Source organism: Rattus rattus, chromosome 4, assembly GCF_011064425.1.
Source record: "Rattus rattus isolate New Zealand chromosome 4, Rrattus_CSIRO_v1, whole genome shotgun sequence".
NCBI classification, from domain to species: domain Eukaryota; kingdom Metazoa; phylum Chordata; class Mammalia; order Rodentia; family Muridae; genus Rattus; species Rattus rattus.
In genome coordinates, this window is record NC_046157.1 from 50328791 (window position 1) to 50615328 (window position 286538).

Below are 286538 nucleotides of genomic sequence, written 5' to 3' on the forward strand. Positions count from 1 at the left end.
TCATTTGGATTTATTTTTAGGCAACTATTTCTAAGCGCCTGGAAGCAGGGCCACCTGTAGGAAAGAGAATTCCCTGGGCCCATGTCTTTGTTTCTAAATATCATTGTCCATGAAAAGGAGTCAGTGGTCCTTGGAGAAATGCCTCCTTCAGGGAGACTGAGAGATGGACCAGGAATGGCTCCTGCCAGAAACACAGAGGTGCCAGAGACATGATGGCGGGAGTCCGGAGGGTATAGAGTTTCATTTCTCAAGCCTGGCACAACCTGAGAGTGAATGCTGGCAGTACCTGAGAATGACACTGAGGAGGAAAGACTTGGAGCGAGGGATGGTTTAGTGATCAAGCATTTGTCATACAGGGTGAGCATTCGAGTTCAGTGCCCCAGAACCCACATAAAGGCTTCGTGAAGTGGTGGAGTGGCCGGCCCATTCCAGTCATATCATGCAGCTCTGGACTTGATTGAGAGATCCTGAGTAAGTGGTAAGGTGGAAGAATGATTGAGGATTAGCCACCACATGCATGTGCACAGAAGTGCAAGCACGCCCATGTGCATTGATGCACACACACACACACACACACACACACACACACACACACGGAAAAAAAATTCCTCACTCACAGGTGAGAGCAAAAATCAAAGGAAACTTAAAATCAAACAGGTGAGCACAGTAGAGGGGTGTTTCTGAGCTGTAGTAGAACAAACATATGTAACAAGATACTGGAGGAGCAGCCCAGTGAGACAATCGTGGTTTAGACACACAAACAACAGGTGCGACAAATGTTGGGTGAATAACGGAGGAATAAACACTACTGTTTCAGAGTGTCACTCCAGAGACAATGTTTTATAAAGATTAAAAAGGAACTTGTTGCATCACCTACACAGTGTGACTGGAGGCAGCATGACCAGTGTGGGTTGAACTGATGTCATGTGCCACCTTGAAATGTACACCTTGAAATGTCATCATATAGTGGAGAAGGGTCACTGTGTAGAAAAGCTGCTGCCAGGAGAACTGACCAACTCCACGGAGACTGCCTAAAACCATTCACAAAAGCAGAGCCTTCCTGACCTATCACCCCCATTAAGTCCCAGCCCCCTCTACAGACCAAAGGAGAACCAACAACAGGGCTCTGGGGGACACATTCAAACCACAGCGGATGCAACCTGATAGTCCTGGGAAAATCTCACAGCTGGCAGACTTTAGCTATGGGGCAATTTAAATCTGAATTCAGTTACTGCAGCGTGATTGGGTAAGAGAAGTGTTCTTAGGAAATACACCCTGAATGCTTATGGATGAAGGGTCATGATTTCTGCAGCTGAATCTCATTGCGGAAAGGAAACAATCTGTACTACTCTGCATGCACCAACGTTTGCAGAATATGCTCCCTATGTAGAACATTTAAAAATCCCCAACTTAGAAAGTTACTCCTTAAAAATATCACTCTGCCTTTGTTACCAATTGTAGGGTAAAGGCCTAGTGTATGCCACGCCCTCAGTAAACAGGTGCGCGCTTTGTCCAAGGAGCCTCGTGTTCCTGGGAACTGTGTGCCCCTGCCACTATCCTGGGGCTGCTCTGACCTAGATTTAGAGTTTGGACAATGCGGCCTCTGTAATTAGCTGGAGCACTGCCTCTAGGAGGTTTTCCCAACCACTGCAGTGTGCAGCTTTGTGTGTGCGGAGATTCTCCAAAGCACTTGTGAAAATCAGCAGAAATCTAAAATCTGAATGGAAAAACAAACAAACACGGAACTCCTAACCTTGAAATACTGAGTTGAGAACAAAACCCACTGGTAATGGGGAGGTGGCCAGTGCCGGCATTTGGGAGGAGTCTAGCATTATCTTCGTGTGTGAGTGAGCATGCAGTGTCACAAGCATGTGTGCATTTGTCTTCCCGCACTTGTCACCATGTACTGAATAGCAATAAACTCAAAAGCCATGTCACGTTCCTTGGTCTCCACTTCCAAGTAATCCAGATTTCTTGGGACAGCTGCTGCAGTCATAGCTTCTTTTTGTTTATTTATTTTTATTTTCTGTTTTTGTGTTTTGCCTGCATATATATCTGTGCACCACATGTGTGCCTGTCTGTAGAGGGTGTGGGAGGCCTGAACTCCCCCTCCCATCCCCCTGAGGAAACTTAGCGTGGTAGTTTGAGTGAGAAATGTCCCTCACTGGCTCAAGTATTTGAACACGTGGTACCTAGTTGGTGGTTCTGTTTTGGGATGTTTAAGAAGTGTGGTCTTGCTGGAGGAAATATTCCACTGGGAATAAGGTCTGAGAGTTCTTAGCCTGTTATGGTTTGTATATGCTTGGCCCAGGGAGTAGCACTATTAGGAAGTGAGGCCCTGTTGGAGTGGGTGTGTCACTGTGAGTGACATCCTAACTGCCTGGAAGCCAGTCTTCTGGTAGCAGCCTTCAGAGGAAGATGTAGAACTCTCAGCTCCTCCTGCACCATGACTGCCTGGACACTGCTGTGCTCTTGCCTTGATGAAATGGACTGAACCTCTGAACCTGTAAGCCAGCCCCAATTAAATGCTGTCCTTATAAGAGTTGCCTTGGTCATGGTGTCTGTTCACAGCAGTAAAACCCTAAGACATAGCCTCAGCCCACGTCCAGTTCACCGTCTGCTTCATGCTTGCTTTGAAGATGTGGTATTTCATTACAGCAACAGAAAAGTAACTCTTACACTTATAAACTAAGAGGTTTCCTTTGGACTTTCCAAAAATCTGGTGTTAGTTTCCATGACCCTATCTCCTCCTCAGCCCTATCCTCCATCACTCTCTCCAATTAAACCTCCTTTCACCTTCAGAACACCTTCAGTGTTCTACTATCCCCCCACCCCACCCCTGGTCTGTTCCTTCCCTGATAATGGCCTCTTTCTAGTTCCCTGGACTCCAGACGCACTCTACATTAAGTTCACAAATCTAAAGCCTTGAACTAAGCTCCACGAGTGAGTGAGGGCTCGCGACGCTTGATTTGCTGGGCCTGAGTTACCTCACTCATTATAATGTCTTCCAGCTTCATCCGTGGACCTGCAAGTTTCATTTTCCTTCACCGCTGAATAAACTTTGATCGTATGTAACTGCCACAATTTCATTATCCACTCACCAACTGAAGGGATCCAAGCTGTTTCTCTCTTGTAGCCATTGTGACTAACGGAGCTGTGAACATGGGAAAGCCTGTGTCCCCAGAGCAGGAAATAAGTCCTTTTGGCTCATGCCCTGCAGTGAATAGCTGGGTCAGTCATATGACCAATCTACTTGGAGTTTTGTTTTGCTTTTTGTTGTTGTTGTTGAGTTTTGTTGTTGTTGTTGAGTTTTGTTGTTGTTGAGTTTTGTTGTTGTTGTTGAGTTTTGTTGTTGTTGAGGAATTGCCACACTGGAGGTTTGCCCTTCACAAGAACCAAACAACATTAACTCGGATGTGTTCTAGCTTTTGCAGGGACTGTCCTCTGCAGTACTGTGTGCGTGAGCAGGCACCGGGGAGAGGCAGACAGGCCCTGAAGAAGGGGTGCAGAACCCTTGGGTGCAGGACATTTGTAGCCACGGAGAACTGTGTGTTTGAGGACACCCATCGCTGATCAGGATCACCCTTGAATTGCAGGGGCCCTGGGAACCCCCGCAGGGTCAGGAAGCCACTGGATCTTCCACATAAGGTCCTGTGTAAAGCAGCCAGAGTCAGGTCCCTGAGCTCAGCCTGCTTCCCAGTCTCACTCCCTCATTCTCTCACCAGAAGAGCATCTTAGTTAATCTCAGGTGCCAACCGGGGTCATACCCAGAATAAAGAATCCTCCTCCAGTTGTACCAGAGCCTGGCTGCACACATCTGTAATTACAGCTAATGGGGAGGCTGAGGCAGGAGGATCAGGGAATGTTCATGGCTAGCTTAGGTAAACTAGTAGTAAGAATGTCTAAAAATAGTATTATAAAGAGAGATGCCTGTGTGTGTGTGTGTGTGTGTGTGTGTGTGTGTGTGTGTGTGTGTGTTGTAGACAAAAGAAAAGGGGCGGGACTTCTTGAAACTGTTGAGAAGAAAGTGAAGGAAGGGTTTAGAGATAAGAATGGAGATTCTCTCGGGCCTCCTGTTCCTGGGGGAGAAGGGAAAGCTGGAAGAGTATTAGTAGGAACCTCCCTCTCACAGCTGAGGGGGCGGAGGAGTAACTCGTGCCTCTCTAAGGCGGCTGGATCTGCTTTCTTTTCTCTCACCCGTTAAGCAAAACTTTCCAGGGTGTTTATTACCTGAGGAAGGGGGTGGGGGAAGGGGCGGCAGCCAAGCATCTATTCCACAGGGTTCTGAACCAAGTCAGGCAGGCACAGGAGTACAAGCAATACATTACAGGGATGGGGGGTGGGGAGGGGACTAGGGTACTGCGGGTTTCTACAGGGAGATGACATTTTGACCACGAAGGCCAGCATCCCTTAAGGACAAGCCTGCTGTGGGGCAGGCTGAGCTACTGAGGAGCGACCCTGTGTGTATAGGTCCTGGAGGTCCCCGAAGTCTCACGTGTGGCTGGAGGCCTGAGCCTGGCTGGGGTGTGGCCAGGATCTGGGGCTGCAGGGATCTGGCCCTTTCCCTGGTCTGTTCCTGCTCACGAGGCTGCCACCTGCCTGTGGTTGGCAAAGTCGCGCCGCCCCACTCCCGTGCATTTCCCTGCTTGTTACCGGCTCCTGGAGCTGCGGGTAGCTCAGGCCAGTAGCATGGGCGAGGGACCCTGGCCGCCCGGCTTTACAGGTACGTGCTGCATGGTGACCGTGGCTTCCACTAGGGACACACTTCCTTTCTAGCTCCTGAGGAGCTAGCTGTCTTGCCCAGCTCGTCTCCAGTGCCCTGGCTTTGATGTTTCTGTTTGTCCCCCTAGAGGGAGTTATTTATAGGCAGGAATAATTTCTTCACAGCGGGGCCCTTCTTGGCTTTGCTTGACCGATCTTGATACTGTCATCTGTTCAGGGCCAGAATCTGGTAGGAAACTGGCGGTGGAAAGCCAGCTCAATCCAGATGCCTCATGTTTTCTGCTTCTTCAGTAGTTAGCTTCTCTCTACACTGGGGTTTACTGTTTACGAACGTGAGGTCACCTCACCCCTGTCGATGAAATGGGAATGGGGCTCACCCCTTTTCAGTTTCAGCCCTCAGCCACGGAGGTAGCTTTGACTTTAGAAATCTGTGACTGCGGGAGGAAGTGGCTATGGGGGCTCATCTGGAAGCTGTGTGTATTGTTCAACCCCCAGGTCCCCTCTGATTGTTAGGACGGGGCCTCCCTCCTGCAGCCAAGAGCTGAGTTCCGTATACTCTGCTTGTAAAGGACCTCTCCCCTCTGCTTGGTGAAGATGGATTTACTTTCAAAGTTTTGTGAGCACTTTGCTTTCTAATAGCCAAATAGGCAAAAGAGATGGCAGTTGTGCCACGCTGGAAAAAAAAAAAAAAGGATTTTTAGGTTCAGAAACTTTTGAGAACCTACTGGTGCAGGCATGGTGCTGAGCACCCGGGATGTGGGATGCCTAGGTCGCTGAGTCATGTTGCAGTTGTGCTGGGATCCGGGTGTCAGAGTTGCAGGGACAACGGGAGGCAACTGGAAACTATCTAGTCTCTGTTCATCTGTTTAAAAACATGAGGCTAGGAGCTTAATTTTTTAAAATCAGTATTTCCTTTATTTAAACAAATATTAATTTGTATTTTATGTATAAGAGTGTTTCCCTGAATGTGTGCTGTGGCAAGCAGTGCCTGCAAAGACCAGAAGAGGGCGCCTGACCCACCATGTGTATGTGAATGGAATCTGGGTTCTTGTCACCTCCGAGCATATCTCCTGCCCCATGTTCAAAAGTGTATGTGGGTGCACAAAGTCCATGGTGGTCCATGCAGAGGTCAGGGCAACCTTGTAGGGTCTGTTCACCCCTTGTGCCCTTATGTGAGTTCTGCCGGTGGAACTGAGCCATCAGACCTGCACGATGAACACCTTACCTATTAAACATCTTGCTGGCTCAGGATGAGAGCCTTTCTCTGTTGCCCAGGCTAGCATCCGATGCCTGGTCCTCTCACCTCAGCCTCCCTAGTAACCAAACTGTATTTATCTGCTGGCATGCCTGGCTGTCACTTCATTTTGTTTCTTATAGGTGAGATTCAGCAAGATGAAGTAACTTGCTTATGGCTACATAGTCACTTAGGGACAGGAAAAGGAGTGCTAATGGAATGAAGGAGAAAGTCACTCTCTAATACTTATTCTGAAGTCGCCTGAGACTTGCTGAAGAGTTGCAGAAATAGTATGAGAGTTCCCTCATCTCTCCTCAGCTCCCACCAACATTGACACCTTACACAACCATGGATGGATCAGTCCTAACTCAGTGCCACATGTGAACGCACGTGCAGGCTCCAAGTCTCACTCGTTTTCCCACTAGTGCCGCCTTTACTGGCCTAGGATCCATCCCAGGATTTCATATTGCATGTCAGACCTTTATTTAAATATCATTATCACCATCATCACTACCGCCACCATCACCACCATCATCATCATGTGTGTGCACGCATGTGCACTGCTCTTGAAGGGCAGAGGACAACTTTATGGAGTTGCTTCCCTCCCCCTATTGCCACATGGGTTCCTGGACTGAACTCAAGTTGCTAGGCTTGCTCAGCGAGCTCCTTTATACTGTTCAGTTGCAGTGAAGAGAAACCAAGGCAGCTCTTTTTTTCTTTATAAAAGAGAGCATTTAATTAAGGGCTTATTTACAGTTTTAGAGGATTGACTCATTATCATAATGGCAGGCAGCAGACAGGCATGGCACTGGAGCCCTAGCTGAGAGCTTCACATCCTTTGTCACCAGGGGGAGGGGGAGGAAGGGGGTGAGAGTGAGGGGGGAGGGAGGGGAAGGGGGAGAGAATGGACCTGGTGTGGGCTTTTGAAACTTCAAAGCTCACTCCCAGTGACACACTTCCTCCAATAAGACCACATCTCCTAGTCCTTCACAGACAGTTCCATTCTGTTATGGCTAAGTATTGAAATATGAGCATCTGGGGGCTATCCTCCATCAAAGCAGCACACCTGTGAGCTATTACGACAGCCTTATCTCTTTCTTAAACAGTTTTAGCAAGTTTCTCAGTATGTTTCCCACTGGCCTGGAACTCCCTTTGTAGTCTGGGCTGGCCTTCACCTCCTGAGTGCTGGGATGATAGACACACAGCACTGTGCCTGGCATTGAACTCAGTAAATTGAAACCTTTTTTTAAAAGACAGGGTCTTACTCTATGCCAGGCCACCTGGGAACTTACTATGTAGTCAAACTTAACAGTGATCCTCCTGAGTCTCAGGAATAGTCAGGTTATAGGCACAAGGACCACTCTTGGCTGATCAGCTTTTTTTTTTTTTTTTTCTCTCAGAGCTGAGGACCGAACCCAGGGCCTTGCGCTTGCTAGGCAAGCGCTCTACCACTGAGCTAAATCCCCAACCCCAGCTTTTTAATTTTTAACTTTGGATTCCCCCTACTTGAAGTTTCTGCAGCTGGCACTGAACTGTTCACATTCAGTGACTAGATAGAAAACCCATCCCATGCTGCCGCCTCCTCCCTCCCCTCCCCTCCCCTCCCTCCCTCCCCCCTTCTCCTCCTCCCCCCTCCTCCTCACCTTGTACACTTGTGCTTTCAGAGCAAGCTGTCTCCTCAGGTGACCTTAATAATTCCCGCCCACAGCCTTTGGGTGTGCCCAAGTTAGGGACAGTCCCAGCTCCTCTGATTTTGATACAGAAGGTTGTCCTCGGGGCTTACAGTGACAAACCTGGAACCTTCTGTAAGGTGCCTCGTGTGGATCTTTGATGATGATATATGCACAAGTGTATGTGTAACGTGTGAGTGCCAACAGCATGTGTGTGAAGCACAGAGTTAGACTTATGGGTTCCAGCGGGTGAATTCTGAGCGTCCAGCCTGTTTGGCAAGTGCATTTACCCACTGAGCACTGCTCAGGTCTGCGGCTCTTGGGTGTCATCCTTGTGGGAACTGCATTCATCCAGGGAGCTAGAAAGCCATAAATTCATCCCTCATTTCAGCTTCCTCATTTGGTTTTGAGGGCTGGAGGAAGTCACTCAGTTATTCTAAATTCCACTTTTCTTCTCCACAAGAAAGAGGGCACAATGGCTACTTTGCACATGTATCAGTTTGTTTTCTATTATTTTATTTAATTTTTTAAGAGTTTATGGGGATTGGGGATTTAGCTCAGTGGTAGAGCGCTTGCCTAGCAAGCACAAGGCCCTGGGTTCGGTCCCCAGCTCTGAAAAAAAGAAAAGAAAGAAAAAAAAAAGTATATGAGTACACTGTTACTCTTTCAGACACACCAGAAGAGGGCATCAGATCCCATTACAGATGGTTGTGAGCCACCATGTGGTTGCTGGGAATTGAACTCAGGACCTCTGGAAGAGCAGTCAGTGCTCTTAACCACTGAGCCGTCTCTCCAGTCTTCATTTAAGTTTTTGAGGGAGGGGTCTCCTATAATCCCTGGCTGGTCTTGACCCTCTGGATTGAAGTAACCTTGCTACCTTAGCCTCCCAAGTTGCCTGAGTCACTATACTTTTTTTTTCCTTTTCTTTCTTTCTTTCTTTTTTTTTCCGGAGCTGGGGACCGAACCCAGGGCCTTGCGCTTGCTAGTACTTGCTACTACTGAGCTAAATCCCCAACCCCCTGAGTCACTATACTTATCTGTTTTCTGTTGTTATAACATACACCGGATGCTGGGTAATGGGTAAACTTTATTGAGCTCACAGTTTTGGAGTCTGAAGGCCAAGATTGGGCAACCCCATCAGTCTGGCCTCTGGCAGAACTCTCCGGGAAACAGGAAGGGAAACAGTCATGTGCAGAAGCAAACACACCTATTGCTTTGTAACATCACATTCTGTGAGAACTGAGTCCTGTGGGATTTCCATTAATCCCTTCTGAGGACAGCAATCCCTCAGGACCTACACACCTCCCTCTAGGCAGGCACTCCAGCCTGCAGCCCAAGGGCATTCCAGGACAACCATGAATGCTACCCAATGCAGAATCAGAAACCTACTGCAAACATTGTGAGTTTTTTTTTTCCTGCTAACTTGACTGTCCAGTTCTCAAGTGTGACACTTGTAGATGAAAATGCCTACCACAGCTAGAAGGTTGGACATGCTTACGGTTGGTCCTAAGGGACCATGCCTCTAGCTCAGTGGTTCTCAACCTTCCTAATTCTGCAACCCTTTCATACAGTTCCTCATGCTGTGGAGACCCCAACCATGACATTATTTTTGCTGCTATTTCCTAAGCGTAATCTTGCTGCTGTTATGAACTGGAATGTAAATATCTGTGGGTTGTTTTGATGGTGACTCATTCAGTCTCCAAAGGAGCAGTGACCCACAGGTCACTGCTGCTCTAGCCCATGAATCCTCAGGGACCAACAACATCAAGCCACGGCACAAGCTCACTGAGAGGCCTGGATGCATGAAATGCCTGGCGCAGTGCCTGGTGCGTGGTGGGTACTGGGAGCAAATGTAGTGTGGCATGTGAATGAATGGGAGCTGAAGCAACGTAGCTATGGTCTCGAATGCCAGGCACGAATGGCCAGAATCCCTGAGGTGAGGAACAGCAGGCGTTTGGGAAGGAATCAATGGGACCAAGGAGGCCATTTTACTCACTTCCGGGAAATCATACTGCAGGCCTGGCATAGAAAGATTAAACAGGTGGCCGTTCTCCTGCCGTAGTAACAAGTAAGACACAGAGGCAGGAAGCCAGGGTTCTAACATGACAGCATTCTGGTTGATAGAGCAACAGAGATTACGCCATTGTGAGCACAGAGGGAAGAAATCAGGAGCTGAGTTGTTGGGGAAAATGCATTTGGCTTTTATTCAAGTTGCCTTTGAAGTGCCAGCCAGCTCTGCACTGAGTGTGGACGTGAGACAGTGGCACTGAAGTCTGGGAGAGGACAGCTTCACAGTGGTGGTTGTAGTGGTGGCTGAAGCCAGCAGGGAGCGCAGGATCCTTAGGACATTGGGCTGGAAGTTGGAGCAAAGGCCTACAGCAAGCCTGATGGCTCAAAGGTGTCCATCTTCCAAGGCTGCTGTAGCTCGAAGTTCAAGATGCATGTGTGACATGGTTGGTCTTGCCTGAGGCTTCACTCCTTGACGTCTGTGTCATCGAATGATCTTTCCACTATCCACACCCTTTGCAAGGACACTAATGACACTCACTGGATTTGGGGCCACTCATATCCCCTCATTTTACCTTAATTACCTCTGTAAAGGCTTCGTCCCCTCTAAATATGGCTACGCGTGAAGTTCCAGGGGTTAGGACTTAACTGTTGTATTATGGGGGCACCGTTCACCCATAAACACTGAACTAGAAACAGGACTTTGAACGTTAAAGGACCCAGAGGCTGGCTACTGCCCCCACACTTCCTGTCTCTGCCTGTAGGGTCCCATAGTCTTTGCCATTTGATTCTAGAGAGTTCAGCCTCAGATCCACACCCACCCTCTTCACCCGCCCAGAGACGGGTGGGTTCCATCACGTGACCTGGGTCCCGGAGCTCTAAGTCCAGCCCCATGGTGGCAGAGGCGCTGCTCTGTGCTCTCAGTCAAGGTGTGAGCTATGTTCTCAGAGGCAGCACACGTCATCCTGAGGCAGAGCTGTCTGTCCTGCTCAGTTGCCATGCTGTACCTTCTTCACCAGCTCCAGCCGGTCCTCTCTGCTAAATCCCCTTTGTCTGACTAGCTGTTTCTGTTGTTGGCAACACTGTGGTCAGAGAGCCAGGATGCCGAACGTCAGCACAAAGGCTTCTGCAGGGCAGCAGAAGTGAAATAATAGAGCTTACAAAGGGATCTCCGCTAGCCAGCCCTGTTTAAACCAGTTCTTAACAGGATCGTATTTTCTAAGGCCCTGGGGTCAAGCATCAGGTTGTCCGACATCGGTCTCTGAGCTGCTCATGGAGCCCTGTGTATCTTCATCCGCTCTGTGCTGCCTAACCACGTCTTAGGAGTTTGGATTCCTTGCTTAGTTCAGGTCTGAGTGCTTTTTCAACTTTCTGTGTTCCTGGTGCCTCCTCGCATGTCAAGTGTGTGCCTCCAAATGCATGCAGGGTCCTAATTTACATTTAAACAATCTTATGAGCATGGGCGTTTTGCTTGCACGTGTGTCTGTCTACCTTCCAAGAAGGCCAGAAAAGGTCATTCAGTCCCTTGGGTCTGCAGTTACTGACAGCTGTGAGCCACAATGTGGATGACAGGAACCAAACTCAGTCCTCTGGAAGAGAGACCACTGCTTCTATCTGTAGAGCTGTCTCTCCAGCCTGAGGATCTTAGCGTTAGTGTACTCCGCCTTTCTGTTGTTTTATTAGTCTTACCATTCTTGGCAGATCTTAAGTATGGGGTGCGTGCGTGTGTGTGTGTGTGTGTGTGTGTGTGTGTGTGTGTGTGTGTGTGTGTGACACCCAACAACATATGTGTGGAGGTCAGAGGACAAGTTGTGAGAACTGACTTTTCTCCTTTCACATGACCATGTGGGTCTCAGGGACCTGGCAGCCTAATCATCAGGCCGGTCCATCTGGGTGGCCATCCCAGTGCTCTTGGAATCTTCAACTCTTATAAAGTACATCATGTAATTGGGGCTGGTTTACAGGTTCAGAGGTTCAGTCCATTATCATCAAGGCGGGATCATGGCAGTGTCCAGGCAGGCATGGTGCAGGAGGAGCTGAGAGTTCTACATCTTCATCTGAACTACTAGCTACTAGTGGAAGACTGGTTTCCAGTTAGCTAGGAGGAGGGTCTCACAACTCATGTCCACAGTGACACACCTACTCCAACAAGGCCATAGCTCCTAATAGTGCCACACCCTGGGCCAAGCATATACAAACCTTCACATTCCACTCCCTGGCCCCCATAGGCTTGTTCAAACATATGAGTCGATGGGGGACTTACCTAGCCATAGCATAATAAAAAGGTACATTTAGTCCAACTTCCAAAGTCCTCATAGTCTATAGCAGTCTCAACAATGTTAAAAGTCCAAAATTTAGGCTGGAGAGATGGCTCAGTGGTTAAGAGCACCAACTGCTCTTCCAAAGGTCCTGAGTTCAAATCCCAGTAACCACATGGTGGCTCACAACCATCTGTAATGAGATCGGATGCCCTCTTCTGGTGTGTCTGAAGACAGCTACAATATCTATATCTATCTATCTATATATATATCTTTTTTTTAAAAAGTCCAAAATTCAAAGTCTCTTCTGAGATTCATCCAATCACTTAACTGTAATCCCCAAAAGCAAGACAGGGAACCAGCTGGACAAAATCCAAACTCTGCATCTCCATGGCTGATGTCAAAGAGGTCTTCTAATTTCCAACTCCTTTTTCATCATTGTTGACTGTAACAAACTTCTTTCTCCTGGGCTGGTTCCACTCCCTGTTAGCAGCTTTCCTCAGCAGATAGCCCACGGCTCTGGCATCTCGAACATCTTGGGGTCTCTAAGGCAACATCAACGTTACAGCTTCTTGTTTCAGTGTCTGAGATCCACACATGATCTTCTGGGCTTCTCCAAAGGGCTGGCATCACTTCTCCAGCTCTGCCCTCTGTAGCACTCTAAGCTCAAGTTGATCCACTCCACTGCCACTGCCGTTCTTGGTGGTCATACATGGTACTGGCATCTCTTAATACGCTGGGGTTTTCCACTGCAACTATGCTTCACCAATAGCTTCTCATAGGCTCTCTTCATGGTGCCAAGCCTCAGCTCCTTTGTAAGACCCCTTCAGTCATGGACCATCAACTGCAACTGAGGCTGCACCTTCCCCAAGGGCCTTCCCTGGCCTCTCACAGTGCCCAGCCTCAGCTGCTCTTCATGACCTCTTCATGCCTTCAAAACCAGTACCACCTGGGTGACTCCTACACATTACCAAGTTCTGCTGCAGCACAAGGTACAACCTTGGCTGTCTCTGGAACACAGCTTCTTTGAGCTCTCAGAAAACACTTCCCAGAGGATTTCATCTTGGTGATGCTTGTCTCTTCTTAAAAACGACTAATTTCTCAGCTCCAGCTGACCAGCATCAGTTGTCCCAGTAGTCCCTTTTATTCTGGACTCTAAAGGCAGAGCCACATGGCCGAAGCTGCTGAGTTCTGCTTTCTGGGACTGGAACATGGCTCCCCTTGTTCTATTACATTAGTATCAGCTTTCTGTTTTCTAACTCCTTCACTGCCTAAGCTTGGTTTTCCTGGAACTTGCTTTGAAGGTTGACCTTGAACTCAGAGATCTGCGAGGTTCCTATCTCCAGAATGCAGGATTAAAGGCGTGCACCACCTTGCCTGGACCTAAATTTAGCTGGGTGGGATCTTGCCCCAAGGTCGCCACTCCCTCAATTCAATCTAACATTCTTGAACACAGGATTCAGCTCCACTTCACTTCCTGGTGCCCTTTAACACTTGAACCATACATTATATATTTCTCCTTTCTCAGTTTGCTATGGTTGTTTAAAACGCTCTTCATGAAACTTAACCAGAGAACAAAGTCTACAATTGGTGTTTCTGAGACTTCCTTTGTCAATTCACTTAATCTGAGATGTCTCTTCTTCACCTTAGCCTCAGGCAGACTCTTCAGACAAGGGCAAAAAGCAGCCATGTTTTCCACCAAAATTCCACAAAATCAGTCTCTTGACCACTTACTGAAGTTCTTCTCCACTGTAACCTCTTGGGCTAGGTCTATATAGTTCAAATCACTCACAGCAACAAAATCTTCCATATTCCTACTAGGATGACTTGTTAAGCCCTACTTAAAACATTCCATGGCTTTCCAAATCCAAAGTCCCAAAATCCACATTCTTCCAATCAAAAGCATAGACAGGCCTATCATAGCAATATTCCATTTCCAGTACCAACTTCTATTTTAGTTAGTATTTTACTGCTGTGAACAGACACCATGACCAAGGCAACTCTTATAAGGACAACATTTAATTGGGGCTGGCTTACAGGTTCAGCGGTTCAGTCCATTATCATCAAGGCGGGAACATGGCAGTGTCCAGGCAGTCATGGTGCAGGAGGAACTGAGAGTTCTACATCTTCATCTGAAGGCTGCTAGCAGAATACTGACTTCCAGGCAGCTAGGATAAGGATATTAAATCCAACACCCACAGTGACACACTCACTCCAAGAAGGCCACATCTTTAATAGTGCCACTCTGTGAGTCAAGCATATACAAACCATCATATACACACACATTTAAAAAGAAAAGTAAATCAGTATGGAGATCTAGCACCGTGGCAGCAAGGCTCTGTGGGCTGTGCCATCCCTGAGTAATAATGCACTGTAGAAGAGCGAGCCGAGTAAGCCATGGTAAGTACAGGACTCGTGGCTTCCGTGTCAGTCTTCCTGCCTTGGCTTCCAAAACAGGCTAAAACACCTGCCTCCCCCAAGTTGCTTACATCAGTGTTTTTATAACAGCCATAGAATGAAAGCTAGAACAGTGTCCTAATTAGGCTCACTAACATCACAGGGAACAGTAAGGTGGGGAGGGAAAGGTTGTTTGGCTTACACTTCCACATCATCGTCCATCATTGAAGGAGATAGGGACAGGAACTCAAGCAGGACAGAGTCCCGAGGGCAGGAGCTGATGCACAGCAGCAGAGGCCATGGTGGGTGGGGCTCACTGGCTTGCTTAGCTTATTTGCTTATACAACCCTGGGCTAATTTATGTCTGTGGGTCACGGAAACACGAGGAACTGTATCAAAGGGTCACAGCACTAGGAAGGTTGAGAACCATTGCCCTACAAGTTTGCCAGCAGCCCAGTCTCATGAAGGCTTTCTCTCAGTTGAGCCTCCCTCCTGTCCAGTCACCCCAGCTTGTGCCAAGTTGACACCCTCATCCAGACAAACACTATTTGGCGGTAACTAGTGCCATGCAGGGAGCCACTGCCACTAGGAGAAAGCAGACTGCCTTCCTTTCAATACAGCTCACTGTCCTGTCCTCAGTGACGTGTGTCATTTCTTCCTGGACTCACCCACAGACTGACCTGCCTTTGCCTCTCAAGTGCTGTGATTAAAGGTGTGAGCCACTACTCCAGAGTGAGTGGCCATTTTAAATAGGCAGATCCACGGCCAGTGTACTTTAAAAAAAATCTATCCTCAGATTAGGCAAGACATGGGAGTGGCACATCTGATTGTTCTTAACACGTTTTGCTGCTTGTTTACAGTGAGGGGACAAGGGTCAGGACAGCAAGCAACTAGAAATTGTTTGTTCAGAGTTATTGTGGATGAGAGGCTCCAGGGAAGAAAACTGCTGGTTTTAATCGAGGGGAGAATTGTGTGCTTCCCCTGGGACAGGACCTCTGGGAACCATAACTGATGTTCCCTCCTTCCACCGGGCTCAGGACGCTCAGTTAAACTGGTAACAGATATGTAGTGGGAATACCCCATTTGTCTTTTTTGGTGCTTCACATGAATTCATGTAATTAACCTAGTAATCCTAGTCTAATAAAATGGCCTCACTAATATTCCAACTGGGCCGGGTAGAGGCTGTCAGTTCTCTGATTTGTAATGTGTTGATAGTCAGCAAATACTGGCTGTTGACATAAACTTAGGCCTAGTGCCTTACTCATTCCCACTCTCAAGGAAAGGAGGTTGGACTTTGACTTGATCAGGCTATCCATTCTCCCCCCCCCCCAAAAAAAACCTGGCGCCTCCCCGCACCCCCAACCCCCTCCCATACCCCCCTCCAATACGTTCCCAGTCCCTCACTACTCTGCCCCTGTCCCTGTATGTCCCTAGCACAGTCTCTCTTACCTCCCCAGTTCACTCTAGTTTTGCAGCCCAGGTCTCTCCATCTCTAGAGCACACCTCCAATCTCCTGGCTCTCCACCTCCCTCGGTAAAGCCAGCCTCCTGAGACCAGACAGTGGCCTCTCTTCCAGTGCCATCTTCAGTCCTAGTCCGCCCTTTCCGTTCCCATAGCCTCTTTTACTCGAGGCACCCTGTCCATGGTCCAGCCCTCCTGCCCCCAGATGCTACCCAGCCCGCATCCTTCACCTCTAGCGCATCCTTCCTCTGCATCCTTCCCTGCTCAGCATACCCGCCCCGCCCTCAGCCCCCATCCTGTAGCGCAGGCGCACTCCACCCCCTCCCCAAGCCTCGCTTCCGGCCGGGGCGGGGCCTGGCGCAGGCCGGGGCGCGGGCGCCGGCGCCGGCCATGCTCATCACGCTGTGCTACCTGTACCTGTGGGCGCGCTGGGGGCGCCGGCCGGCCGCACTGGTGCTCTCCACGGTGCGGCGGCTGCGCGCCTCGCGCTGCTCCTTCACCTTCTGCCGCGCGGCCGCGCAGCCCGGGGGCGCGCGCGTGTGCCTGAGCCGCGGCGGCCGCGTCTTCTGCGTCGGCGAGAGCCAGGTGGGCGGCGGGCGGGGGCGCCGCGTAGATCGGGCACGGCGGCAGTATTGCAGCCCGGCTCGCACAGCCCACGCGTGCACTGGAGCCTGGGAAGCCCTGCAGCGCGCTGTTGGCCGTGGGCCAGTTGCCACTCCCTCGTGTCTCCGGTCCTGCAGCTGTAGCAGGGACATCCCTCGTGGCACCTAGAGTTTCGGTGGGCTAGCTTCTGGTCCCGTCCGAGGGTGATGGCCGCTGCCCCTTTCTGGAAAGGGGGCACTGACCATTTGCACAGGCCGGCTGCAGGCTGGGAACCTGACTTCACAGTGCACTTCCTACCGTGTACTTCTGGACATCACTTGTTTCTGTGAACATCACACAGTGTTTTGCTTTTCAATGGTCTCTTGCCCTTTCCTCTTCCTTCTGTCTCACTTTAAGCACTAAACAGTTTTTTTCACAGATGTCAAACCACAACACCCACACGAGAATCATTATCTTACTTCAGGGCAAAGTGAGCTGCTTAGGAATGGGGGTAATCGTGCTTCCAGGGACCTAACACAGACAACACTCTAAAAAATACAGTGTAGGGATTGAGGATGGCTCAGTGGTTAAGAACACTTGTTGCTCTTGCAGAGCACCCATGTCCAGTTAGTTCCAAGTCCCCATAACCATCTGGAACTCCAGTTCCAGAGAGTCCAAGGAATGCAGGTGATGCACATACACATACAATTAAATAAACCTAAAGAATACAGTGTGACCAACACACTGAGTTTTCTTAGGTTTCCCAAGCTTACAGCTACAGGACTAGACGTGACTTGTACCACCTGGAGTGAGGCGTGTGCAATGCACACAGACGCTGCCCCTCTTAGAACATCTGGCTTCAGTTCTCTTAAACCGTTTGAGAGATCACAGAGAAGAGTAAGCGATGGTGGAGTTTTCTACTGTGGCAGTCTCTAAGCTGATTATTTAAAACAAAGCCTATGGGATTTATATCAGAGTAGAGCATTTGCCAAAGAAAATTTCCTAGAAACTTTGAACATTTCGTGACCTCGGCTTTCTAACTATGCTAACTCAATTGCTTGGCTCTTCCCTGCTTCAGAACCCCAGCCTGTGGATATCTATCCCTCAGTGTACTCCTGCCTGTCCCATAACTTGAGCTTTGCCCACACATCCCTACCGTGTCTTTCTGGGTTCAGGGCTGTGACTCTGAGGTTTCTGCTCTGGTGTCCCTTTGTTTTTAGTAGTCTAAAACCTTTTAAAATCAAATTGCATTCCTTCCAGAAATCTGAAAATGAAGGAAGTGAATTTTTGAGGTTGATAGCTGGCCTAAAACAAGAGAGCACCTGAGGATGGCCCAGTCAGTCCCTTGCATAAACAACATGGTGTTTGCATTCTGTGTGGGTCCTCCCGTATTTGAGTCATGTCTTGGTTACTTCAATACTTAATGCAGAGCAAAATCTGTAAATGGTTATTATACAGTGTGGTTTAGGGTTCCATGACAAGAACCCACAGATGTAAACCCCACAGGTAAAAATGGCTGGACATGTCTGCTCGGCTAACCGGTCTGGTCTCTAACCCACTCCTAAAAGCTCCAATGAATTCCTGACTGGGTGCAATTTCCTTCAAAGCATGCCTTGTCACGTCTGCATGTGGGAAAGGCTCTCTCCTGAGGTAGCTCCAGTCTCTGGCTTTGGTTGTGCCACTGTCAGAAGTTGCCAGGCACACACCTCACCATTAACCGTGCGTCCTTCCAGGTACGATTTGGAAAGCTCACGTACCTTAGGCTGTAAGGAGAACTGGTCAGGGTGACTCCCTTGGAAACAGATGTCCAGAGACTTTGACATTCTTTCGAACCAGACCCACATGGCTGTTTAAACAGCATTGCCAGACAAGAAGCCAGGGTTGAAGGGGCCTGCGGCACTGGGAAGGAGCCAGGGGAGGGCATGCCAGGCACGCTGACCCAAGTGACACATGTGGGAGATGACACTGACTCCTCCTTTCTTTCTTTCCTTATTTGTAGTCTGTTGATGACTTGAACAAATGGGCCCTGTTTCTCGTGTCCCCCTTCATACTTGAGGCAGAACATATAGCATTTGTGACAGAAAGCATTTGGGTACAAGGCACCAGTTTCCAGGAGCCATTGTCTTCAGAAACCGTGAGTGACATGTCCTACTTCTGTGTCTTTTTTTTAAGATTTATTTATTTTATGTATGTGAGTACACTGTCACTCAGACACACCAGCAGAGGGCATTGGATCTCATTACAGATGGTTGTGAGCCACCATGTGGTTGCTGGGAATTGAACTCAGGACCTCTGGAAGAGCAGTCAGTGCTCTTAACCTCTGAGCCATCTCTCCAATCCCTACTTGTGTATCTTAAGGACGTGTTTCAGTCCAAACCCAAGTGGGCTTTTGTTTTTGTTTGTTTATATTGTTGTTGCCATTATTATTATTATTATTATTATTATTATTATTATTATTATTATTATTATTATTAACTGGTCTGCTTATTTTTTAATGAGTGATCTTTCCTGGACTTTTGTGTAGCTTTCCTTCTTTTGGGATATACTGGGTTATATAAAACGTACTAGTAAAATTACTCTCGTCTGTTTGTCTGTGCATGTACCTGCATTTGTGTGAGTGTTTGTACATATGGGTGGATGTGGTGGTCATGGCCCACCTCAGATATCTTCAGATTCTCTGCCTTGTTTTTGAGACAGGGTCTGGTCCTGGGACCTGGGGCTCACCCGTACGCCAGTCTCCACTCCCTAGAGTGTTTGCTCCCCACTCCTGGCTTGGCTTGGCATTAGGGTTTATACTCAGGTCCTCATGCAAACATGGGGAGCACCTTACTGCTGGAGCCAGTTCTCCAGCCCCTCTTTTTAACTTTGTATAATTTTGTTCCATTTACACTTACTGGTTGACCGATGGATTGGGTATAGATGTGTGTAAATGGAGGCCAGCACCCGAGAGTTGATGACTGCCATGAGCCAGTTCTGTCCTCTATGGTGAGCCCGGGTCCATCTCAGGTTGTCAGCACTGGCAAGTGCCTTTACCTACTGAACCGTCTTTCAGCATTTCTGGGCAACAGTGTCCCAGGTGGACTGGTCCATCCCCGTAATCTCTTCCTTTCCCGGCACCTCAAGTAGCTGGTTTACATAACTACCTTTTTCCTTGATAGCTTGTGTGGAGCACACTGAAAATATTTCAAACTCAGTCACAGGTTCAAAACTTGTTGTTTAAAGGAGACAGAGACAGAGAGAGACAGGGAGGCAGAGACAGGGAGACAGGAGAGACAGACACACAGAGAGACACTTCCTCCTCCCTCCCACTTGTATGTAACAAGTTTGATGACACAGCTCCCCTTTGTTTCCAAGGCGCCCTGTTTCGCCTTCTTAGCCTTCAGATGTTTAAGCTGGGGCAGCATTCTCCTGCCTTATCTTGTGGCCCTTCTTTGGTTTTCCGCTGGATGGACCGAGTTCTGGTCCTGGAGACACCCGGCTGGGACACTCTTGCTTAAGTATTGGTGGTAACCTGCCCCTGAGATTCAGTCCTTGTCCTCAGGTGGGGTAGTTTGACTCTTCTTGGCCTGAGGGTCTCCTTGCCCTGCACCCTGTCTGTGGTGAACCAGGCTTGGCTTCCTGTTCTCACTTGTCCCTGCCTCCCATCCTCCCCAATTCCCCCCTACTCCCTAATACTCCCTCCCCCCTCCCCCACCTCTTGCCTGCCCTTCAATATTCTGCTGCCCTGCTGCACTCAGGGTTTGTGGGATGATCCCTAGTTTGTGAAATTATCTGCTGGGAGGAGAGGGAAGGGGAGGGAGACAGCACCTGAGGCCTGGGTGAGAAGTGGGGACCTGGAGACAGGAGAGGAGAGTGAGGACTGTGTGTAAATGGAGGCCAGCATCCAAGAGAGTCGATGACTGCGATGACTGCGTCCAATGGCAAAGGTGATGTGCCCTACAGAGCCCCTGGAGATATTTTACCTCATCCATCACATCTGATGCTCAGAGCCCCGTGCCTCCATTGTTGACAGAACAGGTTTTGTTAAGGGGAGTCTAGCCAGCAGCACCTGTGACTGACTGGAGTCAGCTCCTTCGGTGTCTGGAAAACAACTACTGAGGCCTCTCATTTGAATGAACTTGAGTAGTTTTGTACATAGAAATGACTGGGTTTTTTTTTTTTTTTTTTTTTTTCTCGGAGCTGGGGACCGAACTCAGGGCCTTGCGCTTGCTAGACAAGCGCTCTACCACTGAGCTAAATCCCCAACCCCTAGAAATGACTGTTTATATATGTACCTTTTAAAGAATTATTTTCAAAACAAAAGGCAAATGATCATTTATTTAGTCAAACCACATAAAATTCCTTATATTTACTTCAAGTTTTTTTTCTTTTTATCTCTGAAAAGTTTGTGTGATGTGCTTGTGTATTCTTCTTTGGGTATTTACTTTTATCTGTATTCTTACTTCATTTATTTATTTGTGTATGTGTGCATATGCCATAGCATGTGTGGGCTCAGAGGACACCTTGAGGGAGCCAGCTCTCTGCTTCCACCACGTGGGTCACAGAGATCAGCCTCAGGCGGTCACCTGTCCTTATTAGATCTTCATCCCCGTGACACAAGCTAGAGTCATCTGCGAAGAGGGAACCGCAACTGAAAAAATCCCTCCGTCTGATTTCCGGGCGGGCAAGCCTGTAGGGATTTGCTCAATTCACGATTGTGGAAGGGGCCTGCTCACTGTGGGTGGTGCCAGCCCTGAGCAGGTAATCTGGTGCCACAAGAAAGCAAGCTGAGCAGGCCAGGGGGAGCAAGCCAGGGACAGCACACAGCACCCTCCATGGCTCTGCTTCAGCTCCTGCTCCAGGTTCCTGCTTTCGTTTCCTGCCTTGGCTTCCGCTGATGGTAGGCCGTGACCTTTAAGCCAAGGAGACCCTCTCCTCCCAAGATGCTTCTGGTCCTGGTGTTTTATCACAGCAATAGAAATCCAACTAAGACACCATGATTAATGGGAAGTAAGAGCCTTGGGCAACCTAAAGTATTATGTGTAAATTTAATAAAATTTCGACTTAGGAAAAAAAAAATACAACACACCAAAGCTAAGGGTTTTAAAGCATTGTAATAAGATATCAAATGTCTGTGGATTCTCTTGAGACATTAAGATGTAACCATGCCGACTTCTTTGTTTTTGGAGCTGGGTATTGAATACAGGGCCTGGCGTCAGTAAACAGTTGCTCCACCGTGGAGGGACACCCTCAGCCCCTAGCTGCTATAGGTTTTAATTCCCCAAATCGTTACTTAATCACACATCACAATGGGGTTAAGGACACGCTGCCTCTTAAGTGACAAGGTTGCTGTACTGCATGGGACAGCTGCTGTAACAAAGAGACCAGTAGTGACTTTGTGACCCAGGCAGGCAAAAGTAAACCTCTCTCCAGTGAGGAAACCAGTTCTCTTTTGCTTTGTTTCTCTGTCACCCCAGGTCAGATGCAGCTTCTGGCCCCTGCTGTGCTGACGCTCTGCCAGGGATTTCACATACATTGTAGCCCTCAGGATAGGGGACGGGAGAGAAGTGGAAGATGGCCAGCTTCCTCTTGGACACCGTGGTCCACAGATTGCCTGGGCTGTTGCTGCTCCCGTCCAGCCGCCCAGAGTTTAGACACTCATTCTCCTTACTACAGGGGAGGATGAGAACTCCAGTCCCTCACTAGACCCTGGGTTCAGCAAAGACTGGGAGTTCTGTCACTTCAGGAGAGGAGGGAACACAGATATGGGTGTGCACTAGTTGTCTCCCATTAGCTATCTGAGGTACTGTCTAGTAGAGCAGACTGGCCTTGAACTCACAGAGGTCCGTCTGCCTCTGCTGCCCCAGTGGTCACAAAACAGGCTGGCAGAAGTTAAGGTGTTCACATCAGTTCAGTGATCACTGAGAAAGGAGGAGAGGTCTGGGGTGGAACAACATTTTGGATCAGGTAGCCATGAGGGAAGGACCACGTGCTTGGAGCTTAGGCTGTGTAGTCCCTCTCTGCCGTGTCAGCCGTTCCTGCCACCCAGAGGTTGCCTGGCTCAGCAGATGGAAGGAAGGTGCCGGAAGCCAGTGCTGCTGCTCTGTTGTAATGATGTGGCATGCGTTCCTGCAGTGTTGTAATGATGTAATGTTGTAATGATGTAATGTTGTAATGATGTAATGTTGTAATGATGTAATGTTGTAATGATGTAATGTTGTAATGATATGGCATGCGTTCCTGCAGTGGCCGTGGCTCTGCAGCCTTCTGCTCGGGCGCCACTGTTGTCATTTATCTGTGTTTCCCGAAGAGCATCCCTGGGGTTTTAGAGAGTGGATGGTTTGAAGGTGATGACTTCACATCTAGATGTAGCATGATTTGTGTTCTTGGTGCTGTGACCAAATATCCAGTGAGAAAGAATTTAAGGGAAGGGGTTGCTTTGATCACAGTGGCAGGGAGGGGTGAGGCTGGAGGGTCCTGAGGCTGCAGGCTGGGGCAGAGAGACTGAGGAATGCTGAGTTTTGCTTCCCGTTCAGCCTGGGTCCCTCACCCATGGGATGGAGCCCCTTGAGTTTTGGGTGGGAGTTCCCTCCTCAGTTGATAAGCCTAGGGATGTGTTTCCGAGGTGCCCTTAAATTTGATCAAGTTGACCATGAAGATTGCCGACCACACTTGGTCATCCATGACTCCCTGTCTCTGGGCAGATTCTCGTTCTATCCTATGTCCAATCCGGCACACTCAGGTCCCGTTTGTCTGTCCTGAGTATGTCTTACAGGTTTATGATACTCTATCATAAAATAGGTATGGGGGCTGGAGGGGTGACTCAGTGGTTAAAGAGGGCTGGCTACTCTTCCAGAGGACCCAGGTTCGATTCTCAGCACTTACAGCCATCTGTAACTCCAGGCCGGGATATCTGATGTCCTGTTTTGGCCTCTGAGGGCACCAGGCATGCATGTGGCACACAAACATGCATGCAGGTGAAACTCCCATACACATAAAAAACTTCTAAAAAGATAAATACATGGAGTTTACTAGTTTGTGAGTATGCTTTACTGTTTACTGTGTGGCAAACACATGCTGTGGTGACCCTCAACCGTAAAGCTATTTCATTGCTACGTTATAATGGTAATTTCTTTATGAATCCTAGTGTAAATATCTGATATGCAGGATGTCCGATATGCAACCCCTAAAGGGGTCTTGACCCACAGATTGAGAACCACTTCAGCCTAGTCCAAAAGGCCACATGTCCTTTAGTGGGGAACTGGAACTCTGCCCTGGACTCTGCCAGGCCTCTGCGTCAGGGGTTGTTCACCTGATTGGGGGTGGGGTGGGGTTAGGGGTTAGTCTGAGACAGGACGAAGCGTCCAAGGACCTACCCATGGTCACCATGGGACCTCTCGTTTTTGCCCTTTTGTTCATGTTCTTGAGACATGATGTTTCTAGATAGCTGAGGTTGGCCTCACATTTGTAGCAATCCTCCTGCCTCAGCTTTGGGTACTGGTTACATTTTGAGACAGGCTCTCACTACACAGCCTGGGCTGGCCTCAAACTAGTATTTCTCCTGCTTCCCACGTCTTGAGATTCCATGCCTTCACCTCCATGCCCCGATTACTAGGACCTTTAGCAACCTCTCCAGCGAGCATTTCAGATGGCCAGGAAGCAGACCCATGGCGGGTCACTGACATTAGCATAGCGTCACCATGGGCACCTGAACAGCTTTGAGCTTCTGCTCCCCTTCTGCTTTTAGGGGCCACACAGGAGAAGTATGCCTGCTGTCTCGCTCTCTGCTCCCCGGACTGGAGTCTTAATTAAATACCGTGGATAATCCTTGCTCGATGCCAGACGTTGTGAGCCTGAGCTTCAGATTCTGCCAGCGGCGTGTGGGAAGAAATTCCATGCTCAGGGCTCAGCTCCCTTCGCTTTGATCTTTGTCCTCGTGCACGGCTCCCCCTTTCTTCTCTACCCCTTTGTCTCCATCTCCCAGTGCGCATTGGAAGTGTCCCGTTTGCTTTTACTGGCTGGAAGGTGACCCCACCCCTGTGAGGTATCAGTGGGTAGAGCCAGGCCTCACTTTGATCAGAGCTCCTGCACTGCTCGGAGGGGTTTGCACGGTCTGTGGCTCACAGACCCCTTCCTAGAGAAAGGACGTACACTTAGGAGAGAAACTCGATCGGGGTGTGTCTGTGTTGTCCCGTGTGGCCTTTTCCTGTCCTCAACTTCCTTTGTTTCTTCTTCCTTCTGAGGTGTGTGAGGATTTAATCATTGGTTCCTTTTCCCTGAAGCAGGTGCAGAGGCATTTGAGCAACTCTGTTGGCCGAGCGCTTCCTGGCTGTGTGCAGCTGGCAGCAGCTGACATCCGTGACACCAGTGGCCTCCCTCGGGAGCCAGGCCTACTCTGCTCCTTTGCTTGGCTCCACTTACCCTCATCAATGCCCACCCAGGCATTCATGCCCCTCCAGAGACAGCCCTGCCCCACTGCCATGCATGGCCTCAGCAAAATGTCTGTGACACGTTTCAGCTGGTATCCTGGAGTCCAAGTCACCCAGGTTCCCCCTCCCCCACCTCTCATGTTTGGTGTGTGTGTGTGTGTGTGCATTTTTGGTTTTGAAAACAGGGTCTCCCTCTGTAGCCCAAGAAAGCCTTGAACACAGGGCAACCCCCTGCCTCAGAGTCCTAAGTATTGGGATTTCAGATGTGAGCCATCGTGTCCAACTAAGATGTGAGTTCTGAAATATGGAAGCCTACTGGATTCCGCTCAGCTTGGACCTGAGTGAAGCCCATGCGTGGCTCCGTGTGTGATGAGGTGGGGGGAGGCTCTGGGTTTGCCTAGAAGACTCTTGGGTTTCTCTTTCTGCGTGTGTGTGTCGGTTTCCGCGCACAGGGTCCTGTACTTACACTGTTCCTCCTCGGTCTTCTCATGGTGCCGATTCACTTCTGTGTTGCTGTTTCTCTAAGGAAAACCCAGTTCAGTTTAAATTCTAAAATACTAAGGAATAGAATTTCTTGCACGTGGTAGATTGAGTTTTAGGGCCAGAAACCTCTGTTATATCTGACCCTTTCCTTTCTACACCTGCTTTTGTGATACCGTTGCCATGATGTGGCGGGAGGAGGTGCCTTCATGGGCCCATGCTGAAGCATCCCTCCCTGAGGTACCAGCCATACATGGGTCTAGGATAAAATGAAATTTATCTTAGGGATGGGAGGCAGGGCGAGAAGGAAGTGTGGGACAGAAAGGGGCAGAGAGGGACGGAGAGAGGAAAGAGAAAGAAGGGAAGAGACCAGCCGGGAACACTTGGAGAGAGGAGACCAGAGAGAGGGAAAGGAGTCAGAGAGAGAGGCTAGAGAGGCCAAGCAGGGGTTGGGGATTAAGAGCAGAGGTTAAAAGCCAGCCTAGGAAGCCAAAGGCCCTGGGTTCGGTCCCCAGCTCCGGAAAAAAAAGAAAAGGAAAAAAAAAAAAAGGAAGAGAGGCCAAGCAGTCTCTTTATAGCAAGCCTGGAGTGTACCTGGCTATTGCTAGGTAACTGTTGGGCAGAGCCTAGAAGAAGTGCTAACAACACCTCTGTTGGGAGAAATCGCTCTGAGGACTTCCAGGATAATCACCCCGAGTGGGCCTGGCTCTTTAAGGAGCCTCCCATTTAAATCTCCCTGGTCTTCCAGGGAGGCAATCTTACCAGTTCAAGAAACTCAGATCAGTCAGCTCCAGGGCTCAAGTGCAGTCTCTTGTTGGTTGTTTTAGAAGAGTGTGGAAACTAGCCAACAGCTTCATTCTTCCTGAGAACATTGGAGTTTGGGATTGCAGAGCTGGCTCCGTGGTTAAAAGCTCCTGATCCTCCAGCACAGTGCTGACGTTGGGTTCACAGCCACTTGTAACTTCAGCTGCAGGGAGCTCTGATGCCTTCTTCCACTCTCTGTAGGCAAGCAGTGTGTGTGGACACACACACACACACACACACACACACACACACACACACACAATTGTTAGACAATTTACATGTCATAAGACTCATCCTTCTAATATATATAAGCCAGTTAAATGGTTTCTGATACATGTGTGCCCAGTATTTTACAGTTATCATTCCTGTGTGACCTAGAGAGCCTTCCTTGCCTCAGAAAGAAACTGTCTTCCCACCAGCTGTCCCCATCACTCCCATTACTAACTCTAGTCTATGTTTCCAACTTTGGATCTACCCATTTTAGATATGTTGCATACATATACATACATACCATATATATTACACACATGTACATACACATCACATACACATATGCATACATATCATACATAACACCCACATACATATACATACATACATATACATATACACACATACATATACGTACACAATTTACATACCATAATAAATATCATACATACATACATGTCCATACACATCATATACACATAGACATATCATATATAATACACACATACATATACATACATACACATATATACATACATATACATACACACATGTCATATATACATATCCTATATATCCTACATACACACATACACATACACATCATACATATATGCATACATATATATATATCATACATATATATACACATACATACATACCATGCAGATGCCTACACACATACACATACATACTATACACATCATACATATATGCATACATATATATATCATACATATATATACACATACATACATACCATGCAGATACCTACACACATATACATATCATACATGCATACCAATATAACATATATACATATACATACAAACATACATATATACATGTAAATACATAGGATCATCATATATGACCTTTACTTATTGGCATCTGTCCTGGCCAGCCTTATGGTATCTTGACACGGGCTTAGAGCCTCTGAGAGGAGGGAACCTCAACTGAGGAAATGCCTCCATACTCGCTGGCCTGCAGGGCATTTTCTTAATCAGTGATCGATGTGGAAAGGTCCAGTGCATTGTGGGTAGAGCCTCCCTGTGCAGGTGGTCCTGGGTTCTGTAAAAAGTGGGCTAAGAAGGCCATGAGGAGCAAGCCAGTCCGCAGCACCCTTCATGGCCTCTGCGTCTGCTCCCGCTCCAGGCTCCTGCCCTGTGTGAGTTCCCACCCTGTGACGTCCTCTGATGATGATGTGGCATGGAAGAGGAAGCCAGACAAACTCTCTCCTCCCCTCCTCGGTCATGGTGCTTCCCACAGGGATAGAAACCCTGAGATCGGATCTTTTAAGCTGTTCACAGTTGGCCTGAGACCGTATTGCCTTAGAGCTTCAGCATCTGCCTAAGTGTCCGTTCATGGACGTGCTTCTGCACATTTCACCTACTACGGGACAGCAGGATTATTTTTGGTTTGGGGATTATGTACAGCTTGTGGGCTTTTACGCTCTCTGTGTGTGTGTGTGTGTGAGGGCTTGTTTTTAATTCTCTTCGGTGCATGCTCAGATGGAATTGCTTGGTCGTGTGGTAACAGCGTTTAACTTCTGAAGAACCCTGAGATGACTCTCGAAGATGCTGAACTATGCTATGCATCTCTACCAGCAATGCACTTGGACTCCAATTCCTTTTTTATAATTTTACTTTAATACATTTACTCTTTGAGGGCCTGCGTGTGAGTGCACACATGTACTGTGGAGGTCAGAGGACGTCTTGCAGGAGCTGGTTCTCTCCCCCACTGTGCAGGCCCTGGGGGTTGAACTCAGGTCATCAGGGTTGGTGGCCTTATCTGTAGCATCTTAGAGTGTCGTGCTCATGGTCGCTGATAGAAACAGCTCCCACCAATTGAAGACTTTAGCATAAGCTTTGCTCCTTTATCGGTAAAAGAGTGTTGTTATTATTATTAATTTACTTATTTATGTATATGTGCATCAGACCTGAAGAGGGAGATGAGTCCTCAGAAATAGCAGGAAGTGAGTGCCCTTAGAGACTGAGTATCTCTGCAGCCCCTGCGGCATTCCAGGCTCTCTTTGATCTCATTGCCACACAGATCTGAGGTGGCATCTTCCTGACTTTACGAAGAGGGTGCTGTGTGGTGCAGATGCTTGCTCAGGGCCAAGGAGGGCGGGGAGTGGAGCCTGAGTCTGGACCTGCAGCCAGGCTCCCCCTGAGAATCCTGAGAGTGTGAGATGCTTTGATACAAAACTGGAAGGTTTCTCTCCTCGTGCGTCTCTCGCCCTCTAGTGGTGGAATTGCGAACTGTCTGGTGTCTTCCCATGGTAACCGGTGCCTGGACCTGCTTGGTGGTTGGGATTCCTGGGACCTACCGTACCAACAGGGAGCCACAGCCTGGGGGTGGAGGCCTGATGTGCCATGGTGTAGATTTTGCAGTGGCCCCCGTCTGCTTGAAAATAGCTGGTGGGTAGGTTTCCTTTACATTATTGGGTATTGTGGACTCTCCTGTCCTGTGCCTGTCACAAAAGGGAGGTTAGGTTTACCTATGTCTGGAGAACGTCCTTGTTACCTTCACTGTCTAAAGCAGCTGAGGCCTTGCTTACCTTTATTTATTTCTAAAGTATATTATTTTTTATTTTAATAGGATTTTTTAATTTATGCGTAAGGGTGTTTTGCTTGCACAGAGGAGTGGTGCATTAGATCCCTGGAGTTATAGACGTCAGTCACCGTGTGGCTGCAGGGAACCGAACCAGGTCTTCTGGAAAAGCAGCAAGTGTCCTTAACTGTAGAACCATCCCTCTGGCCCTCTGTTTTGGTTTTTGAGGAAGGGTCTCACTACGTGGCTTATGTCGGCTTTGAAGTTGAGAGCCTCAGGCCTTAGCCTCCTTGGTGCTGCTGGTGAGAGAGGCAAGCGTCCCACAGCAGGCACACATCCAGACACATTAAACGGCGGGGTTCTGCTTTGTGCTTAGTAATCAATCACTCTTTTCCGGTCAGAATAGAATGTCTGAGCCCAAACCTCCTTGCTCCCAATCAAAGGCAACATCTAGTAACCTACTGGATACGTCTGTCTGTCTGACTGTGACCTAGTGTTCAGAAGTCTGAGGGTGAAGTGTGTGTCTGGTCATTTTAGATGTGAGACGTTCCAGCTTCTCTTTCTCCCTCTCCCGCTCTCTCCTCAGGTTGTAAAATGGTCGGACTGCTGTTTGCCGTTAGCTTGCCGCCCCGGGGATCCCTACCAACTAATTGCTAAGGCAAGCGTGGACAACTTCAGCAAGCTGGGGGTGGCCTTCATGGAGGACAGGCTCCAGATGGATAACGGCCTGATAGCCCAGAAGATCGTTTGTAAGTAACTTCAGAGAGCGTTTTCGTGCTCGGGGGAGGCCACAGTGATTCCTCCCTGGGCTGTCGTGACTTCCCAAAGCCATGACTTAGGGCATTACTTACTTTCAGTTTTAGCCACCAGGTTTGATCTCACCGTAGATAGATATATGCAGTCAGTACGTGCGGGGTTGGGGTGGACAGGAAGTACGTTTCTGATCAGTAGTGTTGACTAATGACCTCTCCCATTTGTGCTCTAGCAGTTCACTTAAAGGACCCTGCTCTGAAGGAACTCAGCAAGGCCTCCAACAAACAAGTGCAGGCCCCACTCCCGAGCCCAGAGGCTTCCCTGGGGGCCCAGCCTGTGCAAGGTGTCATGGAGCAAGCTGGTCAAGGTGACTGGAAGGCTGCTGGTGAAGGCCCTTCCCCACCGAGGAGAGGCTGTGCCCCTGGAAGTGAGTCTGCTGCAGATGGAGATCCAGGGCCAGGCTCCACTGAGCTCTGTCAGCTTCACCTGTCCAGCTGCCACGAGTGTTTGGAACTTGAGAACAGCACCATCGAGTCGGTGCGATGTGCGTCTGCAGAGAACATTCCAGATCTTCCCCGTGATTGCAGCAGCAGTGTGGAGGGTACTGCGGGCGAACTCTGCCCTGAACGGAAAGGGAAGAGAGTCAACATCTCGGGAAAGGCGCCCAACATCCTGCTGTACGTGGGCTCTGGTTCCGAGGAAGCCCTGGGCCAGCTCCAGCAGGTGCGATCTGTCCTGACGGACTGTGTGGACACGGACAGCTACACTCTCTACCACCTGCTGGAAGACAGTGCTCTGAGGGACCCGTGGCCAGACAACTGCCTCCTGTTAGTCATTGCCAGCAGGGACCCTATCCCCAAAGGCATACACCACAGGTTCATGGCCTATCTTTCTCAGGGAGGGAAGGTGCTGGGCCTGTCTTCCTCCTTCACCTTCGGTGACCTTCGGGTGGCCAGGAGAGACGTGCTACGGAACACAGCCCAGAACTTGGTTTTCTCTAAGGCTGATGGGAGTGAGGTACGGCTCAGTGTCCTGAGCAGCGGCTACATTTATGAGGAAGGCCCGAGCCTCGGCCGGCTCCAGGGCCACCTGGAGAATGAAGACAAGGATAAAATGATTGTGCATGTGCCTTTCGGAACCCATGGAGGTGAAGCCGTTCTCTGCCAGGTACTGGGGTGGTGTTGATGTGATGCTTTGGGGGTATATTTGGGACCCAGTGTGCTCTTTAAGGCCTGGGAGGTCCCAGGAGGGGCTGGGACAGTAACACAGCAGCAAAATGCTTGCCTCTTGAGCATGAGGACCTGAGTGTGACTTCCTGGAATCCACGTGAAATCAGGTGTGGTGGCGTGTGTTTGTAATCTCCAAGCTGGGGAAGTGGAACCCCTGGGGCTTGCTGGACAACCTGAGTACCTTATTGGACAGTTCCAGGCCAGTGAGAGGCTCTGTGTCAAAAACCAAGGTGGACGCCCAGGCCTGAGGAGCAGCAGCTGAGGTGATCCTTGTTCTCCACACGTAAGCTTATGTGCTCTTGTGTGTGTGCATGTCATATGTGCACACACACACACACACACACACACACACACACACACACACAAGCTTTTAAGTGCTAGTGGTTAGTACTCTTGGCTGAGTTTCTACCAGGGTCTGTGCAAGGCAAGGCCGAGGGCTTTGGTGAATACCCTCTCCCGTCAAAGGGAATGTGATCGAGGGGCCAAGGCAGGAGTCGGCAAGGTTAGCTAAACCTTCAGGTTAACCAAGGATCAGCCAGAAAACTCTTTCTCATTTTAATCATTATTAGTATCACTCTTCCTAAAAATATGTTAATTTATTTTCTTGCCTCAAAGCACACAGTGGTTAATATCATCAAGCCCTTGTTTAATGCAAGAAGTTCAAAGGCAGAGGGTAGCAGTTTGAGACTAGCTCCTGTCTCCTTTAGCGGCGCTCTTGGTCACGTACACATTTAGCATTGGGCAGAGCTTCACAGCCTCTGTTCTCCTACGATTTGTTATGTTGTTTAACACCTACGTGCTTAGGTGAGAGATGGATCAACAGTTAAGCACACTGGCTGCTCTTCCAGAGGACTTGGGTTTGATTCCCAGCACCCACATGGCTGCTCACAACCCTCTGTGATTCCATTTACAGGGGATCAGCCTCTGTCTTCTGGTCCACAGGCACTGCATGCACACACATACAGGCACACAAACACTCACACAGACGTAATAGATCTCTCCCCGTCTCTGCACATGTCATGGTTCTTGTGTGGAGGCCAGAGGCAGCATGTGCACAGTCCTTGTAAGACAGTCTGGCTCACTCTGACCTGTGCCAGGCTACCTGGGCAGCCAGCTTCTGGGGGTCCTCCTGTCTCTACCTCCCATCTCTGTAGGAGTGCGGGGTTACAGATGCGTGCTGCTGAATCTATCTTTGGGTTCTGGGAATTCAGGTCTGCATGCTCACACGGCCAGCACTCACCTCCTAAGCTCTCTGTCTCACTCCCTAAGCTCTCTCCCCCTCTTGCTTCTTTGTTCTAAAGCCCATTATTTGTTAAGACAGTGCTCGAAATGCAGAAATCTGGACAGCAGGACAGATGTTCACACACAGAGCCAACAGGTTTCCTGTGAGGCTGCAGACCACATGGGTTAGTTTTGGGGGTGCCCACTAAACGTTCCTCTTATCTTTCCCTCTGCGAATATGGTCACTATAGCAACCATGCATTCTCAAAAAATTGGCTTGAAAACCCCACTTCCTGGAGCCATGTTTCAGTTTTGAAGAGTTTTTTTCCCCCCTCACTTCTATGCACAGACTTGTACTAGAAAATTGATTCGGCACGTCGCAACCCATTTTTCCGAGTTCCATGGCACATCTGCCTGTTGCGCCGTTTAAATTGACCCCAACACTACCATAAAATCTGATACTGCAGTGTGTTGCCCTCGGAAGAAAAAAGGCAATATGAAGCAGGCTCACACATCAGAGTCCGGGGATTAGAATGTCATTTTTGGTTCTAAATGACTTCCAGTCTCCTGTGTGGCAGGGTCACTGCTCCTCCAGCCTCTGCTGCCAGCCTGCCCCACTGAAATCAACCAATAAGTATTATTACAGGCTGCTTAGCTTCCTCTTTCTCTGTCCGATTTCGTAGCCTTCATCTTCGTAATAAATCTAGTAGTGATGTAACCCAGCAGGAGAAGCAGAAAACACCGTGCCCACTAGGCGGGGGTAGGTATCCCAGCTGGCTTGCCTTGGCATTCACGGCAACAAGAAAAGACCCGAGGGGTGGGGTGGGGGCGATGTGAGGGCTGCAGTCACTGGGAAACCGTAAAGACGAGAATTAAGACTGGCTCTGATTATCAAATGGATCCAGGTTTTGGTATGAAGTCGCCTAAATACAGCTTGAAAATGAATTTGAGAAGATTTCATTTGCTTACCCAGCTTAGTTCAGGGAGGGAGCTTCACAGCAGAGTCTCTCAGTTTTGGACACTTTGGGCCAGATCAGTCTTTGTGGGGAGTTGTCATATAAACGCTAGACATTTATCAACATCCCTGGTCCCTGCCCAGTGGATGTGGCCACCTCCCGCCCCCCTCTGCATTTGCTGCTAGAGGCGTTTCTCTTCTGTCCTTCAGTCCAGCTGAGGAGCCATATGCTTCGACAAGGCCAGGTCATGGATCTAGTCCCGTCACCAGCGTTGCAGGCAAGTGGCCATGAGACTTGTGTCAGGATTGCAGAAGAGGTGGGAGGCAGGGCCACACACCCAGCATCCGATGCGCTGTTCTGTCTGTCATTAACTGACGTGGCAGCACCAGATCCCGCACATGCCCAGTACATCCGGCCCTCTGAGGCACCTCCTCAGTCCAGCAGATCCAGCATTTCCCCAGCTTTGGTGGTGGTGTCTTTGGGCTGGGAGGCCTGTCGATGGGAGCCTTTTCCCTGTGCTTCTTTCCTGGTTACAGATCAGCTCAGCCCTCTTCCCTGTGCATGCTCTTGTAGGCATGCCATCCAGTGAGGCCACGTACATTCAGCAGGATGCTTCCCTTTCTCCTGAACTCCTGCAGGATCACAGCTTTCCCTCTTTCTCTTCGTTTGCTCCTTTTCTTTTCTTTTCTTTTTCTTTTTCTTTTTTTTTTTTTGGACTGGGGTTTCTCTGTGTAGCCCTGGCTGTCCTGGAACTTTTCTGTAAACCAGGCTGGCCTCAAACTCAGAGATCCATCTGCTTCTGCCTCCCTAAGTCTGGGATTAATGGTGTGCACACACCCCTGCACCCTCCCAGACAGACGGACGGGGACACACACACACACACACACACACACACACACACACACACAAGCCTCGCGCATTTTATTTGTACTACCTGTATAGTTAACCTCCAGGGCAAGCATGTGCTTAGATAGGTGACGTGGCCTATTGACTAGGACAGGGACCCTTGCAGGCACCCCTTTCTTTTCTAACCCCTTGAGGGCTGTTTGGGGGACCTGCTGTCCACTGACTGACCGCTGTTTGCCAACTTGTTCAGACTGGCCCCCAAGTTCAACATTGGCCCCATTATGGACAATGCTTGGAGGTTAGGTTTGCCTTGGTTACCGCTTAGGTAGAATTGAGCGGCTGAACAAGCCCGAGTTGGCACCAGGCTTCTCTAGCCTCCCCAGCATTCTGCTTGGCAGATCAGCTCACAAAGCCAAAATAAAACTAAGCATGGGTGATTTGCTGTCACCGAATGTAAAATCTGCCCTCACGGGAGCTAGAAGTTCCTTCGCCCTGACAGGGATGCTGATGGAAATATTTGTGTATTTATAACCTTCACACGGTCTCCACTATGTAGCCTAAATACCGTTTTAATACCAAGCCTTAGAATTCAGACAGGTGCAGACGGGGCAAGGAAGGCCTTTGTGTTGTCCGGGAAGTCCACTCTATCCACCCCACGTCCTGCAGACAATCTCCAAATGACGAGTACGAGACTCTGTTATTCTGATGCAGGGTAGAGTGGGTCTCTAGCCTGACCCATCTTCCCTACGCTCTGTAATGTGTTCTGTTGGATTCTCACATAACTGTGGTTCCAAATAGTTTAGTCCAGGTTCGGTGACTTCCTCAGGAACCTGCAGTTGGACCTGAGAAGAGGCTGGTCCAGGGTCAGGCTCCACCATGACTTTTGGGGTGGGAAGACATTATTTTAAGTGGCCCATTCTAATCCTCATCCTGATGTTTCTTGACATCACTTTGCAGATGGTCAGGCTCCAGGCTGATGGGATAAAAACAAAAGTCACGTTCAGATTTCCATCAAGTCTAGTGCAGAAGCTGCTTCTCCGAAGCTGGTGCCCACTGTTCACCTGCCACTCTCTTTCCCTCAGGTGCATCTGGAGCTCCCCCCAAGCGCTCCCCTGGTGCAGACCACAGACGACTTTAATGTGCTCAAATCCAGCAACACGAGAAGACTCGAGGTCCTTAAGGAGATCCTGACTGCGCTCGGTCTGAGCTGTGACGCACCACGGGCTCCTGCCTTAACACCGCTGTACTTACTGCTGGCTGCCGAGGTGAGCGGGCTCAGCCGTGAGCCGCCTCAAAATCACGACTCCTTGGCTTGTCTGTCCTCGCCATTTCCAGCCTTGGTTTCTATTTTGACTCTGGGTTTGGAAACTATATTAACGTGTCTTTAATATTTTATTTGTGTGTGTGTGTGTGTGTGTGTGTGTGTGTGTGTGTGTGTGTGTGTGTGTAGGTAGAGGTGACTGTGGAGTTGTGGGTGTGAAGTCTGAAGGCTGTGGTCCTTTTATGGAGAAATGGAGGTCGGTTTTATGTGCTCAGAGTGCATGACTCCATCTCCACACACGTGGTTCCCCATCTGTGGATGCGACCCACTGTAGAGATAATTTGAAAAAAACAAGGAAGGAGCCCGTATTAGGCCAGAGAGACGGCTCAGTCAGAGAGACCTTTAAGTCCCAGGAGCCTGTGCGTGCCCCTTATGTGAGGCAGAAATGGAGAATCCTGAGAGCTCCTTGTCCAGCCGCTGGCCTGCACGGCATGGGACCCTGTCTCAGGCAGGGTAGAAGAGGAACACCGGAGCTTGTCCTCTGACACGTGTGCCATGCTGCATACTTACCCTGACTTGGATGAACACTCACAGACGTATACATAACATGCCATGCACATACAGCACACCACACACATGAATAGCATACACACCACACACGTGTACACAGCTAAAAGAATCCTGTCCTTACTGACCGTGCACAGACCGCTTTTCCTGTCATCACCCGAGCACTACGGCGTAACAACCATTCACATAGCATTTGCAATGCAGTACAGGTTTCCAGCCTCCTAGAGGTTGTTTAGAGCCTGCAGGAGGATATGCGTGGGCCACATGCAAATGCTGTGCTGTTCTGTATAAGACTTGAGATTCTGGCTTTTTGCACTGGGAGTGCAGGAACCAGTTCCCCCAGCATGCTGAAGGGTAAGGGTTGTGGAATCTGCAATCAGTTGGGATCAAAACCAGTTGTTTTGATCTGGGTTTTCCTCAGTAGGTGGGAAATCACAGCTTTTGTGTGCTGATGTCTGCTGCCTTATGGTCAGAAGGCTTTAGATTTTATGTCTGTCAATCATGTCTAAAAGGAACACGAAATGTTGGAAATGTGTTCGGAGTCTCTCCCTGTATTCATCGCTGGTCCACAGGGATACCTGGTTTTGGGCAGGCTGCCAGAGTCTCCAGGTGTGTGTTCCTACTAATCCCTTTGGGGTGACATGTTGTCAATTTCTTATTCATCGTGACAAATGATTTTGTGGAGCTCTTTCTGTTCTCAGCCTGCAGCAGGCTAGTTTGTGGGGTTAGCGATGTTAGCACCCGGCAGAAGTACCATCGTCAGGAGGTGCCACACACCAGACCTACCTGCTTCACTTGAAAAGAGCAGAATCCGCCCTTCATGCTTGCACTGTGAAAGGGGAGGTGCTGCCTTCCACGCTGGCCACTGTCCCTGGGCGAACTTGGTTTGTGGGGATCAGAGCTTTGCATTGTGTGGATGTGGGTGCACAGAACTGACTTAGAGAGACAGACGCAGATCTGAGGAGGTCGTGTGCCGGCCAGAGGAGGCAGTATGGGGGGGGGGGGGAGGACTCGTGTAAGCACATTACTCAGTTTAAATGACAATGCGCAGTCCCGAAGTGACGGTTAGATTGTGAAGAGGTTGAATGGCTTAGAAAAACAGCTGTGTTTAGTGAGTTCCTAGTCTAAGCAGTGGAAGGCAGTGCTTCTATGAAAACTTAGTATCAGCTCAGGACGACCTTTTGTCATTAAAACATTCTAGAGGAATTTTTTTTTTTTTTTTTTTGGTTCTTTTTTTTCGGAGCTGGGGACCGAACCCAGGGCCTTGTGCTTCCTAGGCAAGCGCTCTACCACTGAGCTAAATCCCCAACCCTCATTAAAACATTCTAGCCAGTTATTTTATTTTACTTTTTTGTTTGAGAAGTTTGCACTAGCCCATACTGGCCTGGAACACACTATGTAGTAGAAGCCACCTTTAAGCTTGCAGTGGTCCCCCTGCCTCAGCATCCTGAGTGCTGGGGTTACAGGTGTGAGCTGCCAAGCCCAGCTCTGCAGTTGGCACCATTTCTGGGCATCCCTGGGCCTTAACCTCATGGCTTCCGTTTGTGTCTTCATCCTAGGAATCCCAGCAACGAGTTACTTGTGGCTGTTTCATGTTCCATTCGTCTGGCAAAGCTTAAAACTCTGACTTAGATATAAAAGTTCCAAGTAAAGGCAGTCCTTAGAGCTTTAGGTTCTGTCCATGTGGGCCAGTGGAAAGTGACTGGCACTGTCCTAGGCCCTCTCCTTCCTTCCTTCCCTGAACATGGAGGATTGCAGCTAGACACGAGGTTAAGTGTGTGATCTCTGCAAGCTTGCAGCCTGGGTGCTCAGAGGGTAACATGGCTGGCTTGCCCCGGGTCCGCCCACCCTTTTCTGAGTCCCGACTGTGGGCTGTAGGCCTTTTGATGGCAGCAGAGAAATGAAGAGGAAAGATGGCCTTGGGTTATTTTTCTGTGAAGGTGTCCAGGACACTTTGCTCTTCAGGTCTATTCTTTAGGACATGTACAACTGAAATACCTAAGCTGCCGTTTGTGTTAGAAGACGACACTGGCATTTAGTTCTCTGTTCCTTGACTGGGGAGGACACTGGGACAAGCTCTGGAAGCATGTACACTGGGGCCTGAGCTGTCTGTGTACAAAGCTGGGCAGGCATGGCAGCCTGCTGCGACTGCAGCCTGTCGGGAGCGGAGGCCGGCCTCTGGGGGAAGCTCACCAGCCAGTTGTCAGCTCTGGGCTCAACAAGAGACCCTGCCTCAGTAGATACAGCAGCGAGCAAAGGGGAGGACTCTGGCCTCTACATGTGTCCACACATATATGTGCACACACATTCAAACATGCTCCCGCACAAACACACACAGATACACACACACAGACACACAGACACACACAGACACACATATGCACACACATGTATACACAGACACAGACACACATGCACACACATGTATTCACAGACACACACATGCACACACATGCAGACACAGACACACATGCACACACATGCACACACACACAGACACATACACGCTGAAGTTGACTCTTTAAAATGTCCCGTGGCAGCCAGTGACAGTGGTGTGTATGTGCTTACATAGTATTGCCTAAATGGCTGGAGGAACATTAATTTACCCACTCACAGTCTATGGGGATGCAGTTCTTGAGAAAGGTGAAAGCTAGTGTTTGCTCTGTATAGCGCATGCACGTGTAGTCTTGGAAAAGACAGTTTCGAGATTCTTTCCCGGTCCCAGTCTTCCTCACAGACTTGAGGTCGGCTCCGAGGATGGCTTCTGCCTCCCAACTGCTTCATTCTTTTTTTTTTTTTTTTTTTTTTTTTCAGAGCTGGGGACCGAACCCAGGGCCTTGAGCTTGAGTGCTCTACCACTGAGCTAAATCCCCAACCCCCAACTGCTTCATTCTTACTGACTTCTGTTTCACATTGAGAATTCAGGGTAGTGAACACGTGTATGATGGCGGTGTGTCTCCACTGCTGGTGTTTCTCAACGCTCTGGGTGGGATACCCTGAATATGCTATAAGGTTAAGGTCAGAGGTCAGGGTTTTCCTTTTTAGTATTGATCAAGTGTTGTGTTTTCTTGGAGCGAAAGTTCTCCAAACAATTATAATGAGAATGAGAAGATTCTTCCTGCCGTTGTCCGATGCTGAGGCGGTCACATCTACTTCCTGTGCAGCTCAACATATAAACTGAAGAGGCAGTTTGGTTTTCCTTCCTGCGCCTGTGCACAGTAGGTCTCACTGACCTCTCTTCCTGCATCTGGGCACAGTAGGTCGTCTCACTGACTTCTCTTCCTGCATCTGTGCATAGTAGGCCTCACTGATCTCTTTTCCTGCACCTGGGCACAGTAGGTCATCTCACTGACCTCTCTTCATGCATTTGTGCACAGTAGGTCTCACTGATCTCTTTCATCTGTGCACAGTAGGTCTCACTGACCTCTCTTCCTGCACTTGGGCACAGTAGGTCTCACTGACCTCTCTTCCTGCACCTGGGCACAGAGGTCATCTCACTGACCTCTGTTGGATGAAAGGTACATGGAGAGGATCTTGGCCTTCTCCATCTGTTGGACCTGCCTCATGTCTTAGGAGTTTGTGCAGACTTCCTGCTTCCTGTGAAGCTCTCCACACGTGGAAATCCATGCTCCCACCACATGGTGTCACTGCTGAGCTAGGCTGCCTGCGTTACAGACCCCCTCTAACTATAACTGTTCAGGAATTTAATTTATTCTCTGTATATCAGTGTCACATAGTGTAATTTGGACGTTTTTTATTATATTGGTGACACTTTCTTTTGGGTCTGTAGAAATTATTTCAATGCCATAGTTCATAAAGTTCATCTGTTCATTCAACATTTATTCAATATTAAGTCCTGTTCTAGTACAAGACGTGAAAGAACAAAATAAATAGAGAAATTATCTAAATACCTTCACTGAGCAGCAGCTGTGTTTACTCAGTTTGGAGCCCTGACGCGGCTCTTGACGGCGAGAAGCACGGAAGATTTATGACACCGCTCCCATGTTTCAGTGTCACCTTGATAGAAACAGACACATAAAGAACTGGGGTCACCATGATAGAAAGAGACACATAAAGAACTGGGAACCCTCGGTGTTTATGAGGTCTGTCTGCTGAGAATTCCCTTCCTACCTGAACACCACGACCTGCATGGGACTCCCTTAGTAAAACCCCACCACAGTGAGACCACTGGGAAGGGAGGGCAAAGCAGGGCTCTGCTGAGGGGCAGCTCTAGTGCTAAGCTGCCTTTCTGACAAGGGTCTTTATGTCTGATCTGTTCTCCCACGAACGGGCAGAAGTTCAGACCTCAGCTGAGATCAGTATTCTGGAAACCACCAACAAACCACCATGCCATGTACCTGAGTCTACTGAAGCAAGACTGGAAGAGCCATAGTGTGTGGACAAATGCACATGTACACACACACACACACACACACACACACACACACACACACACACACGCATATGCATGCTCGCACACATACACACATGCACTCACAAACATGCACACACATACACACATGTACTCACAAACATGCACACATGCACTTTCAAACACACATGCACTCACATACACACATGCATATGCATATGCACATGCACTCACAAATATACACACGCACATACACACATTTAGACACATACACACATGCACTCACAGAGACATGTATACCCAAATACATATACACAAATACATATACACACATGCATATGCACATGTGCACACACATGCACTCACAAACACACACATGCATATTTTTGTATACACAAATACATATACACATGTGCACGTGTATTTGCACACACATATGCATATACACACATGCATACACAAACACATGCATACATACACACATGTACACATAAACATACTTATCTATACAAACAGACACATGCACACATGTACAAATACATATATACATATATGTATATATACATTCTGGTGGTAAGCTTAAGGTAATTTTAATAATGCTTTAAAGTTTTCTTTATACTTTTCAAATTGTCTATGATGGATATATGTTACTTTCATAATGAGCCAAACCAGTTATTAATAAATAAATAAACTAGTGTGTCATCAGACTTTGGAAGTGCTTAGAATCCAATCGTTTGGTATCTTCTGTAGATACCGACACAGTGAAAATTTGACATCTGACTTAGCTATTGAGAGCAGCCGTTCTCAACTTGTAGGTAGCAAACATCTTCCATATCAGAGATTTACATTATGATTCATAGCAGTAGCAGAATCACAGTTATGAAGTAGCATTGGAATAACTTTATGGTTGGGAGTTACCACAACACGAGGAACTGTATTAAAGTGCCAAAGCGCTAGGAGGGTTGGGAACTGCTCCTCCTTGATGTGCAGCGTTGCCAGTGGATTGCTTGACTCTCGTGAGTGGCATGACACAGTCGTGGCTGCAGGGTTTAATAGTCCCAGGGTTGGGGTATGGGTGCCTCACAAGTGCTCACCCGTGTGAGTGGAGGGCATGGCTGGGCTAGTCACGACTGGGGCCCTGTTCTTGCTGGGTGATCCAGAACCTTCTGCACTATTTCTCCATAAATGAACTCACACAGGGGCCAGTGAAGGGTTAGACTGATAGGCTGATGGGCTGATGTAAGTCATATTATGGGCCAGCATTACATGGTGGCCTCCCTGCCAGCCCTCCATGCAGTAGAACACAGGGACTTGGCAGGAATGCAGCATCACTGTGGGATATGTCGTGGGAGATACACATTTTATAAGGAAAAGACAGAGAAGGAACCCATTTCTGTGATGTTGTGTAGGAAAAGTTAAATATTTATTTTATATAAAAATACAATAATTTTATATAAAAAAAGCAGGTTTTCAGTGAAAAGCTGTCTTGTTTACTTTTTTTTTTTTTTAAAGATTTATTTCTTATATATAGGTACACTGTAGCTGTCTTCAGACACACCAGAAGAGGGCATCAGATCTCATTATAGATGGCTGTGAGCCACCATGTGGTTGCTGGGATTTGAACTCAGAACCTCTGGAAGAGCAGTCAGTGCTCTTAACCACTAAGCCATCTCTCCAGCCCCTGTCTTGTTTACTTTTAAACTCTGTATGAGGGAGGGCAACAAGGAGGAGGGCACACTGGAGCCTCTGGCGGCTCCTGTGGAATGACTAGGACTAGCCAGGATTCTGAACCAGCCCCGCCTCCCACCTCATTCCGTCCCCTGTCCATGTGACACGGTGATGGTTCCCAGGTGGCCAGAGGATGCAGAAGAGGATGGACACCCCACTTCTAGCAAGGGGGACTGCCATTGCTCTGAGGAACCCAGGCTGTTTGCAGATCTGCCCCAGCCTGGCTTCCCACTCAGATAGGGAACACACACACATTTTTTGTTTTGTTTTCTTTCAAAATGAAGCATCTTGGAATCTTCTAGGTGTTCACTGGGCTGGGAGGTAGTGGTGTGTAGGCAACTTGGGAAACGGACTCCGGCTGGACTTTGGCAGGGGCTTTTTGAGGGCGTCTAGTTACTTGCCCTTGGGATCAAGATGTAACCATAACAAGAAGTGACAACTGAGTTTGTTGATAAAGCAGCTGGGCAAAGTCATGTGTGTGTGTGTGTGTGTGTGTGTGTGTGTGTGTGTGTGTGTGTGTGTGTGATGTCGATGCTGTGGGAGTCGTGGCATGAATCACTACGTGTTTAAAGACAAAAAGGGGTTACAGTATTCCATTTTGATTCAACCTAAAATCGCATACAAAGAAACCTATTTCCTTCCTGAAAACCCAGCCCTGGGTGGTGGTGAGCTGCTGTTGGCAGGAATGGTTTTATATTTGTAGATGTATCAGAAAGCCCTTAGTATGGCCTTTCTGTCACGGAATCCCTTCCTGAAAATTCATTTTCAGTTACTCACATTTAAGGTGTTCAGTGTGGAGTTTTAATACGTGTGGTTTTGTTTTTTGTTTTTTTTTTTTCTTTTTTTCGGATCTGGGGACCGAACCCAGGGCCTTGTGCTTCCTAGGCAAGCGCTCTACCACTGAGCTAAATCCCCAAACCCACGTGTGGTGTTTTGTCAACGAAGTGGAAGTTTCTCTTCTGGTCTTGTTGCTTTACGATGGAACGTAGACTGAGTCATTCCATGAGGGCCTCCCCTCTGTCTGCACCGGCCACTTCATTCAGCAAACATTTGGGAGCTAGCAAGGTGAGCCATGTGCTGGGGCAGGTTGGAGAAATGGTCATTTCTTATCTTTATGGAATGCTTCCTGGTTAGTCGAGTGTTCTTACGTGCCTTGTAATCTCATCCGGATTCCCCAGCAGTTGGTGCTTGCGTGCGTGTGTGCGTGCGTGCGTGCGTGCTTCTGCCTGCCTGCCTGCCTGCCTGCCTTTACCTTGGGGTAAGGAACCTGAGCTTTCGTTGACTTATTTACTTAGGTGGGAATCAAACCCAGGGCCTCACTGTTTATTACCAAACTGTGTCCTCAGCCTGAAAGTTGGCTTCTTTCTTCTTAGTATTTAAAAACAAAACTGCGTTGGGGGGGAGGGGTGTGATATATGCAATTTTGGCTGCATTAACCTGGTGAGTGTGTGGGGCGGCCAGAGACTGACCGTGATCTGTGTTGGCTCGCACTCCTCTACACGATGATAATGTCGTCGTTGGGAGACAGGGTCTCTCCCTGAACGTGACTCTCGATATCTGAGCTAGGCTGGCTGCCTAACCATCGCCCAGCGCTAGAGTTACTGCTTCTCCACTGCACCCTGCAAGCGCTGTGCTCACTGAGCTGTCTCCTCAGGTTGTGAACTAGACGCTTGGAGCCTAAAGTGCCTAGTGTTGTTGCTTTTAAAATTGTAATTCTCCATTTAAGAGAAAAAAAATCTCTGCCTTTTTTTTTTTTTTTTTTTTTTTTTTTTAAAGACTTGGAATCCTCCCCTCCCTCCTATGTCCTTTAGGCCTCCTTCTGAATCTTGAATAAGGGACAACGTCTAGCAATACCTTAAAATACAGTTAAGAAATCCTTTTTTTGGAGCGCCAAGTTGGAGAGACAGTCGGGGTCCCAGGTGCGCTGGGTGGCTCCTGGCCTGCCTCTGCTGAGGTCTTGTGGCTGCTTTTACAGAACAGCCCAGAGCAGCTGGCAGATTAAAGCCAGCCTTTAAAAGCTTTTATAGCTGTGAATGTTTTCAAGGGTCTTTCATATACCTTTCTCTCCCCACCGATACTGGAAATCTTTCTTTTTTGTTCATTTTGACTGACTTCCTGTTACCACGTACAATACCCATGTAAAGGCCCACACGATCCCTTTTGACGCCGAAATGCAGAAAGGATAATACCTGGGGTGTTGTCCTCAGCCTCCTTCTACAGCTGCTTTTGTGAGGAGCCTTTGAGCTACCGGGTGACCTGCCTTTGTCTATGAATCTTGTTCCTACAAGCATGTTCCAAAGCTGCCTTTGGGGTCCACACTCGAGGGCAAACATCAAGGCAGGAGAGAGAAAATGCCCGCCGGAAGAGGCACGCACACGAAGACACGCACGGCTCCCGTTGCTTCCCGGCCTTGCTGAGTTTCCATGCGATTTTGGTTTTCTCTGGGCTGTGCTTTTTGCCAAGGGATCTGGAGGGGCTGGTGGGGGTCCACGCCGCTCCACAGTCACTTGCTCACGGTTGCGCCGTGGCTCGGAAGGGCGGCTCTGTTTCCTTAGACTATTTATATCCACCGTTTATGCAGTCACAGATTTGTGGATGGGAAGCAGGCTCATTTGGAATAAAAAATCCTCCAAGAGCAAATGCTTTCTGTCTCCTACACCAGCTCCCTAATAGTTGCCATGTGTGAGGGGGTATGCGTTGTGTCGTTACCTCCCGGGAAGCCGACTGAAGCTGTCTCTCTAAATCTCAGAACATTCTTACCAGCAGATTTTTGTCTCTCAGGTCCAGCAAACACATCCCCAGCAATCAGCCCACACCAGTACTGGGTTAGGGGGCACCATCAAAGGGCCCTGTAATCAGGTGCAGAGGTGAGACCTGGATTCAAGGTGGCACCCGTGGTCAATGGCAAGGCCTCCAAACCCACTTTCCCAGCCTGGCCCTGTGGGGTTCCACGTCAGTGCAGGAATGTGAGGGTCTGGGACCTGATGGCCACTTGAAAAGTGTGTGCATTAGAGGGAGTCTCGCGCTCCTTTTCTAAAGTTCATGCTAGTAATTTGGGGCTGTTGCTCTGAGATTGGTGCTAGGCATCCTGGACAGACTTGCAGTTTCAAAACAGGCAGGCCAGCCTCAGCGCTCGCTGCACCCGGGTGTTTGTCAAGCCTCAGCAGAGAGGGTCAGGGTCCTTCTGCAGTTTGACTGGGTCCTTCGGGTGCCTTTCTTTGACTTCCTTAGGAGAGTAGGGAACCCCGCCAAGGTTAGGCTGTCTGTTTGTCTGTCCACTAGGCACTTACTGTAGACTGAGCACACATTCTAGGCCGACCTTCCATTGCTCTGTTCTACTGCTGAGTAGGCGTAGGACTGTGTGCTGGGCTCCGAGGATTTTGGGACTGTGTTTCTAGGCTCCTGCTGAGAGTGCATGAAGTTCCCTTCTTTCTTAAGGGGTTTTCGGCATTTGGCTCTGTAATGTAATCAGAGAAAGGTGTTTGCATCTATGGCTGACACAGGTCGGACATCATGTTGTTCACTATGAATGCATACAGAGTTAATGTGTCAATGAAAAAGAGGGGTGTCCTGGAGTTAAAGACTACAGCACCGGCTTTGACCGGTCAGGAGGGACGACAGTATCCCGCACAACACACGCAGTTCTAGAGTTGAAGCCCCATTTTATTATCCGAGGAGCTTCTATAGGTGAAAACAGCACAGCCGCTAGAAGATTTGTTTTAATTGCTGTTTGTGGTGTCTAACTTTCTATGTTAGCCACATGTATGCATGTTTATCCATTTAGACGCATGCCTCCTTCAGCTAAAACGGCAGTGAGAATAAGATTCCCCAGGGAGAGCCTGTGTCTGCGAAGCAGTGTTTCCTACCCTGACCCGAGGATGAGGAGATGCGGGTGGGAATATCTGGGGACCTCTGACACAAAGAGAAGCCACACATCTCTCCATGACCCACGGAGTGTCACCGTATAAGGGGTGCCGTGTGATGGTCTCTCTTGTGTGCATTTGCCCGGGTAGAGACGGAGGGAAAGGGGAGGGGAGGCTTGCTTTCATACCAGACATTTAAACTCTAAAGGTCCGTGAGGGTGGAAGTTATCACCTGCCCGTGAGGATAGGAGGAGGGCCACTCCGTGTGTCAGCGTCGCAAAAGATTATTTACATCTTGGACTTCAAAAAATGTGAAATAAGCTTACCACCCACGCGCAAGTGAAAGTGTAGAGAATTAAAACTAAAAGCTATAGTAATAAAAGAATAAAACTTGCTTTTCTCTGTCTGGTGGCAGCGTTTCTCAAGAGAAAGGTGAGAGAATGACCTCACCCGCTCCCTTCTGAGTTCTTTACAAATAAACAACTTAACTAATTGATGAAAATGTGGAAGTCGTGCGCGTTTACGGGGTTCTCTGCGGTGATCAGAGAGAGAGGCATGCGTGTATCATGTGATAGTTAACCAGCTACCCCTTCCTGTCTGTAATTTCTACAGGTAAGCAAATAACACTTCAGAAAGATGCACCGGATGGTGGTTTCATACTCTAAAAGGCATATTTAATCTCATTTGCCTGGAATGCCAAGATGAGTTAGCTAAAGCATTCTCTCGGCAACCTTGACGCATAGCTGATGCATGGTTTTGTTTTGTTTTCCTGCAGCCTTTTAGCCTATAGAATATCTAAAGGCAAAAGTCTATAACTTTGGAGATTCTTCTCTTTGGAATGTTTTCTTCCCGTGGTGTTGAGCACAGGTCTAGCGCTAGCACAGCAGATTGTTCACGCGGAGTCTTTCACAGAAGATGCCTTTGTAAAAGATGGTCCCCAAAACTCCAGAGTCTTCTCTCTGTCAGGAGATGAGAGACGAGATGCCCTCCACATCCTTTTCCAGTACCTTGAGGTGCTTATGTTGCTATAGGCAAAGCAGCGATTAAACGTCCCAAGTGCTCACATGTGTGTGAGTGAGTTCACATGTGTGTCTGTGTTGCTGGTGATCCGACTTGGCATTGTGTGTTCCTGCTGAATGAAACTCTCCGCTTAAAAACCATTCAGAACACCCCTTACTCCCCAAAAAACGAAACCAAAACCCCAAGCCAACCCTTCTGAAGTAACTTCCTGGGATGCACCCTGTACTGAAACTCTAATTATTGACACTTTCATTTTAATACCGGAACAAATCCTGACTGGAGACCACTCAGTGGTTAATTTAAACACAATTAAAAAATATTTTACTTTTTAAAAAAATGTCAAGCATTTTCTCAAATTGACTTACTTTTACTGTAAGAATTATCACTCCGATCTAAACTAGTCTCAGATTTTCAAACAAAATTTTCTTTTCTAAGACTGTGTGCTGCTTGTTGTAAGATACAGTATTACTCGTTACTTATGATATTAGACGTTTTCTTACTGCATGTTCCCCCACTCCACAGTACAGTGAAGCCTTAGGGAGGTGATTTCGAATGCAAATTCATGTTTGCCATAAAATAATTCTGCATGTGTGTGTACATGTGCCTGTCTGTCTTTCTGTCAGTCTGTCTTTGTCTCTGTGTCTAATGCTAACAATCGACCCCAGAGTCTCACCCATGCTGGTCTCCTGCTCTACCTCTGAGTGATGTTCCCAGGCTTTCCCCATAACATCTCCTGCTTCTCATTCTGCATCTGGTTCTGAGGATTGGGCATGAATACGTGGAGAAGACGTGGAGCGTCCCTTAGTGCTGGGTGGAGAGTCACCGCACTGCTCAGAAATTGCTCAGAGAGTGTCAAGTGGGCACCAGGCACCACTATGGAACATGTTCATCTGTACTTGACGGGGCTTATATATTTGTTTTGATAGCTCAATACTTTCTTATAGTCAGAAATCAAGAAAACGTCCCTTCTGAGTAACTGCTCAACTATGCACATAAGCAAAAGTAGACGCCTCATAGAATCTGTGAACGTGCAGCTGTGAATGCACTCAGTGTGCCCTCCTCATCGGGCTCCATCACAGCTGTCCACCTACAGACAGTCCGAGTTCATCTGTCCACACCCACGCCTTCCGTGCCGTCATGTCAAACCAAATCCCAGTTACTGTCTGGCCCTCCTTGTGAATATTTCAGTTTATGTTTCTAAAGAGATAACAGCCCTGTTTGAAAATGTAGCCATGAGTCCACCATGGCATCCACGACAGAGCGCTTCTTTCCCATCATGTCCGTTTAGACACATTGAAGAGCAGTCTGTCTGTCTTGCTTCGGCATCGTGCATAAGCCGCTGAGGCCACCGAGAGACAGACAAGAGAGGGAGCCACTGGGAAGCCATTGTAACCCGGGGTTGGTGGTGGAGCCCACGGAGAGGCGCTGTCTCTTCTAAGGCCCTTGTGGAGGCAGCAGTAAATGAAATAGCTGTGGTCACACAGAAAAACAGGCGGGCTGAGCTGACTACTCAGGTTCATCCCTGCTCCTGCCCTTTCAGAAAGAACTCAGAAAGAGTGTGAGTTTCTCACCTCGGTCCTCCCTGTCCCCGGTTTCCTTAGCAGGCATTGAATTTTCCTCTGAATGCTTTCAGTTTCAGGTTGATGTTTAGCCTTTGACCCAGCCACTTTCTTACAATAAACAGTTTGTTGATGAGAGCAGCTGCCCAGCGGATTGCTTCCAGATTGTTCCCTCCTGCTGGCGACCGAGCGCGCTGTACCAAGGAGAGAAGCGTCTGTTCCTTAGGCTCCCTGCCTCGGATTCCACCGGCCTCCCGTTCTGTTTGTATCTCAAAATGTTGTGACTCTGAAGACCTCAGAGTGTGGCGGGGTGCACTGTTTGCCCTGCGTCTGCCTCACCCTCTCTGAGTTTCTGCCCCAGAAGCAATCCGTATGTTACAGCAAAGGCTCTCCAAGTTCAGAATGCGGATGTCAGCAGACCGTACAGTGCCATGCAGAGAGACGGAAAAGTCCTTTCTGCCCTTCTGACTTCGGTCCTTCAGATATAGACCCTCAGGGTTGGGAAGGTGGCTCCATGGTAAAGGGCTTACTTTATAAGCATGAGTCTGGTTACCTTGCACCCGAATAAAAAGCCAGATAGTACCAGGGTGCAGAGACCTGGAGGGCTCTGGCCAGACGATCTAATAGCTTTAACTCAGTGGTTCTCAACCTTTGAGTCGCAAGCCCTTTGGGGGTCGAATGATCCTTTCAAAGACCATTGGAAAACACAGATATTCACACTATAATTCACAACAGTAGCAAAGTCACAGTTATGAAGTAGCAACAAAATAATTTTCATTCAGGACAACGTGAGGAACTTCACTAAAGGGTCGCAGCATTAGGAGGGCTGAGAATCGCTGACTTAACTCCAGGTTCACGGAATAGACCCTGTCTCCAACAACAAGATTAAGAATGACAGAAGACGGGGTTGGGGATTTAGCTCAGTGGTAGAGCGCTTGCCTAGCAAGCGCAAGGCCCTGGGTTTGGTCCCCAGCTCCGAAAAAAAGAAAAAACAAAAAAACAAAAGAATGACAGAAGACACCAGCTGCTGAGCTCTGGCCTCCTCAGGTCTATGCATAGGCAACATGTACCCGCACAGATGTGTGCACGCACCCGCCTGGATGCATATACTTTGAATACACTCAGTTCTATTTACTCTCTGTACATGTGCGCACTCTTGCTCCATGTGCACGTGTGGTGCTACGGTGGAGACCAGAGGCCCATGCACCTCCCGTCCTTCTACTTTTGAAAGATAGGACTTTTACTGTTTTTATTTTTTAAACACAGGGCGATCGCTTATGTGGCTCAAAGCCACACCTTCGTTTGGGTTTTTCCTGCTTCCCCGGTCACCCCCAGTTCTTACCTGGAATGGCCTGTCTGCCTGTCTCCTTCGTTAAGGAGGGGAGGTCAAAGCTTTCGGCATGAGAGCCAACACTCCTCGCCAGACCGGCCACCAGCGGCTGCTGTCAGACGGGTGAGGCTGAGCTCACCTCCCCGGAGGCTGGTGACTTTTCTTACAACCCGTAAATTTTGTTAAGCTACCATGCCTGGTTTCAAAACTCAGGCCTCACCAAGCAGCCTTCAGTCACCACGCACACTCAGGCTGCAGCCTGTCAGCCAGCTATTGCATAGAATCTGGACAGGATTCAAGTCCCGGTTAAGACCTGTGTGCTTTCCACTCCCTGCAGTAAGCCGTCACTAATACTCCGATCCCTCAGACGGAGGAGCTTCACAAAACGCACTGGGGCTTGTATGTCCCGCCTGTCTTTGGCCTGCTCCATGACGGTGGAGTTCTGCAGTCTCCACGTCTCTCAAATGCCCCTTGCTCTGGCATGGTCCCAGCAGCCCTGCTCTGATGCAGACAGCAAGGGAATGGGTCACCTCAGGTCCAGCTTAAATGCAAAATGCCCAAGTGTGTTCTTCTCTGTGTTTGGATTTGGGGGATGGGAAGTCATGGGTCTCATTCTGTGCTCCAGGCTGGCCTTAGCAGCAGCTCTCCTGCCCCAGTCTTTCGTGGGAACCACTTATGCAGCTTTCTGATTTTTTTCTTTTAAAAAAAGAGGGTCACATCTTTGGCTAGTGACAGAAGTGGCCTTAGAGATTCTTCCAGAGCCAGTGCCTTCGATCCACATTTTTCGTTCTGGAAAAGTAAAAGGCCAAGGAGAACTTCTAGGCCACACTTAACCTTCAGCCAAGGTCACTACTGTTGACGTTTTGCTGATAAAAATGGCTGAGCTCGTGGGCGTGGGTGCACGCCTACATTTGCGTGCATGCATACATATGTGTGCATATGTGCCTGCATGCATGTGTGTAAGTACATGCATGCTTGCATGTATGTGTGTGCATACATGTGCATACGTGTGTATGCATGTGCGTGTGTGTGTGTGTGTGTGTGTGTGTGAGAGAGAGAGAGAGAGAGAGAGAGAGAGAGAGAGAGAGAGAGAGAGAGAGAGAGAGAGCTCGTGCATGTGACTGTATACTAAGCATTAACATGGAGTGCTTGTTCAGCTCTGTCCATCTGTGTTTCCGAAACAAGATCTCACGGACTCTGGAGCTGGTATTACAGGCCACACTTAACCTTCAGCCAAGGTCACTACTGTTGACGTTTTGCTGACGTTTGCAAAAATAGGCGCACACCTATTTTTGAGTCAGGTCCCTGGGTATTAAACTCTGGTCCCTATCCCTCTACTCCACAGTAAGCATTTTACTGAGAGCCTCTCCCCAGCTGCACCTTTTGTTTTTAAAGAAGCTTGTGTTATTGCTAATAAGGAAAACAGGGCTCAGCGCCCCCTTGGGTTCCTTTCAGGGCAGGCAGCGGCCTTTAGCAACTTTAGGTTGACAGAGGGTGGCCTTAGCTCCCAGCTGGCCCTGGGTGTACTCATTCTCTCTCAGTCTTAGGCTGGCCTAGTTTACATAGTAGGTTTCAGGACAACCAGGGCTACATAGAGAAAACCTATCCCAGAAATCAAACCAACCATCCAGACAAGCACACAAAAACCACGGACAACAACAACTACTACAGCCTAATGAAAACGGAGACCTGGAGGCCCAGCACAAGCTGTGTTCACTTTTATAGTTGGTTGGTCGCAGGTCAGTTCACCCGACCCTCATGTGCAGTGTCCCCTGCTCCAGGGCAGTGCTCCAGAGAAGGCCAGGCCAGGCCGACTAAAGACAGGCACATGAAAATGGTGGACCCTGAGTGTATCCTAGCACTCAGATACACAGGAGGTGTCTCGGCTCATGGTGGCCAGCAGAAACCTGAGGTGCGGGTTACATCCCCATCGTGGGACAGCACCTGACAGAAAGGATGAAAGGAAAGGGTTTTGTTTTAGATTGTGGATTCAGAGGACCATAGCTCATCATGCCAGAGTAGATCAGCGGCAGAGGGGTGTTTGTATGCTTGAGTCACTACTTAGCCTGGCTGGACCAGGAGCAGAGGTGGATCCGACTTGAAAGTCCTTCCTGCCGATCTATCTGCTGTCGAGGTCCCAACTCCTAAGAGGCTCTACCTCCACACAGCGCCTCCATCAGGGGACTAAATGTACAAACGTGTGAGCCTGTCACATGCCACCGTCAAACCATAACACGAGGTAGCAGTTATCTGTGGAGGAGGTGACGCATGAGGGATGAACCACCCTGAGAGTGGGCTGTGGGGTGACCCATGCAGCCTCTGGAGAAGGGGGCAGTTATCCACACTTGGGGTCCTTGATCCCCTGTAACCCAAGCGCCGTTCATGAGACCCCACTCCCCAACACTGCTGCATTGCGGAATTAGGACCATGAACTTGTGAGATGTGCCCCGACCACAGTAGGAAGAATCAACGGTCACTCCTGTGTACGAGGAGGCCAGGTGAATCCACTTCTGGGAGAGCTGAGCAGGCTTCTCCCCTGGCACCTCGGGCGCGGCTTTCTTGGCTTTGCCCCCTCATGTTCCCCAAACCGCCTGAAGTGGGTTTGTGTTGGATTCTGACAAATGGCCTGCGTTTCACATAAGGCATTGGCTAATGAAGGCCTTGGAGACTCCTGCGGATGTCGACCCAAACCCAGGAGTCCTGTGAGTGGGAGTTCGCCCCTCTTGTCTAAGGGCAGCAGTTGGTTCCTGCCTAAAGCCTCCCTTTGTCTTAGAGCCCCTCTGGTCCCCGTGCTCCTAGAATGAGCCTAGTTGGCCCGGAGGAGGTGTGAGGCCCATAAAACTGGCCTTGTTAGAAATGACTTACTCATTTCTCCTATTATGGTCCCCCTCAAGCCCTCTGTGGTTTTGACTAGTTGGAGGCAAAAAAAAAAAAAAAAAAAAAAAAAAAAGGAGTAAATCTAGGTCTTTTTACTGCAACGGAGCCAGGCTCTCGCCTTACATAAAAAAGGAAGACAATTTACTGGACACTACTGAGTGCCCACTTTGTAGAGGCACTGGTGTGGGTGGAGAGCGAGGAGCACGCCCCTCAGATTCACATCACCGGTGGCAAGTATAGTAGTCTGTGGTGGTTTGAATGAGGTGTGTCCCACGCTTGGCTTCTCAGGGAGGGTCTTCAGGGGTGTGGCTTTACTGCAGGGGCATGGTCACTAGGAGGTGAACTCGGAGGAGTCACTGCCTAACTTCCCTTGCAGTTCTCTGTGTCTCATGCTTACAGTTGAAGGCGTGAGCCCTCAGCTTCCGGTTCTGGCCACTGTGCCTACTGCTGTCCCTTCCTGCCAGGAGGCACCACCCGCTCAAACCCACCACTCCTTCCGTAAGCTCATCGGGTTTCATCTCACTGTGTTTGAGCACGACAGAAAAGTAACTAAAAGTCGCAGACTTCCCATTCCAGTTTGACCCAGGTTCTAGTAGAGAATCAGAATGTGCAGAAAGGCTGATGGCAGCAGGGATGGATGTCAGGCCTGGTCTGTGAGAACCCAGGCAGCTCCCACCGCAGAGGGGTGCTGGCCACTCCGCAGCCTTCCCTCACCCTCTGCGCTGTCTGCGGGTCTTGGTCCTCCTCTGGTTGGTTCCAGCTTGTTCTGTGTTCCATGTGCCTGTAGCCCTGCTGAGAGGCTCTTTTCCTCCTGCTCCTCCGGTCCTGTGGGCCCCCAGTGCCTCATCACCCCTCACTCTGATTCTTTCAACTCTGCCCACAGCTCTGTGAAGAGATCTTTATTGGGCCTTCTGAACACGCTATATCCCGCCCAAACCAGACCTCCATGAGTCCAGGAGTAACCCAGCTACATGATAAAAATCTTTGCTTGGTGTTTGAAATGTCATCAGAATAGAAGCAAGGGGGAGATGGTGAACGCAAGCTTCAGACTGAAGTTCATCATACCGACCCACAGCGCCCCCACCCTGCGTCCCAGGGTGCACCCCTATGTTACCACACCCCAAACTTGCACTTGTCAGAGTTTGCATCTCTCTGTTTAGCACTGTTAGCCGTCCACGGCAGTCAGCAGACATTCAGTGTTGCTTGGACCTGAGTAAGGCAGGCAGGGGCTCCCTGCTGGAGACTGTGGGGGAGGGATGAGAGCAAGGATTTGGGGGCAGGTGGATTTGGCTTCCTGGCATCGAATTCCAGCTCTGCCACTTGTTGCCTGTGTGGTTGTGAGGCAGGGTGGACAGGTGGGATGCTATGGTGGTGTGGGGAGGGAGAGGAGCCCTCCCCCTCTGGAGGCTGAAGCCCCTGGCAAGCTGAGAACCAGCATCTGCTGTGACAGCATGTCTTTGGCAGCATAGCTGGGGGCTGACAAGAGGGCTCAGTGGGTAAGCGGGCTTGCTACCAAACTTGACCAACTGTGTCTGATCTCAAAGACCCGCCTAGCTGGCCTCCACACACACACTGTGGCATCTCTGCCCTCCCCTCAACAACATGAATGCATGTTAAAGGGGGAGGTGAGGAGGGTGATTCGGCAAGCAGGAGCTCTTGGCTTTGACAGATGAGGACCTAAGCTTCCATCCCAAGTATCCCAAAAGTCTGGGTGTAGGGGCTGGAACGTTAGCTCTGTGATTAAGAGTACTTACTACTTTTACAGAGGACGTGCGTTTGGTTCCCAGCATCTACATGGTGGCTCACAACTGTCGAAACACCCAAACACATGAAAATAAATAAATCTTAAGAAAGGGAAACTCTGCATGTGGCTTCACTGGCCTATAACCCCAGCACTCTGTAGCACAGACAAGGAGACACTGGGGGCCACCCCAAGTCAGAAACAGTGAGGTCCGGGTTCAGTGAGACACCCTGCCTTGAGGGCTTAAGACAAAGGGTGGGGGGGATACCTGAGGCCCCTGCTCCTCTACCCCTCCCCATCATGTTCACAGGCACACAAGAATGTTAGATGGAAGAGGCTTGGGCCCCACTGTATGTGGCCCCTAGCAAAGGCCACTCCACCCTCAGGTGTTTTATGGGCCTCACAAACCTTTGCTTTCAGTGGAGAGTTCTGACTTCTTGCACCTCAGGCCTCTGGCTTTATCAACTACAGCCCTGCAAGGTACCCCAGGTTCCCCTGTGATCTTGAAATTACTTCGGAAATCACCTGGTTCTTTTTTCAATGGCTATTGTACCCACAAGAACATGTGACTGTCCTTGGGAAGGCCTCGCTTTCTCCCAAAACATCTTTCTCATAACTCCTTTTCTTGTATGTTAAATAGGGCTCTTAGGGTTGGGGAGATGGCTCTGTGCATAGAATTCCTGCTGTGCAAATTGAGGGCCTGGGCTCAGATCCCAGAGTCCATGTAATCTAGTTATAGTCTTCCTGTGGTGAAATGAGGGGCAGGAGGTCGGGGATGCTGGCAGTTTGCAGGGCCAGCCTGGTATGTGTCACACAAGAGATCCTGTCTCAAACGGAGTAGGAGGACAAGAGGTCGTCCTCAAGCATCTACTGTGGCAAACGCATGTCCACATTCACACACACAAACACGTTTATAATATGCGTTTGTATTAAGTGCAGACAGACACAAACTATTGATTTTAATAAACTTCAACTGCTCAGTTCTGACTTGTCCTGAATTTTCACTGGCAAAGCCAAGAATCTGGTTTTACCTGGAGCTTGTGTCCCCCATCCCCACCCTCACCCCTACCCTCCATGCCTCTCTCCAGAGTCTTTATATAACCCTCGCTCTCTTTGGCACTCAGTCTGTAGACCAGGCTGGCTTCAACCTCAGAGACCTGCCTGCCTCTGCCTCTCTCATTGCCAGGACTAAAGATGGGCACCTGCACAGCCTGCTGAGTGGAGCTGTTAAAGACTTCTCAGGGTCAGTGGTGGCATGGGGCAGTGTTCTAAGCCACCTTGGCTTTCTTAGGTGATCTTTCCTGTGCGGTGGGAGGTCTGAGGCACACAGGGATGCCCTCCGGTTTGAATTTTCCAGAGCAGTGCTTTGTGTGGAGCAGGTGCACAGGAGGTGGTGGCTGTGTAAGTTTCTTTTCTGTTGCTGTGGTAAAACACAGTGACCGAGGTACTACAGAAGGATTACTTTGGTTCATGTTTCAGGGGTGAGTCCATCGCTGTCACTCGGGAAGGGGTGTTGGGGGGGATCTCCAGCAGGCTGATGAGCTCGCTGGAACTGGAAACTGAGAGCACACATTTCCGAATTGTAAGAAGCAGCAGAGAGACCACATTGAGGAGGACACAGAGCTCCCAGCGACCTGCTTCCTCCAGCAAAGCCACACCTCCTAAGCCAAATGCCCAAACCTTTGGCTTTTGTACTGTTGCTGTGGGTGCTTGTGTGGTGAAATGGTTAAAATCATTTCGCTGAGGAGATTGCCGCTAACATCTCAGTGCCACTGTAATGTCACTTCTCAAAGTGACCTGTGCAGGGAGACCCCTTCTGTGGCTTCTCCTCCTAGTCACTCAGCACTTCAGGGCCATGGAGGGCAGTGGTGGGGAGCCTCTTGGAAGTAAAGGACCAGAAGTCTGACCTCTGGAAATGTTAAATTACACTTATTTAATTGAATGGGAGATTTAGAGATCAGAGGATAACTTGTGGGAGTCAGTTTACTATTTCCAGGATGTGGGTTCTGAGAGCCAACTCAGGCTACCATCTTGGTGGCAAGTACCTTTACTCACTGAACCATTTACTAGCCCCTTTTTATGGTGTGTGCATGCTTGCATGTGTACGTGTGCCTGTGTGTGTGTGTGTGTGTGTGTGTGTTGTGTTTCTGTGTTGTGTGTGTGTTGTGGTGTGTGTGTGTGGTGTGTGTGTGTGTGGTGTGTGTGTGGTGTGGTATGTGTGTGGTGTGTGTGTGGAGTTGGAGGGTACATCCTTATGGAGTGAGGGCACTGGCTTGGCTCCAGCTGGGGACCTCCTTTAAATATAAGCAGTTCTGTTTTCTAATTTAAAAGGTGGGGGCAGGGAGAGGGCTGGGAAACTCAGTGGGTAGAGATGCTTTCTGCCAAACCCAATGACCTGAGTCCAATCCTCAAAATCCACCACATGGTGTAAGGAGAGAACCAATTACCAAAAGTTGTTTTTGATCACCAAACATTCCTTGTGCCGCATGGACACAGGTGTGGGCGCACGCGCGCACACACACACACACACACACACACAATGAATAAATGGAAATTGCTTTAAATGTTTAAAAAATACTGTACATTAATTTTTAGGCCAGCATAAAAATATCGGATCTGTTCCTGCATCTTTGTTGTGTTTCGCTGTATACCGCCTTGGTCTCTTCCCACTCTCAAAAGAAGCAAGAAGTCTGGGCGATGCACCCCAATTCTGTCTTTGTTTTTCAGAGTCAGGTTGCTGCCACATAGCTCTGTACAGCCTGCAACTTACTTTGTTGACCAGCCTGCTTCTGCTTCTCAGCACTGGGATCAAAGGGTTCGTGATTTACCCATGCGTGATGTTCAAAGCACACAACTCCAGGTTCACTTTGTCCCTTGGCCACAGTTGTCAGGTCATGAGATGGACTTGACTGGTTTTGATGCAGCCTGCTGAAACCAGAACTCGCTTGGACCTGTTTAGTTTGCCGTGTTGTGTTGGGGTTGGTGGCTGAGCACCTGAGGAGAGGCAGCACCTTGGGAACCTGATCTGGGAAACCGAGGCCTGTAAGAAACAGTCTGCAGGTGTCAGATACAGACAGCAGCCTGCACAGGGCCCATGTGACTGGGACAGCAGCATCTGGCGTGGGGACCGCCAGGTGAGGAGTTGCACAGGTGTGTGCAGATGCTCCTCAGACACCGCTGAACTTTGCTCAGCTTGATGTTGGTGCTTGGGGTCAGAGTTCACATGGAGAGTGCTGTGAACATAGTCCCATCCTTAAGTGAAGTTAGGACTGACCCAAGTGAGTGATGATATCCTTAGTGCTTTGACAGCCTCTGTGGTGTGCCTGCATCCTGATGGAGACTGGCTTGTGTGCAATTTCCAGTGTTTAAAATGCTAACAGGAGGAGCTGGGCCGTTCCCCTGTAGAATACACAGTTGGCTTATTAGCCTTCCATTTACCTGGAGGCCACCCCAGGCAGCCAAAAGGAACTCCTCAGACTCGGCTTCTAAACCCGCCCTGGGTAGCGCCTCTGCTGTGGTTGGCCAGTCCCTCGTGTTGGACACCTCTATCCTCCTCTGGGTCTTGTTTCTTTCCCAATCAGTGATTGGTAGGAGCTGTCAAAGGGGCTGTGCTGTGTAGCAGGATATAGTGAGGTTTTCCTGCTACCAGGAGGCCCTTGCTGGCCTGCTCTCTGGAGGGGACCGTGCTACAAGAGTGCCCTATCTTAGTCATCACCTTCAGTTTCGTGAAAATACCCTTAACTTTACCTGGATCTGGGATGCCCCAGACTCCAGGAAGGGAGAAAGTGAAGTCTTTTTGTGTTGTTCTTTTTGGTTGTGGGTTTTCAAGACAGGGTTTTTTTCTTCATAGCCCTGGCTGTCGTGGAACTCACTCTGTAGACCATTCTGGCCTCGAACTCACAGATCCACCTGCCTTTGCCTCTGAGTGCTGGGATTAAAGGTGTGCACCACCACCAGCGGGGCGAGAAAGTTAAAATTGCAACCCGTATCTGAGAGGGCCTTTCTCTCATATTAGCTCAGTCACCAAGAGCCCTGTGCTTGTCCCTGTTCCTCTAATACATAGCAGCCTGTGTTTGTCTGCCTTTTCTCTTCCTTAGGAGTTCCTTCCTGCAGTGATGACTTAGAAGCATCAGTGCATCCTGCAAGGCTGGGAAGGAAGGGCAGAAGGAAGGAAGGAAGGAAGGATGGAGGGAAGGGAGGGTGTGGTAATTTATGTCCAGTAGTCAAAAGCCCAGTCCATGTCCTACCATTTTAGATTCAGTTGTCGGGGAGGGTGGCAGGAATTCAGTTAAGAGTAAAGCTTGTTACTGTCGTTTGGAACTTTTCAGGTGTGGTGTGAAGGCAAGGTCTTCCTGTGTAGCAGTGACCGGCCTTGAACTCACAGAGACCTACCTGCCTCTACCTCCCAGTGCGGGATCAAAGTTGTCACCATCGATCCTGACAAGAGTGAAGTTTTTGTTCGTGGTCTTAGAGCAGGAGATAAAAGTTAAAGTTTCTTTTCAAGAACTGAAGAGGAGCTGTGTATAGTGGTGCAGACCTTTAACTCTAGCACTTGGGAGGCAGGGCAGGCAGGCGATCTGAGAGTTCAAGGCCAGGTGGCCTACATGTGAACCATAGGACAGCCAGGGCTACATAGTAAGACCCTGTCTTAAAACACACACACACACACACACACACACACACACACACACACACACACATACACACAGGGTAGTAGGGGACAGTGCTGGGTCTTGATTTCCCCACTAATGACTTGAACAACTCAGCATACAGTCTTCTGACCCTGTCCTGCACATCTCAGCCATCCCCGTATCTAAGACCAGTAATCGACAGGGCCTGCACCGCCTCCCATTCCCTCAGTGAGAGGAGAGGGGTTGGTGGAGACACAGTGTGATTTCTCCATTCCTTTGTGTCTTTAGGACACTTTAGGGAGGCTGTTGTCAAAGAGTTGCTTTCCCGGGAAAACAGAACCCTTCACACTGGCACAGCCAGGGAGTGCGCTCAGACAGCACACTTCAGCTGACTGGATTAGGGCTTCCTTACAGGTGTCACTGCGACATTGCCGTGTAGGTGCTCTGTACAGTTTTTAATTGGGGCTGCAGTCAAAGGTTAGTGAAATGGGACTCAAATCTTAAACATTTTACCTTTTTTTTTTTTTTTTAATCGAGTAGAGTTTTAAAAAGAGGAACCCAAGAACTGGGTTGTTTCATATAAATTCCATGAGAGTAGACATACATTTGTTCCTGTTCCCTGAAGTATTTAAGAACCAGACACCCATAAAAAGGGCTTGTGTGCCTTGTCTTTGATGACTCATTTTCTGATTTGCCCGCTTCTGGTTGCCTAGCAACTGCCAATGTTGTGACCGAAGCAGGACTAATCTAATTACTTATTATGAGCCAAAAGTGTCTGAGATAAAAAGCTTTATAGATTGGGAAATGGAACTTCAGAACACAAACGCAGACGGCAATAATACTTCTAATCCAATGTTGATTTGTCAGATAAACATCGGGTGTGTGTGTGTGGGATGGCTCTAGAGCGACCGTCTGCATCAGCTCCTGCTTCCTGACCTGCTGGAGTTCCAGTCCTGACTGGATCCTAGTCCCACTCAAGTTACGGTGTTTACCAGCACGCCGTGCTGCTTCTGAGTGCTCATACCCGTGCAAGCGAGCCCCACGGTGTGCTGTTGATGGGGCGCTAGTTTCTGCGCCACGCAAGCCGCCTGCCATTTGCTTTTTTTTTTTTAAATCATTTTTTTTTTCTTTTTTTCGGAGCTGGGGACCGAACCCAGGGTCTTAAGCGCTCTACCACTGAGCTAAATCCCCAACCCTTTAAATCACTTTTATTTAGCTATGATTTATACCCAAGAAAATGCACCTGATCTGGTGTACAGTTTGACCAAAGGATGTTGTGCACACTTCCCTGTTCCAGTTTCTGTGGGTCCCCCTGAGCTCTCACCCCCATGCCCAGCCTCACGCCACCACCCCCCTTCTGCTCTCTACCACCATGAATTGTCAGCCTGACCTTCTCTGAAATGTTGCCTAAATGGGATGCTGTCGTACATATTTATCTTACTATCTGTGTACATGTGGGCATGTTCATGTGCATGCGTGTGCATGCAGAGGGCAATGGTGAGCCTCTTCTTCCTCTTTTCTTTTTTTGAGGCAGGGTCTCTTACTCCCCTGGAAGTTGCCAAAGAGGGAGAACATCTGACCAGCTAGAACATGACCTAGGCATGTGTCTTAGTCAGGGTTTCTATTCCTGCACAGACATCAGGACCAAGAAGCAAGTTGGGGAGGAAAGGGTTTATTCAGCTTACACTTCCACATCGCTGTTCGTCACCAAAGGAATTCAGGACTGGAACTCAAGCAGGTCAGGAAGCAGGAGCTAATGCAGAGGCCATGGAGGGATGTTACTTACTGGCTTGCTTCCCCTGGCTTGCTCAGCCTGCTGTCTTACAGAACCCAGGACCACCAGCCCAGGAATGGCACCACCCACAATGGGCTGGGTCCTCCTACCTTGACTACTGGTTGAGAAAATGCCTTACAGTTGGGTCTCATGAAGGCATTTCCACAACTGAGGCTCCTTTTCTGTGATAACTCCAGCTTGTCAAGTTGACACACAAAACCATCCAGTACAATTGACCCCTTGTCAACTTGACACACAAACACATCACTATTAGCCTCAACCCTTCCTTTTTTTTGTTTTTTGGAGCTGGGGACCGAACCCAGGGCCTTGCAAGCGCTCTACCACTGAGCCAAATCCCCAACTCCTTCAACCCTTACTTTATCTTTTTTTTTTTGGTTCTTTTTTTTCCGGAGCTGGGGACCGAACCCAGGGCCTTGCGCTTCCTAGGCAAGCACTCTACCACTGAGCTAAATCCCCAACCCCCCAACCCTTACTTTCTTATTCATCCCCAAGATCTAAATAACTTTGAGAGTCCCACAGTCTTTACATATTAAAAATCCGATCCCTTTAAAGTATCTAGTATCTTTTAAAATTCAAAGTTGTTTTAAAATTCAAAGTCTCTTAACTGTGGACTCCACTAATCTTACTTCAAGAGGGAAAAATATCAAAAGCGAAATCAAACTAACTGTCCAACGTCTGGGATCCACTCACGATCTTCTGGGCTCCTCCAAGGGCTTGGGTCACTTCTCCAGCTCTGCCCTTTGTAGCACCCACCTTGTCTTCTGGGCTCCAGCTGCCTGTGCTCCACTGCTGCTGCTGCTCTTGGCGGTCATCTCATGGTACTGCCATCTCCAAAATGCTGCTGTCTTCTGCTGCAGCTAGGCTTCACCAACAGCTTCTCTCAGGCTCTCTTCATGGCACCAAACCTCAACTCCTTTGAATGACCCCTTAAATCCTGGGCCGTCAACTACAACTGAGGGTACACCTTCTCCAATGGCCTTCCATGGCCTCTCACAGTGCCCAACCTCAGCTGCTGTTCATGACCCCTTCATGCCTTCAAACCAGTACCATCTGGGTGATGCTTACACACAACCAAGTCCAGCCACAGCACAAGGCACTACCTTGCCTTTCTCTGGAACACAGCCTCTTTGTGCTCTCAGAAAACGCTTTCCAGAAGATTTCACCTCAATGATACTGGTCTCTTCTTTTTTTTTTTTTTTTTCGGAGCTGGGGACCGAACTCAGGGCCTTGCGCATGCTAGGCAAGCGCTCTACCACTGAGCCAAATCCCCAACCGCTACTGGTCTCTTCTTAATCTTTCTTAGCTCCAGCTGACCAGCATCAACTGTCCCAGTAACTCAAAGGTTTGCTTTAGTAGTTCTGGTATCTTGTTAATCACAGCTGATTCTTCAGCCTCAGCTAACCAAAACCACAGAATCTTCACAAACAAAACAATATGTCCCTGACAAGAGTCTTTAATCTTCCTTCTGAAACTTCACAAGCCAGGCCTCCATCTTCTGCACTGTTCTCAACATTATCTTCTAAACTCCTACAGACGTTCTTAACATCCTAATAGCTCGTCTAGCTCAAAGTTCCAAAGTCCTTCCACAGTCCTCCCCAAAACATGGTCAAGTTGTCACAGGAATACCCCACTATGCTGGTACCAATTTTTTTTAGTCAGGGTTTCTATCCCTACACAAATATCATGAACAAGAAGCAAGTTGGGGAGGAAAGGGTTTATTCAGCTTACACTTCCACATTGTTGTTTCATCACCAAAGGAATTCAGGACTGGAACTCCCAACAGGTCAGGAAGCAGGAGCTGATGCAGAGGCCATGGAGGGATGTTTCATACTGACTTGCTTCCCCTGACTTGCTCAGCTTTCTCCCTTATAGAACCCAAGACTACGGCCCACGGATGGCACCACCCACAATGGGCTGGGTCCTCCCACCTTGATCACTAGTTGAGAAAATGCCTTACAGCTGGGTCTCATGAAGGCATTTCCACAACTGAGGCTCCTTTTCTGTGATAACTCCAGCTTGTCAAGTTGACACACAAAACCAGCCAGCACAGCATGTACCTGTGTTTCCCGTCCCAGTGGTGAGATTTGGGATTCCAGTGCGTACCGAGTGTGCACCACCACACCTAGCTTCCTTAAGTTGGGCTCTGGGAACTGGACTTACGTTCTCCTTCTTGTCAGGCAAACACTTTACCAAATCCCTAGACTGTCATATTTTTTGATTGCATGTTTATATGTGAGTAGGTCATCATTTTTATTGCCCAGTCACACTCTGGTGTCTTGACAGACCATTGTTCATTTACTTATCTGTCCTGTACTCTCAGACATTTGGGTCTGTGCCTTCTGCCTATTGACTGGAGTGTCATAGACACTCAAATGAAGGTCTTTTGTGTGGATCTGAGGTTTCACTCTCTTTGGTCAATATTGAAGACCTCAATTTGACTGTGGTACATGTTCCTTTATAAGAAACTTCCAGGGGTTGGGGATTTAGCTCAGCGGTAGAGCGCTTGCCTAGGAAGCGCAAGGCCCTGGGTTCGGTCCCCAGCTCCGAAAAAAAGAACCAAAAAAAAAAAAAGAAACTTCCAGGGCTGGGCATAGTAGCTTGTGCCTTTAGCCCCAGTACTTGGGAAGCAGAAGCAAGAAGATCGATACACCCTCAAGACTGAGTAGCCTGGTCACACAGCGAATTCTGGGCCAGGCAGAGCAAGACTTTGCGACCAGCTACATTGTTTCCCAAATCACTGTGGCCTTTTATTTTCTGAGTTCTATTTGCTTTACAATTTGCTAACACACTGTGTCAGGATTAAACTTTGGTCATTTCAGTGGATGTGTAGTGTATCTCACTGTGGACGTGTGGTGCGTCTCACTGTGCCTTGTCATTTGCATTTCTGGGCAGCAAATGGTGCTCAGCATTTTCTTCATAGCTTGTTGGCTGTCTCTTCTTCTCTTTTGGGCAATGTTCATTCAGAAATTTTGCACGTTTTAAGTTGTTTTCTTGCAGATTTTAAGAGTTTTAAAATACATTCTAGATAAAAGTTCTTTGTCTGATAATGAACGCATTGAGAAGAATTTGCCTGGTTTGTTTGCCTCCCTTTGTTCTTCCCCTCTTCCTCCTTTTCTTCCTTTCCGTGCTGAGGATCAAGCCAAGAGTGTAGTCTACGTGTGTGCTCTGCCGTCCAGCCTGGTCCCCAGCCCTTCTTGTTAACTCTTGGACAGTTGCTGGTAATGTTTCCTCTTTCTTTTGCATTGCTGCCTCTGAAGTCTAGTGTGACACATTTTCCTCTTCTAGAGTTCATTTATATTTTGTCCCCTCCGAGAGATTATGTATCTTAAGGTATTAAGATGCCTTAAGAAAGACAATGCCCTATTTTATTGATTTAGCTGTATTTTTAGAACCTTTGCAAAATAGTCGGTCAAATGTGTGGCCCTGCTTTTCCGACTCTGCCCTGTTTTTGTCTGTGTGTCTGTGCAGTGCTGACGCATCCCCATTGCTGCCGCTTTACAGCAAGCCTTGAAACAGGCAATAACGTCTTCTAACTTCTTCCCCTCCCGAGATCCCTTTGAACATTTTAAGTATTCTCCGTTTTAGTATAAATTTTAAGCCAATTTCTAAAAAACAAAAAACAAACAAATCAAAAAGGTGCTTGAGTGCTTGGCTGGAGTTACGCTGAACCGGTAGACCCAGAACCCATACAGTGAAAGGAGAGAACTCACTCCACACGGTGTCTCCAACCACCATGTCTTAGTCAGGGTGAGGAAAGGAATTATCCTTCTTACATTTCCACATCACCGTCTATCACTGAAGGAAGTCAGGACAGACACTCAAGCAGGACAGGAACCTGGAAGCAGGAACTGATGCAGAGGCCATGGAGGGAGGCTGCTTACTGGCTTGCTCCTCCTGGCTTACTCAGCCTGATTTCCTGTAGACCCCAGGTCTATCAGCCCAGAGATGGCTCCACCCACAGTGTGCTGGGCCCTCCCCATCAGCCACTGATTAAGAAGATGACCTATAGCTGGATTTTGTGGAGGCATTTCCTCAGTTGAGGCTCCTTCTCTGATGACACTAGCCTGTGTTAATACCCAAACCAGCCAGTGTACCCCACAGTGCAGGTATACACGCACGCACGCCTCACTGCCCTTTGAGGAGTTTGCCTGTAGCCAGATAGATGTGCCCATGTGTTTGCACATGTGTCTGCCTGTTCCTTGTACAATTTCCTTGGTTAGGAACTTAGTGTGAATTCCCACCATGAATGCTTGTTAGGTATTTGCCAGACCTGATCCTGGATGCCCCGGGCACAAGAAAGGAATATAAATGTGTGTGGCCTTCATGGAATTCTCGTTCTAGCAGGCCAGCAGGACATTGACTATGGGGCCTATAAGTCTTAATTATGATGAGCGCCATAGTCACTGAAGGTTTGTGAGAGTCTAACCTAGACTGTGAGGGACTGTCGCAGGGACGCTCTCTCAGAGACACTTTAGCTCTGCTCTGGCTCAAAGACAGACATGGGTTTGCAGGTTGAGGGTGGGTCACACGACTTACATTTTAGCCCAGTTGACAACATGAACATAATGCTTACACATAGATGCTCATACATGCATGTATGAACATATATGTGTGTGGTTATATATATAAAACCCAAAACCGTAAATTCAGCAACATTTCATACTGCCTTAATGATACTGTTAAATTATCTGAGAATCATGACTTCATTCTTTTATCTGTCCTTTAATTTTGCCAAATTGGTTTAGTTAACTTACTAAGAAAACAGTGTAGGAAAAAAGAATCTATGACTCCTGATGTTGGGGGCGGCAGAATGCCACATCAAGATGCTGTCGTCTGGTGAGAGCCATCTTGTAATGGCAGTAAGAAGAGTGAGATGGAGGGATGGAGGGAAGGAGGGATGGAGGGATGGAGGGAAGGAGGGAGGGTCCCTCCATTGTACTCCCAGCACAGCTGATTAGTAGCTAACTACATTAACCTGTTTGTGGGTGCAACCCTCATGACCTAGTCAGCTACTAAAGGCCCCACTTCTTAATGCTGTTGGATCAGAAGTTAGGTCACCAACACGGGGACCTGGGGGACACTCAATGCGCAGCCCCCATGCATGTCTTAGCTACAGCTACCTCATCATCCCCCAAGTCACTATGCATCTGAAAAGACAGCTGGCCGGTTTGCATCAAACGGGTGAAAATGCTTATACTTCTTGCAAACACATTTATATTTTCCTGTTCAGAGTTGACGGTAGAACAAAGCCTTGACCATGTCACCTCTGACAGATCTCGCCTCTCTACATGATCTCACCGAGAACTGTGTTCCCCATACATCTCTGGAGACAGTCGAAATGTAGCAAGCCTTCAAGGGGACACCTTGATTTGACCTACGGCCTTGACAGCTGTGTCATGTGTCATGTGCATCTGCCCCGGGCGTCGCCCTTGTCACAGGACCTCAGAAAATGAGTTCAGACCATTTACAACCTTTCCTTTTAACGCTCGCCACATCTTCTATCTTCTGCTTTCTTCTGGCTGTCAGCGATCACCTGATCTGACGGTCCCTGGGTTTGGACCTGCGCTGCCCTCTCCCCGGGGTCCTGGCTCATAGATCCTCTACTGCTCACCGCACACTCTGATGCTACTCCCCTCAAATGAGCAGGGCCGTGCTGACCCTCAGCTCCTCCCACACCAGGTCTCGGGATGTCTGCTGGTAACAGCTCCCCTTCAGTGTCTGCGCCAGAAATCTGTGCTCACACTTGATCTCCCCACCTTAAATTTTATATGTTTATTATTATTCCATGTGTACACGGTGATGATTATTTGTGTGTGTGTGTGTGTGTGTGTGTGTGTGTGTGTGTGTACATATCTGTATGTGTATCTGTATGTGTGTATTGGTGAACGTTTATGTATGTGTGTGTGTATGCTCATGCATTCATGCTTGTACAGAATGTGTGTGGAGGTCAGAGGATAACTTTGTGACATTAGTCTCTCTTCCTACCTTTATGTGGATCCCAGGAATTAAACTCCAGTTGTCAGACTTGTCGGGAAGCACCTTTTCCCACTAATCCTTCTCGATGAGCCTGGCCTCCCCATTTTGATAACATCCCAAGCATCTGACCCGTTAGCAAATGCTGTAGCCTGCGCCGAGAGCATGTTCTCACGATGTGTGCTGTCACGCAGCTTCAGCCTGTGACCTCACTCCTCCCCATTTGCCCCTTAGTCAGCTCAACCCAGAAGTCAGGGCAGGGACCCTGTTCTGACAGAGATGCCTCATCCCTCTGGGCAGCCTGTTGCTTCACTGTTGCTTCCCAGGTGGGCTCCACGGTCTCTCTGCCGCTTCACTTCCTTGGCCTCTGTTCTTCCAGATCCTTTCCCCTTTCTTGCTGTCTCCACACTTGCCTTCTTGGAGCCTCTGCCCTGCTCTCCTGGAATCCCTTCTCCATAAGAAATACAGATGATGTCATTGCAGTCAAGCATTTCGTATTGACATGGATGTACTCTGGGAAACGTGTTGATTTCCTCACTGTGGGAGGGAGCATCATAGAACTCTGACACAGAGTAGACGCCGAGCCTGACTCTGAACAGATCTCACTTTAAGCCCCCCTCCCTCCTTCTCTCCATCTCCCTCCCTTCCTTCTTCCCTACCTCATTCCCTCCTTCCCTCCCTCCCTAGTCTTTTCTAATGTTGCCTGTTCAGTAAGATCTCCTGTCTCTGGCAGTTGACCCCAGTGACTAGCCGCCAACCTGCTCCTCCTGTGTTATTCCTTCCCTCAGCCTCTTCTCTGTCCAGTACCTGCCTGCTGGGCTCGTGACTCACACATGAGAGGAAAAGCCCTCTGAGACCAGGAGGTGCCCTTTGCTTTCTGCTGCATGCTCAGAGGCCACAGGAGGACCAGTCGTTGAATGACTGTTTGTTGAATGGATATTTATTGAGTGGATAGATGAATCTGTAGGTGGCTAATGTATCTTAATTGAATTTGTTATTTTATTTCACCGCTTACAAAAAACAAAACCAAACAAACTTTACTCCCAATCTTAAATGTAGAGATCAGGGAGAAACATGTAATAGACATTCCCGGTCCCTGTCACCTCTGTGTAATAGCCTCCTGTGTGGCCTTACTGGCTTCCACCACTTTGGACAGTAATCATAGGTACTGTGACATGCACATCTACATTTTCCTCTAGTGTCACGGTGTCCTCCTGTACCTATCCAAATGCATTTGTTACTGCAAGTGCACATTCAGCCTGTGTTCCAGGGATCTCATCCTTCATGTCTTTTCCAGCTGCTTTATTCCAATCGGAATCCAATAAAGAATCACTAATTGTATTTCAGTGGGTCTTTTGTTTTCTGAGACACGGTACGGCCTTGCTATGTGTCCCAGTTTCCTGGGTCATGGTTGCAGTAGGATCTGTATGTGTCCCAGCCTCCTGTGTCCTGGGTACAGTAGGAGCTGTGTGTGTCCCAGCCTCCTGTGTCCTGGGTACAGTAGGAGCTGTGAGTGTCCCAGCCTCCTGTGTCCTGGGTACAGTGGGCACTGTGTGTGTCCCAGCCTCCCGTGTCCTGGGTACAGTAGGAGCTGTGTGTGTCCCAGCCTCCTGTGTCCTGGGTACAGTGGGCACTGTGTGTGTCCCAGCCTCCTGTGTCCTGGGGACAGTAGGAGCTGTGAGTGTCCCAGCCTCCTGTGTCCTGGGTACAGTAGGCACTGTGTGTGTCCCAGCCTCCCAGCCTCCTGTGTCCTGGGTACAGTAGGAGCTGTGTGTGTCCCAGCCTCCCGTGTCCTGGGTACAGTAGGAGCTGTGTGTGTCCCAGCCTCCCGTGTCCTGGTACAGTAGGAGCTGTGAGTGTCCCAGCCTCCCGTGTCCTGGGTACAGTAGGAGCTGTGAGTGTCCCAGCCTCCCGTGTCCTGGGTACAGTAGGAGCTGTGTGTGTCCCAGCCTCCTGTGTCCTGGGTACAGTAGGCGCTGTGTGTGTCCCAGCCTCCTGTGTCCTGGGTACAGTGGGCACTGTGTGTGTCCCAGCCTCCTGTGTCCTGGGTACAGTAGGAGCTGTGTGTGTCCCAGCCTCCCGTGTCCTGGGTACAGTGGGCCCTGTGTGTGTCCCAGCCTCCCGTGTCCTGGGTACAGTAGGAGCTGTGTGTGTCCCAGCCTCCTGTGTCCTGGGTACAGTAGGAGCTGTGTGTGTCCCAGCCTCCCGTGTCCTGGGTACAGTAGGAGCTGTGTGTGTCCCAGCCTCCCGTGTCCTGGTACAGTAGGAGCTGTGAGTGTCCCAGCCTCCTGTGTCCTGGGTACAGTAGGAGCTGTGTGTGTCCCAGCCTCCCGTGTCCTGGGTACAGTGGGCACTGTGTGTGTCCCAGCCTCCCGTGTCCTGGGTGGGAGCTGTGTGTGTCCCAGCCTCCCGTGTCCTGGGTACAGTAGGAGCTGTGTGTGTCCCAGCCTCCCGTGTCCTGGGTACAGTAGGAGCTGTGTGTGTCCCAGCCTCCTGTGTCCTGGGTACAGTAGGAGCTGTGAGTGTCCCAGCCTCCCGTGTCCTGGGTACAGTAGGAGCTGTGTGTGTCCCAGCCTCCCGTGTCCTGGTACAGTAGGAGCTGTGAGTGTCCCAGCCTCCCGTGTCCTGGGTACAGTAGGAGCTGTGAGTGTCCGAGCCTCCCGTGTCCTGGGTACAGTGGGCACTGTGTGTGTCCCAGCCTCCTGTGTCCTGGGTACAGTAGGAGCTGTGTGTGTCCCAGCCTCCTGTGTCCTGGGTACAGTGGGCACTGTGAGTGTCCCAGCCTCCTGAGTCCTGGGTACAGTAGGAGCTGTGTGTGCCCCAGCCTCCTGTGTCCTGGGTACAGTGGGCACTGTGTGTGTCCCAGCCTCCCGTGTCCTGGGTACAGTAGGAGCTGTGTGTGTCCCAGCCTCCTGTGTCCTGGGTACAGTAGGAGCTGTGAGTGTCCCAGCCTCCTGAGTCCTGGGGACAGTAGGAGCTGTGTGTGTCCCAGCCTCCTGTGTCCTGGGTACAGTAGGAGCTGTGTGTGTCCCAGCCTCCCGTGTCCTGGGTACAGTAGGAGCTGTGAGTGTCCCAGCCTCCTGTGTCCTGGGTACAGTAGGAGCTGTGAGTGTCCCAGCCTCCCGTGTCCTGGGTACAGTAGGAGCTGTGAGTGTCCCAGCCTCCCGTGTCCTGGTACAGTAGGAGCTGTGTGTGTCCCAGCCTCCTGTGTCCTGGGTACAGTGGGTACTGTGTGTGTCCCAGCCTCCTGTGTCCTGGGTACAGTAGGAGCTGTGTGTGTCCCAGCCTCCTGTGTCCTGGGTACAGTAGGAGCTGTGAGTGTCCCAGCCTCCCGTGTCCTGGGTACAGTAGGAGCTGTGAGTGTCCCAGCCTCCTGTGTCCTGGGTACAGTAGGAGCTGTGAGTGTCCCAGCCTCCTGTGTCCTGGGTACAGTAGGAGCTGTGAGTGTCCCAGCCTCCTGTGTCCTGGGTACAGTAGGCACTGTGTGTGTCCCAGCCTCCTGTGTCCTGGGTACAGTAGGAGCTGTGAGGAGCTGTGAGCTGTGTGTGTCCCAGCCTCCCGTGTCCTGGGGACAGTAGGAGCTGTGAGTGTCCCAGCCTCCTGTGTCCTGGGTACAGTGGGCGCTGTGTGTGTCCCAGCCTCCTGTGTCCTGGGTACAGTAGGAGCTGTGAGTGTCCCAGCCTCCCGTGTCCTGGGTACAGTAGGAGCTGTGAGTGTCCCAGCCTCCTGTGTCCTGGGTACAGTAGGAGCTGTGAGTGTCCCAGCCTCCCGTGTCCTGGGTACAGTAGGAGCTGTGTGTGTCCCAGCCTCCTGTGTCCTGGGTACAGTGGGCACTGTGTGTGTCCCAGCCTCCTGTGTCCTGGGGACAGTAGGAGCTGTGAGTGTCCCAGCCTCCTGTGTCCTGGGTACAGTAGGAGCTGTGTGTGTCCCAGCCTCCTGTGTCCTGGGTACAGTAGGAGCTGTGAGTGTCCCAGCCTCCCGTGTCCTGGGTACAGTAGGAGCTGTGTGTGTCCCAGCCTCCTGTGTCCTGGGTACAGTAGGAGCTGTGTGTGTCCCAGCCTCCCGTGTCCTGGGTACAGTAGGAGCTGTGAGTGTCCCAGCCTCCTGTGTCCTGGTACAGTAGGAGCTGTGTGTGTCCCAGCTGGGGACTCCTGTGTCCTGGGTACAGTAGGAGCTGTGAGTGTCCCAGCCTCCTGTGTCCTGGGTACAGTAGGAGCTGTTAGTGCCCCAGCCTCCCGTGTCCTGGGGACAGTAGGAGCTGTGTGTGTCCCAGCCTCCTGTGTCCTGGGGACAGTAGGAGCTGTGAGTGTCCCAGCCTCCTGTGTCCTGGGGACAGTAGGAGCTGTGAGTGTCCCAGCCTCCTGTGTCCTGGGTACAGTGGGCACTGTGTGTGTCCCAGCCTCCTGTGTCCTGGGTACAGTGGGCACTGTGAGTGTCCCAGCCTCCCGTGTCCTGGGTACAGTAGGAGCTGTGAGTGTCCCAGCCTCCCGTGTCCTGGGTACAGTAGGGCTGTGAGTGTCCCAGCCTCCCGTGTCCTGGTACAGTAGGGCTGTGTGTGTCCCAGCCTCCTGTGTCCTGGGTACAGTAGGGCTGTGAGTGTCCCAGCCTCCCGTGTCCTGGGTACAGTAGGAGCTGTGTGTGTCCCAGCCTCCCGTGTCCTGGGTACAGTAGGGCTGTGAGTGTCCCAGCCTCCCGTGTCCTGGGTACAGTAGGAGCTGTGAGTGTCCCAGCCTCCCGTGTCCTGGCACAGTAGGAGCTGTGTGTGTCCCAGCCTCCTGTGTCCTGGGTACAGTAGGAGCTGTGTGTGTCCCAGCCTCCTGTGTCCTGGGTACAGTAGGAGCTGTGAGTGTCCCAGCCTCCTGTGTCCTGGGTACAGTAGGAGCTGTGTGTGCCCCAGCCTCCTGTGTCCTGGGTACAGTGGGCACTGTGTGTGCCCCAGCCTCCTGTGTCCTGGGGACAGTAGGAGCTGTGAGTGTCCCAGCCTCCTGTGTCCTGGGTACAGTGGGCACTGTGTGTGCCCCAGCCTCCTGTGTCCTGGGGACAGTAGGAGCTGTGTGTGCCCCAGCCTCCTGTGTCCTGGGTACAGTACTGTGTGTGCCCCAGCCTCCTGTGTCCTGGGGACAGTAGGAGCTGTGTGTGCCCCAGCCTCCTGTGTCCTGGGTACAGTAGGAGCTGTGTGTGTCCCAGCCTCCTGTGTCCTGGGGACAGTAGGAGCTGTGAGTGTCCCAGCCTCCTGTGTCCTGGGTACAGTAGGAGCTGTGAGTGTCCCAGCCTCCCGTGTCCTGGGTACAGTAGGAGCTGTGTGTGTCCCAGCCTCCTGTGTCCTGGGTACAGTAGGAGCTGTGAGTGTCCCAGCCTCCCGTGTCCTGGGTACAGTAGGGGCTGTGAGTGTCCCAGCCTCCTGTGTCCTGGGGCCAGTAGGGAGCTGTGTGTGTCCCAGCCTCCGGTGTCCTGGGTACAGTAGGAGCTGTGTGTGTCCCAGCCTCCTGTGTCCTGGGTACAGTAGGAGCTGTGAGTGTCCCAGCCTCCCGTGTCCTGGGACAAGTAGAGGCTGGGAGTGTCCCAGCCTCCTGTGTCCTGGGTACAGTAGGGGCTGTGTTTGCCCCAGCCTCCGGTGTCCTGGGTACAGTAGGGGCTGTGTTTGTCCCAGCCTCCTGTTTCCTGGGTACAGAAGGGCCGGGGGGGGCCCCAGCCCCTGGGGCCTGGGTACAGTAGGAGCTGTGTGTGTCCCAGCCTCCTGAGTCCTGGGTACAGTAGGGAGCTGTGAGTGTCCCAGCCTCCCGTGTCCTGGTACAGTAGGAGCTGTGTGTGGCCCAGCCTCCTGTGTCCTGGGTACAGTAGGAGCTGTGTGTGTCCCAGCCTCCCGTGTCCTGGGTACAGTAGGAGCTGTGAGTGTCCCAGCCTCCCGTGTCCTGGTACAGTGGGAGCTGTGTGTGTCCCAGCCTCCGTTGTCCTGGGACAGTTGGGGCTGGGTGGGTCCCAGCCTCCCGTGTTCTGGTTAAAGTAGGGGCTGTGTGCGTGCCAGCCTCCCGTGTCCTGGGTACAGTAGGAGCTGTGTGTGTCCCAGCCTCCTGTGTCCTGGGTACAGTAGGAGCTGTGTGTGTCCCAGCCTCCTGTGTCCTGGGTACAGTAGGAGCTGTGAGTGTCCCAGCCTCCTGTGTCCTGGGTACAGTGGGAGCTGTGTGTGTCCCAGCCTCCTGTGTCCTGGGTACAGTAGGAGCTGTGAGTGTCCCAGCCTCCCGTGTCCTGGGTACAGTAGGAGCTGTGTGTGTCCCAGCCTCCTGTGTCCTGGGTACAGTGGGTACTGTGTGTGTCCCAGCCTCCTGTGTCCTGGGTACAGTAGGAGCTGTGTGTGTCCCAGCCTCCCGTGTCCTGGTTGCAGACATGCACATCACACCCGGTCTCACCCACTCTCATCCACTGTGCCCACCTCTGTCCATCCCTCCCTCCATTTTGGGCAGTACTTGCGCCTGCTCTGTGGCTCGCTCCGTGGCCCGCTCCGTGGCCCTGTGATGTCTCACTGCCTGGATGTCTCTGGCATTATCATTAGTTGTTCCTGCCTGCTTGATGCTTCTACAACCTGGAAGTGAGTTCTTGAGGCTGGTGGGCAGTGATTGGTTGAATGACATTCCACCCCATCAGCCCTTCTTTGGAGTGTGGGGAGCTTTGGGATACAGACCTAATAATTAATGGAAAAGGGGACACTTTTTTATTTTACTTTGAGAGTTCTGACATTCACATGGTCCTGAAACCCTAGATCTTAGGGCTGGAAAGATGGCTCTGTGGTTAAGAGGACGCACTGCTCTTGCAGAGGACCTGGTTTTTGTTCCCAGCGCCCACACTGTGGTTCACAACTATCTGTAACTCCAGTTCCAAGGGATCTGATGCCCTCTTCTAGCCTCCGTGGGCACCGTAAGCATATGCTGCACGGACAGACAGACAGACAGACTGTCACCCATACACATACAATAAAAATGATAACATCTTTTAAAACACCTGGATCTATTTCGTGCAGGCCTTTTGGAGGGCATCTACACAATTCTTGATGAACCACCCCAAAGTAAGGCCTCTGACCTCTGCCGATGGGCGTGGTGGCCTCCTCCAAGCTTCAAGACTTCCCTCACATCTGGGCTGGAGACTCTGGGTTAAGCACTGTCTTTTCTGTTGTCACCGTTAGGACAAAGGGAAGCAGCTTAAGGTGCTACACTGTTTCCCTTTGCTGGCAACAGTGTCCGGCTACCTTTACATGTGGGCAGTGTGTCTTCTAGAGGCCAGAATTAGACACTCCTCTGAGGGCACTTTGCCTTCCAAGACTCTGCTTGGGGTTTGTTTCCTGTTGGGTAATACATTCCAGTGTGGGCAAAAGTATGAAGATGTAAGGGTGATGTCTCACCCCCCCCCCCCCATTGCTTTGTAGACTGCACAGAGCACTGGATAAATGGGGACTCTAGAACTGGAGAGGGCTTCCGACACATGTCGCAATAGAATTGGGTTAGAAAGTAAGTGACGGGCTCACCGTGTGTCCTTAGATCCTGACATATAAATCTTAAACTGTAAACATAGTTAGGAATCTTTCTGTGAGGAAATTAATTCCTCACAGTTTGGAGGCTGAGGATTTAAACGTGTGTGTAAGAGTGCGTGCATGTGCGTGTGCACGTGTGAGTGTGTGTGAGTGTCACTGAGTGAAGACCTCTTTGCTGGTGACAGAGGACTCTGCAGAGTCCATAGGGAGTTCTGTGGAGTTCAAATGGCAAGAGGCTTCTAAAAGGTGGCTACCTTAGCTTTTATTACAGACCTGACCTCCTTTGGTGATCACCAGCTCACTCAGTGACCCAGTAATCCACTAATGGATTAATCCATTTGAGAGGGCAAAGACCCCTTGACTCAGTCATATCTCGAAAGTCTCATCCCAAAATACCGTTAATGCATGAATTTGGGAATTACGGTTCTAATGTATGAGTTCTGGGAGACAGATTTGAAACCGCAGTACTCGGTCTATTGTATGGTGTGGGTTTAGACTGCAAACCACGTTCATGGGGCTCTTCCGTTAGGACTTAGGAAGTGCCTAAGTTACTCAGCAGCATTTTCAGGAAGCACTACTGTCAGTGGATTAAACCTCAGATCATAAGTCTTCCCCCTTCTTATGACATAGGAAATCCAGGATCCGTTTATGCAGTGGCTTGGGAGGCACGTGGATCCTGAGGGAGTCATAAAATCCAGCAAGCTCTCCCTTAAGTTCGTCTCCTCCTACACATCTGAAGCAGAGATCACCCCGTCTTCCATCCCTGTGGTCACCGACCCCAAAGGCTTCTCATCAGAGCACTTTAACCTAGAGACCTATCGACAGAATCTGCAGAGCACGTGCCTCGGGAGAGTAATTCTGTTTGCAGAAGTGACCTCTACGACCATGAGTCTCCTGGATGGGTGAGTTGCAGTTAGGCCTGGCCAAGGTGCCCACTGATGCCTGTTTTCTGTACCGAGTGCCGGGGGAAGGGCAGGTCTGCCCATCATGTGAGGTGGGAACGGACGTCCTACCCTCCCCAGCACCCCTCCCCTCCCCTTCCCCCTGCCTGAGCCATAAAAAGAGGAATTAGAAGAAGCACTTGGATCGGAGCTCTGGTTTTACACTCGGCTTTTGTGGCTGGTATTGTCCTTTAATCAGCCATTTCAAACGTCCTCGAAGGAAACTAGGAAACATAGTTTAACAGGTGGCCGTGGCCAGGTGACCATTTTCTTTGTGTAGTAGTCAGTGTGAAACGTTACCACAGCACTCTGCAGGGTGTGGCCAGAGTGACACACAACTGGGTTAAGTGGGACTGGGTTGAGACTTTGTGCTTTGCAAGTGGCCCTCGAACATTGCTCGCCAGTCATTTTCCGAGCTCTCTCCCATCCCGTTTGGATGGTTGAAATTCATTCTCACGCTAAGCTTTCATTTCTGTTTCCATTCAGTGGCCTGCTTTTGCAGTTAAACCGTGGGAAACAGTTGAGAGGGATTCCTCTCAATGCCACAGATTACCTGGACTAATCAACACCATTTTAATTTGAGGCATTGGGCAGAATGGAGAGACCAGGAAGAGTGCCTTCTCTGGGTGTGGGCTCAAACTTGAAAACTACCACCTCTAGAAACAACTGAATTCAGTTTGTAGGGTTCACCCATAGGGGCCATTAGATAGACAGGTACGGAAACGCTGCCTTTGTCTAATAAGACCCAGAACAGAGTTAGTTGTATGTAATAATGAAGTAGCCGGTGTGTTCCTGCCTCACACAGTACACAAAGGCACAGTGTGGAGTATGTAGGGGAATTGGCCGAGGAGGGGTAGAGCAGGGACACTGAGGAGCGAGCTATATGGTGAGCCGTGTTAATTAGCGGATTTTGGTCAGTTAATTTGTGTTGCTGTAGGTATTAGTTTCTTCAGTTTTATTTTTTCCTCCAAGTGAAAAGTATCCCTGTTCTCCTCAGGCAATGAGTAATCCATCTCTCTCTTCTAGTCTAGTCTGCGCCAAGCGCAGGCAGTGAAATGGCTTTATTGTTGGTCCCTCTGCAGGGCAGGTTCTGGGTGGGCAGCTGTCCTTCCCACTGTCCATGTAGGCTCCTCCCGGGCACTCCCAGGGACAGCAGCCTGTGGAAATACAAGTCCCCAGTGCCTGCAGCCGTCAGGAAGAGGTGTCTGACAACGTCTCCTTAGTGCCATGTCTGAGTTAGGATTTTACTGCTGTGAACAGACACCGTGACCAAGGCGACTCTTAGAAGGACACCTCTCTACCAGGTGCTCCCCTGCTGCTGTGGTAAAACTCCCTGGCGAGGCAGGCTGGAGAAGGAAGGCTTATTTGGGCTTCCGGTTCCAGAGGGATAGGAGTCCACGATGTCACAGCAAGGAAGCAGGAGAGCAGGTAGGCATGGTAGCTGGAGCGGCCGAGAGCTCACACCTCAAATGGAAAGCAGGAAGCAGAGTGTAGACTGAGGGTGGCAAGGGAAACCTCGAAAGCACACCACCAGGGATGCCACACCTCCTAGGCCTTTCCAGAGCCCCAGCTGGGGACCAAGACTTCAAAGGCCTATGAGAGGCATCCCATCAGACACCACAGATCCACACCGTGCACCTCACGTAGACACTGGAGTGGTGTGAGCTAATGAGTTGGACAAGTTCCCTTTCAGACACTTCTTTGCCATAATGCCTTGAATCCATCAATACCATTTATCATCTCTCAGTGCTTGGTGGCCATCAGTGGACAGCCATGTATTCTGTCACAGCAGTGCATAGTGTGCGTGATGGTAGGGTGGAGCAGAGCCGGTCGGGTTGTACTCCATGTGGACTCTTACTGGAAGTTACGCCTGTGTTCCTGTCTCAGGGCTAGGCCTAGTCACATGGCCTGTGTACAGAAAAAAAACCTGAGAGACAAATGTGGTTTTCATGTATATGTAGTCTATATGGTGGTCATGTACATGCGTGTGCACACGGAGGCCAGAGGTCCGCCATTCTTCTGCTATTTTCCACCTTACTTTTTGAGATAGGGCTCTCAGTGAACTTGGAGCTCACTAATTTGAGGATTAGCAGGCCAGCACATCTCAGGGGTCCACCCGTGCCCACTTCTCAGGACGACATTGCAGGTGTGTGGTGTCACACCCAGCTTCCTCCCATCGCTGCTGTGGAGTCAAGCTCAGGTACTTCTGTTTGTGTGGCCGCCACGTCAGCAGCCGAGCCATTTCCCCATGAGACATTTGTGGCTCCAACGAAGGTTGGTCGCTACTCAAGTGGTGGACAGATAGATGCGTGGTTACAGTCAGAAGTCTTCATGGCAGTGTTTCAGACTAAGAAAAGCAGCTGGAGATCTGTGTTGTAGACATGTTGAAGCCCCAATGTCCCCAGTGATTCAGAGCCATTGGTGGAGATAGTTCCTTGTACATGAGCACTCTGTCTTCATGCACACAAGAAGAGGGCGTCAGATCCCACTACAGACAGTTGTGAGCCACCATGTGGGTGCTGGGAATTGAACTCAGGACCTCTGGAAGAGCAGTCAGTGCCCTTAACCCCTGAGCCATCTCTCCAGTTCGAGACAATGATTCTTTTAGGAAACAGCTTTTTTTTGTTGATTTCTTTAAAGACACCCTCCTGTTACATCTAGGGAGGTTCAGAGATTTCTCACCTGGCAATTGCCTATTTTTGCTTTGCTACAAAGCCCGGGTGACCAATCACCAATCACCTAGCTGTAGCGAAGCCCACGTGACCACCACGCTGCAGCAGGAGGTGCTGGGTGTGCCACTGGTTCATCTGGAAGTTATGACGACCCTTCACCTTCTGTCCCAACCCTGTGACTCTAGGAGTTGGAGCAATAGGAAGTTAAGAATTGCTTACTGATGACTAGAGGCAGTCAAAGGGCACGTGGCTCTCCCTTCCAAAGACAAGAGGTAAGCCCTTGACTGGCAGGCGATGAGTCTGCAGTCATTAGACTTGGCCATCTGATTTCTTGGGTTGGACAGGCAATTTCGGCCTTTATCCTGCATCCAGTCATTTTCTCTGGCTTATCTTCCTGGCCATGAGTTTTACCCAGCTCTGTTGTAAGGGGAGAGTCTTCTGGATGTGTTGGTCTGTATTGCTGGCTCTGTGGGAGTCCAGAGGCCTTTATTTTTCTTTCCGTGCTATTTCACGTTCAGTTAGCTCAGCTGTTGGGTAGAGTCCCAAGATACGGGATCCAGGCCATGTCTGGCCCAGCGAACCTCCGAGTGTTCCATGGTCACGTCCTACAGCTGGGCCAGGGAGCTGTCGGTAAACGTGGTGCAGTTTAGGTGTGGATAGGCACAGGCCATCACCATCACCAGAGAAGCACCTCAAAGTGCTTGCTTTGATGGAATGCCTAGGGAGACTGGGCTCTGCTTTCTGCTAAGAGGAAGGCCAGCCTGCCTGTGAGCACAGGCTGGGACCACAGAGCCCTCCATCACGGGGTAACCAAATCATGAATCATTGTTATTTTTGGAATTGTCTTTTCTTTGAGTCATAGACTCTTCCTTGATTGATGTATGCCAAGTCTCTGTCAGATACCAATGACTTACTGGTGAAGCCATCCTGGGCTGAGCCAGCTGGACACAAACTAACTCTGTATACAAGTGCTGGGCAGACTCGTCAGGGTTGGGTATTTTTTATCTGTATAAAGGATAATTTTGATTTTCCTACTTAGTGTTTAAATCCCTGGATTTTTCATGTTGCCAGGCACTGTGTCCACAAATTTACACTACTCTTGCAACGGGACAGGTTCCCAAAGGTGCCTTCTGGTGACAGTATAGTCCATAAGATGTACTGCTTCTCTTGGTCTGGAAGAGGGCATGGTAGAGACAACGCAGACACTACCGGGGGCAGGGGCTGGGGTCACCAAGCTTCATTTATGCAGCCACTGCTCGCTGAGTGCTGTTATAAGACTTGTAGTCGATGGGGGAGAATGTTGGGACCATGACAGCATCTCCAGTGGCTCTGGGACCTTGGCGGCCGGCATCCCGTCTCTGAGCTGTGAGGACAGGGTCTTTGAACACCAGAAGCTGCCCTGGCACTTTCACCAGCTCCATCTGACCTGGAAGTGTTCCCATGTCAGAGCTGCCACCAAGCACGCTGGCTGTTTCTAAGTAACCGCCTGTGTGTTCAGAGGGGCGGAGGTTTTGTGGATCGTGTTAAGGAGGGAGGACTATCTGAGTGATGGTTGACTGTCCTACAGAGGGAAAGGAAAGAAGCAGGTTCATCAGAGCTCTGAAGAGCTCCTTTGGACATCATGTGTAGTAACTCATGTCTGAATTCCCACCAGTGAGGAGGTTGAGGCAGGAAGATTACCATGAATTCAAGGCTAGCCTAGGCTACATGTGTTCCAGGTTAACCTGGGCTACAGAGTAAGACCCTATTTCCAGAATTTTTATGAGTGTGTGTGTGTGTGTGTGTGTGTGTGTGTGTGTGTGTGTGTGTGATCACATTAATGAGAATGACCACGGTCATTGGGAAGAGGATTTTGATCTTCATAGTTGGGGTGGGGGGGCGGGGCAGCCCAGCTTCTCAGCCTCACACTCACTCTCCCCTCTAGCCAGTCCTGACCCTCTCCTCCCTTTTCTCCCCTTCTGAAACTGCTCCGGGAACTTGTTCTACCCTGCACCCCTCTCCCCTCAAGTCCAGGCCTGAGAGGACAAAAATTGGGCTGGAACTAATTTAATGGCTGAGTGACCTCACAGTGGAGAAACAGCCGGATCCTAATAGGGGGCTTTGTCTCCATTCCCACCCTGGCTGGTAGCATGCCAGTCAAGAGTCAGGCGGGAGACACAGGTGGAAGCCATTAGAGCTGTCAGAGCGTTTGAAAAATTGATTCTGGAGGCCGAGCGAATAGATTGGACTTGACAGTGTTGTCCTAAAGATTCTAAGGGAAAATCCTGTCGTTTAATTCGAAATCCCTTGATTATTCATTAGCTTTCCAGATGGCTTTTGTTGGCGTTTTACATATTAATGCCTGCCTTGTGTTATCTGCATACTCTTAATGTGCACACAGGTACAGGCGGAGGAGAACAAACTTGTTGGTAAGCGTCCCAAGTTAATGGGATATTAGTGTAATTGTGAAATAAAAGGGCTTTAGGAAGTTGATTGCTTTGGAATAATTAATGTGATACTTTTTAAAAAATGGGCCAATTTAGTACTTTAAAAGTGAAAATGATTGCAGGGTTTCGCCTTATTTGAATGTTTACCTCTAAATTAAAGTTTAGGGTATAATTCCAGCGTTTGACTTCTACAGCGGTCACGACTGAAGGGTTATTCTGGCAAGGTCTCCAGGAATTTTATTTGGCCGATCCAATTGGACACCTGAGTAAGTTAACCCCTCACACACCAGGCTACTCAGGTCGAATTACTTCAGGGGCCCGTTTTCCTCAGAGATATCTTCACGTCAGTCTTCAGTGTTCTGGAAGGTTTGTTATTGTTGAGTTTGTATGTTTGTGTTATGTGCATGCGTTCCTGTGAGTGTATGTGCGTGTACATGTGGAGGCCAGAGACTGACACACAGTTTTCCTCGATTGCTCTCCACCATTTTTTCCAGCCAGCTCTCACTGAGCTCAGTGGCGCCTGTGGGATCAGCTGATCCGTGAGCTGCAGGGCCGGCTGATCTCAGCCTCCCCAGTGCTGCCTTTAGGTGAGGTTGGGATCCAAGCATCTTGAGTGGCAGGGTGGAATCTGTAGGAATTCTAGAGGCAGGGCTCACTTCGCACTGTGACATTGACTGTTTAATGATGGCCACCGCGTGTTCTGTTGAGATGACTCTTGCAGGTTTCTCACAACTTGGTACCATGGTCAATCTGTATGTGGCGGACTGATGAGGACAGAACTTAGTTTCTCCTTGCTGGACGGAGACTGGAAGTGAGAGACCAGGATGCCCCCGGGGGTCAGGTCCTGGTGAGGACCCAGCTTGCTTCCTTCAGCCGGCAGAAGTGGGTGAGAACTCTCCTCAGAGCCCCTTCTGTGAGGCACTGACTCATCCTGAAGCTCTGCTGTGCAACCTCATCCTCATAGGCCCCGCCTCCTCACAGCCACTGCAGGGACGAGCTTGGGTGGGGAAAGGGAAGGCACAAAAAAGGGCACAATTGAACTGGGCACACCCTGACCTTTACTGTACCAGGGAGCACTGGCGAGTGTAACCGACAACCACTGCAGCAGACACTAAGTCTTCAGGGGAGGCGAGCCACCCGCTTTCAGGCCACGGCAGGGTCTTTGGAATACGGTCTGAACCTCCTGGGGGTCTGAGACTGTCAGGCATTCGGTTGAAGTTCTTGCTGACCACCCACTGTGTGGTTGCCATGGGCGCCTCGGTCCAGCACTGACGCGCTCTCTCCATCTGCACCCAGGGTGGATCTTGTGGTGTCCTGTTGTTTTGGGATGATGGGCCCAGCATGTCCTAGACCAGGTTGCTTCAACTCTTTCACGAGGGCCCCTTCCCACAAGGGAATTTTAATACATCTTAGGCATTTAAGTACATAAAATTGGCATGCGAATTAAACATTTACAAAAATTAAATCATAAAGCAAGTTACTTAAAAACAGTTCCTTAGTATGTTTATAATTTTACTGCTGATTTAATACAAAAGAAAATTTGTCCACTAACAAGATTCATGGACTTGTTTGTTAAAAAAGACAGATTCTGACTGAATATTTTATACTGTAGGACATAAGGCCTCTTGCATATTTTTCACAGTTGATCGATACTTTGATTCTGTAGTCATCAGTGCTGAGAACACTGTTTTGTTTAAATACAAAAAGACATAGTATGCTTAGGGCCAGGTCAGAGATGGCTGGAAATTCTGTTCTAATTCCAGGTCAAAATTCACAGAACAATGCTTTCAAATGCAACTCAACTCAAATAGAAAGTTTAAAACCAGACATTCTAACACAATCAAAAGACAGCCCAACCTGAGGCCTGCCAGGACGGCTCAGTGTGCAGAAGCTGTTGCTCCAAGCCTGAGGACCAATTCGATCCCAGCAGCCCACAACCCAGGAGGAGAGAACTGGCTCCTTCCTGTTGACCTCTGACTTCCACATGTCCAGGCATGGCATAAACATGTGCAATAAACAGGTAAATTTAATACATTAAAAAAATTCTAATTTGCTGAGATACAAAGGAGAGCAGGCAAAGATTAAAAAAAAGTCTTGTTTTTCATAATCTATAATTTCTATCTTATAATCTAATAATTTCTATAAGAGTAGAAACGTCTGCACGTACCACAGCAATTCATCATATGTTATGTCAAATACAATATACCAGTGTCAAAGCCAAGCTGTGGCGTCTCTCTCAGGCGGCAGCTACTGGAGTTCTGCGCTGTGATGGCGTGCACATGGCGAGGAGGATCGTGTGTTCAGAACCATGTCCACCGTGGCACTGCAGGGTGAAGCAAGCCGAGTCCTGTCAGAAACACCTTGGGCTCGTTGGGTGTTTGATTTTGAGTTAACCTTGGTTTTATTGTTGCCGAATTTTGTGTGGCTTCAGTGTTTCCAGACACAGTTGAAGAGCTCTGTGTTAGACCAGTAGCCCCTAGCAAATGGGTAACTTTACACTATTTCCTTCTGTACATTTTGTACTCGGTAATCATTTGCTTGGTTTTATTTAGAGTTCAACCACTCAGCTAATATCTCGTGAGCTCCCTGTCCACAGGTACCAGTGAGTGGGGTGAGGACCTCGTACTTAATTCCCAGGGCTGTATAAACCTGCAGTGGTCTCATGCACCTGAAACCACAGCACAGAAGGCACAGGTAGTTCAAGATCACTTACACGGTGAGGTTAGTTTAGGGCTAGACGTGATACCCCGTCTCGTATGAAGGAAAGAAAAGCAAAAAGAGAGAAAACAAGAGAAACAGCCAATAAAGACTACCTGAAGGACGTGGCTAAAATCTCCTCGTAGCTCAGGTTCGTCTTAGAGAAAGAAGCTGCAGAGGTGAGTGGTTTACAAGCAATGTGAACCCTCTGGTGGCTGGAGATGTTCTCCCTGGAGTCTATAGTTACAGATGAGTTAGTCCAGGGTAACAGGGCCAAGACCTGGCCGGCCCCACCCAGGATCTGCTTACTAGACATCTGGCTATGGCCCAGCAGGTCAGCCAGGGATGTTTGGCTCCTGGGCCCCGGCCAAATCTCATGACTTTCCATTGTGAAAATGTCAGGTTCATCCATTGGTGCCTGTTCATGCCACTGGGAAGGGTAGCTGCGTGCGAGGTCCTTTGCAGGGCGTGTGGTGTCAAGGCGGAAGGTTGGTGAGCAGTGGTTTAACCTGATTGTCCGTAGCCACGACGATGGCATTCCTCTCTTGGAGAGTACACACAGCCATTTTTGTGGCAACTGAGAAAAAGCAAGACTCAGAATATATGTACTTTTTTTTAGAGGTTTTCTTCAATGCTTCACATGATTTCTGACTGGAATGAGATATGATTGCACTCTTGGTCCAACAAGCCTGTTTACTGCCTGAGAAGGCTGTGACTAGGTCTACAGGTCTGGTGCAGTAAGACACGGGAGATAAGAAAAACTTCTCAGAGGTTTGTTTACGGGGTAACACAATTCCTAACTGGAAACTTTTAAGATAGTTTCGGGGTGGAGTGTTCACGGGCCTGTTCGTAGACGCCGCTCACTCACCTGTGTACACGTGGTGAGGAGACAGAGGCTGAGTTGTGGGTGGGTTTACAAATGTGTTGTATTAAAACCCTGTAAATGTGTAAGGGAAAAATAACTGTAGTATCATGTTGGGTAACAAAGCAGACATTTGCCCTGTTTACTAGGCTGCCTCTCCTCACTTACACCTCTGTCCTAAGTTTGCTTTAAGGTTACTTAGAACCTTTGTTTTTCTTTCAAATAAAACACTTACCTGATTTGGAGCAAGAGCTGCGTGGTTCTCACCTGCCCCCTTCCAGGTTTTTATACACGGGCACACCTCAGGGACACAGGTCTGTTTCTGCAGGAAGGCTGTTCCGTCACTCGGAGAGCCCAAAGCCACATATTTTCTGTGTTGCACAAGAAGTCATTCATCATTTTCAGTATTTGTTTGGCTCTCCCCGAAGAGTATTCAAATTAGCAAGGAGAATGGCGAGGTCACTGACTGGGCTAACAGAGGGACTTTTCCTAGGATGTGGGAAGGTTGCAGGGAGCAGGAAGAGAGGCTGGGAGCACAGTGAGGTGTAGACCTGCCTGTGGGTTCCAGAGGTCACCTGGGTAGTAACAGGTTCTCACAGTTGGAGTTGGAGAGTGTGTGTGCAGCGTTTACACGAGGCCGAAAGTGCATGGTGGGGTGGGTGGTCATGTTAACAGCCTGGAAACCTTGAGCTACAACCTCTCTCATGTCCTTTTGACAGTCTGGGGTACAAAGTCAATCTCTGACCCACTCCATTGTTTATAAGATGAGAGGGCTTCGTCATATATGTGGCTTTAAAAAATGTCTAATATTACAATTCTTTCTTTTATTCTTCTCTCATATATTACACCCTGACTACAGTTTCCACTCCCACCACACCCACCCCCAGTCTCTTCCCCCTCACCTCTGCCTCCCCTCAGAAAAGATCAGGTCTCCCAAGGACATCAACCAAGCACTGCGTTATAAGCTACAGCAAGACCCAGCACATCCCATCACTTCTAAGCTGGACAAGGCAGCCCCGTAGGAGGAAAGGGTCCTATAAGTAGGCAAAAGAGTCAGGACAGCCTCCGCTAGCACTGTTAGAAGCTTGCTTTTTAAGCAATAAAGTCCTTCTCAAACTAGGTAGCTACAGGAATCTACATACAAATGGCCTCAGGGGCTTTCTCAGCCTTAGGGCTTGAGTGAAGCTGGACCGGAAGGTACCTGAAGTCTGTCAAGATGGCGTACTCACTTGCTGGCTGACTTCTTTTATTTCATGCCCTGCTCAGAAAAGAATTTAAGGCCACAGGGGTCTCGCAGTCTCTCTTTCAAGTCCTTTGTGCCTCCCGGAGGTGCTGTTCAGTCATAATGTAACACGCTCCGCCTTGTGGCTGTTCCACACCATGGGGATTCACAACACATGGTGTCACTCAAGTTCTCGACTTCTGCAGAGTTGCCCTAGTAATGGATGGCTGGAATTCCCTTCTGGCACCCAGGGAAATCTGTGGGTCCCCTGTCCCTCTCATACTAAGGGACTGGGGAGCAATCGTCTACGTAGGTATTTAAATGCTTCCCCTTGCAGTTAAGAACACCCAAGACACCCAAGAAGGAACTGTGTCCTGGGGTCACTTCCAAGCCAAACAGCCAGACTTTGGGGCAGCTAGGATGGCCCAGCATGGTAGTACACACCTGACATCCCAGCTTTCGGGAGGCAGAGGCAGGACGATTAGGAGTCCAAGGTTGTGCTCAGCTGTGTAGTGGCTTCTGAGACCAGTTTGGGGTATGTGAAACCCTGTGTGAATACATGACCAACAGCTACGTGAGCTGAGGAGTGAGCGATGCTGCCGTAAGCCTGTTGCCTTGGGAGCCGCCCCTCGGCCCACAGGCCCACCCGAAGGCTTGGGGGGTGGAGGGAAGGGAAGGGAAGCTCAGCGGGGGTGGGGGCTATCTCAAGTGAGGTCCCTCCCAGCTTGTTTGGCTGGTCCGCACATAATACCCAGGCTCTGCCCGACCCCCTGAGTGAGGGCCCTTAGTCTTGGAAGGGGTGAGAGTGGGAGGTGGAAGCTTATGCAAGTTCTGCCTTCCCCCCCCTCTGGAGTTTTTAATCCTCTCTCCTCTTTTAGTGTCCTCTCCTCTTTTGAAAAGAATCTGTGGAGCTTTGCCATTTCAAAAGGAACCAAACAAGATATAATTTGAGTCTTAGCATTCTGGGATGTCTGCAGAGGAGACTTAAAGAGCTTGGGTGTTGGGAGCCGTGATTGTGAATCTCAGGCGAGAATCTGCGCTCCTCCAGGAGGTCCGTAGAGCCCTTGCACGGCCCTTATTTCGGGCTCTTCTTCCTCCCTTCTGTGCCTGCCAACTGCTCAGCATCTGCAGGGGTCTCTGTGGAATCAGGGCCTTCCGGAGATCACAACAGCGTCTGCCTGGTACTGTGGGGACCCAGAACACAGATGTGAAACAGACAGCCCTCTCCAGCATGGCTGGGCATTGTGTGCTGGACTGGCATCTCCCGTGCCCCACACCAGGTGGACAGTGTTTGCCAGACCCCATCCTCTCTCAGATCTGAAGGTCAGACTGCGCCCCAAAGCATCTGAGCAGCCACAGCAAGTCTCTCCTGTCACAGGCTCAGTTACCGAGCTCGGGCCAGCTCCACCTCCCTGAAGGAGTGGGTCTTTGTAGACTCATCCATCCCACCGTGGAAATCGAAAGAACACTTGGCCCTGCCCCAGGAGGTTGATGTGCCTTTATTGGTTTAAGGCTAAGGTTGACTACCATCATGGCCTTTCTATCCCGCAGTCTGTTTTCTGAGCCTCTCCATCTTACCGGTGGGACAGGCTGCTTGTTCCTCCGTGCCACTGTCGTGATGCAGACACCAACCCTGATGAGCCATTTCTGAGACCTACTTTAGGTGACCGTAGCCGCACCCAGGGCCTTGTCCTAGGTGACAGCCCTTGTCCTGACTAGCAGCACTCTCCGGGTGTCCTTAAGTGGCAGTTAGTGTAGGACATTTCTAGTTAATACAACTTCCTGTGAGAGGCGAGGCTGCCTTTCTTTTTACCTTCTGTCTCCTTCACGGTAACCCCTCAAAGGTCAGCCACAGTGAGTGCAATTATGTAGGTCTCGAGGTCTAATGCTTTGTGAACTTGAAAACAAAACTGTAATAATGATTAGATTTTAAAAAATAAACAGTACCAGAGACCTGTGGGGTAGTATGAAAATGTCTAATGCATGTATAATCAGAGGTCCAGAAGGACAAGAGAGAGGAAAAATACTTGAAGAAATAACAGCCAGATGTTCCCCCAGTTTGACAAAAGACATAAATTTACAAGTTCAAGACATTTGCAAACCGAAGCGAAATAAATACAACGCAGTGCACCTAGGCCCCCGTTCTCAGCGCCAAAGCCCCAAATCACAAGAACTGTGTCAGTCAGTCTGAGGAACTGGCAGTTCGCGTTCAGAAGAACAGAGTGGTCATCTCAGAAGCCACAGAGTTAGAGACTAGTTACAGAGTCAGAACTGTGCTTTTAAAGGACTCAAAGAAAATAAACTGTCAATCCTGACTGTACACAGAACAGCATGCTTGCACAGCAAAGACCAATGTTTTCAGATGAACAGCTGACCATGGTGCAGGTGCCCTGGGAGGACAGGAGAGAGCCAGTTCCCGAGCGTGCAGAGGACGAGTGCACGCCAGGCCAGCGGGAAAGCAAGTGGTGGGGCAGCAGGTGGAAGAAGAGGCTCCTGTGTGAACACCCGGCCCCAGCGCTGGCACGCACTGTCCTGGGTGCTGAGTACCCTCGGGAGGGCTAGTCAGAAGGGGTGGGCCACTGGGGATGGGCCTTGAGGTTTGGTAACTTGGCCCACTGAATCACACTCCGTGCTTGCTGACTTCTGACACGGTGTGACCGGCTGCCTCACACTCCTGCTGTCACCCCCCCGCCCCCTGTAACCCCAATGAGGGCTGAACCCCAAGCTGTGGCCAAAATCGACCCTTCTTCCTTTAACCGTTTTTGCAATATTTACTCTTGTCATAGCAGCGAAGAAAGCACCTAATCTACAAGGCAACCGAGAGAATCTGAGTGAACTCTGACAGCCCCTCTCTACCCGATTTATTAACTGTGTTGTGGGCATCTGCCCGTAGCAGAGTTTCAGCTGCCATCTTGGGTGGCCTGCATGTAGATGCGGTCAGTGCCTTATGGCGGCTCTGGCCTCCTGAACAGTGAAGGGGGAGGTCAACATTGCTGCATAGCACAGCGGCCATGCTAAGAGAAGGCGTGAGTTTGGAATGGAGGTCGTAATCCCTAGGGTAGCCACGGAAGCATAAGACAAAGGAATCAGTTGAAAACCAAGCTGAGGGTCTGGAGACAGCACAGCAGTTAAGAGCGCTGGCTGCTCCTTCTGAGGATCCGGGCTCCGTTTCCAGCATCCAGGTGGTAACTCATAGCCATCTTTAACTCCAGTTCTAGGGATAGCATGCCCTCTTCTGACCCCCCAGGCATGTACGTGGTTTTCGTTCCTTTGGAAGCTCTTGTCACTGGGTCAGTGACCGGAACTCCATTATTTTCCTACATAGAACCCACTTTGGGATATTATATAGGGGTAAACTGTAGCATATACTTCCAATGGAGCTATAAACGGAAAACCAACTGGGCTGTTGGCTGTGGAGCAGGGAAGGGAGTGGTGGTCAGCAGGGAGGGCACAAGCCATTTGCTGAGGTTTGCAGGTCCTGCCAACCTTGGATGCTCATCTGTTCAAGTCCAACAGACCCCGGAACACCACAGCCAGCCAATTTCACATACAAACTAAAACGCCGGGCTGTGGTGGGTAAACCAAGGCATGTAATGACACAGGCACTGACCTGACATCCTGTCTGTGGTTGTGTTGAAATGGGGGAGGAAGAACGGAAGGATGGATGACTGGACGGATTCATGGTTGGTGTGCAATAAAGCAAGGGTTTATACACGGTAGGATCGAGATGGCTGGTGCAGGGGTAGGGAGGGTGTTCATGCCAAAACCCAACCTTCTTAAAACGTGTAAATATTTTTATAATGAGCAAATCACCACGGAGGTTTTTTTTTTTTTTTAAAGTAGCAGTGATACTCTATTTAAACCAGGTTAAAATTAAAAAATAATTTTTGGAGAGATGGATGTTTACGTGTATACATGTGTAGTATGTGTCCTGTCCTCCCTCCTTCCCTCCCTCCCCCCTTCCCTCCCCTCCCCCTCCTCTCTCTCGTGTAAGGTTCAACCTCCTGTCCTTCCTCGAAGAACACTGTACGTCCTATGAAAAGCACAAAGCCAAGCCGAGGTGTTGCTTTTGGTGACTTCCTCGGGTCTTAGGTGCCCTAAGTACTCGGGTTTAAAACAAAAACCTCAGTCTGTATTCTCACCCTCTGAAAACCCAGGGGTCTAATTTCTCTTTATTTATGCCCCTAGTGAAAATATTTTAAAAATCTAAATTTGTATGCACATAAAGTTTTCATTTCTCACACCTCGTATCACGCAGCCTCCTGTCATGGCCTTTACAAGTATGTGCGGAATATGAGGCTCCCCGCTGGGCACCTGGCTGGTCTCAGGGTCGCCATAAACTCTTCTACCCCGTGTTAAAAAAAGAAAAGATACAATTAGCAGTGTTCTCATTCTTGAAAATATTCTCATTAATGTATATTCTGATGTAATTTTATTCCATAATCCCTCAAAAGAGCCTCTGGAGGGAAGTGGGGTGTGGCCCTGGGCAGGGTTGGTGCCAAGTTTCCCTCCCCCCATGCTTTCCCTAGCCTTTCTGCCCTTGAGCTTCAAACTGTCACCCAGACCCAGGAAGCCAGGGGCCTCTGACCTCGACTGCGCTAAAGCGACTTCCTCTGTGCTCCAGACCCTTGTGAAGGGGATTCCTCAGGCCTCAGATGAGTGAAGCCAGTGCCTGAGGACAGAAGGACAGGCAGAGGAACCGACTCTTCCTGTTCAGGTTGTTTCTAAATCAACAGTGCAAGGATGGTCGACGTGTTTAGCATGGGAGAAAGGAGAGTGGAAGGGTGGCCCAGTGTGTGAAAGACAGGCAGTGTTCAGATCCCCAGCCCCCGTGTAAAAAGCCAGGTGGCCAGGGAGGCGGGGACAGGAGGGTCATTGGCTTGTTGGTCAGCCTGGCCGAATCCCTGAGACCCAAGGGAAAATCAAAACAGAACAGAACACAGCACAGAGCCATTGAGGAAGACCCTGGACATCTACACAAGCCTGTGTTCCACATTCTCCTCTCTCTCTCTCTCTCTCTCTCTCTCTCTCTCTCTCTCTCTCTCTCTCTCTCACACACACACACACACACACAGAGTGAAAACACACAGGACTGAAGAATTGTAACTCAGTAATGGCGGCCAGGAGGTGACAGGATCCACCCAGCCTGTTGGGTGAGCTCTTTCTGTGTCCAGACGTGCCCCTGACTGCCTCCCACAACTTTCTGTGGTAGCAAGAAACCTAAGCATAGGTGAGGGAGGTGATCCTTCTGCAAGGAGCCCCCTACCAGGGCAGCAGGCCCTGCTCCCAGTAGTAGTCCTGGGGCCAGAAGCCAAAGCAGCCCGCCTCCTGCCGACAGTCCTTCAGTATCCATTTCTGACGTCTCTTAAGTAAAAACACACATGCTCCGGTGTGGAGTTAATTTTAAAGTCGTGATAAAACAACCTTTCGGATTCTTTGCAGTCCAGGGGCACTGTAACTAGGGCCCCAGGGTGCTGTTCCAAATGCAGTTTTCTCCGATTCCTTTGCCTGCTCTGCTCCCCAGAGAGTCCAGGGCAGCGGCGTTGGCCGTGGCAGCTTAGGCTCTTCTGTGAAAGGCTCCAAGGTCTAGGAGGCTTGCGTGGGACTCTCAGGCGGGTCCAAAAGTCTGAGAGTCGGGTTTGAACCCACTTGCTATACACACGAGATGAGAGATGCTAGCACAGTTACAGAGAAGGATTGCTGGAGTGGCGATACAGGGACTGAAAGGGGTTTTTACACAGCGGAACTCACAGGCCAAGTCTTCTGAACATCCATGCCTCATGGGACTTGCTGAAATTCGAAGACATTTTGAAAATGAAAAACGCAGGGGTAGGGGTCATCTTAGGACTGATGGATGTTAGATTTGAAGGTGAAAATCTTTTTTAACATTGTTATTATAGTGTGTGTGTGTGGTGGGTGTTCCGTGCTGCAAGAGTGAAGGTGAGAGGGCTTTGTATACTGGTTCTCTCCTATCTTGACATGGCTTCCAGGGATTCAAACTCAGGTGACCACACTTTACCCACAGCACCGTCCCACTGGCCCAGAAATCTTTGTCATGTCTGAGAGAATATTTCCCTATTCTTTTAATGAGATGATTCATTAAAAAAAGAAAAAAAAAGAAGGGCTGGAGAGATGGCCCAGCAGTTAAGAGCATTGGCTGCTCTTCCAGAGGACCTGAGTTCAATTCCCAGCAACCACATACATGGTGGCTCACAACCATCTGTAATGGGACCCAGTGCCCTCTTCCGGTGTGTCTGAAGACAGCCACAGTGTACTCATGTATATAAAACAAATTTAAAAATTATTTTTAAAAAGTTTGTCTTTAAAATCTCAGAGCCTGGTATGCAGCTCAGGTAGAGCCCTCACTCACATTGTTTGTGTAGGCTGTGTTCAATCCCAGCATCACAGAGGGAATGGGATCTGGAGTCCTGCCCTCCTGGCCATGGTGCTCCATGGAGCCATCTGTGGACCCAAGCTGAGTGTTGCTGGATGTTCCATCCCCCTGTGAACCGGAGCTTGTGTTGTGGGTGGCTCAGCCCTTACCACACACCTTGAATCCCTCTGGCTGGAATACAGACACACCCTTAGCACACACCTTTAATCCCAAACAATGAAGGTAAAGTTAGTTTGAGAAGTTGCCATGTTTGAAAGTTACTTCTAACTGAGTGCCAGACAAAGTGATGACTCAGAGAAAGATTTGATACAACAGGATATGCCCAACTCTCATGAGAAGAGAGAGGAGAAGGAAGCTACTTGAGGGGCAGCGCAGAGAGGAAGGAGAAGGCCATTTTACTGGGAGAGTTTACAGAGACTGGTTCAAGAGGGAACTAGCTAGACACAGGTGAAGACAGACGAGCCAGAGAATGAGGAGCCAGAAGATTGGAACAGATTGACGAAGTTTGTTTGAGCCCAAGCTATGCGCACTTCGGGGGAAGCCCAGAGGAGCCATTTTGAATCAGTGTGGAGAGGAGTTTGAGTCAGAACAGCTGAGGTGAACCAGCCAGAGCTCAGAAAGGACAAGTAAGGGTGAGCTTATTCAGCCGTAAGTCTCAGAAGCTGAAAACATTCTAGACCTAGACTAGATTGTACAGAGACTAGAAGCGTCTAGGACCAGGCCTAGGGTAGCAGACTGAGGCAGTGAGCCTGAGAGGACACTTGGATCAGGAGAATGAAAGATACATTTACAGCTGAGAGTGACCCACAGTCATCACAGTTCTAGGCAACCCGTAGGTCAGATGGAAAGAGCACCGGATGGTTTTTAGCCAGTGGCACAGTCCACTGGCTCTGCCGGGGCCCAGCCAGTAAGAGGTCAGAGCACTGTCTTTGTGGAATTCTGTTTCCTGGGATGGCGGTGGGGTGCAGGCTTGGGTGGACTGCTGCCTCTTCCTCGTCTTCTGTGGCCGCAGCCATGTTGTAGTGCACAGCTCCTTCTTCTAACGCTGCAAACCGAGCCACAAGCACAGCCCGTCCTTGGCGAGGCCTTTTGTAAGGAGTTTCCAGCTTTTCTGTCATAAACAGTGCTACAACACCTACGGGCTTCATTCCTTGGGCACGGGTGTGATGATCTCCTCCCATAGGACCCGTCTACTGGGGGTGTGCCTCTGCGGCCGGGAGCTGTCCTCGAACTGTTCCCAAACTGAGACGAGTGCTAGATTGTACTTTAGCCCTTATGATGGGAGGAAGAACCTTCACCCTGCAAAGGCCCATGGCGGATTTTGTGTTTTAATGATGACCACAGGAAGGGTAACCATCCCCTTCCCCCACTTTCTAAAAACGAAAACATGAACACTAGTACGAAGCCCTTGGGGAGATAGTTATTACTGAACAGATTCATTAGAGCAGAAACTTAAACTAGTTGTTTTATAGCCAGCTTCGACTACTAATTTATTTCTACTTAGCCCTCATTTAGTATCAATTTCCAGTCTGTAGTTGAAGATGATAAAGATGAAACTGAACTATTTGAAGGAAATGAAAGTTACTTTTGATTTAGAAGCAGCGTCCCTGGAGCCAGACTGCTTTGAGGAGTTTACGGTCGGAGGAATGCGATCCGGGTGTTTTAACTGTGGATCTGCTCAGGCGCGGAAGGTCATCTAAATCAGAGGGACCTACTTTTCCTAGGCAGGGTTTTTGGGAGAGAGTGGACCAGCTTACATGTGAACTTCTGTCTACACACAGTCATCCTCGCCAACTTGCAGACACTCTCTCCCAGCAGCATCCCGTGAAGCGTGACCACAGGCTGGCTTCAGGGCAGTGTTTGCAGTCATGTACGGGGCTGGAGGGGTGACCCGGCTGGTGGGACAGCTATTGCTTAATCATGGGGAGCAGGACTGGGGTTCAGATGCCAGCACCTGCACTGGGTAGTTCACAGACTTCTCCAAGGGATTTGGTGCCTTATCCTGGCCTCTGTGGGCATCTACATACACAAGTGGGCATATAGTCACACACACACACACACATACACACACACACACACACCACATATGAATAAATCTAATAAAGATGTATAATCACATGCATGCATTAAAATGGTTTTTTTTTTTTTTACTTGCATATATCTTCCTTCTGGGTCTAAATTTCATTTTTGGAAAACAAAAGCAAAAACAATCCCCTCAACCGTATGTTGTTCAGTATTCCTCCTGCCGCCTGCTCTCCAGGATCTGAATCAGATTAGTACTCCATGGTCCCAATCAAACTAACCTCACCCAGACTGAAAGGTTACGAAGTTTACAGAGCTCCAGCTCCCCAAAGCAGGGCAGCCCTGTGCAGTCAGGGAGCCGAGAGCCGTAGTTCTTCCCCTCCCCAAAGGAGAGCAGTTGGAAGCATCATTGAATGGAACTATGAAAAGGCTGAGTATTATTTTACAATAATTTTAGACTTTCATGACTGAAATTAAACACAGCAGTTTTAAAGGCATATTTTTACTTGAACTTTTACAAGCTTAGGCCGTGTTTTTATTAAAAAATCGGACTCAGCACCTTATATGGAGTACAATACCAGATGTGAGGAGGCATGAAGGGGTTTGCCGGGCCACCTGCTCACCACGTATTAAAAACTTGTGTGGTAGCTGATGTCATATGAGGTACTTATGGTGGGGAATAATTTGGAGTTATTAGACCATATCAGAGCACTAAGGGTCACTGCTGGTGGAATGTTCAGAATTCTCTATCACATTTTACCATTTGTTTGGAAAAACCACGGTTGGGATGATGACCCTTCTGCTTAAAAACGAGGAGGGGGGGGGCAACAGGAATGAAAAATGAATCAGAGATAGCAGGAAAGAGATGGCGTTCTCTAATGGGATGGACTTCATGCGGGGCAAGCTGCATCACTGATTCACAGAGCTTCCTGCAGAATTTCCTGTCCCTGTCCTCTCTCTCCACCTCAGTTCTTTTCTGTCCCCTTAGCCTTGCTCAGCCTGCTAGGAACAGCTTTGGTTTCAGGGTCAGCCCACCGTGGTAGACCAGATGTCTGCAGCTTGCCTTGATGTAGTTAGTATCTTAGAACTGGGAGTGGGAAGTGCGACATTTCGGCTTCCATTCCGAATGTCCCTGAAATGTCCACACACACGCAGTGTACTTGATCCCCACAGCTCCCCATTCACCCCGCATCAGTGCCCTTTTTACCCATTCCTAATCTCACAGTACCTGGCTTCCCCGAATGGAGCAACCTCTAGGTGTCCCAAAGAAAAGGCTGAGGGAGGTGACCCTGAGTGGCAATTCCTTTTGCTCCTCAGATAGGGTCTCTTTTTGCTTCTAGGACAAAATCAAGGAGGATCTAGATAATCTGTGAATCCTGACAGATCATTTAGAAAGACTCAAGTGACAGATGAGGGTACAGTTTAGGAAGGTAAGTTGGAAAGAGTTAAAAGAATTGAGAAGCAGTTGTGTGTTTCCCCACAAAGGCACGGTTGACTAGTGATTTGCATCTAACAAAATGAAAGCAGGAATGGGACAGTAGTGATGATGTCTGTCTCTGGCAACAGATATCATTCCTTCACGGCCATAATTATTTAAAGGCCCTTTTGTCTAATTAAGAAATATATACCAGGCTAGAAAGATGACCCAGCAGGGACACACAAGTCAGCAGCAGCTGGAGGCAGGGCCCATGTTAGGCCTGGGAGGACACTGTGACTCATGTAATGTTCACCTCCACGGAGGAGAACGGAGGAATCCCTAACAGTTAGGAAGTAGTGGTGCAGCATGGCGTGGTGGGAAGAGTGGGCCTTTCCCAGAGTCCGTGCCAAACTGCCTTCCATTCAACAAGATAACAGGCTCTCCTCCAGTCCTTTATCATCTCAGACCCTTTGGATATGGTTTGGGTATGATCTGAGTCTGTCTTCCAAGGGCTCAGGAGCTGGGAGCTTGGTCCTCATTGAGGGATGTTAGGAGGTGGTGGGACCTTTCAAAGGGTGAGTGGGGTGAGTGGGGTGAGTGGGGTGAGCGGGTGAGTGGGGTGAGTGGGGTGAGTGGGTGAGCGGGGTGAGCGGGGTGAGTGGGGTGAGTGGGGTGAGTGGGTGAGCGGGGTGAATGGCGGTGTCTTCCCCGTGATCTTGGTGTCTGAGACACAGATTCCCACCCTGGTCCATTCACCTTGAGGCCCTCACTAGGCCAAGTGTCCTTGAACTTCAGAACTGTGAACCACATAGCTCTTCGAAACCCATCAACAACCACAACAATAAGAACCCACGACTCGGCCTCAGGTATTTTTTTTTTTTAATGAAGTTTATTTAAGCAACAAGACACTTGACTTGAAGGAGAAATATCTAGGATCATTTTGTTCAAGAGTAATTTATCCCCCAACTTAAAGACAGATTGTCCTACACATAACAGCTTAGTACAAAATAGTTTAAAATTGTCCTTGGTTTTGCAACAATCAATTAAAAACATTAACATTCTCCAGTCAAACAAGGTATGCAAGGATTTTGTGTTGTTGGGTCCTTTTGTTAAGGCAATGAGAGCCAAGTAACTCAGTGGAATATAAATGTAAGAGCTGAATGAGATGCCACTGGTGGGGAAGGGGGATGTTCTCACAGGACCGGACTGTCCCCAGAACATCTCCATCTGATGTAACTCAAACAGAATGTCGGCCATTTAGTTTAAAAAAGGAGAAAAGGGGGTGGGGATTTGGCTCAGGGGGAGGGGGCTTTCCTAGGAAGGGCAAGGCCCTGGGTTCGGTCCCCAGCTTTGAAAAAAAGAATTAAAAAAAAAAAAAAAAAAAAAAAAAGGAAAAAAAAGGGCAATATGCCTGTGCGTGCACCAGTTACTTTATGTGCAATAAAGAAATGCGGACAGGGAGGTGAAAGGAGAGAGGAAACTTTGTTTTTACTAACAAAGGAACAGATGACTACAACTTTAGAAGGGCAGGAGCTGGGGAAATAGCTGTAGGTAGGTAGCATTTACTAATACCTCTACCCCCCAAAAGCAGCTACACCTAGTCTAAATGGCAGAGGATGGAGTTGAGCGCTAACAAGCTACCAGGCTAACAGATCTGTTAACACACACACACACACACACACACACACACAAAGATCCAACCTCTTTAGTCATTAGAGAAGTTAAAATAAAAGCTCATGCTCACTGAAATGGCTGTAAGAAGAGACAGAAGCCAGGCTAATCCCAGCACTTAAGATGCCAAAGCAAAGAGGTGGGAAACTTTAACCCTTTCCACGCTGTGGCAATGGAAAATGGTGCCGTCTCTTTGGCAACCAGCCTGGCAGTGCCTCGGCTGACTAGGCATAGAGATAACCCTTCAGTTTTACTTCTGGCATTGGGGAGCAGCTGCATAAAAACCTGTACATGTATGTGTGGGGTGCCGCTATGTACATTAGCTCTGAAACAACCACCCCCATCAGCAGATAAACGGATACGTAAAATCCATTCTGTCCATACCAAGGAACATTGGCCATGGAAGGAACAAAGTGCTGATAGATGCCACACCGGGTGATCCTTAAACATATGGTGCTAAGCGAGAGAAGCCAGAGGCAAAAGGGATGCACAGTGCGTGATTTCGTTTACGTGGGATGCCCAGAATAGAAAAATCTCACAGAGATAAGAGTGGGCTGATGGTCGTGAGTTAGAAAGACGCTCAGTGGTTAAGAGCAGTTGTTGTTCCTGCAAAGGGACGTGGGTTCAGTTCCCAGCACACACGTGGTGGTTGTCAACCATCCACAACTCCAGTTCCAGGGGATCTGAGCTCAGTGGTTACCAAGCATCTGTGGTACACAGACGTATACATGCCTGCAAAACAGTCACACACGTAAAAATACATACATCTAAAAATGTTTACAAAACAAAAATAAAGTGCACCAAGGTTGCCAGCCTGGATGGAGTGGGTGCTGCAGGGCTGGGGTTTCCTCTGTGGACAGCAGAGATGTTGAGGGCTGAGCAGCTCGGCCAATCGGCTGTGACTGCTGAACCTTGGACTTTTAGAGGATGAAGTTGTGGTCTTTCCACACCTCAGTAACGTTGTCATTTTAAAATTGCTGATAGAAACTTAGCTGGCGTCAGAAATCACGTGAAAGGGAGGCATGTATGTGCATGTACACATGCGTGTGCCTATGTGTGTATGCCCATGCAAAGGACATAGGGTGACTTCCTCTAGCCGTCCCTCTAGGCCTTCCTGCCTCCAGACTTCTCATTTCTCTTTGTTGTAGTTACTGAACCAGATGCTCTCTCTCTATTTCAGTTCAGCTGGCTAGTCTGGGGGCTCTCAGGGCTCACCTGTATATACATACCCTGAAATGCTGGGATACGGACACACGTGCATACCTGTCTCTTACATGCATGCCGGAGCCTGGAACTCAGTCCCTCGTGTTTGCTGAGCACACACTCCTATCCATTTTCCCACCTCACACCCCCCAGGAAATATTCTCTAAGATTAAAGTAGAGCCAGGTTTGCCAGTGCGTACCCTGGTCACAGCACGTGGTACGTGGAGGCAGTAAGATCAGGCATTCAGGTTTATGCTGGGCTAACAGCAGGTTTGAGGCTGGCACGGATAACAGCTGTTTTATAAACAGCAACGACAGAATACATGACCCGTCTTCTGGTGACATCGTATTCCCACAGCTGACAGTAGCGGAGGTTGTTCAGGTATGTTGTGACTGGGCAGGGAAGATGGCGGAGGGAGGGAGGAGGACGAGGCTGGGGAGTCTGTGGCTCACGTTCCCTCTGGGTGTCTTGATCTGGGCCATGGGACACATGTACTCCTCAGGATGGCGGCGTTTCTCCCTTTGCCTCCAGCCCTGAGCACAGACCTGGTCAGCATTCCCACAAATGTCTGTGGAAATAAAGTGAAGTAATTTTTCTGTCAACACACCCACCACTGGGAAAGGGGAAACATGGAGAAAGCGAACAGGCTGCCCTGAACTTGTTCTCACTTGTTTTATGGAAGCACTCCGTGAAAATAAACCCAGGTGGACGGTAATTGATCGAGTGATAATTCCTGAGCAGCAGCCTGTTAACCGGGGCAGTGGCTCCTGCTGCCGAGAAGTTACCCCACTCTGAGCCGCCTCGGCTGTTTTCGCTCTGGGACTCACTTATCACTCTGCTGATATGCTGTGTCGTCTATTGGACTCGCTTTAGAAGGTTCGGTATTCTCGTTTCCACTGAGTTTCTGAGAGAAGTAATCAGTTTGCTTTTTTATTTATTGCCTCTTCGCCCTCATTCCAGGGTTAAGTTAAAGGTGTCACAACATTCGTATGACAACAGAAACGTAGAGTTAAGATGCCTTCTCATGGTGCAGGACTTGGGCTTGGGCCTCATGTAACAAAGCACTTGTTCTGCCCTGTTCTCACCGCCCCGTTCATCCAAACTGGGTTCTGTGCAGACAGTTTGAGGGATTACTGTGGCTTCTCAGGGGTGTGGCCTTCTGGAGGGCGTGGCTGGACTTCCCGACTAAATGATCTCGGTGCACTAGGTGACCATAGAGAAGTAGCAGCGTTGTCTCTTGGCTTAGGTTCCTCACCTGATAAAAGACAGGAATAATATTGGACACTCAGAGAGAAGGCGTGAGCTCTAACACCACATGTGACTCACCGGGAATGGGTCAAATGCTCAGCCAAGGTTCCCTATGTGCCCTGTGTACAGGATGCATGTGCACACACATGCTGTCCTGTCCCATCTAACATATGACCTGCCCCTGAGTTGGTGTGTGAATGTCAGTAGTGTGTGCGACTGATCGTGCAAGGAGCTACTCCAGGTCAGAGGTCAGGGCCAGCCCTGTCCTCAGCTTCCCCTGGTCTCTGGGCGTAATTGCTGGATTTTTCCTCCTGGCTGTTCTCCTGTGCTTCATGGCCTGCTGGACCAGGGTGGTTGGTGGATGCTTTGCAGGGTTACTGGGAAGGGTAGGTTATAATACCCACCGTTGTACTACTGCCCTGTCTTGTTGGACATCCTTGTGGCTATGGCTCAGGCAATCATGTACTTGCTACCGTGTAAGTCTGCAGGCTTCAGTTCAGCTCTAGAACTCCTGTAGTAAGTCAAGTGTGGTGACACACGTTTGTAATCCATGCTCGGTGGGCAGAGCCTGGCGGATCCCTGTGACTGAATAGACTCCATCCAAGCTTGATAAAGTGAGTTCCAAGTCAATGAGAGATGCCTCACAAAAGCAGGCAGACAACACCTGAGGAAGGACTCCTACATACATGTCAGTGCGGTGTCATTCTAAGTGCCCACTGCACCGTTAACGTATTAATAAATACAAGGCAATCAAAGAACTACACCACCTGGAAAAGCGTGTGTGTGTGTGTGTGTGTGTGTGTGTGTGTGTGTGTGTGTGTGTGTACATGAGTTTGTATGCAAGTGTGTGTGCATGTGCGTGAGCATAAGTGTGTGTACGTGCATTGTGCACAAATATATATGGTGTGACTATATGGATGTCCATATCTGGGGTGTGTGATCTCACATGTGTGAGATTTTCCATGCTCATAAATCTGTTCTTTTGCACTGTGTTTCTGACTTTGGAATACATTAGCTATTTCATGCACTGGCTTGTGCCCACCTCATAACCAGAGGTGAGAGAACACAGTCCCTAGATGTGGTTTTCCCTTAACTAGGTGATTATTGGTGTTGGGTGCTATTGGGGGATGCTGGGACATTCATGGGCATTTCTTCCTGCTGTTTTCATGGCTCTGTGGGCTGTGTTACATGGCCTGATGCCGCACTTCCTAGAAAGGCCCATTCGGTGTGCTGACTGGGTCTGCAGGGACTGCTGTCGGTGTGGTATGTGTTGTATCTTTCTGACCCATAAAAGCCCCGGTTTTTATTTGAAATCTGAGACTGTCTATTTTGGAAAGCGTCACCTTGTGTTTATTGCGATTGTGTGTCCTTTCAGAACTTGGCCTCCCCACCCTGCTCAGCAGAGTCGCTGTGGGGCTCCACAGCAGTTTTAATGCTGCAGGCACCCCGCCAGTGTGTCCCCCACCTTTCTCCTGGGTTTCCAACAAGTTAGACCCATTACATTTTACAAACAGCCTCTTTGAGATGTAATTCACACCTTATGCCATTTGGACATTTAAAGTATGCATGCAGTTTAATCCAGTGGCTTTCAGCATGCCCTCACTACAGTCGGCCTTTACCCTCCCCAAGGAAGCCCTGTGCCCGTAAACAGCCACTCTTCGAACCCTCCGATCCCTCCCCAGCCTGGGCGTTCACCACCGAGTGTGCTTGATTCTCCTGTCCTAGGGGTTGGAAACAACTAGAGTTACTGTCAGCTGCCTGTGTCAGTCTTGTTACTTCATGAGTGTGTGCATGTGTGTGAGTGTGTATGAGTGTGCACGAGTGAGTGTGAGCGTGCACAAGTGAGTGTGCATGAGTGAGTGTGCATGAGTGTGTGAGTGTGTAAGGCTGGAGATCAGAGCCAGAGCATGCTCCTGTAAGCAAGTGCTTTGCCACTGTGCTGTAGGCCCTGTCTGCAATGAAAGTTCTTCTTAGACTGATTCCTGTTGTAACATACCCATTTCTCTTTCCATAATAAATACTTTACATCACAGGCTTTAATATTCTGCAGTTAAATTTGTGGGTTATACAGCCTGTCTATCACTGTTTTAAAAATCAGTGCAATATTTAAGCTTCAAAAGAAATAAGATACTTTATTAAAATAAGGTAATAAAATAAGCATACGCTCATTTCTGGTCACATGTGGAGGTAAAGTTCGGTAGTTAGGCGCCTGCGCCTCTGTGCAATAAAGAGGTTGTTTGGCAGTTTACCGTTTCACACGATGAGAATTTGACCCTGTGCTTTTCGCGGACTCTGCCCACTCACCCCGGTTTCCATGGAGGTAACGCCTTTGGTATATTTGGTGTAGTAAAACTGTACGAAAGGTACTTTTTGTTCTCATACAAAAATGCAAACAAGGTCTAAAATTGGACAGTTGCGGATAGATGCTCCGTCTTCTGCAAATGCTCAACAGAATCATTTTCGTTTCATTGGATGAGACAAGACAACGGGAGCCCTTGGCCCCTCTGAACTCAATCACTGTAGTAACAACCAAGAGAGCAAAGGGAGGAGTTCTGCTGCTGCCCCTGGGGTAAAAGACGTCACCCCCTGGGGTAGGACAGCACCTCCTGGGGCAGGATGGCACCCCCTGGAGGGGGCAGGACAGCCTTGTGGAGGACCCCCTCATGCAGGGCCAGGTCTGCTTTGTGACCTGGACACTGGATCTCAAGCTTCCCAGCCCAGCCTGTTCTCCAGTGGGGCTTTAAGGGCAGCTGCTTGGGATCTGCTACCAGGCGCTCAGAGCTGGTCCTCCGCAGGTCCGTGTTCTCACAGAGCTGGTCCTCCGCAGGTCCGTGTTCTCACAGAGCTGGCCCTCCGCAGGTCCGTGTTCTCACAGAGCTGGCCCTCCGCAGGTCCGTGTTCTCACAGAGCTGGCCCTCCGCAGGTCCGTGTTCTCACAGTGTAGCCTTCTGTCAGAGGAACCAGGGGACATTGGTTCCAGGACAGAAATGGGGTGCCAAGACCTCAGTGTTCCTCAGCTTTGTCTTTGTGCACCCCAGAATAGTTCTGGAGAACCCTAAATCCCCTTACGTGGACCTAAGGCAGCACTTACAGTTTTATCAAATATAAATGTTTCCAAAGAGTGCAACTCTGTATGGTGAACACTGACATGCGAGGGGAGCAGCTCAGCATCTTTCTGAAATGGCTGCTTTAGGTAGACCTGCTGTTTGCTGTAGTTTCCAGAAGCTTCTTAATAGTAATGACTTTACACTGGTGTGTTGTCCCCTTGTTGGATTTCCAGTCTACTTCTCCGTAGATTATGTTAATGTGATCCCGTTTCAGGCTTGAAACTTCTTTTATTGGTCACCCACATTGTTCCTCTGTAGCAAAAACTCGTGTCAGCTCCTCCTGAGTGGAAGGGCTTGATTTTTTTTTTTTTAAAAGCGGCTCCAATAACTTTTTTGAGATGTTTACGAGGAAAATGTCAGAGATTACCTCGCTCTCCCATCAGTATTTTTGCCAGCTTGTCAGCCGTAAACGTCAGGACCTCCTTCAGTTCTGATGCGTCCCCCCTGGAGTGTTTCTTGGTAGTTATTAGGGTTGGTCACCTTGTCAACCCCTCTGGCGTGTGAAAGTCACGTGGGTTGGTCTGAGATACTTAAAAATAGCTAAGAGGTGGGAATCTTTCATTTTAAAACATCGCTGTTGGGGTTGGGGATTTGACTCAGTGGTAGAGCGCTTGCCTAGCAAGCGCAAGGCCCTGGGTTCTGTCCCCAACTCGAAAAAAAGAAAAAAAAAAAAAAAAGAACATCGCTGTTCATACAACATACTTCTTTTTTTTGTTTTTTTGGGTTTTTTTTGGAAGAAAAGGCTTCGGATTGAGGGGTAAACTCATCGCGAACACCTGCGAGCGCTGCACCCCACTAGCCGCCGACCCCGCCGCTGCCCGCCTCTCGTGACTGGAGCAGCTGCCGCTATACAACACGCTTCTTAAAGTGATTTTCCTCTATCTGTGCTTGAATGTGTTTTCATAAAAAGCAGGGAACCTCGGGTCTGGTCCCTCTAACGCTTAGATCTGTACCGTAGCTGACAAAGCCAGTGCTCGAAGCACGCCAGCTAACCGTACCACATTTGCGTCCCAGACAAGCTGTTCATGGTCCCATGAGGAGGTCCCACTCCGTCTCTCAGAGGCTCATCTGGCGTGACGTGGAGTTTGTCCCCTGGGGGGAAGTGGAGTCCCGTGTTACAGTCCTCTTCACTTCTCTCCAAAGTCAGGCATTCTTGAACAGCTCAGTCATGGAAGGTTCCAGATGTCAGACAAAAGCTGTCTATGCTCTGACTGCCCTGCCATGGAGACATCTCCATGGACATGTGTCCATGCAGCCACAATCGGAACAGCTTGTTTCTGAAAGCCATAGTCTGCTCTCCTCAGGAAGTGTCTGAGGCGCAGGCAGGGCAGATGGTTCCGTTAGTAAAGAGCCTGCCCCACGATCCCGAGGGTCTGTCTTCAGTCCCCAGAACCCATGTGAATGGGCAGGGCCCGGTCGCTTGCTCTCAACCCCAGCAGTGAGGTAGTAATAGGTGCATCCGTAGTGCTCAGCCTGCTCAGCCTCTCCAGGTCAGTGAGAGACCCTAAGGCTCAGAAACAAGGTAGGCGGAGCCTGACAAACAGCAGCCAAGGCTGCCCTTTGGCATCTACGGTTATGTGCACCTGTGTACGGGTGTGTACTTGTATACAGACATGTCCTTGTGTACACATACATACACATGCACACACACACACTCAAATGCACACACATACACATACACATGCACGCACACACACACACACACACACACACACACACACACACACACACACACACACAAACATATCTACACTTAGGCACTGTAGCTTTAAGGTGATTAAAGCTACTCATATTGCCCTTGTGGTGGCATGCGTTCCTAGCTAAGCTCTAGTTCTGAGTTTCCAAATGAAAGATGCAAGCATGCCACGTGCACGCGCGCACACATGCACATGCACATGCACACGCACACACCTTCTATTTTAATATGCCTTAAATGGCACAATGGCTGGGCCACTCTCAAACTTCCACGTCACCAGTGCCTCCCCTCCAGTACTCCTGAGTTATTACTGAAATCTATTCCATCTTTGCTACCCTAGACCCAAGCGGGGGAGCCGTTCTTCCCCAGCTCTTACGATCTGCTCTCTCCTCTGCAGCTCTGAAGGCTGGATCTTATTCCTTTCCCAGCATGGCAATTCTCCTTTTTCCCCTGGGTCCCCTTCCCCAAATCTGTCTCCCTGCCCAGCCATTGGCTGCAAACAATGTTGTTTACCAGTCAGAACCAACTAGGGGCAGGGACCCTCAGCTCTCACTTCCTACAGGCTTGCTGTCAATGGGACAGCAATGGCTGACACTAGGCAGCAAGACCCAGGCTCTGGCTGTGGACAGTGACTGTCAGGTAAATCAGCTGCCCAGTGTTGAGGGCCTGCTGCAAGCTCTGATGAGCTTCTTTGGCTGGTGTCCTGTGGTGCTGAGGGGACGGAGGGGTGCTTGTCAGCAACTCCAGGGTGAACTGAACACAGATAGTTCTCAGGGGCGTATGCTCATCTTTAAATTAATAACAGCTGGTGCATGGATGTCACACAGTAGGCGGCAATAGTGTCCAATCCTTCGAGGATCTCTCTGCCTTTACTGTGCAGTAAGGAAGGGAGCCTTATTGGGGTGGAGGTGGGAACAAGAGGGTTGTCTCAGGACTCTATCCTTCTCTGGCCAGTGTATGAGTCATGCTGTGTTGCTTTGCTGACTGGATTAGGCCTGCTACCACAGGGGTTCCCTGAGATAGCTCCGTGATCACTTCATATACTTGTAAAATAAGGAAGCTAGTCCCTAACAGCTTTGGGAAGGCTGGGAGATGCAGTTAGAACCTCACCCCCAACTCCCAAAGCAGGGTGGGTGGGGGTTGCATACTCCTGAGCTCCCACCTGTCCTCCAGCCTTGTGAATTCCAAAGAGAACCCCCCAAACCCTAAGGGGCGAGAGGGCTAAGTTGGGAAGCTGCTCCCAGAGCTCGCCTCCTCGTCCTCCCTCTCCCTCGAGGTCTCCTCCCTTCTTTTCACTGAGGATGCACTGGCGCTGAGACCAGGGACAATGACATTAAGCCAAGTCCCAGTCTGCCTCTCTTTCAGTGCAGGAAAGGTCAACAGGAAGGTCATCCCCTAACCCCGCAGGAAGCACAGCCGCTGTGCTGTCTTCCTCTGGTCTTTTCATCGCCCACCCTCACCCCTGAGCTCTGCACATGACTCGACCCAAGGAGAGGAGGCCCAGGCACAAAGAAAAAGTCATAAAAGGATGAAATTCAAGTGTGAGGCCCAGAGAAGGAAGAGCCAAGTGGCTTTTGACGGATCGTGTGTGCTCCCATGCAGGCAGCGCCGCAGCTGAGCGAGCTTCCATGTGCTTTAATTGTGCCAGAAACTGTGAATACCTGTGTGTTGTCAGAAGCAGAAATAGTAACTTGGGTAACAAGCAAAGGGATCCCTCTCGGCTATGGGGACAGTTGAGTAATGGTTCCGTCGGCGAAGTGCTTTGTTGTGTGATCATAAGGTTCTGAGTTTGGCCTCAGAATCTGCACACAAGCCAGCATGGTGGTGTGTACTTATACCTAGGCAGGTAGAGGCAGGTGGGTCTCTGGATTCATTGATCTCCTGCCTAGCAGTTAGCACCGAGAGCCTCCGTCCCAAAAGAACCAAGGAGAAGCTCTTAAGAACGATTCCCAAGGTTGTTCTTTGCTTCCACACCCACGTGTGCGCGCACACACAGACATGTACACACTTGAGTGCACTAATATGGACATGCACACATTTTAAAAGAAAGGATTCGGGTAGGGAAGCTTGCAGTGCCAGCACACGTCTTGGAAAGCAAGTCAGAAATGGACCCCGAGTGAGGCAGTTTCACACACACCCGGAAAAGCAGGAAGGTGGTGTCGTATGCTGGGCTCTGCCCTCAGCAGGATTTCCAGACTGTTCCAGACAGCTTTATCATACTGAACAGGGTTTGCCTCCCCAGCCTCCTCAGCCTCCTTCCAGCCAGACACTCCTGAGGCTCCTTTTCCTTCCCCAGTTGAGAGGAACTTGGGCTGGCACAGTGGTGGCCAGCCATTCATCTCTGTTGGAACCTAATGAGATTATGATTACTTTCAATGGCCGACATACACTGAGTTTGATATTTCCTTTTACCTTTCAACAGAGGAAAATTTTATGTGTCTAAGTGTGTGTGTGTGTGTGTGTGTGTGTGTGTGTGTGTGTGTGTGCTCGAGCCTACTCTCTTTATAAACACACACAAGGCATCCCGTAGCACATAATAGTTGATTGATTGCACACTAAACACTCCTCTCTGTACGTATGTTCCTGGATGCCCGGGTTCTCTAAGTGGGTTTTACCCCTCCACAGGCACACCTGGGACAGGTAACAGACGACTTTAGTTCAACACTTTCCGGGTCATTGTTAGAATAACATCACTTAAATGAAATTTATTCATAGTACTGTTATATCAATACATCCCTTATTATCTTAGGATTAGATTTCCATGAATAACAAGAATGTTGGTATTGTCTTCGGTGGGGTTTCATTATTGCAGTTCTAGAATGGACCTTTTCTTCAAAATCCCCATTTTCTCCTTCATTAACTAAGAAGCAAATTAGACGTGCATTTAGCCCGTGTCTGCCGAATGTTATTTTTAGAAGCCTTCTCACCTCTTTCTCCCTCCTTTGGGGTTTCTGTTTTCTTTCCTCTGCTCTGCTTTGCTCTCCCAATCACCGCAATTAAAATGAGCACCGTCCATGAAGGGAGTGTAGGAGGGGGGAGGGGTGGGGGGAGAGGAGGGGAGGGGGAAGAGGAGAGAGGGGCATAAAATCCTCAATACAAAGAGATATATCCATAGGAAACCAAGCCGGGAGAACCCCACCATCAACCTGAGTGTTACATTGTTTACTCATAGACAGGACAGCTCTTTAAATGTTAAAGGTCCCAGAAAAGCGTGGTCAGAGAGGCTGCTGGGCCGGGCCTAGTGACACAGCTCTGATCAGGTCACGCTACTAACATTCCGGTGGCCAGTGGAGGGGAAGGCATGCGGAAGGCTGCCATCGAAGGGTGGGTCACGGAATTGGGCATTTTCTCAAAGGCGTCAGGCAACCAGTACAAACTCGGGAAAGATCTAAATGTCACTATTAGTAACAATAGAATAGCATGTTCTTTTGCTGAATTAGTAGAGATTAACGTTACTCGGGGGCTGGAGGGATGGCTCTGTAGTAAAGGTCCTGCTGTACCACCATAAAGACTTGAGTTCAGATCACAAACATGCACATTAGAAGCTGGTCCTGGCAGGGCTGGTCATGGCAGTGCTGGTCGTGGCAGCGCACGCACCTGCAGCCCCACCAGCTGTGGGATGAGGATGACGATGAGGTAGCTCAGGACTTGCTGGCCCATCAGCCTGGTCACAGTGAATTCACAAGCTCCAGTGCCAGTGAGAGACCCTGTCTGGGAAGAAAACAGGGCGGAGAGCAACAGAAAAGACACCCCAGGTCAAGCTGTGGCCCCACGTACACCCACACAGGTGAGTACACATTCCATGCTCTACCACACAAATTATTTGGGCTGAAGTGCCAGGCTAGGGGTGCCCCTGTGCTTGTGCATTTAATATAGCCTCCTTGGCTACCTTGTGTATCAAATACCGTGATTGTGTGTACACTCGAACACAGCGGCTCGGGGCTGAGGAATTTAACCTGAGGACGATGGGGGTAGGGGAGCACAGAGCATGTGTGTGTGTGTGTGTGTGTGTGTGTGTGTGTGTGAGAGAGAGAGAGAGAGAGAGAGAGAGAGAGAGAGAGAGACTGTGTGTGTGTGAGAGTGTGTGTGTGTGTGTGTGAGTGTGTGTGTGAGTGTGTGTGAGTGTGTGTGAGTGTGTGTGAGAGAGTGTGTGAGAGCGTGTGAGTGTGAGAGTATGTGTGTGTGTGAGTGTGTGTGTTTGTTTGTTTGTTTGTTGATCCATGATTTATAATGCAGAGAAATACTATCTGTGTTCAGTAATTATACATTCATTTGATCTATTGCATAGCTCTAACAGATCATAAAGCGTATCCAAAAATAACACACATGGCATTACCCAGTTTTTATAATGAAGGAGTTTAAATAAGATGAAGTTTATCAGGCTCTCTCCTGGGATGGGAGGGCAGGGGACCCTCTTCTTTTTATCATTTTATACCATGCGGTGGGAGTGTTACAAATACCACTACTTACAAAATCGGTTTAAGCTGAATGCCTGGAACAACCAACTGAATTAGGCCTTTCTGAAAAGGCTACAAACCTTGCAAGAGCTATACTTGGAAGGGCTCTGCAAATCTCCCTGCTTTTAGAGGGATGCGGCATTGCTGGACCAATCAGGCCGAGGTCCGGGTTATTGACAGGGTTGTCGCCTCAGAACCACATGTAGCTGAGCTGTTTGCTCTCAGATTTAGCTGTTGTTTAGACAGGAGACTCTTTATTTGAGCTCAGATCTGAGGGGCTGAGCCTCAAGGTTGAAGAGTAAAAAGAAGACGTAAGACAAAAAAAGCTCTTTCTCAGTGTGGATTCCTGGGGGCTGTATCGTCTTCGCTTCACTGCTGTGTCACCATTCGGGCTATGTCTTCCCATTCTGCTGCCACCATTAGGACCAGCCACATGCTTTCATTAGCTGCATTGTTTACGGAACCAAAACCCAAGTAGGTAATAGTGTATAGGAACAGCATCCCCAGAGCCTAGATGGACTTCCCCTTGGACAGACCTTTCTCTAGACAGATCTCCCTCTGGACAGACCTCCCCCTGGACAGACCTCCCTCTGGACAGACCTCCCCCTGGACAGACCTCCCCCTGAGCAGACTTTCCCCAGAAGTAGATGTAGCATGATTGGCACCACAGGTCCAGCCCCTGGGGCAGTATCTAGATGTCCTCAGAAGAAGACAGAGGAACCCAGCATTTATTGTCTAGTGTATTTTGTGCCCGAGAAGCCAGCATCTATTGAATGCCTACCATGCCCTGAGTTTTAGAGCTCTAGAAGGTGGTAGAACTCCCATTTTGCAGCCACTTGACCAGAAGACGCAGAACTTGAATCCAAGTCTGCCCAACCATCCTTTTCCCTTCTCCACTAAGAGAGGGATTTAGAGGTTTGGGCTAACAAAACCAGTGCCAGGTATACCTTAGTAGCCACCATTCTGAATTCAAAGGGGAGGATGGCACTACACCTGTCCCTTACCCTTCACAAACACCAACTGGTAACAACTGCCACTTCACCAGAGACAACCCTGTTTTTTTTTTTTTTTTTACTTCCAATAAGTACAATATTTATTAAACATATCTTCAGTTTTGTTACATAGTGTGCAACAAATTACAATATTCTGCAGCCACAAATTATATGCAGAGTATGAAGAAACTATTAATTAGATAGTGTAATCTTTCCATTTATAACTCTACCAGGAAGAACTAGCAAATCAGATCTTACATATAACGTCTCACTAAACTTTATGCATGGAAACTGACAGACACTGGTTGTGCTGTTTGATACAAAATGGCTGAACTTCATCTTCAGAAGACTAAACCCAACATCTAAACATGCCAATATAAACATCAAAACAAAATATATTCTAACCAACCTCGGGAAACGATCTGGTATCAGGAAAGCAACAAGGCTTACACACATTATTTTATAAACCAGCACACAAAGGTTTAAAACAGTCAGAGACAACCCTGTCATGTCATGGACACCTCATCCTCCTCTCTGCCGACTGTCTGTCCAGGTCTACCAGGGAGGTGTTGTTTAACAGTCTTGGTCTTTACAGCACTGGCTTAGCATGTTCTGGAAGGTTAGAAGCAGGGACATTCCACGGGATGTCTGAGCATCTGTGGTTGTGTCACAGCGTTGGCTTTCCTGCTTCTGTTTCCATCACTCCTTGCCTCTCTGGTGTGTCTCACACAAGCCCCCTCTGGAAGGGAGTGGAGAGGCAGCTTTGGAGTGAAAGGGAGAGAGCCCAGGTTCTGTGAAGCCCAGGGCGCACATTCATGGCTGTGAACACAAAGTTTGGTGCCATTTTTTTTTTTTAAAAGTCACCGTTGAAATGGATAAAAGTTATTATTAAGCTCATTTCCTGTGTTAATTTTTTCCTCTTTTGCATGTGGTCATAGGAAATACAGGCAGAAAGAGTCAAGCCTATCTAAGCTTGGAAAGAAATCCACAGTGGTGGGTTTGCACATTGGCCTTAATTGGCCCAATTGACCTTCTCCGCTGTATTTACAATTGCCTCAAAATTGTAAACAGATGTTGGAGCCCGGCTTTAATGGTCTCCCACATCTGCTTCGCCAGCACGCTGCCCACCAAAGCAGCTGTAATTAGGGAGCACCTAGTGAATACATCTTTCCTTACGGGCCCAATCAATTGGGCTTCTCTCTGCGGGATTAAAGTCCACCCTCATTCTTGCTTTTATTTGAATACGTCTCACCTCGTGTTTTCTTAGGCAGAGTGGTCTGCCAGCCAAGTACAGAAAGAAAAAGAAAAATGCCCATGCTAGGTATTCTCCACGGTGAATCTCTGAGATAGCGCGGGGCATCCCCAGCTCTGGTGGAGACTGCACACAGGGGCAAAGCCTTGGAAATGGGCTTCTGCTCTTTCCTGCTGCATAGTGTGCTCCGCAGACCAGCAAGAGATACTGAAATCTTAGAAAAGGTGGGAGGACGATTTATTCTTCTGTTAATAGGGTTCATTTTTGAGGAGTCTTTTTAGACTTATTCCTTTTTAATTGTTAATCTCTCTGTGTGGATGTGTTTGTGTGAGTGCAGGTTCCTTCTGGAGGCAGAGGCATCAGATTCCCTGGAACTAGAGTTCCAGGTAACTGTGTGCATCCTGATATGGGCGCCGTGAACTAAACTCGGGTCCTCTGCAGGAGCAGTACATGCCCTTAAGCAGGAGCGAGCAGTGCCAGCCATTAACTGCGAGGCATGAGCCATCGCCCTAGGGGAGTGTTACATTTACAGGAAGTACGAGGCTTGCATGGACTCCTGTCTACTCCCCCTGAACTCCCCACTCCCCGCCCTCCTGGTTTCTCTGTTATAAGTAACTCTCACTGCTGTGGGGCTTCTCTGGTTTATGAGCCTCTGTTGATACATTGGTATAAGCCCATCACTACTTACTTAGTGTCATTCCCTGGGCTATACTTTGTACATTTTACAAACTATACTGGCATGTGTCTGTCTACCCACTACATTTTCTTCTAGAATAGTTTTGCTGTCTTAGAAATCCCATGTGTTAAGTATGGAGGGAGTATGAGTAGAGGACATCTGTGTTTACCACAGATACCATCAGTGCCAGAAGGGTGTTATTGACTGGCAGAATTTTTATATAGAATATATTTATTTAAAAAAATTCAAGGCAGGCTGGAGAGATGGCTCAGTGGTTAAGAGCACTGACTGCTCTTCCAGAGGTCATGAGTTCAATTCCCAGCAACCACATGGTGGCTCACAACCATCTGTAAAGAGATCCGATGCCCTCTTCTGGTGTGTCTGAAGACAGCTACAATGTACTTGTATATAATAAATAAATAAATCTTTAAAAAAAAAAATTCAAGGCCTGGCATGGTGGTTCACACCTTTAACCCTAGCACTCAGGAGGCAGAGGTGGGCAGATCTCTGTGAGTATGAGGCCAGCCTGGTCTACATAGTGAGTTCTAGGCCAGCCAGGGCTACATAGTGAGGTCCTGTCATCTTAAAATATAGTTCATGTTATTTATAATTGTAATTGGGATATAATCTGCATTGTGTAAAATTCATCCACTCTAGTTCCTTTTTGTATCATCATTTCTCTATTTCTTTGTCAAAAAAATCAAATTCCTAATAATTTTCCAGGTGAAGATTATAAATTTAGCCTAGAATTAAGTTTATCTTAGCCCGTTTTTCTTTTCATAACCTTGGAAGATTACCTTATAGTCATTTGCTATACCATAATGGCACATCAGGAATAAATGTTCATTAAAAACATGAGATACTCTATCCCTGACTTTCCTAGTTGCTGTGACCAATTATCTGACAAAATTCGACTTAAGGGAAGGGAGGGCTTACGTGGGGTGACAGTCTAAGGGACACAGCTGGTCACAGCTGGGGAGACATAGCCTCAGGTGATCAGTGAGAGCAGAAGTGAGGTAGCTACTCACACTGAGTCTGCAGCCAGGGTGCGGGAACAGGCAGAAAGTGAGGTGACGCTTCCTCCAGCAAAGGCTCCACCCCACAGCCCCCCTGAACACTGCCACCGACTGGGGACGAAATGTGCACACACATGAGCCTGTGGGAGCTCGCACATTCAGAGCACAGCAGGGATGGTATTATCTGAGCCTCATGATTTCTGCACACAGTTTAAGTCCTTGGAAGGAAGAGCCTAGGGTTTGCTCTAGCGAGTCTTCTCTTGGGCACTTCAGAGCCTTCCTTTGCGATGCTACGAAATCCCTATCACTGTGGAGGCAGTGTTCCTTCACCCTCACAGCCCGGTTAATTGTTTAAAGATCTACTCACCTTTTCTATACAGAAGCAGCACTGGGGGATATTAGGTTTTACCCTCGACTAAATAAAAATGTCAGGTAGTATAGAGGTCTATGAGTTTGTAAAAGGTAACAGTGAAATTCTAAGATGAATAACTGTATGAGACATTATGAGTCTCTCAAAGCCACGTTTGCCTCTTTCTGAAGATGAACTAGTCAAGGTACTTTAACCTTCCCTTTGAGTGGTAGAGTCCATGTCCACATGCTTTCCGCCTGTTAGAAAGCGCTTCCAGCATTGTGGTAACAAGTTAAGTGTGCCTTTCACGATCCAGCAGCCTAACACCCAGGGGAGTGTTCCCTCTAGGACTTGTTGTCAGGAACAACGCACCACGCTGTGCCTTTCTCCTGGGTTCTACATGCTAATGTCACTGAGCTGGAAAACACATATGTTAGTTCCTGCAGACCACAGCCGGCTTTGAGGTATCTGTCTATCTGAAGACATAAACACACATGCAGGGTTTAGCCGGTGAGCTGGCTTTCGTCGCTGTTCGATTCTGTCTTTGGTGTGCCCGTTCGTTTCGTTTCCTTGGCCCTGGTGTTTGATGGCCACGAACGGACATCTTGTCTTCTCTTAGGGATCCTGCAGCCATGTAATTCCCCGGGCTGCTACCTGTGTGTGCCATCTTTCAGGGTTCACACCCCATAACGCAGCCAAAGCATCTGTTTATACATAGAAAGGAAAACGGTTGTCTCCAAACAATGAATCTTAGAGCGAAGTGTCCTCCTGCCATCTGTCAGGGGAATGTAAAAGGTTCCCAGATGTAGTTCTGAAAGCTGGTGGCTGATGGTGGCTGATCCACGTGTACGGCAGACAGCATCGGCCGCCTCTTGCATCCAGTCTCACGAGACAGCCACCATTACCCTGCCATAGAACCCAGCATTCCAGCTGCCCTGCCAGCGAGGGCACGTGGTCCCTGAAGCTGCCTGCAGGGGTGCACCTGTGTATCTGGGTGTTTCTTGAGGCTGCCCTATGCGCTCACCACGGTAATTACCTCAGCACTGTAGAGGCCACAGTCAAAGATCAGGTGTGACGGGGCAGAGCTCTTGGTCTCTGAGTGGGGATCCAGTCTTTGTTCCTTCTGCATCTCCTGGCACTAGGCTTCCCAGCCTGGCACCCGCATCTATTAGATCTCTGCCTCACGTTGCTCATGGCCTTCTCTCTTCTCTCCCTTCTCAGGAGAATACTCACTGTTGGATGTAGGGACGAGCTCATCTGAGTTCACTGGGTTCGTGGCACCCACAATCACCAGGCATTAACAGGTCTGCATATGGGGGTGTGGACACTGTCACTGTGGAAAGACAGCTCCTGTTGGTAAGCAGCAAGGTGGTAGGCAGTGACAGACCTCCTGCAGGGTGGAGGTGCTCCCGGCCCTGGCCCTGGAGAACAGTTATCTTGCTTCACTTCTTCAAAGGCAGACTGCTCTCAGGTTCACGGAGACTGTGACAAAATGACTGAAAAGTACTCCCTGAATGTTCTCTGCCTTTATAATTAGCCTGGGGTCCTATTATTTGCAAAGGGGGGAGAGCTGGAGGTGGCAGTCGGTTAGAAGGCCATTCTCCAAGGACTGCATAGGTTCCTTCCCTGTTGCTGTCCTTCCCCCGTGGGATAAGAGTACCCCTGGACCACCAAGCTGAGAGTGACTTCCACTGTCTAACTTGACATTCCACTCACGACTGCAGCCATCTGTCCACGTCTCCAAAATCACACTCTTCTAACGTGTAAACGTGATCACTCATGGCTTTTCTCTCACAGTGCCCAACCTTACTGGCAAGGGTGTGATCTTCACATTCCTGATGGTAAATCTGTGATATTAGAGAGGTGCACCAGCAGCGCCCACCACGTAGACACCCGTCCCTTCCCCTTGCTTTCTGGGCTGGGATTTCCAAACCTAACCAGGTGGCTTTATTTTCTTAGTTGTCCTTGGCATGCATGTGGTCAAGATGTCACTTTCTGTATTGTACTTTTAAATGTCTGAACTTAAGAGACGTTGTGTCCTTGGGGGATTTTGAGCTGCCTCTTTGTTAAGGTTTCTTAAAGGAGCCTGATGACAAAGACTGGCGTAGGGCACAGCCCCAGTGCCTCAAGTGCCTGCCCCACTTTATAAATAACCTTCTCTGACAGGTGGGTCAGGCAGCACTGAGGGCCCTGCTCACTGTCAATCACCACACGGGTTTGGTCCAGTTCCAGCCCCAGGAGAGAGAATCTCAGCATCTTCCCAGCTCCTGCCTTAGCAGGGGGAAGCAGGCTGCCTTGGCGGAGGAGGGGGTTGTCCTGGAGACTATCCATGCCAGACCAACCCGTGGATGAGCATTCAGATTCATATGTCACTGTTGAGTAAGACATCAAGATAGACGTGGGGGGAGGGGGAGGGGCAGAAGGAAAGGGTGGTGGAGTCACTGTGAATCAGGTGACTCCTAGATGAAATTTGAAAATAAGAATCTGCTCTGTCGGCATGGCTGAAGCACACACAGGAGGACGCCAGCACTGACATGTCTGAGGGAATGTTTTCACGTCTAAAGTTGCCCTGGCGTTGATTGTTCCTCCTAGAGCATGGCATCTTCAAATGGGTCATTAGACCCCTCCCTGGCACGCTTGCCCAGGACAGCTGATCTAGGGCGTGTAAGAGCACCTATCCGCGTGATACCTGATCCAGCCCTGACTGGGAGAAACGCCCAGTTCATTAACTCAGGGAATAGGGAGCCCTGGGTGTGGTCGGCCATGGGCACCGAGGCCTTGTGCAGGGTCGGGAGAGCACGTCCCCAGGATTCTGCACCAGTCTGGGCATGGGCCAGCACTCAGGACGGCTTCTGAACTGTGTCTGAATTTACGGGCTAGAGAGGGGCAGATGATAAAATTACTGCTTTGGCTGTAATCTGGAGAGATTGTGACTTTATACCCAGCCTCCACATCTGCTCTGTATTTAATCTTGCTGCTCATAAGGCAGCCTCTAGTTGTTATTTAGATTTAATCAGACTTTTAACCCAAAAGGTGATGGTTATGATTGTCTGATTTCCATGAGACTCAAGTAAGAATGTTCAGTTCCGGAAAGATATAAAATTCTTGACTTAATGTAAAGTAAAATCTTTGTGATGACATGCAGGACAGACAGAGCCACTGTACTGATCACATGACTCCATGATCCCAGCTTCCCCTTTGGTTGGTTACCTGCTCAGCCAGAGGTGCTTGTGATGAGGGTGAAGACCTTCTGTATGCCTCAGAGGATGGCCATCTTGAAAAGGTCTGGTCCTGCGTGAGAACTGTTCTCTCTTCAGACGTTGCTCTCATGTTCAACCTAAGCGCTTGATACCGGCATTCAGAGTTACGCTTTGGAAGCATTTGTGGGAAGGTCTCTTCCCAAACAGCCTCAGTTGGCCAGACCACGAGACACTCCTGCGTGGTCACCTTTGAGCTTGCTCTTTCTGCTGCCTGCTCACTCCTAACATTTGCCCCCCAGCCCAGGGTTGTACCCTCCCCTATCTGTTCCCCTGGATGCTGGTCACACTCCTGCACAGTGTCTCTCAACAACGTCACTCATGCGTGCTGTCTTTCACAGCCTGTTGGCTGGGACACTCTCTTTCCGTGGTACATGGTCACATCACCCTTACAATTTGAGAAGACGTTCACTTCATCGTTAGAACCCTGTGACCTCAGTGCACGGCCTGTGGCTGTGGTGACATTGTTCCAATTGCTCCCATATTCTCCTCAGTGCCTGGGAGAGATCAGTGAAGGAGAATCCTCACAGAGCCCACCTGGCGCCGTGAGCTGACTGCTTGTCACTGGAAGTGTCTGCAGGCAGTGGTAGTAATTTGGTGTGGGGTTCTCCAGATCCCAGACGTTGCTGTGTCTTCCTCTGTTTGTTCTGACCCCTCCCCAGCTTACCAGCTGCCTTGCCCTCTTTAGTTCATATAAAGCATTCCCCATCTTACTCTTCCTTTGCTGGTTTGGTGGCTTGAATGAGAAATGTCCCCATGGGCTCAGACATTTGAACACTTGGTCCCCAGTCGGTGACAGTGTTTGGGAAGGTTCAGGAGGGTTGGCTGAAAAATCACTGGAGGAGAGTTTATACCTCACCCCATTTGCAGTTCTCTGTTGCTGCTTTGTGTGTGTAGTGGAAGATTTATGCTATCAGCTTCCGACCCTCACCGACATGCTTGCCATCTGCCCTGCTGTCTTGTCACGGTGGGCTCTGACCTCCTGGAGCCATAAACTCCGATAAACACTTTCTCCCACAGTTTGTTCTTGGGCATGGTGTTTATCCCAGAAAAGTACCTAGTACACGGTACTGGAACCTCCGGTGAGTTAGTGTTGAGACATTTGTGTGGACGTCTTCTTATGTTTTGGCTTGAGTGTGACGTGCCCCCATTGGCTCGCATGTTGGAGTTTAGTCCCTAGCTTGTGGTACTCTTTGGGAAACCTTTATGAGGGGGAAACTCTGGAGGAAGTGGTCCACTGAGGCCGGGTCTTGAGGTTTATGGCACAACCTAGTTCTTGTCGAACTCTGCTTCTCAGCTGTGGGTGAGTGTGAGCGACCAGCCCCTGCCACCATGCTGTCCCTTCCCTGATGGCCTGTGTCACCTTGATCTTAACAAATCAGCCAAATACTGAGTCTGAGGCTCTCTCTCAGCCGTCACAAAGTCATGACACAACAGAGACTGCCTCTGTTACCTACCTCCAAGGACACATTTCAGGGACTCTTAAGTGGTGTAACACTCATTTGTTAAATGAAAGAAGGTAACTAAACAGTTACACCTTAAAGGAGACAGCGAACAGGGAGCCGGGGTGGGGATGGCCTTCTTGGTCAGATCTGAGGCTGTGTTTGACCAGCCACAGGCAAACCACTCACCTTCCCCATGCCTTATCTTGCCATCTGTAAAGGGGGGCCCATGCACACATCACTGTAGTAGCCAGCGAGCACTGACCGTGAGGGATGCAGAGCCGAGTCTGGCATGTGCTGACCTTGTGTGGCTGTGGGATCCTCATAGGCTCTGAGTGAGGTGAAGCTGTCTCATCCCACACTCATTGGCTCCACCGACCGGCAAAGTTAGAGATTTCACAGCCGGGGGAGCTACACTGGTACTTTATTAAGTTCCTCCCAGCTAGATTCAAGCCGAGAGCCTGCTAACTCAGTCAGTCCTGGAGTTCTGTGTCCCTTCTGCGCCCGCCCTCCTGTCAGGCATATTCCTCCTCTTCTACCTTTCATGGAGCTATAACCCTGAGTACAGAAAAGCCAGAAGGACTGTGCTCAGACCCTCAGAGGAGGGCATCTGTCGAGCGTCACTGGCCCGCCTAGCTGGGCTTTCCTGCAGCCTTGCAGGATCTGAGGGAGCCTAAAAGCCATTTAGGTGCAGGGAACTAAAGGGGAGTTCCTTTCCCTTCCACCATGGTGACAGTCAAAGCTGTAGAGGCTTTGCCTTATCCTGTGTCTATTCATATAAGATATAATAAATGTAAGGTAGCCTATTACACGTATGTAACTTATGTAATTACATAAGTGTAATTAACATTGTAAGCTATGCTCATAGGCCATGACACAAATGCCCTAGATTTTAGAATGGATCTGTAGACGACCACTTACCATTATCAATTGCACCTAAGCAGTGTGATCTGAGTGTGCAAGGTAGAGCCAAAACCTGAGCCTGAGTGTGCAAGGTAGAGCCAAAACCTGAGCCTGAGTGTGCGCCTCTCAGGACCTAGGCAGTGAGATGCGACTGGAAATAAAACAGTAGCAGACATTTATAATGTACCACCTGGAGTTTCAGAGAGCCGGGGGAACTGCAACAGATGTCTCACTGAAGTGAGGAGGAGGGGGAGGAGGAGGGAGAGGAGGAGCAGGGAGAGGAGGAGGAGGAAAAGGAGGGGAAGGAGGGGGAGGGGGAGCAGGGAGAGAGGAGGAAGAAGAGGTGGAAGAGGAGAGAGAAGAGGGAGAGGAGGAGGAGGGGAGGAGGGGGAGGAGGAAGAAGAGGAAGAGGAGACGGATGATGCCCAAGCTGTGCCCACGTCAAGAAGATGAAGACAATATGTTAGGTTGCCAGACCATGAAAACCAGTAAAGGACAAATTGGAACTCGTTAAATGAAGCAAGCTGCATTTTTACAGCACGTTCTTTTATGTTTCATGTTTGGAAACTCAGCTACTGTCTTTTTTTTTTTTAATCACACAGTTTTCCTCGATTAACAGTATAAGCTGATCATAACTCACTTGTCTCTTAGGGGTGGTTTCAAGTTTTCTTACGGACATTCTGGCATTTTCTGAAGGCCGCGACCTTTATCACATTTTTCCTTCTCCAGGAGATGAAAGGCGTGAGCCTGGAGATTATGCTCATGGCCAGCTTAAGTAAAAGGGATTTATGCAATCAAATTTGCAGATGGTCTTTTTTATTGATCACAACTTTTATGCAGGGGATCAATTTTAATCTACTTGGCATCTTTAATTGCTTATCCACTTAAAAAATTAAGCTGGTGCCTAGAAGGGCCCCTTCTAATGTGAATTGTTTTCGCTGTTAGTGAAAATGCGACATTAAGTTACCTGTTGCCGTCAGGAAGAAGACTGCTGAGTCTGCTGTTAACCTTTCGGACAAAGGGAAGAGTGGGGGGAAGGAAGTTCTGGCTGGCACTTCCTTATACATTTCCAGGGTGTTGATTCTGACTTGGCCCACTCCGTCACTCCCTCACTGCCCCAGCTTCCTTATGCAGTTCCCAATAATGCGAATGAGGGAGATCTGTGGACACCCTGTTGTCAAGACCCCGTGTGCTGTCCCTGCGCCCTGGGCTGGGAGATCCTCTCACTTAGCTCCCTCCCAGCGGTGGGTCTAGACACCCTTTCCGGACCCCACATACAGTGAAAGCTGCATCCCTTCTAGACCTCAGCAGAGGAACGGAGGTAGAAGACCACACAGACTTTAGTTCTCAGAAAGGGTAGAGCCATGGAGGAGCGGACTGCCGGTGAGGTCGCCAGGCGACGCTCCAGGAGGAGCTTCCGCCACACCAGCTCTCTCCTCTCACTCACGTTTGGAGAGGACTTGTTGCTCCTGGAAGCAGACCCAGTCATGAGCTCCAGCCCTCCCCATCCCATCCATAGACGTCCTCATCACTCCCTGGTTGCTTCTTGTCCTCTTGGCTCTGCCGTCCTGCCTGCGACCTTCCTTCATGCCTGTCTGTTACAGCATCTCTGTACCCACCCCGGCCTTCTGTGGTCCTTCACTCTCTTCTCTGGGCTCAGGTCTGTCCTTTTCTCCCTGGTCCAACCCTGGAGTCCCAGTGTCTCCATTCTCCCCTTGGTCTTTCCTGAGTAAGCTCCAAACTTACTAGGAGGAAACATGGCAAGCCCGCTTCCGTCGCTAACTGATTTACCACGTACAGGTGGGCAAGCTTTCTCACTGGTAAAAGGGGAGGGTGCTGCTGTCTCTGTCACTTGTGGTGAGTGGACTGGCTCAGAACATGAACCCTGTGTTGATATGGCCACTATAGAAATTGCTACAGGACATTAACATCCGTTGTGAGTTAGAGGTCAGGTCAGGCAGACCCCTTATGGGCCCAGTGGATAGGACAGTCTCAGCAGAATGGGATTTAATGCAGGTGTTTGGGGACTCAGGGGGTCAGTGATACAAGGTGCTGATTCTATGCTGCCTTCGGGAAGAACTACTGGGTCACCACCTCTGAAATGGCCACTGCTCAGCAAGGAGATGTCCCCACTGGAACTGCTGGTCTCAAGAACTTCCCTTGCAGCACAGACCCCAAGACAGATCCCCACTGTGCCTGTTCCTGCTCACAGCACCCAGGAGGCATGTGGCCAGACCCTGGGCACTCTAGCTGTTCTGCCATGCTGGGGACTGGACATAGAGAAGCCCAGCAGAGCAGCAAGAGAGGCTCTGCAAACCTCACAGGAACGCACCTCCAGAGCCTCACCTGCAGGCCCTTCGGGAATGCCTGAGTGCATTTATGCAGTATCTGACAGGCAGGAAAGGACTCCACAAGGAGTGTAGGAGGCCTTGGGGTACCCGTTCCCCCGATCTATTCCTGGGGTCAGCAAAAAGTTGCCCATCTACAAGAAGACGGCTTTGGCTGAGGACAAACAGAACCAGCAGTGTGTTGTGGACTGCTCCGTTCGGCCCTCCCATGTCTCTCCACACCACTGGGCACCACGTCTTTTCTCTCAGCAACTCATCTGTGCTGCAAAGCTCATCTCCAGAAACGCCCCTGCTGCCTCCCGGTGCCTCTGGAACCCTCGCTTTCATCCTTGGTCCGTCTCCTGAGGTGCTTACCACCGCCAGGCGCCACAGAGGTAATTCACGGACGCTGGAGCACAGCCAAGCACTGTGTGTGTTTCGAGAGCCCTTTCACACAGACCCCAGAGATAGATCACTTCCTGTGTGGCTTCTTGCCTCAGACACGGCCTCCCTCCTTTCATCTCACGCTCAGCAACTTCCTCTTCTGTGCTCCACTCAGGCCTCATCCTGCTGCCGTCATCATGGTCGCTGTGGAGGCTCAGTCCTCATCTGCAACCAGGCACAGCCCCGCCTTCCCTCCTTGGAGACAGGGTTGCTTACGTACTTGCCTTTCCCAGTTAGTACATTATTTTTATTCTGGATCTTTAGTCATCTTGTACTAGGATTGATTTACTTGTCCAAGTTAAAGTTGATGCGTGGCATAGATCTTCAGTATATTAGGGAAAAGAAAAAAGCCGCTGGCACACTATAACAGGAAGTAGAGTTGATGACTGAGAAGACCTGACACCGGATCCTAAGGGCCACCAAGGAAGGACCGTGTGATCATCACAGAGCTTCTCCTGTCATGGGGGTGCCTCCTCTAGGCCTATAAGAAAGAGAATGACCCTAGATAGAAAGAAGAGAATGAACATCTTCATTGAAAGCCTAAAAGACAATTTCAGATAGTGCCTGAAAAAATTCACATAGGCTAGTCAGGAACCATCCCACAAAGCATGCAGGTCGGTGCAAAATCGTGGGCTGGATGGCTTTCTCCATTTGTTCTCAAACTAAAAATTGGAAACCCCCTCATTTTCTTTTCTTTTTAAAAACCCACGTGGGCCTCTTATTTCTGGCATTAGGTGGAAAAGTCTCCTCCATCTCCAGATGTTTCTCCTCTGGTCGTTTGGAGAGTGGCGCCCCTCACTTTATGCCCTTCAGCTAGGGCTGGCAGATGTGAGTTCCAGTTCCGATCGGATTTTATCTTCAGTCGTTTCTGCCTGGCTGTTTGCAGTCCAAAAGCTACCGCATTACAGGTGTGATACCAGGCAGAGGAGCAGTCCTCTGGCCGGGCTAATCCTGCTTGTGGTTACACAGGGTCCTCAGACTGGGAACAGCTTGGGGGCTCCCTGGTAGAAGTGAGTAAACCTGGAGTATTGGAGTTAAGAAAAGAAAGAAAAATGGGGCACCCCTTAAATTAAAACAATGTGTGTGTATGTGCATGTGCATGTATGTGTGTCTGTAAGTGCACACATGTATGAGACCCATGTGTATGAGACCATGTGTGTGAGCCTGTGTGTGCATGTTCATTTGCATGTATGCATGTGTGTACATGTGTACATGAGAATGTGTCTGTGTCTATGTAGGCACACACTCAAACGCACATATACATACACAGACATTAGAACCAAATCAATCTCAAGAATTGATTAACAGACGGTAATTGTTTTTAGTATTAAACCAAGGGATTGATTGTGATTATTGATTATTGATTAGTCGATCAATTTTCTTTGGGAGCTGGAGATTAAGCCCAGAAACTTAACTCATATGCAAAGGTTCCTTCCCTGAGCTACAATAGGTAGGGTGATTGTTGGAATTTTATAATGGCCAGTTGTTGTAGTGGTGTGGCTTTAAATGACTACAGCTTACCTTCGCTAAGATGCAGGTACATTTGAAAGTCTAGGACCTACCAAGGAAGATCCTTCTCCCTGGTGATCTCTCCTTCCTAGCGTTTCCTGACACATAGCACACAGCACACAGCTTCATGCCTGCGCCTCACATCATTCCTTCCTGCATGAGTGTTGTCTGTGATTTCCCTTTAAGAAGGTTAACTGCTACCCTAATGACCTGTTTCCAACTTGGTGATAGCTGCAAAGGCACAAATGAGGTTACAATGTAACTGTTTCTAATCTGATGACATTGTAGAGACACAAATGAGGTTATAATGTAACGTCCTGGGGGGGTTAGCATTCCAGGATCTTTTTTAATTGGCGTCACAATTCAACCAATAGCTGTCCTTCCTCTCAGAGCCAGTGAGCAAGCCCAAATCCCAAAGCAAATGGCACCCCAAAGTCCCTGTGGCTTGTGTGCTGCAGCCCATTGAATGGTCGCAAAACTGACTTCAGGTTTGTTCTCCATTGCATAGGACATCTGGGCTTCAGACATCCCAGTGCACCCCTGGACTGTCCTATGCAGCACTGTTGTGGGTAGCAGGCCTTTCAAGTTTCTGCTCTAACAAGACGAGTCTAGGTTGGGAACTCACCCATGTCCCCATCCCAGTTGACAGGGCTGCACAGTGGCTAAGAGCTACAGTCAAGCCATCGAGTTTCATTACTGGCTGTTGACTGTATGTGAGGCTGAGTCATTTGTCTGTATGGTGAGACTCTAATGACACCTCATTGTGACGAGAACTTCAGCACAGCCTGACAGATTTCAGACACGCTGAACTAACTAGACAAGTCTTAGAGAGCCTGGGTGATGGGACAGACTGTACTATACTGAAAATAGCAAAACAGGGGGAAAAATCCCATTATCACACTAAGTAGTATGTCCCTTGTTTTATTTTCTCAAAGGCTCCCCTCCCAGGTCTGTCAGCAAATGTCAGTCTACAGAGATTGTGATGGTTAACCTTGTCAACTTGGCAGGACTTGGTTCACTGTGAGGATTTCCAGAGAGGCTTCACTGAGGAGAGACAGCCCACTTGGGTGTAGTTGGTGTCCCACAATGAATGAAATAAGCAGAACATTAGCATTTGTGCTAATGCTATGCTAGTGAGCACCTCTGCTTCCTGAGAGCAGTGTGAGAAGCCCCCTCACACCTCTTGCCATGCAGACTGTATGAATGGGTGTGGTCCAGTATTTTGACAGAGCAGTAAGAAAAAGTAATGCATATAGTCTTACGTGAGTGTGGCTAGGATTGTGTGCTGTTATTTTCGAGAGTTTTATTCGAGAGAGGCTTCAAGTGTTGACATATTTTTTCCTGGGTGAAGATTACAGTGAAGGTGTGCTGGAGCGTGCTCACGCCCACTTCACACCTGGCCATTGCTGTGATGGCCTCTTCCGTGGGTGCACCTGGCAGCACCACCTGTGTGCGTTTGTGTCCTTCTGCTTCCCCAACGTGAACAGACTGAGACCCTGCAAATGCCCAACTGGCACTGCACAGACGCATAGAAACTCAAAGAGTTTCCATTGGGTATAGCTTGGCCAAAATGATGGGCAACAGATAGATACTTCCTATCTATGCACAATGGAGGTAGGGTTCTAGGTAATTTCTTAGGACCAGTTCTTAAGACCACGTAGCAGGAGGATGCTCCTGTCCACCAGCTCCAGGTACCCCACTGGCACCTCTGAGGTTGGGGCAGTTGCCAGAGTCACCCGGTAAGTTGTTAACATTGTAATGTTGTCTCTTCTAAATTCCTGTGACTCTGAAGCTTGTGTCTTTCTTTCCTTACTAAAACAAACAACCGCCCCCCAAAAAAACCTATTACAGAGGGCTAGAGAGATTTCTCAGTGGTTAAGAGCACTGGCTGCTCTTCCAGAGGTCCTGAGTTCAAATCCCAGCAACCACATGGTGGCTCACAACCATCTGTAATGAGATCTGACACGCTCTTCTGGTGTGTCTGAAGACAGCTATAGAGTACTTATATATAATAAATAAACCTTTTTTAAAAAAAAAACAAAAACAAAAAACCTAACCTATAACAATAAACAGGTACCAACACACCAGTGAGTGACCATAATGATAACAGCTGACCGGCCACAGGTCATCACCAAATCACTTTCCAAAGGGCGGAGCTCTGAGAAGTTCTAGTCAGTTGTGTGAGTGGCTGTTCGGATGCCTTGTTTCCGGTGCTATCGGTAGAAAGGAGATATCTGAAAGTCAGTGTGTGTCTTTGGGTGTGCACATCCCCAGAAGATAAGTAAGCAGGGATTGTAGCAAACTCAGCACACGTGGCATTGTCACCCACACATATATGCCGAGAGCAAACTTTAGCCATTTCATGTTTTTGGCTTCTCTGGCATATTCAAATAGCCTGCATTGGTATTTTCATGTTTGGAAGACACTAGTAAGTAGTGTCTGTAGAGGGCTGTCAGAACACAGGCATCATGGGTGCTATTGGTTAATGAGAGGGACTACACGCTGTTGGCACCCTGGGTGAGGGGAAAGGTCACATGCTAGGTAGGATGAAAGATAGCCCAGCATTCAATCATGCTATCAGAATGGTGTGCCACTTAACATTTGCGAAATGTTTATCTCCAGAATTTCCAATGTAATATTCTTGGGCCACGGATGTTGCAACCCACCAAAACCACAGACTGAAAGTGGAGGTGTGGGGAGGAACCTCCTGTGATCATCCACCATCTTCCATCCTCTTCCTGCTTTCACGGGGTCAAATGAGTAGAGAACCTCTGAGGACAACAAGGGAGGAAATAGCTGAATAGGTCTGGTCTCCGAGGCTGGAGAAGACATGCTTGCTTAGGTAATGCAGACGCCAAACCCAACTGTGCTTAACTTACCCAGGTTCCTCAGACTCCGCACCTCAGATGGTGGAAAGCTCGCTGTGATCTAGGTAGCACACGCTTGGCCCTTGAGTACTCTTGTGCTTGCTCACACTCGCGTCCCTCCAGCCCATGTAGAAACAGAAGTGCAGCAGACAACCGGCACACGCAGGCTATGTATTTGAAATGCTTGACCCAGCTGCTGCCAGCGTACCCCTGGGCTAGATTCGAGCTTACACATAGAAGCAAGGAAAGGCAGGTGGGAGGATTTGTGCAGGTAACAAGTTAATGTCCAGTTCACGCAAGCCAACCCTTCATGTGTCTGAGGTCTGTCAGTTTAGAGCAGTGGGAGAGCAGAGTCCTAAGCACAGAGAGGAACGATGGCGCGGGGATGACTTGCAAGCAGTCCTGACTAACAGTCAATGGCACCTCCTAGACCGTCCACCCATTCAGTAAACATTTACCTGCTTCCCACTCTGGCATTGCCAGGATCAGTGGGAAATGTAGATTTGATCAGGTTCAGCTTGGTTTGATTCTGTTTCATCAGTTTTAATATTTCCAAAACCGGGATGAGTACCCTATGTTGGTAAAAAGCTGTTGGTCCCTGTGTATCTTGTGTATTGTGCTTTGGAAATGTGTATATAAGAGAGAGAGGGTGGGGGGGAGCGCGCTGGCATACAGGTCCATAAAACACAAGTGGCGGTGTCCTGACAGTAGAACATGTAATTCCAGCATTCACTATGCCTACTTTTACATTGTTTTTATTTCTTTTAATTGGACTTTGAATCTCTTGGTGCCTAAAGAATAGCTGTCTTGTTTTATAATGTTATTGCATTTATTTACTGTGTGTGTGTGTTCATGTGTGTGTGTTCATGTGTGTTCATGTATTTGTGTGTTCATGTGTGTATGTGTGTGCGTTCATGTGTGTGTATGTGTGTGTTCATGTGTGTGTTCCTGTGTGTGTTCATGTATGTGTGTTCATGTGTGTGTGTGTGTCTGTGTGTGTGTGTCTGTGTGTACTTGCCATGGCATATACTGTGTGAGTTCCAGAGATGGGACTCAAGTCATTACTTCGAGTCAAACTCCGTAATCCCATTTATCCTCCGAGCCACATCACCAGCCTACCTATCAGTTTTTGAACTGATTTTCCTGCTATAATTAAACCCAGGTCTTTCCTTTTTCTTCCATTTTCTGGGCATTTCCATGCTTCTAGATCCCTAGTTATGAAGTGCCATGGAGCAGTAAATTCCACAGTAAGGATTATCTGTATATATCTTTTTATCTGCATCTGTATCCATGTACCGTGTCTGCTCAGCACACATCCCTGCACCCGTGTACAGTGTCTGCTCAGCACACATCCCTGCATCCGTGTACAGTGTCTGCTCAGCACACATCCCTGCACCCGTGTACAGTGTCTGCTCAGCACACATCCCTGCATCTGTGTACAGTGTCTGCTCAGCACACATCCCTGCATCCGTGTACAGTGTCTGCTCAGCACACATCCCTGCATCCATGTACAGTGTCTGCTCAGCACACATCCCTGCATCTGTGTACAGTGTCTGCTCAGCACACATCCCTGCATCCATGTACCGTGTCTGCTCAGCACACATCCCTGCACCCATGTACAGTGTCTGCTCAGCACACATCCCTGCATCCATGTACCGTGTCTGCTCAGCACACATCCCTGCATCCGTGTACAGTGTCTGCTCAGCACACATCCCTGCATCCGTGTACAGTGTCTGCTCAGCACACATCCCTGCATCCGTGTACAGTGTCTGCTCAGCACACATCCCTGCACCCGTGTACAGTGTCTGCTCAGCACACATCCCTGCATCCGTGTACAGTGTCTGCTCAGCACACATCCCTGCATCCGTGTACAGTGTCTGCTCAGCACACATCCCTGCACCCGTGTACCTTCTCAGCACACATGCCTACTTCTGTGTACCATGTCTGCTCAGCATGCATCCTTGCATCCGTGTACAGTGTCTGCTCAGCACGTATGCCTACATTCATGTACCATGTCACTAACTGACAGAGGGGCAAGTGGGGAGATAACCCACCATGTGTTCTCCTTCTGTCTCCCCACGATTGCCCTTTGCTGAGACCTAAGACTGTGGTGTCAGCGGGGCCCTTAGTCTAGGGGTGACCATTCATGGTCAAGGCCTGGCACTGGGGTCATCTCTCCACCTCCTGCCTGCTTCCCAAGTTCATCCTCCAGGCCTCTGCTTCTCTGTGCTCTGTCCCTCCCTTGCTTCACCCCTGCGAAGGGAAGGGCTGTCAGATGCTGGCCATCAGTCTTTGGAGACTCCCCAGTTCACCCATTTCCCTCTGCTGCTCTGTGAGGACACCCAGTCTGGCCTAGGTACAGTGATTTCTTTTTTTTCCGTTTCCTCCTAAAGCCCTTCTTCCTAAGTCTTGTGTCTTTGGACAAGAGACCCTGAAGCCTTTGGGGCTGTAGCATCTGAGCCATACTTCATTCCTTAGGGTTCTTTCCCACCATTTTTCATGGGAACAGCCTGTAGTTTGGAGTGCTAAAGACTTCCATTCAGTTCTGTTGTGGCTTAGCTGTGTGGCCTTTAACAGCTGCCTTGCCCTCTCTGAGCCCATTCCCATCTGTCACACAGAGCCACCCACCTGAAAGAATGTGAGGTTTAGGGGCAATGTGTGCAAAATGGATGCTCTCCCAGGAGTATCCATGTGTGTTGTGTGGTCACCATGATTGTCACTCGTGTCAGACTCCAGAGTTTGGCCGACAAGCTAGTTACAGGAGCTTTGACTAGATCACGAAACGTGTGGCAGCCGGTGGGAAGGTGAGGGTGAGAACTTCGGGGTTCCTTGTTTGATGTTTAGTACAATGAAAAGTGCGACAGGGAGCAGTCAGATGCCTTGGGGACCCTGTGGGACAGTGTGACCTGGCTTGAGCTTCCGTCCATGTGCCCTGCTGCTGACTCCCACCCACAGAGCCTGCTGCTTAGGTGGTACCTGGCACCCAGGGTGGACTTCTATGTCCTGAGCCACCAAGGCTCTCTGGCTTCTGGGTGACACACGATCTTGTTTTCTGAGTCTCTTCCGGTCTTGTAGTGTGCCAAGCACGTTGTCCTTGTTCCTGAGCTCAAGTGTGTCACAGTCATGTCCCGGGTTGTGCTGCCTTTCCGGTGCTGTAGCTGTGGACTCTACACACCCTCAGGCCACTGTCCCACCATGCGCCTGGTGGCTGCAGACACAGCTGCGGTGAAGGTCTGTGACTGCTCAGCTCAGCTCACATCTTGATAAACGGCTAAATTATCTCTTAATTGAGTACAAGCAAAACACAATGGGGGGAAAGGAGAACTGTTCAACACCGCTCTTCTTCAAGGGAAATTAAGTGCTCTTTCATGTCTGATTTTTTAAAGTGGGTTTAATGACACCATTGTGTGGGTAAAGCCAAGGAAAGGCATCCTCCAGGCACAGGAGGGATAGTGGTGTTTAAGACAGACCGTGGAAAAGGCCTGCTTCCTGTAGCATTTCTTATGTGACTACTCCAACAACCTGATGTAAAAATATTTTGACTGCAGGTATCACAAATGACACCCAGGCCCCCTTCTCCCCAGTGTGTGAGGACAAAAGCGGGTTCTCTAAGACCCACACCTTTAATGAGCGGTCTTACCAGGGACACTCAGAGTCTAATAGTGTGCCTTTTGGTGAAGTTGTTGAGAATTTCAATGCATTTTAGTTCTCATTCATCACGGCCTGTGTGCGCCTCGCAGGAGGGTCCTTAGAAATAGGATTAACTTCTAGAGGAATGCATTAGCCATGCCACAGAAGGAGGCAGTGAGCTAACCAGTCTGATAGGTTGCTCCAACCTTCAAATCCTTCAGCTGCCCCTCCCTGGACCCCCGCCCCCCTTATTGACGGCTTCCCGTTGAATGGCGTTAGTGTATTTAGGAGTTAGATGTTTTGTACGATCCTAGGCTGATCTCATATTCCCTTTCTGAAATTAATTCGGCTCTGCTTTACATGTTAATCCGCAAAGGATTGATTTGGAGAAGGTCAGAGCTGCGCAGCCCCAGAAAACGCAAGGAAAGCCGCACTCAGAGCGGCTCATTTCGGTTCCCAGACCTAAGCCCGCCTGCCTTTTCATTGTGACCCTCAGCCAGCTGTAGGAGGCTTGGAGGGCCGCAGAATACATCAAACACTGGGGTTTGATGTGGGCTGTAGGATCGCCGGGCTAATTAAGTTCAGCTTGGTTAACCAATTGCAGTTTGCAAATTGAACAATCGTACTTTGAAAGCTTTGGACACAATAGAACACAGAATCTTCTTTTTAGGCATAAACAGGCCCAATAACGGAGTAGCAGCTTCTGAAAGAAGCTTATGCCAAACCCACACAACTGGGATGTCTCCAACATAGAGTTCGTTTCGCTGGTAACAAAACTCCAACCTCTTTTATTCAAAGACTTGAGTGATGTCAAAGGCAAGAAGACCTTATGCACCAGGCCGGCAAGCCGTTGAGGGAGGGAGGTGCCCAGTGGGTGGAGGGTAGGTGAGTTTGGAGAATTAAGAGATTTAAATTCTTCTTTGAGACGAAAATTTAAATCTTGAGCCACAGTCAAACAATTGTTGGGGAGCTGATCACCACCGGTACCCGAGATAAGCAGCAGTTCAGAAGATGAAAGTCTCGGATCCAGAAAATCAAATTAGAGAAGGCAGGGTCGCTTGGTGAAAAGTCTGAGTGTCGTAGGAGAGGCGGAGAAAACAGTTAAGTCCAGACTGAATAGAGATACAAATGGTGAGCACAAAGAAAAGCATCCGTGCTTTAATCTGTGCTCGCTGTGTGTGCAGGCATCCTCTGCTATTAAGGCCCTTTCCCACTTCGAAACCAAGATGCTGTGCAAAGGTTTGTTTGCCCCTCTTTGTCCTCTCTCTTTACTGTAATCTCCGTCTTTATCAGAGGCTTACTCTGCTCAGAGAAGTCACCTGACCGCCGTGGTGTGTTGGAGCTAAGCAAAGCTGTTCTTCAAGATCACTGGGAGGAAGGGCTGCCGACTGGACCCGGGGTTTTGCCACTGGATGTCTTCCTGTGGGGTGGTGGTGGGGACTGGGGGTGTAGCTGAGTCGGTAGAGTGCTTGCCTGGCATGCATAGCTCCCTGGATTTGATCCCTGGCACTGCACAAACTGGGCGGTGTGGTGCACGCTCCTAAAGTCAGCTCTTGGGATCAGAAGTTCAAAGTCATCCTTGACTATCAAGGGAATCCAAGCCAGCCTGGACTGTACTACTTCAGATTAATAAGTAGAACAGGAAAATAAGCCAAATCCTTCTGGGGTTCAGACACTTGAGCAGCTGTCACCGGTCCCCTGTGAAGGCATCATCTTTAAACCTTCCTGACAAGGCTCCTGGGTGCAGGAAGGGACTGTCAGCTGCCAGTTTCTCTCACAGCTGGATAGGAAGCATATGTCATGGAGGGTGACTACCTCCAGGCTGAGGGGCCGAGGTGTAGGTGGTTGGGTGCAGTGGCACCTCTTGAGGTCAGCACAGGACCTGCTGCTGCAGTCTTGTACTGGGCCACCCCTCAGTCTGAGGCAGAATCACCCACAGGAAAGGGACTTTGAAAGTGGTTATTGCTGCTTTTATTTGTGGCTGTGGCCAATAATGTAAACAAGTTTAAGACCTTTGTACCCTTCTCTCTGGGAAAATGTCTGGTGGAGCTTTGGGGAGGGGGGGACAACCATCTTTAATGTGGACAGGGTGATGCTTTTCTGAAATTAGCTGTGGCAGTGGGCTGTTTGTAAGATGAATTTACATGCATGCATTTAGGACTGACTGAAGAGAGCCGGTGTGGGCCAGATGGTTCTTCCCCTCTGTGCTTCCCCCAACAAGTATTTCAGATAGTTGGTGTCGTGGTTGTGAACCTGAGTGAGGGGTGCCGGTCGGAGGAGTCCTGCTGGCTTGTGTCCTGTGTTTGTGGATTGTCCACCCCGGCAAGGCTTCCACACTGGATTCTTGTATGTGTTGCTGGTCTCAGCGTCACAGGAAGCATGCTCAACCAACGCTGCTTGGTTTATCTGCTCTGCGATGTGCGTGCTTCCAATCAGAACTCTTGAGTGGTGGTTTCTCACATCGGGAAGCTACAAGGAAACTCAGAAGAGACGGAATATTTATATTAACTTCCTTCCTTTTTAAGAGTTGTTTATTTTCTCTGTGTATGAGCATTTTGCCTGCATGTATGTCTGTGCACCATGTGTGTGCCTGGTGCCCCAGATGGCCAGAAGAGGGCAAGGGCGATGTACACCCTGGTATTGGGCTTACGAACAGCTGAGGGCAGCCACGTGGGTGCTGGGAATGAAGCCTGGCTGGTCTAGAACACAGCGAGTGCTCTTAACCGCATAGCAGCTCCCCAACCCTGAACTTCAGCATCGTCAGGAGTGGGAGGAAGGGCAGGGGTGTGAGGAAGGCCGGCGCTACAGGTGGGGAACATGTCCGAGTAAGAACCCGGGCAGAAAGTGGGGCCCAAGCATGGTGGACACAGTGGAAATCTGGGTGTCAGCTTTGGATTGGGGGGCACTCGCTCCTTCACCTTCTCTGAAAGAAGAACATATCCCTCAGCCTCTAACTCGGGGGGCAGCTGCAGATGGGCTACTCCGACTGTCGGGCTGACTTGCAGGCTCTGCGTATTCTACATGGGAAATATGTCCAAGAGCAGCAGCTAATGCTGAGAATACCCCAGTGGGAGCAAAGAAAACGCACACCGCTCACGGGTAGTCCAGAGCCTAGGTGTGCGCTGGCATCCTGGCGGTGCCATGGTGCTGCTTCCAGCCCCAGCCACCGTTTACCTGTCTGAAATCCAGTCTGCCTCTTTTGTAGTTTCTCTCTGGGAGCTGTAAGGAGGCAGAGTTAAATGGATTTAAAATGGGGGTGGGGGAGATAAGGTTCATTGCTCACCGGCTGCCTTCCTCCTCCACAGCCCATCACCCCCACCATCTCTTGCCTAGTTGGGCTTCAGAAAGTGATGGGTCTGAGCCAGCAGAGTCCATCTCCCCTGGGAAGGCCTCAGAAGGGCCCAGCCCCAGCCGCCTCTCAGTGTCCACGTATTAAATCTTACCAGGTCCCGAGTGGTGTTCAGGTGGAGAGGCAGAATGTGGGATTCGAGGACACCTTTATTGTCTCCACACACACACACACACACACACACACACACACACACACACCGTCTCCCTCCCCTCACCCCCTCACACCCCTGCTCTCTCACTCCTCCCTCACCCCAAGCCTTTCCTTCCTGGGTGCCTCCTTTTTTCTCTTCCTAGGCCAATTGCCAGAAGTAGATCAAGTTGTTCATTTCTCCTTCTCCATCTTGAATACTTGTGCCCTGACTTTCCAGAGAAAATACCAGACTCTTGTTGAATTCGAGTTTCAGATAAACACAGGGCAAATCTTTAGTGTAACTACACCCCATGCTCCGGTGCTTGCCAAGCAAGCCTGAAGGCCTGAATTTGATCCCTGGAATCATTTAAAAACAAACAAACAAACAAACAACAAAAAAGGCAGGTGTGGTGGCCTCTTAATTCCGCCTCAAGATGGACGATGAAGACAGGAGGCTCACCTGGAAGCTGGAGGCCCTCTAGCCTGGTCTACATGACACCTCAGAGATAAGGAGACAAACCCTCTAGCTTGGTCTACATGACACCTCAGAGATAAGGAGACAAACCCTCTAGCCTGGTCTACATGACACCTCAGAGATAAGGAGACAAACCCTTCCCCCAGCCAGAACAATGTGGGAACCGAGAAATAACCACAAAGCTGCCATCTGCCTTCACCCAGGTGCATAGGCAGGGACTGTCCCAAGGTAGGGACACTTGGGACAGACAGATACAGATTTTTAAAAAGTGTGAAAAGGAAAAAAGATATTAAAATCGTAATTCATTGAAGGAAAGAAGGAAGAAAGGGTAGGAGGAGGGAGGAGTGTGGGGAGGAAATGTGTTTAGTAGGTCTGACCTAGATACATTGTAGCTTAGCGCCATAAGGCACGGTTGAGACTTGTGACTGCCCTTACAATTGAGGGCCATCCACACTGACTGTTGTTTAACGGAAATTCACGTTTACGTTAGAGTCCCATCACTGTGACAAAATGCCTAAACACAATCAACTTCTAAAGGGGAAAGGTTTATTTTGATTCATGATTTTAGAAGTTCTAGTTCAGTGGTTCTCAACCTGTGGGTCATGAACCCTGTGGTGTGGTCAGACAACCCTTTCGCAGGGGTCGCATAGCAGATGTCCTGCATATGAGATGCTTACATTATGACTCATAACAGTAGCAAATTACAGTTATGAAGTAGCATCGAAAATGATTCTACAGTTGGGGTCAGCACAACATGAGGAACTGTGTTAAAGGGTTGAAGCATTAGGAAGGGTGAGGTCTCTAGTCATGGCCGCTTGACCCCATGGGATCTGTGGTGAGGCATAGTATAATGGTGGGAGTGTTTGGAGGAAGCTGCTCACCTGGAGACTAGGAAGTGAAACAGGTAAGAAGGGACCAGAGTCCTAGTATCCTTATCAGAGACACCCTCCATGAAAGGCCTTCTACCAGCCCCACAACTGCCTTGAGGTGCCCTCACCTCCCAATACAGCCTTCAATACATAGCCTTTGGGGATAAGGAAATCCTCACTCTCGCTGGGCCTTCTGTGTTTTTATCTGTGAAGTCTGACAGTATAGCTGGAAGAAAGCAAAGCTCCACTGTGGATGTGGGGTGTGTGAGCCGGGCTCAGCAGAGTCATCCGCTCTCCCCAATCCCTCCGCACCAGTCTTGAAAGGGTTCTGATGCTCTGAGGGGTCAGTGAGGCCCCTCTGGCTTCTGTGGTATGGTGGTGCATGTGTTAGGAGAAGGTGGGGGCTGGAGACCTCAAGGGAACATTTCTGCCAAGTCTCTAAAGAACAAGAGAGCTAGTACCTGCTCTCCCGGGAAGTCCACTGAGTGGGAGGACACGATTTTCCATCAGGTGGCTTTAGGTGGGAAAGCTGGCAGTTAGAAATTTTTGGAAGAGAAAAATACATACTAGTGTTTTCGTTTCTGTGGGGTGGGGGTTAGGCTTATGTTAGGTTTAACTATTGGGCTCTCTTACTGGAGGAGCCACCTGAAGTGCTGGCCCAGTCACCTCATTAGGCAGAGGGCTCACAGCTGTTTCTCCATGAGCGCCTGACCTAACGTTTCTCATTGTTAGGTACTTCCAGATGAAGGGGTTTGACTCAAATGCCCCAAAGCAGTGAGTCTTGGAGCTGAGGTTCCAGCGTGCACCATGACTTTTTTGCTTTTAATGTCACTTAATAAGTTGTACATACATGTTCCGAGAGGAATTATGGGCTGCTTTGCTCATTACACACTTTCCAACTCATAATTGCGTTGGCACCAAGTGCTGGCATCGTTTTGCAAGAAGCCGGCTTATGACTTGGTTCTCCTGAACCTCCCCATCCTTCCAGCTGAAAATGGCCTCAGACCATTTCTTAGCATCTGCTTCTACCACGACCCTCCCGGCACCCCGAGAGGCGGACAGCCCTGGCCAGTTCTTTCAGGACTCCGAGGAGTACCTCAGCCCTTCACAGGGTGTATCCTGCTGTTGGCACGATGACTTGTGGCGCACAAAGAAGTGTCTCTGGGCCTGGGGCGCGAGAGAGATTATCCAGGAAATGATGTGGTGGAGGAACTGGACGTGGGGGTTTTAGAACCCTGGCTGTTTAGGCAGCGTGTGTTTGCGTTGCTTAGGACCAAGAGGCGGGTGCCGAAGAATGCTGAGTGGATTTATAATCTGCCGAAGTGACGCTCTCAGTACCAGGAAAACCATCCCTGCGCTTTTCATATTTGTAAGATGTGTAGCATGACTTCTTGTCTGTGTGACTTGTTTCCTTTGAGAGGAAGAAAATGTCAGATGTGAAATTTTTAATTTGTCCCTTCTCCCTCTCTTCTGTAAGCCACTGTAATAAATCTTGTGTTTTTGTGTATGTATATGTGTGTGTGTCTGTGTATGTGTGTGTGTCTGTGTGTCTGTGTGTGTGTGTGTGTGTGTGTGTGTCTGTGTGTATGTGTGTATGTGTGTGTGTGTCTGTGTGTGTGTGTCTGTGTGTGTGTGTCTGTGTGTCTATGTGTCTGTGGGTGTATGTCTGTGTGTGTGTGTGTGTGTGTGTGTCTGTGTGTGTGTGTGTGTGTGTGTGTGTGTGTGTGTGTGTGTGTGTGAGATTCATGTGAGTATCAGTGTGGACCTGCCACAGCCCATGAGGAAAGCAGAGGACAGTTCCCAGACTTGGTTTCCTAAGGGTCTCTCCTGTCTGCCTCGCATCTCAGCACAGGAGCCTGGGCTTGCAGGAGCTCACTGAGGCACTGGTCTTTATGGGTTCTGGGTGGTGAGGCAAGTGCTGCTGCCTTCCGAGCCACTTCAGCTGGACACTTCTTTCCATTATAAACTCTCTAAAGTCGGTACATGGTGCTTGTTTCTGGAGGAACTCACTTAACAAATTAAGCAAACACTTTAATTCAAAAATATTAAAAGCTGCACTGGGTAGCTTATGAAGTCTTACTTTTTAAACGTCAACCTACTGTAAACAGTAATGTTCCAAGCCCTCTGCCAGGTTTTCGCCTAGGCTGGACTGTGTCTTACTCCACAGCTCACCGGCAGTGGATACACTGTGTGTAGTGATACCCTGCCGTCATCCAGCACGCAAAAAATATGATAAAATAATCCAGTAGGTACAGTAAACCATGCATGATACAAAGTGACGTGGAAGTCTGGGTTTGGTTAGCATGACTGTCTGTTAAGATGTGCAGACCTAGTGCTAAGGAGGGCAGAAATTTTCTTGTCTCTGTGAAATCTGTTGGGGACCTGTTACTCCTGACTAGATAAAACTCTGAGAAGCAGAGAGAGATGTTGGAGGAGTGTCTTGTGCTCTGTGTATTCCGATGCTGACTTCTGTGCCAGGACACAGCATTGCCTGGAATATTGAAGAATCTCCAGTATCAGTGTGCTGTAAAAAAAAAAAAATGATCCCCAGTTCTCTCTGATTGGTCCCTAAAGGGCTGAGCAGCCAGTGATGGGCAGAGGAGATAGAAAGTCTGGACTCTGGTCTAGAGAGAAGAGCAAGGCAGAAGGAGTTTGCCAAGAGGCAGGTGAGGGTCCAGGAGAAGAAGGGTCAGAGATCAGTGGAGGAAGAAAAAGGAGGTCGCCATGAGGTCAGGCTGGAGGAGGAGTCGCCAAGGGACCCATTAAGGACACACATGAAGCAGACAGAGCAAGCCAAGGAGGGACAGAACACAAGTAACTCGGGCTGTGGTGGCTGGGAAGTAGCTAAGATAGCATAGAGGGTTAGGAATAGCTAGCTGCTCAGTTATTGTGCTTAAAGCTTATAGGTCTTGTCTCAATTATTTGGGAGCTAGCCAGGCTAGGAAAACCTGCCACCTTTAAATTTTATCCTATCGAGAGATACTTTTCCCTTTCTCCCCGGTGATTCCATGAGACTGCTACCTCACTACACACCACACGCACCTTGTAGCCATGGGGACTGGTTTCTGTGTGACCACTTGGTAGGGCTATGCTAGCCCCAGCTCCTGTCATCCATACTCTCCCCAGGTGTCAACAGCAGGTGGGGTCGCAGGTGAGATCTCTGGAAGCAGGCATTTGGAAGGTACCAGGAATGGGAAGGAAGGCTCTGTAAATTATTTGAACTTCAGAACCACATTTCTCCAAGGAGTGAACCTGAGTTTTGTACCTATCTCTGTGAGATATATATTCTCTCTCTCATAGATTTGAATGCTCAGTCACCAGATAGGCGGAACTCCCCTAAAAGATTAGCAGGATTAGGAGGTGTGGCCTTGCTGGAGAGAATGTGTCACTGCTGGTGGGCTTTGAGGTTTCAAAAGTCCATGCCAGGATGTACCTCTCTACTACTGTTCCAGCAACACACGTGTCTGCCTGTGTGCCGCCATGCTCCCCACCATAACAGTAATGGACTAAGCCTCTGATACTGTAATCGAGATACCTGTAGGTCTTTTATTGCATAAGCATTGTCTTGGTTATGGCTTTTCTTCACAGCTACAGAATAGTAACTAAGGCAGAAAACAGGTAGCCAACCATGGTCTTAAACCATGAGCTAACCCCACCCCCACCCCCACTTGCCTTGCCCCCAAGTCTGCCCTTTCTATGCCAGATGGGACTTGGTTCTCCTATAACCACAGCTGTCCTTGCCTGGATCAGTTATTTTCTTGCACTTATAAATTGGTGATTTTTCCTATTGTCAGTTCTCCATTCTTTACCTAGTATTTCGTAAAGAGTAATTTTATCTTTTCTTTCCTTCAACCAGTAGGCTGCCACAGTGTGCTTTTTTTTTTTTTTTTTCGGAGCTGGGAACCGAACCCAGGGCCTTGTGCTCGCTAGGCAAGCGCTCTACCCCTGAGCTAAATCCCCAACCCCCACAGTGTGCTTTTATCTAACACGCTAGATGCCTTATTCTCTTTGCTTACCAGCCCCAGGTTTGGTCCGGGAGAGCCCTTCAGGCCGGTTCTCATTCCTCTAACTTAGTGGCTCTCACCCTTCCCAAGGCTGAGACACTTTAGTACAGTTCCTCATGCTCCCCCAACCATAAAATTACTTTCATTGCTACTTTGTAATTTTGCTACTATTATGAGTCAAAATCTGATATGCAACCAGTGTGAAACCTCAGAAGGGGTTGCGACCCACAGGCTGAGAACTGCTGGTCTAACCCTGGAGAACTGTTCCCCTTGTACCTCTTGGGCTAATTCCTTTCTCTCTGCCACAGCAGGACCTCCCAGGCATCTGTTGAGTTCAGCTCTGTGGGCACCCACTTTCTGCTATCTCTGCCCTTCTCATTTCACAAGGATTTGATTTCCTCTAGTAAAGGATGGTATCAGGAGACTCCTGCCTTGGAGAAGGACAGGGAGGGGACAGCTCTTCTTCTCCTCCCTCCCCCTTCATGCCCAGCCGGTGGAGGAGGTGGGAGACACCCTTGGCACAGGTGCAGGTAGAAAGATACAGAGTCAGTACAGGGCCCAGTGCAGAAGGCACGATGAGGGAAGAGAAAGCCAGTGAGGAGAACCCCAAATTCTGACCCCATCAATCTTTGGCTTTTGAGCCATACAGCCTCCAAGCTCTTCAGATGGATTTGAACTGTGCCTGGAGCTGTTTCTTTCAAGACACAGAAATTGAAGATTCGACTCAGCCCAGGGAATTGCCAGTCAGAGCGAAATAAGCAACAATGTAAGAAGAAAAGTAGCCAATCCCAGATCCTCCACGGCTTAGCACTCCAGTGTTTAGGAGAAGCTAAGTGTGGCACTCCCCAGCAAGGGCAGCTTGGAGAATACAGGCCGCTTGACCCCAGCCTAGTGGGGAGCTACAGATGGCCCTACCCTGCTAAGACATGCCCCCCCATCCCCACCCCTACCTCCCCATGCCCACAGGAAGTACAGATAAGAAAGAAGAGAAGTGATCAAACCTAGAACAGAGTGGAAATTCTGGAGCTAAAATTACTGTCACATTACCTGTGTGTGTATCTTCTTATTGAGGGTAGGGAGTACTGGGACTTGAACCCAGGGCCTCGTGACCCAACCCCTACTATTGTCTCAGATTAAAAAATAAATCGCTTAGTGGTTATAGTTGAGAGGAAATGAAGCAAAGGAAAGGGCAAGTGGAGCAGAAGGAGTAATAGAAGGAACCGATAGCAATTTTTAAAGAAATTGGTAAGAAATAGTTGTAGATATAAGATGCCCAGACAATGCCAAGCAGGAGAAGTAGCATTTGAAACCCAGGGATTCTTTCAGAGTATTAAACTAAAGGCAAGGGGCAAACCCTGGGGACAGAAGTAATACAGGATAACAGTGGCATCCAATTCATTTGGACTTCTCAGGATCCAGAGAAACGGAACAGAAGGAGATGGTGTCTTTATGAAGCCCTGAAGGGAACAGTTTCCACTCTGACTTCTAGGAGACCCATCTTTCCCCAAGTGAAGGGCAAAGAAGAGCATTTGGGGTTCAAAGAAAATCCGTAGCTCATCACCAGCAGACCCATCGGTGTGACACAGGCTAAAGCGACCTCTGCACGTGGAGCCCAGGTCCTGGCAGGGGCCATGACGAAAACCAACTGCTTGATAGGTACCAAGCGCTGCTCCGTGCGCCTTCCCGGTATTTGATTAACCGCATAACTGTTTAGAGCAAGGATCATTCCACGGCCTCATGGGGGTCATAACCTCTGTAGATGCGGCTCACACGCGCGCGGAACAACTCCAGCCTAAAGTGGTGGCTACGGGCCTCTGCGGTTCTAAGGTTTCCCCATTGTACAGGAAGCAGTACAGTATTGACTATGGCGGGTTATAAAAAGTTACGGCATATGCTGTGGTCCCTGGTGCAATAACCTAAAACCGTAAAGAGAGAAGACCGAGAAGCTAGTAGGGAAATTGGAATGAGTATCCCGGTAATTTTTAAGAAGCAGGAAATGAGAAGCAGGGGGATACATACGATTTTAATTTTTTAAAAACAAGTAAAAAAAAAAAAAAAGAACCAGTTTCTACAAATCAAGTCATAACAAGATGATGAATGATCCAAATATCCATTGTAAATCAGATTTGGGGGGGGTGGGTCTTCCGCATGCATGCGCATGCATACATACACATGCATACACACTGTACCTACCACACATGCACACTACCCCCGCTGGTGCACACTCCCCCACATGTGTACCATACCCCATGCTATCCAACCCACTCTCTTTATATTTTTGTTTATTATTGTTCTTGGGTAGGGTGGGGTGGGGTGCAAATGACGCAGCGCATGTGTGGAGGCCAGAGGACAGCCTTGTATGTGGGTTAGTTCCCTGCTCCTGCAGTTCCAGGGTCAGACTCCAGGGATCCCCAGGGCTGCCCAGCACACCTGTTTCCTGCTGAGCTGGCTCACCTGCCTGATCAGGTGTTTTGAAGAACATTTATTAGCAGGAGAACGTGCTCACACCCTGCAGCGAACACAGCAGCAAACTCCAGCAGTGGCTTCTGACAGTGGTTTTGTTGGTGGTGGTAGTGATCAATGTGGTGGTTTCTCCTCCTCTTCTTCCTCCTCCTCCTCCTCCTCCTCCTCTCTTGCTCCTCTTCCTCCTCCTCCTCTTCCTCTTCCTCCTCCTCTTTTCCTCCTCCTCCTCTTCCTTCTCCTCCTCTTCTTTCTCCTCTTCCTCCTCCTCTTCTCCTTCGCCTCCTTCTCCCTCCTCCGTTTCTTCCTTCTCCAACTATAGAAAGCAAATTAGATCAGTTTCACCAAATTATCTTTTGGTGGTAGAGTTATGGGTACTTCAGGTTCTGCTTTTCTCTGTTCTTCAGATTTTCCACAGTACAGAGAGTTGTTACAAAATCTACCCTTTAGCCGCTGTTGGGATAAAGCCATGTTAGGACACTGTGCTCTGTATTCTCATTTTGTGCCATCGCCAAATTTATATTTATTCTAGTGTTTTTTAACTTACTTATTTACTTATCTACTTGTTTTTTGAGATGGGTTCTCACTATGTAGCTGTGGCTGGAGCTCAGTCTGTAGACCAGGCTAGCCTTGAGCTCCCAGAGATTCACCCGCCCCCGCCTCCCAAGTGCTGGGATTAATGGTTTATACTATCACATCCAGCTCATTTAGATTTCCTAAATCTGTAATGTTGTGGTGTAAGACCATAGAACTGCTTGGGTATATGGTCTGTTACTGTCTGTTTTTATGCAGTTGAGTATTGTCAGGACCTGGAAGTGCTCACCTGTGGTTCCTCAGTAATGCGAAGTCAAGGGTGACTGACATCCCTTCTCGGCTCCGAGTGGGATCAAGTCAAGAAGTGCTTGGTCCAGAAAGTGTCCATCACACACAGCCAACAACCGGTGGTGCTTTCTATGTATGGTGAGGGCGCACCCCTGAGCATGCGGGTCCCCTGCAGAGCTGAGTGCCAGCAGCAACTATAGCAGTCTGTACACACGTGATAAGCAGGGACTGGCCACCAACAATTGGCATCTTACGGTGATCAGTTCTGGACAACTGTGCCTGAAAACCAGTTTACCCTAGCCTGTGCTTCACAAGTGTTCCTTGCTGAATGCTCTGTCTGTGATAGGAAGCCAAGCTGCTTCTATGGGACATGAAGGATGACATGGGTAAAAGCAATGATGGTGACATACACCCTGTCACGTGACCTTGCTGTGTAGTTGTGTGTAGTTTACATGTGACCTTGCAGTGTAGTCATGTGTAGTTTATATGTGCACCTTACTGTGTAGTCATTTGCACATCACCTTCTGTGTAGTAGTGTGTAGTTTATATGTGTACCTTGCTGTGTAGTAGTGTGTAGTTTACATGTGCACCTTGCTGTGTAGTCATGTGTGGTTTACATGTGCACCTTGCTGTGTAGTCATTTGCACATCACCTTCTGTGTAGTTGTGTGTAGTTTACATGTGGATCTTGCTGTGTAGTCATGTGTAGTTTACATGTGGACCTTGCTGTGTAGTCATGTGTAGTTTACATGTGGACCTTGCTGTGTAGTCATGTGTAGTTTACATGTGCACTTTGCTGTGTAGTCATGTGTAGTTTACATGTGCACTTTGCTGTGTAGTCATGTGTAGTTTACATGTGGACCTTGCTGTGTAGTCATGTGTAGTTTACATGTGCACTTTGCTGTGTAGTCATGTGTAGTTTACATGTGCACCTTGCTGTGTAGTCATTTGCATATCACCTTCTGTATAGTTGTGTGTAATTTCCAGGGGGTCGTTATGGAAGGTCAGGCCCTGGTTCATCCAACATCTGAAGAGTCCCTCTGTGGTCAGCAGCCATGACAGCCCAGGGGCCTCTGCCTTCTATCCTTGGTACTTTCTATAAGTTTAACCTTGGTGAGGTTTGCTCTGGTGACTCATCCTAACAAATCGAGTATAGCACAGGCTCAGCTGCCATTCCTGACACTGGGTTACAAACAAGGGCATGGCATCTTCCTTGCTATGTCTGTCTCGGTTGCTGCCCTCCCCTTCCCTCCCTTCCCCTCCCTTCCTTCATGAACTCTTTCTCCCCCGTCCCAGAGAACCAAGAAAGCCTGGAGAAGCAAGCTGACAGGCTGTAGGAGCCATGAGAAAAGCCTCATGATTGACATTCTACTGAGAGAGAGCTAAGTGAAAGAAACAAGCTTGGAGGTGGATCCTCCCCAGCCAAGCCTGAAGGTGGCCGTGGCCCAGGCTGACACCAGGATTACAGTACTGTGGAGACCCTGAGCCAAAGGCACTTAGCACAGCCCTGCCAGATCCACAGGAGCTAGGAGATAATCAACACATCTGCCTCCTCTTTCCTGTATTTGGAAGGAGGGGCTGGACACTGGGGCCACAAATCTAGCTTTAAGGAAGGTTTCTTCTGTAAGTCATAGGAATAAGGATTTAACATTTGAAGGGTTTAACATCGTGCAGTTTGTAAACCATTCTAGGAGCTGTTTGGGGTCTGTGAAGTGTTGTGGGGAGAAACAGCACGTCTGAAAATATTTTGCTGATAGAGAAATTGGTTTTCCTCAAGTCACTGTGTGTCACTTCAGCAGCCCCTTCTCAAGGCGGACTTCACACCAGATGCAGTCGCCATGACTGTAGCCCTCCTCACACCATTCCTGGCTCTGTTAAGTGCCCCCAGTGTGGAGAATTAAGCCACAGTAAAAGTATACTGTGGATTTTACCGAGAGGTCACGGAGCGCCCCTCTCCCCTTGGCAGTCAGCAGCGCTCTGATTACTTTCCATTTATCTAGTTGGGAGGACTCAGAGGACCAGCTGGGCCCCTGTCTGTACTCATCAAGAGTTAATTTCTGAGAGAGGTGCAGTGGTCATGAACAAGTGCAGAAGGTACCCCGGTGGTCCTGCCAGACAAGAGGGGCCCTTAATTAGCAGCAGCGTTCAATCAGGCTGCTTAACCCGCCATGAGCTGGAGAGGTCATGTCCTTCCTGCCACCCTGCCTATAAACACAGACCCAGAGCCAGGCAGCCTGGGAGGAGGAGCCACCTAAACACAGGAAAGTCAGCACAGATCTGAGCCTGAGCCTGACATTGCTTCAGGGCATACCCGACCAGAGTGTGTGTGTGTGTGTGTGTGTGTGTGTGTCTGTGTGTCTGTGTGTCTGTGTGTCTGTGTGTGTACCTGTGTGTCCATATGGGGCCATGTATGTACCAATGTGTCCATATGGGTATGTGTGTGTGTGTCTGTGTGTGTGTGTGTGTGTCTGTGTGTCTGTGTGTCTGTGTCTGTGTGTCTGTGTGTCTATGTGTGTACCTGTGTGTCCATATGGGGCCATGTATGTACCAATGTGTCCATATGGGTGTGTGTGTCTGTGTGTCCATATGGTATGTATGTGTGCACTTGTGTGTCCATATGGGTATATATGTGTTTGCCTGTGTGTGTGCACCTGTGTGTCCATATGTATGTGTGTATCTACATGTCCATATTGGGGGAGTATATGTGTATGTGTGTATATGGCTGTATGTGCACGTATGAGAGAGTGTATGTGTATAAGCTGGATGCCCATAAGGCCGTATGTGCATGTATCTGCACCTGTGTGTCCATATGACTATGTGTGCATATGGGTGGGCATGTCTCTGTGCATGTGTGTCGAAGCCAGAGGTTGACATCTGAAGTCTTCTTCTTTTGCTCTCCCCTTATATTTTGGGATAGGGTCTCTCAGAACCTAGAGTTTGAGGTTTTGGCCAGTGAGGCCCTGGGACCCACCTGTCTCTGCCCCGAGGTCTGGGGTTATGGACATGGACCACCCTACCCAGTTTCATGTGGGCACTGGGGATCTAAACTGAAGTCCTCATGCTTGCCCAGCAAGCACTTCTTGCACCGAGCCATCTCCCTGCCTGTAACCATCACCGCTCACACTTGACTAAGTTCTCAGAGAAGCTATTGTTTAAAATCTGGGAGTGTCTTTGGCAACTTCCTATCTCTGGAGCTGGACACTACTTGGGCCTTCTTTCCTCACCATTGGAACATCATATGCTATGCTGTCCCTGGGGTCACATGACAATACAGATGGCAGAGTGGGAAGTCAGAGGCCCTTGCTAGCCTGAGAGCCACCAACTCACGTGATTCAGCAACAAAATGAGATGGACTGGACTTGTTCTGAGCTCTCAGAGCAGAGAGGATTCTGGTCTCGACACACACAAATGTCAGGTGACCGCAGATGATAGACTTGGGGTCTTTGTTTCTTATCCATTGTAGCCGAGGTCAGCACTCATCCCTGTGGTATGGAGAACCCCAGGAACCCAGTGTGGTTAGTGTCCTTCCATTTAGAGGACAGCTCTTCACCTCTGCACCGCAGAGCGGACAGGACGCATTGGGCTTTCGGGCTAAGTGGCTCTGATGTACTCTGAGGCCCCCAAAGAATCCAAGACTGGGTATGGGAAGAAGAAATAAAGACCCTCAACCCCTGCCAAGGTGTCCAGTTGTCACAAACTGTGCAGACACACAGAGCTGATACCAACAGGCGAACTGTGTGTAGAGGTGTGGGTCAGTAACTCGGAAATAGCCTTGTAGACACTTAGAGCAGACCTGGGTGCTCACAGCTTCTGGGGTTTGAGGAAACCCAGAGTAGTCCCTGATCCCAGTCTATACCTACCTTAATTACCTTTGTAAATGTAGCCGAAAATCCATCCTGATCAAAGAACCAAAGAAAGAAATTGAGAGCAGTCCTGTGTGTGTGTGTGTGTGTGTGTGTGTGGAGAGAGAGAGAGAGAGAGAGAGAGAGAGAGAGAGAGAGAGAGAGAGAGAGAGAGAGAGAGAGATACCTCTGGGTGGGGTGGGGTAGGGGTGGTGGAATGAACACCAGTTTTGAGTGCTGCATGGGGTACAGGAAAAGCTAACGCAGCCTCATGGAAGCTTCGTGGCGCTCATTCAGCCCAGTAGCAGCCAGCAAGCCTGTAGGAAGATCAGAGCGGCACACACGTTCACATGGGGAGAAGTGCTTAGTGTTTTCAAGGTGACACGGAGCTCAAGCTCCATTCTTTAGTTACCTGGCTGATGGCAATCGAGAATGCTACATCATGGCCCAGTGAAGCATTGTGTCTGCATAGGAGAGGAAACTGACCTACCAACTGGGATTTGTCCACAGTAAAGGCCGCCAGTCCGGTGCGCATGTGTATACAGCCCTCAATCATGATGGAGACGTGGAGACCAAATTGTCCATTACACTGTCTGATTCTGACCGTTTTCTGAAATGGATATTTGATCACAAATTTATTTCTGTATTAAGACTGTTTTTCTTAGCCTTGTAAGTTTTTTTTTTAAGTCCATGGTTTTTTCGTCTTCTTCTTCTTTCTACTCTTGCTTTGCCAACATGGATACGATTCATGCAGAGAAAAAGGAACTGAGGAATAAATCAGTCACAGGATAGATCTTGCAGCCAAAACCTGCCAGAGCCAGGAACTCTGTTAGGGGAAGCCAAAGACTGCAGCCACATGCAGGAACCTCGCCGTGCCTCGTGGGCATAAACTGGAACCTTGGCAATAAACCTTGGCTGGACACAAGGTCGCCCTGTGCGAGTACTCCTGGACTCAGTTGGATACTACACGTTCCACTCATTTTGAGAAGAGGAAATCATTGTTTTTAGTGTTTGTAAATCCCCTCCATCCTTAGCAGAGAAATGCTGGTGCTTTAGACAGAGGAGGTGGCGTCACTTCTGCAAGTGTCTTCCTGTCCATCTCAGCAACACCACGGCATCATGTACTGTGTCTTCAAGCTTAGTCAGGCCAGCTCTCACCATAGTAGCTAGTGCGAGGCTTGGCCTTGCTTTTGGTTAAGGGGACAGGGTCATGAGTGCACATGTGTGTGGAGGCCAGGGGTTGACACTGAGCCTCTTCTTCAGTTAGTCACTTTAGTTTTAAAGACAGGGCCACTCATTCAACTTGAAACTGGCCAGTTCAACTAGTAGCTTGCTGCCTTGCCCCATGGTTCCTACTGTCTCTCCCTCCCAATGTTAGGCTTATAGCTGCAGGCTTGGGACCTGGCTTGTTATAGGTGCCAAGAATCCAGACTCAGGGTCTCATGCTTGCACAGCAAGGGCCTTACTGACAGACTGAACCATCTCCCTGGGCCCCTCCACACTCAAGTGGCTGGTGAAGGCTACTGACAGGCAAGAGCTGCCTGGCTGCTCACACTGCCATTGTTGGGTCCTCATGAGTCTCATGGGGACTGTACCATGATTAGGTGACACTACACGAAATCCATCGGCAGCACGAAGCTAACCCTAAAGGTAACTCTAGCTTGAGTCTTTCCCAAGAGCTGTGATGTTCCTGAAGTCCAATGCAGAGTAACGAAAAGGGCTTGATCCCCAGGCTCGGGGGGAACTCAGGGTTTAGCGCTATCTTCTCTAACTCTCACCCTGTCAACTTTTTCTAAATGTGTAGAATGCTCCAGGGGAGAAACAGCATATGGTGGGAAGCACAATGAGAACAATGTATCAAATACAACTTTCTACTGTGCGCAATGAGAACAATGTATCAAATACAAATCCACTGTCATGCACAGTGGGGAGAGCACAGTGAGAACATGTATCAAATACAAACCGTGTACTATGCACAGTGGGGAGAGCACCCTGCAAGCCATTCCCAGCCTCACTGTTTCCTCTTTGTTGCCTGGGTGGCCAGATGGGGTGAGTATGAAGGGTGCCTTTTCTAGATCTCTTTCCTGGGAGCCTCAACTCTCCCTTTCCCCTCTGTAGTCAGGTAGGAATATGGTGGCCTCACATGTTGGAGTAGGCCTGAGGTCTGGAGCCACCACTTGGAGGAAAGCCAAGTGACAGCATTGAACTGAGGCCACCGTGTTCAGGTTCCTTCAGTTCACATTAGCCTGTCTTGGTTAAGTATAGTTTCGCTGGTGGTAACATGAAATAGTACTTCTTCATCTGTACCTGCATTACGTATTATAAACACTATATGATATAGTTAAAAATATATCATATTGTTATATCACCACTAACAAAACAAATAGAAATAAAAACAACCTACTAAAACTCTTACAGCTTTCTGATAGGTGTGTTCACTCCAGAACCGTTAGTAATAATGAGATTTTCACTGGCAAGATGGACAGAGGGTTATGAGACTCTTGCAGACAAGGTAGAGTTAGTTCTCTTCTCCATCTTTTCTTTTGTTTTGTTTTGATTCCAAGATGGTTTCTCTGCATAACCATGGCTGCCCTGCAGCTGACTCTGGATCCACACGCCTCTGCCTTGGGAATGCTGGGATTAAAGGTGTGTGCCCTCACACCCAGGTCTTCCATCTGTATGTCCAGGAGTTAAATTCAGCTCACCCACTGAGCTCTACCACTCACCCTCCAGATACCTTCTTATCTGTTAAAACTGAGCCGTGAGACCGTTCTGCATGGGACCATAGCATGTGGCACAGGTACCTTAAGCTAATGGCACTTGAGAACCTGATTTCCAAGATGTCCTGGGGCAGAGAGCTGCCACAGTTGATTTTCTGTCAACTGTAGTCAGTTGAAGAGTCAGAGGCATCCCTGTTGTGCACTGGGTGTTGGGGTGCGTGTGCTTAAGAAGGGGGTGATCGGAGGGGCACCGTGCTCCGTCCACACAAACACAGCTTCGTTCGTTGCATGGCATCTGTGTGGCACGGCTCATAGGTTTTGTCCATAACTGACCTTCCACCAGAGTGAAGGATGCCACCATTGAGTCTGCCTTGGTGCTTGATGATGAATCTGCCTCAGCTCTGACAGCTCACGGCCCCACTACCGAACTAGGTAGAGTGTGGGTAGAATTCACACTGTAAAGGAAAGGAATCACAGTCAACATGGAACTTCCTATGTCGGGTTGGGGTGTCATCATGATGGACTACACTTTAAAGTTCTGCAAGTTAGAGTGTTTAAGGTAATGAAGTCAGGGTGGGAATGTGCAGTCAAGGGCTCCCACTTGTGGGGAAGCAAATGCTCTCCAGAGGGAGGACAGACTGGAGGATCCCACAATCAGGTGACTGGGAGTCAACCCTGGCACCTATGTGGGTCTTACTTGCTATCTCTAGCAAGGAGGCAATTTTAGCACCCTCCTGCCTACACCCTAGACCGTGCAAGGGGATAATACCTCGTCAGATGCTCAGAAACAGCCCTGTGCAAGCATTCTGCATCCGATGCTGAGAATGTTGCCAGCAGAGAGAAAGCCTCTGAACTGTGAGAGTCCAGTTCTCAGTCCAGGTTTGATGTCTGCTCCCACTGTGTTGGAAAGTTAGGCAGCTTGCCTCTTGTGCAGATGCCTGTCTCTCTTTGTGGGTCTGTTGTGCACTGAGTATTTTTGGTATAGCTGTGGCTTGCCTGTCCTACCTTGTAAATGTGCCCATTCCCACATGGGCTGCTTTAGGTGGCCACATCTGCTTCTGCTGAACTTCCTCAGTCAGAGCAGCCACCCTCCAGACTGTTGCCTCGGCCCTCTCTGATGTTGATGACAGGGCATGCTGACCCGTCTTACGCTCTGTGTGGCTCATGGGGAATCAGTGAAGGAGAATTATGTGGAAGCCTCTAGCCAAGAGGAGACACCCGGCCTCTCCTCGGGAAGCCTGGGTCTCATTTGCATTTTTGCATGTTAGTTGCTCATAAACAGCCCTGTGCAACTGCAGTCCAACTGTGCAGACTAGGCTTAGAAAATTAGGACATCCTGAGCCTCCAGGCTAAACTTGGGACTAATCTGAGGGAATCTTTGGATTTGGAAATATGGCAGAACCCAATTAGACAGAGCACTGTTGGCATGGCTTGTGACAACCAAACTTTTCTCAGACCAGAGCTCATTGGGGCTATATTTTATGTCTGTGTTTCATCCATTTACCTATCCATCCATCTATCATCTATCTGTCTGCCCATCTGTCTGTCTGTCTCTCTGTCTATCCATTTATCCTGTCATCCATCCATCCATCCATCCATCCATCCATCCATCAATTATCTAATCTGGGCATATGTGTGCACATATATATGATAGCCAGAGGCTGCCCTTGAGTTTTTTTTTGCTCCCCTGCACCTTGTTTTTTGAGACAGGGTCTCTCTGATTCTCCTGGAACTTGCAAAGTAGGCTAGGCTGCCTGACCAGCAAGCCCCAAAGATCTAATGGTTTCTGTGTCCCCAATACTGAAATTACAAACATGGCTCCCTGCCTAGCTTCTCTATGTGGGTTCTAGGTACTAAAGTCAGGCTCTCCTATGCTTTCATGGCCAGCACTATACTGAGCCACTATTTATTTTTGAGACACAATCTCACAGCCCACTGAGAATTGAAATTACAAGTGTGAAGCACACCTGGTTACTTTGTTACTTTAACAAAGGCTGACTACACAACCACCTTCCCTAGGCTGTGCAATTTAAGGGAGGAAGCATTTGTTTTGGCTCATGGTTCAAGGGTTTCATCAATGCAATGAGTCATGGTGCTTGTGCAGTGAGGAAGGAGAGAGTAAAGATCACTGGTGCTCAGTTACACCTCCTGTGTATGCTGTCCAGGACCCCAACCCGATCACTGGCACCATATGCATTTAGGACAGGATCTTCCCATCTAATCAAGATAATCCCTCACAAGCATTCCCAGAGGATGGCCTAGTCTAGATAATTCCTGACCGATGTGCTGGGAGGCCTGTCTCCTAGATGATTCTAGGCCCCGTCAAATTGACAGTCAACATAGACCATTCCACAGACCAAATACATTCATGGTGGCTTGGGTACACAAGCTCAAGAGAGTCTCCGTCTTTCCCCCCTGTCTCTCAGTGCCCGTTTCCCTCGAGGATCACTTAGTCTCTGCTTAAGTATGGTCTCTAAGCTCATCACTGTGTCTGAGATCTCTCCACTGACTTCAGGCTCTTGTGTAGATTTGCTAATTGGATATAATAAACTGTATTTCAGCATAGACAGCTAATCTTTACATAGCCAAGAGACATCTTAAAAATTAGCTTGACCTTGTAGGTCAGAGAGTATGGTTGTCATGACGATGAAGGTGTGTAGCAGTAGAACAGGGAAGTGAGTGTGTACAGAAATAGACTCCTGGCTAGACACTAATTGAATTTCGAGGAGAGGCGCAGGGTACTTGGATGGGGCAGAGAGCTATTTCAATAGGTTCTCTGACTACCAAATAGCTGGAGAAGAGGGCAAGTTTATTTCAGTATGTATGTAGAAAATTAATTTAAATGAACCATAAACTAAAATTTTAGCAGGACTAAAAGCATAGAAGGAAATATTTCTAACAAGCTAAAAAACACATGAGCTGTAAATGAAAATAATGATTAAAGTGATTCTCATTTAGGTTTTTTAAAAAAAAAAAAAAAAAGAACAAAAGAATCTTTGTTCGTTCCAGGCCATGATTAAGTCCTCAAAGCAACTTCCTTTCTATTAAACATGCACGGTGATCTGGACACTAACCTCGAGCTACTGAGGATGAGCTCTCTGTAGCTGTCCAGCGAGGCATGTGGTTTCTCTCAGCTAGCAGGGATGTGATGGAGTTCATTGCCGTGTTTCTCTGGTGTTAAACCATCTTTACGTTTCTAGGGTAAACCACTCGGTTACAGTGGGTAGCCAGAAGGTACATTGTTGGCTTCAGTTGGTTGACATTTTATTTAGAATCTCCACATCTGTGTTTATTGATGCCAGGTTAACCGTCTCGTCTTAGGATTGCAGTCATGCTGGGATCATGGAGCATGCACAAGTTCCTGCCCTCTCCACTTCAAGACCCAGAACGGGCGCTTTTCAGAGCTGTGGCTGTTGTGAACCCCGTTGGTGCTTGGTTACTTAAGCCACCAAAATATTTTTTTAACCTTGTTCTTAATTAACCTTTTAAATTAAAAAGTTATTTTTCTAGTTTTACTGTTTTCCTTTTTTCCCAGGGAGTAAGCTAAATTAACTGTCCAGTTAATTTTTAATGGATATTTATTCACTCATTTATTTGACATTTATTTAGATTTATTGAGCATTTGCTCTGCACGGGGCATTATCCCCCGTGCTGGAGAGAAGTGAACAGCAAGAGCGCTGCTGGTGGCGTTTCCAGAAGAGAGATGAGATGTGACGTGTCCAGCTAGTAATAGCTTACACCTGTGGCAGGCTGGGTCCGTGAAAGAGACCTTCAGACATTTGTCTCTCAAGGAAAAAGCCTTCTGCATACTTGTTGAGCTGTGAATTAAGCATGGATCTAAAATCTTTAAATATACATTATGCATCAAATATTTATGACACCCATACACTATTCTAGGGGAAGGGTATAGCACAGACCTGTGGGATCTGTTTCAGCAGTGTCTCAGAACATACTCTGTTGCTGTAACACATTGCCTGTGACTGAGCAGCCTGCAGAGAACAGAACTGTATTGGGTTTATAGTTCTGGAGCTGGGGAGCCCATGAGCATGATCTTGAATTCAGCAAGGCCTTCTTGCTGTGGTACCATGATAGAGGATGGCGCATAGCACGTCCCATCAGGCCTGTTGTTCTGCGGGTCTCCTAAAGCTTCTAATGCCACGGTAGGGCTCCACCCTTCACTCACGCCAATAACTTAAGTCCTCACCTTTAATTGCCATCGGTGTGAGCTTTCAACTCAGGAACTTCAGGAAGACATGTTTAAACGACAGCAAGTCACTTACGTCAAAGGTCTTGGGTGTTTTGAAGGATGTGTGTGCACCATTTACAGTAAGATTTGAAAGTCATGTGTCCCCTGTCCTGCCAGAATGCTTGAGCGCCGACTCTCTGAGCTCCAGGGCTGGGTCTGGGCGGGGAGGAAGTTCCTTTCAACCCTTGTCTCTGTTTGCAGCTCTTGTGTCTTGAGGTACGGTCACCACCACACTTCTTTTCTGAAGAGACAGAGGGTGAGAGTGGAGTTCCCCGGAAGCCCCACCCTCTCAGCCTGACTCCTTCCCCTACATTCTGGGGCTTGAGGCACTGGCTCTGTGAAGCATATTTCGGATTCGAAGAGCAACCATTCTTGAGGGGCTGCCACCGAGTTCCACGGAGCATGTGGAAAATTGAAGGAGCAGGTGCCAGTCTGTTCTCTGCTCTCCGGGGTCACAGTGAACAGTTGTTCTATGTAAAGATTCCCAGGTCCTCCTTACCCATATCTCCCACCCACCCACCCACTGCCCGCCCTCCCTGAGCTACTGTGGAGGGCATCTCACACCCACCTAATCCAGACCCTGCATCTGCAGCTCAGTCCAGCCCTTCCCAGTCCAGGCCCCTCAGGCTTCTCTGTGATTCCATCTGTCTCTTGTGAACCATTTCTAAACATGCCCGTGCATCCACTCCCTCTCAGCCAGCATGGCTACTCTGACCACCTCGGAGGTGGGCTCCAGCCTCTGTGGCTATCGTGTTTGCTTCTCTCAAACCTACCCAGGGCCTCTGACCCCGTTCTCAGACATTTTCAGATTCTTCCTTATACTTTCTTCTGCTCTCTGAAAACCACCCGTAAGAGCAGCCTTCCTGGCCACTCGTGCCCATCCCTGGTCCCTCCCACTCCACGTTCACTACCGGCCTCCTTACCCTGCCTTCGTTTTCCCTGAATAACAGCCCACGGGTAAATGCAGGGTGTTTGTTCACTGTAACCAGCCCAGAGCCTGAGGATGCTGCACATGAGCTGTGTTCTTCCCTTTCTCCCTGCACTTCAAGGAACTCAGAGGTGGTCCCTCCGGAACAGATGCTCCAAAGCCAGAAGGGCATGGCTGTGCCTCATGGGTGGCTGGTCCTTCTGAGCAGAAACCAGAGGGGCTACGGTCATGACTGAAACCTCACAGCAGCCCTGTGAGGAGCAGCACCTCCTGGGAAGGCCAAGGCGCTCAGTGAGAGAGGTTAAGGAATGGATTGGTGGCCTGGCCCAGCTCAGGTCTAGGTAGCATCTTCTGCACCCCTGCTGTGTGGCTAGAGGCAGACACAGACACAGCTCTCCCTGCACACAAGCCTTTCCCTGCAGTGTCGGCCTCTGAGTCTCTGGGCCTGGAGGCCATGCAGCCGCCCTTGGCTCATTGCTCAGGAGGACTGTGTGCTGTGGGGAGTGAGCATGCCTCTTACCAGCTGTGAGGCCGCAGTGAGTGGTCCCAGGGCTCTTAGCAGTTACTCACGGGCAAATGGGACAGGAACAGTCCCCATCTTAGAGCACAGAAGATGAAGTCAGCAGTGGCTCCCTCACACGGGCTCTTGAAATCAAGTCGGTGCATGACCATCCCTTCTTGCTCCGCATTAGTCCAAGTCACACGACCGAACAGTCAAATGTCCATGGTTCCTGTGTCCCCACTGCCTCGCCAGCCAGCGGACAGTTGATAAGCAGGTGGCAGCTGTCGGTCCCCACACAGAAGCCAAAGCCCGATTTCCTGCTGTGACAGAAGAAAAGGCTGCCTGTCCCCAGGGCTTACTGGGGAGGAGGCTGCAGAACCCCCCACAGGTGCCTTTCCCCAGCCTCTGCAATGGCTTACTGTTGGCCGCTAGTTACCGGGAAGGGGCTTAGGGACCACGCTGCCTTTGCCGTTCTGTCCGCATCTTGCCGGTCTCTGAGCTACCATCCACCAGGGCCTTATTCTAGACTGCGGCTTCCGCCATGGGCACCACAGCACGAGACCTGCAGCATCCACCCAGCTGATCTTTTCTTTCCAGTTGGGAAGAAGATGCGCTATTCTGACCTGCCTTTGTTTCTTTTTTAATTTTCTTCATTTCTACCTTTCGGCTTCTGGTAACAGTGGGTGACAGCAGGTTTCAGAAGCCACAGAAACAGTTCTGTAGGTCTGTCCAACAGACCCTGGGGAACAGCCACGTTCCACGGGGCCCTGTGGCACCCACTTGTGTAGTTCATGATGGCCGCCCAGCCAGCCTCTTTCCCCCACCACTCCCTATTTCTCTCACATGGAAAAAAAGGAAACCACCTAGGGTGGGTTACATTTAATGGGGTGAGAAAAGTCTACACGGTAGAAGAGAAGTTACAGGTGAGGCCAAGCGCCTTCCTCCCAGGAGGGTGAGCCATTTTCTCCTCTCTGGCTCCCATATGGACAAGGCACACAAAAGGGCCCTTTCTGGGTTTGATGTATTGCTTTTAAAAAACAAACCCTTCATGTTTTTTTTTTTTTTTTATTTTGGTTCCTACCTCTTGGCCGACCCAGCAGGAATTTGGCAGTCTATTAGACTGCTTCAAATGCTAAGAGCTGCCTCTCTGGAAGTCACATAGTTGGGGGTGCTAGGGATTCTAGATGTGCTGTGACCTGGGCTGCCTGGGTGCTTAGGGCAAGGGTCTCTGGCCTCCAGTGCATGCATGACGAGAGGCTTAGCAGCTGTTGATACACCACATTTATGGATGGGGTTCTTTCTCTGACTCCTGCTTCTTGGTGTATGACTGAAATTTTTTTTTTTCCGGGGCTGGGGACCGAACCCAGAACCTTGCGCTTCCTAGGCAAGCGCTCTACCACTGAGCCAAATCCCCAACCCCGACTGAAATTTTTTTATAATCTTTTAGAGTATTTCTGGGGTTACATGAGGAGCATTTTGTTCAGGGCAAGCCTGTTTATCGCTTTTGTTGTTGTTGTTGTTGTTGTTTGTTTTGATTGTTGTGTTATGATTCCTGTCCCAGATCTGTGATAAGTCCACACCTCCGTTTATCATTTAGTTCTTTCTACAAAGCATTCAGCATCCAGCTTCCCTACTTTGAAAAGAATCAAAACTCCGTACTGGTTCAACACGGGTAGACAGTGGTGGTAAATGGACAGGCCTGTGTACGCTGTGCGGACGTCGTGACGTTGTGCTGACGTCCTGACCTTCTACAACGGGGAGTATTCCAATATTCTTCCTTCTGTTGTCTGGAACACGGTGTCTTGGTGGGCTGACCAAAATTCTTCCCTGATGGAATGGGGGTACAGCAGAAGGGTCCCTCACTGGGGGGGCCTCAGTAGAGCAGAATGGAGCCCGTTTCAGAATGGAGCAGAATGGCTGTCTTCTTCAGCCTTCCATGCACGCAGGCAAAGACATAAGGCAGCCAAGCGGCTGGGGGATGTAGCTCAGGTGTTAGAGTGCTTGCCTGGCTCAGGAGTGCCCTGAGTTCTGTCCCTGGCGCCTGACCCCATGCAGTGCTGTAAACACCTGTGCTCCTAGCACTTGGGAAATATAGACAGGAGGATCAGAAGTTCAAGGTCATCCTCAGTTACAAAGTGAGTTTGAGGCTAGCCTGGGCTACAGGAGACAGTGTCTGGCTTTCTGAATTCATTCTTAACTGTGGCCTGAATGCAGTAACCTGTGTTTTGTTGTTGTTTTTAAGGGGAACAGGACTGTATAGCTTGTTGGGAGAATGCTTGACTCTGCATGGTACCCTAGGGTCAGTCCCCTGTACTACAGGGAGGGTCATACCATATTGCCCCCATATCTCCCGGCTCAGGTAGCTACTGGAGATGAATCTTTGTTGCCTTTTTTATTAGAATAATCAGGGTACTCGGTTGCCCGGGGAGTACTTTCCTTAGGCCTCGTAGAATGTTCCTAGTCCAACACTGCATTCTGATTCCCTGCCCCTAGACAGGGTGTCCTACAAAAACAACCAGATCCAACCCTTAGCAATTAAAGAGCTTGGCCAGGTAACCACCCCCTCCCCCAAAGCCTGCAGGATGTGAGTTATTCATCTTTACCAAAGAAGTTATTCATCGGCACTAAAGGCTCCTTTGAGTTTTTATAACTTTAGGATCCTTTTAATAACACACTCGTTTTATATAATAATACCCAACTGTAATGCTGTGCACAGCCCCAGCCAGCCCTCCTCTCCTTCCCCACAGGGCCTCATCTGTGGCAGGAACTTTAATCTTCCTCTTTGCATTTTAATGCTTATCGTAAAAAGCCTCGGGAGAAGCTTGGGCGGTTTCATTTTGAGAAAAGCGCACCCAGAAGCCTTTGCTCCCTTACAACGCTAAGCTCCGTTTATGGCTTCCAGCTTTATGAGGGTCATTTGGTGGGCCAGTGCAGAACGGTAGGTCCCTAGGCATGTCAGCACCCAAGGCTCACTAGGGAGTCCGCTAAGTCCCTCTCCCTTGACAAAGGTTCTCTGTCCCACTCATGCTTGGTATGCTTGTGCATGTGCCCAAAAAGCACATCATGTGTGAAAACCAGGCACAGCCCCTCCTCTCCGCAGGATGAGTGACTTCCTCAGGGAGGCTGTTCAACAAGGGTGCCTCACCAAGCATCCAGCACAGGAGCCCAGAGGATCCAGCACCAGCACCGTATGGTTTCAGGGAGGCAAAAGTGTCACCTCTAGGAGTCACGGTGACAGAGTTTTCTAGAGGCTTGAGGGAGATGAGTGAGCTGAGCTGCCTTGGAATGGAATAAATTCACATTCAAACTGGAGCCAAGCTAGGGAGAAAAGCAGGGGAAATACATTCCTGGTTGCAACGTGTGCAGAAGAGCACGTCCCACAGGAGAGAGAGTGTGTCCCACAGGAGAGAGAGTGTGTCCCACAGGAGAGAGAGTGTGTCCCACAGGAGAGAGAGCGTGCCCCACAGGAGAGAGAGTGTGCCCCAAAGGAGAGAGAGTGTGCCCCACAGGAGAGAGAGTGTCCCACAGGAGAGAGAGTGTCCCACAGGAGAGAGAGTGTGTCCCACAGGAGAGAGAGTGCCCAGAGGGAGAGAGAGTGACCCACGGGAGAGAGTGTGTCCCACGGGAGAGAGAGTGTCCCACAGGAGAGAGAGTGTGTCCCACAGGAGAGAGAGTGTGTCCCACAGGAGAGAGAGCGTGCCCCACAGGAGAGAGAGTGTGCCCCAAAGGAGAGAGAGTGTGCCCCACAGGAGAGAGAGTGCCCCACAGGAGAGAGAGTGTGCCCCACAGGAGAGAGAGTGTGTCCCACAGGAGAGAGAGAGTGTCCCACAGGAGAGAGAGTGTGCCCCACAGGGGAGAGAGTGTGCCCCACAGGAGAGAGAGTGCCCCACAGGAGAGAGAGTGCCCCACAGGAGAGAGAGTGTCCCCCACAGGGAGAGAGTGTGCCCCACAGAGAGAGAGTGTGCCCCACAGGAGAGAGAGTGTCCCACAGGAGAGAGTGTGTCCCACAGGGAGAGAGTGTCCCACAGGAGAGAGTGTGTGTCCCACAGGGAGAGAGTGTGTCCCACAGGAGAGAGAGCGTGCCCCACAGGAGAGAGAGTGTGCCCCAAAGGAGAGAGAGTGTGCCCCACAGGAGAGAGAGTGTCCCACAGGAGAGAGAGTGTGTCCCACAGGAGAGAGAGCGTGCCCCACAGGAGAGAGAGTGTGCCCCAAAGGAGAGAGAGTGTGCCCCACAGGAGAGAGAGTGTCCCACAGGAGAGAGAGTGTGTCCCACAGGAGAGAGAGCGTGCCCCACAGGAGAGAGAGAGTGCCCCACAGGAGAGAGAGTGTGCCCCACAGGAGAGAGAGTGTCCCACAGGAGAGAGAGTGTGTCCCACAGGAGAGAGAGCGTGTCCCACAGGAGAGAGAGCGTGCCCACACAGGAGAGAGAGTGTGCCCCACAGGAGAGAGAGGAGAGAGAGTGCCCCACAGGAGAGAGAGTGTCCCACAGGAGAGAGTGTCCCACAGGAGAGAGAGTGTGCCCCACAGGAGAGAGAGTGTCCCACAGGAGAGAGAGTGCCCCACAGGAGAGAGAGTGCCCCACAGGAGAGAGTGTGCCCCACAGGAGAGAGTGTGCCCCACAGGAGAGAGAGTGTGTCCCACAGGAGAGAGAGTGCCCCACAGGAGAGAGAGTGTCCCACAGGAGAGAGAGTGTCCCAGAGAGAGTGTGTCCCACAGGAGAGAGAGCGTGCCCCAGAGGAGAGAGTGTGCCCCACAGGAGAGAGAGTGTCCCACAGGAGAGAGTGTGCCCCACATGAGAGAGAGTGTGCCCCACAGGAGAGAGAGTGTGCCCCACAGGAGAGAGAGTGTCCCACAGGAGAGAGTGTGTCCCACAGGAGAGAGAGTGTCCCACAGGAGAGAGTGTGCCCACAGGAGAGAGAGTGTGCCCCACAGGAGAGAGAGAGTGCCCCACAGGAGAGAGTGTGCCCCACAGGAGAAAGAGTGTCCCACAGGAGAGAGAGTGTGTCCCACAGGAGAGAGAGTGTGTCCCACAGGAGAGAGAGTGTGCCCCACAGGAGAGAGAGAGCCCCACAGGAGAGAGAGAGCCCCACAGGAGAGAGAGAGCCCCACAGGAGAGAGTGTGTCCCACAGGAGAGAGAGTGCCCCACAGGAGAGAGAGAGTGTGTCCCACAGGAGAGAGAGTGTGCCCCACAGGAGAGAGAGTGTGCCCCACAGGAGAGAGAGTGTGCCCACAGGAGAGAGAGTGTCCCACAGGAGAGAGTGTGCCCACAGGAGAGAGAGTGTGCCCCACAGGAGAGAGAGAGTGCCCCACAGGAGAGAGTGTGCCCCACAGGAGAGAGAGTGTCCCACAGGAGAGAGAGTGTGTCCCACAGGAGAGAGAGTGTGCCCCACAGGAGAGAGAGAGCCCCACAGGAGAGAGAGAGCCCCACAGGAGAGAGTGTGTCCCACAGGAGAGAGAGAGCCCCACAGGAGAGAGTGTGTCCCACAGGAGAGAGAGTGTGCCCCACAGGAGAGAGTGTGCCCCACAGGAGAGAGTGTGCTCCAAGGGGAGTGTTCACATGAGAGAACTTATCTCTAGGAGAGGGTTTCTCTGAGAGCATTTTTCCCCAGAAAAGTATGTCCAGGGAAGAGTGTTGCTAGAAAATGTGTCCCAGGGAGTGTTCCCTCACGAGTCCCCAGCTTTTAGGGGCTGTTTCAACCTGTCTATCACCACAGACATAGCATCTACCCTTGATGTTGGTGCACTGAGCACTGATGGCCTTCTTGGGTGTCAGTATGGGGCTTTCAACTGTTCTGAGCCATGCTGGGTAGAAGGGCACACAGGGCCTCTTCTGCAGACCTTCTTGACCTGGAAGCACCTCAGAGGAGCCAGAAGATGGCTTGAGTGGGGTGGCCTGTGTGCACACCCAGAGTGGAATGTGTGTGTATGTGTGTGTATGTCTCTGTGTGTGTGTGTGTCTGTGTGTGTCTGTGTGTGGGTGTCTATGTGTGTCTGTGTGTGTCTGTGTGTGTCTGTGTGTGTCTGTGTGTGTGTTCATGTGCATCCTCCCCCTTATTCAAGATAGGTACCACCAAGGAACCTTCTGGCACGTCAATGTGAGGAAAGCCAGAGCAAGAGCAGCTGCAACCTAAGTGTTTTATGCCCTGCTCAGTACATTATCTACAAGGAGACCGAGTCAGCAGAGGAGCACATCCCACAGGTGCCCTCAGTAAAGCCTTCCACTAGGATTGCTAAGCCTGCAGCCCATCACTGTCAGGAGGGCAAGGGCCTGTCTCACTGTCCATCTCTTAAGGTTCCTGGTGAGATTAAAAAATACCTCAACCCCTGGGTGCTCTAGGGAAACTTCCAGAACCAATCTTTTCCCGTCCTGAAGTGGAGATGACAGGCACAGCAGCATGGTGCGTACCTGTCACAAAGCCCCAGGCCGCACTATCAGTTTCTCCTATACCGCCTGGCTCTGCATCTCTGCAGTGGGCGGAAAGGCCTGAGGTCCAGTGTTCACTCTCACGTGGGATCTGTGACCACGCCCACTTGGCTGATGCGTGACGACTGTCTCTCTTCAAAGGACATGTGTGGCTTTTTATTATTCACCATCCTCCTTATTCAGTGAAAACCTACTTTGTTTCCAGTCTCCTCGAATTATTTCACACAGCTAGCATGGCATTTCAATCCAAAGAAGTCCTGTAAGTGCACCTTGGGGCTGGGAGATGGCTCAGTGGGTGAAGTGTTTGCTGCGTAACTGTCAGGAACCTGAGGTCAGATCCTCAGCACTTAGGTAAAAAAAAAAAAAACCCACATGCCTGCCCTAGCACTCAACAGGAGGGGCCAGGCAGGCCAGCCTAGCTGAAGGGAAGGAATTGTAACCAATGTTTAGCTTGTACACAGGCAGGCACATGTATATGCACAATCACGTGCGCGCACACACACACATACTTGCACATGCACATATGTCATGCACACAGGCCTACACACGTGCACACACACACGTGCACATGTGCTCCTGCACATACCCACATGCATTTGCACACACGTGCGCACGCGCACACACAGAGTCATTGTTTTATGAGCTGGAGATTCCTATCTTCCTTCCTTTTTCCCAGTTTTGGGGAAGAGAAAATGAAACAAAATTGTGCAGGAAGGGTTTGTATATTTGGTTGGGGGAGGGGAAATTAATCTTCTCATAATAGTTTTTAAATTAAGTTTCATACTGGTCCAAGCCCTTTCCTCTCCTCCCTTCCTCTGATATTCCCCCTCTCATTAAAGCTCGGGTTTTGATGGCATTCACAGGAAGGCTGATTTACTGGAATAGAGACGCTCTCTAGGTCTTAAGTTTTGGAACATTCCCAGTGTGTCTGAACCCAGGTTTCAGATTTTACTGGCATTTTGTTGGCAGGGCTGTCTTTGGAGCCCTTCCTGATTTGAGCTTGTTTCCTGACACCTTTAGCAGTATGGTCCTGCGTTTCTTAAATTTAAAAAGGGGGGCAGGTTTTAAATAGAAAAGCATTTACAAACACAGACGAAAAGTTGATTCTCTGATGTCAAGCAAAATAAAAAAGCAGTTAACTCTCAGAAACGGACACTTAGACACTTTATTTTTAAAGGGCAGGAAAAGACAGGATAAGGACCAGGGAGAAGGCTGTCTCCAGAAACCCCAGCTGTGTGGACTCTCCTCTCCCTCTTGAAGCCACAGCAAGAAGGCAACTTGTTTCACTACCCTGGGCTGTGTCTGTAACACCAACAGCCAGGGTCACTGGTGAACTCAGGACCTAGCTCACCTGAAGGCCTTGTTGCCAGTCTGTGGGGAGTGGGGCAGGATAGCGAGGGCCCCAGCAGGATGCTCTGACACCTGAGTCAGGAGGGACAAAGGAGAGTTTGCCAGTTTTTCCCAGTTGATAGGAGCTGAGGCCTAAAGCTAACATCCTAGGAGAAAGCAGCCGGGGGTAGGGTGGGCTGGTGAGACTACTTGGTGGGTGGGAGGAGGGTAGTACTTGCCACCAAGCCTGACCAAACCCAGGATCAATGCCTGGCAACCCATGTGATGGATGGATCAGACCGGCTTCCATGACTGACCTCTGACTTCCTCACTAATGCATGCATATGCAAAATGTTTCCCTAATGAAGGAGCGTGGCAGGGGCATGTCATGACATTATTACCTCTTCACCTTGATACCCTCCTGGAAGCATTAGTTGGCCCTGAGGGACACAGGAAGCCAGTTGGAGAATAAAAAAGGTGGTGCTCGACATGCACCCGATAATGTGCTCGTGAACTGAGGAAGCCTCTGAGGACCAGCAGTTAAACTACTCAGACAGCAGAAGAGCTCAGTGAGGGAATGGGGTGGAATGTCCCACCAACGTGGAACCGACAGAAGTCAGTCTCGCAGGGGTGGAGAGATGGGTAGAAGGCGGAATTGGCCCAGAGGGGATGGAAAGTAACTACTTGAATGAGCATCTGTTCCAGCATTGGATTCAGAACCAGATTTGGTTCCTGGGGCCGCCAACACGGAGCAAAGCCCTGTGTTGAAGAAAGAGGCCCCTTGTCCTGGGGCTCGAGGAGCTGAGCTAGTGCTAAGCTTCCCCGGCACAGTCTTTGTGCCTCCTGCCCTTGGCAGGGTGGAGCCCGAGAGCAAGGAAGGGTGATGCTCTGGGCAGTGGTGGTAGAAGATGCTCTGGCGGCTGAGGCCAGCGGGCAGGGCGGGGAAGGCCTTCCCCATGATTACCCTGAGGCACAGATGGAATTGAGGTGGAAAGGGGCCGGATGGGGGCCTGAGAGGGAGGGCAGACTTTCCCTTTATAGAAGAAGTTCATTCCACGAAACTTGCTTTGACCACCCAGGTGCTTCAGAAACTCCTTGGCTCGGTAGCTAAGGAAACTCATTATTTTATTATTTTATGTAAATTTGGTGAGATGTTGGCATGCTTAAAACAGCTTCCTTGGGAGAGACCTTGCCCACTATGCTCAAGGCCATGGTCTCAGTCCCCAGCACCACCAAAAATAAATTCACAAAAAGATTTTGTTTCCCGGGAATGTCGCTCAGTTGATCGAGTGTCGCATGAAGTCCTGAGCATGGCCCACAGTAGCATAACTCAAATGCAGAACGTGCCTGTAACCCCAGACTCAGGAGGAGCAGAAGTTCAAGGTCGCCCTCAGCTGCACAGAGGATTTGAGGCCAATCTGGGCCACACACGAGTCCCTGGCTTTAAAGATAGGAGGAAAGGGGGGGGGGGGGACGACCGGAATTCATAGAAACAGGAAAAATAACTTCCCAGACACTTGGGAGAAAAATGAACTCCACCACAAATTTGGTAGCATTTACTTTTTGAAGATTTGAGATCTTATTTCAGTTGTTTAAAATAAAAGAGATTCCTTTCTCAGGTTTAGGATTAAATATACAGAACTTTCCAGAAAACCTCACAGCTCCCCAGGACTCTTAAGCTGACACAGATGCCTTTAAGGAGACTGACAAATGGTGTTCCTGCCTTCATATCTCACTGGTGAAGAGAGAGAACTGAAAGGCTGAGGCAGGAGGATCTCAAAGGCCAGCCTGCCTACATATCAAGACGCAGAAACAAAGCAGCAGGTCTTCTGTAGTGACCCCACCCCCACCCCCAGACCCCAAACCTCCACTTCCTCAGCTGTAAAATGTGACCACGTGGTCATGATACCTGGGACCGTCTGGAAGCATCTAAGGATTGGCTCAGTAAAGGCACCAGAGAGCTGTAGACTGCCCAGAACCCTGAAGGATTTTCTGAACAGACAAAGAGCCCACTCTGTTACTAGTTGGAGCTGTCCTTCTGCACGGCTCTGAAGTTCGTTTGTTCTCGAGATCTTAGATCTGATCGAGTGTGAAGATGTCACTGTGTTGCTGGTGGGCTGACTAGTGGAAACCTGCCACGTTGACATCACAGAACCTAACACATGCTAAAGGCCTAACTGGAAAGTAAGAACTGTGCAGATGAAGTGGAGGCTTCCCGTGAAACCTTAGAGCAGGGATAATTCTGTAACTTAAGCAGAATGGAATTCATTCCGGGACAGAATGTACAATTAGCCCATAGCAATCGGTAGGTTTTATCATACAACAGTAAATGGCATTGTGACATGTATTTACAACAACGAGCCTGATAGGGAAGCCTAAGAGATGTATTTAAGCAACATAAGACTCCCTGCTCACGAGGTGACTCGGCTTCACAAGCATTTCAGTTCTCAAATTAATTTAGAAAGTGTATTTATACAGAATGAACAGACAGAAATCCTCCACGTCTGCAAAGGCCTGGGGAAGTAGCACCCAAGGAGACCAGGGAGGAGGACGGGGCTTGCTGGACACTGAGATGTGCTTGGTAACTAAAACTGTGCAATGTCTGCACTGCTAGACCTGGGAATTTAGGAAAGGGGACCGGTGCCAACAGAAAAGGATTCCCTTTCAGAAACAGCCCTGAGCGCATTAGACACTGTACAAAATGAGGAGGGGTCCCACATCTCCACAGCAAAGGGTAGGTAGTATGTCTGTTGACAGGTCTCCCAACGAACAGTTCTGAGACAAACTGGTGGGAATCGGAAAGATAAAAAACCAGGCCTGTACCAAAGTTTTATCCTACTTAGGAAGGAACTCTAAATGGACCAGGAACACATTCATACACAAGAAGCAAGTGAATTCCTGTATGACTTGGAGATGGGAAAAGAGTCTCTAGAGTCTCTAGCCGTGAAGTAAAAAGAAGAGGTCGATGTGTATCTCACACACACACACACACACACACACACACACACACACACACACACACACACACATCATGAAGATGTGGGGGAATGAGGGTCATCTCTAATTGGTCCAAGAATAGGTCAGGGGTTGTGGCCATATCTCACAACGTCACACAAGCGCTTGCTCTCTGAGCAGCATCCCACCTCCAACACTTTACTCTGTAGATGCAACCCTGACAGTGTCTCCATACACGTGATCAAGGTGTGAGGACGCCTAAATGATGAACCAGCGTGGAGTTCTGCACCACACAGCATCAAACAGGGATGAGGGAGACCTCATGGACGTGCTGAGTATGCCCAGCCTCCATCAAAGACTAGGGAGGGGAGGGAGGGAGACAGAGGGGGAAACAGAATGACGTGGGTCCAGGGTGGCAGCCTTCTCTAAGGAAGAGAAAGAATGAAGAAAGCAGGCATGTGCCTACCATGTGCAGAAGGGGTCACGAGACAGCTGAGGGTTGACTTGTGTTTACATCACAGAGGTGCAGACCAGCAAGAAGGGATGGAAGGTGAGGGGGAGTGTAGAAAGAATGCCCCACAGACTCAGAGACTGGAATGCTTGGTCCCCAGCTTGGGAAGAGTTAGGAGGGGTTCATTGGAGATGTGTCACTGAGAGAGGGCTTTAGGGTTTTCAAAAGACTCTACCCACTGTGTGTCTCTCCTCGTGATCATGGATTAGTCTGTGAGCTCTCGGTTCCTTCTCTCAGCCAGCATGGACTCTGTAGCCCTCTGAAACCCCAGTGAAGTTGCTTTGGCCTTGGTGTCTTGTCACAGCAGTAGAAAGTGACTAAGCAAGGCCAGCTCTGGCAAACTTTAAAACACTGAACAGGAACAGTGATGGGCGGAAGGAAGCGAAGTCAGGATCGCTGCTAAGCCTGATTGCTCGGGCAGAATGACTGCACAGGGTGAAGGGGAAAAGGTCACACTGAGGGAATTTGTAGACACATTGTTTGCTTGAATATCTCAGGCTGCCGAGGACTAGAACCACAGGTAAACACTCAACTCTTTCTCTCTTGTGTTTTGTCCCAGCAGGTCGGTCATCCATTCTGAGATCTCTGTACCATAGCATTGCCTTAAAAAAAATATAATGTTCATTTTATAAATTAAAGAAAAAAGATTTGCACACTTCATTGGCTGTAGGTCATATCTCAATACAAAGTATAAAATGGGAACAAGAGAAAACAGTTATAACTCAGTTTTTTTCTTCTCTGACTACTCCTTAGGATACAGTTCTAGAAGCAGGGAACACAGTTACTGAGCCAAAAGGTATTTAAAAAAACAAAACAAAACAAAAAAGCAAAGCTGCCATCCCTGGGTGTTAGGAATGCCTGCTTATGGTTGTCAATGTGCCTTCTTAGACTCTTACTGTCTGACTCTGACAACACAAAAGCGGTAGACCAGTTAGCCCACTGACTTCTCTACAGTTGTTTATCTATCTATGTATCTATTGAGACGGGTCTCTCTCTCTCTCTCTCTCTCTCTTTCTCTCTCTCTCTCTCTCTCGTGTGTGTGTGTGTGTGTGTGTGTGTGTGTGTGTGTGTGTGTGTCTATTTATTTGTTGAAACAGGGTTTCTCTGTGTAGCCCTGGCTGTCCCAGAACTGATTCTGTAGACCAGACTAGACTTGAACTCTGAGATCCAACTGCCTCTGCCTCTTTCGCCTTTGAATTTCCCATAGGTTGAATAAACTCACGTGTTACCTTTGAATCTTACTGTTCAATGCACATTTCAGGGCCAGTGTACCTTCTGAGGTTCTGTGTGTCAGAGCTGCCGTTTTAATGACCACCAGTTGTCCTTTTGGGTCCTCACATTGGAACTCAGCTAACTGTTCCCCTCATAAAATTAGATCTTTTCCAAACTGTTGCTTTTCTAACTGGTGAACGTGGCTGTCCCAGATCCCCATAGAGGATGGGCTGGATCTCAGTTAAGCTCTCCCTCACTGTTTTAGCTGTATGGAGATAAGAACTTTATCCTATTGGCCAGTCTGAGCAGGGCACCCCTGTGATGCCCTCTGTAATCAGAGCATTTGGTGCGGGGATTAGATCATCTTGATTGCAAAGCGATCCCTTACAGGGCTGCAGAAGTTTCAGGCTCAGCACGAACAGGGCTTTTTCTTCAGTGTCCCTTTGGTCCTAAGGGGAGCACACACACCCAAAACCTTTTATTATGTAGCTTTGGTGACCCCAAAATAAAATAGAGGCTGGTAGGTAAGGACTAGGCAATCCCCTCCTTGCCCCACACTTTTCCTTCTTCAAGGTCAACAAGAAAGGATGGCATATGTCCATGGTTGCCTTTTCTCTACTTAAAGCGGCCTGCAGCAGCCTCCTTTTCAGGAATGCAGCATTGACAAAGTTCATAAATGCTTCTTTGTCGACTGAGCCGTGCAGCTCGGCCCCCAGAGTTATCTCAGATAGCACAAATAAATCTGGCGGCCTCCAGTTGTCTCAAACAGGCATTAGCTCCTTCCTCCTCTGTCTCTGCTGCAGAATTTCCTCTTGGCCTGAGCAGCACGGACTCACTCTGCTCATTAACATGGTCTGTTAAGTGCTGCCAAGCCTCTAGCAGTTCGGTGTGTCCGCCCCCTTCATCACTTTTCTTTGTTCTAAAAGGCTGTTTCTGAGCCACTCGTGTTCCTGCAGCCCTGCCTCCACCCCTTTCCATCGCTGGATGTACATCCGTATGTAGCGTTTGAGTGTCTACGGTCCACATGTTTAAAGAACATTCTAAACTACCCACCGTCCAGAGCGCTCCTGCAGTCTATTCACGGAATACTCAATCCCATCCTCCTCTTCGCCCCCCACCATTTACCCCAGGAGCCCAGACTCAGGAATGGTACCCTCTAGGAGGCAGAAATCCCGGAAAGACAATGTTAACTTTGCTATGAGACAAAGACTCCTTCTTAGGACTTTTCTCTTGTCCAGCACATGCAAAAGACATTTTGTTCTTGGTGCCCAGGGGTGGGTAGGCATACTCCACCTCAAGGAGTGATTCATAGTGTCCAAGAGAAACACTGTGAGGATGTGTATCCTATGCATTGGCACAGGTCGGGTTTCTCCCAAGTGCCTTGTTCCCACAGCCATGAGGAAGACCCCACTGTTGCACCAGCCAGACCCTGCCCAACATAGTCTCATGTCCCCTTTGCAAGCAAGAAATCTTAGGCTTCCTCCCCTGTGCACGTACTGTACTGCTTGGGGATACAAGAGGCAGCGGGTGTTGTGGGGCTGCTTTTTAAGCAGTTTCCTTCTTTTAGGGGCTCCTTTAACCTGCAGGAGAGGGTGGAGAGCTACACAGGGCACAGGCTTGCTTTAAGGGGTTCTGAGTGCTAGAATATTGAGGAACACTTCAGACTGACTTGTAATCCCTGGTTAATACATAATACCAGATTGTCCTCTGCCTTGCTCAACCCCTCCTCTCCCACAATGATGATAGATGATAGATAGATAGATAGATAGATAGATAGATAGATAGATAGATAGATGATAGATAGATAGATAGATAATAGATGATAGATAATATATACATATATATACTATACATACACACATAGATATGCATACATACATACATTCATAGATAGCTACATAGATGCATACATGCATATATAAGTACACACACATATGCATGGATGGATGGATAGATAGATTCACAAAAAGAAAGATGCATACACATATATCTAAGTACACTCATACAGAGAGATAGATATATAGAGAGGTGATATATCAAATTATAGATAATAGATAGATAGACAGACAGACTGACTGACTTTAAAAAGACCGCCCCCATATCACTGATAGAGGAGAAAGCTTGGCTTTGATCATTAATACCTCCTATATCTGCTTGACACCAGATCAACAATTTCAGGAAGACAGAGAAGTGTCTTAGCCCAGAGATAAAATACAGAGAACATCACTTGGAGGAGACACTCGGAGGGAAGGGATCTGGGGTGGGTGCACATTTCCCGTTCTATTTCATTTTGCCCATAATATCAGCCATTCAGGTAGAGAAGTAGGGAAGTAAGCTTTGCTACTTAATTCCCAAAGAGAAGTTTGTATTCTTGTCAGTGAAACTATTGTAAAAGCAGACCTGAAGCCCGAACAGAACCAGGGTTCTTGGGAATTCTCAAAAGGTGTTGATTTATTTACTGCAGTTAAAGCATAATTAGTTCTCAGGGGATGGGGTATCTCTTAAACGCTTTACTACCAGCATATTGGTTTTCCGAGTAATCAGAAACGTGTGCGGTTCAAACAGACGCACGGTAAGTAGAAACAAATGTCAGACACTGTTGTCACTTGGAGGTAGAGACAAGGTAAGGGAAAGAAACAACTTGATAAAATCATCCAAAGAACTGTGTCCTAGCACTCAAACCAAGCACCAGCCAGGAGGGTTCCCACTCCCCTCTCCACCCCTGCCCCTCTCCACCCCTGCCCCTCTCCACCCCTGCCCCTCTCCACCCCTGCCCCTCTCCACTCCTGCCCCTCTCCACTCCCTGGCCCTTCACCGGTATTTGCTTCACCCCTGTGCTGGTTCCCACCGAAGGCTGTGAGGGAAGCAGCACCCCTCCTTCCTACAGCTCCGCAGATCGTTGGCCCTTCCTGGCCACCGTGCACATGCACACGCTTGTCCCTGTTCTGTCCGAGCTGCTGGCCCTCCTCTACGCGTCCGTTCTAACTGACCAGTTTTTCCCACCATTTGCAGGTTGATGTTTGAGATGCCGCAGGAAATGGGCTTAATCGCCATTGCAGTTCGGCAGACCCAGGGCAAAGGTCAGTTACCTTTTGTTATCATTGCTGTTATTTTCCTTTCCGAAAATCCACAAGTCACCTGGCTGGGGAGCTCGGTGTGTGCTGAACCCTGAGACCATTCGAGTTAGATTCTTTCCATTTTAACACCCGCTACCCCTGAAATGGGGCAGGGGAAAGGAGAAGGCCCACTGACTTCAGCAGAGCACGGGCAGTCGCCCAGTCCACAGTTTGTTAACTGTGCAGTGTTTGCGTTTGATGGCTGTCATGCCTGCTAACCTACGTTCCCCATACATCCCATGGGCTGTGATAGAAACAAAGTTCTAAGACATTTATTCTCCTGAAGGTCCTTGGTGAGGGTATTTGGAGTCTGTAGTAAGCTTATATCATGTCCAGAGGCCTCCCCGCCCACCAGCCCCCACTGGATCAGTGCCCACTCAAGAGTAAAGAGCCAGTCTGGGTTTCCACCACCTGCCCCCATTGCAGACTGACAGTCAGCCGGCACTGTCCCAGAGCCATGCTGGGACCAGCAAGGGCAGAGACCTCGCCAGCATCTGTAGGAGGCATGGATGAGGCTTTACGGGAACATGGGTCACGTTCCTGCCAGCCAGCACCAGACACCAGACCACCCACATCCACTCCTTGCTGAGAGCAGAGAGATGGAAGATGGCCACTTCTTTGATTTGAGCATATGACAGAGGAAAAAATATTGCATAAAAGCTATGGGATTTTATATACATATATGCACATACACACACTATATGTGTATATATATATATATATATATATATGACCAGGTCTAGCTATGTATGTACTCAGGCTGACCTTCAGCTCCCAGACTTCTTGCTGCAGCCTCCCACGTGCTGAAATTGCTGGTAAACACCACCCGTGCCCACCTGGGGTTGCAGTGCACACCACCCATTCCCACCAGAGATGGTAGAGTTCTTAAAGAGATACTCCGGAAGAATTTTAATTAACCTATACTTCTCATTTGATTATTTTCTTTTCCTAACTTCAGTTTTAAAAAACAAGTAGCAGCATAGAGACTTGCTAACAGGGATCATGCGTGTGTGTTCATGTATGCATGTACATATAGATATGTGTGTACATGATGGTGTGTGTATGTACGTGTATACATGTGTGTATGTGTGTACATATATGTGTGTGCATGTGAGTATGTGTGCATATGTATATGTGTGTATGGTGGTGTGTGCATGTGTATATGTACATGTATGTGTAAACATGTATGTATGTATACATGTGAGTATGTGTGTGCATGGTGGTGTGTGTATGCATTGCATATGTACATTTATTTGCGTGAGGATGTATGTGTATTGAACATGTGTGTGGGTATGTACACTTGTGTGTACAGACAAAAGTTCAATGTCATCAAGTGTCTTTCTGTCACTGAACCTGGATCTCACCTATAGGCTAGACTAGCAGGCTCCCAAGCCCCTGAGAATCTATTTGCCTGCCTGTCTCTCTTCAGCACTTGAGTTACAGCAAGGGCATCACCACATCTGGCTGTACGTGTGCGCGTGCCCGTGTGTGTGTGTGTGTGTGTGTGTGTGTACGTGCACGCATGCGTGCGCATGTGCGTGTATGGAGGAACCTTGGTTAATCTCCGATTTATTTATTGAAGCAGGGGCTCTCCATGACCCTGGAGTTTGACCATTTTAACTCATCTATCCAGCCAGCACCTGGTGTCCCCTGCCCCTGTATCCCAAGTACCTCCATGCTGGTGTGACAACCACTCTGTTGTCAAGCCGTCTGCCCAGCTTCATGCCTGTCCTTTTACGTGGATGCTTCTGATTAGAACTCAGGTCCTCAGGCTTGAGCTGTAAGTGCTTCACAGACTGACCATCTCTCCAGTCCCCAGGGATTGCTTGGTTAACACTCAGTCCAGAGCTCAGGCAGGACGAAAACAGTGTGAAGCCTTTCACACGGCTGTCACTAAAGGCACGGCTCTGCTTTCCATGTGCCTGGGCCACACAGCCAGTGCCTCTGGAAGCACCGCTTTGCAAAAGCAGCTTCCATGGGCCAGTAGCTAGTCCAGTCGCACTGCTTTGCCGTTTTTTACCCACATGCCCAATTATGGTAGCACAGCGTTCAGACACTGAGAGTTTCGGGGGCAGCAGTGGGGAGGAGGTGCCCGTGTGTGCTGGTGTTTGTACAGGTATGGTATATGTATGTCCATGTGGAATCCAGGACTCAGCCTTAGGACTGATCATTGGGAGCAGCCCACCTTATTTATTTATTTTTATTTATTTACTGAGGCAGTGTCTCTCTTTTGGGGACTTGGAGCTTGTAGATTCGGTTAGGCTGCTGCAACCAGAGAACCCCAGGGACCTGCCTGTCTCCACCTCCACACACTGGGTTTTAGGTACACACCAGCACGCTCCTATACCCAGTACTGGAGACTGAGCTCAGCCCCTCACACTTGTGTGGCAAGTGCTTTACTCACTTTACTCTCTTCAGACCCTAAAGCATTTTCCTTTCGTCGAGTTCACCCCAGAACATCAAGGTGTGCTATAAAGCTGGAACAGACGCGTGGGTTGTTGTTGTCCAGGAGTGCCCACGTGGGACACAGTATTCTCTCAATGGGTCTGTCTTCCAGGAAGGGGCCCGAATGCCTGGCTGAGCCCCGTGGGATGTGCCCTTTCCACTCTGCTGGTCTCCATCCCCCTAAGGTCACAACTGGGACAAAGGATTCCATTTGTCCAGCATTTGATGTCGCTGGCCGTGGTGGAAGCAGTGCGGTCTATCCCGGAGTATGAGGTATGTGTGGTGTCACCGTCCTGCCCCTTCCTGCGGAGCCTCCAGCTTGGCCTTTCTGTTTGCAGCATGCGTTTGTACAATCAGCAAAGCTGTCACCACAGTGCGCACGGCACCGTTAGGAGTGGGTAGTCATGGCTGGGGCCGTAGCTCAGGGGTAGAGTACTCACCTGGCATGCTCACCATTCACAGTGCCACTGTGGGTGTGGCTTCCACAGAGCATTTTCCAGAAGCCATTCCCAGGCTCTCTGCCCAGTTTCTGAGCATCCTAGTACGGACAAGCTTTTCTTTTTCTCGTAATGAACATATTATCTCAGGCTGTCGGGCTGGGTGGGAGTTCTCTGTGTCTTCAGTTTTAAAGGGGGCTGTTTTATGGACCTAGACAGCTTCTCCACCTCCCCCCACTCTCACGTCCACGTGACAGAGCTGCTCTTTGTGGTCGATGGAGTTCACAGCCAGGTTCGTTTGACGCTGTCTTCCCCCCACTGTAAGGACGGGTGTGCTGGCATCCTTATCCTCCTTATCCTTGCCCGAATGACCCCACTCCTGGTTACTTTTCTCTTAGTGTAATAGGGTACCATGACCACAGCAAACTTTTAGAAGAAAAGATTCACTCTGGCTTACCGTTTCAGGGGGAGGAGAGTCCACCATGGCATGTCCTATATACGATGACTTCCATTTCAAGTGAAGTTATTCTTGTTTCTTTATCTTACCTTTATACAATGTATTTTGATCCTCTCACCCCCTACTTCATGTCCCCAACTCCTACCCCACTCCCACCCTTCCCTAACACACCCCCCTCCCAACTTTGTTTTCTCTTAATTTTTTTTTATAATCCACTGAATCTGATTAGCGTTCCATGTTTGTGCATGGGTGCAGGACCATCCAATGGAGGGCAAACAAGCCACCAGTGGCCACACCCCTAAGGAAAAATGGTTCTCCCCCTCCAGCATTCATCCACCGTAATAGCTCCTTAGCTGTTGGAGGGGTCGTGTGATCCCTTTCCCCATCCAAATTGTGGTTGGTGCAATCCGGTGCAGGTCTTTTTCAGGTAACCACAAATGGCCGTGTTTGACAGAAGCTCTCCCCATTCTCTGGATCTTAGGTTCTTTCTGCCCCACCTTACTTGATGTTCCTTGAGCCTAGAGAAAGTGGGAGATTTCTCTTAGACATCTACTTAGGGCTAAGAACTTATAGTCAGTTATTCTTAGTGTTTTGACCAGTTGTGAGTTCCTGCGTGAGCCACTGCCCTCTCCAGAAAGAAATGTCTCCAGCCAAGGTCCCAGAGCAGGCGTAAACATGTAAACATAACCAGTTCCATGACAGTCTGACAACGTGACCATTAGGAAAACACAGTAACAGGTCTCAGCCAGGGCCTCAGACCTCCCCAGACATGGGTCTTGGCTCAGGTTCCCAGTATCGGCCATGAATTCTCTTCTAAGAGGAAGAGCTCCCGTGCAATCATAAAATGGGTGGCACGTCTTGTCTGGCAGGTATATAATAGGACATTCAGAGTCCAATTCTTGGTAAGACCGCTGATGTCTTTTCTCTTGCATCAGCCTATGTAACGCATCTGGCACTAAGAAATCTACCCAGCCAGGAGGATGTCCCCATCAGATCAAGACTGGTCCCTCACTGCCCTGCAGCCACAGTGTGTGACGTCCTCATGCAGGGTCTTACTAGTTAGCGATGGTGGGCAGCCAAGAGCAAGTGACAACAGCCTGCTGTTTTGGGAGCCTTGGGAGCCTCCCTGACTTGTGACGCATAAGTGTCCCTGCGCCTGACACTGAGATCTTGGCGGGGGTGGGGGTATTAAATTATAGACTTCCACGTCTTTCTTATAGCCTCGGTTTGGGTTAATTCTCCCCCCACCCGTACATTTTACTCCCAAGTCCTCCCACCCTGTCACTCCTTAAGCTTCCCCCCTTGTATGGCTCTGGGCTTTTCTTTTACCCCGATCTATCGTACCCCCACCGGTCATGCACCGTGCCCCCACCTCCACCCTGTACCCACCCTATAGCCACATTATAACCTCCTGGCTTCTGTAGGTGTCAAGTTAAACATACAAAACTAAAGATCCCCAGCTAGAACCCACACACCAGAGACAACATACCGCGTGGGTTTTTGGGCCTGCGTGACCTCCACGAGGGGAGTTAGTTTTGATGGGCTGAGTTGACCTACACAGAAGAGCCACTGGATGGTGGAAATAACCTCTGATCCTCCCTTTCTCTATGGCCTTCGCTGGGGTGCCTACTTGTCTGTAGTTGGATGTCACTGGCAGTGTACAAACCAAGATCCATTTCCACATAGTAAATTACTGTCACTGCGACGTGGCCTCCTTCGTGATACCAGGCCATCTGCGTCTGCTTCCTGTGGCTTCTGTCCCTCCCCTGTGCTCCCGTCCTCCCCCATCCTCCCCTGTCCTTCCTGTCCTCCCCCATCCTCCCCTATCCTCCCCTGTGCTCCCCCGTCCTCCCCCTTTCTCCCTGTCCTCCCTCACCCTCCCCCATCCTCCCTGTCCTCCCCTCTCTTCCCTGGGACCCCTATAGCCCTTTTTCACCCCAGCCCTCACTTCTCTCAGTGTCTTAAAGCTCTGTCCGCTTCCCCTCTGAACTAAAGTCCCTTTCCCAGCATTCCTTCCTCTAGGCATAGACTTTGTCACGCATACCCTGTTCCCTTATCATGAGTTCCCAGCAGTTTGATGACAGGGTTGGTTGTGCTTGGGTCAGTGTGGGCCACAGCACTTTACATATAGGAAAGGGGTTGTCCTGAGCGTGAGGAGATGGGGAGCAGCAACCCAGCCTCTCCCACCGAGGGCCAGCAGCACTCAGCCAGGCTGTCCCCTGTGTCCCCTGTGGTTGCCAGATGCTCAACACCAAGTATCCCAGTTCTAGTCAGAAATGGGCAAGGAGCACCTGTGAGTGCTCCTGGGCCCTTTCTGCTGCCCCTTGCTCCCAACCCGATGGCTGTGTTGGGGCTTCTAGGCCAGCGAGGATCTGGCAGGAGGAGAGGAGAGGACGGCTTTCACGGCAATAGTAGTCCACCAGCATAGCATTATGGGTGCCCAGAGGTGCCGCTCAGGAGCCCTGCAAATCTAAGCAGGAAAGAGGGGCAGCCAACACAGGGATAGGCCAGTGCCGAGATGAGCTCAGCCAGGGAAGGTGGTTCGCAGACTTGGAGGCCAACAGCCACAGCTCTCAGCCTCATGTTCTCAAACCTTGGCCCTCCTCCTACCTGCGTTACTCAGGGCTGGACAGACAGCTCAGTAGTTGGCTGCTCTTCCAAGGGGCTTGGACCTGATTCCCAGCACCTCCATGGCAGTTCACAACTGTCTGTAAGCCCAGTCCCAGGGGGATCGAACACCCTCTTCTGGCCTTTATGGCTCCAGGCCTGCACAAGGCACATAGACACACGCAGGTAAAACCTCTATATGCATAAAGAAAGTTTAAAAAATACTGTATGGTGCCCCACAACTGTCTAAAGCTGGAGAGGGCTAATTCCCTGTCCTGTTAGTTTCAGGAATATTCTGTTCACTTTCCATCTCACTGCTGGCTGCCCCGTGGTCGACTGCTTAGTTAACCTGCAGATTCTCTTTAGGATATCAACTTACGAGTGAAGTGGCCCAACGATATTTATTACAGCGATCTCATGAAGATCGGCGGGGTTCTGGTTAATTCAACACTTGTGGGAGAAACATTTTATATCCTCATTGGTAAGTTTTTAACACTTTTCCTCCAGCATTTCTTAATATTAGCAAAACCAGCAAAAATTGAAATGTCTTACGCATGCCTATATCTGAAAGAGCAAGTGGCGATATGAGATGATGTTTCTAGCCTTGTAGTTATAGAATGTGAGGAATACAGAGAGGATCAGATGAGTGAAGAACAAGGGCTTAACAGGCCTTGTCTGGGGCTGTGGAAACTGCCAGATTGTCACACCTAACAGATGTCTCTCCATGGGTTTGCTGCCCACAGGACTTGAAATGGCCTAAACAAATGCTTTGCCATTTTATAATAAGCAATAGGGTGATGTCTCGGGTGCTTAGCCTGACTGTGCACTGGACCCATGTAGAATCACCTGGAAAGAGAGTCTGGGTGAGGGACCGTCCAGATCAGGTTGGTGAGTGTCTTTATGGGGAATTGTTAACTGAGGTAGGAAAACCCAGCCCGTGGCAGCACTGTCCCCTTCTTTTTTGTTGGGGTATGGTAACAGGCTAGGGCAGTATCTAAGACAGGTCTGCCACCAGGCTTGTGTTCTTAGCCATGAAACATTGCCTTTCTAGCCTTAAACAAACAAAAAACCTCCAGTCAGTCAAACTTAAGATAGCGTCCCTGCCCGCTTCACCCCGGCACATCCATGGAGGAGGAGGCTCCAGGAGAGTTCAGAGGTTTTTAGGATCCTGACATCCAACCACCAACGTCCCCCGATTCCCAAGAGAACTCACTTGTCACTCCGAGACCAGCAACAGACACAGCCGTGTGCCCGTGTCTCCAGTGCCGGCTGAAGAACACAGGCTGTACGTGTTTCCAATCCTCCTGCCACTGGCAGTGTTTTCTAGGCCAGCTGCCCCGTGCTTCTAAAGCTCCACAGCCCACATTGAAACGAGCCATTGTACGAGATGCAGATTCTGACCAGCATCCAGGGTACTGAGTCCAGCGGACTGCTTCAGGGAGCTAAAGGACAGGGCCCCTCTGGAATGGGCAGAGTGTGTAGCTTGTGCTGTATTCTTAAAGCTTTGGGAGGCTGGGAAGTCCAGAAGGGCAGGTTTCAGGGTTAGCAGCAGAACGTTCTGGCTTCTAGAAAGACGTAGCCCAAGTTGACAGTAATTGATAGCGTTATCTTCCCTCAGACTTTTAGTTCTTGAATGTTAGGAGAATTTGTACCATTACCTAGAACAGCAGCTCTCAGCCTGTTAGTCAAGATCCCTTTGGGGGTCACATATCAGACACCGTGCATATCAGATATTTGCATTATGATTCGTAGCAGTAGCAGAATCACAGTAATGAAGGAGCAATGAGATGACCTCATGGCTGGGGGCCACCACAACACGCGGAACTGTATTAAAGGCTCGCAGCCTCAGGAAGGCTGAGAACCATTGATGAGGTCGAGCTGCTTTTTGAGAACTGTTTGTTTCTCTCCAGGCTGTGGATTCAATGTGACTAACAGCAATCCTACCATATGTATCAACGACCTCATCGAAGAACACAATAAGCAGAACAAGGCAGGCCTGAAGCCCTTACGAGCCGACTGTCTCATAGCCAGGGCTGTGACCGTGCTGGAGAAACTGATTGACAGGTTTCAGGACCAAGGGCCCGACGGCGTTCTCCCCCTGTATTATAAATACTGGGCTCACAGGTCAGCCCCCACTCGCTTCTTTCTTTTGAAATTCCTTGAAGTCAGCACTCGAGTTTCTTAACAGGCAGGGCTGAGCACAGGTCTAGATAGTTACTTCTTAACCCTGATGGGAAAGCCCAGTGAGTACACCTGAACAAGCCGGCCTAGCAGGAGGAGGGGCCAGCATCCTGGGAGGATGAGTTGGGAGGACCGGGCCACTGAGAAGAGCTGGTCACTTTAGTGTGGATTGTGAGGAGGCAGGCACGTCTGAGCAGTAGATCCTTCTAGATCTCAAGGTGAGATCCCCATGGCACAATAGAGCCACACGTGCACCCAGCATCTACCAGATCTGTACTCTGGGACCAAGGCCAGCCCCACATGCTAACACTTGTTCCCAGCCCCCTCCCGCAGCTGAGGTGTGAGAGCCGCAAGTGTGTGAGACAAGCCTCTAACCTTCCAGACATCCTGTCTTCGAGCTTAAGAGAAGGTGGGGCAGCATCATAGAGTCAGTTCTCTTCTGTTTTCACGTGGGTTCCAAGGAGTGAACGGGGGTCACCCGGCTTGCGGGGCAGGAGCCTCACCGACTGAGCCAGCTTGCTCCTCCCTGCGTAGTGAAGTCCTTTCCTTTCTGAGTAGCTTATGTTCATTTTGATGAGCAGTCGATTTGGGTTATGACATCTCACACGTTTACAACGTAAATCCAACCCATGTTCACCGGCCCCCAGCACTCCTTCTTGTCTCCCCTGCCTCCTTGGCTTCCCTGTCCACTTTCCTGTCTCTCTGCACATGGAGTTAAGAGCACTCGGGGTGAGGAGAGGCACAGATCACCAGCATTGTGATCCGGTACTCAGAAGCCCCAGCCCAGCCCTGAGGCTGCCCGAGTAGGTATTGAGGTATTTTACAGGAACAGATAAGGTCAGAGGTCGTCACAGTAAGCCCTAGCCTGTCCCCAGAACCTATTCCCCTGTAATGGGAACTCACTGAGCAAGATGTTCCAGCCTTCCGTCGCCTCCTGTGACCCCGGTATTGGTGTGCTTCCTTTTCAGTGGTCAGCAAGTCCGCCTGGGCAGCAGCGAGGGGCCACTGGTGTCTATCGTGGGTCTTGATGATTCCGGGTTCCTGCAGGTCCACCAAGAGGGCGGTGGGGTTGTGAGCGTGCATCCAGACGGCAACTCCTTTGACATGCTGAGGAACCTCATCGTGCCCAAGCGACAGTAAATGCCGCCTCCACATCCCCAGACAGCTGGGGGTTGCCGCTGTGCAGCAGTGGTGGCGGCAGCAGCAGGGAAACTGCTCCCGGGATGTCCTGGGAGGTCAGAGCAGGCCTGTTCTGCTTGCTCTGCTGTCTCTGCCTGCCTAGGGCCTGGGAAACTCATGCAGTCAGACCAGCGCTGTTGTTAACTCTTTAGGTTGCGGGTTCCCCGCCCCCACCCCCGTCCCACCCCTGGGATTGGGTTTTTGATTTTTATCTCTGTGGTTTTATTGGGTGTATGAAGGGGCATCTGGTGAGGACTGATGGATAGGTGAAGAAGAATCAGTTTAGCTTAGGAGTTTAGTTTGCCTTGCGTGTGTAGAAGAGCTCTTCCCCACATGGCCTGGATCTGTGTGTACTGGGGGAGAATGGGGAGCAAGGGGGTGGGAATAGTGATGAGATTATACAGATACCCCAAGGAGTGAAGGCTGAGATTGTACAAATACCCCAAGGAGTGAAGGCCGAGATTGTACAGATACCCCAAGGAGTGAAGGCCCTTAGCCATCTGCTGTTAAAACGAGGGACCCCACAGTTCAGGTGAGTGCTGAGTGCTGTCCCAGAATGCACAGGCATTGACTTACACCTTGGGTTGTTGCTGGTTTTCTTAGTCAGGTTGGGCTTCTTGTAGTAGCCTGGAACACAGGATTGAAGGATGGCCGCAGAGACGCTGCTAGCCAGTGTGGTCCCCTTTCCAGGGTCAGATGTGTCACGTGTAGATGTTTAAACCATGATGGTAGCTTCCTTGGAGGCAGAGGCTTGCCCAGGCTGATGGAGATATGGGCTCACTGTCTGGCCCACACAAGGGAGGGCTCTTGGAACTTTTAAACCCATTTGTTACAGGCTCTGTTCGTTAGAAGTGGCTCTGCACCCCATCAGCCTGTGCCTCAAGCAGGAGACTGCAGCACTGTACTGTAAAGTCATGATTCTCTGCCCCCGATTTCCTAACGTCAGGAAAGAGACAGAGATTGGCACAAACTGCCATCAGTTTGGAGAGATATATGTGTGTGCAGTGTGTGTGTGTGTGTGTGTGTGTGTGTGTGTGTGTGTGTGTGTGTGTGTGTGTGTGTGTGTTTAAAAGGAGATGTTCAAAATTTGATGTGCTAAAAGTCTCCGTGGAAGAACAAAGGAGAGGAAGCCTTTCTAGGTTTGTGCTTCCAGATGTGCTCCGTGCTTTTCCATGTACCTCCGTCTCTGTGGAGCTTGTGAATCATACCATCGATGCCCAGCCTGAAAGAACCAGTTCCTGCTGCACTCCTGCTTCCTGCCACTTCCACTGAAGTGGGTGGAAAGGAAACGATGGAACAGAACACTTAGCTTTGAACAGGATCCTCGTCACAAACGAGTCCCATCTTTACCCAGCTTCTACAGTCAGGCCCACCCCAGAAAGCAGAGTTTTCAGTAGGGAAACCCAGCCACCTTCAGCCTAGCACAGACAGCCCCATTTGAACCAAAAATAGCAGGGTGAACTACGTTGAGGGAATGCAATGTTAAAAGAACTTGAAAGTAACTTCTCTGGCAAATAAGACTTTGATTATATCTTTTCTCAAAAGAAAAAGATAAATGTATAAATTTTAGTTCCGGTATTTTTTTTTAATTCATGCGAGTTTAAATAACACTGTTCACCACCCAAAATTACAAAAATGACGGGCCCTCGAGGGAGCATCTGTAAAATATCATCAAGAACGAAGATCTCCAGGCTCGCTGTTGCAAAGCTTCATCTCTCAGACCTTGTAATATAAGGCCGTTCCTCTCCCAGGGCCACCATCACTACATTTACATTTCTATGGGGGATTATTTAATGAAAAACATGCTATGTTTTAGGCTGAAGGCCTATTCTGGATAGTTCTGCTTTGGGGAAAAATGTTATCATTTAATTTCCTTTCTGTAAGTTAAAACTAATGAAGTGTGGTCCTGTCAGAGCAGACAGAGATGCTCGGGCATGCCGATTGGGTGTTCTTGCTTATGCAGACCTGGCACTCCTGGTCTTGAGAGACAAAATGGCCTGAAGCCGATGCTGCATCTCCCATTAGCCTGACTTTGCCTCACATGAACCAAAGACTTCAAACTCCACATCGTAGAGAGCATTCAGCTGTCGGAGGTGTGAAGGCTGCCACTGTACCTGCTGTGTGCATGTGTGTGTGTGTGCGTGCGTGTGTGCGTGCGTGCGTGCGTGCGTGCGTGCGAGTGAGGTGTTTACAGACTCAGCATCCCGAGATTTCCGGGAGCTTCACACGTCTCCTAACTTTACTGCCTCGTAGTCTTGAGGTGCGGCCACCTAACCCCGAATCCGCCTTTGCTGCAGAGCAGGTTACCCCAGTATAAACCTGCTTACAAATCTACCCCTGGGTGCTGGAAGGCACACAGAGCAAAAACTGGGTTTCACATGGCTCAGCTAAAGCCATGAGGGAGTCCGTACAGGGAGAACTGTGTCCTGTGGATCTCACCGTGGAATGATGGGACCCAGCGTGGAAGCAATGTCAAGTCAGAGGCTTGGACAAATACACACCCGTGAGGGATGACAGACTCTGGGGCTCCCCTATACCTAGCACTCAGTGTGGTAGTCCCCTGTCCTCTCTCGCCTGACGCTTCCGGAATGCAAGAGCGGAATCTTGGGGGCTTTGCTACCCTGACGTGCCAGAAATGGGACATTCTCATTCCTGGTTCATCTCTATGCATCTTTGAAATAAACCAAAATGTAAACCTTTGCTACTTTTTTATTTTTTTTTCAAAGAATCATCTCTGAAAAGAATTACTGTAAACCAATGCCTATAGTCATTCTACCAAAATAAACAGGATTTTCACCGTGGCTCAGACTCACTCTTCTTACCCCGGCTTCATTAGGAACGGTCGGTAGCTTTTGATTACACTGTTTTTATTTGATATTTAAACATGCTTCTATAACAGATCACATGTAAGAATTCAGGGACCTGGTACTTCATGAGCTTTTATGTATTTTCGGCAGAAAGGAAATCTTACTAGTGGGTGAAAAAAAGGCTCACAAAGGCTCAAAGCACAAACAAATCTTTTAACCGAAATGAGCGCCTGCCGACTCTGTTCTTTCAGGGTGTTTCCTTTGTGAGAACTGATCAACTTTCATTGAAGATGCTTCTGTCCCGAGATTTTTAATGTTACATGTCTCGCCTGTGTCTGGGATCAGCTTGCATCATGTGCTGTAGATGACCCAGAGGCTGCCAGACCACCTTACAGTTCTAATGGACTGGAACATGGGTAGATGTTTTATATGTGTAGCCTGTCTCACACGTGTGTGTGTGTGTGTGTGTGTGTGTGTGTGTGTGCACACACCCCACACCACACACCCCACACCCCACTATGGTTTAAGGGAGGAAGGCCTGGACTTCTGAAGGGTGAAGGGAGCAGGGTGGGGTGGGGACCCTGGCCCTTCCACCCCTTCCTGTCTCTGCAGAGGTATGAGTGGAATGGCTTTTCTAGAAAGGGGCTTCCAAGAACATAAAGAAATTCCTTTCCCAGGGAGGCCCTGCCCTGTGCAGGGCCAAAGGCTTGAACTGGCTTAGACTTCAAGTCCATTTATCTGGCATTTGTGACAGCATGCTTCATCTGGCATTTGTGTCAGCCCACAGGCCCACAGTGATATTTTCGTCGTCATTGTCGCTGTTTTGTGAAAGAGGGCACGCCATTATTAAAGTGCTTCGTCCTCCCTCAGATCAGAGCCTCACAGGGTTGAGAAAGGATACCAGGACAAAATCTTAAGGATGAGGGTAACAGTATTAGGTTGCCATGGTAACTGCTTGGCAACTTTCTGTGAGTCCCGGTAACCTCTGGAAGCCAGTTTAGCTCTCCCAGGAATCTTCCTTACTATTGTAGGCTATGAAAACTGGTGATGTCTGTCCAAATAAGGAAATGTTTACTAATGCACATTTTAATGTCTAGGAACACACAGACACCCTTATGTTTGTTTATGTTATCATTCATGAATCTACGGAGGGTCATCACTTCTGCCCGCCCCCGCACACACACACACTAATAACCTTTCCTATTAACCTCCTTTATGGTCCATGTCTAGTGGATACAGGTTGACACAAAAGCAGGTACGTGGAACTTTATTGAAAAATGTTGGTGCTAATGCTCACAGATCTTCCAAGAACTGTGGATTAATCATGAGACTCGTGAGCATAAAAGCTTGGCTTGTCGTGTGCAGACACTGAGAGCATCTAGTGTTGGGAGCAGGTGAGGGCTGTGAGTAGCTATCCTGGGACCCAGCGCCTCCCACATACACTCCTGGTCCTGACCTTACGGATGCTGTAGGGGATAAGCAGGGTCCTCACTAAGTGATGCAGAAGGTGGCCAACACAAAAGTTCACATTTTGGAAGTTCTTCAAGCCACTGATTCTAGACAGATTAGTTGTGGGGGTTTTGTCTTCATGTTGTTGTGTTTAATGCAGAACCTTTCTGTACAGGTGGGAAGAGCTTCCTGAAGTAAAGGGTTTTGGGTTGGTTTTTTGGGTTTTTTTTTGTTTGTTTGTTTTTGTTTTTGTTTTCCTTTTTCTTTTTTTTTCGGAGCTGGGGACCGAACCTAGGGCCTTGCGCTCGCTAGGCAAGCACTCTACCGCTGAGCTAAATCCCCAACCCCTGGGTTGTTTTTTTTTTTTTTGTTTTTGGTTTTTTGTTTTTTTTTTTTTTTTTTCCTTTTTTTTTTTTTTTTTTTTTTTTTTTGGGGTTTTGCTGTTGGTTTTTTTTTTTTTTTTTTAAAGATTTATTCATTTATTATATATAAGTACACTGTAGCTGTCTTCAGACACACCAGAAGAGGGCATCAGATCTCTTTGCAGATGGTTGTGAGCCACCATGTGGTTGCCGGGAATTGAACTCAGGACCTCTGGAAGAGCAGTCAGGTGCTCTTAACCGCTGAGCCATCTCTCCAGCCCCGGTTGGTTTTTCAATACAGGCTTTCTCTGTGCAGCCCTGGCTGTCCTGGAACTCACAGAGATCCTCCTGCCTCTGCCCCTCCCCCAAGTGCTGGGATTAAAAGCACACTCCACCACTGTAAACTACACCCATGTAAACTACACTTTTTAAAGAGGTAAATGGATGAGATCTTTCCTGTGTAGAGAAATTGAAAGGTTGCAGTCAAACCGGGTATTTATTGCTCAAGGCAGATGTCCCGGTCAGAGCCATGAGAAAAAAGTTTGAAAAGTGATTTTCTCTTTTTCTTTATATGTTTGCGTTCAAACTGGCATCCCCTGCCTGCCAGGCAAGCACTGGGCCACTGAGTCACACCCCCGGCCCTAAATAGTGACCCCAAAAAGAAAATGCACACACCCGTAAATAAACCGTAAATGTGAAAGAAAAGTAATGGAGTTTATTTTTAAACACTGCTGGTACGTTTATAAAAAGAGTCTCCATTCACCTGTTACACACATGTTCGTATGAAGCTCTTGCTGTGTAGAAAACGCTTAAATGTATACACCTCTTTCCTTACATCCCTTAAGCCTGTTTTTCTTCCACAAGGTGTGGTCTGCTCCGGTTTCCGTATTGCACATGCAATTTAACTAGCTTTAGTAGTTCCTACTTGCAAGCAAATACAAGCGTAGGACACGAGCAGGTCTGTGTGGGCTGGAGGGATGTGGCCAGGGAATTACACTTAACAGAGCCATTCTCTAACATGTCTGGCTATATATGTATATATATATATATTTCCTTTTTGCATTTAATGCCTACTTCATATTTCGAAGGTGCAACATGTGGGTGTCAACCAGAGTTCCTAAGGGCTCAGTTACGAGCGAGCTTGTTAATGTGCTTCTGAAGCACACCCATGTCCGCTCACACAATAGTCTTGCACGTTCGCCTCCTCAGCCTCGGCTTGTTGGCTTTTGTATTTTTAAAAGGATTGATTTTAAAATGAGATGCATGAGTTCAAAGACAGCAGAAACTGTTGTCTGCTCGTGGGACTTACAAGGATAACATTTTGCATTTACAAGTGTCCAGAAGGACTCCGAAGGGACTTTCCACCCTGGAACAGAGGACCACTGGGGGTGGGGGACGGGGTTGGGGCTTAAAGTGGCATCCGTCTGCCAAGCTGCATGCATTTCTTGAATCCCCATTATTGGACCTCGGCTTGATTGGCTTCATGGTGAGGAAACCAAGAACTCTGGAAATAGCAGTTTGAGGTCACAGGTTGACATCCGGATGCTCAGCCCCATAAAAACTGGCCCTTGGTGACAAGGATGGGCGTCAGTCCCTTCTCCCTGTCCTCCTCCAACTGGGTACCAACCCTCTACACCGGCATCTACGGTAAAAATCTAAAAGACGGCTGCGGAGTTCTATTAAAATAGTTGTCTCTGTATAAATTAATTTATATCGTGCATATACAGTTCGCCCCTCCATCTGCTGGACCTTGGGGGTGAAAAAGGAACCAGAGAAGGCCTGGTCTATGGCTTCTCCCTGTGGGCCGCCCTGCGGGACCGGCCCTGGCGGGTCACCTGCCGTTGGTGATGATGACCGAGGCGCCCAGGTAGTGTGGCCGGGGCGCGCCGGGCGCAGAGGCTGCGACAGGGCCGGGGTGTCGGGGCCGCAGAGAGCCGGCCGCCTCCGGAGCTCCGGGCGCAGCGCTCCCCAGCGGCCCGCGGCGCGCCAGCACGCGGTGGTAGTTGAGCAGCACGAAGGGCAGCTGCGCCGGTGCCTGCGGCTCGGGGGCGGGCGGCGCGCAGCACTCGGGGGGCGCTCGGGCCAGCGCCAGTCGGGCTGTGTCCCGGGACGCCTGGCGAGCCGCCTTGGCGGAGCCCAGCGCCGGCTCCTCGCGGTAGTGGCCGCAGCTCGGGAAGCTTGGGGGTGCGGGGTCCTCGCCGAACCTGCGCGCGGTGGCGGCGGGCGCTGCGGGGGACAAGGAGCAAGTGAGAGGATTGCACTGGGGAGGAAGCCGCACACTCAGAAACACGCCCATCCTCTGCTCTGCACTGAGCCCCACGCACCCTCAGCCCTGCCCAACCACAGGCGCTGGTGGCCTTGCACAGAGACGCACGCGCCCTCAGTCTTTCACAGAGAGCCACACGGTCCTCCTAGTTCCTGCACCGAGCCACACGTGCAGAGCCACGTGGTCCTTCTCTACCACGTACAAAGTCACAGGATCCTCCATCATACCCAGTTACACCCGCCCTCCATGGCACACAGAGCTAGCTATTTAGTCCTCCTACATCCGTGCCACCCCTTGTGTATTCCAGGCCAGCGCAGTGCAATCATGAGACATTGTTGGAAGCTGGGAGCTTTAGAGGAACAGGTGGGATTCATTCTGAGTAATAGGCTTAATGCAAGAGATACAAATACTCCAGTGTGTCATCAATGTTAAAAGATGCTTTAAAGCCACAGGGAACTAGTGGACAGCGGTGGAATAGAAGCCAAGCAGACTCTTCCTCATAGCATGGAGCCTACCCATTCTACTAATTCCTCAATACGGTGGGGGGTGGCAACCGCCCTGTGCTGTTTAGTAGGCCTGTAATTCAAAGTATTAACCATGCCCATTCAAGGAACTCCGACCTTTCCCATGAGGCCATTGTTTACTTTAATACAAAAAGACTAGTAAGTTGGTCACAAATTGCCTCAAATTAGCACCTTTAGTCCTTTTCCATGCCCCTTCTAATCAAATGTGACAGTCAGGCAGCTGGCCACCAACCATTTTTGCTTTAAAATAGTAACAAAAGTCAGATTCCGTGTGTTATATCATTGGCCAGTCCTCAGATACAAAGAAATATGTCTGGCTTCCGTCGATGTCTGCAAGGTCCTTCCCCTTTTCTTCCTTTGACTGAGAAGGACCCTTGCACTGATGAATGTTGGGGATCCAACCATCCCCAGGGTAGAATGATGGCTGCTGGGACAGGCTGGCGCCAAGGCAGGGTGGGTCCCAGTGGCTGGTTGGTCTCTTCTAAATTGTCTGCTTTTGAAAACAATGTTCTCCTTTTATGTCCATGAAGGCCTGATTTCTCCCATAATTGTCCCTCTGCTCAGATCTGGCCACAAAATGTAGACTGATCACAATATGGAGTCACATCCTCAGAGTTTGCACAGAAAGCAAAGCCAGAGAGGCAGAGTATGAGAAGAGGAGAGAGGGAAAGAGATCTGATTGTGTTACGTGAGTGGGGGGGGGGCCCACATTTCAGGGAGCTACTTAGTAAATGCTAATGATACTGTTTCCCCAGGCATAACATTCAAGTGTGACATTTACTCCCACATTAGCAGTTCCTGCAGAACTTAGTAGGTGCCACCTACTAAGTAGGTGCCCTACATAAGCTATGGTCCCATTTCACAGAAAGGCAGAAGCTTGAAGAGCCTGTGTTAATTGTTCTATGCTCATGGCGTCTGTCCTCAAGGCCAGACATTTCTACATTAGTTTCCTGTAGTTTGAAAACTGGTCTAGGAAGAGAACTAAAGTCTGTTGTCCACTCTGAGGTACGGCGAAAAGGCACCTCAAGGATGCAGCTGGAATGTGGTCAAACATGGGAGCTGGTTTGGAAAATCACTTTCGCCTCCCTGCAGAGTCACAAATGTAGCCAGAACTTATATGGGGACTGGGCACTCAGCTCCCCTCTGCTGTTTATACCATCTCCGGGCGTTCTTGTTCTGTGTAACTCACTCCCACGAAGCCGTGATTGGCAGGCAATAGGAAGCCTGGTAATCCCTACTTAGAAGCAGAAAAGGCCCGTTTGCCCAAAGTATGAGGATTCTTTTTCCATCTACCACCCACCGCTACTGAGGCTGAACCCCTGCCCTTCCCCTTGTGCAAATGGGACCCACCTTCATAGTTTGGCACAAGTCCATGCCGGGCAGCATTCACAGGAGACTCAGAAAGGTTTTTAGCTGGTGAAGGGCTGCTGGGCATGAGGGAGTTGGCATAATGCCACTGGCACTCGCTGCTGGCTGGCAGTGTGCTCAGGAAAAAGCGTGCCACCTCACACGGGGATCCTTGGGGCTGCCCGAACTTGGCGGGCAGTCCTGGCTTCTTGCTGCTGAAGACATGAGAGTCCAGGGGGAAGTGTCCGTAACGGTAGGAGAAGGGGAGGCTGTAGGGCGGCCCATATAAAAGGTCGCTGGCTTCTGAATGGAGCTGCTGTTCCGGAGGAGCCACAGCACTTGTGGGGGGACTCGTTCTCCAGTTTCCCGCCTGGCTGCACTCCAGTTTGTCCATTTGGAACGAGCTGTATTGCTGCAGGGCACGGAAGACAGATGAGAGGCCAAGGGTAAGCTACCTTCTAGTTGCACAAGACTGGAGCTTAGGGGGCCCAGCCCTATGCTGGAGCTGGCCTGACCCCAGTGTTACTGCGAGGTCCCTGAGTGGAAAGATTTTATTCTCCAAGATGACCACATACCAGATGGTTGTGGACACTTGCCTCCCCCATCCCCCAGAGCTCACTAATGACACATTGGAAGGGAAGGTTTCATTTTGATATCACCATAAGCCAACTGAGGTAGTGTACACTCAGCCTCCGAGCTGTTTGTGGGACCTTTTCTCTCTCTGCAAGGACACTCCTGAACGGGGGCTCTCAGTTCATGCCCAGGTGTCCTGCGCCCCAGACACATGCTGCCTCGCCCCATGTGCATGTTACCTGTGGGGGATATGGGTTGGTTCTCAGCTTTGTCCTCATCTTCGTGGTTTTGGGTTTAGCTGATTTCCTAGTTTCTTGTGAGGTAGACAAGGTGGTTCTCCAGGACTCCTGGGACTTAGAGGTGGATACCTGGTCCAGAGAGAGCTGAAGTTCCTTGTATTCGACCTCCCTGAAGTGCAAAAGTGGGCAGTCACTCACTCCCAGCAGCTCTCTCATGGGGGAAGAGCAGCTGCCTTTGCTGCATCCCCTGAGAAAGCTCCCCCTGCAGTCTCTTCTGGAAGGACACGTGGTCCTGACAGAGGCCACCAGCAGCTCCAGGGTGGGGACCCAGAGTTCTGAGCACCATTAGTGCTATTTGGCAAGGATGGAGGAACGTAATAAGCTCTCTCCAAACCCTTCAGCCCACATACATGTCCCGAGGACGCTCTTGACCATGGCAAGGGGTGGGCATGCTAACCAGGCAAAGGCAAAAGGTAGCAACCCCGATGACCTTCGTGACCCCTCTGAGTTTGCATGTTTGAGGCCCAGCTGTTCTCTGTTCAGGGGCCCAGAAGCCTGGTGGGATGCACCTGCGGGAAGCCGGCTCCTAAGCTCACCCACTCTCACATGGCCTCTGCAGACGACTTGGCAAAGTCACGTGCCCAGGGAGAGTTACTGCTAAATGCTGCCAGGCCTGGCTGGTGTAATTAAGGGACAGAGGCCTTTTCTCCTGTGTAGTCTGGCCAGATGATCCTCCTAAAACACGTAGTAGCCTGGTGATCCCTCTGTGAAAGAACCTGGGGTCTGAATCCTCAGTGTTCAGGATGCAAAGGAGGACCCTTCAGCTGAGGCTAGGGCAGAGAGGCGGGTGTAGGGTGACTGCTCCATAATAGCTTTAGTGGACACGCTGAGACACGCTCCAGGAAGGTGTACCTGTGACTTCTACTGGGCTAACACATTATCTGCATCTGAGTCCTTTGGTGGGGGAGAGTCGTGAGATCAAGGCTAGCCTGAACTAATGACAAGACTCTGTCTCAAGACACTATGTTTTTTTTCCAGTTAAACTCTGGAGTCTTTCAGGCACCAAATATTCAACCACTCTGGTAACAGAATATATGGGAAGACAGAGAAATGGGAGAAAGTGTCTGTCCCTAAAGGCAGAAGCACTGATGTGTGTGACTAACACAGGACATGAACCAACAACCCTCTTTGCACGCTGTCCCCTCCTGGACCCTTCTCTTGGGCTCAGTCCCAGGATCTGTTAAGCTATAATCCTGCCAGGGTTCCCTGCCATCCCTGCCACCATTCCCTGGCACACGTTAATGGTTGGGAGCTCCCAATCTACCAGATTATTCCAATAAAACAAAAAGGGAGGCAAACAGTCCAGAGAACAGGAGGAATGGGAGGGAACACTTCTTGGAGCAGTGTGAGAGGGACGGAGGAGAGAGCAAGGAGAGAAACAAATGCGGCTGACTTACGTGAGAACATAATTGACACTCACGATGCAGTGAGGCCGGGAGGAACGGCTGTTGTGCACCACGGTGGCGTAGCTCTGCACCCAGACCCAGCCGCCCAGCTTTGAAAGCAGCCGGTAGTATTTGGTGGTGACCTGGCCCTTCACAAGCACTGTAAGCACAAGGTGACATGAATCCTGGGTCTCTGAACCCTGCCCTAACCCCTGACACACACAGAGCCTTCCAGGGCAAAGGAAGGACCTTTCAAACTTAATGGAGTGGGCGGGCTTTCACCATACAAACATGTGTGTATGAACACACATACATATATGAAGGAATGTCACTTACAACTTTGCACAGACCCTGGAGCGGCCCCTCCCTTCCTGTTAAGAGCCCTGACTTAACAGTCACAGCTTTCATGGGAGAAAGAAAAAGCCCCCAGACACCACCAGTACCTGCAGAGTGGTAAGACCCGATTAACTTTTTAGTATCCAAAATGTCCCAATTATGTTTTAATCCCCAAGACCTTTAATGGGCAGAGGGACTTAGTCATTTAAACAGAACGCTAATTTTAGTGCATCCGACCAAGTGTCAGATTGGTGCTGACATTGGCCATCTGTCGGGACGTGTGTGTTCACAGAGAACTCACTCCCTACTCGAGTGCCATTTATACTTTCTTCCCAATTACCCATTTTCCTTGGGCTGTTAATTTCCTGTGCTGCTCATGTAAGAAAGCCCTCTGCTTAGTGACATGGCTCCTGAAAATTGGGCCCATGAGCCCACTTTCTATGCATGGGCGCAAACGCTGGTCAATGGAGCAGTCCCCCAAAGCCGCTATGAGGCCATAAACTGTCACTCCCCACCCTGCAGCCCTCAGGTAGGCAGATGGAGGGAAGGAAACCGCCAGGAGCTGCGGGTGGCCAGTGGAGAGCAGAAAGCTGAGTGAAGGCACGCCAGCTATTACATGCACACTCGTGCACATGCACACGCACACACATACACACACACTCACATATTTACACACACATACACACACACAGAGACACACACTCACACATAGACACACACTCACACATAGACACACACTCATAGACACACAGAGACACACACACTCAGACATAGATACACATAAACACACACACATACACACACACACACATAGACACAGAGACACATACTCACACATAGACACACACACATACACACAGAGACACACACACATACACACAGAGACACACACACATACACACAGAGACACATACTCAGACATAGACACACAGACACACACACTCACACATACAGACACACACAGACACACTCTAGAATATTTCTGCTCTTAAAGGCAGGGCTGGCCTGAGGCTCCTACTGGAAACCACCTCAACAGAGACCAGGGGAGAAAGCCAAAGGAGCTGAGGCTGTGATGGAGCTAGCTTGTGCTAAAGCACACAGACAGACAGACAGACAGACACACAGAGAGAAAGCAGACAGACACATAAACAGACAAAACAGACAGACACAGAGAGAAAGCAGACAGATGCACATTCAGATGGACACACACATACGTGCGTGCACACACACACACTTGAATACACAGATAGGCTTTACTTAAAGCACTCAGACCTAAGAGCTGTGCTCTAAGAGCGTGCATGAACCACCACAGAGGAACCACAAAAGTGAAAACTGAGTGAGCGCCCAGCTGACTCCTTGACTCAAAGGCTCTCAGAAAGAAAGGAAGCCACTGCATGGTGCTCTTTGTGTGAGACGCCCATAATGGGCAGATCCACAGGGCCAGAGCCCATGGGTGGCTGCCAGCTCCAAAGGAGGAAGAGCAGGAGTGACGGAGACAGAGCGGCCACTCTGGAGAAGCTGGCAGTGTTGGGGACTCACGGAAGGGTGTCAGCTGCATGGTGAACATTCCGAAACCCACTGAAAATGGCTAAGAAGTTGGGGTTTTCTACTATGTAACTCTTATTTAAGAAAAAGGGTGGCAAGGCATACCCGCTGAGGTGGTGGAGGCCTGCCTGGGGCTGGTGGCAGAGCTCTCTAGAGAGCACGGTCACTTGGAGGGACGGAGTAGGCAGGAATTACCCATGACTTAAACAGACCACCGTGCAGGAAGACGGGCTGCAATCCTGTTTAATGACCAAGAGCTTCTTTGGAGGGGCCTGTGTGTTCAAGGCGGGAGGTTGAGACTGTGGAGCTCCATGCAGACACTGAAATAGTTGCCCGGGGTTTGTGACCGGAGGATGCACGCGATACAGCAGAAAGAGAAGAGGCAAGACGCAGAAATGAGTGTAACCCTAACTGAAGAAAACGGGCCCGTGGGTACACGCCCGCTCAAACTTCGATCTTCTACCAGCCAGCCTGTGACTCGGTTTCCTCGTCGGTAGAAGGATAACCACAGTCTGTGACATACAGTTGCAAAGGCTAGACCTTTCCTGAGGAACTGCGGCCGACAGACGGGGCTCCGCGCGCATGCATTCTTATCTGACCTCGGCTTTTCATTTTCTAAAGTTCTAGCAAGGACAGGGTTTGAGTTTTCTAAGCAGAGTGAAAAATCAGGCGTTGTGTTTTAACATGGGAAGGTGTTCCTGTGGGAGCTGGGAAACAGAAGCACAGCTTACTCAAGGCGACGAGCCTTTGGAACATCTGCGGAGATGCATGCAGGAATGGACACAGCCGTAGGGTGCGGTGTTTTTAGTGCTTCCTTGCCTCACCTACTTTCCCCATCCCCATAACGTCAGGGGATGAGATGGCGCTTTCCCACCAGGTTACTCGAAGGGCCTGTACCCACAGGTCACAGAGGGTCACAGAGGTGTAAGGATGTCCCCTGTCCCCGCTACGGGCTGAACGGTGCCATCCAAACAGTGAGCCGAAACTCTCGCCCCTGGCACCACTGAACACGGCCTTTCGGAGACAGTGACTTTATAGAGGTAAGAACGGTGGCCCAAGGCATGGGCCCTGACCTGTTACGACAGTGTCTTTAGAGGCTGGTGGGACCATGGGAGCAGACACACAGAGGACTGAGCACCTGAAAGCATGGGGAAGATGCTGAGGAGAGGAGACACCCATGCTGACTCCCTGAAGAGGACTCGTGCCTCACAGCTGTGGAGAAATGAATGCCTCTTACTAGAGCTATCTGGGCTGAGTGGTTGGTTGTGGTCGCCCCAGAGAACTCATCTGGTCCCCACAGGGATCTAAGTGTCATGAACAGCAGCAGGGGGTCCTCAAGAAGGAAGTTATGTCCCTTGTGTAGGGTTCTAAGGAGCCAAACACAGCTAGGCGCTCCTGTGAAAGGAGAGGCCAAAGCCTTGGGCATGGGGCTGGAGGTCAGGGTGGGGATGAGAGGCTCAGTGCCTTTCACTCTTCACGAAGCAGGAGTGTGAGGGCGGCTGTGAGGTCATGGCTGTTAGTCCGGTCCAGGAGAGGCCGTACTTCTGTGTACAGGAGACTGCAAAACAGCTGAACAGCAGCCGAGGAGAGGAGGAGTCTGAGGAGGGACTGAGAATGGGCCCCGGGGCTCTGGGGCTGGCTGGTGGCTGCTTCCAGATGCAGGCACCTGCTCTTCTGCAGGAGATCTCGCTTAAGCAAAGCACACTCTGACCAGACATGGAATGAGTCAGGGGATTAATGTCACTCACAAGCGGCTCTTAGCTGAGAATGACAGGAACTGCCTGCAGAAATGCTGGCCACTTTTTCTTCTTTTACCCCATTGATGCAGAGGCATATGGCTCCCAGAGCACTCCAGGGCTGAAGGCCAGCTGGGACAGCAGCAGCCAGTGAAGTCCCTATACTTTCCTTTTTGAGACAAGGTCTCATGTATCCCAAGCTCTCTGTGTAGACGAGGATGCTGTGATGGGAGTCACAGGCCTTTAATCCCAGCATCAGAGACGGGGCCTAGCAGATTTCTGAGTTCACGGAGTAAGTTCCAGGACAGCCAAGCTACACGGTAATCCTCTCTCTGTCTGTCTGTCTCTCTGTCTGTATGTATGTCTCTGTCTCACAGAGAGAGAGAGAGAGAGAGAGAGAGAGAGAGAGAGAGAGAGAGCAAAGAAAGAAAGAAAGAAAGAAAGAAAGAAAGAAAGAAAGAAAGAAAGAAAGAAAGAAAGAAAGGAAAGAAAAGAACAATGTCTTGAACTTCTGATTTTACTGGGATTGGAACCCAGGACCTGTGATCCTGTGTTGCCTGCAGACAACTGCTGTCAGAGTTCCCTCCAGTCATGGTCAATATGTGGAAATAGGAAACTTGAGACCCCTGGCTTTCACACACACACACACACACACACACACACACACATACATGCACACATACATGCACACATACATGCACACATACAAGCATGCATTATACCTTTACATATGTGCATAAACATGTACATAAAACATACAACACAAAACACAGACACACATGCATATACACACACATACACACATACTGTTTCTAACTCCTCATCTCTGTGTAACAAGGGGCCAGGAGTCTGTCTGGTCATGGCAGGTCTCCCTGTGAACTTAGAGACCATAGAGCAGCCCAAATGATATTCTATTCACCACCCCCTGGTCACACTGCATGACCAAGAGGACAGTGCAGCCCCTGGATCTGCCAGCCACCTCCAAGGACACCAGCAGATGCCCTCTAGCATCTCTAGCTGACCCAGAACAAAAATACCCACCCAGGACGTGACCCAGGCCACACCTGGAAGCCCCCAGCATGGCCAGGCATCTGCATTCTGCGAGTACCTAAAACTTTCTGTGGGCCTGAAGGGGCTGGAGTGCAGAAGGACAAGATATTCATTCTACCTAAATTAGTCTCTGTATTCCTAAAGAAAAGTGCCAGTTCTTTACACCCTCTCCAAACCCTGAGGTACCAAAACTACCTCCATGGGCAAATCAAATCCTGTCCTCTATGCTAAAACAGAAGGAGTCTCCAGCATCCCAGTGGGGCAAGACTCAACTGCTGAACTTTGCTGGGGTTGGTCACAGGCAAGTGCATTCCCCTCTCTGAACTTTAGTATCCTTAAAACGAAGATCTCTCTCACTGGTTGGTAGTCTATTTAGTCCTCCTCCTTCTCCTCTTCCTCCTCTTCCTTTTCCTCCTCCTCCTCCTTCTCCTCCTTCTTTCTTCTTTTTATGTATGTGAGCACACTGTCACTGTCTTCAGACACACCAGAAGAGGACATCGGATCCCATTACAGATGGTTGTGAGCCACCATGTGGTTGCTGGGAATTGAACTCAGGACTTCTGGGAGAGTAGTCAGTGCTCTTAACTACTGAGCCATCTCTCCAGCTCCTCTACCTAATTTCTTAATCCAGTGCCTGGCCTTATATACACATTAAAGTTCCCACCCTGTTCTTGTACTAATACAGCTGGTATTCATAACTGGAGTTCAGATCCCATAGATTACTGGACCTCCAAGTTCACAGTCTAGAACCCAGGGCCACTGGGCATCATCACTAAGGCCATGACTGTAAGTGAGAAAGACAGTAGGGGCTCTCCTTAGCAAGGGGCAAAGGGAATTACACTGGACTTTATGATTCACATATATGCCAGCCCCGGGCAAGAGGTATGTCCCTTCCCTGTCCCTAGTGCCCCTACCCTGACCAGCTGCCCCTGGCCTGGTGGCTTGATACTCACAGAGGTGGTGTGCATAGCGGAGGTGGAAGGTGTCACAGCCATGCACGTGATGGTAGAGTGTTTTTTCAATCAGGTCCTGTGGCTCATAGCCCGTAAGCTCTGTCACCCTGCAGAAGGATGGTTGTTTCCATGAGTCAAGCTGCTCTTAGGCAATGTCCTTTAAACCAGTATTTGCTTTGCCAACTAATCAAGTGCAAAGAGGCTCGGGTGGGGTGGGAGGAGTTGGGGGGGGGTTACTGGTGTTGGAACGATCTTTTTACAGGAAGAAACTCTTTGAATCCTAGCTGGGGTAGGCTGTAGAACTTTAAGTAACAATGTTTCAAAACCACGGGCTAGGAACATGTTTGGGCTGGCTTAGCAATGGAACTTTCTTCGAACCCTGCCTATCTGTGGGCACTGAGGGAAAAGCCATTGACATTAAGTCGTGTGGTAGGGAAGAGCCGCTCTGTGGGCCTGTGGGGACCGTCCTTCCGACCACTTTGTTCTGTGTGTGGCCTACTGCATACAATCCCCCATTTCTGTCCTCCAGTGCTGGGATTATAGGCTGCACCGCATGCGTGGCTTTTGTACCTGGCTTCCTGGGGTCTGAACTCAGGTTACCATGCTCACACAGTGGATACTTTGCCCACTGAACCATCATCTCCCCAGCTCCTTCCCTTGTTTAATCCTAATGAAATATGCATCCCATAATATTTACTCTCTTACCATGGGATGTGCATGGTCTGGTGAATTAACTATGTGCACTCGTTAACTACACTCACGCTGTGTGTACCATGATCAGCTTCCCACACCTTCTGGTTATGCCAAACAGAAACTCCTCACCTTCAAACACCACCACCAGGCCTCCCGTTACAGCCTTTGTCTTCTACTGAGCTTCCTGTCTCCCTGAACTGTATGTTCAAAGTTAGAATGCTACTGTGTGCGGCCCTCTGGCTTACGCCTTCCTTCATACAGGAAGGCATGTTGAAGGTGCATTACCATCGGCAGCAGGTGGCAGGGCACTCCTTTCTGTGACTGAACACTACCCTCTCTTGGAGATACCACGCTTGGAGTTTGGTTTATTCCCGTCTGCTGGTGGGTACTGAAGCTGTTTCCACTTCTTGGCTCTAGGTTGGCTGTTTTAACTCACTGTTCCTACGTTGAGTACTGTCAGTCATGGTGGTTGGCCTGCCAGTCTTACAGGCGGGTGGTTTTACTAATGAGAATCATGGGATAACCGTCTAAGCCTGATATCCACGAAGGATTATCCACAGACCCCCCAGAACACAGCGCGATGGCCACAAATGTTCTGGCAGGGAAGGGAAGCGCTCACTCTCCTCAGGAGTGGAAGGCCTTCCCAGTGTGCCTGTGACATGATCCCTCTGCTCTCAACAAGTCCCAGACGTATTAATTTCTCACGTCAGCGCTTTGAAGAGAAATGGCTGTCAGCAACTAAGCTCTCATCAGTAGTACCACATTGGGCCGCCCCTTCCACGGGTGAAATTGTGTGTGGCGGGGCGGTATGGCTTCATAGACTTGGCACAACCAAGCTGGGAACTGTGTCCTTAGAAGAGGTAGGTGGCCCTGAGCATGTTGGTGACAGATATTTAAGAGCAGATGAAAGAGAAGAAAGGATTCTGAAAGCAGCGGGGAGGGAATCGGTTCAGGAGACGGTGGAGGGGCGGGGGCGGTAATGAAGAAGGCTGGCATTGAGCAAACTGCTCTGTTTGCTCAGGACTCTAGAGATTTCTCCAAGGGGTCACCTAAAACTGCAAGGGGTCGAGTCTAACTGGGTGAGAGGAAGGGTAAAATATACCTGGCTGACTCTAAAAGCAGCCCAGGTCTCTGGAGCATGAATGAGAGGGTTCTCCAGCCCCTGGGCCGTTGGGCTAAATCAGCCAGAGCACAAATGTGTGAGAAAGAATCAGAAACATGTGCACCATGTTCTCACCAAACTAATCAGCAACATTAAAAATTAAGGGCTTGGCGGGGTGCCCTCCTGGGTTTCTGCAAACCTCCAGTGTCTGTAAACCTGTCAAAGGGATGTACCACACCCCAAACATCGCTGGCCTCACCCAACCTTAGCCAAAGCATCAGCTACAGTTTCAAAGCGAATACCACAAACCCCTGAGGATCCAAACATCAGGTTAAGCTGAGTTCAGTTGTGCTGGGATTATACTGGGTGAGTGCCCAACAGCTGCCCCCTCCCCAAGACCCTTGCTCCTGTGACTTGGGGGACCTCAGGCCAACACCTTCTCTACCGTTGATCTGGGGTTGTCCCTCCAGAGCTGGCTCTAGCTCAGTGGGCTTTAAGAACATGTTGCTGCAACTATAGACAGAAGCACAAGCGACAGTGAGGGGTCCCAACCCCCTTAAGTGTCTCCTACACAGGCAGCCTGGCTTCTGAGCTAGCCTACACCCTTCCTTGAAAAGACCTCCCTACTTCAAAGTGCTGTGAGCTAGGCAACCGGAAAAGACTTCCAGTTGTTCCTCCTGGGACATAGTATCCTCTTTCCTCTTTGAGAGAATTCGGCGAAGAATTCTCTTTGGGTTTTCTTGAACTGTCTGAAAAATACAGGCAGGCTGTGCTAGCTGGCTTTATATCAACTTGACACAAGCTAGAGTCATCAGAGAGGAGAAAACCTTAACTGAGAGAAAAAAAATGCCCTCATAAGATCCATCTGTAAGGCATTTTCTTAATTAGTGATTGATGAGGGAGGACCCAGCCCACTGTGGGCGGTGCCATCCCTAGGCTGGTGGTCTTGGGTTCTGTAAGAAGCAGGCTGAGAAAGCCAAGGGAAGCAGGCCAGTAAGCAGCCTTCCTCTACAGCCTCTGCATCAGCTCCTGCCTCCAGGTTTCTGTCCTGTGTGAGTTCCTGTCCCGACTTCCTCCGATGATGGACTACTATCTGGAAGTGTAAGCCCAATAAACCCTTTCCTTCCCAGTTTGCTCTTTGGTCATGGTGTTTCATCACAGCCGTAGTGACCCTAACTAGGACAGAGGCCATGAGAGGAAGAAACAGCTGTTTCTTCTGCACTTCTTCAGTCATGACCTTGGACGGCCCGCATAGGGCCTACTTCCAGAAGGGCCCTCATCGCCATTCCTCCCAGGCTCTGATGCAGCCTGTGCCACCCCCACCCCCACCAACTGTAGTCCTTGCTTCTGCAGGAAACAAGAAGAACTTGCCACCATCCTGCCATCCCGGAGGGTGCTGGCCAATGATTCTATTTCATTTTTGCCTGGAACTTTAGGGTGACCCTGTAATGCTATCTTTCTCACTTCTCAGTCCTTTGAATAGCTCTGAGGAACATGTGACTCAATCCTGACTAACCACACATCTCACACCCCATCCTGGGCCAGATGGATTTGTCTCTTTTCAATAAAGAACCAATAATACGTGGGTGGAATGGTCAGTGCTATGGGATATTTTAATCCTGTAGTTTACTTTTCTTTCTAAGTTGTTTGTTTCGTTTGACTTGCTTTATTTGAATCAGTCTTGCTCTGTAGCCCAAGCTGTCTTTGAATCTGCTTCAGGTTGCCCGGAACTCATAGTAATCCTCCTGCCTCGGCCTCACAAGTAGTGTAATTATGGATGTGAATCTTTACACTATTTTTCATTAACTTGAAAACCATAAAACGGGCTGGAGAGATGGCTCGGTAGTTAAGAGCACTGACTGCTCCTCCAGAGGTCCTGAGTTCAAGTCCCAGTGACCACGTGGTGACTCACAGCCTTCTGTAATGGGATCTGATGCCCTCTTCTGGTGTGTCTGAGGATTGTAGGTACAGTGTCTTTTATTGTAGGTACAGTGTGTCTTTTATTGTAGGTACAGTGTACTTACAATAAAAGAGTGAATGAATGAATGAATGAATAAAACCATAGAACCAAATAAATAAATAAATAAATAAATAAATCAGGAGCCCAGAACAGTGGCCCATGCCTGTAGTCGTACCTTCTCGTAAGGTTGAGGCAGGAGGATTGCTTGAGTCCTGGAGTTCTGGAAGGACCTTGGGCTGTGCAGCCAAGGAACCCATGAGCCAAGTGGCAACACGGCCTTGTGAGCATATGAGGCTTTGAGATCTCAGCTGCTTCCCATCTGCTGGCTACTTTCAGGGTACGCATGGTGGGCACAGCTGACAGATTTTACCCAAGGGCAATGGAAGAGGGCCACACCAGGTGAGGCCTCAAGGGCTGTGGAAACTGGATCACTCCAGAATGTGGAGCATACCAGTATCAAAACACCTCAGATGTCCCTTAAAAATATAGCTACTGGCTATCAAATAATAACTTTTGAGGCCAGTTGTGGTGGCACACGCTTTTAATCCCAGAAACAGACACAGGTGGATCTCTGTGAGTTCAAAGCCAGCCTGGTCTACAGAGCAAGTTCCAGGACAACTGTGGCAACAACAACAAAACATCAAAACCAAAAAACCATTTAACCCTGGAGGCCTGAAGCTCTCTGGGTAAGATCAGAGGCTGCTCCAGCAAAGCCTCCTGAAACAAAAGCCTCATTTTCCTCCACCTAGGCACTGACCAGATGTCCACACAATATGGTCACGTCTCTCCACATGCAAGGGGAACGGTCTGCTTCCACCACTGACTTACAGGGTAGGAGCTTTGCACGCTGTTCAGAATGGAATACCATTTATTTCAAAGTCCTACCAGTGAGGTGGAGAGAGGAGTGAGAACTCAAGTGGTGGCTTTCAGAGAAGACAAAAGAAGACCAAAGTGTGAAGTGCATGCCTGTCCTGGCGCTCCAGAGGAACAGGCGGAGGATCAAGGTCATCCTCAGGTAAATGGTGAATTTGAGGCCAGCCTGGGCTACATGAGACCTTGTCTCGAAAAAGAAAGGGAAAGGAGGAGGGGAGGAGGAGGGGAGGAGGAGGGGAGGGAAAGGAAGAGAGGGAGGGCCCTCTTACATCATTACATAAATGCTCATCTCAAGCTTATGGTTCAGACATTAGGCCGTTAATTAAAACAAGTCTGTTGTGAATTCTTTCCTTCGTGACAACCTCCCTTGCTAGTCTGCATGCTTAGTAGGTCTTTTCTCTTGTTTCGGTTTACCTCAGCAGTGTAGCTCTCAAGGACCAGCGTTCCCAGCACCGGGGCTTTCTGGGGAGTCACAGCAATGGTGACAGCAAGGGGGATACTCACCTGGAATCCAGGAAGATGAGCTTCAGGTCGAGGCTGGCTCTGAACATGAACATGTTGTTGTGGAGTTTGATCTCCGTGATGGCGCTGGGTGGCAGCGACTGGCCCACGGCCACCAGCCCCACAATCTGGTAACAGGAGTCGTACAGGGACATGTCCAGCATGTACTGCCTGATCTTTAAGTAGCCACTGCAGTGGATGACCTGGGAAGGAGGGCACAGGCTCAGTGGGCACACTGCTCTGCCTGAGCCTTTTCGGTTTTGTTTGTCTGTCTGTCTGTTTTTAAAGGGCTAGAACATTCTTCCACCAAGTTTCGGCTGAATTGTATAGTCAACCAATTCTGCATCAGGTGGTGGTGGCACAGGCCTTTAATCCCAGCACTGGGAGGCAGAGGCAGGTGGATCCCTGAGTTCAAGGCAGACCTGGTCTACAGAGTGGGTTCCAGGATAGCCAAGGCTGTTAAAGAGAGAAACCCTGTCTAGACAAAACAAAAACAAAAACCCACCACCAACAACAACTGTTTCTTATGAAATCAGGTGCACAGGAGTCAAGATGCTGTCCCGGCCTCACTAAGGCATGGTTGGCTGCTACGGGCCCACTAAGGCATGGTGGACTTGGACAGAAACTCCTGGCCAAGTTTGACTAAAGAACACAACAGAGACACACTAAGGAACTCTCTTTGTGTATCTCTCTCTGTGTCTCTGTCTCTTTGTGTTTCTCTGTGTCTCTGTCTCTATCTCTCTGTGTCTCTGTCTATCTCTCTGTGTCTCTGTCTCTGTCTCTATCTCTCTGTGTCTCTGTCTCTATCTCTCTATGTCTCTGTCTCTTTTTGTCTCTGTCTCTGTCTCTATATCTTTGTGTTTCTGTCTCTCTGAGTCCCTGTCTGTCTGTCTTTCTCTGTCTCTGTCTCTCTCTCTATCCACTCCCCCATGCCAGGTCTCACGTAGCCATACTCACAGCACAGTGGAGTATGACCTTGAATTTACCCTTCTGCCTACACCCCCCTGGTGGCGTTACAGGGGTTTACCACCACTCCCAGTTTATGCAGTGATGGAAACCAAACCTAGGGCTTCCGTGTGCTACCCAAGCACAAGCTCTCTACCGCTGAGCTACATCCACGGCCCACCAAATTCTCTTCTCAAAACTTCTTTCTACGGGATTCACAATTTTACAGTGTTTAGAGCTAAGAAATCTTGAGGTCCTTCCAGTGTAGCCTGTTCTCCCACCTTCCTGAAGGAGCAACCAAGACAAGACAAGCAGGTGGTTACACATTTACAGTTGGACAAGTGGCACAAACCAGCAAAGTAAGGGGCGTCCTGAGGAACATGTTGTTGGGTGCAGGCCGACTCTGGCTCAAGGAGGCTTCCTGACTGCGGGGGTCGGGGGTTAGGGGGGCATGGGGTTGAAAGGGTGGGAGGGTGGGGAGGGGGTAGATAAGGTGTAGTCCTCAAGCTATAAAAGCACTGAGCTGTGGGAGAGCTGAGTCTTAGAGTGTTTGCCTGCTAGGCCGAAGCTCTAGGTTTAACTCCAGTTGTACAAAAAGTAACCATGTAAAACAAAAGAGTGGGGTTAGGGTCGAGGCCAAAGGAAGAGATCACCAGCTGAGAAAGTGGGCAGCTGGGCTGGAGAGACGGCTCAGCATTTGAGAGCACTGACGGCTCTACCAGAGGTCCTGAGTTCAATCCCCAGCAACCACACGGTGGCTCACAACCATCTGTAACGAGATCCGATGGCCCTTCTGGTGTGCCTGGAGACAGCAAAGTGTACTTGCAGACATAAAACAAATCTTTTTTAAAAAGAAAGAAGGCAAGCTTCTGAGGGGAGGCAGGAGGACACTGGGCTGGGAAGGGTGTTCCCGAAAGAGAAAGACAATGGCCTCATGTACCCCAAGCCCATTCTCCTCCTTTTCTAAGGCAGCTCCGCCCCGACCCCCACCTCCACCCCAGAGGAAAGCAGCACAAGAGACTCCTGCAGGGATCCCTGGCGGATCGTCCCCCCTACCCTCCTACCTGCAAATTCCTGTCTCTAACACTGAGGTATGTACTGTTGCCAATTCCTGTCTCCAACACTGATTGCCAGCTGGTCCTGTAGTTGATCTGTCCTAGCTTGCTAATTAACCTCTCAGCAAGTGACGGTGTCTAGCAGGGAAGTCCAACCATGGGGGCTAGGCTAAGACGTCTCAGCTGTGCCACTCAGCTTAGCAAGCTGCCTCTTCTCCCTTTACCTCCCATTCACTCCCTTCAGGAGGCCAGGGTGGCCAGATGGAGGTAGTACCACAGAGAGGGCATTGCTGGCACGTGGGAGGGCCTCGGTGGTTATGGTGAAACACCGTCTTACCTACCAGACTCACTTGAGCATTCCGGTAGTTAGAGCAACATCTCTGTGGAGCAACTGCTCTCTGATGCCCTGAGACCCTGCCCAGGATGCTCAACAAACAGGGGCAGCAGCCCGTCCAGTGGAGCTGGTCCTTGACATGCAAAGTGGAACTAGCAGACCCGGGGACAAAATCTATGCTAAGCCCTGGCAATCCTGGTCTTATATGATGAAATCCAACCAGCCGGGAACATCTGTGTACAGTGCCAGGTTCATAATCCACCCTGAGCCTTGCTCAAGACTTCTGTCCTGGCGAGGTGACACAGCGGATTCCCCATCCTCTCTCCTGCCTCAAATGTGAAGCGGAACGTGAGACTCACAGATAAGACCCCTGCCAGCCTCTCCTGTTCCCACAGTGGCCCCGTGTACCTTGTATCCACTGCACGTCAGGCCTGCATTTCTTTTTGCCAAGACGCACTTCATTCGGAGAAAGAAAGACCGCTCTATCTCGTACTCTGAAAGCAGACGTGCTGTTAGACAGGACCTGCCCTGCATGTGTCCCCAACAACCTCCAACCTGGCACCCTCACACAAAGCAGCCAGAGTCAGACCCTCACCCAGAGAGTCCTGCCAAGGACCGAAGTCTAAGTGGGGAAGGTGAGACCGTGATCATCCCTGTACAATTTCCAAGAAGAAAAGCATCCTGAACCATGACCATAGCAAGAACCTGGAAACCCGGGTCAGCCTGACAGAACAGCCCCTTCCTTTCCACAGGCCACAGAGGAACTGGGTGCCAAGGTGGCTCTCGAAAAGGCCCGGAAGCATCTAAGTTCCTTTAAGGCAGCAGATACCAAATGCCAGGCATAACTCAGCCCCTGTCCCTGGCAGAGGGAGACAGACACATTTGCCTCTTGGTGGGCTCAGTAAGATGACTGCCACTTTGGAACACCCTTTCCCAAGTCTTATCTCCAGGGCTCAGCCTTTACCTGCGGAGCCATCTACAGACTGGCCTTTTCCTTCCTTCCTTTTCCACCCTCACAAAGGGAAGTTTTGGCCGCACAGTTAATTGTAGCCGCAGGTAAGAAGGAGACCCCTCGTTAGTCTGCAAGCCTCACAGGACTGCCAGGGTGAGTTGAAAGGCTGGGGCCTCTAGAATACACTCTGTCTTCTTAGGACTCATTATGACTGTAATTTAAGGAGGTGCGTGAGCGATGCCCAGGGTTTTTAAACCAATCTGTGCCACGGCACACAACCTAAAAGTCTCTGCTCGGAATACTTCCACATGCAAAAAATAGATTACAAAAAGAAACCAGCTCTGTGGGTAAAGAATCGCTCAGAAAGTTTGAATTATCTACTGCATACATGCCTTTTTAAGTATCTGTAACGTCTGTGGCAACAAAGCCAAGGTTCTAATGACCGTTGGTTGAAAGCCTCCAGTCTTGTGCAAATGAAATGCAAAATTACACAGATACAATTTCCCAGTATCTAACATTCCCCAGCCCCTGGTTCTGTCCTCAGAAGAAGCAGGCGGGCCTAGGCTCACAAGAGTCTGTGCTGACATTTTGAACCAGGAGCATGTGAGGGGAACAGCGTGTGACCCAGTGCTGAACAGCTTGTGGCACATAGTAGGGACTCCATACTGTCCCCTGAAAACACAGAGGCAGGTGAGGGACAAAGCATGAGCCCTCAGCCTGTAAGTGCAAAGCCCTGGGCTTGATCCACGCCAGTGCAAGCCAGCAGCCCGGAGGACAGGTGTAGCAGCTGTTAATCGGACCCAAACCCAGCCCACAGTAGGTGTAGGAAGCAGAAGCAGACCCTCTCTTTGGAGTAAGCATGACCCTGCTTCATTCTGGTTTTCTGTGCTGCAGAGGACCAACCTTGGAGCAGGTGATGGTGGAGGGGTGGGTGGGCCGTCAGTACTGCTGTCATCTCGTCATGGTCAGAAGGATGGATGTATTCGTAAATACTGTTGCCTGTGAGCTCCACCTGCCAGGGGACAGAAAGATCGGACAAGTCACAGGTCTCTCCAGAGTGGGTGCAAGGGGAGAGACCACAGAGCAGGTGTGTCACGGGCTCACATCGTGCGGGGACATCCTTGCAGCTCACACCTTGGCCAAATGCAAGAAGAGAACTGCTCCTGTCAGAGCTCTGTACTGTGTTCCTGATCCTGACCCTGGAAAAAGCCAAGAGCACAGGCCTGGGCTCCAGAGGGTCCTAAGTGGAAGAGGTACACAGGACAGTAGACAAACTGAAGGGTGGAGGTGGCACCCACGGCTAGAGGCCTGGACACGGTCCTTCAGACAGGAAACACCTCAAGACACTAAAGCTGCCTCTGTCCCACCGTCACTTCCATGCCATGTAAGGGGAATGGCCAGCTGGCCCTGTGTCTTCTGCACCCCTTGGAGAGCCATGTCCACTCAGAGGCTGACCAGCTGAGAACCATAGAGGAAGACCCCTGTGCCACTCAGACAAAGACCCTTCTGTGCCAGCACTGAACCATGCCCCAGCACAGCCAGAACTCCCTGGTGTTGCCAGGAATATGTCTCTGACCTTCTTGATCCAAGCTGACTATGCTTACTCTGCGGACACACCCAGGGTAAGGCCTGCGTCCCTCTGCTTGACCTGTGACCTGAAGAAGGGTGGGACTTAGACAACAAGAAGCAGCGGTTGCCTGCACACCCCACAGGGAACTCCACAGCAGGCCCTAGGCAACAGCTACGCTGGGCAGGGCCCTGGAGTAAACTCCTATGCAATAATGGTGGGTCTTATTTTCAGAACTACAATCCAAAGAGTTGAGTCAGCATACCTAGTATTACTAAGGGGCCCAAGAATGGTGGTATTAATTTCATCAGAGTCAGTGGCCCTCAAAGCCCAGTCAGTGTAGGGAGAAACTCAGGGCACTCACCAAGTGCCCTCAGATGGCAAGACCTTAGGTGAATCTGAAGACCTCTCTCTCAGCCCAGGCAGAGGGCAACCCAGACAACAGAGAGACTGTGTGGCTGATGTTGTCCCTGGCTCCAGATGCTGTAGTGGTCCTGGGGATACACCTGGAGCTGAGGACTGTGGGTCCAGAGGTCTGACCTTGTTACCTCAGGAAGCAACCCTAGTAACAGGCTTTCCCTGGACATGTTAGCATCCAACCGCAAGGCCAACCTGAGGCAAAAGAGAGGCAACTCTGCTTCCCCATTCTCCTTAGTCAGCTCTTCCAGTTGTCAGGACACCAGGCTTACTTTTCCTTTTGACACAACCCACGTTGCTAAGTCTTACCTCACAGACAGCATCCATCATTCTATTTTCTTCGTCATCCTTAGAATCTTTCCTTTCGATATTATACAAACAGCATGGGGGGGGTCCCAAGCAGTGAACTCCTCCCTGCCACTTACTTAACCCTCACACTCGAAACCTGAGGCCTCACAACCATTCTCAGAGCAGACCTGCCTCTGTGAAAATACAGAGTCTGATTCAAAATCATGTTCAAGCTGCGTTTGATTCTCGGTTACTTGTGTGTGTGTGTGTGTGTGTGTGTGTGTGTGTGTGTGTGTGTGTTTTGGGCCTGTGCTGGGGAAAGGTACATACATGTGGAGGCCAGAGGACAACTCCCCCGACCGGTGATTTAATTATTAATTACTAATTATAAATAATTCCTTATTTTATTAAAAAATAAGGAATAAAAATTAAACATTTTTCTTGCATAACATTCTTGTTAATTCCTAAAACGTTTGAATAACCCGCTGCCTTGAAGCCAGCTGTTTGAGACAGGAGCATTGCCTTTCTCTGAAGGTGTGTGTGTGGGGGGGTTCAGTGTAGAGGTGATAGAAAGGTCCGAGCCAAGGGTTAAAACACTAACTCCTTCTTGGTTTTGCTTCCTTCCCTCCACCAACTCCCTATCCATTCACACACACACACACACACACACACACACACACACACACACACACACACACACACCTACCTGTCCACCACCCCCGTCCACCTGCCTCCCTCCTCTTCTACCCCCTAATTCCAATGGCTTGTTTTAAAAACAAACCAGAGGAGGAATGGATTTTCATATTGTCCAATTATTCTCCCTCCCTTGCTTTTTTTTCCTGAAGGAAGTGAGCATTTAATCTTGGTTGAAGTTCTGCTTGGAGAAAAACAGTCCTCAAGTGACTTCTCTGTAGACAAGCATCTCCAGAGACTCTGCGAAGACCCAACCTGCCCTTTAACTAAACTGCTTCCTCTGGTTTCAAAGCTTCTGTTCTCTTGACGGGTGGGAGTACAGGCAATCCAAGATTTGTGGATGAAGGACTGGGTGTTTTGAGCTCTGGGGTCCATTATAAAATGAATGGGATTGTCTAGGAACCCCAATAACCTTTAAACAACGGAAATGTCTTCATAGAGGAAAAAATATGGAGTAATATATAACAGTGCAGACCTTAACTCGAAATTATGGTTGACGGGGCGCTTCCTGTGTTTAGATGTGTGTCCCTGCTTTAAAATGCTGAAAGACGTGCAGCTATCTTACCCCACTCCCCAAAATATATGCAACTCTAAAGATATGTATTTGTCTCAACAGGACTCCCCAGGTCTCATATCTCAGCCTTATTAAGACAGGACTTCAGTGAGCTGTTTCACTGTCTGTAAAACCCTGGTGACCACAAAAGCCATGGTGTTCCGCTGCTCCCACTAAGAGCTTGCTAATGCTTTGCCGAGTAGTCTCTTCCTGCCCAGAGAGCCGACATGGTAAACTTGAGGATAAAGGCTCTGTGTGGAAAGGCAGAGTCACTCAGCCGCTGAGAAATGCGCTCGGCACTGCCTGGGCATTTTGCTGAGTGTAGCATTTTAAATTAAGATGATTTGGGATTCAGGGTTTGAGCTACGTAAACAAACACACGTCATTGCCTTTTATTCCTGAAGTGAAAGGAATTCTGTCTCGTGCCCCTGAGCAGCACGGCTGCTCCTTTTATTAGCCAGTCTCTGGCATCCTTCTCAAACATTCCGTTTTCCTTTATGTGTCCCATAAACAGCTACTTCACATATGTGTACACGTCTTTGAAAATGAGTATTGGTTACCTAGACATTATAGAGCATAACTTTGTTAGATTTAAACCATATGGATACTTAAAATGTCTACATGACTCTATTTTTCCTTCATTGTCATTTTTAAACCAGAATTTGACAGCAGTGATCACATTTATTTGCTAATTGGGAAGCAAAATAAAAGAATAAATTCATCCTGGAGAAATAAACTTCTTACTCCAACATTTACTTTTAAAAATGTAATAATGATCTTTAAATGGAGTTGTATGTACTACACCTGAAGAATTATTTTTACCTCAAATAGATCATTCCGATGGGACAATCCCTTTCTTTGAACTTTCACACAACCATGGCTCACAGCAGCGTGTGCTCCCTGTGGCCTGCTGAGTGTAACCTGGACTCCAGGGGGCGTCATCTCCTGATGACATCACTGAATGTAACCTGCAGCTGCAGTAGCAGCGTTACTATGTCTCTAATGTTGCTGACTGGGGCTCACAGCCTCAAGTAGGAATCAGGAAGAAACCAGTTCTTGGACACAGTTAGTTCAGCTTCACTCTATTTAATCTGTCTTCAGGGGATGCAGAATCAAAAGGTACCTCCTCCAGCCTTCTTGCAACATAGTAGCATGTAGTCCCTCTCCCCTTTCAGAAGTGATGCTACCAAGTTTTATTTCTGGGCCTGATCAAAAGGAAACGTGATACACAGCTCGTGAGGTTGTTTAGCTTTTCCTCAGCGGAGTTAATCAGGACCAGGGCTCAGATTTGTCACCTAGCCCATGCTTTGGTCGTTCTTAATTAGAGTGTTCATAGTCAATCCATTCTATTTCCCACATGGAAAGAGAAAAATGACCAGGAGGTACTGCCTGGTGGACCAAGACACCTACAGGAAGCAGTACTGGACCTAAATTGAGCCATCACACTCCAAATAACCTGCCAGTCCCAGGAGGTACCCACCAAAGGGTCTAGCCTGGGTTCAGATGACACTGATAAATTCAATCCCTGCCTTGAGAGAGGGTGGAGGCCTTACATTATTATTTTAATATGGTTCCGGGACATGAAGTGCCTGTCTAATCAGACAACGAAAACTGTAAAACTGATTGGTTTTGACTGCTAGGACGCTCAGATCTAAGTTTAATATTCAATAATAGTGACTCTACTACTTTAAAAGTTTGCTGTTGGTCAGCCTAAAAGTGCATGAAATGTTTTGGTATACTTATGGTACTTATGATACTTTGTTACAGTGATTTTGCAGTGGTTTTGCAATGAAAGTGAAAAATCACCTGATCAAGGTCATTTGACCACAGATCAAGTCAAGAGTCATGATAAACCAGTCTGCGTATGCTAAAGGGTCCTGACTGTTACAGAATACAGCCTCCTCTGTCCCTCTCTCCCTGTCTTCCACTCTCCTACTCTCCCTCTCTCCTTCTCTCCCTCCCCCTCTCTCCTCTCCCTCTCTCTCTCTCCTTCTCTCCCTCTCTCTCTCTCTCCATCCCTCCCTCTCTCTGTCCCCCTCCCTCTTTCCCTCCCCTCCCCTTTTCTTTCCTGTTTTGGGGATTAGTACACTTGCTGCTCTACCTCTGAGCCCTGCTCCCAGCCCTATAGAATAGTAAATCTCATGCTGTCAACAGTATTTCCAGTCTTACAAGTGTGTCAATCCTATGAGTCAAGTAGGTACAAGAGTTAAGCCTTAGTAAATTGTATTCAGAAGCTGATCATATTTTAAGAAAGAAGAGAGGAGGAAGAAAAGGGGGGAGAAGAGTGGATGAAGACAGAGAGGGAGGGAGGAAGGGAGGGATGGAAGGAGGGACGGAGGAGGAGAAATTAGGGAAGGAGAAAACCTTATTTTTTTTTTCTTTTTTTCGGAGCTGGGAACCGAACCCAGAGCCTTGCGCTTGCTAGGCAAGTGCTCTACCGCTGAGCTAAATCCCCAACCCCGAAAACCTTATTTTTTAACTACAGGAAGAAGCCTGAAGTTCAGAGTCCTCGGGCACCTCTCAGAGACCATTCTCTGTATTTATCACTAATTCTAGTATCTTCCACCTACACTGACAGCTCATAATCAGAGAAACATTTAGTTCCCACCTATATAAAAACTGTGACTTCCCAAATGAGCTTCTAATATTTCTATTTATAGCCACAGACAAATGTTCCTCTCCACCTTAGTCAGAGAAGCATCTCTGGGAGGGTGGTGGCTGCGCAGACTCGAGAGAATAAGTGGTATTGACTTCCCAGCTCAAACCAGGACATTTCTACAACCTCCTCTAAGGGCACCGTGGAAGAGGGGACTGGAAAGAGCACAAAAGGCTGAAGATGAAGAAAGGCTGCAAACCCATCTTCTGGATGACACAGCTGCACTCAGGAGCCCATGGCAGCTGTGGTTGCCCGCTATAAGATGCCTTTGTGCTGGATCTGCACCGAATGGGCCTCTCAGTCCTCAGTCAGGGTGGTATACTGGCACGGGTGAGGAAGGGGCTTGGAGGCCTCACCCCCCAGTGCTGAGCTCTTGGTTACTGACCACTGAGAGGAAAGTCCTGGCCTTTAGTGAATGCTCCCCAATGAGTCCGCCAGCTTCAAGCCAGCAGTCACACAGAAGCCTCCAGTTAAACCCAGTGGGTCACGAAAGAAAACAAAACAGACAGGAATGTGGGAAAGGTGTTAATAGTGACGTGTTGTGGTGCATAAGAGGCAGTGAGGATAGAGTAGTCAGACACATTAAATACACATGAAATCCGTCAGAGAACAGGTTTTTTGTTTTTTTGTTTTTTTTTTTTTTTTAATGTGTCTTGTGACCAGGAGCCATGGGGGAAGTGACTAGGAGTGACCTTACAGCCTCTCCCTGGCCAGATGTGCCTTTAGCTCCCTAGCAAACTCTCTGGGGACAGGCAAGCAGGGCCCAGCTCTTCTAAGGAATGGCACTCTGGAAAAGTTCTGAAGAAATCAGGACCTTGCAAACAATAGTGAGCTGAATTTATGACTTTCTGTCACAGAATGTATAATGCTTACTGAAGCAACCACTGAACGGGGGGGGGGGGGCACCTGAGGAAAAATGACCCTGAATTCCATAGGAACAACCCATGAACCCACCCTGCCCTTTTAGCCCCCCCTCCCCGCACATGCTACACAAAACCCAGGTAGAAAGAGAGCTTGCCTCTTATCCACAGCAATGCCTGGTACCACAGTGCTGAACACGGACAAGGGACCCTCCTTAAGAAAGCTCTTTCTGGGGGTTGGGGATTTAGCTCAGTGGTAGAGCGCTTGCCTAGCAAGCGCAAGGCCCTGGGTTCAGTCTCCGGAAAAAAAAGAAAAAAAAATAAATAAATAAAAGAAAGCTCTTTCTGGTACCACCTCACATTACTAAGTGACGGATCAGGAAATCTGATTCTAAAACGACTGTAAAACGTGATCTCGGAACAGGGCTGAGCCATCTGAGACAAACTGACATTAACCGCAAAGGGAAAGGAAAGTATAGAGGGTAAAATGTCAGGCGAGCAAAGCCCGTGGAGGGGGCTTCACAAGTAAGGCTTACGACCATTCATAAGAGCATACATGTTGGGCAGTGCTGTCAGGACTGCTAACATTTGATATTCCGATGGTCCGTAGAATCAGGTAGTACCTACCTGGGACAAGCCTAAATGGACAGAAGCGGTCTCCGATATATACATGATTTTGCCATCAGAGGCCACCACAAACACAAATCCATCTAGAGTCTGTAAAGAGAAAGAAGGCAGGGTGTGAGACTGCAGTTAGTGAGCCCAGCAACCAGAACGCTCCGGACTGGAGGAGTCTATTACAATGAGAAGGGCTGGGGGTGGGGTAATTGCTTTGGGGGGAGGGTGTTTGCTCAGCATGCCCAGGGTCCTGAGCCAAAACTACACGAGTGCACATTCATTACATAAGAAACTAAAAGCCCAGGGCCGAGCACTGCAGGTAACCAGGCTCAGAGCCTGATTCCCAAGCCAGGCTCCCAAATGCTCTCAGCGCACGCTTAAAACAACCTCACATCCACAGTACAGACACCACGCAAAACGTTCAAGGAGTCCTAACCCGCTCGGCTTGAATGGCATGGCTTTATTGTTTGGCCTTATTTAGCACTTAGAACGAATCCGAATCCGGCGTTCTATGGTTCTTAGGGGAGCGTCTACCGCTCCACAGGCTGCTTAATGTGGGAACTGGCAAAGGCGTACACCACCAGGACCGACACTTTATTTGCCACGGCTTTCTAGTTACCCCTAAGCACCGTTAGAATAATAAATTCCTACTATTGCTATTCCCTAGAAAATAAAACAGAATGTTCGATTATTCTACCAGACCGTGTCTACAGAATCAAGCATTTAGGCTCTGAAAGAGATCAAATGACCTTTGCCAAAGTCAAGGAGGAAAAGAGAGAGTGTCGACTTCTGAAAATGCAAAGGACTCCAAGGAAATTCTGATTTCCGTCTGAGTTGGCTAACCTTCCAGAAACAACGTGAGACTGTAGAGTGTTCCAGACAAGAGAGAGTAACAACGGCACCATCACGAAAATAAAGACTAAATACCTTTTGAAAAGAAAAAAAAAATACTTGTATTTACTCATTCGTACTTTAAGACCAGTAACTTTAAGGGGGAACAATAAAGTTGCTAAAAGCTCCATACCAACTCACAATTGTACACCCATAAAAATATCCCAAATTAATTTCTGGCCACGAATTCTATTTTTACAGCATGTAATTGAAACCAAATTACTGTTGGGTTTCTTCAAAAAAAAAAAAAAAACACTCCTTTAAAGGGGCGGGATGGTCAAACGAGTGAAGAAGAAATGTGAGGCTATCCTTAACCTTCTGCTGTATCGAAGTTTGCTACCAAAATTCTTTGCCATCTAACCTGTCATTACCTTCGTTACACTACGGGTAAACCCGCTTTAAAAAGACGTTAACTCAGCCTCGTTCTATTTTTCCTAACGGAATCAGTGACATTTCAACTTTGAAAAACAAAAATCTATTTTTAACGTTTTCATCTGAATGCTGGACTCCAAATTCGTTTAAGAAGTAACAAATGGATCTCGTACTGTACTGAAGGAAGTGAGTGGAAGCTTAAAAAGTTACGATTAAAAATTGAAAGTTGCCCGGCAGTAGCTTAAACAAACAAACAAACAAAAACCTGTTCTCAAAGGAAGTGTGGAGTGTCACCAGCTAAGGAATTACCCACACAGAAGACATCTAGGACATTGACACTACCCCACAGAGTTTCTCCTCGGTACCTCAGTTCTTAGATGTCCCTGACATGAATGTCACTATATGAAAATGTTTGAAGTACATCGGCAAAAAAACCAACCAACCAAACAAACAAACAACAAACAAACAAATAAACAAACAAGAAACCCAGCAGCTCCAGGCTGCGACCCTGGAGTGCGCAGGCTCACAGCCTGCACCCTACTCCCCTACTCGGCCGCAACTAATTTCCCTAAGGCTCCGACACCTCACCACCCCAGGAAGTGCAGTGTTAAGGCTACACCCGGGTCTTGTGGCAAAGCTGTGCAAAGATCTGGGCGACTGCGTGGTTGTCTGCTGGTCGTTGACTCTCCTACCGAAGCCATTAGGGGCTTTCCGCGAACTTTTTCTTTTTTTTAAAGAAAATGCAAAATAGCCATCAGCGGGCATTTTTCGGTGGCAGAGACAGATGACGGGAGTGCGGGGAATGAATCGCACCGTTGACCCGATTCTGAGGCGGGCATTTGAGATGGGAGGGAGGCGGCGCTGTCCTCAGCCACCCCAGCCGCTGAAGTGTAAGTGGCTCCGGGCGCCAGGGCTGCCCAGCTACCCGCAACCCCGACGCGCAATGGGAGTGGAGAGAGTGGAGCCCAATGCCTGAGGGCGTCCCATATTTAAGTTATCGATATGGACCACAGAACTGGACCAATTCTTGTTGCGACCGCGGGGATGTTATTTACACTTTCCCTGTCTTCAACTTCCCGCTCAGAATAAAATGGGGAGCTCTGGGTAGAGCAGCGAGGTGAAAACATTTTGGAAAGAAGCTAATGTAGGGTGGGGTTGGGGAGCGAGGAGAGTTGAGGATCTGCAGTCTGCAGCGGACACCTCAACTCCGGCAAAGCTAGAGAGCCCGGGCTCTCTGCTTGCGACTGAGCGATCACCAGTCTGGCTCTGTCTCTCCGACAGTGACCGGTCTGGGTCTGTCATGGAGCGAAGCAAAAGTGCCAAGGACTTAGTCCGGCTCGGGGCGTTGTGTGTCCCAGGGCTTGTGTGACTAGACACTCCAGTGGGGCTGGCGGGGTACAGGGTGTGGATAGCGTTGATCTGACTTTAGATTTTTAAGATCCACGCCTGGTTCCTGGTCTTTTCGGACCAGAGGCACCCCAGATCCCTGCGCCCCAGTTCCCAGTTCCCCTCGCGCCCCCCACCCCCACCCTGCGGCCCGGAAGCACCTCAGGGAACACTTCTCTTGTCTGTCATTGCAAGACACTGATGGCGAGGACACTTGTCCCATGGCTGTACCTGCAGCAAATGGGATCCCAGTTCTTTGGCCACGCTGTCCAGAGGCCCCGTTCTGCTCGGCTGTCCCCACGCATCTCCTAGACCTGGGACAAAGGAATAAAGCAAATAATTTAATCGCAGCACCCATAGACACCAGGACTCCAGGCCAGGCAAGTGGAAATCCACCCACCCGGAGCCTGTGCGCCCTCAGCTCCAACCTCTATCCGCAGGCCCTGCCCCGCTGTGTCCTTGCTGACACCCCTTTATAGGGGCTTTAAAACCTGAATGCCCACAGCGGGGAAGGTATAACACGACTTTAATCCCAGCACTAAGGCGGAGGGGGTGGTGGGGAGCCAAAGGCAAGAGTATCTCTGAGTTCAAGATACCCAGGGCCACAGAGAAATCCTTTCTCAAAAAGAAATACACACACCAATAACAACAACAACAATAAGCCCCCTCCCAAAAGACAAACTTCCACCAGACCCCAGTTATGAAGTCCCCCTCCCCTATTGCATCCCAAGCCAGTCGGGTCCATTGCTCCCGAGGGTCACTCACAGGTTCATGGTTCTGAAATTGCCATTTATTTGAAATGCCACAATGTAATCTAATCTGCTTTAAAATTGGTCATCCTGGAAGCCAAACCGGGGTATCGATTTGACCCGTAAATACTCCCCCGAGGATCTGCGCTGCCGCCCTCTTCCCACTTCCATCGAGCAGCCAGCAAAGATCATCAGGTCCTGCGACCCTCAGGGTCTTCTGGGCGCTTGCAGTTTCTCCCAGAAGAGTCCTTTTCAGTCCCAGGGTTCCAGGCTCACCTGGCTGGCTTTGCTAGGCTCTTGTCTATTCTCCCTACCCCCTCCACCTACAGCGAGTGGATTCTTTAAGTGAGGTTTCCCACCGTCTCCCTTCCACCACAGAGTGTGCATGGGGAGAGAGTCAGGCCCCTCTGAGTCTCCCTCTCCCCACACCCCAGGGTTGGCTGCTGTGGTCAGGCAGAGTCTTTCCTCTGCTCTCTTCAGTGACTGATGACCAGAGCCTCAGCCGGAGCTTTGAGCTTGAGCCTTCACCCCACACCCGAAAAGCTCACTCTCAGCAGAGTCCATCGGGTGCGTCCTCTGGGGAACTGCAGGCTAGGGCAAATCTCTACTTGCTTGCATGCCTTAAGTGTGGGGCCACAGGTCAGGGGCCCCTTGATAAGGCTGGACACTCTAAGCATGCACCCTAGCCAGCCTTAGCAAACCTTGTGACTACAAAACCCCTCAATATGGAAGAGTTTAAGTGGGTTCCCTAAGAGTCACTGCTGACGTGTGCCCGGCCTCTGATCCTCCAACCTAGGAAATAGAAAGCGGACCTTGAAGTCCAGTCCAGACTTCCTGGAAACTAAAAGGGGGTAACCTCTACCTTCTGCTCCCATGCTAGTCTTCCCAGAGGGAAGTGGTGATTTACAGGTATCCTCTGGTGCCGGTCAAAGTCGTAGCTCATTATCCCTGGCCCCTCGGCCTCCACCGACTAGCAAGGGTGGTTCTGTCTCAGCTCCCCTTCAAGCATCCCACACTAATTCCCCCAGAGCACCATTTGCTTCAGACTAGTGACTTTGTTTTGTGGAGAGGAAAGCTGGGGCATCAGATCTTCTTCCCCATTGCAACAGTCATGGGAATAACCAAGGTGTAAGACGCCCGGAGGACTCGGGAAAATTAGTTTCTGAAAATAGACAGATGTGTCCTGGTGGGTTCCATTTCCCGTCTCCCGAGCCTTCCTGCCTTTGGGTGGTACTCTGGAGAGCCATCCCTTTCTCCATGCAAAGTTGCTTTTCTTCTTACTCGACTTTTCCCAGAGTTTTTGGGGACTCTTCCCGTTTCGGAATGATCCCCCCCCCACCAGAAGCCTGTGTTGCCTTTTCTGGAAAACCCATGGAGGTCTTGTCTGCACAGCAGCGGAGCCCAGGGCACACAGGGCTCTTTTCCTTATAATTCAAATACCCAGATGGTTTTTGTACCTCGATATTCTTTTCCTGTAACTTCTTGAAATTGTGTCTCTTGGATTTGGCAGGAGATGGCTGGGCTGTATGGGACAATTCCCCGCCCTACCCCCTGTCACCTCATCCTGGAGTAGTGGTTGTGCCTGTTGTTCCATTAGGAGCCGCTGTGGGAGAGGTCTTTTCAATTCAGCCCGGAAAAGTATACTTTGCACTGTACTTAGGGATGGAGTACAATGAGGTTTGCCATGAAGAGTCTTGGTATTGGAGGATGATAGAAAGCCCTGAAAACTGGGGCCCTTGTTTAGACCCAACCAAGGGATTTATGTAATTATTTGAAAAGTGAGGGTGCCCCAGAGTTCATAGTTAGAGGTGGTCAGTTTCACTGGACCCTAAACCTGCTCCTCCCCAGGAAGGGAGCACAAAGCCCCACCCTTACCTGCAGTTTCTCAGTCTTAAGATTGGGTTCCCCAACAGCTGTCCTCCACAGGAGAAGCTGGGAGCCCCCAGGTAGAAGGCCAGGTTGCATGGGGAGACCCCAGGGAGAAGTTTCTGAGACCACTGGGGAGGAAGCCAAGCCTATGTGCCCATTTCTAGTGGCTTCCGCTAACATCCTGGGGTCAGCACATGGCTCCCTATTGCCTGCCCATCAGTGAAAGCCCAACAGACCACCTAAATCCAGGAGCTAAATATGGTCTCTCCTCACTTGGCCCTTTGGTCAGTTGGTCAACAAATGACCCATGAGCAAGTATGAGGGTCTCAGCCAGGCTCTTGGGGTTACCTCCAGATGCAAACCACAAACCACAAGCACTGGACCACAAAACACGACATTTAGAACAGGATGGGAAGTCAATTCCTTTGGGAGGTGGGCTGCCCACCTGCAACTCGGACAAGGACCCCGGGGTCTGCACTCAGCACTGTACCAACAAGCGAGATCCTTCTGACTAGGAAGAGGAGATGGGTCCTGATCTAATTAATACCTGAGTGTTGGTAAACACAGTGGGGTCCCATATCGAGTCTCTCAGCCCTCAACACTGGGCTCTCCATAAAGGTCTTGTGGAAGTTGAATGTGATTAATACCTTCCTCCTCCTGTGGAGGGGGCTGAGTGGCCCCACCCTGCCCAAGAAAGATGACAATATAAAACCCAGTTAGAGAGCCACCTCTCTCACCAGAGATCTGGCCTCCTGCTCCCCCCACCCCCACCCCTGGTGTTTGAGATATCATCTGATAAATCATGATCTCCAGGCCACCCCAAGACCTCTAACCTTCTCAACTCTAAACCTCATCTTCTTGGGACAAAGTTAGGGAGGACCAAGGTAGGGAGCACCAGGATAAGAGCTTCTCAATCATTACTACATCTAAGGAACCCTGGTCCTCCCTTCTATGTCGCCAGCCTCCCCTCCCCCAAATAGCACTCTTGTAGAGCAGGGAAGAGGGCATGTTCTTGGAGAAGGCAACTTCAAGCTAGCTCCAGACCACTGAGACTATCCATACTGCAAATCAAGCCTGCCAAAATGAGTGGGGGCGAGGAGCCAGCCCCCTGATCCCCTCCATAGGTCTGCTACAGGAGTCATTTAAACCCCAGCACCTTACAGTATCTAACACATGGATCTTAACACCACCACCACCACCCAATCCTTGCCCTGGATAGGGTTTGGTGGCCACCAGGGCTATATACAGCCTCTGCAGGGTTATAAAGATCTGGCCTTCTGGCTTGAGACCACAGCTAGTCCCTCTTCTGTGGTGCACCAACACTCCTACCTTAGAGTCCTTCTGCTCTCTCCAAGGTCTCTGAAAGGGCCTTTCCTGGCACCAGCCCCCATTTCAAATCAGCAGGCCAAGAGACAGGTTTAACAGTGTGTGGGGAGTAGGGATGCCCCCAAGAAAGCCTCCTACTGGGTTGATGGGACAAGGAAGGGGTTGGCTTCAAGCTCTGGGCAGCCCACCACAGGGTAGGGTGTACACAATCTGACCCCAGGGCCAAAGACCCCTGAGACAGCAACCTCCAAAGCTGAATAAATACTTAGCCCTATTTTAAGTGTGGGATACAGACCCACCAGCGGTACCTGGCGGAGCCCAGAGCCCCTGAGGGAAGCTTCCTGTCTGCGTTCCCACCTTCACTTTCTTTCTTTCTTTCTTTCTTTTTTTTTTTTTTTTGGTTCTTTTTTTTTCGGAGCTTCCTAGGTAAGCACTCTACCACTGAGCTAAATCCCCAGCCCCCCCACCTTCACTTTCTTAATCCACAGTGCTAGACCATCTATGCTCCAAAGCCAGGGGCTGCATAACTGTGGCCTCAGAGTGCAAATAAAGAAATGGTCATGGGTTGGGGATTTAGCTCAGTGGTAGAGCGCTTGCCTAGCAAGCACGAGGCCCTGGGTTCGGTCCCCAGCTCCGGAAAAAAAAAAAGAAATGGTCGTAAAGACAGATGGGCACATGTACACAGGCGCAGGACAAGAGAATCCTCACCAAAGTCTTGAACTCAAATAATTTTGATCCACAGAAGCATGACCTAAGTCCAGTGCCTGCTGGGTATTTTGAAAGAGGTGAGGGGTGTACGCGTAACTAAATTTAAACTCCAAAGAAATCCAGTTGTTGGTAAAATTCAGACCTTGAACAACACCTTCCCCCACCCGTGTGGTGTGTGTGTGTGTGTGTGTGTGTGTGTGTGTGTGTGTGTGTGTGTGTGTGTGTGTGTTGCTTTCTCTTAGTACACTGGGATGTGGCACCTTTGCCTTCTCCGTTTCCATATGAGAAGAAGGCGGGAAAGGAAAGCCTAGCCCTGGTCCTGAGCTTAGCCCTGGGCCAGTCTCTCCTGCCAGGATTAATGTGCTCCGTCCCTACTTATTCACTAGTGGGAAGCTCATTCGGGACTCTCTTGGAGAAGATGGATTGGTAGAATCTATAGCAGGGAATCTATAGCTCAGGCTCTGGCCGGTAAAAACTGGACACTTATATCTATCCCATGTTTAAAAGCTCCTTTAGAGGCTGGGCCACGTTACCTATCACAGCTCAGATTATGCCACAGCGCTGTCCACCCACCCTCAATCACCCACTGAAGTGTGCCCTCTTCCCTATTTCTAGCCCTTATTACAAAGCCAGCCTTGCCGAGCCCTCCCCCGCATCAGTTTAGCCTCAGAAAGAAAGCCGAGAGGTAGAAAGGAAAGGGTCTTTAGACAGTTGCCCTGCCTCCTTCCCATTCAGGTGTTTCTGGGCACAATAACAAAGTGGTTTTCCGTTTCTGTTGCAAGATCCCCTCTGCTTTTTCTCACTTGCATCCACAACAATGCTAACCAAATACTGAGTAGTCAATGGCCTTTTTTACCGAAGGCAGAACAGCCTTCAAGTCCCCGGAAAAGCTGGAGGCATTCCCCAAGCTGCAGGACACCTTGCTGCCTGACCCTTTCCAGTTTCTCTTTCTCTGCAGGAGTATAGGCACCCATCATTGCCTGCCACGAAGTTGCGGAGTAAGCAGGACAGCTGGCTTGTCCGCCTTTGGCCTCACATTCCCCAGCTAGGAAGGGTTCCTCTGTGGCCGTTCTTCACTTGTGGGTCACGATTCATAACGGTATCAAAATTACAGTTATAGAGTGGCAACCGAAATAATTTCACGGTTGGGGTTCACCACAGCAGGAGGAACTGCACTAAAGGGTTGTAGCACAGAGACTCACCGCCCTGAGGCATTCCTCAGCACTTCATTTTCCCACCCCCAAAGTCCCAAGCTGGTCTTCTAGAATCTTCTTTACCCCGTAAACAACCTTGCTCAAGGCAAAATTGTATTTGGCGGGTGGATTCTTGCTCAGAATCTTTTCCATTTGTGTGGAAGAACTGATCTAAAGATCCTGTCAGCGTCCAGTACTGCCCTGGCCACCAAGACCCCTGAGAGCCACTGTTTTGATTTGACTTCAATACAGCAGTCTTCAGCCAACCCTGGTTACCCCCAAAACAGGTTAAATTAATCACAAGAACCACTTCAGGAGAAAGGAGTATGTTATTTTGCATAACAGAGGTACTTCGAAAGACAAAGACTGCTCCAGACGGTGTGAGAACCGGTGTCTTACACAAGTGAGTGGGCGGGTGAGTTCCTTACACCCTAGGCTACCCTTTCTCTGACAGCATTACTAGAAAGGGGTGTCTCCTTCCTTATGCTGACCCCACAATTTCACAGCCATTTCTAGGGCTAAATGGTACCAGGCTGACCCCTTCAAGGAGCATCAAACTTTAGAGTCACCTTCTATGAAGAAGAGCCCCCACCCCCACCCCCACCCCCAATTGGGCAGCGTCTGAGCAGTGCACTGAGAACAGTTGTGCAGGGCCGCACCCACAAACGGCCCACTCCTGCAGGAACCCAGAACGCAACCAAATGCCTTCATACGCACACCAGACTGAGAGCGTGTTTAAATGGTTGCTGTGCTGAACACACAACCGGGTCCCGTTTTTAGTAGTCTGTGCTGGCCAGCTCCCTAACAAGAATAGTTTCCCCGAGCCCTCCCCTGCCAGCTAATCACTGGTTTGTTTGAATTAACTGACAACATACCATTTACTCTTTTGATAATTTCTATTTTTAAAACCCAGTATGGCTGGGCCAGGAAGGAGGCCTGATCTCCGCGCCTATTTTGTAGCAAGCGGATACGAAGGCTCCTTGCAGAACGTCAGCCAACACCACTCTTCCCGGTGGAAAGCAGACCAAGGAAAAACTGCTGTTATAAAACCCAATTCGATTTTTTTAACTCTCACTGAAACTTTAGCCAGCAAGAAATTACCTCTGCTTCTCAGACTACCGCAGCGATCCGGGTCCAAGAACTGTCTGCACAAGGGGAGAAATCCTGAGGAAAGTTCCTTGGGCCCAGCTGGGTCTGTTTTAAGACCCCTGGGTGCCAGAGCAGAGCTCTCCAAGGCGGGCCTGGGAGGCAGAGGCCGAGCACGGCCTTTGGCCACCTCGGCTTCCGGGTTCTCCGGCGCTTACTCCCGGGCCCCTCCGGGACTGGAGGCTGCACCCGCGGACAAGACAGCCGAGCTTCACCACTGTGGTGGAGAAAACTTCAGCTAAGATTCAGACAAAGTAAAAACAGGCTTGTGGCTGGCAGCCGCAGAGGGGGCTTACCAATTTCGGGTGCAGCGCCCGGCGCAACAGCACTAGTGGAGGAGCCCTGTGGCCGAGGGACACCTGTCGCCAGCGGAGTAGTAACGACTCTCCAAATCCCTGTCTTCCTTCCGCGGCGCTGGCTTTCCAAGAGGCCTGCTCTGCACTGCCAGTCCTAAAGCCAGGAGGTCCTGCGCACAACAGGCCTCGGAGCCCGGTGCTTTCTGACAATGTCAAAATCCCTCCGCCCAGTCACAGACCCGATTCTCTGCGGTGTCTGACCCAGGCGCCCAGTCACCCGCTAGAGCGTGTCCACCCAGCAGGCCGCTATTTCCTACAAACCGGAGTCTGCAGGAGAGCTGCGGTCCGGCGACAATTGCTCGCTGTAGCGCTTTTAAATCCTGAAATGTTGCACTCAGGCCCACCCGCCACTTTTGAAATAATTCTTTTTCTCTTAACCTCAATGTTCAAATTTATCCAGTTTCTTGTCTCCTGTCCGTATATATCATCGTTTCCCAGAGCAAAGGGAGGCGAGTTGGGAAAACGATATACGAGGAGAGACTTGAATCTGCTCACAAATGCTTGGATCCGTAGCGTTGGCCTGCGGTGCGCCGGCCTTGCTGTGCATCCAGCCGCTTGTAAAGGGTAGAGCAGCGAGTCCTTTTCCACCAGCAGGAAAAGAGAAATGGAAAAACAAAACCAAGGCAGAGGCGAGAGAGAAGTAGGGAGAAAGGGAAAAATAAAATTATAATGGGGGGAGGAGGAGGAGAAGGAAGGAAGGAAGGAAGGAAGGAAGAAAGAAAGAAAGAAAGAAAGAAAGAAAGAAAGAAAGAAAGATCCTCACGGACTGGTATGGAAGGAAGAAGAGAAAGAGAAGCCAGTGAGAGGAGGGGGCTGAGAAAGGAAGGGGGAAGAACAACCGGAACGAACTAGCCTGCCCGTGCCAGCTTGGCAAACACCAACCCAGGGATAACGCTTGGTTTTCCCGACTCTGCCCGGAGCTTATAGGTGTTTGGATCGCCTGGCCCGACGCAGTTTGTCCTCTCCCTCAACTTGGGCCCGGGCCGAAGCCCGGGCGCGGCCTCCCCAGCCGCGGCCACAGTAGCCGGGAGGCCGCGCGGGCTTCTCGGCGCACGTAAGCCGCCTTGTTGCCGCCGGCCGCCCCGCTCCCCCGCGCCTCCGACGCCCACCTGCAGCCTCACCTTCCGGGAAGACTGCGCGCATCTTCAGGTAGCTGGTGGTGAGCCGGATGATGGAAGCTTTGTCCAGCTGCGAGGTGATGGCCGAAGGCAGCGGGAGCAGCTTGGCCAGCTCGTAAAACTCGCCATTTTCCTTCTCCCTCCTGGTTTTGGCCGCATTTTTGGACTTCTCCTTCATCGCGCCTCGGCTCTGGGCATATTAGACCTCGCTGCGCTCCAGGCCCGCGGAGTCCCGCTTGGGCTGCGGCAGCCGGGATGGGGACGGGGACGCCAGGGGTCAGGTGAGTCGGGGGGTGCGGGGCTCGGGCAGGTGCGGGGGACGGGGCCTGGAGCACCCAACGGTTTCTGCACGGGCGCCAGCCCTGAGTCCGTCGCAAACCCGCTGCGCAGCCCTGCTCTCTGCCTGAGGCTGGAGGATGGACAGTCCGGTGTGGACCTGCTTCCTGCTCGCTCTCCTCGCCTCCGGTATCTCGGGCCTCGACCTTCCTGGGACTGTGGTTGGCAGGCGAGCAGGCGGCGACACTGTTTAGTCCTTAAAGGAGGGCTTGCACCCGCTGCCGCGAGGGCCCTCGGAAGGCAAGGGCGGCAGCGGCGGCGGCCGCTGCGGAGCCATGGGGCGGGAGCGGAGCGAGGTGGCAGTGACTGGAGCCGAGCTTGAGCTCGGTGCGCTCTTCTGCCCTCCTCGGCGGTTCCTGCTTCCTTAGCCCGGGCGACCGGAGCCCGCGATCGGTGGCGGGGCGCAGCTGCTCCGCGGTCCACGTGTGACCGAACTGCGTTTGTTTATGGCGGACCCGCCTTCGGGCGGAGCACTGGGTTGCGCGGGGCCGCCCGGGGGGGGGAGCAGGGGGAGGGGCCGCGGCGGGGGTGGTGAGACTCGCTCCGACCCCCGCCGCGGCCGGGGAGTCGCCGGCGCGCCTCCGCGTCGCCACCTCCAGGGACTGTCCCCACGAGAGAACGGCGCGCTCCCGGGGTAAGGTAAGCCGGGGAGAGTGCACGAGAAGCGTCGTGCTTGCTCGCTCCGAGGTTGAGTGGCAGGATCTGGGATCGAGGATGTGCGGCCAGTGCAGCGAGGAAGGAAGGAGGGAGGGCTGCAGTGGCTCCTTTCCACCCAGGCTCCAGGCAGGTCACTCGCGGGCGCGGCCCAGAAAAGGCGGCGCGAACTGCTGGCCAAGTGCCCGGCGAGGGGGGCAATCCTGGTTCCACTCTCGCTCCTTTCTTGGGTGGCCGGTCCGCGAGCTTGAAGGGGTGGCCCGAGGGAAAAATTACACCCCCACCCCCGCTCATCCACACGCACGCGTGCACCGAAGTGACCTTTTCGCCCCTTCTCTTCTAGAAACCAGGGTGAAAAGAGACTGGCGCCTTCCGGAGAAGAGCGAGAGGGTGTGGGCGCACAGGGTGGGCCGGAGGGCACGCGGGGGGCACAGAGCCCAAGGGGCGCTAGCGGGAACGGGGCAATCAATCGACTGTGAGCTAAAGCTTCAGGGCGACCATAGTGGAGCCAGGGTCACCGGGAACGCTGACACAACCCACAGAGGTGGAGCAGAGGCAGTTGGAGAAGGGAGACACCGAGTGCGAGCATTCTCCCACTGAGCCTCTCTAGGTTAAATAATCTCGTCTTGTCTTCCCTGCTGCTAAGGCAGGGAAGGGTGTAGATGGGGCGCTACAGTCCGGTCGAGCACCCTGACGGTTGCAGTCGCCGGAACCCTCTCTCTTCTTTGGAGCCTGAGCCTTCCGACGCTGGTCAGATGCCAACTTCCTAGGCATCTTGGAGCCCAGACAGACGCAGAGAGGTCTCAGGGCAGTTCTTTTTGTAGTTCTGGTCCTCGAGGCTTTCTTGGTGGCTGTAAAGTTATGGGATGCAGGGAGTCTAACCTTGGGAACCGGGTGCCCGACGCGGGATTTCCGTGTCCTGGCCACTATCCCATTCCGCCCTCTCCAGTCCCCTCCCAAGTCCGAGAGAAGCTTGCAGGTCGAGCAGCTCTTGGTACCTACAGACTTCCCTCACCCACGCTGGGAGAGCTGGGCCTCTTAACCACTTGAGTGAAGCAGATTCTTCTGTCCTTTTGCTGGGACACCATTTGAAAACCCGAAGGTCGAAGGCCTTTGCGGAGTTATAGAGTGCTGTGGACTTCATGCGAAGCGCAAACCCTGGCCCCCCTCTCCTTAATTAAAAAACAAAACGAAAAAACCGGCGTGTCCGTTGGTGCGAAGTCGCACCAGGCGGGAGAACAGAGGAACTCAAGCTTTGCGCTTCCGACTTTGGAACTGGGTTCTGGGTTAGTGGAATTTTCTAGGTTCTGCAGTGATAAGGTGCACTTGCACGGTACGGGCAGTTTGCCGGTGGCATGGGTACCCACTGTCCAAACCTGCAGCCCCTGTCCGGAGTTCAGTGGGACACTGCCTTTAGCCGCTCCGGGCAGGGAGGGGCTGCGGACCCACCCTGCTACCGCGAACCCACTCTGGCGTCGCCTCCGTGGAACGCGGTTCTGCACTCTGCAGCTACGATAGGGTTTAATGCTTCTCCCACGCCCAGGATTCCCGACCCTCAGTTATGGATTCCCGAGAATTCCTCCCCGGCTTGAAGGGATTACCCAGATCACAGAAATCTGGCTAGATGGAGGTGGGAGAAACCGTGCAAGTAACAAGAACTGAAACTTGTCAAACGAATTTCCCAGTTTATGACAGGAAAGCGTTTCTGAACTCCTTCACAGTGGCAGCCGTTTCCGCATCCGAAAGACAGTTTGCGCTTTTGGAAGGAGGCGGCAAATGCGATTGAAGCGGGTTTGAGCCCAGCAAATGCCCAAAGAGGCTCCACATAAGCCCTTCTCCAAACATATGTTCACACCGCACTTCGAGGCTATGGAACTGGGGTCGCCAGCGCCACCGTCAAAAGTCCAAGTCTTGGGGTGGGTATCTCAGTTCTAGAAGATTCCCAGCTAGGAAGGCGTCTAACGTCTATGCGGAAGAATGAAGAACCCCAACCTGTAATTGGGACCCATCTAGAGCTCTCCTTCGGGAGTTGGAACATGGGATCCGCAGAGCAAGACTCTTAGACAGCCACAGTCTATTATTGCAAGATAGTATTAAGTTTGAAGCTCCGCTTGACCTGGGAGAAGCGGGGGTGGGGGGGGAGGGGAGAGAGAACGAACATGGGTATATATACAATGCACGTAGAAAGCAGGGGTTGAGTGGGGATGTCTTTCTCAGTCATTTGCTGCCCCCCCCCCAGAGCTCTACTGAGCTAAATCCCCAACCCTGCCCCTTTACTTTTTGAGGCAGGGTCTCTTCTGCACTGAACTTGTCTCCTTATTTCAGCAAAACCCCGGGAAAGTGAGGTCCAGCCTGCCTGTTTGTCTCCATCCTGAAGGGCCAACATTATACAGCTTCCTGTCCCTCTTCACTCTTTAGATGGGTTCTGGGGATCCAAACTCAGGTTCTCGTGTTGTGTACTTTACCTATTGTGTATACTTACCGTGCCAGGCCCTGAACAAGTTTTAACTGGCGCTGGGCACAGTTTAGTACAGCTATACTTGTCCCTGACTCGGACTGGGGAAAGGGTCTGCAGACTGCGGCTAACGCTTAGCAGCGTCCGCACCAGCCTTGGGCCCTGGGTAAGAGGCAGAGCTGTAGCGACCCTAGAGCCCCGGACCCTAGAGCCCCGGACCCTAGAGCCTCGGGGCCCTACAACCTCGGACCCTAGAGCCTCCGGCACCTCTTAGAAACTACTTTTTGCCCACTGGTTGCAAGGAGCCTGCAAAGGGAGGGCGTGAGGAAGTGACCCACTGATCCCACAGACCGACTTCAGGCTGGGCACCCAGCTCTCAATCAGCTGCCAGCCCGACAGCCCCACTAGAAATTTTCCATTAGGAAAACTAATCTGGATGAAATTTGGGCCCCAAGAAGAAAGGGGTGGGGCCAGGCTGCCCCACATCTGTTTGAATTTTCCGCTTCAGATGTTTGGAACTTTTTTTTTTTTTTTCCCAAGCTGCACACCCTATGCCTACCTGAGGCCTATCCCCAGCAGAAAGAAACCAACTTTCCGGTAGATCAAGACCCTCACAGATGTTTCTCCCAGGATGGGTTCTGGGGAAGCTGATGTGGTAAAAGGAGATCAGAGATCAGAGATCAGAGATCCGGCCACCACCAAGGTGTGTGTGAAGGGGGAGAGCCCTCCTGTTCCTGGCTGTCTTCAGTCTCTAAGTGAAATTTAAGAGCTTCAGCCTCCTGAGCTATCAGAGGAAACAGAAAATCTTGAATCCTTGGAGACTGGAAATGTTAATTTCTAAGCCGTTATCTGCACAGGCAATGTGGGTGTGTGATTGCTACATCAAGCCTCCTTCCCACCCAGCGCTACAGATGCAACTGTCTCTTAACTGCAAGTCTTTCCTGGTATGAGCTGCCCAAAAGAACACACTTTCCTGTACCCACTCCCCTTGGGCTCATTGCTATTCCAAGACAATTACAAACACATTGCTTAAAATATAATTACAGGTAGCCAGAGCAATTTCAGAATAATTTGTTCTGGCAGAGGTCAAGACAGTAAGTCTGCCTGTTGTATAAAATCTCCCTTCCTCCCTCCTCTCCTCCCACTGGAAGTACTTCTCTGGAGAAAGTGTTTGCTTTAGCTTGATCTAGGCATTTAACTGATCCCAGTAATGGGACACATCTATCTTCTTATAGTAGGTACAGGAATCAGGTTTCCAGAATCTGAGGTAGAGCACTATACCAGCAAACACACTGGCAGAGGCAGGACACCAGCTCCTGTTCTTGTGAGCCTCTTCCGGCCCAGGAGAAAAGAGATATCCCTAGGCCCAGGGCTCCAGTATTGGGGTACAGGGGGCAGCAGTTCTCCTAGAATTGGTGATCTAGGACAACTACATATTCAAGGATAGTGATCCCAGAGGGTCACAGTTACTCCTGCCTGCCTCTCCCCTTTTCTCAAGAAGATACATCTAGGGAAACTGAAATGGTCACTAGGAACTTATTGTAGGGATTCTTAGAGTTCTTGAGAGAGGACCACAGGGCTAGATGGGAGGCTGTGCATAAACGGATTCATTTAATTTTGTCTGGAGATGACAACACCCCAAACACACATCCCATCCCCAAACACACACTTGTTCTCTCTGTCTTCTAAATCTGACCTTGCTTTCTCCCTGGCCTCTGAGAGACACAGCAGCTGAGGACTTACACATGTCCCCCACCACACCATCCCATCCCCTTCCTCTAGACAAAGACAGCAGTTACCTCCTGGGGGCGTCTTTCTGGGGGTCTAGGCTGTAGGTACACCTAGTTACCCAGCTTCAAGCTAGGCCCTTCCAGCAAAGGAAGTGGTAGTCAGGTCTGAGTGGTTGTCACCTGACCTGCCACCACCCGCTTGGTTTCTCCCAAAGGGCTCTTGGAGCAGCTTAAAGGAAACAGCCTCCTCAAAATCCCCGGTGGGGGCCAGGCAGCCCACCTGCTACTGGGCAAAGCCCTGCTTTCCTCTACAAACGATCCTTATGGTTTTCAGGGAGGCCGAGATCACGTTTGAAAACCCCTAAGCAGGAGGAGGCTTAGTCGGCTGTGTACTGAAATTCCTCAGTGGTTACATCAATTACACACCGCCTTGAAATCTGAAAACCGATTAGTTCATTTATGACGTCGCTGAAGCAGCCCTTCAAAAAGAACCCTCAACCTAAAAATCCCTTTTAAGAGCCAGAACAAAACCTACCCACCTGAGATAAATATTTCTAGACATCAAAGAGAGCGTGGATATGATGCCCCCCACCTCACCCCCTAAGCGATAGATAGTAGCCCAGGCTTAAATTAGGGTTGACTACAGTACAGGGCTGACACAGTATTTTATAGAGAGTAACTCAACTCGTTACGTTTAATTAATGTACTATAAGCTGCCAACGAGGAGTCTCTTACCTATTCTAAATAAATCTGGAATATACGGATTCGTTCAAAGTTTAAGGAGAGAAAGTTTCCGGTAGGCAGTTCTGGCGCGCTACACAATGTGGGCAGCCTTGGCAGATCTAAACCCCGGCCCGGGCTCTCCCTGTGTTGCTCAGATTTTCCTTTGGTTTTTCTCTTTCTTTTAAAGGCCAACGTAAAAGGCGGGATTTCTGAGGTGTGTATCTAGAATATGCTCAGCCATCTGGAGGGGGTAACACTCAGGACCCAAGGTCAACTAACTAACGAAAGCTGGATGCAGATATGGCTCCGTGGCCAGGCGCTGAAGCCCGCCTTGGGCTTCGAAGCTGAGGATCACACTGGGGTACGCAGGGGTTGGCTGGAGGGAGGGGCGGGGGTCAGTCTTGTTCTCCGCGGGAGGATTCTCAGTTCGGTGGAAGCGGCTCAGCTCTGAGATCCCCACCTCTGGGCCCAGTACGAGTTGGTGATGAGATTCGGACTGTTTTCAGACTGAAAACCTTTGGGTCCTTAACGAACGCAAGCCTGGCGGCAAGTCCACGGCTCTCCTGAACCTAGAGGTTTGCTCAGTGAGCCTGACTCTCTGGCGCGCGTGGGAAGCAGCAGGGGCATGGGTTTCAGGCCCGCTCCGAAGCCCCCTCCACAAGTTCTTTCTACACGGGATCCGGTGGCCTGGGACCGCTGAGACTGCAGTAGAGTGGCCATAGAGGGTGGGGATCTTCCTGGTAGCTATAGGAAGCCCATGAGTCTTTTATCCCTGTGCAGGGGGTGGGGGTGGGGGGCAGCTTCCTTGTCCCCCGGTTCAGGAGTTCCTGCCGGAGCGGAAGGATCAACTTTTCTGGGTTAGACTCTGGAGTGACTCCCGATTAAAGAATAAAATCCAACGTGCCTCGTCCGTCCGAATCGTCTCCACTTTTAAAATGAGGGAGAGAGAGAGAGAGAGAGGGAGATCTGTCTAGATGCCAGAGCAAACACCTTAGAACCGTCCGTACAGAGTGGAGCTTGTTTTCGTGTAAAACGAACCGAAGTGAGAGAGAGAGAGAGAGAGAGAGAGAGAGAGAGAGAGAGAGAAGAAAAGTAACACTTGTCCTCAAGTCAAGAAGACGTCCGTCCCTCCTCGGAGAAAGCATCCGTTAGCTGACAAACTTGCGGTTTATGGATCTTTTTGATCTCCAACTCCGGAGCCTCCCCCCCCCCGCCCGCCCACTTGAGGACAAAAGCAAAATAATCGCGTTCGCTGCGGGATTGGCGCGTCTTGCACCCCGCGGGTGCGCACAGGGACTGGTTTTGTTCGGGTCACGGGGCTCTCCGCACTTCCCTCTCAAACGCCTTGGTATCAGGCGGGTTCCGGGGCCTGTCACCCAGGCTGCGGGTGTCCTTTTAGGGACAGGAGGCAGGTGCAAGGGCGCGCAGTGGAACGGAATCGCGGGAGTGGAAGCTAGTTAAAATTTCAGAGTTATTTATATTTGGAGACTTTCCATTTGCTAGGCCTTGCGGTCGGCGTAGGGTAACCAGGATAGAGGGTGCTAGAAGTGTTTATTGAGAAGTCCAGCTTCTCAGTAAATCCCTGAAGGCGTCGGGGCGTGGGGTGGAGGGTGGGGAATGTGCGGGAGTCGCATTCAGAGAGTAGGTAGGGTAGATTTGTACGGTGTCTGGACCAAACAGTGACTTCAAATACCTTTAAAACAATTTAAGCCCCCGTGCCGACTTGAAAGGTCATGTGCGGACCTGCTTTTATTACTGGATTATTGGGAGGGGGGTTGCCATTGTTACACAAAAATAATTTACAAAGTGCTTATTGATGCCTACTTAAGATAATTGACCGGAGGGACCACCCCCCCCTGTTTAAGCAGCACCCTGGTGCCCATAGCAACAGCTGACTTATTTATATTTCTGTTTATCTTATCTCATCTTATCTATCTATCTATCTATCTATCTATCTATCTACTTCGGAGATATTTTACTTTTGTCCAATTCTGACAAAAGGAGGGCAGTAGATCTCTGAAGAGATTCACCTAAAGAAAGTTCTGGAATTCCAGGATCAACCCCACCCTCTGGTCCATAAGGATACCTCAGACATTGCTTGCTTTCTGCATGCTGGAGAGAGAACCCAGGGCCTCCTATAAGCTGCATCCCCCGGAGCATCTGAACCTTCCTTGATATTGGAGATCCATCCATTCTGGGGTTCTGAAGAGGAAGACTGTAAGTGGAGATCTCACATATAAGCATTCTAATTTCTGAGCAGCTTGGATTGAGAGCTAAAAAGCAAGAAGTCACCCATAGCAGATTGCTTGAACACTCAACCCCCCTGCTCCCCTCGGAGGGAGGGCGCCAGAAAGGCAATCATTTAAACACAAAGAGAATTCCTAGTCACAAGAGACAATGCATCCAAATTAAGTTAGGAAATTGAAATGTATCTATCTTGGGCCAATGAGTTACAATTCACTAGGTCAGTTTGAGGTTCTCACTCTCTGGCTTCCTTTGAAGGAATCAAGAGACAGGTGGTGGTGGCGGCTTAGAGATGACTAATGGATCTTTAGGAATCTCTGCTCTGGAGTTGGTTTTCTGTGTGGATCCTGGAAGCTGCTTCTCTTGAGATGTTTTATGTGAGGGTTGCCAAGGGAACCTAGGGTAAAATTTTGCAGGAGTGTCTCTGAGAACATTATTCATAATTAAAAAATGATTCATAGAAATCACCAGAAAAATTATAGCATGCCGTGTTCAAACACGTTGTGGGACCATGTGGAATAAATAAAACCAGGGTCTGGTTGGGTAATGCTGCCTCCCAGCCGTCCTCTGCCCGTGCCAGGACGATCTGATACAGAGCTATACATTTCAGAACAGCCTGTGTGACGGGAGCCAAAAGATTTTTCTCTAGGCTTTATTTATTTTGTTCAATATGTAGTCCAGGCTGGCCTTGGGCACCTCTCCTTTTACTTTTTTATAAACAGAATCTCACGTAGCCCAAGATGGCCTCAAACTCTTGTCCGCCTGGCCTTTCAGCTTCTACTCACGTATGATTGAAGGTTTCATGCTGGACACCCCAGGTTTGGGGTTGTAGCAGGCACCGTTTTTCTGCTGAGCTGAATCTTCTGCTCAAGTTTCCTTCTGCATTCTTCAAGAGCTCCAAGAAGAACTTACAATTTCAAACAGGAGTATCATTAATAATAGAATTTAGTTGGTGTTGTTTTGTTTGTTGCTTTTTCAAGTCAGGGTTTTGCTGTGTAGCCCCGGCCCTCCTGGAACTGTAGACTAGGCTGGCCTCGAACTCAGAAATCTGCCTGCCTCTGCCTGAGGTTAAAGGGCAGACTCTGTTAAAGCAGTATGACTGGGAACTCCCAAACAGGAAGTCAGAAGGGATTCATTGGAATGCAGGCCCCAGCTTTCAAGTCAGCAATGTGCAACTTTGGTGCCACAGTCTTGAAATTCCCCAAACCAACCCTACAGGCTCCAGTGTGAGGTCTGATCCATCCTGATAGATAGGAGTAAGGCAAGCTTCTCTCTCTCTCTCTCTCTCTCTCTCTCTCTCTCTCTCTCTCTCTCTCTCTCTCTCTTCCTGTCATCTTTCTGTCTTTCTTTTTTCCTTTTTTTTCTGAGACAGGGTTTCTGGATTTCTCTGTGTAGCCCGGGCTGCCTGTCCCTGCCCCTGCCCCCCATTCTCTCTGTCTTTCTGCTGTCTTTCTCTTTCTCTCTTCCTTTTTTCCCCCTTTTCTTCTGTGGCCCTGGTTGTACCGGAACTCACTCTGTAGACCAGAAATCTGACTTCCTCTGCCTTCCTAGCCCTAGATCAAAGGCTGCCACTACCACCTGGTTCCAGCAAGCTTTGAAGACTGAGAGTGGCCTGTGGCAGTGAATCTATTTAGAATTAGTTTCTAGTGCCTTGGGCACTGTAGGGAACAACACTGCCTGTCAGTGGCTCCTGTTTAGGTGACGGCTAGCTTAGGATTGAGCAGTTAGCTTATTAAGTAATCCAGACTGGAGCAGTTGCACTTGCTGGGAAAAGATGCTCCCATTATCAACACGAAAACACAACAAAAGCCAAAACATCGAGGAGCCGGAGCTCATCAGTTAAGAACATGGTTGCTCCTGCAGAGGACTGAGTTCGGTTCCCAGAACGTGCATGCGCCTGTAACTCCAGCTCCAGGGGATCGGACGCCCTCTTCTGGACTCCGTAAGCATTGCATTCACGTGTAAACCCCGCCCCCTCCCCTCCCGCCCCACTTCGCCCCATACATAATTAAAAATAACATCTTTTAAAATATCAAACCAGTGCCCTGTGCAGGGTTGCCAGATTGCGTGACTTCTGGCTTGCAGGATGGTTTTGGTCTTCTATCGTGATGACACACCTAGCGTGTGAAGGTGGCTGAAGCAGACTGAGGGCTGCACGCTTCCGGCACCGAACCTTACTCATGCGCAGTCCAGAGAGACGCTCGCTTAGAAGAAGCCTACTGAAGAAGGAATGCAGCTCTTCAGATTGGGAAATCCTCAGTGTGCTCGCCCAGGCTGTAACTCAGGCAGGCACTGCTCAGCACTTCCTGGACCCAAGCCAGGCATTTACGTGACAAAGTGAGTTCCTGCCAGAGCCAACATTATTCTTGGTCTCACCCGGACTTTGAGTTAGAATCTGGGCCGCTTATGTATTCTGTGTATCAAGGACCTGAGCAAGGTTCTCAGCACTGGAACTACTGGCTCTGTTTATGTGACTTGTGGGAAGCATGTATAATGTAAAACAAAACAAAGCAAAAACAAAAACAAAAACAAAAAACCAACCCTTTCCCCCCAGTATTTGTGTTAAGGGTATAAGATTTGACATCCCTTAAACCTGTTATCTGCACAGCGGTGCTAATAGCTATCTCAGAAAGAGGTTGACAGTTCTCTTTTTGTTTGTTTGTTTGTTTGTTTGTTTGTTTTTGAGACAGGGTTTCTCTGTGTATCCCTGACTGTCCTGAAATTCACTCTGTAAACCAGGCTGGCCTCAAACTCAGATCTGCCTGCTTCTGTCTCCTGAGTACTGGGATTAAAGGTGTGCACCACCATACCTGTCTCAACTTTTCCTTTTAAAATGATTTATAAGACAGATGTGACGGCATACACCTGTGATCCCAGCACCCAGGGAGGCTCTGGCAAGTGGATCATGAGTTGGAGATCGGTCTGGACTTACAAAGGCTTGCTTGAAAAAAAGAAAGATAAATATAATGCATAACAAAGGGTCTAGCGGGTCGCCCAGGAGAAGGAAGTGTTTAGTATCCAAATGGGCGAGGGTGGGCAGCTGTTGGTATTTATATGTTCAGTGACAAAGATGTGCACTTGATACAAAGATTTTAAGAGTCTCCAACAGCGGGCTGGAGAGATGGCTCAGCGGTTAAGAGCACCCGACTCAGAGGTCCTGAGTTCAATTCCCAGCAACCACATGGTGGCTCACAACCATCTGTAAAGAGATCCGATGCCCTCTTCTGGTGTATCTGAAGACAGCTACAGTGTACTTATATATAATAAATGAATAAATCTTTAAAAAAAAAAAAGAGTCTCCAACAGCATGGCACAGTAAATGCCTTCCTGATTCCTATATATGCGCGTATGTTTCCCAGACTCCCCTGCAGCTAGCACTCCTGAATGGAATTAGGCATGGCATGATGGATGTCCTTATTCAAAGATTGAATGGAAGACACATTGCTGCTGCCTTTGTGGTTTCTGCTGGTAGGGACCCCTCAGCAAATACTCTGTGTTTATGTACACATGTGCATGTACTTGTTTATTGTTGTATAACAGTCTCCTCTGAGATAGAAGTTCGTGGATGGAATCTCCTTAAAAGTTAAGGATAAACAACTCAAAAGCTTTAGGAAGTCCCTGAAACTGACCAGATTCACTAGGCCCCTACTTCCCCAAGCCCATGTAAGCAGTAAGGGTCAATGAGAGATACTTTGAAACAAACAGAGCTGCTTGGAAGAGGCTCAGAGCAGCTGAGCGACCTAGATGTGATTCTCCAGCTTGTCAACTGTGGGCAAGTTGCTCAGGTCTCTAAGGTGTCAACTCTCAGGAACCAGCACCCTTTCTGGGCTAGGTGTGGACAATGCAGTTGCCTCTGAGTAACATCTGTTCCTGTAAGTAGCCCCAATAAAACTCATTGGTTCACCAAATTGGATGGTATTCTCCCTTTGGTCCGTCACTGTTTCCCTATCTGCTGTGAGTAGACATTTTTTTCTTGTCTTCCTAGGAACTGTGTCACATAACATATGTATAGTACATGTGGTTGAGTGTGCTCACATGAACATGTGTTCATGGATGAGTATATGCATGTCTATGTGCTTTGTATATCCTCTGTCTTAGTTACTTTTCTGTTGCTGTGAGGTAATTTTCTGTTGTCACCAAGGCAATTTACAGAAGTAAGAGATTATTAGGGTCTTGTGGTTATGGAGGGTTAGCCAGCCCATGGCCATCATGGTGAAGAACATGGCATTGGCTGGCAGCTGTGGACCTGAAGCAGTACCTGAGAGCTCACATCTTGAGACAACCACAAGGTAGAGAGACAGTGCTAAGTGGGAGTGGCATGGTGTTTTGAAATCTCAAAGGCTGCCTACATCTCCTCCAATAAGGCCACACCTCCTGATCCTTCCCAAAGAGTTCCACCAACCAGGAACCAAGTTCTAACATATGTGGCAATGGGGGATAATTCTTATTCAAGCTGTCACATCTCCAACTCTTCCTGACCAAGTACTAATTACAAGGTAAGAAGTTAGGAAGCTTTAGACTTTAAAGACAATATGGCCAGGCTAGCTGGTGTACTGAGTGGAAGATTTCACCCTCATATCATTGGCCAGTGATTGGGTACACATTGAACTTGAGGCTCAGATGGACATTTTGGAAACAGAGTTGATAGATAAGAAAATTCGTGCGGTTTCTAGGAAGATGAAGCCGCGCCCCATGGCCTTATATCACCTATGCCTTCTACTTGTCTGTTACCCCCTCTATGACACCACAGCTGGTCTATAGATGAAGCATTCTGTCCCCTCCAACCCCTGTGTATTGTTTCCTTTACAACCCCACAGCTGGTCTATAGATGAAGCATTCTGTCCCCTCCAACCCCTGTGTATTGTTTCCTTTACAACCCCACAGCGGGTCTATAGATGGAGCGCTCTCTCTCTCTCTCTCTCTTCCCTCTCCCCTTCCCCTCCTCTCCTCCCCTCCCTCTCCCTGTCTTCTTCCTCCTCCTCCTCCCTCTCCCTCTTCTATGACCCCACACTTGCACATAGACATGCATATGCTCATGCATGCACACATGTACATGTGAACACACTAAACCACATGTACCTACACATATGTCTATAGATGGATCCCTCTCTCTTTCCTGCCCCCCCCACCCGTCAGTCCGTGTGTGTGTGTGTGTGTGTGTGTGTGTGTGTGTGTGTGTGTGTGTGTGTTTGTGTGTGTGTATGTGTGTGTGTGTTTCTTGTATATGGATAAGTGCGGGTTCCCACAGAGGCAGGAAGAGGGTATCACATTCCCAGGAGCTGGAGTTACAGGCAGTTGTGAGATGTCTGACACAGCTGCTAAGAGGTGAACTCCGGTCTTCTGGAGGAACTCAGGAGTGCTCTGCAGCTGACAGCTCCTCCTGCCTGCTCTCACTGGCAGTGCTCTGCAGCTGAGAGCTCCTCCCTTCCTGCTCAGAAAACATCTTTGAAGTCAGGTAGGATGGACCGTGGCCACATCACAGAAGTCCTGCAATTTGATGGTCACATTTTCACATTACAGCCTTTAGCAGCTGGGGTGCTGGGTATGTTCTGTCCCGGTGGACAGGACTCTGGTGAGCTGTTCATCTAGTGCTCCTATTACAATTTGGGCGTACTGTTTCAGGGTGTGAACGTTACACCCAGGGTAGAGAAAGGAAGATGCCTCAGCCGTTCTGATCTCTCCTGTGGGCCCCTATACCAGGTACTGCTTTTTCCTTTCTGGCCATATCTAAATGGCTCCTGGCTCCCACTGCACAGCTGGGAAGGAAGAGAGCTGGGAATTTAAGCTCCTCCTGACATGGCGTAGGGCACTGTTTTCTCTCAGAATTCTTCCAATTCTTAGACACTGCGTGACTATCGGACTTGGACAGGAACTATGTGGCCCCGGGGCTGGGGGCGGGGCTGGGGGCGGGAGTGGGGTGGGGCCAGGAGGTCCAGGCTCCAGGCTCCAGGCTCCAGGCTCCAGGCTCCAGCAAGTGCAACAGCCCATCCTGTCTTTCACCCTCAGCATCCTGCACAGAGCCAGGCTCATCACAGATGACCAATAAATATTTGTTGAGTGAATGTGGGATTTTCACCAAAAGCCAAGCAGGCTGCCCACGTGGCTGTGTGGGCTTTGGCGCAGCACGGTGCCCACGTGGCGATTTTTTATGCGGTGGGAAAAACAAAGCAAGAAACTCAATTCTTCCCCCTCCCTATGGGGACATCGGTGGAAACTGGTCTGTCACAAGAGCATGGAAAATTTCCACCAGAGACATAAGAACTATCTGGCGTGCCCCACGAAGCGTTAATTTTAGCTTCCAGTGCCTGCTGCCTGTTGCCCTTGTATAATTTAGTGGGTCAGGAGGAGCAGGAGCCCTCGTTGTGGATTATGCATTCAGAGAGCCCTTCCTTCCCTCAGAGTTTGGGTAAGTGCAAACCTGCTCTCTACAAGAGGAATCTCTTGGAGAGATTCTTGCCATCTGGAGAATCTGGGGCTGGGGATTGTGGGATATTCTGTGAAAGCACTGGTGAGTGCCCTGGGACTAGAGTTTCCCCAGGGTCTATGAATTAAACATTGACTGTGTCAAAATGTTGAAAGGCTCCAGCAATCACCATAAGACAAAATGCTTGCATGGCCTTGATATCTTGGGTCAAATGTGGTCCACTATTCCATGATGGACTTAAGAAAGCTCTCCGGGTATTTCCAAAGTCTCTGTATTTTTTTCTTTCTTGGTGTCCCTAGCACAGCCATCCTGGCAGTAATGAAGATATTTTAGAGAGACACTCGTGTCCCTCCCTCCCTTTCATTGAGACAGTGGGCCCCAAGGAACCAGCACATCTCTGGCAATCTCATGCTGAAGGAGGAAGGAACAGGCTAGACCCTGGTGCCAGACAGAGGAGAATGCAGTCTCCCAGAAAGAGATCTCACACCGTCTGAGCCGTCACACCGCCTTATAGACTGGCACTGAAGCCTGTACTATGACGGATCAATGGGGGGTGTCTTGACCAGGGTCTCTAACTGTGCGTACTTGTCCTCGGTTTAAGTCTAAACATCATACCAAGACCTGGATGATGACTTGGGGGTCTGCATTAGCTACTTTTCTGTTGTTGTGATAAAGTATTACGATTAAAACAGCATAGAGAACAAGGGTTATTTGGGGTTATGGATCCGAGGGATAAGAGTTATCAGAGGCATGGAAGCAAAGGCAGCAGGCACAGCACACGGGTGGGTGGAGAGCTGGGAGCTCACACCTTTGATCACAAGCAGAGAGAGCAAGCTGGAAATGGGGCAAAGCCTGCCCTCGGTGACAGTTTCCTCAGGAAGGCTTCACGTACCTCCTAAACCTCTCCCAAACTGGAGCTAACTGGAGACCAAACATACAAAGGCCTGAGCCCATAGGGACATTTTTCACACAAACCCCGATATGGGAGAAAGGTCACCAGACCTCTCTGTGGCTCTTTCCAGTGTGAAACAATGGGGAAAAAAAGACAAAAACAAAAAACAAAAAACACACCCTTGCTTGTTGCTATCGTTTGTGTGTTTAATTGGCTCACGGATGATGGGTGTTCGAGGCCAGGGCCAGGGCCAGGGTCTGACCTGTAACATGAGAGGCAGAGTCTGCGCCACGGACACATTGATGCCTGTGACTTTGCTGTACTTAGATCTCTACTATGTGGGTGTGACTGAAGGCAGACTTAGGGTGCTTGGGGACCCCACATTTTCAAAAGAAAGGAAGCTTTTCCCTTTTATGTGTTCCAGGTCCCCCTGACACCCACATATTTGTATATCTACCATCCAGACTGTACCTGAGTGAGTCCACCACCCACACATACACTGTGAAGCACTCACGTGCTATGGTTTGAACGAAACGTCCCCATAGTTTTATGGGTTCAGAGCTTGGTTCCTAGCTGGTTATACTATTTTGGAAGGTTCTGGAAACTTTCAGAGGTGGGGTTCTGAGGGAGGAAGTATGTCATTGAAGATGGCATCCTGTCACTTCCTCCTGTACTGCTCTCTGCTTCCTGTTTGCTATGGTGTGGACATTCCCTTACTGCCATGATGATCCATCTAAGCATACAGAGTCAAAAGACTATGAACCACTGAACCAGAGGCCAGAACGGTTTTTTTTCCTCCTTAAGCTTTTGCTGTCAAGCTGTCGTAGTTTGGGCACAGATGAGAAAAGTACCCACCATGTCAGTCACTCCTGGTCAGGTGCATCTGCCCTTGAGACAGAGGGAACTCAAAGATGTTGGTACTTCATGTATGCAGGTGCACATGAGTGTGTGCACATGTGTGGGCAACAGAAGCACTGGCTGGAAGGTTTCCAGTAGGCTAGGTATGGTGGTTTGAATTTGCTTGGCCCATAGGAGATGGCACTATTAGGAGGTGCGGTCTTATTGGAGGTGTAGCCTTGTTAGAAGTGTGTCACTGTGGAGGCAGGGCTTTGAGAGAGAGAGAGAGAGAGAGAGAGAGAGAGAGAGAGAGAGAGAGAGAGAGAGAGAGAGTATGCTTAAGTCTGGCCAGTGTGATCCAGTCTTCTGTTTGCCTTCAGATGAAGATGTAGAACTCTCAGGTCCTCCTGCACCATGCCTGCCTGGATGCTACCATGTTCCCGCCATGATGATGATGGACGGAACCTCTGAACCTGTAAGCCAGCCCCAATTAAATGTTGTCCTTATAAGAGTTGCCTTGGAGGGGTTGGGGATGTAGCTCAGTGGTAGAGCGCTTCCCTAGCAAGCACAAGGCCCTGAGTTCGGTCCCCAGCTCCGAAAAAAAGAAAAAAAAAAAAAAAGAGTTGCCTTGGTCATGGTGTCTGTTCACAGCAATGGAAGCCCTGACTAAGACGCTAGGCTGGCCAGGGAGCTCCAGAGATCTTCCTGGCTCTGCTCTCTAAGCGTTAGAACTGGGGCACACAGCACCAGAGCTGGTTGCTTTTATGTAGGTGCTAGGGGTGGAACTCGGGCCTCACTCCTCAGCTTCAAGCACCTTGCTGTCTAATCCATCTCCCCAGACCCCGAAATGATTTTTCAAATGAAAACACAATCTTAACAAACAAGTCTGTTCTAAGAGCCTAAAGGAACTTTTAGTCCTCATAAACACCCACGCCCCTCAATCCCGACACATGTATCTGTTCAGATTGCTTCTGTGTGAGTCCAGCACCCTGCTCAAGAGTGCATTATGGGGCTGGAGAGCTGACTCCATGGTTAAGAACACTTGCTGCTCTTGCAGAAGGCCAGAGACTGAATCCCAGAACCCAGGTGGCAACTCGCAACTGTATTCTACAGTTCCCGTTTTTGGAGGAGGGCCCAGCTTCCTCTTCTGACCTCCTCAGGAATCAGGTACACTCACTCACTTAAGAAATAAATATAAAAGTCATATAAAATGTACCGTGGACAGAAAAAGATTTTCCTACCTCAGCTGCAAGTTTCCATTTACTTCCTCACTTCAGATTTATTCTGTTTCACGGATGAGTGTTTTTGCCTGTGCATATATATATGTGGTGCATGCCTGGTGTTCAAGGTGGCCAGAAGAGGGCGCCAGATCCCGAGAAACCGTAGTTACAGTAGGCTGTGAGTTACTATTTGTGCTGGGAACCCATCCCAGGTCCTCTACAAGAACAGCAAGTGTCTGAGCCTCTGAGCCGTCTCTCCAGCTTCTCCTCCTCTCCCTTCTGTTACCCTGACTCTTCCTCACTTGAATTCTGCCTTAAGACCCAGTGGGGAACAGGCAATTCACATCCTTTCTACATTCAGCCCAAAATAAAAGTGTGAGGCCCTTGTTCAAAAGAGGAGAAAAGAGCCTTGGAGATCCTGAAAGACAATACCTGTTCTTTCTTGCTTATTCTGAGGTCTCTCAACTTATCCTTGTTGGGGAGCTTTCTGTCTGTGGTTTGAGATGCGAGTTCTCAGTTGCTGACCTAGCTGCCTGCCACCACCGTTTATTTCTTTGGGGGCATAACCTAAATAAACCTCTCTTCTCTAAGCTGCCTTGGTCACAGTGTCTTATCGCAGCATTAGGGAAGTGATTGACATATGAAGCCTTCAATTATTGCTTGTCTCCGCCCCCACTGTACTTGCGTTAGATCAGTACACTGGATCCTACCTGACTCTAACCCACACTTTACCTTCACCTTAAAAAGAATTGTCTCGTGTTCAGACTGATGCTGTTGCCTCTTCTCTAGGGGCCAGATGCTGTCGGGTCTCAGTGGAAAGCCTGGGGGTGTGTGTCCCTGGCTCCCCACTTTCCGACAGCCGCTCAAGTTCTCAGTTCGACACCTCCAGCACCAGGAAACTTGAACTGTTACCTGAGACTGATAGGACGAAAAGACTACAGACTGAGAGGCTTATGTCTAAGAGAAATGAACTCTCAGATTCCTGAGGGGACCAGGAAGCCTGGGATAAGCATCTCAGCTGGGCACGGCAGGCTCCCTCTCAAGACTGAGGAGGAAGCCTCCCTGTCCTTTGCAGCTGTGACCTGGGAGGGCCATGCCCTGGTCTCTGCCTTGTGATTCATGTCTGTGTGTCCTTACCCCTTCTTATCACAGCAGTTGCTGCTGTAGAAAGCACCCCAAATCTAGGGTGACTTCACCCCAGGATGTATTCACCAAGGGTCGTTTTCTGACATTCAGAGATGTCTTTAGAGTAGACAGCTGAGGAGACTATCGAAAAGTGAGCCTAGATGCCCATCTCAGTGGTTTTCTGTTTGTTTTCAACGCTGGGCAGGAAACCCACACAGACTATGAAGTTCATATAGCTGAAGTTCTACTTTCTTTTCATTCCAAGAACTTGCACCCCTCTGGCTGCTCTGCTCCTCCCAAGTCCAAATGCATTCCTCCCAGCCTGGTCTTCGGTGGATATGACTCAGTACCCAGAATCCCTTGTGCTTGAGCTGATTGGTGCACACAGGGAAGGAGAGAATCTAGAGCCAGCTGGGCCTGCTTGTCTCTAGTGTCTCTCCAGGAATAGATGATATTTGGATTGTTCTCTGACGTTGGGCAGGCACCTTTGGTAGGTCTCCAGTTTTCCTAGCTGTGTTTAGTACAACATTTGTTTCGATTCATCCTCACAGATCACAGAGTCAGAAGTCAGACACAGCTGGAGTATGCAGGCCACAGTGACCGACTCAGCTGTAATATTTTGGAAACTCTGGGTTTTAAGGTTAGCGCCCAGCCCCTTCCCTTTTCACTGTGTTTGGAAAAGGGGGGTCGCGTTTCTGTAAAAATGGTCACTTGGAAAAGGGTTGCATCTGAGATGCACAGGAAGAGAGGACTTGTGGGACGGAGAAGCCAGAGCCACATGGAGCCTCTGTCGCCTCCAGGTTTAGGGGCAGCAGCAAACACCACCGCTGAGCAAAAGGGTGTTGTTTTCAGTCCCTCTTGGCTGCTGCAATAAATGGTGATGACCAAGGCGATTTATAAAAGCAAAGGTTCATTTGGCTTCTTGGTCCAGAGAGTCCACCATGGTTGGAAGGTGTGGCAGCTGCAGCAGGAAGCAGACTGAGTGAACTGCAGTGCTGAGCTCCTCAAATCAGAGCGACACTCAGTGACACATTTCCTCTCACAGGGCCACACCGTCTAAGTCTTCCCAGGCAGGCCCGCCACCAAGTGTTCAGACCCGGGAGCCTGTGGGAACATTTCTCGTTCAATCCACCACAGAGGACAACTGCTGGACAAGCTATTGGCTTGGCAGATTGAGATGTGAGCACGGGGGCTTCCTACAGAGGGGCAGTGTGCTGCCCCTTTTGTTTGCACAGGCCTCAGGCTCTCTGTGGTGGTGGTGATACTAGCTGACTTTACAGATTAACAAAAGTGAAATTTAGGGAAGTTAATGAACCCCCCCAGTCCCTTGCCAGGTGCAGTCTTTAAAAAGTAGCCCAGGATGATCTTAAACTCGATATGTAACCAAAAAATGACCTTGAAATTGTTTTTGATTTTTGTTTTTGGTTTTCGAGACAGGATTTCTCCAGGTAGCTCTGGCTGTTCTGGAACTGGCTCTGTAGACCAGGCTGGGATTACAGGCAGGCACCATCACACCAAGTGACCTCGATATCTGAACTGTCTCTACCTGCCGAGCTCCATGTCAATGCTCCCTGTGAGTGCGGTACAGGGAAGGAACCCAGGGCTTGTGTGTATTAGGAAGCCCTGCTTACCAGCTGAGCATAGCTTGACTTGATGAGCTTCCTAGCTGAGATGACCTTGACCCCAGGTCCTTCTGCCTCTGATTCCTGAGTGCTGGTCGCACAGCTTTTGTAGTAGTCTATGTTCTATAATCTCCTGTGAGGGGTCCTTTCATTCACTTATTATTCTAGTAAAGCCACATTAAAGTTGTTAGATTACATTTATTTGTTTGTTTTTATTATTGTTGTGTACTTTGGGGGTAGTGCATGGTGCTCACATGGAGGTCAGAGGTCAACCTAGGGCAGTCAAATCTCTTCTACCATGCATCCTGGGGATTAAACTCAGGGTGCTGGCCTCAGTAGCAAGTGACTTTACTCTTTGAGGTACGCGCGTGTACACACACACACACACACACACACACACACACACACGGGGCGGGGAAGACTTGATCTGTATATGTGTGCACTTGCATGAGTTTATGCGGACCATGTGATTTCAGGAGCTGAGGAGACCAGCAGACAGCATTGAGCAGGTGCCTTGGAACTGAAGATGCAGACAGTTCTGAGCCACCACACGAGTACGGGAAACCAAGCCCAGGTCCTCTGTGAAAGCAGGCCGAGTTCTTAACTGCTGTCTCTCAGATCCTAAGGCCTCATTCTCTCCCGGAGCTGGGGACCAGAACAGGGCCTTGCGCTACCTAGGTAAGCGCTCTACCACTGAGCTAAATCCCCAGCCCCCTAAGGCCTCATTCTCAACCAGCAAACGCAAACCGATGAGTGAGTGAACTCTGGATTCTTTCGGGTCCTCTTTGTGTAATTTTTAATGTGCAGAATCTTTAGAAAAGCACCGTCACCCTGACTCCCAGTTGTTCACACTCCTTCCCATCTGGTTACTGACACTCTGATTCATAGGAAACACCAAGCCCCGGAGAGACAGACACCACGCCCCGCTGGACACACCACGCCCCGGGGGAGACAGACACCACGCCCCTCTGGACACACCACGCCCCTCTGGACACACCACGCCCCTCTGGACACACCACGCCCCGCTGGCCCACAAGTTCTTCCCTGTCCGTCTCCTGAGAATAGGAATACTCTCTCACGTAACCTCAGTATGATTACGAAAATTAGGAAATTTATTGTTGGACACTACTATTATCCAACTCAGAATTTATATTCAAATTTCATCAATTTACAAAATAACGCCGTTTATAACTTCGGCCCCGACGACCCAGGCTCCGATCCAGGATGATGCTGCGCCTTCAGCTGTCATGCCTCGTTAGATTCTTTAATCTGAAGTGGCTCCTTAGCCTTTCTGTCTGATGCTCCTCAAAATTAATTCCAGGTGATGTGGAATTAGTGTGCCTGAACCCGGGCCTGGTTCCGGGTTCTCCTTGCGTCTGACGAAGGGCACAGGATTTTCTCTTACCTGGTTGCTATTCATTATGGTGCGAATGTGCCCCACCCCTCAGGCTCACATTCTGAATGTCACCAGCTGGTGGCACTCTTTTGGGAGGTTGTAGAAGCTGTAGGAGGTGGGGTCTGCGTGAAGGAAAGAGGCCCTTGGGGATGGGTCCTTGGACTTGTGCTGGTTTGAATGTCTCCCCGTAGGCTTATGTACCCGAATAGTTGGTAATGCTATCTGGGGAGGTTATGGAACCTGTAGAACGTTCAGCCCTGTTGGAGAACGTATATCACGAGGGACAGGCTTTTGATCCTTCTTCGCGGTGGCCTTCGCTCTCTGGTCACTGAGTGTTGTTAAGGGTGTGCACTCTCAGATCCCTGCTGTCCCCCATTATAGTTTCTCCTTAAGGACTCATAAGCCTAAATGCATGGTAGAAAAAGTCCGTAGCAAGACATTAGAAGATGACGTCAAAGGAGCTTGCAACCGCATAAGAACAACAATGCCAACCACCCAGAGCTCCCAGGGACTAAATGACCATCCGAAGAGTACACATGGACTGACCCACGGCTCCAGCTGCATATGTAGCAGAGGATGGCCTTGCTGGGCACCAGTAGCAGGAGAAGCCCTTGGTCTTGCCAAGGCTAGAGCCCCCCAGTGTAGGGGAATGTCAGGGCAGGGAGGCGGGAAGGGGGGGGATGTTGGGGAGGGGGGACACTCTCATAAAAGAAAGGGGGTGGGGGATGGGATAGGGTTTATAGATGGGAAACCGGGAAAGGGAATAACATTTGAAATGTAAATAAACTATATCCAATAAAAATAAATTAAAAAATAAGAAGGAAGAAAAAAATCAACTATGGGAGAACAAAGAGACAAAAAGCCAGAGCAGAGTCTAAGAGTCGGGCTGATGGCTCAGTGAGTGAGAACGTTTGCACAGAAGCCTGATGGACAGCCTGAGGTAAAGAAAGAGAAACAATAAGAGAGTGGCCCTCTGGCCTCACATGTGAGCTGCAGCTCACACCCTTCATGTCCACCTTGGGCATATCAGAGAGCATGATGGGAGATGGATTTCTCTGGAAGGCTATTGCAGAATTGGACTTTTAAAAAAATTGTTACTGTTTGTAAGTCTTATTACCAGAGCTATTCGTCTCCTCAGGGTCAAAGCCTGACAACCCTTTTGTTTGTCCTTGGGGGTGTATGTGCATTTGTGTGGTGTACGTTCACATGGCTGTGCATGGCATGTGTGCATGTGTGTAGTTCAGGGGTCAATGCTGGGTGTTTTTCTCAGTCTCTGCCTTGCTTTTGAGACAGGGTCTCTTACTGACCTTTAGACTTACCAGTTGGCTGGACTGGTTGGCAGCAAGCTTCCGGGGTCTGCCTGTCATGTGGGTGCTAGAGATCAGACTCAGGCCCCATACGTGCGAGGCAGCCCTTGGCCCACTGAGCAATTTCCCCACTAGTCATGCACACTCTAGTCAGAATAAAGTGGGCTGGTAGGACGGTTGCCTAGCACACCCAACACCAAGCCTAGCACAGCAAAATGTGATGGGGAGAAGGAAAGAGGAAGGGAAAGGGAGAGGGGGGAGGGAAGGGAAGAGAGGGGGAGGGGGAGGAGTCACTATACTTGTGACAGTCACCCAGTTAAAGGTACCCTGTACATCCTCTAAGTGACCCAACTGCTTCAGGCTCCCGCCCCCGCCCCGCCCATAAGTAAAAGCCACCTCAGGTACTGGGGACCAAATCCAGGGGTGTAACTGTTCACCATGTGGTTCCTCACAGTGTCTCCCTTCCACTCCACGGCACCCTGTCTCTCAGTCATGGTCTCTGAAGAGGGAAAGATTGATACTTATTATGTGTGTATGCGTGTGTGTTTATACACATGTCCAGGTGCCCTCAGAGGCCAGAAGAGGTGGGTAACGCAGAGCTGGGGTTGCAGGCAGTTGTGAGCCTCTAAGACTCTCAGGACCCTGCAAATGGGGAAGATTCAGAGACAAAACCATTTAGAGGGGGCGGGGCTTAGTTTGAGACACACCAGCAAGGATGCTCAGGGGTCAGAAGGAATAGGCTGTCAAATAAAAAAATAATACTAATTTAAAGGGAAAAACCGCAGTCCACACTACTAGGGCTTGCAATTCTGTCTGAGCACAGCATGGGGACAGCAATGGTTGTCACACCCAGACACCTGACAAACCAGCAGAGGCTGCAGAGCAAGAATTCTGGGGTAAAGATTGTGCAGGGAGGGTGGGGATGGGGGAGCAAGAAGCCTGGAGTGAAGATTGTGCGGTGTTGGGGGGTGTGAAGGCAGGAGGGGGGGCAGGAGCCTGACGCAGTGGAGTCACTTAGAGGATGCACAGGGTTCCTTTAACTGGGTGACTGTCACAAGTATAATGACTCCTCCCCCTCCCTCTCTTTCCTTCCCTACCCCCACTCCCTTTCCCTTCCTTTTTTCCTTCTCCCCACCACGTTTTGCTGTGCTAGGCTTGGTGTTGGAGTCCAGGGTCTTGGGTGTGCTAGGCGACTGTTGTACCCAGCCCATTTTTAGAGTGTGCGTGACTACCGTAAGTATAAATGAGTCCGTTTCCACCTAGTGGTCAAGCTCCTGACCCTCAGGCACGCGGCAACCGTGTTTTATTTTCTGCTATTCGAATTCGTTATTCATTAAGCTATGTTTTGTTTTATGTGTCAGTTTCATTTTTTATTATCTGTTCTAGTGTAGGAGTTACTAATAAGATTAATGGCAGTGGTGGTAAAGTCCCTCTTGTTTGGTTAACAACATTCATCCTTATGAGTGATACCTTGGTGCTAACGTTTGTCTGTGAAGCGTTTGCTCACACAGACCTAAAGGATGTGTTGCTAGGGTCTGGGGCCGTGGCTCAGTCAGCAGAGTTCCGGTTTAGCATTAAGCAGGCCCTGCATTTCAGGTATACATCTGTAATCCCAGGGAGAGGAGACAGAAGGACCACCATCATCCTTGGCTATCTACTGAGTTCTGAGGCCAGCCTGGGCTATGTGAGACTCTGTGCCCCAAAACAAACAAAGTCCATCTAGTGGGCATTAGTAGGAACCAAGAGTCGTCATCTCCACATTTTTTGCCAGTACCTGTGTCTGAGGCCATCTTCCTTCTCAAACTGATTGAGGTTTCACGGCCGTGGCACTGACTGCAGATGGCTGGCTCAGCATGGTGCTGTGGTTATCTAGAGGTTCAACCAGGCTGAGATCTTGAAGATGACCCATCTGTGGGTGACAGCAGCTCCCGCATGGTTCTGATAGGAGCTGAGGTGCCTCTGGGGAAGTGCTCTAACATCAACATGGCAGTCGGCATGGTAGGTTCTGGTTCTAACAGCCAGGGATGGGGCCAGAGTGAGGCAGAGTTGGAAGCCAGCTCCACAGAACAGCAGGGTCCAAAGGCTGTGCTCAGCCGAGAGGGTGGATGGATGGCCTGCCTCTGTCCTCGTGGCCCCGGCCTCGATCCCTCCTGGGGTCCCACGTGGTCTTCTCAGCAGAAGTGCTACACCTCCTTTGAAGCAATGCAAAGCTCTCAGAGTGGAAGTGGACTTCACCCTTCTTCAGAGGCTGAAGTCTGGAGCGGGCAGGATCACACCTGTGCCTTCTGACAGCCCGGATCCCAGGAGCAGAGGGACTTAATCTCTCTCAGATCAGGAACAGGGAACTTGGACATTAGTATTCTTAGACCAAATCCTCAGACCCGTGTTTGTCCCCTGTGCCTGCCACAACGGGTTACCATAGCCCATGTGGCTTAAAGCAGTGGAAATGATTTCCAAAGTGCCACAGCCCAGTGGCCTACAGTCAAGTTGTCAGCAAAGTCCCCTCCGGAGTCTCCCTTGCAGGTCTGTGGGTGTTTATGGCCACAGCAGCTCCTGCATTCATGCGGCCTCTCTGTGTCATTCATCTTCCTGTTCCCTCCTGCAGCTTCTTCTTCTCCCTCCCCCTCCTCCTCCTCCCCTCCTCTGTATACTTCTCTCAGATACCGTATGCTGTTCTTTTTGTCTTCTGAGACAGGGTTTCTCACTGGCCTGGGGCTTCGGATTCTTCTAGGCTGGCTGGTTAGACAGCCCCAGGGATACAACCCCACCGTCGTTCCAGTGCTGTGATTACAAAATTGTACGACACCACACATTTAAAACAGTTTATTTCTCAGGACAGGATCATATTTATGTTATGTGTGTATGCATGTGTGAATGTGTGTATGTGTGGTGTGTGTGTGCAAATGTGTGTGGAGTGTATATGTGGTGCGTGTGTGTATGTATGGGGTGTGTGTGTATGTGTGGGGTGTGTGTGTATGTGTGTATGTGGTGTTGGGTGGGGTATGTGTGGGGGTGTGTGTGTGTGTGTGTGGGTGTATGGGGTGGTGGTGGGATGTGTGTGTGTGTGTGTGTGTGTGTGTGGTGTGTGTGTGTGTGTGTGTGTGTGTGTGTGTGTGTGGTGTGTGTGTATGTATGTGTGGTGTGTGTGGTGTGTGTGGTGTGTGTGTGGTGTGTGTATGTGGTGGTGTGTGTATGTGTGTGTGTGGGGTGTGTGTGGTGTGTGTGTGTGTGTGTGGTGTGTGTGTGTGTGTGTGTGTGTGTGGTGTGTGGGTGTGTGTGTGTGTGTGTGTTTGGTGTGTTTTGTGTTGTGGTGGGTGTGTATCTGTGTTGGTGTGTGTGTGTATATGTGGGGTGTGTATGTGTGTGTGTGTGTGTGTGTTATAAAGGCACCATTCAGGGCTGGAGAGATGTCTCAATACTTAAGCGTCTGCACTGCTGTTGCAGAGGATCTGAGCTCAGCTCCAAGCAGTATAGACCACTCCTGCCAGGTGGTCCACAGGTGCCTGGAGCTCCAGCTCCAGGGGTGCCATGCCCTGGCCTCGAAGAGCACTTACACAACACAATACACAAAATTTAAAGTGATGCAAATAAATTATAAATAAGTGAATTTTAAATAAATTAAAATAAAGTAATAGAAGGTCCTGAACTTGAGAGCAGAGGATATAGCCTGGGGCAGAGCCCAAAGCTTAGCTTGCACTGAACCCCAGAGTTGGTCTCTGGCACAAAAGCAAAACCAAAATCCTTAACTCGATGATATCTACAAAGAAACTATTTCCAAATAAGGTCGTAGTGACAAGCACTGGGGACTCCAGCAGCTTCTGGGGGGTGGGGTGTACAGACCTACTCCTCCCCTCCTGGGACCATATTGTGTTCTCTGGGTCTGAGGCTGCACTTTTTCAGTTACCTCTGGAATTACCCTTAAAATGTTGTCCTGGGTTGTGGATGAGTATTGTGAGACTGTTACCAGACACAGCAGAGCAACTGCACGTATGAACTCACGGCGATCAGGACAGACTGCACAAGACCATGCAAAAATCAAGACTGGTGTGGAAAGGGGTGGGCGTGGAAAGGGGAGGTGGGCGTGGAAAGGGAGGTAGGCGTGGAAAGGGGAGGTGGATGCGAAGCCCCACCCCTAGCTGAGAAGCAGTTTCCGGTGGAGTCCATAAGGCCTGAGAAAAGAAAATTAGCTCTCTTTAGGGCGTGGCCTCTGGAAGATCAACGGTGATGCAGAGGAGGACCGCACTCTCCGGAAAATATAGGCAGCCCTAATTGGCTCAACAGAGTTTTGACAATGACACCAAGTTGAGTGGGTATGAAATGTGGGGCCAGTCTGGGATTGACAGCGAGGAAATGCTCAAAATACAGTGCGTCAAATTCCCAAAGAACAAATAATGTTGTCTGTCTTTCTTGGTCTCCATTTGTCCCTCCTGGGTTACCAGACATATTAGAGCAAGGCCAACTGTGTAACTGTTCAGAAAGTGAGTATTTCAGGCTCCGAAAGCTACATGGCCTGTGTAACAGCTCCTGAGCCTTTTGAAACTGAGCTGGTGTGTGAAAAGGAACTCCGGGCAGTGTCACTATGCAAATGAGAGTGGTCTTCTAATAAAACTTTATTTACAAAGACACCTCACGTCTGCTCTCACACTTTTTCTCACATTTTCATCTCTCTGCTTCTCCTCCTCAGCAAGGTCTTCAGATGTATGCCTCGGCTCTTCGATCCTCTCCGTAACATTGTAGCCCTGTCCTTCAGCGGATCCTCATTTTATTCCCTAGTTACTATTGTGTAGCTTGTGTTAAAGCACCTTCCTCTAGAGGGAGGAGAGAGAATCACCAGGCTCAGGACGTAGACTAAATCAGGCAGGGAAAGTGCCCAGAGTCACAAGGCCTGGAATAGGTTACACAAGCAGTAAGTAATTGCTGGCAGAGGTGTGACCCTCCCTTGGCCCTGCCTGCTCAGAGCTCCAGGTAGCAGCTCTGTGAGTAGTTCCCCTTGCTGCGGTTGACCTTTTGGTGATGCCCTGGGCTGTAAATGACCCCAATACACGCACTGGCTAGACTAGGGAGGAATCATTTCTTCAGTCTGTCTACGTGTTCTCTTTGAGATAAAGAGATAAGAGATTTTTTTTATTCATGGTTTTCTAGGAAAAGTCACACAACAGGTCCATGAGACATTTTTAGCATCCTTTTTATTCCCCCGCCCCCATCTTACCAATTTCCCAAAGTAATTCATCTTTGAGTGATTCTCTCATAAACACTTCACACTTAACATTATATTCTGCATGCTGCTGCAACTGTAAAAAGTGTCTCTAGGCCAGGTATAGTTATTCGCCAAATGATGCGTGGCTACCACGATGTTTGGGGTGGGGGAGAGGGCGGCCAGGCAGGCTCACTAGCCTGGGAGGGACCTCCTCGCCACACGGACTCAGCAGAATGGTTGCCTTTGCTGCCCACAGGACCCAGAACAGAGTCTTCCTCTGCATGCCAGTCTTTCTGTCAGTTTCATGTCTGTGACCTTGCATCCCTGCATGAGTGTGGTGTTTGTCCGTGAGGATGTCATGTGTGCAGCAACGTCATGTTGTGGGACTCCTGCAGAGCTAACCAGAGGACTCTGCTGCAAAGGGCATCTGCCTCTGCTTGTCATGACTCGGAAGGCAACTCCTCCAAACGTGGCCTCCACAGAATCACTCCCTCCAGAGGTGCTTCATGAAGAAAAGAGCTCTAGACTTGGGTCCCCGTGGTCCCTGTCCCACAAGCCCAATGCTCCATTCAGATTCCCAGTGACTGCAGCCCCATCTCCTTCCTGTCAGTCAGCCAGCTCCTGAAGCTCACCCTTGGCCCCATTCCTGATTCCTGCTCAGCTGTAGGTTCCAGAAGCCTGGGTGTCATCCTTTCCTCTCCTGTACCACCCTCACCCCTTTCAGACTCGGCTGCCCCCATGTCTATTTTGTGGCATTCCGCCAAGACCCTTAACATCACCACACCAGCACCCCCAGGCCCTGGGTTCTCCATCGTTTAGAAACTGAATTTCTTACCTGGGCTTTGTTTGTCAGAGTCCTCACTGCTAAAACATGTGTTCAATTTCTGTTCCACACAGAGCAGACGTCCTCACAGAGGCTTCTAGGGCCTTGGTCTCTTCTTTCTTTTCCCTGGCTGTGAGGTGGATGGCCATGCTACACTTCGAGTCCTGTAAAATGGGAACAACTAGTCACAGACTGGGACCTCAAAACAGCCAGGTTAGCCTTCTCTTTCAATTTGATTGTCTTTTTAAAAGTGTATTTGTCTATCTTTGTCAGGGGCAGGAGTAAGCGGGTGAGCTGATGTGTCATGGTTATGCACACAGAAGGCAGAGAACTTGGGGAAATTGGCTCTCTCTTTCTCTCTCTACCATGTAGGTCCTAGGGTTGGAACTCAGTTCCTCAGACTCAGTAGCAAGTGGCTTTACCCAGTGAGTCATCTCCCTGAGCTAAGTAATCTAAAACACTTTGTTACAGTGATGGGAAGCTGACTGACATGGAACGAATTCAATTCAGACTTATAGATAATACTCAAACCTGACTGTCCCTTCAGGTAAGTGTGTGTGTGTGTGTCTGTCTGTGTGTGTGTGTGTGTGTGTGTGTGCTTATTTTAATTTGTTTTCTGTTGCTGTAATAAATATTCCAACCATCTGGGCAGTGGCAGTGCACGCCTTTGATCCTAGTACTCGGGAGGCAGAGGCAGGTGGATCTCTGAGTTTGAGACCAGCCTGATCTACAAAGCGAGTTCCAGGACATTCAGAGCTACTCGGAGAAACCGTCTCAAAAAACAAAACAAAAGAAAAGAAAACAATCCAACCAAAAGAACTCAGGGAAAAGTTTATTTGTCTTAACCTTCAAGGTCACATTCCATCCTGAAGGGAGGTCAAGGCGGGAACTGAAGCAGAAACCATAGAAGAGTGCTACTTACTGGCTTTCTCTCTCGCTCATGCTCAGCCTGCTTTCTTACAGTCCAGGTCCTCTTGCCTAGTGATGGTGCCGCCCACAGTGGACTGGGGCTGCCTACATCAGTCATCAGTCGAGATTCTCACAGACAGGGCCACAGGCCAATCTGCCTGAGGCAGCTCTTCACTGGAGATTCTCCCCTCCCAGGTGTCTCTAGCCTGTGTCAAGTTGACAACGAAAACCACTTGGACACTTGGCTCAACTTGAAGTGCCAACACAGAACTGTTAGACTGTAACGCTTTTTGTCTGTCCATGAGACCTCATGTCAACATCACATAAAACACAGAATCTCCGAAGTCCCCTGGGTGTATAAGATCTCTGAAAGTCCAATGTCTCTTTAGGAACGCAAAGTCTCTTGACTGTGGCCATCTGTAAGACAAAACAGGCTTTGTACTTTTTTATTCCCAAAGGAGGGAAGAACCAAGGCATTAAAAACAACCAGATCAAAACCAAAACCCAGTAGTGAAAATTCTCAACCCTGCAGCTCAGTGTCTGGCATCTGGGATCCACACACAATCTTCAGGGATCCACTCTGGCTTTGCCGTCTGCAGCTCACACCAGGACAGCGCTTCACAGGGCTGTCAGGCTGTAAAGCTGGGATCCCCGTGCCTACATGGGGATCTAGGCCTTGCTCTAAGGCAATGCTCCTTCATTCTCCATACCAGCAGCCTCAGTACACACAGACACACACACACACACACACACACACAGACACACACGTGCACACACACATGCACAAAAACATATACACATGCACAAAACACATACACACAAACACATACATACATACAAACACACACAAACACACAATTACACACACATACACATACACATACACACATACACACACACACACACACACACACACACAAACACACACACACAAACACACACATACATACATACAAACACACACACAAACACACACATACACACATACACACACACACACACACACACACACATACACACACACAAACACACACACACACACACACACATACACACACAAACACACACACACACACACACACACAAAAACACACAAACACACACACACACACAAACACACACAAACACACACACACACAAAAACATATACACACAAAAACACACACACAAACACATGCACAAAACACATACACACACAAACACATACATACATACAACACACACACAAACACATACATTATACACACATACACATATAAACACACACTACACACACTACACACACTACACACACACAAGCACACACATACACACACAAACACACACACAAACACACACACACACACATACCCACACACACACACACACACACAAACACACACACACACACACACACACACACACACACACACACCTGTGCTCATTCCTGTAGAAAATAGAGAATGTGTCTCTGGTCTCGAACTCACAGAGATTCTCCTGCCTCTGCCTCCCACGTGCTGGGATTAAAGGTTTGAGCACTTTATCCGATTTTAGGTTTAGTTCTGTGTATACTGTGTTTCTCTGCTCAGCTGGGAGTCAGGCTGAAGATTTAAGACCCGGTGTCTATCAGGACAAGCTGGTTTTATGGCAGAAGTGGAAGAAAAGTATGGCTTTGGCCTGAGAAACCTTCTTACGGCTTCTACTCAGAAGGTCCACATATCAGTCCCATTCACAGTTCAGCAGCCAAGAAGAAAACGCGGCTGAGTCCAACATCAACAGGCCGGGGGAGTGGAGTCCACTGGGGGAGTGGAGTCCACCGCGGGGAGAGGCAGCTGATACTTTTAATCACACCAGGCCTTGTGGACACTGCCCACACTCAGGCATGCAGCCCTTCAACATAACATCTCCACTGGGACTCAACCCAGCCCCAAAGACAGAGAGGTGGTTGTTCTCTCTCGGGTCCTCTCTCCTGCAGACATCCCTCAGAGGGACACTTCTCTCCACAGGGCGAAACAAACAAACAAACGATGCTGGCTGATGTGTGAGAAGAAGCCAGTTCCCAAGCTGTGAAAGAACCAAACTGTAAACTCCAGCTTGGGTCTCTGCTTGGCTCTTGTTGGTCATTTGAGGGATGAGCGCTCCTCTCGGGGCTGTTGGACAGGACCGGCATTAGCGGGTACTGATCATGCCTTACCCTCAGCTGGGTCTGGACGCCATTCCTCAAGGAACCCCTAAAGCCTGCAGACAGACCGCCCAGAATTCTCCCCACACTGTGTTGTTGGCCTGGGGTGCTTGTCCCAAGTCACTGTATGGATTCTTTGCCCTGAGTCCCTCTACTTTTTGAACTGATGACCTGCTGGTCCCACAAAATTGTAAGCATTGTACAAATTCCTGAGGAATATTGAAACCATGAAAAGGTGGGCCGTCAAATTTTGCATTCCCCTCTTGCTGTTTTGCCTTTCTGACTGTATGTAGTTCTTTGTGTTTATTTAAAATGTTAACGGGTTGGAGAGCTGGCTGGAGAGGTAAGAGCACGTACCACTCTTGTAGAGAAAGGGGACCTGGGTTCAGTTCCCAGCACCCAAATCAAACAGCTCACAATTGCTTGTAACTCCTGTTCCAGGGATTTCTGTGGTCTCTGTCTGCACCCTCACTCACACGCGCACAGCCACAAGAACCACATGTACGCACAGTTAAACACATAAATCACACACACACACACACACACACACACACACACACACACACAACCAACCAACCAAACAAACAAAAAAACCAGTGTGTCCCAGAAGCCACACTCCAGGGCACGCACGTGTAATCCCAGCACACGGTATGAGACTGTCTAAAGACAGTCAGTAGACATTTTGCTGAGTCATCGCCACCGTTGGTCTGCAGATTCCTCTGGTAATTTTAGGTCGTTAGGTAAATTACCTGACTTGTTGCTCCCTGCTCTCTGCTCTGTCCCCAGCTGCTCGGCCTGAGCGGATGACTGGTGGTTCTCACCAGTAGCCACTATTAGTGACGGTGACACATTAATTGAACCTCACTACTTCCAGGTGTGTGGCACACTCCAGGGTCACCGTGCGGGGGGTGGGTGGGGGGAGAGCTCATGTGTATTCAATTACCGCCTCACTGAGGAGGAATGGAGGAATGCAACTTGTCCTGTTCAAGTGTCAATTACCACCCCTTACCAGTCTGGCCGCAAACTAAGCCAGTTGGCTTCTCTCCCAGGAGCTGGTATGCAGCCTGGGAGTGTGTGAATCTCACTGTGGACCCTCTATGTCTTCCAGAGAGGCCTGGGGGAAGCAGAACCGAGGGGAGGGTCTGGGTGGGTAGATCCGTGCTCTCCGCTCCAGCACCAAGGTTCTATTTATTTCCTGATGAGCCAACGGAAGGTTATGGGGACACAGGACTGGAGTCAGGGAGCCACGGAAGTAGTCCCTGAAGGATCCGGCTTCCTCCAGGGTCCAGATGAAATATGCAGCCTCGTGTACATGGGGATCATTACATGAGGATAATTTGCGACCTTAGCATTTAAACGTTCATTCTTAGCATTTTATGTAAAGGGAAGAAAGGTGTAATTGCTTGCAAGTTTTGGCCCCAAAACACACCACAGTTGAGATAATTTGACAATTGAGATATGAAATTCTGCACGAACAATTTAAAAACACAGACTCTCTGCCTGTCCCAGTGTACCTTTGGGTTCCTTCAGGCCAGTGTGAGTGTGTGACCCAGGATACTGTCCCAGGAGGCTTTCTTTTCGGAAAGATTTCTCCTTCCTTCCTCCTTTTTTTTTTTTAAAGGCATTTTTCTTCCAAGCCAACATGGTTATTATAATTAGTATTTATTACCTTGTCTTCCTTCCTCATAGTCATAGTGATCAATCACCTTCCACCCCTTTAGCAATGCCCTGTATGGAATAAATATTACCCCTCTCTTCCATAGCCACACAAAAAAAGAGCTAGCATTTCTATCCAAGGTCACCTGACAAATTACTCTGAGTTGGAAGTCACAGATGCCAGAACGCCGCCATCGCGCAGACAGACGAGTTGTGTTTTTGCTCTCCGTTCTTCTGTTTTGGGGTGCTGGCAGCCCTCCGGCTGACCTCTGTATTCATTCATCAGCCTACCAATATGAGCTAAATACCTACTTTTAAATGAGTCAATTGTAGAACAGAATTCCTGGGTTGAAAGAACACAGATCAAATTCCAGCCAGAAAACCATGCTGCGTGTGTGTGTGTGTGTGTGTGTGTGTGTGTGTGTGTGTGTGTATGTGTGCCCTGACTGGGGAAAGCGGTCACTGTTGGTGCCATTCACTCACATGCTTGGTTTCCCTCTGTATTTCTCCTTCTTTCTGTGTTGTTTTCTTCTTCTTCCTCCTCCTCCTCCTCCTCCTCCTCCTCCTCTTCTTCTTCTTTGATTCAATTCTCTATTTCTCCAAACTCCTTTCTTTTCCTTTTCCTTTTGTTTTTTTTTACACACACACACACACACACACACACACACACACACACACACACACACGGGGCGGGGGTAGGGAAGTCCTGGCTGTCTTGGAACTTGCTTTATGGACCAGGCTGCCCTTGAACTCACAGAGATCTGAGTGCCTCTGCATTCAGAGTGCTGGAATTAAAGGCATGGTCACCATTATCCAGCTTTCAAACTCCATTTAAAAATATTTATTATTCTTATTTTTATGTGTATGAAGTTTTGCACACACACGGATGTCTAGGCACCACTTATTCCTGATGCCAGAGGCAGCCAGATGAGGGCATCAGACTCCATGGAACTAGAGTTACAGATGGTTGTGAGCCAACATGTGGGTGCTACAAACCAAACTTGGGTCCCCTGGAAAATCAGCCAGAGTTCTTAGTCCTTAAGCCATGTCCCCAGCACTTTTTCTTGCCCCTGGGGTCTGTGACATTGAAGTGTATGAAGCTGCTGGTTTTAACTGGGTCCACTTAGACACTTAGGAATTTCATATGGATCAACTTAATTCAAGGCTATTGTGGCAATTTGTACCATTGTGTGATAGTTAATGAACTGTACGGTGTGCAGAAGAGGGGCCGCAGAGATGGCTCAGTGGTCAAATGCTTTCCACACAGGCATGAAGACCTGAGTTTGGTTCTCAGAGCCCATTGAACAGAGCTGGCTGGCTTTAGGAGCCACCCGTCTTACGTGGAGGCTGAGCCAGCGCCCAAGGGTCAGAGAGGCTACAGGAGTGCATGCAGGTGTCCCAACACACCGGAGGGAGTTCGCACTTGGACTTGGCCCCCTGGCTCCATCTGAGTCCTCAGTGGGTGGGACTGGCTCCTTGGGACTTAGAGGAAAAGATAGGAGGGAAAAATGAGTAGGCAGGGTGGTGTGGATGGACAAGCCCACTGGGCAGAGCTGGACAGCGACAAGCTGGGAGGTGACCAGGCACTCTGTTAGTGTCCTGTCACAATGTTTGGACAAAGTATATAGCAAGAAGCAGCTTAAGTCAGGAAAGGTTCACCAAGGCAGGGAAGGCAGTCAGTAGTAAAAGACTGGCTACAATGTATCCACCATCCGGAAGCACAGCGAACAGAAAGTATCTGTAAAGTCCACCCCCAGTGGCCTGCTCACCACCACGCTCAATCTCCGGAAGTTCCCAAACAGCCACAGCTGGGGACCAAGTGTTCCTACTTGTGACCCTTTCATACTCAAACCACAGCAGACTGTGTGGTCTGTTCGGTGACCTGAGAGGTCACCTGGGCATGGAGAACAGGGGCTCGCAAACAGGATTCTTAAGAGTAGCCACTGAGGAAAAGGAAAGACCTATCATCCACGGCAGGTCTGAGGCAGGCGGAGTTGAGGAAAAGCCAGTGAGAGGTTACCTTCTTTCAGGTAGTTTAGATATGGCTTGAAGCCCTCCTTTTAGCACACTATCTTAGCTGATAGTCCCAGAAGAACCCAGATGAACCAGACAGGAGATCTTTGTTGGGGTACATGGGAGAGCTCACTCAGCTCTTCACGTCCTAAGCACACAGTGGTTTGTGAAACAGCCTGGAGAAGGATATTAAAACAACCTCATCAATACAGCATGTGTGTGCTTGTGTGAGTGTGTAAATGTGTGTGTGAGTGTGCCTGTGTGTGTGCGCATGCGTGCATGTATGCGTGTGTGCATGTTTGTGAGTGTGCCTGTGCATATGTAGGCACGTGTGTGTGTGTGTATGTTGCATGCACGTATGTGTATGTACATGTACCCATGTGTGCATGTGCCTGTGTGTGTGCTTGTGTGTGTGTGTGTGTGTGTGCGTGTCTGTGTGTATGTATGTGTGTAAAAGCTTGAAGTCAATCTTGGTGCCATTCCTTAGCATCCACCTTAGTTTTAAGACAGGGGTCTGGGGCTTGCAGGTTAGGCTAAGCTGGCTGGCCTGACTCTCAGGGATCCAACTGTCTTCCCACCTCCAGTGCTAGGGTTACAGGCTGCTGCGCCATCTCTTCATATGTTCTGGGGATGCAACTCAGATCCCCATCTTGCACATGGAGCCAACTGCCCAGCCTACTCCATCATTGTTCAATGACTAGGGATTCCTTCTGGCTGGTCCTTGACAGATACCCTAGTTCTGTCTGATACCCAGCCAACGTCCATGGGTGGAAACAGCCTCGAAAGCAAGGGGACCTAGTCCTGTTCCCAAGAACACAGTCGGAATGCCTTTGCTGAGTGAACAGTGCATCCCAGGGGGCTAAGGCACAGGAGGGACAGACCCAGGACAGGAACTTATTGACCACAATGTCACCTCTCTTGGGAATCACCCAAGTTCAGACTCTGGGCGTCATTTCTAACTGCCTGGTCCTCATCTGTGCCCCAGGGGCACTATGGGCACAGTGTCTCCATTGCCCTGACTGGCAGGAGATCCAGCCTGGAGTCATAACCCCTCCTCCTCAAGTCGCTGTGAGAGCCCCTCCCCCTCGACAAATAACCCAGGGCATGGAGATCATTACGCAGCACGTTATTAGGCCAAATTGGATTAATTAACCTCGTCTGGCCTCTCGGCTTTGGAGACAGAGGGGGAAAAAAAACCCGGAGTCTAATTCAAATGCAGCATTTTGGAAATGTCAGGCACGACTCAGTGATAAATATTTATAAACATATATGCTGAGTATCAACAGGGTGGTCAGTGTATTTTTACATGTAAGTCCACAAAGGCGCTCTGTCGTTAACACACATTCAAAGCAGGAGCCTTGAAAGGGCTCTTAGAGCCTGAGCTATGAATGTTTATTAAGAATAATATGCAAAGCAGGCAGCCTGAATGGGCCCATTGACGGGGCCTCAGCTCCGCCAGGGCGGGGACGGCCGGTCCCGGGGAACGATAACCATCTTCCAACAGGGCCTGGCCCTGGCACGGGGATGTGATGTGGTGAGTCAGCCGTCCTAGCCACTTCTGGTTGTGGGTGTTTGTTCTGGAAATGTTGGCTTGGGGCTTGAACACATCTTTAGACCCTGGCCCTTGAGTTCTGAGTCACAGACCTGTGCCAGAGATTTTCCCTTTGGAGTGAGCTGCAGGCAGACATTGGAGGTGTAGTTATGCATCCCTAAGTTCCTCCTCCTTGTCGTTCTGAGTGGCCCATTTCCTATGAGCCTCTTTCCCTGCCTCTCTTGGACAGAATCCCTTCTAGTCTAGTTCCTTATGGGTATTTTGGGATCCTTTCTGGGTTTAGAAGACTTTTGATTCATTGATTCAATCGGTGTGTGTGTGTGTGTGTGTGTGTGTGTGTGTGTGTGTGTGTGTGTCCATGCATGCGTGCAGGTGCCTCTGTGTGTGTGAAGGTACATGTATGTGGGTATGTGTTACAGGCACACACGTATGCAGAGGCCAGGGTGTGACCTTGTCCTTTGGAGCTGTCCACCTTGTTGTGTGAGACAGACTTCTAGCTGGTCTATAGCTCCCCTGTTAGGCTGGACTGGGTGGCCAATGAACCCCAGCCCTGCCTCCAGCTCTGGTATTACAAACCTTTGCCACTACCCCTGTGGATTTGTCTGTCTTTGTAGCTTGCTTTTTTTTTTTTTTTTTTTAAAAAAGAGTTATTTATTTATTTTATGTGAGTACACTGTCACTGTCTTCAGACACACCAGAAGAGAGAATTGGATCCATTATAGATGGTTGTGAGCCACCATGTGGTTGCTGGGCATTGAACTCAGGACCTCTGGATGAGCAGTCGGTGCTCTTAACCACTGAGCCATCCCTCCAGCCCTATAGCTTGCTTTTTGTTGTTTGGTTCATTGTTGCTATTTGGGGTTCTGAGGCTTGAACTCAAATCTTTGTGCTTGTATAGCAAGCATTTTCCCAAATGAGCTCTCAACTCGGATTTAACTGAATACTGACTATCTGCCCAACATGGACCTGGCAAGGAGAGAGTAAACTAGAGACACTGTCCCCACCTTGTCGTCCAAGGAGGAAACAGGCAGGAATCGAAGGCAGCAGATAGCACAGGCCACTGCACAAAAGGGGGCGTCGGGCTCCAATCGAGCAGCGCTACCTGAGGTGGGTGATGCTGGCACAGAGCAGGGAAGGTTCAGGATGAGACACATGGACAATGGCTTCGGGAAAGCTTCAGAACTAAGGGGAGGGAGGAGCCAAGCTTGAAAGAGCACCAGATGTGGCTTTAACTGCCTCGGGGATCAGAGGGTGGAAAGTGCGTGGGGTAGAAGCTACCAAGCATTCAGGCGGTGGAAGACACCAGCCTTAGGCCTTAGTTTTGGAGAACCCCAGATGGTTCTCAGAATGTGGGTGCTGTGCAGTCTGAGCTCACTGAAGCTCACACCGAAACTGCTCAGGCCACCAGAGATACATGTAAGGTAGGGCTTCAGAGCCACCATTGCTGTTTGATTTGCTTAGGAGAAAAGAAAACACTTCCCCCAAATCCAGTTTGTCTTCACAAGCTGACATCCCCAGCATAGTTTGACAGAACCCTCTTTATTTCATGTCTGTTCCATCGGAGGCCGCCGAGTCACCCGTTTCCCCTCCTCACCTCCTCGACCAGTCAGAGTGGTTGAAAGATGAAATTTTAGAAATCAGCTTTGCTTGTTTTCTGAAGAATAGTTGACATCGGAATCGATACAACTGGACAGAAGCTATTAACATTTTAATGAGATGCTCAGTAATATTCCGACGACGCGTCAATGAGTCATGGCCCCTTTGATTAAAGCTGTACTTCAGAGTACAACTGTAAATACATCTAAGGGAGACCGACAGCCAAGAGTTGTCACCCGTCAACCCCAGGAAGAAGATGGGGGCTTCATGAATAAAGAAACTCACAGGGTGTCTGTCCCTGGGCTGAACAGTTTACTGTAGGAGAAGTAACCTTTCTAAATGCCATCAGTCCCCACTAAGTGACAAGTGCTCACCCACCCTGGTCCTGTGTCAGGTGTGTGCGTGGGGGTGTGTGTGCACCAGATAAAGGGGAGAGAAATGTCTGCTCATCTCTTTGTAGATTCAGACACGGGGCACCGGGAAGGGAAGGATAAGGTTTGGGATGGAAAGCAAAGCCAGAAAAGGGAAAGGTCTTGGAGAGGAATCCTCGGTGGCTCTGAGAGGAGAGGGTGAGGTGTTGAAGGTGGGGGCGATATCCTCATGTGTGTTTATGTGGGTTCAGGCAAGCGCTGATGCCATGACATAAAACCAGCAGTTAGTGTACCTGCCTCTGGGTCTCCATTCTTTCTTCACCAACTCCCCCTAAAACCTCCAGATGTGCTCCAACGTCACCCCAACTCAGCATAGAATAGCAGCCTCCTTCTTCAGGAGGTCCTCGAACACAGTGTCCTTCTGGGTCTATGCTGTAGAGAAGAGGCCCGCAGGAGTGAGCCCAGGAGAAGAGCCAGGGCAGACACTGACCCCACACTTTGTCCTTGGAGTTGACCTGGGCTTGGGTGACAGGGGGAGACTTGGGGAGAGAGTAGGGCATAATCAGTGTCCACCATCCTTCGAGGTCTCTGACAATGGGCCACGTGCCTCCTGAACCAGGACGTAAGACATTGTGGGCTTCAGTAGTTTTGGGTCAGAGGGAAGTAGCATATGGGCGGGGAATGGGCCGGCGTCCAGATGGAAGTCTGTGCCCCAAAGGAAGAGAGTTAGTTGTGGTGGTACACTCTCCAGTATTAGCACTTGTGATGCTGAGGCAGAAGGACCATGAGTCCTAGGTTAGCCTGGGTTAGAAAGACACTTTGCTCTTAAAAAAAAAATAAAGGAAGAGAGGGAAGGAAAGAGTGAGGAAGAAGGAAACTATTAAGATAAGAAAGGACTTAAGTCAATGGTCTAACCACTGTACTCTCCCAACATGGAGTCCGTGGACGGCAAGGTCCGTGGACGTTTGAGGTCAGAAGCCCAGGGTGTTCTGCCCACTCCACGCCCCGCTCAGCCCCCCTTCCCGCTCTTTCACTTTTTCCCTTTACTGTAGATATCACACTTTGATGATTAAACGGCTCCAGCGCAGCCCTGAACACCCGCTTGCTGTCAAGGCCAATACTTGGGCATCATCGAGTTCAATGTTTACAAAGCGTGAGTGGCTATGAGGTCTCCCCACAAAACTGTGGTGCTGATCAGAAGACTTAGGACTCGTGTCAGTGCGCACTGTGGACACCAACACTCGACACACATGCGTCCTTGTAAGGCCACTACCAAGGTCAAAGTATTGAAGGGCAGCAGTCGGAAGCCCCTTTCGGCTCGCCTGATTAACACGCCCGATTAAATTAAACACCTCATCCTAACATGGTGATTTCCTCTTCACCTTAATAAACCATCATTTGCATGGCCATGTCCCCTCTCCATCCAGAGGAAGTCCTTTGTCCCCACTCAGGGACAAATACCCTGCCCCTCCCCCTCACTCCCTCCCCCCCTCATCTTCCGTCTCCAGTATGTCTCCAGTATTTCTCTCTTATCCCCTGCCCTTTGTCCCTCTGGGGCAAATAAATCTTCTATGTGCTGAGAACTTGGTCTTGGGGTCCTGAGCCAACACCAGTCTCTTTCACCGACAGACGACCTGACTGCTCAGGGACGAGCCTCGCTCTCCGAGATGACAGTTCATCAATGCATCCAATACTTTGAACTTGGATGATATTTGCTGAGCATCTGCAATGGCGTTTGTGCATCTGGCACCACGAAGGACCGAGCTGACACAGGATAGCTCTGCATTCAAATGTCTACAAAAGCTGGGGCTCCCCAGCAGCGAAACAGCAGCAGCCGTTAAGTCAGGGACAGACCCAGACTGGAAACAGAGGACCCAGGGAAACTGGGCATAGGGAAGCTGGCACCCAAGTCACCTACAGCAGGTCCTAGCACCACAGAAGGATAGGGTGCTGGAGCTAAGACCCTGAACTCTGGACTAAGAGACCCCAAAGCCAAGCCCACCTGTGAACAGGGAAAATCTGGACCCTGTGAAGCTGAAACTTCAAGCCAGAGACTACTTAGAGTGGCTGGAGAGATGGCCCAGCAGCTAAGAGCACCGGCCATGCTTTCCAGCATCCATATGGCTTCTCACAACTGTCTGTAACTCTAGTTGGAGAGGATCTGGCAGCCTCACAGACACGCACATTCAGGCAAAACACCAAACCAAATCAAACAAACGAAACCCCCCAAACCAAATCATAGAAAGGTACATAGCCGTTCTTGCTTTCTTGCTCTTGCTCCTGATTCCCCTCCCTCCCCATCCCCCCCACCTCTCTCCACCTGCTCATGACAGCCTCTCTCTCTCTCTCTCTCTCTCTCTCTCTCTCTCTCTCTCTCTCTCTCTCTCTCTCTCTCTCTCTGTCTTCCCTGTCTCTTCTACCCCCTCTATTCCCTTCTCCATGCCCTGAATAAACTCTATTCTATACTATATTTTAAAGAAGTACATAGCCCCTCTCTCCTGCCAGGGCAGACACGCTCGATCGGCTCAGAAGTAGACGTGTCTAGATAGAGCAGCTGACAGGCTAGTACCTTACCCAGCTGGGCCCTGACGCCTGCTGACCTCCCCCTGGTAGAATGTGCCAATCACAGCAGCTGTTCTGGGAAGCCACATTCCACCCGTTGACCGGCTCCATCTGTGATGGGGGTAAAAAGCGTGGAGCTTCCTGCTCCAGATCCTGAAGACTGATGTGGCACACTAGATCGCAGGCACCATAAGTTGGACAGTCGGGAGCTGGGTAGATGTGGCTTGCAAGAGTCAGCCATTGGCCAAAGGTCTTTATTGGCTAACTCCTCTTGTCTCTGTTACTTCCAGGAGACTGTCTCCTGCCACCCACTCCCCTCAGAATCTGGAGAACTCTCAGCAAGATGCAGAATGAATTGTGCAGGATGGTAGTTTCAGACCGGTCCTCCAGGAGCCATCAGCAGGCTGCAGGACCTTCTCCGCCCCACTGTAGCCACCCACTCAGCCCTGGATGAGTGATGGGCCCTTCTGCTAGCTGTGTCTCTGCCCTCAAGCCCTGTTGTTGTCATGAGTCCCTGTGAGTCTGGGACTAGTTCTTCAGGAACATTCTTTTGAGCCTGGGCTGTGGAAAGGGCCCTTTGGGTCAGGTCTATGCTGTGAACGTTCTAACTCCTGCCTTTGAGCTATTTTGACAGGCACAGGGAATTACTGTTAATTATTATCACCCTCTTGTGCTACAAATCCCTACTCCTTAATTCTCCTGTCTCATCGTGTTTTTACAGCCAACAGTCAACTTCCCTCTGTACCTGCCGTATGCCCCTCCTCCCATCTCTGGTAAACCATTGTACTCAGTATTTCTGTAGCATGCGTGTCTCCTATTCTTCCTGAGGAAGAGCATGCAGTGCTTGTCTTTATAGGCTCTTTTCACTTAACCTAATGACCTCCAGGTCCGCTCAGACCCCAAAAGATGAGGTCTCACCCTTCTTGAAGGCAGTGTAGTATTCCACACAGTGAATGTAGCATGCTGTCTCTGGCCACTCATCCAAGGGTGTGTAGGTTGGTTTCCTACTTTAGATAGTAGATACAGTGTTGCTGTAAACATGGAGGTGCAGATCTTCTCGCATCAAGAACCTCGTGATCTTCTTTCTACTTTGTATTCATTTTGTATCTTCCTCTCACCCTTGCGGGAACTCCCAGAATGAGGCTGAACTTCAGTTGCAAAAACAGGCACCCTTGTCTTGCTCTGGATCTCGGGTGAAGTGCTTTTAGTTTTTCCTTATTTAGCACAGTGTCAGCTGTGGCATCATTGCATAAGGTGTTTATTGTGTTGACTTGTATTCTTTCTGTTCCCTGTTCTGGGAGGTTTTCATTTATCATGAAAGGGTGCATTTTATCAAATGTCAAGAAAAACCTTACCAAGATTTATCAGTGTGTAATCCTACAGACAGAGAATTGGAGTTTGGACCCCTATGCCAGAAGTGAATTCTTCTTCTTTTTTTTTTAATTAAGAAAGACTAAGAATTTTTTTTAAAGATTTCTTTATTTTATGTATAAGTACACTGTAACTGTCTTCAGACATACCAGAAGAGGGCATCAAATCCCATCACAGATGGTTGTGAGCCACCATGTGGTTGCTGGGAATTGAACTCAGGACCTCTGGAAGAGCAGTGACGTGCTCTTAACCTCTGAGCCATCTCTCCAGCCCCAGAAGTGACTTCTAATCCTTAAAACTTATTTTCAGAATGTAGGAAAGTGTGTGTCCCATTACACAGCTTCTAAAAAATATTAGGTAAAATCAAAATTTAATTCAAGACATGGATACTTTCAGCCTGCAAGGTGTTGTGTATGTGTTGAAGTTAACAAGGTAAATCAACATTTTAAAGTAGACACTTCAGCGATCTACCCTTTTTTTTGTAGCATGGTAATGTGGGACAGTCATCTCTGTCTAGTTCATTTTGAACTTACATCACCCCACAGGAACTAAGAACGCTTTAAACAGTTGCTTCTTCCTCCCCTCCTCTGCACTCCAACCCAGAGGTAGCCGCCAATCAGCCTTCCCTCTCTATGGACCTGTCGTGCGTGTTTCATATAAATGAAGTCATACAGCGTAAGATCCTCAGTGTCCGGGCTCCTTCACTCAGGATATTTCAAGATTCATCCACACCATCGCACACACCAGAACTTTACTATTTTTCAGAGCTTTGTCTGTCACGTAGATATAGGTTGTGTGGAGTATTGTTTTTCTTTAACATTTTATTTTATTTTGCACGTGTGAGTGTTTTTCCTGCAGGTGTATCTGTGCACCACTTTTATGTCTGGTGGCCACAGAGACTAGAAGAGGACCTCAGATGCCCTCGGACTGTTGTTAAGGATGGTTGTGAGCTCCATGCGGGTTCTGGGGACCAAACATGGCTTTTCTAGGAGAGCATCCAGGTAGCTCAACCACTGAGCCATCTGTCAGGCCTACTGATGGAGTTTGGGCCCCGTAGGCTCAAATGGAAGCAGAGGGATAAAATTGGAGGCAGAGATTCTGATGAGTTAGGAAACAGGTCATTCAGTCAACGTTGTGGGGTGTGCTCACACAATAAACTATTTAGGGCTCTCTGGCTGGTCTGGAATTCTTCACGCTGTCTCCTTGGGCAGAAGAACTCTCACTTAAAGTTATATTTATGTCTGGTTTCACTTTGACAATGAAATTTCTTTTTTTTTTAAGATTTATTCATTTATTATATATAAGTACACCGTCCGTAGCTGTCTTCAGACACACCAGAAGAGGGCATCGGATCTCTTTACAGATGGTTGTGAGCCACCATGTGGTTGCTGGGAATTGAACTCAGGACCTCTGGAAGAGCAGTAGGGTGCTCTTAACCTCTGAGCCATCTCTCCAGCCCAACAATGAAATTTCTTAATGCTTTGCTGAAAATTTACCCCATTTCATAGCTACCCCCACCCCCACCCCATCACTACTCTCATAGTAGCCCCCCCAGCCCTGCCCCCCCTCCCCTGTCGCTATGCAGCCATTAGTAGGAAGTGTTTCCTGTGTTGGGTAAATGCCATCAGATGACACGGTGGGGTACCCCTTCCTCCGCTGATGCAGTGTGAAAGCTGAGCCTCCTCCACCCTCTCCGGGTTAATGAGACAGCCATCAAGGCCATGGAGGGCTTTCTCCTGACTGAGAAACATAATCGTGCGTTAGAGATGCAGACAGATGGTTTGAGGGTGGAATGGGTTTTCACACCGAGGTGTTTGTTCACTAGCTGGAAACACTGAAAGCCAATACGCAGCAGCTCCCCCAAGAGGACAACTAGGTGTTTCCCCTCCCTAATGGGGTGTCAGAGATGGTGACTTGCTCCTGAATGTTTCTGGACATGTCGGGAGCCGACTTGCACACACCCTCTGTCACATTCGAAAATTTAAATCTTCATGATGTCTCAGCTCTGTTCCCAGGTCTCTGAAACCATTAGGGAAAAGGGAAAGGAAGTACAGCGTAACTACCATCACTGCCACCACCTTTCTAGGAGGCAGGGGCCAGATGCTGGCCCTTGGGCACTTGGGAAATGCAGGCAGAAGGAATGTTTGCTGCTTTCTGCCTGGTTTTATTGATATTTTTCTGGGTTTTCCAGGCCTGGCATTTGCTAGGTAAGCAGTTCACATCCATGCCTGGGTGGGGACGGGAGAGCAGACTGGCAGCAGCTCGGAAATTGCTGCCATTCTGAAAGCAGTGAAGAGACTTACTGAGGCAACTCAGACTGGCCAGCCTCCTAGATCCTCGGGAGACCCCAGGAGTCTGTGCCAGTTTCTGGATCCCCCAGTCTAAAAACATCACTGAGTTGAGCAAAGGTGGTTCCCCACATGCCCCATTCTTTGTCACTAGTAGACAACTCAAAGCCATAGTTGGAAAGGGGACACTCATTTGTGGTACCACGCCTTGAACTCAGAACCTGAGATGCATACACTGGGCAAGCACTCTGGGGTAAAAAGGAAGATTAGCCATCGCATCCTGAGCCCCAGATGCCAGGGATGGACAGAGGTGGCTGGCCCAGGCAAGGCAGACCCTTCGGATGCCTCAGAGTGGCATAAATAGCTATACCCCAGACTCAGCTGTGATGGCCCCATTATGTGGGGCAGAAGTGGCTAGAGCTCCTAGGCCAGAGCATCTTGGGGACAGGCTGACAGATTTGTACAATTACTACAGTGACCAAGCCAGATCAGTCAGTCAACAGGTTCTCTAGGGCAGGAGCAAGGATTAAAAAGAAAAATGACAATAAGACAACACCGTAGCATGACCCCAGTCAGTTCTGAGGCTGAAGTGGGTTTATTTTTTCCTAGTCTGTTTTTAATACCATGTTAAGTACATGCAAAATAATGAGATCAGTTCTGGGTCAAGGAACAAGCAAGACAATAAACAAAATCCCCACAAACACCTTTCTAGGGGCTGGTCAGGATGACCAAGACAAAAGGACTGCCTCACATGTCTCAGCTGAGTCTGCTCTGAGTTTTGCATTAACTCAAATGTAAATGTTCTTAATTGAGTCTATTTCCTGAGTCCTAGGCCAAAGTCAGATTCCCGCCTTGAGCTTATTAATTTTGTCCCAGCTCACATGTCAAATTCCCACCAAGTTTCTAGAAGCGGGTCCCCAAAAGTTCTCCACACTACAGACTGGGGCCTCAGGAGGCCGCTTACTAAGGTCTTCAGGCCAGCTGCAGAGCAGGGAGTGGCCTGGGGTTCAGTGAAGCCCCTTACTCATATTTACTGCAGAGAGGTAAAGAGACAGGCACTGAGTCCGACCCAGAAGCCCTTAGCTCCACACCACAGGCCCTAGCATGTGCCAGGCTTGGTAGCTCTGGGAGGGGCCTTCCTGGTCTCCAGTCAAGGCTCCTTCATTGTCACTGTCTGGCAAAGACGAGCTGAGGCCCCAGAGGTGGGGAAGGCATATCCCAGGACCAGGACCAAGGGCCAGCCCCCTGTGAATACTGACACCGGTGTGTGAGGGACAGGAACGCCTGGTGAGGACTCTAGATTGTCTCCTGATTTCAGATCCTGTCTCAGCCATTCACAGTTCCAGAGAGGTCTAGCAAGGTCACAGGCCGGTAAGGGCAGGACGATAATATGCCTTGTTTACCGATGCCCTGTCCAGAGAGACCCCAGAAAGGGGTGTGGTCAGACCACTGTGAAGGATATCTGGACGATTCCTTTGTCCTTAATGACTATACCCCCAGTCCTGCCATTTGGCCACTGGAGATGAATTCTTTGGCCTCAGAAGTTCTAAGTTATCAGTTGATATTCTGCCGCTCAGATGAAGGACCCCCCAACATAAAGCGGGTTAGGGAAGAAAGGGTTTATTCTGGCTACAGTTCCAGATGGACAGCGTCCATTATTGTGGGGAAGACAACAGGAAGGAGTGGGAAGAGTAGGAAGCTGCCTGGTTTTATTTCAACCACCCCCAAGGGGGAGGGGCAGGGGAGAGGGGGAGGGGGATGGTAGACGGATAGATGATAGATAGATAGATAGATGATAGATAGATAGATAGATAGATGATAGATAGATAGATAGATAGATAATAGAGAGATAGATGATAGATAGATGATATATATATAGATGATATATAGATAGATGATATATAGATAGATAGATAGATGATAGATAGATAGATAGATAGATAGATAGATAGATGATAGATAGATAGATAGATAGATATAGATGATATGTAGATAGATAGATGATATATAGATAGATGATAGATAGATAGATAGATGATAGATAGATAGATAGATAGATAGATAGATAGATAGATATAGATGATATGTAGATAGATAGATGATATATAGATAGATGATAGATAGATAGATAGATAGATAGATAGATAGATAATAGAGAGATAGATGATAGATAGATGATATATATATAGATGATATATAGATAGATGATATATATATATATATAGATAGATAGATGATAGATAGATAGATAGATAGATAGATAGATAGATATAGATGATATGTAGATAGATAGATGATATATAGATAGATGATAGATAGATAGATAGATAATAGAGAGATAGATGATAGATAGATGATATATATATAGATGATATATAGATAGATGATATATAGATAGATATATAGATAGATAGATAGATGATAGATAGATAGATAGATAGATAGATAGATAGATAGATAGATAGATGATAGACAGGTAGAAGACAATGCTACAAACATCAATATCAGCCCCAGACTTACTTCCTCTTGTGAGACTCCACCCCCTAAGGGTTCCATAACCTTCCCAAACAACAACAGTGCCCCCAGCTGGAGAGCAAATGTTCAGATGCCTTAGCCTGTGGGGACCCCTCACATTCAAACCTCACGACGACGCTGAGACCCTTAGGAAAGTCCTACCCTCTCCAGGGAACAGTAGCACTGTGAGCTGTTGCCACATTAGAGTCAGGGTTAATGACTGGGATCTTGGTCTTGTAGTTGAGGATACAGGATGGGCCCCCAAGGCACAGCACAGGTCAGCTTGGGGAAGCAGGGCACAAAGGTGCAGGTGGGGTGTTCAGGACAAAGCCCTGTTGGCTGTGTGGCCTGTAGGAGTCACTTTGGCTTCCTGTTCCCTCCCTCTAAGCTGTGAGCCCCAGATGCATTCTGCTCCCCTTTGGACTTCAAGGAAGGTCCTTTGGTGGGGCCACTGCCTGTCCTCCACCTGCGAACAGATACATATGGGTTGCACTGTGGGGAAAGAAGCCAGTCTTGGACATGGGGACAATGTGGTTTATCCATGCTAATTCAGGTCTTTCCATTCCCCACCTCAGAGACTAGTGTGGGATTCAGTTTGGGCCTGGGAAGATTTGGGCTTTTCCCAGCAGTGGTTTCTTCTAAGCCAAAGTTCTCAACTGGCTTTGGGGAGATGGCTTTCCCATAGAGTACTTGCCGTACATGTGTGAGGATTGGTGTTTAGGTCCCCAGTATCCATACAGTGCATCTACCTGTAACTCTATTGTGTGGGAGGCAGAGGTGGGATCCTTGGGCAACCTGCTGAATTAGACAGGCTCAGTCTGATTTGGGTTCAAGTGAGAGTCCCGACTCCAAATATGAAGCAGAGAGAGAGATAGAGAGCAAGGAAGGCGCCTGGTATCAACCTTCAGCATCACACACGAGTGCGTGAGCGCACACATGTGAATACCGCACTCACACCACATACACTTATGCTGTACACACACGTACACATGTGAATACTGCATTTACACCATATATTCTTATGCTGCATGCATGTGTCACACACACACACACACACACACACATGTAAAGGAAGAAAGGCATTCTCTGCTGGAGATGAGTTCTTGCCTCTTCCCCTGTGGGCTAGCTGGCAGTATCCAGGGACTGTCAGCGGTCATGGCCAGGGGTGGTGCTGCTGGACAGTTAAACATCCTGCTGTGGATGGGCGGGGTGAGCTCATCCCACAGCTCTAGCAAAGACCATCATCCCCACAAACCATGAACAGGGCCAGGTTGGGAGAATGCTCCAGACAGACAGAGTTCCTCCGGCACAGGGGCGAGGAAAGTGTCTGTGTTCTCAGCAGCTGAGCTGCGAGCGGACCACACAGGCTTCAGGGGAGCAGGTGGCAACGCCTGGTGCCCTGGGTCCTGCAGTCCAGCACACCGTGCAGACAGTGGGGGTAGGAGAGAGCCGGTGGTGATTCGTACTGACTCCTCCAGCTGATGGACTGCAATGAGGGGGGAGTGTGAACCCCATCCCAAGAACGTCTATTTTATGATACAGGAAGGTTTTAGCGGCTTGGCTGCTCAGGTTACCATCGGGTATCACTTTCCTGGTCACCCACCTCCAATTTCCTGTTTTGCTTATCTCAGATTGACTTCTTTAAAAAAAAAAAATGTTTGCGCTGCCCCATATGGCTGGGCTTCAAGTTGATTAGATATGGGACTGGGTTGTAATGGATTAGAATGTGGGATTTGTTTGCTTGGTAATATTTTAAGAAAGCAGTGAAAGAAGCTGAAAGATTGTATGGGGGGGGATACTGTATATTTACAGTCCGACTCCGTTTTCATTGCCGGAAAAGACAACTTATTTAGGAATGTGGATTATGGCTGTCGGTCACTTTCTGATGTGTGTTTCATTCCTTTCCTGAGTTACAAATCCCTATAGATTGGGGGGACTTACAAGGCACACTTGGTCATTTGTTTTCCTCTCAGTGTCTTTTCTTTTTTGACTCGGATCTCTCCCTTGGAATTTCCCCCCTCCCTTCACTGACAGGCTTTCCTGAAAGCCGGTCTGCCCGAGATTTCCAGGCATTGTTAGAAAGGATTATTGAAATGAGTCCCTCGAATGCTGGAGTCTGCTGCCCCAGTTGTTAGACACCGACGCTCTGCCATCTGGAAACGCTAATTTCGGTTCTTATTTTGGTAAACATCTCTTGTCTTCAACATTTTCAACTGCTATGCATAGCCACGTCCCTGGTTATGAGAGGCTCCGTAGCCATGCGCAGAGGCCAGGGAGGTTGGGCAGGCGGTTTGCCTCACGTGCTGTGTCTGTGGCCTGAAACCTTTGGACTAGGGGAAGATGGACCAGAACTTGGGTCCCTGGGCACCGTGGGTCTCCGCCCGAGGGTCTAGAGTGGTGCTTTGCAGCTTAATCAGCCGTGAGACTCCTTTGCAGCCATCGGTAGAAAAAGAATGTAAGATACCTAGGGTTGACAGCAACCCATTGGATATTTCCAAAGAACTCAAAGAGACATGAGCGTTCTGATACAGCCAACAATGACTCTCTGAGGTGATACCCATGCTGACTGATCACTGCCCTTGTGTGTCCTCACATGTGTACTAACATGGTATGTGTCCACTAAAAACTAAGAGAAACATGCTGAAAAGCAAGTCAGTTGGATCACTTAAAAAATAAAAAGGGAGACTGAGGCTGGGAGCTCGTGGGCTGGGGGCGTGGGCTGGGAGTGCATGGGATGGGAGAGTGTGGGCTGAGAGCGTGGGCTGAGAGTGTGGGCTGAGAGCGTGGGCTGGGGACCAGGGAGGATTTGCCCCACCACTCCCTTGACAGAACCAAACCAGTTTTCTCGATTTGGCCAGCCTGCTGGGTATAATGTCCCTGCTAGGTAGGTTTTCCTTCTGTCCTGAGTGTGTTGAGAGTTTTTATCATGAGAACAGATTGAATTTTGCCAACCCCCTCCACCTTTGACAGAGTCTCAAGTAATCTCCAGGCCAGCATTGGATTCTTAGTTTTTAATTTGGATTTTTAATTTTTTGTTTCTTGTTTTTTGTTTTTTAGAGACAGGGTTTCTGTGTGTAGCTCTGGCTGTGCCAGAACTCGCTCTGTAGAACAGGCTGGTCTTGAACTCAGACATCCACCTGGTTCTGCCTGCCCACTCCTGGGATTAAAGACATGAACTAGAAAATATCATCCTGGGTGAGGTGTGACCAGAGCCAAAAGGACACGCATGGTAGGTGCTCACCGATGAGTGGTTATTAGCCAAAAAGTACAGAAAGCCTAGGATGCAACCCAGACTGTGGGAAGTGTAACAAGCAGAAAGGCCCCAGTGAGGAGGCTTTAATCCCACTTAGAAGGGGAAGGAAATAATCACAGGAGGCAGAGGGAGGGAGGGACCTGGGTGGGAGAAGAAGGGGGAGGGAAGAGGGGAACAGGATCATCAGGTATGAGGGGAGGGGACAGGAGAGAAGCCTAGAGGGCCAGGAGAATGGATAGAAATCTGCAGCCTTGGGTATGAGGTGGGGAAGCCCTCTGGAAAGTACCAGAGACCTGGGAAGTGAGAGACTCTCAGGACTCAGTGGGGGTGACCTTACATACTGAAATGCCCAACATTGGGGAGAGGGAACTCAAAGAGTCCACCTCTAGTAGATAGACAGGGTCTCAAGTGGAGAGACTGGGTTTCTAAACCACAGTCAAAATTTCTGGCCCATGGTAGAGCGCTTGCCTAGGAAGCGCAAGGCCCTGGGTTCGATCCCCAGCTCCAGAAAAAAAAGAACAACAAAAAAAATTCTGGCCCAGAATTGTCCCTGTCTAAAAGAACTGCAGGGACAAAAATGGAGAAGAGATTGAAGGTGGTCCAGTGACCGGCTCAACTTGGGATCCATCCCAAGAGGAGGCTGTAAGGCCTGACACTATTACTGATGCTGTGGTGTGCTTACGGACAGGAGCCTAGCATGGCTGCCCTCTAAAAGGCCAAACCAGCAGCTGACTGAGACAGACACAGATACTTACACCCAACCAATGGACTGAAGTCAGAGACCCCTGTGGTTGAATTAGGGAAAGGATCGAAGAAGCTGAAGGGGAGGGAGACCCCACAGGAAGACCAGCAGTCTCAACTAACCCAGACCCCAAGAGCTCCCAGAGGAGCCACTAACCAGGCAGCCTACCTGGGCTGGTCTGAGGGCTGAGGCACATAGACAGCAGCCGTCTGCCTGGTCTGGCCTCAGTGGGAGAAGATGCACTTAATCCTGAGACTTGAGGCCCAGGAAAGGGGGAGGTTTGGTGGGGAGGAGCACCCTCTTGGAGGCAAGGGGGAGGAACGGGATGAGGAACTGTGGGAAGGGGGACCTGAAAGTGGAGGCAATGGCTGGATTGTAAATGAAATTAAAGACATGCATCGTCGCCACCTGACAGAGTTTTAGATTCTTTTTTTTTTTTTATAATTTCATGTAGGTGTGTGGTGTACTGTGACTGTATTTGCCTCTCTCTTGTCTCCTCCCACTCCTGCTAAGCCCCTTCCTCTTCCTAATAAATCCCCCTCCTATTCACTTTCTCTTTTCTTTCTCGACTCACTGAATCTAGTTAAGGCTACTTGCATGAGCATGGATGAAAAACTGTTCTCAGGGTCTTGGGTAACTTAGCATACCGCACTGCAGACAGTATATCCCAGCTCCTCAGCAAGCACTAACCAGCATCCAATGGCTCTTCAGGGAGGGGTGGGGCCTTGAGAGCCCCTCCCCCATCCATGAAAGAATGCTGATGGGCTCAATCTTGTTCAAGTGTTGTGGTCATAGCTGATGGGAGTTCATGAGTGTCATGAACATGTCATGTCCAGATGAAGTTCTACAACATTCCTTCCTTCCTCAAGCTCTAACATTCCTCCCATCCCCATCCCATGATGTTTCCTCAGGATGCTCTAGACATCTTGGTTTAGTGGATGAACACGGCAGTAATTATTTCTTAACCAAGCTAGTTCCTAATAATCTCACAGAGACCTTTTAATATTTTAAAGCTTAGGCCTTAGCTGAGCATACTCTCGAGTAGCTCATCTAAGTTAACCTGACCACCTACCCCATCCAGCCATGTGTCTAGCTATACCTTCCAGGTCCATAGTAACATCTGTCTCCCAGCAAAAGCATCCTTCTTCTTTCTTCTTCCCAGAGTTCCTTGCTACTTCCCAGGGAGTCCCACCTTCCACTTCCTTCCCAGCTAATTGGCCGTCAGATTTATTATAGACAGGTGCCACATCCACACAGACACAAGACATTGTCTCCATACTGTGCCATTCAAGGAAAGGTCTGTAGTAGAACTGAACAAGCAGACAAGACAACCACATTCAAGTGCTTCCCTCAGCACCCACATTGCTGCCATTTCCAAGTCACCATTGCCAAGTCCTTCTACCCATTTCTTCCTCTTACACCAGCTTCTCTTCGGGATTGAATTTCAGCAAGTGCCTTTTCTCAATAGCCAGCCCCTCATTCACATCCATAGTCATTTGGCACACAGGCTATACCTACAGCCATTTAGGATCAACACCCCCTTCTGGAATTTTCTGCTAGAGTAGTCCGTTCCAGTTGATTCAACACAATTGCATACGCTGAGCTCTTAAAGCACCGAGATTCGCTGCATCATGCACCTGGAGGCAAGCGTGAACTGAAGGTGGTTTCAGGGTTGGTCTCTCCTTGACCTGCAGATGACCACCTTCTTGCTGTGTGTCCGTGTCCAGATTTCCCTTTTTGCAAGGATATTGTCATTTAATTGGCATTTTAGATCAAATCTCACTTGGCTCCCTTTGAACTCTTGTACTAATTGGATCTGTAATGTAATTAGCCCTACTCCCACATGAGGTCCTAGTGTTAGGACTCCAGCCTATGAATCCAGAGTGGGATATACTTCAACCCACAGCACAGGCGATGGCAGCTTTTGAGTCTTGCTGTACTACATGGGTGGCCGAGGTCCCTGGAGAGGGTGTTGCAGGGACACTTGCCCGCCATCTCACTGAGCCTGTCATTTATCCTCTGCGAGGGAACTTAGCTGAACCTGAAGGAGGTTATAGTATCCTCCAAGAGCTGGGACCTGGCTTCATGTTCTCAGTGGGGCACAGGCCGAGTCTGCAAATAATTTACTAAGCTCCCTATGTTCAATTATGTCTGTGTGTGCACTCGTGTGTGCATAAGCATACCTGTGTGCCTATGCATGTAGAAGCCAGGTTTTTGTTATTGTTTTGGTCTCTCACTGGGGCCTAGACTCATTCATTTGGCTAGGGTGTCTGGGCCCCAGGAACCCACTGTTCCCACCTCTTTAGTTCAGGCATTACAAGTGCATGGCACTTTTTAGCTGGATGTTAGGGTCTGTGTTGTTGGCAGGCAAACAACTTATCTGTCCAACCATCTCTCCGGCCAGTGCCCGTGTTCTGTGTTAGCCAGAGCAGAGCAATGCTGACAGATAAAGGGATAAAATGCTTGCTGGCCCCCTCGTGCTGAGTGCAAACACTCCAGTCCTCACTTTACTTCTCTCCCATAGCAGAGCACCCCGTGCTGGTGACACTGGTGACACCTTGACTGTCAGCTTCTGGTTCTTCTTTCCTTATAAAGCCACCAGTTGCATCGGCTTTGGAGCCATCCCACTTATGTATGACCTCATTGTAAAAAATGCCACAGCCATTTTTTTTTCCAAATATGGTCATTTCCCCACTGGGGACTCAAACTTCAGCATTTCTGCTTGAGAGACACACAGACTCACAGCCAACATGCCAGACAAGGCTCAGGAAGTCATCTTCAGAAGCCCTGACACAGTGCCTCAAAGAACCCAAGCAGAGATGCTTCACCTGGGTCACGGAGTGGGTCAAACATCATCCTCCCTCAGATCCGTGGCACTGGGAACCCTGTGTTTGCTGTTGGGACTCCCGGCAGACTCAGTGTCTGCAGGTTTTCTGGGATACCAATGCTGGCACCATCCTCTACCCCTTCCTGCCTCCAGAGTCTCTGACCACTTCCCGTGTCAGATATCGGTCCTTCTAGCTACAGACCCAATTCTCAGAGGCCAGTGATGGATAGCCAGGCTCAAACTCCCACCCCCAGCCCCTGTCCCTGACACACCTCTGCCATCTTCCAGATTCCTGTCTTCAGCTGCAGCCATAATTGAACTCTCTGTTGAGGTTTACCAGACAGCTGGCCTTGGACCACCAGTGTCAGCAGGACACGTGTCCCACAGCAGCTGTTCAGAGGTATGGGTAGAAGTACAGAACGGGCTGGCAGTAGAATTGCACCAAATTCTACCTTGTCCTGAGAAGTACTCATGCCCTTGGACATCTGGAAGCCTGTCAAGTCAGGGGGAACACTAGGGCTTCCTCACCTGTCCCCAAGGTCTGTCCCTACACATGGCTGCCACTGTCAGGGAACCATGCGCCCCCTGGTGGATGCTTTATATTTTCCAACTAACGGAGGGGGCAGGCAAACTCGGGACAAGTTCCCCAAAGATGCAACACACCAAAGGAGACACTGGAGCCACCCCACAGAGCATGGGGTCAAAGGCGAGAAGGCGGAGAATGGTGGCCCACGGATCGCAGAGCCAAGGGCAGAGCAGGGCACCCCCCAACCCTCCAGTCTTTTATTGGTGAAATCTTGGAACGGCATGGATTTTAACTCTAGTTCATGTCTTGTTGAAAATAGGCTGTAAGCTGTTGTGGGGAATGAGGGGAGCCACAATATGCAATTTATTAATAGTAATAATTATAATAATAATTTTATTATTATATTGTAGCTCTGGATATCTTGAAGCTCACTAAATAGACCAGGCTGTCCTTGAACTTAGAGAAATTTGCTTGCCTTTGTCTCCCAAGAATTAAAGGTATGCACCACCATGCTGGGTTAGGAAATACAGTGTTTTAACCACCCTTGGAAAGATCTGTGCTTTAGCTTAGCTATTTATCTTCTAAAAAATTTTTTTTTTTTTTTCTCCCCTCCTCCCCCTCCCCTCCCCCCTCCCTCTTCTCCTCCCCTTCCCTCCTCTCCCTTCCCTACCCCCCTCTCCTCTCCTCTTCCTTCCCCCTCCCCTCCCTCCTCTCTCTCCCCCTCTCTCCCTGTCCTCCTCTTCCCCTTTCCCTCCTCTGCCCTCCCCTCCCCCTCCCCTCCTCTCATTAGAAATTGAATCCAGGGCTTCTGACTGCTAAGCAAGCTCTCTCCCCCTCTCTCCCTGTCCTCTTCCTCCTCTTCCTCCTCCTCCTCCCCCTCCCCCTCTCCCTCTTCCTCCCCGCCCCCATCTCTCTCATTAGAAACTGAACCTAGGCCCATGTAGGTGTGCAGAATGAAGCTTGTGTCTGGAGCAAGCAGTACCTCACACGACTTCTTCAGTGCTGTCACATCCCCAAAGGCTTGGAGCTGCTGCGAACACACCAAGTGTCTATGACATCGTTAGACCCGCGATGAGACAGGCTAAGTCTGGCAAAGTAAGAAGAGCCATGCACTCTACACAAAGCTCACTGAGACTTAGCAGCAGATGTGGCTCTAAAATTCAGAATAGACACTGAAAACCTAATGTTTATTATTAGAAAGGCCGGGGTTTTGCAATTACCTAAAAGGTATTTCCTCCTCGCTAAAGTCTGAAAATGCAGCCTTCCCTTGGAGTCGACCCTGGGCTTCTCGAACGACATAATTAGCTCCAAATTTTATAATGATTTGGACCCCAATGCATAAATAATCTTAGTTTTCTCAATCTACCTGCTACAATGACCTCAGATAAGTCAAAGGGCCTCAGGACAGACACCCACTGTTGAAATAATTCTACAGCTAAACCAGTAGGACCCAGGTAGAAGCCATTCTTCCTTTCTTACTAGTGAGCATCATGGAAGCAGGTACATGGCAGGACATGGGCTGTCAGATGGCAGGGAAATGTACACACACACAAACACACATGCACACGCATGCACACTCGTGAACATGCATACATGCACTCACTCTTACTTGCACTCATGCACATGCGCATGGCACACGTCGAGCACGTCTAGCTTTACCACCTCACCACCCATCAGCATAAGTTGCCCCACTGCAGATGCCTAGCTAGCGTGTGTTGGAAAAGCCATGCTCGAGGCAGAGGTAATGTAACCCACATGCTAGGTGGTGTGTTTCACCGACTTCCAGAAACACCACAGGTAGCAAATGTTTTCTTACTCCCCTGCTAGAAAAGCACGCACTAGCTCACACACCTTACCCTTGCTACCCCCTCATCATTGCAAGGTCAAAGCTCCTACAGGTGTGCGAAGGGCTTGTTCCAGGAGGCTCCTGCTCCCCGACAAAGCTAACACAGCCACAGCACTCCAAATCGTGTCTCAATCCTCTGTGACATCAACTTGGTTCAAGAAGTGTCCACTGGTTTATGGCCAGCTTCCCTCAGGCACAGAAAAGGTAAGTGGCCACTCACCCTGGAGTTCTGCCCCGAGGGAGTACAGTGTCAGGAGGATTCAGGCGGTGACAGTAACCAGCAGGAAAGCTGTGGCTTGGAGTGTGGGGCCCTTGGGGTCATGTGGCATGGTGGTACCTCATTCCCTAGAGTGTGCCTTCTGGGATGAAGTTCAGGTTACCGGGAGGGTGGTGGGTGGGGGTTAATCATTAAACGGTTATTTTCTTCTACACAGAACAAAAGCTCACCGTTCAGCCCTGAGGCAGCAGTTGGAAGGGCCAGAGTGATTGAGGGACATCTGTCCTCACAGGGGTATGAGGGGAGGTGTGTGGCAGCACCAGGTCCCACAGGGCCCAGAACAAGCAAAAACCAAGCGCAGCACTGGGTGGGAGCGAGTTTGCAGAAGGAACCTCTGTAGCAGTGGGAGATGCTTGCCCACGGATAACAGGTCTGAAAGGTTTGTATCATTGTGGGTGTTTTTATCTGCACCTGTGTGGTGTGTTACATGGATGTCGTGACTGTGAAGGCCAGAGGAGGGCATTGGCTTCCTTGGGAATGGAGTTAGAGGTGTCTGTGCTCTGTCACGTGGGTGCTGGGAGTCAAACATGGGTCCTCTGGAGGAGCAGACGGTGCTCTTCACTGCCGAGCCATCTCTCCAGCTCTGAAATATACTTATAATTTTTATCGTTTTGGATTTAACGTAGGCTACTAAGAAAAGCAGCAAACATTGTCCTGAAACAATAGAAATTAAATACAAATTTACGCATATGGCCTAAATGCTGTGTGTGTGTGTGTGTGTGTGTGTGTGTGTGTGTGCATGCCTGTGTGCCTCTGTGTGCATGATGTTCAGACACACTTTATTTCCAGAAGAGATCTTAGCTGATATGCTAACATCACTGCTGGAATAAACAGCGGAAACACGTCAGTGACAGACATCTACTTCTCAACCTGTTAGGTTTAGCCATATAAGGTACGTGTGGATACTTCTTGGGACGTGTACCAGTGATGCTAGCTAACTAGCAAACAGTTTACATCAAGAGGCTCAGTGACAGGTGGTGGGTGGGCCATGTCGGTTCACGGTCTATGGAGACACGGAGGCACATCAAAGCAATGGAGGACACAAGGTCTTCTAACCCCAGCGAGATTCTGATGTCATCTGTCCCTTGTGTACCCCAACTTCTTGAGTAGAAGCAGTCTTTGGGTACCTCATCCAGACTGATCATCCAAGTCCCAATGACCACACATGGGCAGGAGCCTCCACACGAGGAACCACTGGGGTCTGCATGGTGTCCGACCTTCAGGGGACTTGGGACGAGGAGGTCAGATGCAATTTACTTAAAGGAATAAAACAATTAGACTTTCCTTGTTCAATAGGTGGGGAGTAGAGCTACTCTGCCTCTCTATTTGAATCGGAGTCCCATGTAGCCCAGGCTGGCCTTAAACTTGCTATGTAGCTGAGGACAGCCTTGAACTTCTGATCCTCCTGCCTCTCTGGGTGCTGGCATTTCAAGTGTTTACTAACGACTGGTTTATGAGGTGTTGGGGACGGAACCCAGAGCTTCATACACTCTAGGCAAACACTCTGCCCACTGAGCTGCATCCCCAACCCTTCCCTCCTGCTCTCTCAATTCCTTTTCCCTCCTCTCTCCCTCCCCCCTGCCTCCCTCCCTCTCTCCTTCCTTCCCTCCCTCCCTCTCTCCTTCCTTCCCTCCCTCCCTCTCTCCTTCCTTCCCTGCCTCTTTCCTCCCTCCCTCCCTCTGCCTCCCTCTTCCTCCCTCCTTCTTTCCCTCCCAACATTCCTCTGTCTCCCTCCCTCCTTCCTCCTTCCTTCCTTCCTTTCCTTCTTTCTTTACTTCCCCTTCAGGGAGTGGATGTCACCCCCTTGTTCCTTCTAGGCAGGTGCTCTGCCTGGGTGCATCCTAGCCCAGAAATCTATTTTACTTTCACACAAAGAACAGCTTTACAGAACTCTGTCTCCCTCTGTGGCAGATTCTGACGCAGGGACTGTTCTGTAGGACTAAGGCTCAGGGAGACTGGGTGGATGGCCTGCAGGCTCTTCTCAGAGCCACCTACCCAGGAGACAGGTAGCGGACAGCCTTCCTGGATTTAGTCAATTAAATCTCCCTTCCATCTGGTCAGAAAATTCTGATCAAGGGAGGCGAGTGTAGTTCAACTTTATTTTGAGCCATTTGACTAGGGTCTTACTTTTTAGAGGGTTTATGGAAATAAAAAAAATCATATAAAGCTTATTTTATTTTCACATATGTTACAAATCAACGGAATCGTTGTGGAAAACGGTGCGCCAGTGGCCTGGGAAGGTCTGGTTTCTGAAGCCTTTTCCAGAACAGATTTAGGGCTCCAGACAGAGGCCATGTAGGTTTCCTAAGATGTGCTGGGCAAAGAGGGCGTGGGCGAAGAGGGATGTGAGCGAAGAGACGCGTGGGCGAAGAGGCGCGTGGGCGAAGAGGCGCGTGGGCGAAGAGGCGCGTGGGCGAAGAGGCGCGTGGGCGAAGGATGCGTGGGCGAAGAGGCGCGTGGCCGTGTGAGCAGTCATGACACACCAAAGCCAGGCTTTTGTTTTGTAAGACATTTTTACTGTTGAGGCGGGAGCTGTGGCATTTGTTGCTGTATATTAAAGAGAAAAAGGCCATTGCACTAGAAAGGCAAGAAAAACCGTTTTCCAGATACCTCGTGATTCATCCACCAACGGCTTTACAAAGATCTGTTCCGTGACGTTTATTGCATTTTTGGCGAAAATTGAAAAGAAATGTAAGCGGGGAGAAAAAATAGTCAGAATGAATGATGGCCCGTGCAGTCACACGGTTGTCCTAAAAGGGAAGGCTGGTCCATGTCTAAGCTGTGAAGAATTTATAGGCAGGCTGTGTTATTTTAAAACATTCCTCACGGCAACATCAAACTCAAGTTTCATGGCTCCAGGGGCAAACTGGAGTCCATTTGATTAGTGGCATCACGTCGCTGTTCCTCACAGTGCTTCTGAGGGTACCGGGAGCTCCCCCTCCAGCGGGATCCACACGGCTTAGGGTGAAAAGACAAAGCCTTGCACCTTCTTCCGACCTGCAAGGCCGTACACTCCCGGAGCAGAATATAGTCTCTGCCCGCCCATTAGCAACTGGGAAGACATCTTAGAATGAAGCTCAGGATCGGACTGAGAACCAGGATTGCCGGCTAAGGAATGTGATGCAGGCGCTGATGCTCCTCCAACTTTGTGCTTTATAGCCATCGGGCAAGCCACATCACTACTCTGTGCCTCAGTTTCTCCAGGTTATCACACGACTGGAGATGCCCTACCTGTAGTCATTAGGGTTGCTGTCACGACTATTCGTACCCATAATTTCCTGTTAAAGGATGAAGCATCTCCACCCCATTGACCGTGCTGGACTGTGAGGCAGGCTACACCTAACGGCATGCCAACTCTCTAACCAAGAAACCTTATGAGAGTGCATTCCTCTCTCGATGTTTTGCAGGACATGGTTGGTTCAGATCCCAGATGGGAAGACGTGAGACACACAGCAGCAATGCAACCCAGTAAGAAAGATGCATTTGCCCCTGCGGCCACAGAGAACGTGGGGCTCTCTGCTATTTTAGTCACCCTGACTGATCTGCCAGCTCAGGGCCCTTCTCTTCTGATATTTCAACATTCTGAAGTGCCTCTGCTCGTGCCCTGAGTGGTCCCAACTGGTCTTCCCATATTTGCCAGCCTCCTACCCTGGAGCCTTCCCCTGACTTCTTTCATTGAAATCTCCAGAGCAAAGGACCTTTACTCCCTTCAAGGGAGGGCGGGTACAGTTAACGACCCAAACGTGATTCTGAAGCTGTCTGTGAAGTACATCGACGCTGGAGTCCGGAGTCTGGTGGTCTGGAGGCCGGAGAGGACACCTAGGAAAGAGCTTATTTAGAGACAGGCCCCAGTGGACAGTACAGTTCTGGGTTCCATTATACTGTGGTGTTCTGGAACTCTCCAGGATGAAGATGGTGGGAGCCAGCTGTGATGCCTGAAGGATGTTTGGGTGTGGGATATCCTGCAGTGATGGGGTAGGCTCAGGAAAGCATGCGTGCACTGTGACTAAGGCCGGACATTTACGCTCAGTTAAGACCCGCCAAGAGTAGCCGGCATGGTGACAGTGTTTGTACAAACTTCTCTGCAGACCAGTCTGCAACCCAACGACTCAGGAGGCTGAGGCAGAAAGATCGCCTGAGCGCAGGCATTCCAGGCCGGCCTGAGCAGCGGGGTGAGACCTTGTGTGCTAAAAGAAGACCAGTGTTAGGTCTTGGCGAGGCTGTGAAGAGGAGGTACGTCAAGAATGGAGGAGATTGTGAACTCTCGAGGCCCGTTATCATCTACCGCCATGATGTTGGAGATGAGGAGGAGCCAGAGGCAGGGTCCCACCATGGAAGGCATCTGCAGTCTACACCATGCCTGGAGGGTGAAGGGAACGGTCTGTGTCATGTGGCCAACCTTTAGGCATTACAGCATGGCATTGTCATCGACAGTTCACACTTGAGATCTGCACAATCGAGTTACACTGTAAGAGTCACACACAGAGAGATCTCGTGTTCTCAATATGTTGACAACTTTATGTTGAGCCTCATCTACAGTTTCCCAGGGCATTGGGTCGGACATACTTGGCACTGTAAGAGTAGGGGCTGGGTGGGGAGGGGGGGACGGACTCGGAGGCGGGCTGTTAGGCCCTCACACATTTGTGTGTCTGTGCATCCGATAACAAAGAGCTACCTCTTCTTGGTTGTGAGCCTAACCTTTAATGGCTGAGCCATTTCTGCAGCCCACTTCTTTTTTTAAAAACACAAGAGGGTCCCATTCTAGGGAGAGGGGAAATGAAAGTCCCTTCCAGCCACAGCACCTGCTTTCTTTCTTTGCTTTGAGTGACTGGGCTTCCTGGTCTGTTCATGCTTGTATGGTTTTTCCGTAGATATTGGGGGTGAAACCCACGTGAAGCCTCTTTTGGTAAATTGGCAGCTCACTCACAGTGCTTTCCAGAGAAAAATGTTCACAGGGGCACAAACACGGGACTCCAGTGGCAAGTCACCGAGTCTTGGGATGCCAAGAGGGGGAGTATTTAGGGTGCTGGCTGCAGAGTCCTGAGGGAGCTGTCCGAGCTCTGAGCACCCTCAGCAGAGATCACAGCGGTCCCCTGCTGCTGCCTTAGTGTGTGGTCTGGTCCAGAGGCTCACAGAGGACGACCCAGAACTGGGTCACTTGGCGAACCTTCTGTCTCCTTCTCCCTGCTCCTTCTCTGTTAAACCCATTCCATCTGATTCATTTTTTACTAATGCTCAGTCTGACCCAGAGAATCTTGCTACCCAGACAGGCTGCCAGTCTTCCTTCTTCCTCTGAATTGTGTCTGGGAGCACATTCATTATTATCATCATCATCATCACCATCATCATCATCATCATCATCATCGAGGTGTTCCCTGAAAAAGCCACCTTGAAACTAGACTGCCATCATGATAGTATGAAGACATGAGACTTGGGACTGGAGAGATAGCTCAGCGGTTAGGAGCACCAGATAGTCCTCTAGAGGACCTGGGTTCAATTCCCAGCACCCACATGGCAGCTTACAACTGTAACTCCAGTTCCAGGGGTCCATGGTACCAGGTGTGTATGTGGTACACGTGTATATGCATGCAGGCAAAATACCCATACAAATAAAATAAATAGATTTTTTAAAAGATTTATTTATTTTTTATGTATACGGGTACATTGTCTCTGTCTTCAGACACACCAGAAGAGGGCATCGGATCCCATTACAGATGGTTGTGAGCCACCATGTGGTTGCTGGGATCTGAACTCAGGACCTCTGGAAGAGCGGTCAGTGCTCTTAACCGCTGAGCCATCTCTCCAGCCTAATAAATAAATAGATCTTAAAAAAAAAAAAAAAAAAGGAGTGGGACTTTAAGAAGACCGAGAGGGGGTTGGGGATTTAGCTCAGTGGTAGAGTGCTTGCCTAGCAAGCACAAGGCCCTGGGTTCGGTCCCCAGCTCCGGAAAAAGAAAAGAAAAGAAGACCGAGAGGGTTCTGCTGTCATCTAGCATGGATTTCAGGGTCACAGAGATGCCTGTCCCACAGGATGTCCCGATGGGAAGGGGGAGCTTAGTCTCCTGGTCTCGTCCTCCCTCCCCACGTAACCTTCTCTGACAGTAGAATGTCTGTATCGTGACAGAACAAGATGACCCATAGGAGATCCAGAACTTCACTTTGGAGGTTATGAAAGACTGGAGGCGTTGTAAATTAATTCATTTGTTTTATAAATCTCCTAACCTGCAATATTTTGTCACAGAAACAGAACAAAGGATTAAGACCGATCTCATTCCTATCAGACGAGTCGTGTGGTAGGCATGTGCTCTGCAATGCACACGTTGGGGTTGAGGCCAAAGTGCATTAAGATTCCTGTTGCAGGGGAGTAAACGTGGGGAGAAATAGATGTGAGGTTGGGCGGGGCGGAATGTCCCCATCTATGAGTGTCCCTCCCAGATTCATGTGGGGTAGCCAAGTCCGCTCGCTATCCAGCAGTGTTAAGAGGTGAGTCTGGGGGAGACGACGAGATACAGACAGGAGTGGTCACCTCAAGTTCCAAGGGAGCTGCCGTCTTCTGCATCACGTAAGGACACGCGGAAGACACCATCTGTAGGGGACAGCTCCCAGGAGGCACGGACTCTTAGTCACTTTGCACCGCTGTTCTTCCAGAGCTACAAGAAGTGAATGAGCTGCTTATAAATTGCTCGGGGTTTGGGGTATTTTCTTACGGCCACAGACGTGGACTGAGACTCCCCCGCAGGGAGACCATGTGTGCTGAGCTGCCAAAGGAGCTGACACAAGGGCATGATCTTAGAAAGGTGGCACGCTGTCCCATTCCATGATATTCTGACTTGTTTATTTCTCTTTCTGTTAAATAAACAAAGCCATCAATAAGAAAACAAAAACAATCCGCTTTGGGGGAGAGAGGCATTGAGGTTTCCTTCCTTATCTGAGCAGCCTAACGTCCACACATCTTTGTTGCAGTGAACAATAAAAAAGGAACACCCTCTCTTGCTAGCACAGGCACCGACAGCCCACACAGCACTAGTGGGATATTTCCATCTCGGCAGACTGTCCGGCTCAGAGCTCTCAAATCGACTCCACCCAACTCGCTAAGTTCCCATTTTCCATCCGTCCATACCACCCGATACTCTCTGGGCCTTGTGGCGATCTCACGATCTCACCACCATGGCTGGCCCCATGTATCGACCATCTCGATAAGTTCCCATGGTGGAGTCGCTGCCACACCAGCCCCATGCAATGATGACCAATTTTGTGATTAGCTGTCACAATTCCCAGTAATCCGACAAAAATCAAAACTCTTGAAGCTTCTAATTTATCAATCAGATTTATATCAGAAAAATC

General features: G+C 49.5%; 3 protein-coding genes and 1 long non-coding RNA gene across 5 annotated transcripts; 3 read left to right on the plus strand and 1 right to left on the minus strand.

Moving 5' to 3' along the window:
* Positions 1-16103: 16103 nt before the first annotated feature.
* Positions 16104-30837, plus strand: LOC116898966 (biotin--protein ligase-like). Of its 2 annotated transcripts, none has more exons than XM_032900391.1 (4): positions 16104-16334; positions 18331-18465; positions 29373-29535; positions 29775-30837. In XM_032900391.1, the coding sequence occupies exons 1-4, from the start codon at positions 16140-16142 to the stop codon at positions 30722-30724; spliced, it is 1443 nt and encodes a 480-aa protein (XP_032756282.1). In that variant the 5' UTR covers positions 16104-16139; the 3' UTR covers positions 30725-30837. The 2 variants fall into 2 exon arrangements, with proteins under 2 accessions (XP_032756282.1, XP_032756281.1); XM_032900390.1 differs by having other exon boundaries at positions 29772-30836.
* A 43828-nt stretch (positions 30838-74665) lies between these two features.
* Positions 74666-178350, plus strand: LOC116898967 (biotin--protein ligase). Its single transcript, XM_032900392.1, has 6 exons — positions 74666-74932; positions 168523-168590; positions 171184-171344; positions 174939-175053; positions 176483-176696; positions 177722-178350. The coding sequence occupies exons 1-6, from the start codon at positions 74679-74681 to the stop codon at positions 177891-177893; spliced, it is 984 nt and encodes a 327-aa protein (XP_032756283.1). The 5' UTR covers positions 74666-74678; the 3' UTR covers positions 177894-178350.
* Positions 178351-183245: 4895 nt separating this feature from the next.
* On the minus strand, positions 183246-222479 carry Sim2 (SIM bHLH transcription factor 2). Its single transcript, XM_032900393.1, has 11 exons — positions 221749-222479; positions 213512-213594; positions 210641-210730; positions 203883-203991; positions 202436-202521; positions 199697-199896; positions 194565-194671; positions 188957-189104; positions 187500-187668; positions 186691-187099; positions 183246-184776 (listed from the first exon to the last, which is right to left on the minus strand). Exons 1-11 carry the CDS (start codon positions 221921-221923, stop codon positions 184382-184384), a joined length of 1971 nt encoding a protein of 656 aa, XP_032756284.1. The 5' UTR covers positions 221924-222479; the 3' UTR covers positions 183246-184381.
* Positions 202282-207248, plus strand: LOC116898970. The gene is made up of 2 exons (XR_004387677.1): positions 202282-204066; positions 206097-207248. It is a non-coding gene; the product is annotated as an uncharacterized LOC116898970 (long non-coding RNA).
* Positions 222480-286538: the final 64059 nt, after the last annotated feature.

What these genes read in the sequence shown, in the direction of transcription:
- LOC116898967 (XM_032900392.1), top strand. Translation starts at nt 74,679, where the DNA reads ATGCAGTGGCTTGGGAGGCACGTGGATCCTGAGGGAGTCATAAAATCC. An exon ending in GGTCTATCCCGGAGTATGAG is followed by an intron (nt 171,345 to 174,938) that starts GTATGTGTGGTG and finishes GATTCTCTTTAG; the next exon opens with GATATCAACTTACGAGTGAA. An exon ending in TATAAATACTGGGCTCACAG is followed by an intron (nt 176,697 to 177,721) that starts GTCAGCCCCCAC and finishes CTTCCTTTTCAG; the next exon opens with TGGTCAGCAAGTCCGCCTGG.
- Sim2 (XM_032900393.1), bottom strand. Translation starts at nt 221,923, where the DNA reads ATGAAGGAGAAGTCCAAAAATGCGGCCAAAACCAGGAGGGAGAAGGAA. An exon ending in TCCATTTAGGCTTGTCCCAG is followed by an intron (nt 203,992 to 210,640) that starts GTAGGTACTACC and finishes GTCCCCTGGCAG; the next exon opens with GTGGAGCTCACAGGCAACAG. An exon ending in CCACCATCACCTGCTCCAAG is followed by an intron (nt 202,522 to 203,882) that starts GTTGGTCCTCTG and finishes GTCTGCTTTCAG; the next exon opens with AGTACGAGATAGAGCGGTCT.
- LOC116898966 (XM_032900390.1), top strand. Translation starts at nt 16,140, where the DNA reads ATGCTCATCACGCTGTGCTACCTGTACCTGTGGGCGCGCTGGGGGCGC. An exon ending in TCTGCGTCGGCGAGAGCCAG is followed by an intron (nt 16,335 to 18,330) that starts GTGGGCGGCGGG and finishes CCTTATTTGTAG; the next exon opens with TCTGTTGATGACTTGAACAA. An exon ending in GATAGCCCAGAAGATCGTTT is followed by an intron (nt 29,536 to 29,771) that starts GTAAGTAACTTC and finishes TTTGTGCTCTAG; the next exon opens with CAGTTCACTTAAAGGACCCT.